Source organism: Manis javanica, chromosome 6 (genome assembly GCF_040802235.1).
Source record: "Manis javanica isolate MJ-LG chromosome 6, MJ_LKY, whole genome shotgun sequence".
In the NCBI taxonomy this organism is placed as follows: domain Eukaryota; kingdom Metazoa; phylum Chordata; class Mammalia; order Pholidota; family Manidae; genus Manis; species Manis javanica.
Window position 1 is genome coordinate 44,661,318 of NC_133161.1, and position 245,042 is coordinate 44,906,359.

Genomic DNA, 245,042 nt, shown 5'->3' on the forward strand with positions numbered 1-245,042 from the left:
TAAGGTAAACTGAGGCCACAGGCTAAAGTGGCTTCCTCAGTGCCATACACTTGAACCAGTCCCAACCTAGCCCCTTCCTCCACCAGCAGAGCAGCAGCCATTAGGGCACACAGCAGATCAGGAAGGACTTGCTGCATGGGAAGGCAGGCCTCTCTGCCCTAACCCACTTCATCCCTGCACACCCCTCTCTGGGTCAACTTCCGGGGCACTTTGAAGAGCCAGGGCTTAAGGGTTTGGGGCTGCAGTGACTGGAACTCAGGATGCCCAGGTCTCCTCATATTGATTCTGTCTCTGCCAAGGCCGGGCCCAGGCCTGAAAGAGAATGTATATAGTGTTGGCAGCAGCCTAGGGGCAGGTGTGAGGCCTTACCCAAGCTTTCTATGTACGAGAGCCAGAAGCCCTAAAAGTGGTCATATATATGGACAGCAAGGAAAAAGAGACCTGCCAGGCCTGGACGAGCTGCCTGCCTACATCCCTGCTCACTCTACCCACCCAGCTTAGATAACACAGTGCCCAGTGCCCAACTTAGGCTAGTGCCAAGGTCCATGCCCCTAAGAGACAATCCTTCCACCACTGACTGGCTCAGACACTAGCTGGCTCAAGCCCCCAACAGAAGGAAAGCTGGAGCTCCGATGCTCCACCATGCAGCCCTGGGCATCCAGGGCCCAGGCCTCAAGCCTCAGGAAGGGGAGAAATAGATCTGTGGGTAGTCGAAGAGCCCCACCTCTTCCTGGTAACCAGGAAAGGCTTCCTAGAGGAGGGGACATGGCAGACAGACTTGTTTATGTGAAGGAAGGGAGGTGGTTTGGGGAGAGGGAAGTCCAAGCTGAAGGGGGTGGGCTTCCAGCCATGGCAGGGGTGGGGATGCTCCCTCTCTGGCCTCTCTCCATGGCAGCTCGGACCCTCAGGGCGGGCCCGGGGGAGGTGGATGGGCACTGTGTGAGTCTGTCTTCTCTTCCCAGCCGGAATCTCTGCTTTCCCTCTTGACCAGTGCAGGGGAGAGGCCTGGGCCCTGCCCTCAGGGAGTTCCACACCCAGACCAGAGCAGGCAGGAACTGGAGCCAAAAGGAGCTGGGACAAACAGGCCTCTGAACGCGACTGTGCACACAGCCACAGACAGGACCAGGAGAGGAGACTGGTTAGCAGCGCCCCGCACGGCCTTGTGCAGTCACTGCTCCAGCCCGAGGCTCCTCACACACAAACAGGCACGTTCCTACAAAAGGCCAACCCCAGGGGTCACCTTGGCCTGAATCAGGGGTCAGAGAGAGCAGAGCCTTCCTCACTCACTCCTTGCTGGGGTACCCAAGACGTACCCCTCTCTTCCTAGTCTCTTTTGTGATGAAAGGGACATGTAGAACCCTGATGACTTTCCAGAAAAGGAAATGGAAAATCGTTAGACAAATAAACCCAAGGTGTGTCTGTATTAGCAGGGGAAGAAGGAAAAAGTGCTTGGCATTTTCGGTGATTGCCAAAGCCCTCGGGGGCTGGGGGCGATAAGAACTGGGGTTTGCAGGAGGTGATGGGGCAGCATGGCTCCTCCCGCCTTGGCTGGCCAGGCACCCCCTCGGCAGGGCCACACAGGGGCTTGGATTCATCCTTCTCTCTGGGCTGCTCACAGGGAGAAGTCTAACTGAAACAAAGACTGGCTCCCGCATAACAGCCTGGAGGTGTGGTAATGAGGGCACTCTCAGACATCTCCAGAGCCTCTGAAGTCTCTGGTCTAGGCCGGTGACTGGGGAGGAAATCAGGGAAGAAGGGAGAAGGGGGGTTTTAGAAAGCCCCTCACTCTCCTCTGCCCTGCTTGGGGGCCTTCCAGAGGTCAGGGGAGCAAGCAGGAAGAACTTGGCATCTGCCATCTCCTAGCTTGAGGCCCTGGGCAAGTGCCTTGGCGCTCTGAGACTCAATTTCCCCATGTGTAAATGGGAGATCAGAGTGAGAGGCTGTCAGGGGTTGCACACAATGCCTGCTGCTGGTGCTGTGTCTGTTTTGGGAGTGGTCAATGCTGAGAATGTGGCAGCACAGGGCCACCTCATCCAATCACCCCATTTACAAACAAGGGACCAAGGCCCAGAGTGGAAAGAGAGACCTTCCATGGGCAGTCAGAGAGGAAAGCACTTATCCAGCTAGGCCAGAGCAGCCAGGGTAACAGTGGAAGCTGGGCAAAGGAAAGGAGGGATGCCAGAGAGGGTGGGTTTGGAAATAATAGGGGTGGGGATCTCACTTTCAGGGGTCAGTGGACACAGCTAAGATCCTATTGGTCTCACTGCATCAGGGCATTTCACCATGTCACATTTCTTGACCCTGAGTTAAACCTGCCCCAATTCCTATACCCTCTCATCCAGCTCCCAGTAAGAGTCAACATCAGCTGGGAGTAGACTGGGGGCCAGGCCCTGTTCCAAGCACTATATACTTTATTCTTGCACCAATCTTAAGAAGTAGGGAATATGATTACTCCTATTTCACAGGTAGGGAAACTGAGGCTCAGAGAGGTTTTTGTTGTTTTTGTTTTTAATTTTGTTTTTCTGGTAACAGCTAAGGTGGCACAACTGAGAAGTGAGCTGGAATCTAATCTCAGAGAGCCGAACTCGAGGCATGAGCTCATGACCACTCTGCCAAGTCCCCTTTCTCACAGTGTGCCCTGTGGCAGGTACAGCAAGGACCCCAAAACCCAGACAGAGCACAGCAGACAGCCAGCTGTGGGCCTTCTGACTGAGAGGCCAACAATAACAGAGGTAGAGGAAGAGTGAGCCTCAGTCAAGGGACGGGGAGCCTTTGTTTGCTCTCCTGCCCGAGAATTTCTGGTCCTCGTGAAATGAGCAATTTCCATCATTTGCACTGACACCTCATAGCAGACCCAGACTCTGAGAACACAGATGTGACAGCGAGACCTGTCACGGGCAGGCCTCCCCAAGGCCACTAAGGGACTGAGAACCATTCTGCCAGCCTGGCTGTCTCCCAGGAGCACTTAGAGGTGGCCAGGCCCAGGGGGGCCAGCCGGTCCCATCCAGCTGGCCCAAGGTCACCAACAGCTTTGAAAACAATGGGCTATGGGTCTAGCAGTGGCTGGGGCCAGAAAAAAGGCCTAGGCACTTCCTCACATTGAGGCCCCCTCCTTCATGGTTTGCCAAGGCAGGGGACGGAAGAAGCCTTCAGCAGGAGGCAGGGATGTTTCACACAGTGTTCTCGGGAGAGCAGCAACCACCAGCACTGATGGGGGCAGAGGGAGTGGCTGCTCAAAGCCAAAATCTGTCTTTCAGGAAGCAGGGCCGAGAGGGGCCTTGACTCCAGGCCCATGAGTCCCCCACTTTGCTGCCAAGGCTGAATCACTAAAATGCAGGGTATTTCCTACCTGCTCCTCCTCTCTGTGGACCTAGCTCAGAAGTTGGCACCTCCCCCCTGACCCGACCCCCAACTGCTGCAGTTTCAGCCTTCTAAAGCACTGTGGGCCCACCACTGCCCTGCTCTGAAACCCCTTATAGCTTCCTGGTGCTCAGAGCTCCTTTGCCTGAGATGCAGAGATCTTCAGGAACCACCTCTAATATCTTTGAACTTCCTGCGGTCTAGACTCCCCAGGCCCCTTCCCCTGGCAGCTCTGCCCCTGCCCATTCCACCTGGGGTGCCTCTGTCTCTCCTCCCCACCTCTCCTCCTTCAGGGTCCAGTGTCAATTCTCCCCCTCCAAGAAGACTCCCTGATTGCTCCAACCCATACAAGTTCCTCTGAGCCCTATGCCCCCAATAAAATCCAAGAAGGACCTGAGCCCAGGAGTTAGGAGAACAGGGTATCAGGGGATAAACTGATAATAGAACAATCCTTTCTCAGACTGAGTTTCCCATACACGGCAGAGTGTGTTTACACAACTGTCCTGACCTTATTAGTAGTACCACCCCCTAAGGTTCAGTGCTGTGTTGGGAGGGGAGGAATAAGGTGGTGGTGGTGGTGGGGAGCAGGGCCCAGAGAAGGTGCTGACAACCAGTGTCCCAAGTGCCCTGAGCGTGCCTACACTGGGCTCCCCCACAGGGCACCAGGAGGCAGGTGCTTATGACCCAGGGTTCCACTCCATAGGGAGGGGCAACTTTGCTCAACCTTAGGGATGTCATGGGGCCTTAAAACAGATAACGCCAGATAAGCACCCAGGACTGCCCTTATCAGGGACCATGGGAAAGTTGCCAGATTTAATCTCAAAACCACACCTAGAATCAACCATCTAGAGACCTCAGGCTGCACTTCCCTACCCAACACCCAGGGACTAGAGCTCCCATGGGGAGGTAGGGGTGGAGGGCAGGGGGGTGGCACGGGTGTGGGCAGAAAAGGGCTTCTTCAAAGAGGGGGAGTGAATCTTGGGCTTTATCCCCCAGGATGGGATAGGTACATTGGGCAGGGTGGGTGGTGGGTATGGGAGGGAAGACTGGGAGATAAGAGCCCCAGGCCCAGCCTAGGGATATAAAAAAGCACTGCCAGGGTAGAGCATGCACCCGCACGCATGTGTGTGGATGTGCACGCCTGTGTGTGTGTGTGTGTGTCACACGCACAGTACTAAGGGAAACCTATATTTGGGTGCCCAACACCCACTAAATGGGATCCAGGCTTGTGAGAAAGGAGCTTATCAGCGGCACTCAGAGGGTGGAGCCAGCACTTTCTGGGGGTAATCTAAAAGGGCTTCCTGTAGGAGGGGCCTTGAAGACAGGCCTTGAGGGATGAAGATTTGGCAGATGACACAGGATGCCAGAGACCAGGGACCCAGGTGCAGCAAAGAGCAGAGTGAGGGTTGCAGGCAACAGGGGCTTACTGGGGAAGCAGCTGCTGTGGTCTGGGGCGGGTGGAATATGGAGCTGGAAGAGGGTGCAGGTAGGGGAAGTGGAGGGAGAGGCAGGTTGGAGCCACTCCCCTCATTCCCCCCATCAGATGTATTTTCATCAGCCCAAAGTCCATCTAGTGGTCTGGTCTCCAAGAGACCCCCATGAAGGAGATATGTCCCAGGAAGGTTCTTAACTAAGGATTGCTGTCTGGGCCTCAGTTTCCCTATCTGTAAACTGGCTTCCCAGAGAACTGGACATAGGAGGGGTATTTCAGGGGGATGTGGACAGGACAGTGGGATGAAGCACCATAATCTCAAGATGGCATGGAAGGAAGAGAGGGAAAGGCCAACCTCAGGCTTCTGTAACCACCAAGCCTCTGACCAGTGGGGCTCTGATCCCTCTTGGGCAGAGCAGGTCTGCAGGAGCAACGTGCGAGCGCTGGCAGTGTGCTGCCCCAGCCCATGGCAGCCTTGCTGCCCACTTGCAGGCCCACCCCTCGTCGAACTTTGAGCAATCTCTATTATCGCAAATGCCTGGCATTTTTGCCTGGTAATTACAGCTCCCATAGCCCCACGAGGATTAGGGCATGATTAAGGAGTAGGGAGGACTCTGGTGGGTGGAGAGAAATACCTGCAAATAGGCTTGGCAGTCTGACGGCCTCCTGCAAACCTCAGGATGCCATAAGGGCTCAGTGGCTAGTGAGGATCGTCCCAGGGCCTAAACAGGAGCAAAGGCCATCAGCGTTTGTCACCTCCATCACCTCCTTGCCTCTGAACTCCTATTGCCTTCCCTGGGAGCATCACAGTGGTCTCTAATGTGCTCCCTGCTTCTGCCCCACACCTACTCCCCGGCCAGGGAGAGAGGTCTGAAGCACAGTTCTGAGCAGTCCTGTCTCCAGAGAAAATGTCCCACCCCGAGCCCACCACCCAAGGCCTTCAACCACTCCCTGCCTCCTCTAATCCTCCAGGCCTCCCACTCTCAGTCACCCCCTGTGAAGCCTACAGATACCGTGGGCTTCCATGGTCCCTGGACTCTCACCACTTCTTTTACCTGGAATGACCTCCCATACTATGCTCTACTTGTCAAAAGCCTGCATCTTGGCTTCTAGAAAAGTGTTTTTATAATTTGTTGAAACTGGAGTTTTCAAGTAACACTGGGGATATTTTGATTTATCCAGCCCTGCCAATGGGACCCTGGTCAAGAGGTTAAGTGAGTTTCATTGAAAAGACACACTTTTCCTTCCAGGGCTGATAAACAAGGCTGCTGCAGGGAAACCGACTTCCTCTACCGGGTGCTCAGCTGGAGTGGCCTGTCCCCAGCCAAGGAAAACAAATGCATAAACATTTTAAGGACATATAGGAAGCATTTCTGCTGGACACCTGCTGTGAATGGCCATGGAGTTTACACAGCAAGCCCGCTGGGCCTCAGCACAGCCTGTACAAAGCACTCCTTGCCCTCTTCAGCTCTCTCCCAACTCCTCCCTGCTGCTCCCCAAAGACCAGCATCCAGCCACTACAGGGACCCAGCACACGAGAGCACAAAACAGGCTCTTTAATTGTCAGCCCCGAATGCCAGGTTTGCCCCCTGCATACTTGGCACTTAGGGAGAAGGGATCTCCTTGTAACCAGAACGGCAGAGGGAACACAGTCCCTGAGCTGCTTGCGTCCTGAGTCCAAGGAAGCAGCTGCCATCCACTGCCTCTGACACTCCGAGGTCTCTCCCTGAGCCAAGGCAGACATGGGGGAGCACATGCCGTGGTCCCCGCATGTAAATGTCCCCCCTGCAGGCCCCACTCAGTCACGGCCAAGTGCTTGCTGGGCACAGCCGGGCTAGGTGTGGGTCTGGCTCCTGAGGGCTCTGCCTGTGGGGCCCACGGCTGCTCACCTGGACAGCCACAGGACAGAGGCCGCTGGGGGCCAAGGCTCTGCCTCTGGGCGCCCTCGCTCAGTCCCCTTGTTGGAAGACATTGCAGAGGAGTCCCTGACTTTGGTTTCCAACACAACTCACTCTCTGCTCTTTACCAGCCTTTCTACATTTTCTCATGCCCATTTGAAACCAGTAGGATATAAATTAATTGAATGAAGGAGGCCCCAAGTGTACAATTTTCCCTTCGCCAGGGATTGTTTTTCCCATTCTCACCTATGCCATCCTTGCTCTGCAACGTGAGGGTCTCCACAGGCTCTGGCCACTCATTCCCAGGCAGTTCTCTCTCACACATGCCACGCTGCAGCCGCATGGCGGGACCATACCCGGTTCTTCTGCTCAGCTCCATCACACTGCCCTCCGCGGCCAAGAGGTGCAGCTTCCCTCCAGGCGCATCTGACCACCCTCATGGGGCCTGGCAGGGAGTTGGGTCTGCCCTGAGATGGGCGTCTGGGGGGCTGATCAGTAGAAGACAGGCCAATCCAGAAGCCCAGCCAGGGACACCGCTGCATCAGAGGGCATCACTTGCCTGCAAAGACCCTTGTCAGGGAACATTTTAGCCCAGAGGTCTCCAGGGCTTCGGGGCCCCCACACTTGTCACCGTTCCCACCATAGCCATGAACCACCTCACGCTTCCTTCACAGCAACAGAACGAATGAGTCCTGGCCCTCAGCATGGGGTTGACCCCTGCTTTATAGAAAGCCAAGTGCCAGGAACAACGAAGGGGCCCCAGGCTGACCGTATCAGAGGTATGGTGAGGGGACAGCCCAGTGGGGAACAAGGGAGGGATACAGACAGAAGGCAGCAGGGCCCGCAGTCAGCCCCCCTCCAGTCCTCCGCAGTCACAGCGTCGCCAGGAGAGAGCTGCAGAGCAGCACCCTCAGCCTCCTCAGTCTGAGGCGGGCCCTTCATGGAAGGGGCAGGGAGCTCTGGATGCTTCTGCAGCAGTGCTGGTCCAGGCCAGGGCGACACTCTTCCAAGAGAACTTCTTCGATGCCTGGGGCTCAGCGGTCACCCCCAGTGATGAGTGATGGAGCCCGAGGGCTTACCCACATGAAGGGTCACAAGATGGGGTCTGAGCCATTCCAGTGCACCAGTGCCCCCTTCCACCTACGGGCAGAGTAAGAGAGAGTCAGAGCTGCAAGGGCCCACAGAGCAGACACCTCTTGCTCCCACTCACCTCAAGTTTGTGTCTCAGGCGCTTTATACATTTCCGTTTCCGCCCTCCCTACCTCGCCCCTCCAAATTCACACGCCAGGCCCATATGAGACACAAATGCACCCAAGACCCCAGAGGAGACGAAGATGGCAGGTCATTCACTCATTCATACCAAAGATGTTTACTGAGACCCTCCTTCATGCATGGCACTGCAGGGTCCTCAGCTGATTGGAGTGATCCACACACATCTAAATCTAGCTGCTTTCCAGGGATGCCTGAAGGTGGTACTTTAAAGGCACATGGAAAGACCTAGATATGAAAAAATTCTGGAGTATTCAAAGGGCAGGAGGAGGTCCAATTGCTGTACCCTCAGAAGGTAGGGAAAGAGGTGGGCCACAGCAGGGAGCTGGCAAGACTGTGCCACAGGGGGTCTGGGAGGCCCTGTAAGTATTCTGGGCTTTGCTCTCAGAGCCACAGGAAACTAGTGAAGCACCATGAGCAGCTCAGTGAAGCACAGATTTGCAGTTTTTTCCAATTACTTTATGAAGCCTTAAAATACATTGAGTATAATTAAACTGTAGTCTAGGATTGGATACAATTTAATAATAGTTCAATCCCAAAATAAAAGTTATTGCAGGTGAAACCATAACATTTCCCAACACTTGATTTCAATACATGGCACTAATTTTCTAAAACAACTCAGAGGTTGTCTTGTCAACTATATTTCAATTAAAAATTTAAAAACAAAAATAAAACAACTCAGAGGAATAACATTTACAGCAGATGGATTATTTCTGCAAAATCTGGTATTAGGTATATTCTACATATACATATATCCTAAGACTGTATGAACGGGGGAACAAACATCACACACCTCAACAGCATGACCTGAATGTGAAGTCTGGAATGGGTTCACAACAAGGGCTTTTGGGAGGGAGGAGATATTTTCAAAACTTTAAGTTTTCCTTCAGTATTAAAGTCAAAATCATAACTGCCACAGAGGAAGAAAAGAGAGCAGCTTTTCTCATTTTAATTGTATGTCTGTGTGAGAAAGGTGAGAATCTCTGAGACTGGAACTGCAACAAGAAGGGAACAGGTTCTCCCAAAGATTGTTGCATTTCCCAGCTGAATGCTTGGAAGCACCAAGAGGCTTCAGTAGGCTTGTCATCAGAAACCCAATATTCTTGACTTTATTGAACAACCTAGACTCCCTCTGAATTTCTTTCTCCTTCCTTCCTCAGGCTTCTGCTCTTTGCCTTCCTTCACTTCAGTGCTTTGCTTCAATTACCACATCAATGTCTGATTTTTAGTTTGGGAGTCACAGCGTTCCAGAGACTGTGGGACTCATACTCATTCTGCTCTGCTAACCTCTTGATAACGGCAACTTCTTGGTATCTGCAAAGAGTATTTTCCCTACTTTACACCATCCCATTTCCCTGAAAATGAGCAAAAAGATTTCTTATCATTTGGAGAAAAACTCTTGTATAATTCTGTGCTTCTTGCTCCATTAGAAAGGTTAAGAGTGGGAGATATTTGCATACAGCCATCCTGAAACAATCAATATCGTGTTCTCCTCCTAGCTCCACCTGGGGCACTGTAAGGATAGACCTTCCATAACCACTGGGGAATGTGAGAATGTAACGTTCACCATAGTCTAGACACAGAACACAGCCCTGCCCTATATTGTGCATGCCAACTGACATCCTAACAAAATTCTTTCTGGTCTATAGATGAAGCAGAAAAATTGCATCTTCTTATTAAAACACTCAGCATAAAAAGCTGAGATGGGTGAATGACACAAAGTCTGCTCAGCCATGAATTTTACATAGTTTTGGGGGAGTATTCTGTCCAAAACCAGCCCTGCATTCTCTTCAATGTCATTGGTAATGCCCACGATGCTCAGAGGGCTCACCCAAAATGGGGTTGTGTGGCTTTCCAGCAACCAATCCTTACCTTCCTGCATGGAAGGCTGAGAGGTGCCATTTCACCATTTGAATCATTTGGTCCCTGGGATTGTTCTGGTTATAAATGCTCAGAAGCAGGTCTGGATGTACAAAAACATTTGCGTACATTTCTAAAAGAGACCTTTTCTCAAAGTATTTGTTAGAAAAATGACCTTGGTAAGAGACAATATGAACTTAATCTGTGCCAAGAGACACACGTGGTTGAGCTCATGCTCATCCGAGGAACCCTACCTTTGTGACCAGCCACATGGTCAACAAACACAAACACCAAATGGTCAGCATCACTTGTCCCACTGGGTGGAAGAATTAAGTGATTCTGTGGCATCTGGGTGCTTTTGAGCTGCTGTATGCCAGCACTGAGGTGGATCCAGGGGAATCCATGAGGTGCTTTGGGATTCAGTCACTTTGATGGACTCCATCATCTTCACAGCATTCGTCATTGCTTGAAGAAGGAACACTGGGACCATGTCTGCAGACAACCTGACCAAGCTGGGAGCAGTCAGACTGCTCCCACAGCTGCCCTGTTTGGCACTGGAGTTGGACGATGTCCCAGGGTAGCTAATACAGACCCAGTTGGTAGGATGATGGATGCAGCTCTGACTTGCACAGCTGAGCAGGTTCAGGAAGTAGGACAGGCTGGGAAGGAATCATGGTGATCACAGGTTCCAAAGGCCCAGGTTGACTTACTGCATCACTGGGTAAACAGGACTTCAGCAATCTGCAGCAGCATAATGCAGGGCTTAACTGATTCTGCTACACAACTTGAGATATTCAAGTTTCTTCCTCTGCTCATCATCTTTGCAGTTTTGAAGCATGTCACTAAAAAGCCTTTATTGTTCTTTAAGATTTGTAGGTAAGTTTCTTATCAGTCTTGGACACCAAGGACACATCCTAAATCCAGACCCCGCAGAGGGCAGCAGAAGGGAAACAGAGAGGAGAGCAACCTTCCACCCACAGCCCGGCTCCAGGCAGGCACCAGGCATTCAGATTTGCAAAAGGGAAGCTACTGTCCAGACCAGGGCGGTTCCTTGCCCCCAGTCATAGTGAGAATGAGGGTGAGAGTCAGAAATAGACCAGACTTCCTATATCCCCATAAGACCTACACTCAGCCTGGCCCCCAAGGCAATTCCCCATCCATTTGCATCCCTCCCAGCCTTTACTCTGCTTCCACAGGCAGACAGAACTTTCTCTTATGAGCTCTCAATGTACAAACATTTCAGATCCTGGCAAAATGGAGTTGGCATCAAAGAAGGGATGAGTCATTAGACACCCAGGTCACTAAGTCTTACAGTCAGGCTGTGTGTTCTGAGGCTTCGTTTTGAGGCCTTTCACAGAGGTAACTGACCCAGCCAACAGGTACCAATGCAGGGAGAGTAATAGAGGCACCAGAGAGAAGCAGTTTGCAATTAAGATAGAAAATCAAAGCAGAGACATTTTAAAAATTGAAAGGGCTGAGCCAGGAAGGACGCTATGCATACGTAGGGGATGATGGTTCCAGAATAGGAATGGTTCTGCAAGTTGGTGAGTCAACTACAAAGACAGTAGGAAGAACTGTGCATATGTGATTAGGGAAGGGCAGAGAGAGGAGGAATGGAATGGAGACACTCCACAGAGCAGCATCAGCATTAAAGCTCACTTTCCAAGTACTAATTCCAGAGGCTGAGTTTGAACTTAGGCCCCGGTCTCCCAACCTCAGCACCAATGGCATTTGGGCCACATGCTTCTGTGGTGGGGCTGTGTTATGCACTATAGGGTGTTTAGCAGCCCCCACCAGCTACGGCAACAAAAATGTCCCCAGACATTGCCAAATATCCCCTGGATGAGGACCATTGGCACAGGAGTTGAGCTCAATGCAGATGCCATGGTCCCTGGGGTTCAGGTCAGCTCAGCATCATGGAGGACGAACACGTCATGGCCGCAAATGGGACCCTTTCCTCCCCAGGGCCATCACCACAACAGAGTGGCAGTTAATTGCCTCAACAGATTTTCAACATTAATGAATCTGGTGTATTTTGGGGTGAGGGGTGGGGGAAGAAGCTTGACAGAGCCTGTATCAGCAAGAAGAACAGGACAGGCCTGGTTTTAAAGCCTCCAGAGTTGAAGGGCAGAAATACACCCTGGAGCTCCTCTTACCCACTTTGATTTCCAAAAACTACCCTGTGTGTGAGTTTCCCTTCCTGTGCTGCAGCCACTGGGGGCGGTTCTAGAATGAGCCATGTGCTCTCTCTTACCCCTGGGCCCTGGCCTGTGCTGTGCCACCCACCTGGAAAGACCATGCTCCCACCCTACCCCCCATCCTTCAGAATCAGACCCAGGACTTCTCCCTCCACGGGTGTTCTGACCCCCAGGCAGCCTGGGGTCCATCCTCAGCACCAGTGCCTGGCTCTCCCCGGCCATACTGTCATGGAGTCTCCCTCCCCCACCAGACTGTGAGCTTGAGGGCAGAGCTGATCTCACTCACCTCCTTTCCCTCCACAACCTCTATCTCTGTGTTCCCCCCTCCATGTACTGCTGAATGAACACATCCCCTCCATACCAGCTGCTTCTCCTGGAGCCCCAGGCTCCCAGCAGGAAAACCTAAATCTTCCCTCACACCACACTTTCCCTTCCCTCTGACTCAGGCGGTCACAAGGCCCTGGCCATGGCCCACTGCTACTCTCTTATCCCTCCTCCTGACTCTTCCTCCTCCTCCCATGCATGTGTGAGCCCCTTAAGGTCTCCAAAAGAAAGAGAATGCTCCTGCATCTCTTTTCTCAACCTTACAACAGCTCAGAGAAGGGATGGTTATACCTAATCAACAGATTAGGAAACTGAGGCCCAAAGCAGAGTCAAACCTTCTCTAGGTCATGCAATGTGACAGCAGCAGAACCAGGACTCAACTGAAGTGTCCAGAGTCCTGTTCTGTGTTTTCCCGGCATCAAGGCATCGAGTGTTCCATGAACCCAACCACAGCGAGGAACACAACAGGCAGGTGTGTGTGCAGGCTGCAGGCTGGGGAATCAGAAGACAGCAGTTGGGGCAGAAGGAGCATCTAGGGGACCCTCCTTTGATGGGTGAGAGGCATGGTGAAGAGGGTACCTGGGCAAGAAGTGTGTCCACAGAGGCGTGAAGGCTGTACCAGGCCCCTCAGGCAGGTAGGGGTGCAGCTGAGGGAGACGGGCATTCAACTCCAGCCCCTGGACGGCACTGTTCCCACTGAAATTACATTTTCAATTTCTTGTCTGAGCTTCCAAACAGAAACATCTGTGGCCCAGCCCCAGGCACTGGTTATGAGTTTCTTTCCTCTTTTCTCTGGACTCTTGTCAACTGTTTCATTTTCTCCCACTTTAGCTAGGCTGGGGTCACTGTGTGTGTCTTGATTGGGAATGACCATAAATGAGTCTGTTTTTGCTGAAATGGTTATAGAACGGCAGGAGGAGGGAGGTTGGGGGGCAGACCCCACATCCAGGACACAAGCGAAGGTAACAGAAGACTCTCTGATGCCGAGATGTGCATCACACTAGTGAGCAGAGAGGGCACAGGACTGGGGACAGTTCAACTTAGGATGCTCTTCTCCAAAGGCAAAACTGGCAGTCTGGTCTTGTGCAATGTCACCGTGGCAACAAAGCCAGGTGGTGGGAAGTCACACTGCCCACTCAGTGACCTTCCACTGGGCTGACAGCAAGGGCCTAAGCTTTAGGTCCTGTACTGCTCATGACTCAAGGAGTAGCCTGGGGCACAGACTTCTATTATGGAGACTCTCACCTATTAAAGGAAGTGGTGCCCAAGGGCTTTTCTGTGAATCCAAGCAAGCTGCCATACAGCCAGGTGTGCGGTGTGCCCCTGGCTGGGTCAGGGTGAGCGTCAGAGGTCTTTGTGGGGCAATAGAGCTGGGTCTGAGGATAGACAGTGGTGTCTCTCTCCCTGAATTAGAATAGAGTTGATTCTGAAGTTGACTTCCATTCAGTTGTGAACTCTCTGAGAACAGGAACCAAGGCTTCTCTAGCTGTTTCTTCCGTGGAGTTCAGCCTAGGGGTTGCATGAGGCTGAAGTGATGGGAGGGAAACCTCACCTGCCCGCAGGGTCAGTCCATCCTGCAGTGAGTGTTCAGCTGCATCCCAGCAGGTTCCTGGGCTCTCACTGGCCTTAGAAATGACCCAAGCTAGAGCCATAGCACCACATGTACCCGTCCTGTCAAGGCAGGGGCCTCCTATAGGCAGCAGCAGGATTCATCCCCCCAAAGGCAAGGCCCCATCTCCCATGGGTTCTCCCTGACCTCAAAGGCCACTTTCCCAAGTTTATTTCTTTGAGCAGTTTGAGAATTTGGGATGAAAACAAAATGCAAAGCCTTTGTAATCCAACTCCTTGGAACAGAATTCCAGAAGGCTGCGTCTGCTGTTTTCCATTAGAATGGTATGTTATCTGATGGGTACAGAGGGGGCAACAACACAGCACTCCCACTATTTACTGACCCACTCAGCTTTTCCAGAATAATGTTGGGAGAAGTCTCACTGTGTAGGTAGAGCCACCGTGAGGGAGCAAGTGATTGGGGAAGTAGAACAGGCAGGCAGCTGGTTCCAGGAAAGTCCTAGCAGAGCATGGAGCACCCATACCTGGGGGAAGGGGTGGGGGGAAAGCCAGCAGAGCCCGGAACAAAGTACCCCTGGCCCTGCGTGTTCTAGCAGGCCAGAGCTGAAGGCCAGCTCTTCCCTTGACACTCACTGTCACAAGGCAGCCAGGAGGGCATGGGGATGGGGTGGGCCCTGCCTTTACCAGGCACCAGAACACCTGTTCTCAAGTGTGGTCCCGGGTCAGTAGCACCAGCTGCGTCTGGGAACTCCTCAGAAATGTAAATTCTCAGGCCCTACTGAACCAGAACCCCTGGGGGTGGGACCCAGTGATCTGTGTGTGACCATGCCCTCCAGAGGTGCCTGCTAAAGCCTGAAGGCCATGCTCCAGAGCAAATCTTCCCAACAAGTGAGCTAGAGAAGGACACGGGTGGGCCCGAAAATTGATCTCCTCAGGGTGAAGCCTGAGCCAACCAGAGTCCCCAGGCCAGTTGTCCATAACCCTGTGTGCTGCACAAGTATGACGATTTCCTCCCTGTGACAAGGACCAGGAAGTGCCACTGGAGGAGATGCCAGGGCTCAGGCAAGCCCACAGCCCTGCAGCAGTAAGCGGGGGCTGATGAGGGGAGGGAGGGGGGAGACTCGGCCTGAGCCATCTGCCCCAGCTTCCTCCATCATCTGACAGGCCATGATTTCACTGGTCCATGCTGTGGCGCAGGGCCAAAGGGTGCCGGGCAGTGGTCCTGGGAGAAGGGGGCAGCAGACACACAAGAAAGAGGCATTCTGGGCCCACACTCGCATGCAGGTGTCTCTGGACTGAGCTCCTGACAGACCCCAAGTCTGTCTCAAGCTCTTGCCAATTGGGGCTGAGCCCACGAAGCCCAGTCCCCATGCCCATGGGAGGCGCATGGTGAGTCTTACGGCAGAACCATTCTTGGGAAAAGAAGAGCTACTCCTGATGGGGCAGTTGGAGAGGTTCTAGGTGGTGGGCTGCCACAGGGAAGGGCACAGGGACAGAAGAAGGCCTTCAGTGAAGGGTCCCCGGGATCCGGAGGTAGGTGGAGCGTGTGCTCTGGGTGCAGTCCAGAGCCCTTCTTGGCAGACCCACCTGCAGGAAGGATCCTCTCCCACCCTGCCCTGCATAAGGTGCTGAGGCAGTGTCACCTCCTGTCCCCACTGCTGCCCTTCTCTCATCACTCAGAATGAGTGGCCTTTCTACATGAAAGGAAAGTGACCTGCATGTGCCTCTAATTCTCCTGATGAAAGAAACACCGGCACATGACCCCACAAGAATGCTTTGTCCCTGGCCTGCTGGGCAAGCAGGTGGATGGATGAACAGATGGATGAATGGATGGGGCATAATGAGGATGTCCCAGCATCACCCACGTCCCCTCCCTGGTATCTCCACTGCGTACATGGAGTCCTCTCTCAGCAGCTCCACGCAAGGGCTCACTTGCCTGCAGGTAAGCAGCACCCCACGGCTGCAGGTGAGCAGCACCCCACGGCTCCAGGTGAGCCCCTGCATCTCAGGCAGTTAGGGCCACAGGGTCACATCCTCTGCCCCAACCAATTCACAAACAGGGCAATGACGTCTGCCTAAGGTCACCTGAGTCATGAGTAGCTGAGATAATAACAGTAAGCTATTCACAGGGCGCTTGGTAATGTCCCGGCGCTCTTCACAACAGCCCTAGGAGCCAGGCACAGCCATTATCCCCGTTTCACACATGACAAATAAGTGGAGTCTAGGGACTCACAGCCAGAAAGCAGCAAGGTCAGGATTCAACCCCAGAAACCACACTCATCGCACCTGCAAATTCTACTGCTTCCCTAGAAGAAGGCACTGGAATGCAGGTCTCCTCCTCTGAGGCCTGCCTCTCCCACTGTATCCTGAGGCCTCAAGTCATTCCCCAAAGGCTTTGTGAAGGGCCTGTCTGAGCACTGGGGTAGGGGGAGTCCCCAGGGCTACAACACCCCTAGCCCTCCAGAGTGCTGCCCCAGCCCTGGCCAGCCAGTGAGCTCCTAAGTAAAGTGAGCCTCAGTTCACCCTGGAGTCCTGGCAACTCCCTCTCATGGCCTGAGCTTTAGCCTCCCCTCAAATACTGAGGGGCTGGACTGGAGGAGTCAAGGAGCCCTGCTGTATGTCTAAGGTGATGGGGGTCTGCTGCTCCAGGAAACTGCTCTGAGCTACACTCTGGCTGGCCAGGCCCCATAACCTCACCCCTCCCCAGGTAACCTTACCTGTCCTTCCTCCCTTGGGCCTAACAGCATTCACCACAGCTGGTAGCTGCTGCCTTGAGCAAGGAAGGGCCTCAGCTGCTGCCCACTCATACTCCCAACCTCCAGCAAAGCACATCCTCAGAAGCTGTCTGAAAGCATGTTGTCCCACAAAGCACACACCTCTCCACTTGGGCCTCAGTGACCACAAAATGCTACACACGAACAAGTCATGAGCACTGTACATCTGCCAGTCTGCAAGGGTCCCACCATACCACACCCCTCCCAGTTGGGGTGACCCAGGAACCTGTCCTCCTTCCGCAGGCATGACCATCCCCAAGCACCATACCTCCCAGCCACTCAGGCCAGGTTTTCAAACCACAGGTGGGCCTGACTCACTTGGTTCTGATGCAGAGCTCCAGGGGTGGGACAAGATCATGGCCTCTGTCCTCAGGGATGGTCTGGGTGGTGTCTGGGGAGAACAAGGCACAGGCTTGTCAGCCCAGGACCCAAGCTCACCTTGAGGTCAGCAACAACTCCTGCGACCTGACTCTTCTGGCACCCGCCTCTCTTCTCATCTCTACTGGACTCACCCTTCCTCCTGCCCATCGCCTATCTCCTGGGCACCATAGCACCCTCTTCACTGGTCTCCCTCCTGCAGTCTCCACCCCTCCCTCCTGCCCCTCTTCAGCTACCAGAATGAATAACTCTTTCTAAAAATACATCTAATCCCATCAATGCCCTGCTCCACACCTTCCATGGCTCCTCATTGCTGGAGAATAAAACCCAAACTTGTTGACATAGTGTTCTGGGCACTCTAATTGGTCTCAACTTCATTTTACACCTTAACACCATCTCAAGGCCCAGGTCTGGCCCATTCTGCAAGAGGACTTGCTAACACAGGCCATCTGATCCCCATTGTTCTCTGACCACCCCTAGTGGGCATGCTAAGGCTGGGATCTGAGAGGCCATCTCGGGGCTCCCTGAGGATGTGCAGGGACAGGGTGGGGAGGCAGCGCACCGATGGTCAGACAGATCTGTTCCTGCTGGTTGGCCAGGCCATCGTAGTAGTACAGGTCAAAGAGCCTCTCAGCCCTCCAGTCTCTCAGGAGCTCTGGCTGCAGACTGAAGAGCACGCTGAAGTGGCTCTCACTGCACACCACCCAGATGGGGAACCGCGGGGTCTTCAGGAAGCAGCCGACCTGGACAAGGGAGACAGAGCAGGCAGAGATGCTTGAAGCAACTTGCGATTCCCAGAGAAAGAAGCCAGAGCATTCCTGTGTCCAACCCCAGGGCCAGGCTGGCCTCAGAGAGGCCCTGTGGGGACCCCAGCCAGTGTGAGAAGCTGGAGCCCCTCATGCTGCTCACAGACACGGTCTTGTCTCCCAAGGCTGTCCCTGCCAGCTCAGCCTGCGACTCACAGGGCCTGTTTGCACACACCCCAGCCGGAAAGCTGGGCACTCCCGCTCCCTTCATCCCCCACAGCTAGCTGGTTCATAGTGCTGCCCTGCTCTCCTGCCTCCGAAGGTTCTGGCAGCATCCTGTCCTCCACAGACAGCCACCTCCTAACTGTTTCTTCCCCCTCTCCTCCCCACCCCTCCAGCACATGGAGCCTCTCGCCCATCCTCACGCTAATCCAGCATAGGGAGCCTCTGTGCCTGTGCACCCCACTGCCCACCAGCCTAGAGCACGAGCCCACCTCTCCACGCTTTGGGGTCCTGCACCACCCAAATTACCCAACCAGGGAACACAAATCTCCTCCTAGCTCCCGGCTCGGGAGACTAGGTACAAGGTGCCTGACCTCCTCCTTCATCACTCTGCCTCACCACGACACACTTCCCGCCTCTTGCACACTGGACCACACCCTTAGCACCAAGAGCAAGAAATGTAAGTCAACATAAGCAAATGTTTGATGAATGCAGTTCCTCGTGCATGAAGCGTAATATGAACTAGGTGGGACTTTACCTTAAACACAGATGGGACTCGGAGCACCAGGGAGAAGGGAGAGAGGGCCTTGGGTGAGCAGTCTGGTTGATTCCAGGAATGAATGACATTCAGGGAACAGCAGGGCATTCGGGAAATAGAGTAGGGGAAGGGCAGGATAAGGAGCTGGGACTGCCTTCTAGGAGGACTCCCTTGGAAGTTCCCAGCAGAGACTTTCATGGCAGAGAGGTATTCAGGGAAAGCAGGTGCCATGCAGCATGGATGAGAGCCCTGGTGCTGCTGTTGCTTGGCATGCCTGCGAAGTGGAAAGGTGTGGCCAGGGCCTTCTTCGAAGGCCTGCTCAGATGCCAGGCTGGCTCTGCCCCCTGCCCTTCTACGCACTCTGTCCTTGTCCCGTGACTCCATTGGGCAGCACTGCTCCCCACCCTGGGTCCTGGTCTGTTCAGTTCTGTACATGCCATGGGCCAGGCTGATTCTGGCCTAATCCCCACCAGCCCCAGGGAAATGTTTGCTTGCTCAGGTATTTACAGCCACAGCCTGTGGATTAAGGAAAGAATGGGAATTATTTTTCCAGTGGAGCAAAGGCATACTTTCTCCAGAGCCTGTCACAGAAGAGTGGCCAGGCAGTTCTCCTTGGGCCCCTTGGAGCCAGCCTAGGAGCTAACTCTGGGCTGGGGTGGCATGGACAGTGGGGCTGTGCTCAGATGGCTGTGAACCAGGTCCCTGGTGAAAGATGTGCACATGAACAGCTGCCTCCTCCAGAAGGGAGGAAGGTGATCTTTACAATGTGTTAGTTTCCTCATTTTGCAGGCACTCCACCCTGCCCCCACCCGGCCAGTTGGGCCCTCACCTCAGCCCCGTGCGACAGAAAAACATGACCAGAGAGCTAGCTCCTCGGCAGGACACAGAGGAATTAGATGTCTTAAAGGACGTGGCTGGACGTGCCTAAACCCCCCTGAAAACTTGGCTCCCATTCCAGGCTCAAAAGAGGCTTTTCTGGCAAGGGCATCACCTCGAACTGTGGGCCCAGCGCTCCTTCACTGCAGGAAGAGAGCCAGGCTGCCCTCCAGGGAGCAGGCATCTGCAGGATCAGCCACCCTGAATTTTCCAGCAGAGGGACAAAAGGGCAGCTTGCCATTTATAAAATGGTCAAAAGATTAAGGGCAAAAAAGATGCCTGGAGAGTTTGTAAATGAGTTTTCTTATTCAGGAGCCCCTTCCAAGTGGGTGACATTTTCCAAAGATGAAATTCACTTCCTTTGGATTCTGAGCTAGCTGAGCAGAGGCCTGGAATGAGGACTGGGTAGGGGGCACATTTCCTCCAAAGGTCTGAGGCTTTCTCCTCGTGGACGCATATACAGCACAATTGGGATTACTTTTAAATGGGGATTCTTAAATCTTGTGCGGGGGTGAAGTGTGTGAGTGTCCCAAACTACCATCTCTGGACTATCAGCTTAGAGCCTTATTTTAAAGGACCTACATTTGATTGCTGGCAGAGAGAGTTCAATATAGTCTGTCTTCCTTAAGGATAACATTTATTCAGCATGGCACACTTTGGTGTCAGGCACAGTGCTAGGCAATGGGGGACATGGCACTAAAGGGAACAAGAAGTCCTGTCCTCATGTGGCTCACCCAGCTAAGGGGAGACAGTAATCAGGTAACCATACAGATACACTGGCACTGCACGTCACTGACTCTAAGATGCCATCAGATTCACCATTATTTTTTGTGTCATTAAGAAAGAAAGATGGCAATTAAAGTCTCACACATCATTGGCTATAATAATTCATCAAAATCTCATAAAATGTTCAAATATGGGTGAAGTTTGCATCCAAAAGCAATAAAATGTGATACTTAGAACCAAGAAGAGGCCTATGAAGGAGAGAATAAAGACTGTATGATGGAGAATGACAAGATGGGCAGGGGACCATGAGAGCAGACCTCTATTTAAATAGAATGCCTTCCCTTACAAAGTGGCATTTAAGGCAAAATGTGAAGAGGAGGATAAGCAAGGACAGCTCTCATAGGGCCTTGCAGGTCAGAGGGGGTTTGGGATTTTAGTTTGTTCCACAAGCTGGGGGGCTCATTTCATCACTGTCTGGAGGCTGGAAGTACTGGGTGAGGGGTTGGCGGAGCTGGTTCCTTCTGAGGTTGCTCTCCTTGGTTTGCAGGTGGCAGATGGCTGCCTCTCTCTGTGTCCCCACATGCGCTCCCTCTGTGTGTGTCTGTCCTCATCTCCTCTTCTTACAAGGACATTAATCAGTTGGATTAGGGCTTACCGTAATGGCCTCATTTTAACGTAATTACCTCTTTAATGACCCTATCTCCAAATACAGTTATATTCTGAGGTACTGGGGGCTAGGACTTCAACATCTGAATTTGGAGCAGAGCCCCATTCAGCACATAACAGTCTCAGAGGATTGGAAAACCACTGTAGGGTATTAAACAAAGGAATTATATGATCCAATCTACTTATCTAAAAATCATAGTGGCATCAGTGAAGGGACAGGATTGGAAGGAGCTGGGTCCAGGAGCCAGAGGCCAGCTAGGCGATCACAAGCATCCAGACCAGCCATGTTGGTGGCTCGTGACTGAAGTGACAGTGGACAGGCATGAGAAACAACTTAGGGTAGGAACCACATGACCGGGTAGACTGGACGTGCTCCTAGTTTGAGTAACCGGTCGTGTGGTACCATTTGCAGAGCTGGAGAACATGGGAGGGAGATGGAGCTTGCAGAGCCTTCCCTGCCAAGCTCAGTCTTTGCTCTGGTTCCTTTATGAGGGCAGCAAGAAAAATGTCCTGCCGGTCATAGGAGGGGCACTGAAGTTAAACTCCCTGTCTCATGCTCTCCTTCTCTGGCCTGCCAGCCACGTCACACAAGTTCCACAGCCGGGGACAGAGCCAGTTCTTGGCCCAGACTTTTCTCTGCTTCCCCTGGGCACAGCCAGAGTATGGGTCATCAGACAAGCTCACTAAGAGGCAGGACCACCCTTCACTCCCAACCACATCCTCAGTGAGGGCCAGAGGCTATGGTGAGAAGCCCGGAGACAGGCTACAGTAAGGGGCAGGCCCAGTTCTGCCATCTGCATGAAACAAGCCTCTGGCCTTTTAAGAACAGCTCATCTGTGGATGCCATGCTCCAGGCTGCCCCAAATGCCAGATGTTCACCATGACCACATCCTTGCTGCTGGTGGAGGGGGACCAGGCCAGGCAAGAGTAGGGGCCCCAACTCTGGGGTCAGGTCCGGTTTGGATACTAAACCTCCCTGAACTCCTTCCATGTCCAACATGGCTAATCATGGAGGACCAGAGGAACCTGGGGACAGAGAGGACAGCAGGTGGTGTTATGAGAGGGCAAAGACTATGTCTGAACTGCCAGGCCTGTGCCTTCTCTTCAGAGGCCCAGTCCTCCATAAGCTGTGGAGAGAAGGAAGGGAGGCCCAGCGCTCCTTCCTTAGTGAGCCTGCAGTCCCAAGGCAGAGGGACAGATAGACATCCTCTTGCAGGGAGATAAAAGCCCCATCTTCAGCCAAGCACACAGCAGCAGAGGGCTGTCAGTGTGGATTCAAGAACTGGGATCGTTTATAGGGCCTGAGTTTCTTCAAATGGCATTTATTCCAGAGGAAGGATGACCCCCAACTGATGTTCCCATCAATTACCCTCAGCAGACCACAGGAAAATAGTTTACTTTTTGACCCTTAACCCAAGAATGAAGCCAGAACTCATGGTAGGTCTGGGGATTCCTCACTCCAGCCAAGGCAATATCTCTCAGCCCATGGGATTGCAGGCTAAGTGCTTCCAGAGCCCACGCAGGGTCTGATGCTTGGGGCCTTGGTACTTCTTACAGGCCATGTGGCCACTTTCCTAGGCTCCCGCCTGACGCCAGCAAATCTGGAAAGGAGCCACTATTATTCTTTTTTCCCCAAGTGCTTGGACCCCACAAATTTGCTTCTTGTCCATGGTGGGGGATGTGTCACCCAAAAGAGGATCGGGGGTTGGGGCTGCTCCACATGGCTCATTAGCAACAGGCCAGCATACCCAAACATGTGATCACACAGGAAGCACAGCATGAAACTGAGCCCTGCCTTCAAATGCTGATCTCCACCCACCATGCAAATCCATTTGCGTAGCACTGTCTGAGTGTCCCCTGGCCCAGTGTCTGTATCCTTTGTTCTGGGAATACACAGTGAATGAGGCCTCATCCAGACTGTCCAAGAATGTCTGTAGGAGCAGCCACCACATAAAGAGCCCCTGCCACCCCCTCAGGACAACTTGTTCACGTAATTAACCACAGATCAATGTCTTCTCTGAAGACATGACAACCAAGGCTCCCAGGTCCAGCAGCAGGTTCAGTGCTCCCCTGGCCAGGCCGCCCACAAGTACTCACCCTGTCCCCTGTGCAGCTCCACCTGGGGCATGTGGCCCTTCCAAGAGCCTGGCCGCAGTGAGAGAAGAGGTAAAGGGACCAACACACAGCAACAGACCGTGCAAGCTGACTCATTTCTAATTTCTGCTATGAGAACTTCTACTCCAGAACCATAAGACAATAACTTTCTACTTTTTACAGCCACCCAGCTTGCAGTGTTTTGCTGCGGCAGCCTCAGAAAACTCACACAAGGCCTAAGATCTGGCCCCATCCTTAGAGAAGACCCCCCCACTAGTGTATACAGCCAGTCTGACCCACAATCAGGACAGCCACAGCCAGTCTGACCCACAATCACACTATAAATCCTAGCAGTCCTTTTCAAACAACTTTTCTCAGAACATGGCATCAGCTGGCTTTGGGTGCAAATTATACCCATGCTCAATGACAGTGAAGCCATACTCTTCCCAAACCTCTGTGGTTGAGACTGGACCTGAGTCCCAAGGAGCTCTGGGAACTTGGGGTGGACTTTCCTTCCCCCACCCTCCTCATTGGTTCAGGGTACAGGCTCCTCTGTTGCCAGAGCCCCAGGCTCCCAGTACCTGGCACACATTGTAGTGCTCAAAGAGAGATAAGAAGCCGATGTCACTGCGCGCAGAAATGCCTCGGAGGAGTGTGACATTCCCGTTTCCAGAATCCAGCTCAACCACATCATTGAAAACATTGGACACGGCCTTTCCGGTCAGGAGCAGATTGACAAGTTCCTGTTGATGAGAGAGAGCTTGTCAAGGGGAGATCAGGAACCAGAGAAAAAGGGTGGAGAAGGAAGGAAAGCAAGGAGGGAGAAAGACGAAATAGGAGAGGGAGCAAGTGACTTTGTTCCCACAGACCCTCAGGGAAAGCTGTCAGCTATTCTCATCCAGGTGACACTAGGAACTCATCAATTTTTATTCCACAAGTATTCACTGAGCACCAGCTGTGCAGGACCCTGCCCTCAGCTCTGGGTGGCAGTGGGCGGTAGGGGTCCTGCTGGAGGAAAGAATGGCTCCTGACCTCACGCAGCTGGGTCTGGAGTGGAGGATCAGGTGTGTGCCCACACAGCTGCAGCACAACCTAGGATGAACTAGGGCCACAAAAATGTGTGCACAGAGCACTCTGGGGCCCAGACGGATGTGGATCACATAACTGAGCCAGACCTGCTTTGTGGAGAAGCGACATTTGGGTGGGTCTTGAAGGATGATTTTTTTTTTAATAAATGTTTTTATTCTGAAATAATTTTAGATTCAAAAGAAGCTGTAAAAATAGTACAGAGTTCCTGTGTACCCTTCACCCAGCTTCCCCCAATGATAACATCTTATATATCCAGAGCATGTTATCAATGCCAGGAAGCTGACAGTGGTGCAATACCAATAACTCAACTCCAAGCCTTATTTGCATTTCACCAGGGTTGGTGGGGTCTTCAAGTGGGAGGGAGGGAGACAGTAGAAAAGGGGTGGAGGAGCTCCAGGCTGGGCTCTACCTGTCTCTGACCTTGCCAGCAGTGTGGCATCAGGTAGTCAGTGGCCAAGTGACTTGTGCCACCCAGCCAATATGCCCAGAACCCTGCTGACCCCAGAACCAGTGACATGTGGCATGCCGTCCTCCGGCAGCCTTTCAGCCCTGCCTCCTGCATGGGGGTGGCTGGAAGGACCTTTTCTCTGGCAGAGCATTTAGGGGGTACAACTTCCCCCCCATTAGGAAGGAGGGAAAAGAGGCTCACAAATGGGAAAGGGCTTTTCCTACACGGCTGGTTGGTGACAGAGCCAGACTTCTACTCACATTTTTGACTCCTTGAACCACCTCCCTTCCCTCTCACCTCACTTTTTGCCCTCAGGCTACCACCTGGCCCTCCAAAGAGTCAGGACGAAGGTGGGCCCCAAAGTGCCTGCCACACCCCTGAGGAAGGATTCTCAAGAGCCCAGCCTTAGCACTAGGCAGGCAGGGCCCTCTGTCATGAGACCGGCAGGCAGCAATCTCCCCCCTCGGCATGTGAGAATGGCCATAACAGCACTTTCCCCAGTGTAAACTCCGGAGGGCAGGGTTCACAGAAGTATTTTCCCCTGAATTGTGAGAGCAATGCCCAGGTCAATAAATCTATCCGTCAACACCAAGACCCCTGCCCCAGTGACAGTAAAAGAGGCCCCTTCTGATGGCTGCAGAGGAGCCCCCATTGGAGGGAGATACCGAGAAGGCCTCATTGTGTCCTTGCAGAGGAAGTGAGAAAGAATTTGGAGGAAATGTCTGCTCTGAGATACAGCACCTCAGGGGCAGGGGTGCTAAGAAAGGCCTGGCCTTTTTCACATGGGTTCGAGTTTTCCCATCATGTTTTCAAGGGGGAAAAAAAGACTTCGGTTCCCCATCCTGGGTGTGTCTCAAATGTTCCTCAGAGCAGGCAGGAAGCCCTCTTGAAATGGGAGAGAAGGGCCAATAGGTCACTCCTTGCTCCAGACTCACAGTCACAGGTGGCAGAGCTCAGTGGTCACTTAGTACCTTCCTACTCAAAGTGTGGTCTGTGGACCAGCAGCATTGTGACTGGGGCCATAAAATGTGTGCACAGAGCACTCCGGGGCCCAGACAGACATGGACCACATAACTGAGTCAGAGCTGCTTTGTGGAGAAGCGATATTTGGATGGGTCTCCAAGGATTTTTTTTTAATAAACTTCTTTATTCTGAAATAATTTTAGATTCAAAAGAAGCTGTAAAAATAGTACAAAGAGTTCCTGTGTACCCTTCATGCAGCTGTTAGAAATTCAGAACCTCAGCACCCAGACTGGACCCAATGAATCTGACCTGCTCTTCAACAAAATCCCCGGAGGAATCATATGCACATCAAAGTTTAAGAAACACCAGGCTAATCCAAATGGCTCATTTTACAAATGAGGAAACTGAGACTTAGGGGGGCAAAGAAAATTACCTGAGCTCATTTCAGAGAGAAACAGCAAGTACAGCTCAGAACAACCCCCAGGGGCTGATCTGGCATCCTCTGCGTCCTGCCTGCCTGCCCACCTCTGGCCACAGTGCTCTCTGCCTGCCTACGGGGAAGTTCCCAAAGAACACAGGCACTTCTCTCTTCTGGACCGCCTAGAGTAGCTAGAAAGGCAGCTGCTCACCCTGAGGCCTTCCTCCAGGATGGGGGACAACAGTCAACCTCACAGTCTAGCAGGTGCCCTGGACAAGCCACAGGCCCCGAGCTGGCCCCTGCATGGGGCCCATGTACATTTTCAAGCCAGGCACAAGTGAGTCAGGTGGCCCAGGACAACTGGGTCCTCATTTGGGCCCAGCAGACTGAGCAAATCTGCTTGCCTGTCTGTTACATATGTTGCTCCCCTATGTGCTGAGGATCAGATTTAATGAGGATCAGTAGCCTACGGGAGGCCTTGCCACGCAGAGAAGGACATGGACAGAATCCAGGTGTAGCATTTGACTTCCAGTCCTGATACTCAATGACAGGATCTTGAACAGATCCCTACCCTGGTGTTACCAGGTAACAGGATAATAAGCAATTGTGCTCAGGGTCGCCCCCTGCCCCGCTGGAGACCCCTGAGGGCCCCTTTGTGAAACTGCAGAGGGGAGGGTTGTTGTAGAGATAATGCCCTGTACAAAAATTAAGGGTGCCATGGCCATCATCTCCCCAGCTAGGCCCATGGCTCCCAACCTGGGTTTGGGGCTCTGGGCTGTGCAGCACCCAGGCATGCCCTCAGCTGCTTTTGCCCCCTGTGCAGTGCCAAGCACACAGATGGGGAACAGCAAACACTCAAGAAATGGAAACCGAGCTGAGTTGCCTTTCTATGTCTCCATGATGGGGAAGCGCAGAAGAGGTTAGCACATGAAAGCTGCTTGGAGAGAGCTAAGAGGGACAAAGAAAGGGAAGAGGGAGGGAAAGAAGCACCTGGCTGTCCCAGCACCCCGCTGTGCCTCCTGACCTGTGTGCAGTATCCATGTGCTCCAATCAAGTGGCTGGTAGGGACATCAAAGTCCTGGCAGATGCTGAAAAACACAAAAGAAGTGGTATTAGCAGGTTTCTGCCTGACTCAGGATGCCCAAGCAGGGGGTCACCTCAGGTTTCAGACGGAGGCTCAGCATTCTGGAGCTCCACCACTTGGTGCTCACTCTGCTCTGGATCAAGGCTTCCACTTCATCTTCACTAGGCCCTCTCCCGACACTGGAGAATGGTGATGGAAATGTGACACAGCAGAAACGTAGAGTCCAACATCCCACATTCACATCCCAACTGTCACCTACTAACAGCGGGGACTGGGACATCCCCTTCCATCTCTGAGCCTCACTCTGTGAGTCTGTTAAATGAGAACAAGGTCTCTAATGCCTGCTTGAGGCCTAAAATAATAGCTGCTACCACCTGGGCACAGACCGTGTACCAGGCCCTGTACACGCATTATTCCCTAAACCCTGAGAGAAAACCCAAGGCTCAGAGCACCAACCTGTGCAGAACACTTGGCTGAAGGGCAATGGAGCCAGTGGGGGACACCACAGCCAGCTGCAAAGGCCTGTGCTTCTCCACCCCAAGTTACCCCAGTACACTCCACAAACCACTGGTCCACCCACCTTTAGAAGTGAGCCCTCCAAAAAGCATGAGAAGCCCCTTTTCCAAAAGAAATCCTTCAAACTAAAAAAAAGAAAGATTTCTAGAGCTTGTATAGTCCTGTAGAGCAGTCCAGTCCAGGGTGCCATGTCAGTAGTGGTCCTGTCATGTGAGCTCAGCACCAGGAGGCAACCCCACCCATCCTGTCGATCTCAAAACCTCCTATAATGGTTGGAAAAATGGTAGAAAGCCCACCACCGAGACCTCATTTCTTTTACCTACCCCCAAGTAAGTCCCTGGGGAGACGAAGCGTTATTGTGGAGCAGAGCTCAGGCTGAGTAAACAGGAAGGCAGCCACCATATACGGAATGCACCGAAAGGATGGTGACTTCAGCCCACCCCCAGCCAAGGACAGAGTATGCACTTCATAGATGTGGGAAAGAAACTGCAGGGGCAAGGCTGGGGCAATGTGGGACTGCTGCACATGCCCTGGGGGCACATCAGCCCCCAAGCGCTGCGCCCATGGCCTAGCCAGCTTCCTTCAGGCCCCACCCCAGGGAGAGCACCGAGGGGGCCCTGAGGTAGGAAAGGCTTGCAATCACAACATTTGCTTTCCTTGTAATAGAACAGAAGAGAAACCTGGTCTCAATTTTATGCTTTAAATCTAAGATCTGCCATAAATCCACAAGCCTAAAACATACCCTGGTCCCTGTATCCTTCCCAAATGGGTTTAGAATCTCAAGCTCCATGATCTCTGCAGGAGAAACACTTTCTTGTGGTTTTTTAATAACAATGGCCAAACGAGGACAGTTTGTGGGCCACATGAAAAAGCTGGATGGGGTTGGCACTGCAGGGGCCCAGCCAAGAATCACAGGGGCTTATGGGTTCTTGGGGAAGGCCTGGGAGGCTCACCCACCAGAGACAGCCCAACAGGCTTGGGAAGGAGCTAGCCTGGGGGACAAATGGCCAAGGACCATGCTCAGCTGGCGCTAGCTCAGCAGAAGAATTGATGAAAATGCTCTCCATGGCACATACAGGCATCTTCTAAAGAGAAGAAAATAAGCTCACAGGAGCCCTGAGTGGATTGATAAGCATCACTGGCCCTGAGCCCACCCAAAGCTTTCAGCAGCAGTCTGATCTTCATAATCTCCCAGCCTCGTGTTCACCCAGTAGGTTTGAAAGCCTGCGTCAGTTGAGAGCAGAGGGACAGGCAGAAAGGACAATGGGAGGAAATGGTAATTGCATCCTTAGGTGCAAACATTATGTGAAATTCAGAAGTGAGCTTGATCTTTAAAAGGGAGGAACATCTGTATTTCACATTAGAGCATTTGGGAGACGCCAAGGAACAGCTTATGGCTTAAGAGATTTACAACTTTGGCAAATCCTGATGCCCAGACCTCCCTCTAGGGGAATTCCCTGGAGAGCTGAGTGTTAGGAGCCCTTGAGCACAGGAATAGCTGCCTCTGCTTTACGAGGAGAGAAGGCAGTTCACAGGGCAAGGACATCACCAGGCCTGTGTTCTAGCCCCAGCTTGCTGTGTAGCCACAAACCTCTCCTCTCTGGGCCTTAGTCTCCCCTTTTGTAACACGAGAGGCTTGTACAAGATGAGTGGTGTCATGGGCTGAATTATATCCTCCAAAATTCCTATGTTGAAGTACAGGCTCCCACTACCTCAGAATGTGATTGTATTTGGAGATAGGGCTTTTAAAGAGGTGGTTGAGTTAAATGAATCCATCAGGGTGGGTGAGCCCTACCTCAGTAAGACTGGTGTCCTTTTAGGAAAAGGAAATTTGGATACACAGAGGGGTACATGCCCACAGAGGAAAGACCATGTAAGGACACAGGGAGAAGGTGGCTTCTGCAAACCAAGCAGAGAGGCCTCTGAGGAAACCAGCCCTGCCCACACCCGGAGCTCAAGCTGCCAGCCTCCAGAACTGAGCGACAATACATTTCTGTTGTTTAAGTCCCCCGGGTTGTGGTACTTTGTTATGGCTAATATGTCCAATTGGCCTAGAGACATGGTTCCAGTCTACAGTTAAAGCTGTTCACCTAAAATCAATGTCCATGAAGTGGGGTCTGTGGCCAGCTTGCCCTCAGGCTGGCTGAGTGACCTCAGGCAAGTCCTTATCTCTCTTTAAGCCTGTGTCTTCATTTATAAAACCAGAGGTCTAGAGCAAGGGGTCTCTGGTGACCTTCTGGGATGTGAACAAGTGTGACTGTTTCATGACTCTGATATTTTAAAAGGCATGCCTAAAATAGGCAGTAATAAACCTGGGAGGACCTAACCAGTCACCTCCCCTCCATTTGTGCCTGGGGATACCACCTCCTGGGGACCAGCTCCTCATCTGTGCTCCCACCTAAATTCCCTCCAAGAGTCAGCACCATCGACCGCACACCCCTACCTGCAGTGGCCTCCAGAGACAGCAACCCTTTATTTGTGGGACTTATACTGAGTTCAAGGATATCAATACTGGGAAGGGCAGCCATGGAACCACTAAGAGAACAGGGGCTCTCAAGTCAGGAAGTCTTGGATTCAAATTCAGCCACTGTTGCTTACTAACTGTTCCCCTCTCTGAGCCTCAGTTTCCCCACCTGCAATATGGACATGACAATGCCTCCCTCTATTATAGATTGCTGTGAGAACTGAATGAGATGGACTACATAAAACATTTGGCATTTGGTAAATGTCACTTCCTTTTCCCTACTGTAATAACCATAATAATAATTTTTTAAAAAACAATGACTGAGAGGTCATGATTCCTGCAACCTCAACCAATTGTATCATGGCTAAGAACCCAGAATGTAGGCCTCCAAGCAGCCAAAATGTAGCCATGAATATCTGAGAAGGATTTCTATAGAGCAGATACTGATTGTTTTCCCAGAAAGGCCCAGAGAGCTCCCTGCTACCAGGGCAGATGTGCCCCATCTCTCCTCAGACATCCCCTTCCTGAGAGCACCCACCAACTGCTTTCCATGTGCCCACCTTGCCCTTCCGAGCAGCAGGGACTTTGGGGGCCAGGGTTACGTTGCATCCATATGGCCCATTGGCACCCAGAACTGAGCTCTCACCCTGCAGGTGCACAGGAAATGGGCTCTAAGTCATATGAGCCTGCCCACACCCATCCCAGGAGAGGCTGCAAGGAAGGCCCTGGTGGAACACCCTCCAGAAGCTGGGTCCCATGAGGTTGCAGGGGCAGGTGGAAGCAAGCTTCCCACCCAAGGGCTGGCCTGGGACCGAAGATTTTCCCAAGAGATTGTTTCTCCCTCCTCCCAAGGCCCATTCTCTTTATCTGAGCACCTGAACCCTTTGCAGAAGAGGGAGCTATTGTCCTTGGGTGAGTGGACAGGGTACTAGATGCACTAAAGGTGCCTCATGGAGTGGCCACTAAGCCTCTGTCACTCCCTGGCTGTGACTTGTCATCTCAGCAACCTGAGACAGGGCTGGCAGCCTAGATTATGCCACCTGAAATTAAGTGATGCGAAAAACAGGCAGACAAGCATCTGTTTGGTATGGGCCTACTTGGGGGTCTTGTTTTCCACTTCTCCTTCTAAGCTGGCAGACACAGCCAAGTAGCACCTGTCACTTCTCCTTACATCCAGGAATGGGAATCCAAGCAGAGGGGCTTAGACTGGGGGCCAGGAGACCTGGGTGATGGTGTCAGCTATGCCACCAACCTGCACTTAACTTCTTAGAGCCTTGATCCCCACATCTGTAAAATGGGATAATGGCCCCAGGGCTATGGGTCTGCCCCTTGGGTTGCTGCAACCAACCCCAAAAGTCCAGGGTAGCAGTGAGGGCCCCTCCCTCTCACACAGCTCCTGCCTTCCACAGGATGAGGGAGCTTCAGAGGACCCCCAGAGGGAGTCAGCCAGAGATCTACAGGACAGAGCTCTGGTCTGCTGTGACAGGACACAGGAGCAGGTGGCTCCTAGGGAAGGGGCCAGAGAGAGGAAGGAGGGTCAGTCAGAGGAGGCGGGTTTTGGGTTTCCAATGACAAAGGTGCCTGCCAGCCCTCTAAGTCTACCTCCCACCCACCACCTCAGTCTCTTCAGGCACATGTGCTGAAAGTACTTACTAGCAGGGCCTCCACCCTAATCCAAATCAAGCTTAAAGATGACTTAGAGTTCATGAAGAGAGTTCCTCTCCTCCTGTTCCCAGTGACAACAGTCAAAAGATCTTGGCGTGTTGGGTAGGAAGGGCCCTTAACCATCCTATATTGTCTCTTGTGTTACACATGGGAGAGCCAGGTGAGAGAAGCCACGGGCTTTGTTCAGGGTCCCAGAGCAGGTGTTGCCTGTGTTGACTTGGGGCGCCTGGTCTGGGTGGTTCTGTGTGTGCCTCAGTATGCTGGGTAGGGAAGGTTTAAGTGGGTACAATAGGAGGGGAAGGAGAAGGCTGACACAAGTCTTATTCACCCCCTCCCATCAGCTCAGCACATCTGGGAACATCATGAACCTGGGATCCTCAACAAGAACAGCCCTCTGCTCAAATCCTCAGGCCACAAACCACTGGCCCACCCAGCTCCCTGAGGTGGCCTCTGGTTCCAGGAGCTCTGCTGGGACAAGAGGCTTTATCATTGCTCTTCTTCATCTCTGGAAGGAGCCCACGGGGGCCTCTGTCAAGGCCCAGATTGGACCCACTGCCAAACTCACATATACCCTCCTGTTCCTTGACACACCCCAAACTTCCAGTCCCTGACTCCACAGTTCATGCCTTTCCCAGCCAGTGCAGTAGCCCTGTGGGCTGTAACTGCCTTCTGGGGCAGCCCCTGGGCTCCTCTGTCTCATGGTGGGTGGGGCCCAGCCCTGCCCTGGTGAGGCATTAGGAATGGGGGCCCAGCTCCCAGCAGGCTGAGGGGTGCTGGAGGGAGGCTCCCTTCCACTGGGCTCGTGAGAGCCCACCATGCAACAGGGAGGGCCTCTTGAGAGCACAGCTGACACTGAGGAAGCATGAAAAGGCAGGAGGGACACTGAGTCCCAAAGACATTGTCTAGGTTCCTGGACCAGCCACTCCTAAAGCCCTGGCTTTTAATACGAATCAATCAGCAGCACTGTTTTCTGCTTACACTGGCTAAGAATTGAGTTTCTGTCCCTTGCCTTTGCATTAACACCACTCATAGCTGCCTTTTATTTCAGGGGTATTTCCACAAAGAAATAACGTTGTTGCTGTTTCTACTCTATGGGAGGGAGTTACAAACAGCAAGAGAGCCGCCACAGTGTGGGTGCTGCCCCTCACCCTCAGTCCCTGCTTTGTGCTATTCAAAAATTATTTCAGGACATGACAAACTACCTCCTATTTTGGATTTCAAGATTGCAGCCAAAGTTGCCCAAAGTAATGAATGCCAAAGGTCTAATGCCTGAAAAGGCTTCCTTCACAAGCTGTTTCCCCTCACTGGCCAGGCCTAAGCCACCTGCCCCTCTGTGCCAGGTGCTGGCTCTCTGCTAACTCCCCCAGGGACCACGGCACCCCAGTGCTATGCTGTGCAAGCATCACTTGGAGCTTGCCCTGACCCCAGGACCCTGAACATCCTTGGGGCTGGTGAGAGCTTGCTGGGGAAAGTTCTAGGCTATGTGGTTTGGAAGGCAGTGGAACTAGGAGAGTGTGAGCACCTCTGTGAGATTTATTGTAAGCAACTCAAGATCTTAGGAAAGAATATAGATGGCTTGAAATCAAGTGGAAAAAAATAAAATCTTCATAAGGCTTTACAGTCAGCCTGGCATAAACAAAACTCAAAGGCCAGCATCAATACTGTTCTTTCAGCCTCTAAGGGTGAAGCGGCCAGGCTGCATGCAGTCCGCTGTGCTTGCATCTGCCTGTGGTGCCCTTCTCCTGGCCCCACCCAGGCCCTGGGAACAGCCTGTGCACAGGAGGCACTGACTTTGGTGCAGGGTGCCCCTGGGCCTCGGGCATGAGTCAGGAGAGAAGGATGGCCAGACACACACACACACACACACACACTCACACACTGTGAAGAACTGCGGGAGAAGGACGGCCACACACACACACACACACACACACACACACACACACACACACACACACACACTGTGAAGAACTGCGGGGGATTCCAGACCCCTACTCCACTTCTCCCTGGCTGAACAGCATATGATTTGACAGACTCTACCCTCTCTTTGGCTAGGAGGACACGTTTTCAACTGCTTCAAAGTGGTAACAGATCACGCTGAAATTGCATTAAAGGGTTTGGTAAAGCTGAATCTGAACCCCAGAGCAAGAAAGCCTTGGGGATCATCTAGTCTTACAGTTTTTAAGCAGAGCTGGGGCTTCTCCAAATTAGGGTTTGGCACCACTTTGGGAAACAGGGAGGGGTAGGCATCTCTCCCTAACCCCACTGCTCTAGTCAAAGCAATCCTGCTGCATCTGCTTCACATAGGGAATTCAGGATATGATTTATTTGAAAAAAAATCTAATTTTGTTTCACTATGAAAAGAGGTTAAGAAGCACTAGTCTGACCCTTCCTGTTAGAGATAGAGTCTAAGGCAGTTTGGATGAGCTACACAGTTTGTTACCATCAGAGCAGATATGGCGTCTCTTCAGGTGTCCTGAAGCTACATCATAGCCAAGGAGAGGATGCTGTCATGTGACTTGTCACCTACTGGCTGCCCTGCACAAGCAGCCTCTCAGCTCACTATGACAAATGGTGACTATGACAAATGGCTGCACTAGGTTGACATTCGTCCCCATGAGCCCAAACATCCTTAAGGAAAGGCCTTTGCAAGTTACTAACTCCAAAGGCCAGGCAAGATGAGGAGGGTTTGTACAGTACCAGGCCCATTAGCACTGCCAAGTGAACCACAACACACCTTCAGCCAGCCTGGCATCCCCTCCAAGAACAGAGCTCAGAGGCTCTGGTGAGTGGAGGGAAGCCTGTAGTGCAATGTGACTGCATGTGAGGGGGGCGAGGACCATTCCAGGAGCTCCACTTCCAGAGAGAAAAAAGCTTCTTTACAGTAGCCCCAGAAATGCCAGGAATGCTACCGTGTTATTGCAAATAATCTCAGCATGATGCTCACAGGATCTGGGCAGCATCTCGACAGGCTATCCCTGTCCTCACTATCAGCCCTGTCTTTCCTCATCATGGCTGCACCCCTTTCAGGAAGCCCCCCGGACCAGAGGTATGACAGGTCAGCTCCACTCCAATGTCCATGTCTCTGGCCCCGCAGGCACGCAGAGCAGTCAGGCAGCCATCCTGGGACTGCCCAGGTTGGGTCGGGAGGCAGAGGGAGTCTGCAGAAGCCCGCAGAGGCAGCACAGGCTGCTCAAGGAGTGCCTCAGACACTAAAAGTTTTCTTGAACTTAACAAGTAAGAGAGCTGGGTGTCTTCTCAAGCATAGCTCTGTGTGGCGCATGCCCAGGGCAGGGACTAGTCTGCCCACCACCCCTTCTCATGCCCCCTGAGGGCAATGGCAGCACACAGCTCCCGGGGAACCCCTAAGCCACTCAGTAAGTGCCTGCCAAGGAGGAGCACCGTCACCAACTGCAGGACATCCCTGTGGCCGTGTCTTCACCACGGGGCACAGAGCCAAGACTGAGGCAAGACAAGACAGGACGGGACACAGGAGGCTTCCAAGCACGGCTGGGATAGGATTGGATTAGCAGCAGTCATTATCCAAGGCTCGCTACCCTCCAGGCACTGCACCAAGCACAAGTACATGACATGTGTTTCTCTATTTAATCTTATAAGGCAGCAATTATCAACCCCATTTCACAGAGCAAGAAACTCAGGCTCAAAGGGGTATAGAGCATGAAACCAAGTCTCTTTTATTCCATGTTCAGATCCTTAAACAGCAAAACCCAAAGAGCCCCATTTGGGGCCAGTCTGCCTGGGCTAAGCTGTGTGACCTTGGGACAAGCTAATCACCTATCAAAACAAGTTTCCTTACCTAAAAGACTAGAATGGTGACAGTAATCACAGCAGAGCCAACTAACAGGGTTGGTGTGGAGATTAAATAAGTTTCATGTATAAAATTTTACAGCAAAAGATCTGGCACACAGGAAGCTTACTAGATATTGGTTGCTATTGTTCTAACTGCTAAGAAGAATGTCCTCCTCTATGTTGTCTTAGAAGGCAAGGAGAGGCTATAGTAGAAAGACAAACCCACCCAACGCCCCACTAGGTCCAGTGATAAAGCAGGTGGCTGTCAGTCCCTGTGGAAGGCAGGGCCAGCCCAGCCAAAGCTGCCCTAGAGGCTTCAGCATCATGGGCCTTCAGAACCCAGGGAAGGTCCTCAGGAGCCGAGGGAGAGCAAGACCGTCTCTCCAGACTCTCCCCTCTGCCCTGGGAACAAGGGGAAGGAAGTGATGCAGCTGGGTCATGTGTATCTGTGTGTCTATCCGTATGTGAATGTATGTCTGTGTGTGTCCAGGTGCATCTGTGTGTCCGTGTGTATGTATGTCTGTGTATGTGTGCCTGTGTGTGTGTGTGTGTATCTGTGTGTGTGCCTGTGTCTGTCTCTGCATATCTGCACATGTGTACATGTCTGTGTGTCTGCATCTGTGCTTGTGCCTCTGTGTGCCTGTCTATGTGTGCCCACGTGTCTGTGTGTGCAGAGGGGGAGGGGCATGGCAGGGCTGTGCTTCAGGCCCATTAGCATGAGGCTATGCAGGTCCAGGGGGGCAGCCTTCCCCACAAAGACACCCCACAGGCACCACAGCCTGGGCAGGGACTGACCCCTGCCTGGCTTGGGTTGATGGGGTGGGGAGCAGCAGAAGCAGCCCCCATCCTCCTGCTCTGGCCAGTGCAGAGTAGCCCAGACAGGGCCCCACAGGGAGAGGGCTGCCAAAGCCATTCCCTGCGGGAGCACAGTGTGAGCAGGGTGCCCGGCTCCCGGGCTGGATGCAGAGCCTGCAGCAGCTGCCCCGGTGACCACCAGAACAAAGACACTGTAAGCACAGAGTCGAGAGACCCCAGAGCCAGAGGAACCCCTGTACACATGAGAAACCTGAGGCTGAAAGGATGACACAACCAGATGCCCCTGGCCTGGCCCTGCTCAGAGCCCTCAGGGAGCTCAGGGGTCTCACCTACACACCCACAGATGCACAGCCAACCCTGTCAGCCCAAGGATTGGCACACCCAGGCCCAGGGAGAAGATAGTGTGGCTTATGGTCTCCAAGCATGAGAGCCTGGGCCAGGAATGAATCATATCATTACGGCAGGATTAGAAGAAGAATGCCGTTAGAAAATCTGTGCACACACATACATTTAATAAGGTCAGTAGCAGCAAGCAGCAGGCAGGTGGGCAGCACAAGACTGCAGAGTCCCTGCCATCCCCTACCACCTGTACTAGAGGCCATGGGAATTGCGGACAAGGCCTGCCCAGGCCCAGCTGGGGAAGTGTCTCCTGGCACGGCCTCTGAGTTTGGACACCACATAGCTACTCTTTCCACCTCCCCACTTCCTGGGCCTTACCTGCTTGGAGTTATCCCCAAATCTTGCCCCATACCAAGCACTCCCCAGAGTGAGAATTCATCACCCAGCTCTCCATACCCTATGGAGTCTGCTCTCTGCTTGGAAGTGGATGGGGCAATCGATTATAGTTTACAAAACTCTTAATGTGCTATTAATCTGCTACCCTCCCCGTTGACATAATGCCCAGTTGTCAAATATGGATAAAAGGCCTAGAAAGCTCCTAGAGAATGAGCACGATGAAGGAACTCCAGCTCTCAGGCATCCTGGGAGGCCACAGTGGATAAGGATGCACAGAGTCAAGTCAGAGATCCTGCTCCTGCTGCCGTGAGGCCCGCAGCACCCCCCACCTCCATCTCCTCAGGGCTGGCTGTAGACCCAAGCCTTGCAGCCTTCGGGACTTCCTTGGCCTGCAGTGAAACCCCCTCGAGATCACAGGGGCCCTCAGTCATTTCCCAGGTCTCAGCCTCAACCATCCATCCCGACACAGGTCCCAGGGAGTCTGTATGTGCACTTCAGTATGTGCACACTGCCACGGGGAGCCCAGGGCGACTGGAAGCTCTTCAGGGGTGGGTCGCTCAGATCATTCCCGCACTCCCCAGCACAAGTGGGAAGACAGAGAGAAGGCAGAACTGTCCACACCTGGGTGTGGGATGTAACTACTCTCTCTCCTCCACCAGCACACCATGTCCCACTCGCCCTTCACTCACCCTTTCAACCACCTTACTCAGCACCCAGTAGGGGCCAAGTGCTGTCCTGGGCTCTGGGGAGGCAGCAGTGAACAAGACAGACAAGCACAGGCCTGGGTGTGGGGAAAGGAAGATACTCACAGCTCCGTGGACCTGGACAAGATGGCAGACAAGGTGAGCAGGATGCATCCATATGGACCCACTTCAAACTGGGAAGAGGAGAAAGGAATGAGCACCCAGCAAATGGGTACCTTCCTCTTCTTAACTCCCTGGGGGCCACACCTTGGGAGCAGCCTGACCCCACAAGTTGCCAGGTGGCCCCATGGCAGATCCTGTGCAGATATCACCAACCAGGGCCCCTAAAGGATGGGGAGCCACCAGCCTGAGGGACAATGGGAGCAACGCAGTGCCCACCAAGGTGCACACACCACAACTTCTGAGTCCAAGTCCATGTCCATACAGGCCATAGGGCAGCCTCCATTACCGTTCAAGGGCTTTCCATGCATTAGCACGCTTAAAACCATTAGAGGCCTGTGTGATAAGTAGTTATTACTGCCCTCTGTCATACGAGGAAACTGGAGCTCAGAAATGGAGCAAGTGATCCAAGGTCACAGAGCTGGTAAGCAGCCCAGTGGGATTCCAGGGAGCTCCATCTGCTTCTAAATCCCTTACTCCAAAGAACTTCACCACACTGAGAGCAGCAGAGGGCAGGTTTGGAGCAGAGTCAGGGTCAGCAGGAATGAGGGGGTGATCCAGGCAAATGCAAGCATGGATACTATCTTTTTAAAATTCTTTATATTTTGTTCATCATGGTTTTGGGGGATTAATTTTTATTTTTTTAAATATTACATTAAATATTATTTATGCTGATTACTAAGGTTTTTGTTACCTGTTTGAATTTTGAATTGGTTCTCATCTTGGACACCTCACTCATCTCCAGCCAGGGCCCCTCCCACAGGCATCCTGACAAGCCAGACAGAGTAGCCAGTGTAGAAAGGCACCCTCCTAAACTGGTGGCCCAGGCCTGGCACTAGGCCTCTTCTTAGGCTGAACTGTCCTAAGACAGTCCTGACCCTGGTTTGGAGCCTAAAATTTGGAGCCTGGCTGCCTGAGTTTAAATCCTGGCTCTGCTACTCCTACCTATGAGACCAAAGGACATTTCTTAACTTCTCTGTCCCTGGACTTCTCATCTGCAAAACAAGGATGATGATGATAATGATTGGGTCTACAGGCATCAGACTGTTGTGAAGACTGAGATAATCCTTGCAGAGCACTTAGTACAGAGCCTGACACCTGCGTTAGCTGTTAGTATCTGTGAGGCTGGCTCTGCGCTGCCCACCTGTCCGGTGAGCCCAGCAGGCCACAGCCTACTGGATAGAGTATGTCACTTTGGCTCCCTAGAGAAATGCCATCACCCAGATGCAAATCAGTATGAAGACCTTACTCACCCTACTCTGGGGACAAAACCACTTCAGTGAATGGTTGTTTAAGATGCTGCCTATTACAAAAGTCAGTGTTCCTTATGTGTGATCAGTTTCTTTTTGGACTTAAAACCAACAAAAACCTTGTTTTCATGGAACAATAAGAATTACATAATTTATCAAATCTCCATTTTTGCTTTGCCTGCCAGGAATCTCAGAGCCAAATATGGTGCTCAACTATTTCAGTTCAAGCTTATGATAAAATTATTTTTTATTTTCATCAAAATATATTTTATTTTCATGCAGTGATTCAATTGGTCAGCCATTCAAAAAAATTACTGTGTGAACTTTCTATGCCAAGAAGATGCTCCCTGATAAGGCTATACTTGTGAACAAGGTGGACATGGATCTGTCCTCATAAGAAGTAACTCAGGGAAGAAATAACAATAAGCAACTTGAAAAGGGTGGAAAGGAACTCTGCTTTGATGGGAAATGCAAGGTTTTCTAGAAACACACAGGAAGGGCCTTCAATACAGTTTTAGGGTTTAGGGATAGAGGGACCAACAGGAAGGCTTTCTGGAGAAAGTGATGCCTAAACAGAAATTTAAGGGACAAGGAGAAATCAGAAGAGAAAGGAATGCTATTCCAGGAAAAAGGAAAAAGGAAAAGCACATGCAAAGGCTCTTAGGTAAAAGAGGTCAGGTTTATTATAGTTGGAGCAGAGAAAAGCCCTGAGGACATCAGTTTTTTTAATAATTAATTTTAAATCTTTTTTTGGAAGTATAAATGGAATGAATGAATCAACAACAATCTTAAATCAACCTCATCTTAATTCTGCAATCTCAGGCCAGTCACTTCACTTCTGTTGTCCTTAATTTCTCCATTTGCAGAACAGGGGTAGTGCATACCTGCCTTACATGTTTCCTTGTGTTACAGTGTACATGCTCTGAGAGCAAGCACTCTGACAATAGCAAAGAGTAACGCTGATATCCTCACACAAGGGACTAATACCTGGGAGGGCCTGGGCCACCAGCACCCTTGTCATAGCTCCACTATGGACCTGCATGGACCTTAGGGAGTAGCAAAGCTCTCTTAGTCTCACTTTCCCCTCTGAAATGCCTACCTACTCCTATGGACTTGCACACTGCCTTGAGGAAGCCACAACACTTCCCTGGGCTGTTTACCCTCTGCCATGCCTGCAATGCTGACCTACTTGCAGGAGTGCCAAGAAGTAAGGACACAGAGCTCGTAGACCCTAATGCTATGTAAACGTGGAGAACTATTACGACTACTCTAGCCAGCATTTTTCACAACCCTTGGAACCCCCTCAAGAAGACCTTACCAAAGCTCTGGCTATGCCCCTCCATGTGTACTGGTTAGGTAAGATGGCAGAAGGTGGAGAAATGACCCCTGCCCGGGGCCTCGGGCTCTTGCTGGAACACAACTGAACGGCAGCAGTACTCCACTTTGTTTTCTTAAAACATATATTAAGATTATCTCACCAAATTCAAGCTGCCAAGACATGTGAGGCCACAGGGCAAGATGCCTGCATTGAAAGGAGAGATGAGACAGGCAACTGAGCCAAAACCCACCATTAGGGTCTGTGAACATGTCTGGGACGCTTGGGAGGAAGGGCCGCTCGGGCCCTGGAGAGACCTGAGCGCACCAAGAAACCCCAACCAGAGGCAGGGGCGGGGCACTCCCCACTCGCAGGGGGCCAGCCAGACATCTCACCCAAAAGGGTGAGCGGTAATGAAAACACAGCAAGGAGGCTATTTATTTGGGGCAGAGAGAGTTCGGTGTTCACTTCCAGGCCTGGCACAAGGGACTCCACTTAGGCCCAGGCCATGAAAAATGAATTTGGTGAGGGTAGTGCTGAGGCAGCTCAACAGCTTCCAGCAAAAACATAATTGAACTGCAGGGGGAAAACACTGCCTTCTAGGGTGAGGAGGGCCAAATACTGACTGCTTATACCCAGAGACCAGAGCTGCGTGAGGAAGGTGAATTGCTCTGAGCCCAGAGACAGGACAGAAAGAAGGCGGCTCCCTCCCCTGGAGCAGGAGCCACTCTCTGAACCTCTTTCACAGTCACTGTCTTGCTTGGACTTCAAGCAGAAACCCTGGGGTACAGGGTGAGAGAGGAAGGAGGCACATTTATAGGCAAGGATAGGGGAGGCCTTGGTGCTAAGGGACCACCCCAGGGCCATCAGTGGGCCATGACAGGGCCGTGGGTCATGTGAGCCCTCTCCTTTGCCCCCAGAAGCCTCATAGGGCGTGTCCATCTCCTAGCCTTGGTGGGTTCAGGCAGGCTCTGTTTCACCTGACAGTGTGAACATAGGTGTCCTCAGTCCCGGCCTCCCTGGTCAAATAACGCACACCAGTGCCATCAGACTTTACTCCTCCTTCAGTTGTACTGCTATATTCCCACAACATTCTGGGTGTATGTAATAGTAGAATCCTTTCTGCTTATTTAGATTGCCTGGGACTGAATCTGGAAGACACTCTTTCCCAGGCGTTTAGGTTTCTTCTTTAAGAACCACTGCTGGGAGGTAAAAAGCAGGAAGTTGCTCCATCTCTCATTTTCCGGATGAGGCCACATGTGACCAAAGTAACTGAGGCCCAGTGACTGTCCCGAGGCCACATGTGACCAAAGAGTAAGCCAGAGGATGTCCCCAAGCCACTGGGCCAGTGGTGAGAGCACTGCATCAGCAATGGCCACCGGGCTATGCCTCTGAAGGACCAGAGAGAGCTAGGGACAGTCAGCCAGGAACTCCTGAGGCCTGACCAGGACCCTGTTCCAGCCAGGGCCCCTCCCACAGGCCTCTAGACAGGCCAGACAGAAAAGCCAGTGTAGAAAGGCACCATCTTAGGCTGGGGGCCCAAGCCTGGCACTAGGCCTCTTCTTAGGCTGAACTGTCCTAAGACAGTGGCTGTAGGGGAGAGGATTTCAGGTGGACCAGCACCCCAGGGATGGCACACCTGTCTCCCTGTGGTCTTAGGGCAGGCTGTTTTGCTACCCAAGCGGCATCTCTGCTGTCAGGGCCAACATACTTCTCAGGGTGTGCCCAAACTCTGTGTCTGGGGAATTATGCCAGGGAGGGTATTCTGACAGCAGGAGTGTCCAGCCTGACCCCACATTCAGCAAGTTCTCTTGCTTTCTAGGCTCCTGCCTCTATCACCTTCTCTAGAGCCTTAAAAGAGCTGACCCACAGCTCAGAAGCTGAAGGAAAGACATAGAAGTGGCATAGAGGATTTGCCAGCAAACCAGGAAAGAATGGCCTGGTGTCCTTTCTACCCTTCAATCCTGATAGACAGGTGTCAGAATCATGAGGCCTTGTAGTTGGGGACCTCAGAGGTCATCAGTCTCTTGGCCTTGGCTCATGCTGCACCCTGCCTCTGTAATGCTTCCCTCTCATTTCTACATGTCTTTGATGAACCTATCTCAAGGCTTCCCTAAGGAATCATGACAAAGGTGATCATAACAACAAAAGGTAACAATTGCTGAGAACATTGAGCAGGTCACAGTGGTTCTAGGCACTCTGTACAGTGCTCTGAGGTAAGTACCATTCTTATCATCCCCATTTTACAGATGAGGCAACTGAGGCATAGGGGGTTAAGTAAGTTGCCCAAGATCACAGAGCTATTAAGAGCTGTAACCTGGATGCAAACCCAGGCTGAGGGCTCCAGGGATCATTTTCTCTACCCCTGGAGCATCGAACTCCATCCTCCACAAAGCCTGCAAGGCTACACGCCTCCTCTGACTCCCCTGGGCACTGTGTGCTGCCCTCGAGCTCTAGCCACACTCCACCCCATCTTGCAGCCAGGAGTCGGTGCATGGACCTTCTCCAGCTGACAGGGTGCTGGAGGCTCTGCCGGCCAGCCCTGCCTCCTGGGATGCCAAGTGAGGTCCTGTACTGAGCAGGGTCCCTATCAACAGTGCTTAGACCTCCACCCCAGCCCAGGAAAGCACTTTGTCATCACCTCCCCCGATGGTGCTGGGCCACAGTCACTGATCAAGGATCCTTTACTTCCAGAGGTGCTGCTTCCCCCAGGACAGAGAGAAAGCTCCTTGTGACCACAGTCTAACAGATGTGCCCCTTTATTCTGACCCCACTCCACCTAATTCTGCTTTCTGGAGTCCAGCTGGGGGGCTTCCTGAAACATGTATGCATAGCCAACCCTCAAAGACAAAATGGCAGAGATTGGATCCCTGTCCCTAAAGCTACCCTTCTCCAGTTTAAATCACTCCACTGCCTCAGCCACACTGCCTAGGGCCACCTGTACCCTGGGGAGAGGATGAGGGTAGGATAACCCCAGTTCACCAGCATCTTCCCACTAAAGTAGAGGCTTAACAATGCACATCCCACAGAATAAACCACTATTCATACCTGATGGATGTTTTGTTGAAGAAAAGTCACCAGCTCCTCATAGCAGGTCAAACTGTGAAGTATGAGCTGAGAAGACACAAACACACAGGGTGACCTGCCAGTGCCATCCGGGATTAGCTTCCGGGGCCCTGGCTCCCACAGATACAAAACCCCACTTGAGATTGTCCAGGCTGATGGCTCCAGAGATCATGTCCTCTACCCCTGGAACATTCAACTCCATCCTCCACGAAGCCAGTGACGCCACAGCCCTCCTCTGAACTCCCTGGGCACTTTGTGCTGCTCTCAGGCCTTGGCCACATTCCACCGCATCTCACAGCCAGGAGTGGGCGTGTGGATCTCCTCCAGCTGACAGGGTGCTGGAGGCCCTGCCAGAGAGTGGCGACCTCAAGAGATGGGGCAGAGAGGCATCTTATGCTTGTTGCAATATAAAGGCTAGCAAGGCCCAGCTGGGGTCTCTGGGGTTGTCTACCCTGAAGTAGCACTGGGTTTACCTTTAGAGTCCCCAGGATTAGGATTAGAGATATCATGGGACCAAAGCAAAGGAGCCAGCATTATGCGTGCCCCCCAACCCCCACAAGGAAGGGCTGCATCCCTAAGGGCTAGTCACGGATCTCTGACAAGCACCTGAGAACAGGGAGGGCATATAGGAGTTCAGAGGGTATATTGGGTGACCCATCCAAACTACCACCACCAGACCACTTCTAAGCCCAACAGGCAGTGTCCTGAGTGGGACGCAGTGGTTTTGAGTCTCCTTTGCTTTCTCAGGAAGGTCAGGAAAAAAATCACTTTTAGAGAAAACATCCAACAAAGTGAGACCCTTAATTAGGATCCCAGTGTGCCCAAACTTAGGTCAAGTGAAACAAACTAGATAAACTAAAACCCTCAGTGAAGAGGAAGCTCATTTATGGAAAATGTCACTATTTCTGTATTTGCATGTCTCATTTCTTTCCCTTCCCTTTGTAGTATTAGGTTTGGCTCTTGTGGCTGGTGCACTGTCCTATCAAGGCTCTTCTCTACTTTCTAACTTCTGCCTCTCCATACCACCCACCACTACCCTCTCATTACCCAGAGAGGATGCTGAAGAGGCAGAGAGGGACACAAGGAGGACTGGGGTTTAGCCGGAAGGCATTTTGTATGGACTACTGGGGGAATTTCAGGCTCTGTATAACCTGATGGACGAGAAGCCATCAGCCACAAGCCCATCCCCAAAACCTGCCACCTCTGCCCCCCGACCCCCACCCCAGCCCAGGTGGAGGATGCTGCTAGGCTGGGCAGAGAGGGCTGGCCCATCCCCAGCTGAGGGAGGAATTACTTATATGAAAGGAGACTGTCCCCAAACAAAGCCAAAGTTTGCATGATAATTTTCCAGAAAGCCGTACTGTTTCTAAGACTCCATCTGCTTTGTATTTCCCTGTTGGACTGAACTGCTGTGTTCCCGAAGCCCTAAAAAGGAAAGGGAGATGCATAAGTCCTCTGCATGGAGCGATGATGTGCTCTTAAGCCAGAGCAAAACCACATGTGCCATTAAATGAGGACCAATGAAAAGGCAGCTACAGAGGAAAGAATGGAGCCAAGCGTTTCTCATTTTCCCCACTTTGAACCCACCTACTAGGCTGGATCCAGAGAACTCTACTAACAGAGGGGGGGTGCAGAGGGGGAAGGAATGGAAAAAAGACAGCAGGAGAGCTTGGGATAACCAAATCCAAGTCTTGGCAGTGGGAAGCTGGCCTCTCACCCACAAGTGACAAAGACATGTCCAGACCAAAGAATGCTGACTTGCCCTTCATTTTCAGGGACATGAGGAATTCCAGCCTCTGTTCTCTCTGAGGATCCCCACCCCACCCCATCAGCGTCTATTACGCTACACCCTGCATATGCAGCCCAGCAATGCATGGACCAGGAGCAGAGTTTGGGTTTGGGGCCAATGTGCCATTAGCCTGTAGTAGAGCCTTGGACCAGCCACTGTTCCTTCCTGGGTTTCTGTTTCCTAATCTGTAAAACAGGGAGAAACTGAATTTTTTCCCCAACTGCTCTCAGGGCTGCCATGCAGATCCTAAGAGCTGGGTTTAATAAGTCAACTGGAACATGGGTACGAAAGACAAGCACTCAATAGGAACAATAATGCTAAAGATAATACCTGACATGGTACTTAGTATATGCCAGACATTGTCTTAGGCACCTCACATTTATTCTTATTTATTCTTTGTGCATGTGGATAAATGATTTAAACTGATAGATATTATCATTTATTATATATCATTATTTATACTAATTTAATGCTCATAATCACCCTAATTATTATCTTCCTCTTTTCCACATGAGTAAACAAATGAGGCAGAGATATTGAGTCAATTGCCCAAGGTCACACAGCCAGTAAGCCACCGTATTGGGAGTCAGCCTCTGGAGTCCCTTCTCTTAAGCACCGTCATCTACTGACTACTGTGCCCCACCAGAGTGTGGTCCTTGGCCCAAAAGTCACCTGCTTTGCTAAAGCTTAGCCACGTGCCCGGGATAAAGTAATGGTGCCACTCTGGAGGGCCAGGCTGAGAGCCAGCAAATCATCCATGTGGACCAGAGAAAGGTGGCCTCCCCCCGGAGCAGGACAGAAGCAGCAGGGAAAAGATGGTGTTGGCTCCATCTGTCCGAATCTCCTCCTCAGTGGAAGGGGGTTGCAAGTGACAGAAAAACAGGGACATGCTATGGTGACTGGGGAGAGTGGTACATATCAGGGGGTAACTGGTTGCTGAGGGGCTGTTTCCTGAGGCCTCCGACCAGGGAAATAGAGAGGCGAGCAAACTGCCTGGACCAGAGGTTTTCTCCAATGAGTTATATCACCCAGAGGACAAAGGCAGAGCAGATCAGACCCCAGCCCAAAATTAGAATGGAGCTGTGTGGAGGGCCTTTCTAGTCCCCCACTGCCAGCATGGGGCTGCCCAGCACATTAGACTGACTCTCTGGGCTTGTACAGGCATTGGGCACAGGACAGGGATCTAGGAGGACATACAGACAGCCCATGAAAGAAGACCATGTCCCCAGGGACAGGGAAGCACACAGCCAGCTTGCCCATGGCTATATAGGCCCAAGGTTGAATGGTAACAACACAGTCCTGGGAAGCACTTACAGAGTGACCACGGCTCTCTCACGGCCCCCAGCCCGCCACACAATGTCTGCAATGGCCAGGGTCAAGCAGTGGGTCCTGTGGGTGTTTGAAGGCTGCAGCTGCCTGAGGACAGAAAAGGAAATGTGTTTATGCCTATGCAGACACAAGCCAGGGATGGCGCAGCCCTGGGGCAGACGGCCTGTTCTTTCCTTTGCCACCTAGAGGGGCCCCTGCAGCTCAGGGACAGGCAGGGACTCCTCAGAGAACCGAGGAACAGCCCTGAGGGAGGGGCCCTGGGTGGGGCTGGAGGAACAGGTGGAGGAAACTCCCCAGGGGAGTAAAGGGGACTCTGGAGACTTGGCAGGGCCCAAGGTCAGTGTAAGAAAGGGCCATGAGTTCTGACAGAGCCCAGGAAGCCGAGCCAGACTTGGTCCAGAACTGCTGCCATCCCAAAGAAGAAAGCCACCCCAGACAAACACCCGGCAGTGCCCTGGCCCAGCTTTGGCCCGTCCTAACATCTGCACCTCTGAAGACAACAGCCTGTGCAAGTACATGCCCAGCACACCACCAGCCATAGGAGATGAGGCCACAGGTTCAGAGAGGAAAGCTCCTGACTTGCTGATTGCTTAGATACAGGGTATAGGATGCAGGAGAGGAAGGATTCGGGATGACCTCTGGGTTTTTAGTATGTGCACAGTGGTGCTGCCAACTGAAATGAGGAACACAGGTGGGGGGAGGACAGGGGACACAGCTGGAGGTGCACATGGGACCCCCAGGTGAGGCTGTTGGACACATCCAAAGCCCAGAGGTCAGGGCTAAGAATAGGTTTGTGAGGGTCCTCGGCACTTTGAGCAGCCAAGATTTCCCAGAGAGAGGATGAGTAAGGGCACAGGCGGAGGCCAAGGATGGAACCTCGTGGACCTCTAGCCTTTCTTGGAGGAAGAGGAGGGAGGAAGGGGCAAAGCAGGAGAGGCACAACTGGAAGCTGGTACCATTACACAGCTTTGGAGTGAAAGGGCATCAGCAGTATCGAAAAGGCAGAGATCTCTCAGGAGAAGAATGGTTGACTAAGAGGGGCCTAGTGCACACAGGGACCAGGACGGAAGAAGAGGCAGCAGCCAGATATACACACTTTCACATTCCTGGGGCTCCTTAGAGCTGTACATCTTGCTCATCCCCAAATTCTGTGGAATTTTTCTGATTTCTTAAAAAAGCAGGCTGAGTATCTCTCTTCCTAACAAACAAAGGCCTTGATAAAGACACTGCCAGACTCAAAGGAATACAGATGGGGTTTCCATGTTTGAAGGGCCAAGTAGTACCTGAGCTCCATGCTGAACTGTGTGGGGGGAAAAAGGAAACTGGAGTTTTGTCCTTCTTCTCCAGGGTAGGAATATGGACACCAGAAGACCAGGACGCAGGTCACCATGGTGGGCCACAAGCAGTCGCTGCCCAGTGCCTGGGACACAGAGCTAGTAGTCCACACCCAGGCTGTTGTGATCCACTGACTTTAACATGGGAGGCAACATAACATAGCAGACCCTCACTTTCCCCATCCATAAACTGGCGATGAAAATAGTACCTTCTCCGTAACACTGGAAACATTAAAAGAGATGATGTGTGCATTAGCCTAGTGCCTGGTATGTGGTGAATGTTCAATAACGGGTACCTATTACCGATGTCTTTACAGAAACCTCAAGTTCCAGCTTTGGCCATGGCAACAGGAAGGTGAACTCCCAACATCTGATGTGAAAATGACAACAAGTCCCCGACACCAGGCATCCTTCAAACCCAATGAGACAAACACCAAACACTCAATCGCTTGAAAAATGAGAGAGCAGACTGCCAGGTACTTCTGCAGTCTCAGGAAGCAGCTGTGCTCAAGGAAATGGTTACCATGCCATCACCAAACAGGCAGCCCCAACTGTGAGGAGCAATGGCCCAGGTCACCATCAACTATGAAAACAAAGGTGAGGAAACGTTGTCTGGGGTGGCAAGAGAGGCTACACCAAGGACTATGGGGGTCTGGGAGAGCAGGGCTTATCAGACAAAGGAGAAAGGATTGGACATTTATCTCTGAATTCAGAACCCAATGTAGACTCCATCATTCCCACAGCTCCTACTTCCTGCCCTGCTCCCACACCTGAGTCCCCACTCCCAACCCCTTTCTGCCCGTCAGACTGGGTGCCCCACCCCTCAGCTGAGCAGTGACAGTCAGCATCTGACCAGCATTTCTGCTCCATCGTGCCCCTCTCTCCAATCCTCATTGCACATACTCCCTGCAGGCTCGTCCTTTAATACAGATGCGATCAGAGTATTCCACAGTTAAAACCCATAACATGGGTAAGTGCTGTGCAAAATTATGCCTGCATTATATACTCTGCCTGGAATATCTAAGCTTGGAAACCTCCAGACATGGAACTAAGAGGTCACCTTCCCAACATTCACTGTGTACCAGGAATTGAGCACAGGCCTGACCATTGTACTTTGCCTGACTCCACTGTGTTTTCTAGAAAGCTATGTCTCAAAAGAGCAAGCTGGAGGACGCCCAGGGAAGGATGGAGAGACTGGAAGAATTACTAAATGGAAGCCAACTAACTAGGCCATTGGAACCTACACTAACTTCCTGAAGCAGGTAATGCTTGATTGAAAGATTCTCAGCATAGCCACAAATAAGATTTAAAAAGCTGACATATATTGAGTGCTTATCATGTACTAGGCACTATCCACAGCACTTCACATTTATTACTTCACTAATCATTAAAACAACCCTGTAAAAAAGGTACTGTTATTATCTCCTTTTAAAAATGGGAAAACTGAGGAACAGAGGCTAAATGAGTCACCCAAGGTCACAGAGTTAGTAAAAACTGGAAAAATTAAAACAACATTGAAGAAGGAAGAACTTGGGGAAGTGAAACCAACTGTCTGGAGTTCTTCTTGGCTTTAGGAACCAGCATCCCTTTGCCTTCAACCCATTTTCCCAGCACTGTGCAACACTATCAAGAGATCTGGCTCCTAGGCCCAGACTGTCTTCTGATCTCATGGGCTTTGATTACAGACCCTCTGAAACTCTGTGTTTCTATCCAGAATTCCTCATTCCTCTCATTGGCTTCCATTTAGTAATTGGAATGCCAGGTCAGGCCTGGCATACAAGCCTTGAGGAAGCCTTCACTGGCCTTCGCCTTCCCCCTCACCCCCCATAAATGCAGGCACATGCAGATGCCCCTAAGCATCACTGCAGTCTTGCTATGCTGCCTTTTAATGGCCACAGGGTAGAGAGTGTGTGCATGGAGATGACAAGGAGGGAGTAATAGTGAATCACTTGGACTCTATCTTCACTAGATAACTCACTATCTGCTTTCACTGGTAAAACCTTGGCAACAAGAATGGTCCTGCATTGCCTTGATCAGACACATGTTTGTCAAACTCCTACCATGAATCTAAGCACCTGGCCAGGCTGTTAAAGCAAAAGAAGTTTCTTTAAGAAACTTCCTCACAGGACAAGTGCAGGATTAAGACAACTGTCTAGGGATGGCAGTGGGCATGGGGAGTAAGACATCTTGTGCTTGTCTAAATTACCCATGTCTTTCAGACTAGAGATGTTTCTACCCTCATTATTCCAAAACAGCCATTATTCCAAAACCTGTCCACTCTGACATGCCCATATTCTGAGTCTGTAGACAATTCAGAGGAAAGCTGGCAACTGACTGCAGGCCTTTCTGCTCCCTCTCAGGGTCAAAAGTTGAAAGAGTTTGGAAAGAAGGCTGGCCTGGGGCCACCAGACCTGCTTCCAAGCGTGGCTCTGCTACTAGTGTCCAGAGGGGTCTTGGGCAAGTGCCCTTCCTTTCCAGGGAGTTGAATTCTCCAATTTCAATGGGAAGTGGAGCTGAGGGGACACTGTCCTGGTCTGAGGCTCTCTGCAGGCCTGTGGGGAGTGAGGCCCATTATCTTTTCCCACAAGCCAGCATAACCCTTTCTCAAGTGGAAAAACACTGAATCCTGCCACCAGGCTCTGTCCTCCCTGACTGAGGAGAAGCTGGCTAGCTGGCCTGATGGAAAGAGTCTTAATGAAGCCAGACTGTCCTGCAGAAAAAACACCACCCCTGCCAAGAAGCCTTTATTTCAGCATGACTTCCCCGGAGGGCATAGTCACATCCTCCATGCTGCTTTCACAGAACCACTTCCCATCCAGTCACGGGGGAGAGCGCGAGGCCACAGACCCAGCAGGGAAGGCCCACAGATCCTAGAGTCCCCCAGGGCCCAGTTGGATGCTGCCGATGCATACGGTGCCAGGCATCACAGTGTCCAAAGAAAAGCAGAGCTTGCCCACTTTCTTCTTTAACTGGGTCATTTCCAAGATACTGGAATTTCAGAATCAAATGGGGATACCAAGGCCTCAAACCCAACTCAGCATGCTTGCTCAGAGGAGGCTGTGGGTCCCCAAGTGTTTTCTGTATTGCTCTCTGTCCTCTTCTGTATTGTTTTTTCCAAATTTGGAAAAATGGAGAGGTTCTGTGCAGAAGCCATTCATGAAATACAGGCCACATCTTGGTCACTCCTAGTCCACCTAGGTGCTCAAGTGTTTCAAACTCATGACAGCCTACCAGCACAGACCCTTCCTGGCCTCTCTGGCTCTGCCACTGCCCAAGAGTGTCTTCGAGGGCACAGCAGTGTGGTATGACAGAGTGTCATATGCCAGACCTTGCTCAGCCGTGAATGCCTGGTGTGACCATAGGCAAGCACCTTTCCCCCTCTGGGCCTCAGTTTCCCCGTATGTACCATGACAGATGATTTCTATGGTCTTACCCTCTTGCACAGCCCTTGACAACTTATAAAGGTCTTAGTTTGCATTTCCTTGCTGAGAAAGACAGGTAGGACAGAGATTCACAAATGGAGAAAGTGAGGCCCTGCTCCCCCACAATCATAATCCCCATCTCGAGACCTGGTCGGTGCTCTTTCAACACCCCCTGCCCTGGGAGAGGGGCTAAGGAGCACAGAGCCAGGCACCCCCTACCAGCCTCGGCAGGGCACCTGCAGGTGACACTGATGCCCACCTGGCAAGGACAACCTGCTGTGGCCTCTAACTTGCAAGGTTTCACCTCAGCAAAGCAGCAACCCACACCCTGTTCTCACATCCCTCCTCTGCTGCCAGCTCCAGTACCAGCCCCCTACTCCTCTTGCTCTTACTTGACCCAAGTCCTAGCCTGAAGGACTAGGCCCTGACCCGTCTTACAGTCATAGGTCTTGCCCTGCCCCTCCAAACTCTGCTCTGGCCACCCCAGGCAACTCACTCCTCTCGCTGCCCTCCAGCCCTGCACATGTTGTTCTCTTTACTGGGATAACATTCCCTCCCCTCCTTGTTAGTCCTGATAACTCATGCATTTGTCCATGTGTTCATTCAACAAAAATTCTGAGGGCCAGCGGACTAGGTCCTGGGCTAGATGCCAGGGATGGGCTGGGAACCAGGCAGCCGAGGAAGGCCCCTATTCTCACGGAGCTTGTGTTCCCAGGGTGGCAGTAAGGGGCAGACAAGGTTCAAGCAAGGACACTGATGAGCAAGAGCACCAGTTGGTGGGGGAGCTATGGAGGCAGGCTTGGGTTTGTCTCAACTTGGGGAAGTCTGGAAAGGTCTCGCTAAAGTCACAGCCTCTATGCAATGAGGAGCCTGAAAAGGAGGCTGAGGGATTTGCTGGGAAGGGAAACTGAGGGAGGAATAGCATGTGCAAGGAAGCATGTGTGTGAAGCATATCAGGAGTCCTGTTTACCCTCCACCTCTCAGTAAGATTAAAATGTCCCTCTCCTTCAGCAAGCCTGACTGACCCTCTTCACGTACGGGTAAACCCGAGCATCCTGCACGTCCCCTGTAACCTCCTATCCATCTGGCTGTCTTGTTCAATCATAGGTGCCATGAGGGCAAGGCCACAGCTGTCTTTTTGTGCCCCATATTCCCTCCAAGCACCTGAGAAGTCCTCCCTGAATGCTTGTTTTCAGTGTAAGGAGGGAAGGTAGGCAGAGGAGTGTGTTATATGCACCCAGACTGAGTCCCAGGAGAGTCGACCTCAGGGTCTTGGCCCATATCATGGACAACTTTGCGGGGCTGGCTTCCAGAACAAGCAGTAGGGAATTGTCCTGCACAGATAGGAGCAGCTATGGGTGGACCCAGTGGAAAGGCAAGGAGAAGAACAAGAACAAGGTGAGACCTTGTTGTGGAAATGTTGTGTGGCTGTGCTTCTAGTAAATTAGTCTATGCTTATGGTTGGCATCTTTTAGCTTGAGACAACACATTTTGAAAAATAAGTAAAATAAAATAAAAACAAAATCTTGATTATTACTTTGTAAAGTAATTAAACAAATTATAGTAGGCAAATTATCAAATGCTAAGTATGAAAAGCTACCTTCATGTGGATCTTGTCGAAGGTAAAATCCTCTAAGCTGGTAACATGAGTTTTGCACCAAGATTGGCTAAATGTCTGGGGAACCAGTGTTTCTCCCAGGAATCTGAACATGAATAATTGAGAAATAGGCCTTGTTGTTTTTATAACACATTAGCTTTAAAAGAAAAAAAAGGCACCAAAATGCTTATGTCAAAGAACAAGTTCTTTTAATTAAAGTTCAGGAACTGGCAAAATGAAGCTGTGATTTTAGAATCCATTTAATGACAACTTCTGAGAGGAGAATGGAGGTACCTACTGGACAGAGAGTCTGCTGTGAGCTAGAAATGTTTTCTTTCTTGAACTGGGTAGTGCATTCATGAGTGTGTGATTTTGCGATAATTCGTTGAGACACTACTTTGTTGTACACTACTTTGAGTAGTGCACTTTTCTGTACGTACATTATATTTCAATGACAACAAAAAACGGAGCAAGTACAAGAAGTTCTATAGCTCTGAGAGTGACTTAGTACATGCTGGTACCTGGGCATACAGGGAGGAAAAGGTCAGAAGCCTGCCTCCTCAGATGGGCCATGCAAGCCCTGGCCCTGGCAGCACCTTGCCAAATCCGTGTATACCTTGGCACCAACCACGGTGTAGGTTTATGGTTTTCTATCCACGCCTCAACCTCTGAGCATAGAAAATGCAGTTATTTCTCTCTATCTCACCTGTGCCTGCACAGAGATGTTCCAGGAGTATCTACTGAGTGAGAATGAGGTGCCCATGTGCAAACACTTAATGTGCGAGATGGAAAATAAATGGCCAAAGGGAGTGGAAGCAATGCACTGTGGGGCGTTTGGAATGCGTGGTGATGGCTGTTGGCCCAGGTGAGGTAACATGGGGATGGAGGGGAGACCTGGAGTCAGTCAAAGGGTCAGCAGGTTGATGTGGGTGTGGACCGTATTTGGGCAGCTGCCGAGGAGGGGGTGGCCTTGGTTTTGATGCCATCCTAGCAGCCACTTACCATACTGAACAGGACTTACTAACCCTCCCTGCTTTCAGAAACAAATGCATTAAACGGTCATTTAAAGTGGTCAGTGCTGGCCCTGTTAGCCAGCCACCATTTCCCTTTCCAGAAGTCAGGAAATATCAAGGAACACACACGCTTCCTTGCTTGTTTTTTCTGGACACTGCAGAGAAACCTTGGGAAAAGAAGATACTGCCAGAATGAGCACTGACCTACCGAGCGCAGTCAGCACTGCTATCGCCTTCAAACAGGAGTTTTTGCAAGATGCAGCCTTGGACAGCTGCCAGAACCCCACAGGGACCACCCTGTAAAGAAGGACATGTGTTAGTGCCAGTGAAAACTGCCCCAGGACAGAGTTCTGTATTCCTCCAGAACCAGCCACTGCCCACAAGTTATAAAACCTGGGGTGGGGGGGCCCACCAGGCCACTGCCTCTCAAACAGGGCTCCCTGACATAGTGACTACTCTGCCAAGAGCTGACCCTGAGTCACAGAGATGGGTGACGAAGGCCCCAGGGCCCATCACTACAGGAAGGAGCAAGTCTCAACTGCTGATGGAAGTAAAGCAACTCTTCACACCCAGTCAGGTATGAAGCCAGGGGAGTCATCACAGGTTTCCAGTCACCCAGGGAAATGTTTCCAGGGTGTCAATTCCAGGGTGTCAATTGTCTACCCTGCCTTTAAGGCCCATCTAAAGGCCTCCTCCCCCAGGAAGCCTTCCGTCTCAGCTAGAAATGAGCCCCTTCAGCAGCCCCTGCTTATGTGAGCAATCTTCTGCCCAGCTGTGGCCTGCCTCAGCACCCATTAGGTGTATCTTTGTCCCCTCCTACGTTAGAATGAGTAGGCTCCTTGAGGAGCTCATCCCTGTGGGCCTCAAAGTATAAGAATTGTCAGAGCAGTGGGCCAAGGATGCCCTTGAATTAGGGGTACAAGAAGACATGCTGAGCTTTGCCCTGCTAGGGATGGAAGCTGGTGGTCTTGGGGTTCTTCCTCGGGCAATGGGGAACAGGGAGAGGCTCCTGAGGCTTGAGAAATGGAAACTGGTTGAGCTATTGGATTTTGAGTACCTTTTGATGCTTAAAGTGTACTGGGAAATGTGTATAGCCATGTCTAAATACTGCCACAACTGACCTACATTTCCCTATCTTATATCCCACTTGTTCTTCATGAGCTTCTGCTCCTCACAATTGATACCTCTGCCATTTTCTGCAGCCCCTGGACTTTTACACAGCCTCCCTTTGTTCATAGTACCACCTGCTTCAAGTGTCCTTTCTCCAGCTCTGCCTGCAAAATCATTTCTCAATGCTCTGTCTAAGGACCCTCTCTGGTGTCCCTTCTGCTCCCTCTCAGAGAGGATTCCAGCATTACGCACCACTCACAACAAGGGGCATGGTCCCCAGTTCTAGCTCTGCCAGCCACACGTGAAGTTCTCATACCAGAGGACAACTTGGCAAATGTGGGGCTTACTGGCCCTGGATCGCCCCAGCCATATTCACAGGCCTTACCGAACTGCAGGATGCCCCACCCCAATCCATAACAGGACCACAGAAGGGCCCCTGGGAAACAAGCAACCTGCCTTGTTCTGCACAATGCCATATTTTAATGAGGCTGCCTCATTAAAGGAAAAACTCTGAAGTTTCCATTCTTCATTGAAACAGCAAAAGCTAGAACCAAACAGAAGGGTCTTTATATCCTGTCAAAAGAAAAGAGAGTTTTATTGGTTTTTAAAAGGCAAATAATAATACACTCCCACAGGAGCTGGTCTTAAGTTCTAGCAGGGCAGTCCATTTTCCACCAAGTTTATCTCTTTTCTTTTTATTTTTCAAACCCATTCTTTTCATATTTGGCGAAAGAGAAAATCATCCCTGAGGGTCTTACCTCTGGAACATCTCCAACCAAACCAACCTGTGCTGATCCAGGCCAAAAGTTCTTTAGGTTTCTTAGAAGAAACTTGAAACACAAAATTTTGGTTTTACAAGGGACCTTGGAGGTTCTTGACTGCACATTATAATCACTTATGGAGCTCTCAACAATCCTGATGCTCAGGCCACAGGCCAAGCCAACTAAATCAGAACCTCTGGGTATCAAGACTCCATAATCTGTATTTCTTAAAGTTCCCCTGGTAATTCCAATGCAAAGCCACACTTGAGAACTGGTGCTTTAGGACAAGTCTAGTAAACTATGACTCACAGGCCAAATCTGGCCCCCTACTTGTTTTGCAAATAAAGTTTTATTGAAACACAGCAATACCAACTTATTTATATATATTCTATGTTTGCTTTTGCATTAAATGCCAGAGTTTAATGATTTTAACATAGAGAATAAAAACATACTATTGGCCTATAAAGAATAAAAATATACCATTGGTCCATTGAGAATAAAAATATACTATTGGCACTTCACAGAAAAAATTTGCCAACCCCTGTTCTATTAAAATGCCTTACTACATGCAAGAATCTCTTCTACTTGCTAGTGGTCCACTGGCTTGAATACCCCAACCACCCAGAGAAGGGGTCAAGATTATTTCCCTCTAGAATCAGGTTATTCTTTCCATTAAGTACAAGGAAAATCTCTATTACAAGAACACCTGTCTACATGTCATCAAATGTGGGCCAGCTGCACACAGGAGAGAGGGATGGGTGAATTCCATCTGTCAGGGCTTGGTTCCCCTTCTTGAACCAGCTACAATAATCCATGTATTTTAACTGAGTTTCCCAAAAGCCTAGAAACTGTAGGGATTTGAGTGTTGGCTGAAGCCCATGTCTGTTCTATTAATCACAGAATGACAGCATCCAGCTAGGCACAGTGTGGTTGCCGGCTCACAGGGTTATAAGCCCGGAAACCTGGGTTCTGCTTGCCGTGAATGTCATGGGTCCTGTGCCCTCCTTTGCTCTCTGTGGGCCCAGTTTTCCTAGCTGCTTTTGGAGATGCTACTGCTGGGTGGTCTTCAGGGGCCTCTAAGGGTCTTCCCAGAATAGGAGTACCCACTGCAGAGAGTTATAGCCCTATGGCTACAGAGAGCCAAGGCACTTACTCCCAGGCTTGGGGCCACTTAAACGTGTCTGACCCCCTGTAGTTTCAAAAGGGAGGGGACGGACAAAACTTCCAGAAGACTCTGGCATTTTTATCTGTCTGCTGAATACTTGTAAGTAGGAAGAGAAGGAGGCCAGCTGTGTCCCAGGAATTTTACTTTTTCCTCCTGGATCCTGGCTGAAAAGCCAGTGGAAGAGAGCAGGAGCAGCATTCCATCCCGCAGGAGCCGATGGCCAAGGGAAGAGGTGAGGCCATCTGGCAGCTGAGATGCTGGGGAAGCCAGTACATCCCTGATAGGAAGCTACTAAGGCCAGGAACCTGCTCCCTAGGTCCTGTGATGTCATGTCTGTCCAGGAGGCCATGGGTATGAACTTGATGGTGCTGAAGAATTGTTAACACCTCCTTGTCCTTCCCTCACTGCAACTCAGCCAGAGCCCAGCCTGGAGACAAGTGCAGAAGCAGAGCTGGTCTAATGAGGACAATTACTTCACTGCCATCACAATGCCGGAGCTGCCAATTGAGGGTGTGGTGAAGCAACCCTGGGCTAAAAGAAGAACAGGATCCTGGACGGTTTGAGTCAGAGAGGATTGTATCCTCATCTTTTGTCTTGGAGAAGGAAGGAGAGTTGCCAGGACTAGACTCCCATTTTCCTGACTCTCTGTTCAGGTTTTCTCCTATATCACAACCAAATCTCCATTTTAACATTGGCCAAGAGATTATAGCGAGATGGGTGGGGCCAGAAAGATCCAAATCACCTCATCCACACCATGCCAAATCAAGACATCATAATTCACACCCCACCAATTCAAATCAAGTTGTTATCAGCTTATACTTTAAGTTGAACATACCTTTGCCACTGAGAGGTCGATTGGCTTTGACACTACTTGCAGCTTGAGCATTGACAGGACTGGAGGCAGGCTGACGTCTTCCCTTATCAGTTCACCCTCCACATCCTCTGAAAGGCAATGTGGCTATGTGAGCTCAATGCTGTGACCCACAGGGGACAGAATGAGAAGTCATGTACCACCAAGGACACTGATGAGGTTTTTGATGGATTCACTGATGGTTTGAATGAAAGGAGGGCTCCTCCACCACCCACTCCTTTGTCCCCTTTGGGACTCCCAGGCTTTCATCAGAGGTAAAAAATGGAGAGCGAGAGAGCCCTTGCTCCTTGTCACAGCCCCATGCTGATCCATGCCACAAGGGTGTTGGCAGGTAAGACTTGGTTATTGGTCCACTAGGAAGTGCTCCATGTGGACATGCAGTGAGACAAGTGCCTAGGGCCTAAGTCATTGAGTCAGGCCCAGAAAAGCCTCGCTCAGACACATTTCTTACAAAATGTGGGCATGGAGTGCAATCTGTCCCCCTTGAGGTCAAACATGAAGAGGACAGAATTGGAAAGGAAATGCCACCATTCCTGATAAAATAATAATAATGATAGATCATCACTACTGTGGCTTTCATTTATTAACCACTTGTGTTTTACCACCTGAGCGCAATAATAGCCCTGGGGGGAGTCATTATCATTACCCCATATACGGATGAGAAAACTGAGGCCTTATAGAAGTAATTGGCCTTAAGTCACATGGATGGACGGAAAGTGGCAGACAGGATATAAATGCGGGCTGACTCCTCTTCACTCGGAGGTCCTGCCAGCCAGATCTCCCTAGACCTCCACCCAGAAGGTACACTCAGTCCCATCCCAGATACAGGCTTCCTATAGCTGGGCCAACTGAGGCTCAGAGAGGGGCCCACGTTGCATGCGAGTCTTGGCAGCACCAGTCCACGCCCTCCCAGCTGGTGAGACTCCCTCTCATCCTCAGGCACTGCTACCATTTACCAGGACGCTCAGATGAAGGACACAAGTGGAAGTGACCCAAGACGACCACACCGGCCAAGCTGCACAGGCCCATCTCCAGAGGCCTCTGGAGCCTCCTCCCCACTACTCATTTCCCCAGGATTAAATGATTGTTAAAAAAGCATGCCTCACCACATAGCAATCAACATTTCCTCCCATAATTCTGCGTATCTGGGACCAGAGTAATGTCACTGCCCCTGCCCCCACATCTTCTGGAGATGGTGTCCAAAGGCCACCATCTCCAGGACACAAGTCATTTTTCTTATTCCACAGCTTCTTTTTCTCCCAGGAGTGAGGGCCAGCAATAGCCTGAGGCCAATTCCTAGAGGTTCAGTTCACTAAAAAGGAGACAGATTCCACCTTAGGCCACAAAAATATTTTTAAGTAAGCCTGGAATTTAAATGAGAACTTGAATTTAAAAGAGAACACTTCTTAGTTAAGGTCTCTGAAAAAAATCACCCTGTGATCATAGCCTTACAAAAATACTGGAAATAATAACCAAATGTACACCTAGCAACATGCATGGGTCTTACAAACATTGTGCTGGGTAGCAAAAGTAAGAAAACAAATGAGATATATAACACAATATGATTTACACCCATTACAAATACATGCACACAAAATAAGACTACACATTTTGCAAGAACATATGCAAGCAAAAAGATACTGACTAAATACACAAGAATGGTTGCTTACAAAGAGGCCAGTCATGGGAGTGGGGCTGGGGAGCACTAAGGGGAAATAAGGAAGGAAAGGCAGGAGGGAGAGAGAGAGGCCGATGGGCAGGTTTTGCTAAGCAGGTTTTGCAAAGATCAATACTGAGAATATTTCTGGAGGAATAGAGATGTGTGATTAACTCAGTCCTAGGTACCTGAGGCCCCAGACAGAGGGGAATAACCTGAGTGGTTCCACCAGGCCCTGAAGGGCTCCTTGCAATGCCTCAGGCCAGACTGTTTCCTGGAGGCACAGAGGGGCAGTATTAAACTTATCTGAAGGTTTTTGATTGGTCTGAGGTTGACCAGGAGGAATCCAGGGCTAAGAAGTGCTCTGCTCAGGCTCCATGAAATGAGTTTGAGGATGGAGGCTGGGGGCCAGGGGAAGAGGACCAGGAGCCCCCAGGTGGAGGCAGCCTCCCTCGGCTCCTGTTGGAAATTGGCCCTTTGCAGGGAGTTGGTTCAGGACCACATAGCAGGCATCAGCCAAGATGTGGTGGGCCTGCCATGCAAGGGAAAAACAAAGCACTCCAGAATAACATGCTGGCCAAGCAGATCAAATCATCTGCAAATACCGGTGGTTTGAGGATACTATTTTTAAGGCCCTGTTATAAATACCTGGTGGAAAAGAAGCAAGGGATTTTTGTTTCCCATACCATTTTATTTACCCTTGGGAGGAAAACATACATATACACTGCAGTATATAATAGAGGCTCATAGGTCTTTCTCCAGGTGCTCACTCGGTATTTCTTACTGAGTACAAGATCCCTTCTCCTGGAGGTATCCCAACGTCCCAGACTCAGGAATCTCAGCACAGTGCCCATCCAGGCTTTGGATTAGACTTCAGACTCCACCTCCCTAACCATCCACAAGGAACCCAGGCTGAAACCTCAACCCTCTCCCACATCCATGATCCTCCAGCCTCCAGAATGTCTCATTCCTTGCCCCTGCCCTCCCTCCCTCAAAAAAAAAAAAAAAAAGCCATTATTTTTCCATTTGTTCATTAAGCACTTTAGTGAGCACTCATGATGTGCCAGAGATTATGTGCACAGGAAATCCAGAAATGACTAAAACACCACCCCTGTCTTCAAGGAGCTCACTGCCTAGACGGGAGACAGAGCCCCAAGCAAATAATATAACTTAAGTGCTAAAATAGAGACAAGTGCAAAGGTTTTAAAGAGCAGAGGGGAAGAGGCAAGTAATGCTGCCTTAAAGGGTCAGAGGAGCTTTCCAAAAGGGATAAACAATTGAGCAGGGTCTTGAAATACCCACAGGATTTCCCCAGATAGAACAGGGGCCCAAGAACCTCTTTTCTGGACTATTCCAAGAGCCCCTTCACCAGTCTCCCAAGGCTCATACCCCCAGAATCCATCCTCCACAAATACCCAGAGATAGCCCTAAACACACTGCCCTGCATACATTACTACCAGCATAGAACCTTCAAGTGTTCATTACTGGTCACCAATTTATGGTCAGTCTAGCACAGCACTCAGGGTCATCCTTGCCCTGTGCCTCATGCCTCTCTGACCCCACCTCTTCCCCTGCAGGCCAGTACCTCAAGCCAGCCTCTCTCTCACACTCCAGGCCTTGCCCACATCTCTATTTGGCTAGACTTCACCCATCCTTCAAAGCCCAGTCTAAATACCACCTCACTATAGAAACCTCTAGAACCCACAACAGAAACTGGCTAATGTGTCTCCTTAAGCAGTGATGAACTGATCATCCACTTCATGGGTTGCCATTGCAGGACATCTCTCTTCCTTTGTCCCACCCAACCCTGCCCTTCAAAAAGGCAAGGCCACTTTTTATTCACCACAGTCTGCTTTCAACAGTCCTGCATACACCTTGGCATATAATTGCAAACCCAAATTTACTGAATTTGTCACCATTGCTTTTGCCAAAGAAAAATGAAATGCTGTCCCTCTAACCAAATTTTATTTCTTGCTTCTGTCCCCCACCCCAAGACTTGACTTCTCCTTTCTCTGGGTGACTGGGTTCCATTATCTTTTACCTTTTATCTCCTTCTCCTTTGCTAAATTATTAGCTGAGCTGCTAGCAAAGGGGTCTGCCACCCTCTGGAAACACACACATACTTCAAACAGCTGGGTTGTAAGAGAATTGCTAAAAGCCTTCCTTCCTAAAGAAGGCCTCTGGATTCTGAAGGCCAGGAAGTGCTTCACTTTATGTCTAAATAGGAGTGGCTTTCACTGGAAAACCTTAAAGTGGGGTGCTTTACAGAAAGGCTTCAGATGCCAGCATTTCTGGGCTCTGTACTTCACTCTGCATAGCCATGTGCAGAGATCTGCCCCTTCGTGGGTGAGCCAAATAATCCCCACCAGCCATATCTGATCATTACGTTCTGAGGCACTGTTACCTCTGAAGCAACTAAGCAGAATAAACAAACCCCTGCCCCTGCCTTTCAACTTCATCAAAGCAAACTGTCAAGACTGTGTGTCTCACACAAGTAACTTCTAAAGTGCACACAGCTTTCTTCCTTCAGTTTAAAAGGGAGTGCTTGAAAGGAGAGGAAAAGTACATGAACAGCTCTTGAATGCCAAAATGGTCCAACAGGTAAACTGCCAGCTTCCAGAAGAACAAGTGTCAGTGGCACTCAAGCTTTATCCTTTCATGTCTCGTCACTGGTTCGCCACCCTCCATTCCACCATTGCTTTTGCCAAGCCCTGCAAAAGCATCAGTCTCTGGGGAGTAGAGAACTACAGAAAGAGAAAAAAAAGATTGCTTCAAAACTAAAGAGTGAATGGAGATATTCTCTGTCTTCATCTTGGTTGTATGTATATGTGAAAATGCATCAAGCTGAACACTTAAGATTCTGGCATGTATGCACTTCACTCTTTGAATTTTATATGTTGACAAAATTTTTTTAAAAATGGACTTCCCCAGGCAGAGATACTAATATTTTAATTTAGAACTGGCTTCTGGAGACCTTTGTAGGTTCTGAATGTCCCTAAAAGAAACCCCAAATACAGAAAAGCCTCTTCTAGCTCCCTAATGTGGATCTATAAATGCCCAGACTTCTTAAACGGATTTCCCCAGAAGAGAAGACTGGTGGCGAGAGAAGACATCAACCAAAAAAAAGAGCAGCCTGCTCCACTCACTAGGCTAGTCTCTCCTTCCTGAAGTCAGAGGAGAGGAACAGAGCCCCCATCCCAGCCAGCAGAGAGCCTCACACACACCACCTCCCAGAGGGAGCAAAGTAGGACCCCCGAAGGGCACGGCACAAGCACCAGCCGCACCTACCCAGCTGCAGCACACCCGGCTCACCATCAGCCTTGCTGGACACCGGCAGCTGGCTTTTCCTAGAAAAGAAGAAAATGTCAGTGTACCCGAGGAGGACGACAGAGAAACACAAACAGCAGAGAAGAATGGAGGAGTCCTGGGTGGGGGGTCAGGAGACAGGTTCTCTGAGGTCCTGGCCCTGACACCCTGGGCGAGCCTTGTCACCATAGGTTCCATACTGGGTGAGGCAAAATCACCTCCAAGGTGCCTTTCAAATCTGTATTCTCACAGATGCACACACACACAAATAAAGTTCTGATAGTCATTGCACAGACGTTTTTTCATCTCATCTTCATTTTTTTTTAATTTTCTCCCAGCTTCCTTGTAAAGCTAGCAGAAGCCTTTTAGAAGAAACCTCTACAATGCAGCAAAGAACCTGTCCTGTGATTCTGATTTGTAAATTTGTAAAAGGTATGTAGAGCACAGAGCTTTCTTAAAATGGCCCACCTATATTTTAGCTCTCTTTATTTTTCCTCCAGCATGCACTGATTTGAACTAAACCAAAATCATTTGTTAAAAAGAATGTCTTAAAAATAACAATATTACATCATTCTCTGAAAACCTATTTACTATGTTAAAAAATGACAGATCTTTTGAACATAGTATTGAAATATATTTTCCTCCAACATCCTTTCAGGGTAAGATATGACTGAAGTAACAATCATAATCTTGCCATGGTATGTTCTATTGAATTGGCTTCCTCCTGAAGATGTGTGAAGGGGTGTGAGTGGAAGACCACGGAGGACATGTAGTACCAACTCCTTGAGCATGCCCTGCTTTGGACTCCGGGTTTTGTTCTCTGACGCTGGAACACAGAGATCCTTTTCTCTTTCCCTCCCAGGCAGCCCTAGTCCTCCCCCACTCAGTCAAGCCCATTTTCCTCATCTCAGAACTAAAAAATTCCTACACGGCTACACTTACACTCCTACACTACCAGGATTCTACAAGTGTTCTTGTGGGGAATGGTGAAAGACTGAGCTAGAAGGAGGGGCTAAGGCACAGAGGGGGAGCAGAAGGATGTGAAAAGGGAGGCCGTGCAGAGACTGAGCCAGAGCCACCCCTCCAGGCCTCCAGCAATGAGGACCCACCTGATCAGCAGCAGCCTCAGCCAGCCCCACCTCTCCTGCCCCACCCGCTCCGCCACCAAGGGCGGAGGACCTGAGTCCCACTTCCATCTATCCTTTCTGACTGAGGCACGGTGCATTCCCCTTGCTGTGCCTCAGTGTCCCTGTCTGAAAAGTGAGAACTGAGGCATAGGTAGGTGTTAGATAGCCTCTAAGATCTGCCTTGAACCATTTCAAGCAGGGTCAAAAACATTTCCGGAACATCCTGACGGCAATAGTATCTCTCTTGTACGCACCTCTGCCCTCTTTGTCTCCCACCCAGATCACTGAAATAGCCTCCTAACTGGCTTCCGGACCCCCAGTGTGATGCCCCATCCCACATCAGCCCCCACATCTTCACATAGGTGTCAACGGCATCTTTCTAAAACGTAAAGCCAACCATGCCGCAGCCTGGCTGAAATCTTCAAAGGCTCCATCATCAATAACAATCATACTTATGAAAATAACAGTAGTAACAGCAAATACTCTGACTCATATGACTGTTCTAGGCACTGTGCTAAGAGGTTTGCAAGTATCAAAAGTTGTCTGCTTCTCAGAACAGCCTTCTGAAGTAGCCATTAACTACAGAGTGTCAGAGAGGTCCAGTAATTTTTCCAGAATAACACAGCAAGTAGGTGGCAGCACAGGAATTTGAACCCAAGCAATAACTTCAATGATAAAGGCAGCAGTCACTGCATATACCGCTTCCTTATCAAAATAAAATCTGGGCCCATTAAGGGTACCCTACGGGCTATCTATGACCCAGTCGTCTACCTCCCCAGCCTCATCTCCCTCTGTACCCTCACACTGACTTCTCAAGTGTAACTCTGGAGGGAAAGGCCGGAGCAAAAATACCTTTGAAACTGAAATCAATCAAAGGGAGAAATAAAGTTAAGAACCCCGTTTATTTCTTACAAGCAGTCGTTCCGTCTCTCTCTTGACCAGGCTGCAGCTGAAGAGAGCTCCACCCAACCTCTCAGGTCCAGACAAACCCTTGCTCACCCATGTAATTACATATTGATATGGAGATGAACTCATTCTCTCCACTCCTTGGAAACATCTATTGATATGCAGATACACTAAAGCCAGGAGAGATTCAGGAAAAACTGCAATTTTACCCACATCAGCCTATGCCTCTATACCTGTCCTAAGTGGCTAGAATATCCTTAGGCAAACTCATACTAATTCTCTACAGTCCACTGCAATGTCACCTCCTTCTCAACTATACGACATGCATTCATTCATTTCTTCACTCATCCACACAGCAAACATGTAGCAGTTATATGGCAGTCTTATTCCCTGACCAAGGGAGACCGGCCATGTAAAATGAACAGACATAAATTACAATATGACACGTGGGGTTGGATGACAAATGGCCCCCAAAGATATCCATCTCCTGCAACTATAAAGCAAAGAAGGGCTTTGCAGATGAGACTGAGTTAAGGATCTTGAGATGGAAGAGAGTATCCTGGATCATCCAGGTGGGGCCAATATAATTACATGTCCTTATAAAGGGCAGAAGGAGATTTGACACAGGAGAGGAGATGTGATGGCAGAGGCAGAGGTTGGACTGATTCGCCGGGAAGATGGAGGAAGGGGCCACAGGTCGTGGATGTGGGTGGCCACCAGAAGCTGAAAAAATCAAAGAAACAGATTCTTCCCAATGCCTCCAGAGAGAAGTGCCCTGCCTACACCTTGATTTTGGCCCAGTGGAGTTGATGTCAGACTTTGGTCCTCCAGAACAGTGAGATCATAAATTTATTTTGTTTTAACCACTATGTTTATGGTAATTTGTTATCACAGCCATGGGAGACTAATGCAGTAAGAGAAATGACCAAGGAGGAACAAAGTACTATGGGATTTTCTTGGTCACCTTTATATCCTGCATGCCTAGCACCTAGTCAGTGCTCCATAAAGGGTGCTGCATGCTGGAGTGACCCTCATTGAAGATAGGTGACTCACACATGGTCACACAACTTGGAAGTGCCCAACCCAGAACTCAAACTAAAGCTGCTGGCTCTGAATGCTCCATTTTGTTCTTTCTTCCATTTTGTGCTTCCTTACCCTACCTAGAACCTTCTGTGGCATCCTGTGAACTACGGAACAAAATCCAAACCTCTCAAGTGGCCCCCCAAACTCCTGAGGCAAAGCTCACAGATGGCCACAAGCCGTGGTGAGTGGGGGTGGGCAGTGATGTGCCTGCTGTGTAGGGCAGAGCTGGGCTCTCCCCAGTCACGCGACTTCCCCCCAGAGCGCCATCCGTCAGCTGCTCAGATACTTTGTGCCCGTTTCCCATAGATCTCATCACCAGAGGAGACTAATTATACTTACACTTAGGGAATGTGCTAACTGTTCCTTTCATGTGTCCCTTTGTGGCCTAAGCATTAAAAAGTTTAAAAGGTCAGTTTAAAAGCATGTTCTTGACTTTGAGTAAAACCTATTATGAAAAACAATGACACAAAGATAAATCAAGGGTTCAAAACAGTTTCAAAATGTCATTGTGCAGATAACCCAAGGACGTGTGTCAAAGTGTGCGTCTAATAAATCCATGGGAGCCAGGCTGTAGACAACCCCCTTGCCTGCTGTGCCTGAAGCCTCCACTTCCCATCCAAACTCCTCTTTGTGCCCCCAGGGGAGAAGCAAGGGTCAGGGCCCTGCAGGTATTCACAGTGACATAGGGCCAGGACTCAATCCCTGGATAAACTGAATTCTGGCTGGGTAAAAAGGGCCCCTCAGAGACCTGAGTTCTTGCCCCTGCTCTCCACATTCTGCATAACCATGGGCAAGTCACTTACTCTCGGTGGGCACCAGGTACCTCATCCATACCTTGGGGGAAGCCTGAGCATGCCTACTCACTGTGGGACATGACCGTGTGCAGGGGTTCTGAGAGGATGCAAGTGCCCGGGTACACCACTTTCAAAGATGCTCTACTGCTTACACATCCTCACACCAGAGTATTTCACCAGCTCTCAAACATAAAAAAAAAAGATGTAATGCTCCTTCCTCTGTGTTTGGCTAACTTCTTATGGATTACAAAGGAGAAATGTCCCACAAGAATAAAGACACTGATCTCTTACTATATATTCTATTTGATAAAAACTCAGAACCTAGTGTGAATGGTGTCCAAATTGACCCCACTCGTGTGACACAAGAATCCAGAATATAATAAATTAACAAAACTTTCCCAGGCTGGTGATATCCCAGCACACCTAACCAAAGCCATGTAAACTTCTCTGGAGGGCTTTTCTGCAAAGCAGGTCACACAAGATTCCCTGGGGGGAGGAAGAGTGCTTTTTAAGCCCCACTGAAAATATGCTCAAAACAAAAACAATTATATACATGAGAAAATGATGCACCACAAGTGAAAGCCAGCTGACACAAGAAATAGGACTCCCACAACCTTGAGATAATAAAACAGTTTAAAAGAAGATGTAATTAGAGAGAGTAGGGAAACTTTTTAAACAGGAAATGGAAATCATCAGAAAAGAAACAGACCTTAGGAGAGAAGAATGAGCAGCTTTGAAAAGTAAATAGTCACAGAAATAAAAAAAGTTTATGTGCATACAGTATTGATAGATACAACACATTAAATATTAAAAAATCCATAAGTCTGCTACTAGTGGAAGAAGGAAGAGAGAGAGGTGAGTAGGGACAGATAATGGAAAGTTCTTCTGTATAGGACACCATCAACTAATAAATGTAAAAGGAGTGATAAAATGATAAAAATTAGAAAATCACCATTTTGTAAACTCCAAATATGGGAAAAGATCATCAATGAATGCTAAAAACACTGGTTGAAAGGTTTTGAGGAATAGAATAGTCATATCATCTGAAAGTTACAGATTTCTTATTAATTGCAAAAGGAAAAGTTACCTTTACATTGGCAGGAGCCCCCCCCATAAGGGAGTGGTTCGACTTAGCATCACCAAACTGACAGTATATGCTCTTGATGTGATATGACGGGAAGGACATCGTCATGGAAGTACATCACATATGATATGTATTACCCTTGCAAAAAGACCTTTAACCTAAACTTAATAACTAGACAAACACATGTAGAACATGGTCAATTCTATAAGAAAACAAGACTATGATTTTCGTGAAAAACTAAAAAAGGAGGGGAAGTTATTTGAAACAATTTTAAAAGAGACTAAAGAGAGATGGCAACCAAATACTAGTACACCTTGAATGGATCCTGGATTGAAAGAATAAAAACCTAAAAGAACATTTTAGAGCCGTTTGGGAGAAATTTGCTTAGGGGCTTTATGTTAGCTAATGTTATAGAATCAATGTGAAATTTCTGGGGTGTGAGAATGGCACTCTGGTTATGTAGGAAAATGTTTTTGTCCTTAGGAGATGTAAACTGAAATATTTAGGGGTGAAGTGCCATAATATCTGAATTCTACTTTCAAATGTATCATCAAAAATGTGTTACAAATACATATAATATGTATGGGGAAGGGTAGAAGAGAAAAAAACGAATGTGACAAAATCTTAGAATTGCTGAAAGTAGGCAAAGGTTGTATAGGTGTTCATTGTATTATTTGGTAAACTTTTTTACAGGTTAGAACTTTTTTTAAGTTGGGAAAAAAACTTGGGTAAGCTCAAGCAGGAGATCAGATATAGTGAAGAGATAATAAATTACTGGGAACTATCAGATGACAGTATCAGTTGCCAGAAGGCGACTCAATCAGAAGAGAGATTTAAAAAATATATATGAAAGGGAAAATAAGACATGGATGGAAAGGAAAATAAGAGACATGGATGGAAAAGTTTTAAGTCCAATATACATCTAAAAGGAGTTCCAGAAGAAAAGAATAAAGAGAAGGTAAGAAAGGAAATTGTTGGAAAGATAATTGCTAAGAACTTACCAGATGTGAATTCTTATAGACACATAATAAGCCTCAAATGGTACAAGTGAAAATAAATGCACTAGATATGTCACACTGAAACTACCAAAACACCAAAGATAGTGAAAAAAATCTTGAAGACAGATTATCTATAAAGAACAATTCATTTAACAAAAAAATCCATTAATATTCAAAATATTAAAGGTCAAGATAAAAGGAAGATATCCTCAGACAAAAACTAATAAAGTTTACCAGCACAGTCTTTCACTGAATGAACTACTAAGGGACTTGAAGGAGAGTGAACCCAGAATGAACAGGTAGGGTGAGAACAATAGCAAAAAAAAAAAAAAATCCATAAACATTCAGATAAGCCTAAATGAGAGCTGACAGTAAAAATAATAACAACAGCCACTAGTTACTGGGGTAGTTAAAAACAGAGATAATGCTAAACAATAATAAACAGGGAACATGGGAAGGGGAAATAATCAGAGTTAAGGCTTTCTAAAACCCTGCATTTTTGAGGGAGTAGGAAGATCGATTAAACTGAAACTTTAAGTTAATTATGATAAAAAATTTAAGAGTAACCCTAAAACAGTAAAAAGAAACTTCTAAATCAGAAAGCAGGAGAAGAAAAAATACATGCCAGTTCATTCACAAGGAAGTGCCACCGTGAAAAAGAGTCTGGCAGTTCCTCAAGAAGTCAAACATAGAATTATTACACGATCCTGCAATCCCACTCCTAGGTACATATCCAAAAGAACTGAAAACAGGGGTACATGTTCATAGCAGCACTCTTCTCCAAGACCAAACAGTGGAAACAACTCAAATGTCTACCAACGGATTAGTGGGTAAACAAAATGCTACATATCCATACAGTGGAATAGTATTTGATGATAGAAAGAAATGGAGTACTGATACATGCCACAACATAAGTTAGTCTCAAAAACATGCTAAATTCAAAAGGTAGATACAAAAAGCCACATATAAGTCCATTTATGCCAAATAGTGTACATCGGTTGGTGGTGGTTGCCAGGGACTCAGGGGTGGAGGAATGGGGAGAAACTGCTTGAAGGAAGAGATTTTTTTACTTTCAAGAGAAGAAAACATTTTAGAACTAGACAGAGGTGGTGGTTGCACAACACTGAACACTGTGAATGTTTTAAATGCTAGTGAATTGTTCACTTTAAAATGATTGATTTTTTTAAAAGAAAGGGAAGGGGGAAAAAAGAAAGTATGGCAAAATGAAAGTATGAAATACAACAGGACAAATGAATTTAATATATCAGTAATTACAATAAAGTAAACAAGTTAAACTTAGCAGTTAAAAGGCAGAGATACACTGATTCTTTAAATTAGCAATGTGCTATTTTACAAGATACATGACAACACAAGGTGAACAGTAAAGCCTGGGGGGAAAAAAAATGTATCAACTGTATGCCTACCATTTAAAAGCTAGTGTAATATAGTTAAATACTGTCAGATAAAAACAGACTTTGGGATATAGCACCTTATTAGTCCTAATCCCACTTGTTACAAAAATATCAAAAGGATCATTTCAACAGGAAAATTTGGCCCTCATGAACCTCTATAATATGAGATCAATAATAGGCCTATCCCAAAAGATTGCTGAGAATTAAATGAGTTCCTTTATCAAGCACTGAGAATAGTACCTGGCACACAGTAATTGCTGTGTGTTAGCTGAGTTGATGACGATGATGATGATGATTAATGAGACTAGTACAACCTTGATTCCAAAAACCTAACATTTGTAAACGTAAGTGCAAAAATATGAAATAAATAACAGACAACTGCATCAGCCATGAGTCTGAAAAAAATTCTGACCAAGTAGGGATGCAAGAAATTAGATAATCTAATACTGTGATTCACACCAACAGAGGGAATAAATGTAAAATAATCTCAATAGATGCAGAAAAAGCATTAGATAAAATGAATACCGATAGATACTTAGAAAAGAAAAACTTAGCAAGTTCAAGGGATGGGAAGGGCTTTGCTTTACTTGAGATAAATATATATATATATTTGAACCCTACAGAACAGCTAACACTGAAGCAATGGAAGCATCCCTAACTGGAGGCAGGAGCCAGATGACGATGTACAGTATCCCACAAGATTCACAATTATATTAGAGATACACTAGAGGCAGTGCAGCCAGACAAGTGAAACTGACAACCCCAGGGCCAGTCCAGGTTTCCTGACCTGGGTCCAAACAGAACACCCTTTTGGAAAGAACAAGAGCACTGAATGGTAATGAAGTAGTTATTCAGCTGTCAGAGGATATACAGGATTGGATAGACAAGCCATAGAACCGGCTCGCACCAGAGAAGATTGGCATCACCAGCAATAAACTAATTGACTCAAGTCTCAACTTCCCTTTTGCCAGAATCATCTCTGGGAGGCTGCAAGGACAGTAACATCTAGTGATTCTGGGCTCCAGCTGTTTGGACCCACCCCATCTCTACCCACAGGTACTTCTTGGTCCTGTGCATCCTGTAGCAAACACTTGGGGGCGCCCTCTGAGGAGCAGTGGAGTAAGCTTTAGTGAAGGCAAGCTGATTTAAAAAGAACTTTTTTAAAAATCAAAGTTCTCCATAGAAGAAAAGATTTTTTTTTCTTTTCACTTTCCTGCTCTCCATTTTTCTTTGGCTTTGTATAGAAGCTCAGCCAAGCTCCCCCACATAAAGGTACAGAATTGTGGTGAGTTAGACTCTGAAGTGCTTAGGAGTCACCTGGCATAACCTTTGGTTTTACAGATGAGGAAACAGCCCTGGAATGAAGGAGGGGGCCCTGCCAGTGTCTTCACCTTCCAGGTGCTTAGGCCAATGGGATTAGGATCCAAGTCCCAACCTGGGAAAACGCTCCACCTCCCTGAACTTCCAAATCAGCAGGCATTTTTAAATTAAGCCATAAAGAACATGAGGTTTCATTAAGAGTTGGTTATTGGGTAGTCATCACATGCACTAACCATCACTATGTGTAGCCATCTTCACAGATCTCAGTTTTATACTTGACAGTTACCAATTCTCACACTGTTGGCCTTTAACCTATAAAAGGAATTTTTGTTTCTGTCTCTTTTCTTTTCTCTTAAGGATGTGGAAAACCTGACTAGAATTGCCTGGTCTGACATTTCCTGTGAAAAAGCACTCTGCTTGAAATACTGCAAGAGCAATCTGCCTTAACAATTCAACCCAAATAAGTTATTTTCCTGAAACGAATGAAAAACCTTAATTGGGAATCAGGCTGCATAGCCAAGTCTCTCTCATCCAGGTCCATGATGACGAAGGTTGGACAAAGATAGGGATCACCGGGTGAGGACAGATTTGGGGGGAGGAGGGGCACTGATGGCCCTGCATCCTCCTGGAAAAGCCATCCGCTGGGCGCATCAAGCTGAAGAGAACACACGCTGTACTCCAGCCTCCTGAACTATTGTTCTTTGGGGGCAATGATTTCTAGGCTTAACTATCTTTCCGTATGCACCCCTCCCTGCAGGCTTTGGCACACACCCTTGACGAGAAGCATGCAGAGCCAGAGCAAGATCCGAAACCAAATCCAACATTTCTCTTTCCTTTAGCCAGACTGGATTCTGGCACATTCCAGAAACAGAGAAGAAATTTACCCTGGTCACCAAGATACCAGAACTGGCAGGGTTCCTTCAAGGGCACACAAGTCACAACACCATACCGGATGTGACCTTCTCTCATGTTATGCTCCCATCCTCCCAGGTTGGTAGAAGGCCTTGGCATACAACTGGGGTTGAGTGGATGCTCCCTGTGGAAGCTGAGCAGTACTCAGAGTTCACCTAAATACAGCTCTTCCTTCTGGTAGGGCTGGAATGGTTAATCCAGACCATCTCTTCTAATCCTGCAGCCCTGTCAGGGGTCGGGGTGGGAGGTGGAGGTTTGCCAAGGCCCCCTGGGTAGTAGGCAGAGTCAGAAATGGAATTTTAGGCTCCAGACTCCCATCTTGATTCATTTTCACCAATTCCATGTTAGAAGCATAGTTTGCATTTTCTTAAAATCCAAAATGCACTAGCGCAGGTTGGCCTCTCTTTCCTTAAGGGACAAATGCTAGCAGGGCTTCCTGGCTCACCCAATTCCTACCTCCCTGCCCTTCTCACAGGCTGCAGTTTCCTGGGTGTGGCTGAGCTCAGCTCCACAATGCAACTAGTGCCCAGAGGCAGGCATTGCTCAACGGGCAGTGAAAGGTAGGTAGAGATGATGTTACTCCAGGTAAAGAAAAATATGCTCTTGTAGGAAAAGTGGTCTGTGTAAAGTTCACCTCTGGACAATGGCTAAATCCACTGAGTAACTGTTCACTCACCTGAGCTATGCATTTCACCAAGGAGAACACTGCTAGCCCATGGTCTCCCTTCCTCTGCGTCTTGCCTCCTCCCCTCTACACACCAGTACACCCAACCATGGTAAGATGCTGGTTGAGCCCAGTGGCCAGGGCCAGAGCTAGAGACGTGATGTGGTGCCTGGCCCATGCCATGAAGGCCCCCAATGTTAGCCCCAGACTGCACACCCAGCAGGTGGGACCACGAAGGCTGCCTCTGATTAGGGCTCCTGGCACTGGAGGAAGGACCCAACGGGATGGCACCATCAGAGACGGAGATTCCCCAGGGCTGTGCCCTTCCGGGGGCTGGTATGAGAAGCCAGGATGGAGAGGGTTGCCTCTACAACCTTGGCCCTGTCCCAGGGAGTCTAAAGTCACACTTGGAGTTATAAAAGAGAAGGTTCCAACATGCCGCCTGGAAGACATTACGTAAGAGCTGCCAACGGTTTCCACAGTGGATTGGAAAGCTGTGTGGAGATGTTTACTTAGCTGCTAGGAGAAGCTGCTTTTTGGCACTGTTTCTGCCCTTTACCGTCCTAATAAAGGCCAACACATCCAGGGAAAGAACTGTACCAGTAAGAGAGGCCGCCTTTCTCCAAGTCCTGTTAAACAATAAATCTGCTAGGTTCTGTTTGGTTAAATACGCCAAAGGGTGGCTTAAAACAAATTCTGGGGTGAAATATTTTCATTTTAAACTCACAAAACATTCCCCTGCATAAGTATTAATAAAAGAGCCATGAGCAGCAAGTTTTACTCAATGCTGTCTGGGTCTGAGGTTAACTTCACATCCATCTGAAAATAAATTTGAGCTCATTCATTTTTAGAAAAGGTGAGGAGGCTTACACATAAATACCACTTATTTAGGGAGACCATGTCCTTCCCCAAGAGGCCCCAGGTGCATATTTGCCTTCCCTGGGCTTCCATTTTCCTTTCTGTGATATTCTAAGGGTTGTAAATGTTTCATAGTTTTGTCCTTACAATAGTAATTGTTTATCTGGGTGTCTATTTCTACCTTATCAAGCACTTGCAAACACAATTTTTATTTTGATTCTCACAAAAGGCCTGTGTGGGAGGTGGCACAGGGGCTTTTGTCACTGAGGCTCAGAACATCAGAAATTGTTCAACACAAACCAGCTCATTCCTGGTGAAATGAGGAAAATAAGCAACAGTACAGGGAATCTTTCACATGCTTAATTCATTCATTTGAATGGTTGGGCTTTTACTTCAAGATTGTATCTGTATTTAAATTTTATGAAATCATTTTAATGTCTTAGCCAGAAAAAGATCAACATGAATAGCATCTGATTTACCATGAAGTTAATGGGGCTTAAGCTTCACAGACCTTCATTTGCACAGAACCCCTCCAATAAGCCTTAGCAATGAGACAACTTGCATACGCTCTGTCTTAAAGGGGCCACCTAAACTGTGTAAGTTTTAGGCCCACAATGTCTGGATCTGAACCTAAAGTTGGTCCCCCAGGGGTCTTTTTGTTCATTTTTGTTTTTATTTTGCTGACGCATGAATTCCCAGTGGCTCACTGGGATGGATGGCCAGATGGATGATGCAGTCTCCTCTAACCCAGAGACTCCATGATTGTCTGGCCCTAACTTGTATAGAGAAAGGCCCAGTCAAGCCTGGCTCCACTTGTATTGTGGAGCTCCTTTTTTTTTCATTCCACAATGCCCTGCCACACACACAAAAAAAGGAATATCTAGGAAATTTTGACCTACTCCAAAATCACAGAGACAGATTGTTTTCTGGGCATTTCTTAGAAAAAGGAGAAAGAAACATGTGGCTTTAAACTCAGTTAGCTTTGCAAACTTTGAGCATTCCACTACTCACAAACATAAAACCAGACAGCTGTGGAATTTCCATGGGTGAGCCAGCCCCAACTCAAAGCACACCCAGGGCTAAAATTAGACGTGAACCTGAGCCAGTCAGGCAGCCTCCCTGTGCCTCTCCTGGAGGCCATTTTCACTTGAAATGGAGTGAAGGGTCCTTGAGTACCAATCAGAGTGTGGATCACCTCCCTCTCCACCCCTCTGGGGGTACTGCCCCTGCCTCTAATGAGGGTTCCCAGCTATTCAACACAGGTGACTTGTGGGCCGGGAGCCCTGAAGGTGAGGGCATCAGTGGGGAGCTGGGATGAGCTGAGAATAGTTGATCAAAGGCAGGGAGTTTGTGCTGGGACTTTCCAAGACCCCTAAAGTACGGGTGCACAGGGCCCAACTCACACAGAAGAGGGACTCATAATTTTAGCACAGGGCAAGTATTCTCTTCCAAATCCTTAAGAGGTAATAATATGTCATGAAAGTTTACAAGATGGGGCGGGGGTGGGGGGTGGGGAGGGATCAAAGTAGCACAATCTTTTTTCCTTAATAGTGAAACCTGCAGAAGTGGAATGAAGCCCTTTGGAAAGTTTCTGGCTTCCCTGGCTTCCAGGGATCTTAGTCCAAATAACACAGGCATGAAACAAGCACGTGCCCTCCAAACCCCTGGAGCCTCACTCCTCCAGGCTGCATCCACATGTACTGTTACCTGTCCCTGGTCAGGCAGACATGCAAGGGCCTACAGACTGCAGCCCCTTCTGGACTGCGTGGGTGAGAAATGGCCCCAGAAATTTGGCCAACAGGAAGAGCTTTGACCAAAGGTATCTGGAGCTTTTTCCAGAAAAAATATAAAAAACATATGAAGCAGCTGGATCCACATCAGGCAGTCCACTGTTGGAAATGTCACGTTGAGCCTCACAATGTGGGTGTAATAAAAAGTTTGGGGGTTTGAAGAAAACACCCAGAGGGTCAGAGCAGGAAGACGCAGTCAGCTTGTACAGCCAGGCTGTGGCTGGGCAGGTCCTAGTCCTAGCAGCAGGGTCAGGGGGAGGGGATGGATCTGGCAAGGGAAGTAGGCATCAGCTTCTCAGTGCCTACCAGGATGACACTGAAAGAGAGATCTTTTTCTGCATCTGGAAAATATGTATAAGCTACTGTTCCTGTAAAAGCCACTGACTGGGTCCTTGGAGGACAAAGGGCTTAAAGATGTCCACATATAACAAAGAAGGGGCTATCACACTCCACTTACCAGCCACGTTGGGGTGCTCTCTCAGTGTTTCTTGGGCCAGCCTTGTGTTTTATAACATCATGCTGTCCAGATTCCAATATTTAGTGATACACTATGACCCTGTTACACTTCTTTACAACATTTACTAAGAGATGAAAGATAGACTGTATTGACTATTCATTTTTCCTTTTTGTTACATGTGTATTTTCCCTTTTTATTTTGCAAATGTTGAACTTACAGCAAAATTGAAAGAATAATAACAATTAGCATTAGTATACCCTTTAGTTACAGGAACAAATTATTAACATTGCCATAACTGCATTCCCTCTCCCTCTCTCTCTCTTCAAACACATACATACACACACACTTTTTTTTTCCTGAACCATCTGAAAGCAAGTTGCAGACATCAGCATGTGTTATTCCTAAATATTTAAGCCTGTATCTCCCAAGAATGGGGTCAATCTCTTGTAAAATCCATGTGGGGTATTTGTATGACAACACTTTTAAAACCAGACTCCTTGTGTAAGTTCTCCCAGATCCCTGCATCTGGTAAGTGTGCCCTTTTAGAGTTATTCTCTTTAAAAAGAATAATAAGTCAGTTGCAATGTGTTTATTAAATACTAATATTTAATTCATTTTTTGCTTTCATCTAAAATAGATACTTTCAATTTCTCTTCTCTTCTTCTAATACACTTCTAGGAGTGTATGGGATTTTAAGGATGCCTGAGCATCTACATCCAGGCTAGAAAGTAATTTGAGATTGCTAGGCAGTCGAGAGTTGGGATAGGGGTGCAGGGGAGCCTCTGGGTCGTAGAAGTTGTGTGGATAGATTTCCGTGGCAGCTCATGGCCTTGACTCCTAGACACCTGTCAAAATGCCCTTATAAGTTCATCTGCCCTCTGCAGAGCAGCTCCTGTAACATAAATATACAGTGTGTCATTGCTCCATGAGGAGGTGAATAGGCAGCACAGTGGTTCTAAACCTTGCGGAAGAGCCTCCAGTCTCAGATAGTGGAGCAGAACTTGGTCTTAGTTTCTATTAGTGACTTTTTTAGTTTGTTTTATTTCCTTTTTTTCCCATTCAAAAGAAATTTTATTTGAAGGGAGAAAGGCTAAACAAAATGACACTGAGAACAAAGGAAGCCACATCACCAGCTACAGGAACGCCATCCTCCTCCCAGGGACTTCCTGTTTCCCTGTGCTCTTGCACAGAGTCTGGTAAAGCCCTAGGCCCAGCACAGAAGCCATGAAATGGAGGACCACAGCCACGTGTATCCAGGCAAGGGCAGCCACTGGTGCCAGCTCAGTCTGGGCCTGGCCTCCAGAGAACTTCCAGGAGAGAGAACGGCAGGAGCGCACATGTATATCAACCTCCAGACCTGCCACATGGCACCGGCCTCACCCTGGCCATCAGTGCAGAGGGGAGGAAATGCCTTATGGAAGGTAAATTTAATCCACACATGCTGCCTGAGGGCCTACTATGTGCCTAGCCCCAAGGGAGAGACCTGTCCTGACTTACAGGAACCCAGGCCATGCTCTTGTCTTTACTTCCCTTGGCCAGAGCCCACATGATAGATCTTAACATTTCTCTTTGACCATCGTAGTCTTCCATGATCTGGCTCTAATCTTACTCCCATCCCTTCCTTACAAAATTTCCATTTATTCAGGAATCCATCCATCCATTTAAGAAATGAGCTGTTCGGCTAACCAAATAGTGGGCCCAATATTTTATATACATTATTTCTTGTATCCTTCTTAACAATTTTATTATAAAGGTGGGTATATCATCCCACTTTTTAGATAAAGAAACAAAGCTGCTAAAAGATTAAAAAAAAATACATTATGCCCAAGTCACCCTGTTAGTAAGTGACAAATTTAGAATTGTCTAAATCTCAGGCCCTTTCAACCTCACCATGCAGTCACTAAATATGTTAAAGATGGAAAGCCATATTTTGGGGTCTCAGAATACAATAAAATGCAGTGTTTCCCAAACAGTGGTCCTCAATAATTTAACAAAGCTTTGCTTAATTGGAATAAATTTTAAGTAACTCAAAAACTCTCCTAAGCAGAATTGGCTCTTTCACAGGGATTTAAAAGGTACTTTGGGAACTTGCAATGCCTCAGGCCCATCATTATGGACATCAGTTACCATTATGGAGTATGGCAGAAAATGAATCTGGTTACTGTTAGGGCTGCCCCCCCACCCCAGACCCCACCCAGGGACACACTTCCTGCCTCCTCAGTCTCTGTGAATGATCAGTTTCTCCTCTGCTACTGGCACCCGAACCTTGGCTCACATCTTCCCTGTCCTGGAAAAAAAGACCCTGTTCCCTCACCCTCTACCCTCTTGAGCTGCCATCCTGTCCCTATGCTTCCCCTCACTTCCAAACTTCTTTTAGAAAGCTCCAGGTTCTCTGTATATGTCTTCACCCCTATATTTTGTTAACCCAGTGCAGCTGACCTCCTGCCTCCAATACCCTACTGAACGTGATCTCTCCAAAGCCACTCCTACCACCAGACCCAGTGACCTTTCCAATCTCCCCTGAGTGTCCAAAGCTGCCAAACCTCTCCACACATGCTGCCTGAGGGCCTACTATGTGCCTAGCCCCAAGGGAGAGACCTGTCCTGACTTACAGGAACCCAGGCCATGCTCTTGTCTTTACTTCCCTTGGCCAGAGCCCACATGATAGATCTTAACATTTCTCTTTGACCATCGTAGTCTTCCCTCACCTCCCCAGTCCTACTCTGACCACTCCTTTCCCTCACATCACCAAACACATGGCTCTCCCACTGCAGGACTCCGACCTTGGTGCTCATCCCAGGCATTCTTTGCAACATCCATACCTCCAAGGACTCCAGCTTTCTGCCCCATGCCAGCACTTCCCAAACGCCCCTCCCAACTTCTCATCCAACTTTTCCCAGGATCTGTGTTTCTGTCCCACTCCTGAATGTGAAAACAGAAGCAGTTGAGGACATGTCCAGGAATAGACTCCTCATTGGCTTTCTGATCCAGCCAGTGCCTTCCCTGCCAGACCCTATCTCTACTACCTGTATGCCCAGCTTCCTGGTTCCACAGGCCCACAACCTCCTTGCCCACCAAGTCCTGTGGATTCTCCTCTCAGATGCCCTGCTCCTCGCCCCTGTGATATAGTCAGGCCCGAGCTCACCCTGCCTTCCAGGTCAGATTCCTGCTATGATTACACTCCTCATCCTGCAGCGACCCTGAGCTAATCTTCCTGAAGCACAGCTCTCACACATTAAAAAACAACCGTATAAACAGCTTGAGAGACCTTTCTATTTCCTCCCTTGCTCTTAGCCTGGCTCTCTAGACACAGACCTCCAGTCTCCTCTCCTGCTGGTCCCCACACATGCCCTGTGTTAACAGCTACTCTGATGTGCCACCTCTTTGCCTTTGCTCACACCGTCCTCTCAGTGTGGGGTGCATCTGCTCCCTGAATTACTGGGCTACCTTCTACTTCCTTCCTTGCCAATGTCAGCTCCCAACAGTCCTTCCCCAGATGGGGGCCTAAGGACATTGGTGAAGACTGAGGTCCCAGGAGCCATGACTGCACGTATTCAGACTGGTTAGTCATTCTGTGCCTTAGTTTCTCCACCTGTAAAATGGAGCCAATAACCCTCCCAAGTGTTGCTGTCAGGATTAAATGAGGTGATACGTCTGAAGTTCTTACAACAGGATCTGTTCAATAGTCAGTACTCAATAAATATCAATAGCTTAATGATCCTCAAAACAATCCGGACTCTAGCTTGATGGCAATCCAGACTCTGCCCTTGTCCCCTTACCACTTGTCTTTTTTCAATCTTGTACAGCAGTTATTTGTATGGATGTGTCAGCCTCCTGGGGCAGGGACCTCATCTTCAGCATCTCTCTCCCCAGTGCTACACGAACAGGCAAGAGGCACTCCATAAATGCTTTGTTGAGTTGAATAAAGTTAACATGTATTTAGATCAAAATCAAAAACTGTTTATTCTATGGGAAAAAGGCTCCACTTCTGAAGGATCCATGGCAGCAAAACTGGCCTCAACAGGAAATGGAAGCAATCCCATGGCTTTAGTAACTTCTTGTGGAATGAGCAGAGAAAACAAAGTAGAATTTTCTGAAATAAGGCACACTCATGGAATTCAACATTCAGGAAACCACCCTGGCAGGTCATCTCTGTGATTTGAAGACTCTGCCCAAAATGCCCCTGACAGAACACAGCATCAAAGGCCTTTTTTCCAAGGTGGAGGCACCAGCCCAAGTGAGTCACAGCAGCCTTCCATCCCATGGCCACCCTTTGGGAAAAGGAGCTGAGGAATCAAGAGGGAAGGTCCACTCCAGCAGGATGGAACAGGATGTGCAGGGGAAAGGCCTCAGCTCTCTCCACCCCTGCCCCCAGGGTAGCCAGTCTATTAGAGTCACATTCAGTGTGGGCACAGGATGCCCATCTTTTCTTCAAATCAATGCCCTTTTCCAATCCTTAGGGAAAGCTCTGAGCTCAGACTTTTTCTCCAAAGCCACCATAAGTGTACATCATCCAAAAATGTCTTCAAATGCAACAGAACCCAGTGCAGGTCCCAGAAAGAAAGGCCTGAGGAAGTGCAAGAGAGCTGCTCTAGCCTTTAGGAATAAGCCTCCCAGGGAGACCAGCAAATGTTTTCTCAATAAATCTCAAGCTCGGAGGAAGTTGGAGAAGAGTAACGAGTATGTCCAGGCACAGAGGTGAGGCCCTTGGCCTACTCTCAGCTGAGCTATTCCAACCCTGCTCAGCCTTCAAGGCTCAGCCCAGGAGCCACCCTCCCATCTAAGATCCTATGGCACCCCAATGAGCACCACACATCTGGCCTGGGACAGATGCTGCCTGCTAATTTTAAGTGACTTTTCCTGTTTGCTAAATCAGTAATCTCTTTGTGTTTGCTCCTTGAGTGAAGGGAAGACCTCACAGGTCACTTTGCCCTCCCCCAAGGCAAAGCCAATAATTCAGCCCCATCCAGTATGTTTGCAACAAGTCTGAGCAAAATTGAGGTAGTCAGGGTCACATACAACTCACCCCCATACTCAGGCAGCTGACAGCCCAGCAGGAGAAACAAGGTGGGCTGTCAGCTCTCTCCAGAGTGATATGTATTGTGAGAGGTATGAGAAGGGGATCACGTCCAGGTATAGGAACAGGGAAACTATCAGGAAAGGTTTCCTAAAGAAGACACCATTCAGGATGACTTAAATATGGAGCATCACAGTTGTCACGGGTTAGACTGGTTGGGTGGTTGGTGGGCTGGTGGGTTGGATGGATGGATGGTTGGTTGGTTAGATGATTAGTTGGTTAAGTGAATGTATGAATAAAAAGGGAATGAATGAATGAATAAATGTCAACAAGTGAACTTATAAAGTTTGGACTGTTCCAATTCTACAAAGATTATCAGTTTAGGTTCATGACACTGACACAAACAGATCAGCATAATTTTCCCTTCCATTCTCCTTACCATGTACATTCTTTCATTTGCTCAGTATTTATTGCCAGGCCCAGGGGTACAGCTGGAAAAAAAATCAAAGAAATAAAGTCCACTCCAGTTCTAAGGAGTTCATGGAAGTAAATATGAGTTACGAAATCATTACGCTATACAGAGGGTTATCCGTGATACTGAAGAGCAGTAGAGAAGAAACTAGACTCTGGAACAGACCAGGATTGGGGTGAGACATGAAAGGCACCTAGGGTACAAAATTCAAGGAGGTACTCACTCTCAGGCTCAGGCAGGCAGGGGCCTACGCTGCAGTTGAGCTAACTTGAGAATGAGCGCCTCCTTAAATTTTGCATCCTGGAGGCCTCACTTGTTTCACTCACCTCCCAGCCCTGCTGCTGACCTCGACCTGGGCCTCTCCTTGCGATTCTGCCAGCCAGGCTCTGTTGGAAGCAAGCTGGCAAACCAGGAGATAAGCATCTTGCATTAAGAAGGAAAAAAAAAGCCAGGGCAATAAGAACCTCCTTCTATCCCTCCTGCTCTCAAAAATTCATCTCCTAAAGGTTACTCCTGAACCTTAACAGCCTCTTTCATCTAGCAGCGGCTTCCTCCCAGCCTACAAGTCATGGATTTGGGCAAGGCCCAGGTAGAGCCAGAGGAGGATCTTGTAGCTGCCGCTCTGATGTCCAGAGATGGATGAAATGAGATCATTCATCCCTCCAAGGAGAGGTACGGGCAGTCTCTCACCTCTTTAGCCACTCTTGATCTCAGAGGAAATCTGCGTCATGGGAAGTCTCTTTCCCCTGGGAGATGCCTTGGATCAAAAACTCGGAAACCCTAGAACTGGAAGTACCTAGCAGCTATAATTATCACGAGTAGGGTCACTGACCCCATTCCTGGAAGACTCTGAATGGCCTGTAAGGTGCACTGGAGCTGTTTCTCATGTTTAATCACCTGAGCATGCCAGGGAAAGGCCAGCAACCGAAGGAGAGAGAACTGGAATTCCACTGTGGACTGGGGCACACATGTAGGGTAAATGTGGGTAAGGGCTGGGAAGGAGAGCCAGCTGAGCACAAGACACCCATGGCGGGTCCCTGGAGTCAGTAATAAAGGTGAAGCTGGACCAGCACAGGAACCCCAGGCAGGCTACCTGCTCACATGGGGCTTCTGGCACACAGGAAACAATGGTGTGTTGTGTTTGTTTCAAGAGTCAGCCTATTTCGAACCTCTATAGTCTGACATAAAGCCGAAACAACGTGCAGAGACCAATTAAAATGGAAATTCTACCCATTACTCATCCCATGCAGTGTTGCTATTGCCAGACTCAAGATGCTCAGATATGGGGAACACTCAATAAACCACAAATGCCACATCCTCTACTAAGCCTCCACCAAGCCCCAGATGGTATTATTCATTCCCTCTCGGGACAGCGAGAAGCATCTGTGGGCCTGCCATTCACAATCAGGAGCCCCAGAGGGATTGGTGACCCAGGAGGGATTGGGAGGGACTCATTCACCTCTCTCCGCAGTTGGTAGGGGCTTGGTGAATTAAATCACAAAAAAAAGACAACTAAAGTCTCCAGGGCCTGCAGATTAATGAAGCTCTACTGCCACCTACTGCCCATTCTCCTGCAAAACTTGAAACTGACCAGGGCACCAACAATGTCAGAGTCAGTAAATCCCTGGAATTCACCGCTGGCTTCCACGCAGAGGGAAAGACTCCAGTGCTTTAGGGTCATTGCTAAGTCCAGGCTGCAGAGACTCACACAGAATGGGGCAAGTTAATCACAGCCATTCCTCGACCCCAGGGTTACTGGTTCACCATGAAGTCTGCATTAAACACAACCTCTCCAAACCCAAGGCCTTCCTGCCCTGTCAACAGCCCTCCTAACTGCTCCCCAATCTTCTCCTCCTCTGTGAGGACCACAATTTGGTACTCAACAATACAGAGCCTCATGGTAAGCCCTGGGTTTCAGAGGCAGGACACTGTCTTATCCTTCCACATCCCCAGTGCTGGATCTGGACACCAAGAAGGGCTCTAGAGACCACTAGTGCCTGATTGGTACAGAGGTGGCAAGATTAACCAGGGCCTGAAATGAGAACTGCAGGACAGCTGATTGCTCACATTTGTGGATCCTAGGCATATATATGGTCCCCCAACTCACAGGCCACAGGGAGGCCAGTCAACAAAGAAACACCACTGACCTGACGGCAAGTATCATGGTGGGCCAGGGATAGGGGCTGTGGCCCAATGACCGTGGCCTAAACCTTCTTCTCGCATAGTCATCTTCACTTCAGGGAATAGCAGCCCCACCTCTAGTTGTTCAGACAAAACTTTAGAGTCATCCTTGCCTCCTCTCTTCCTCTAACAGACCTCATCTAATCCATGGGCAAACCCAGCTGACTCATATTACCATATGTGTGTGCAACAGATACAATCCCGCTCATGCCCACCACCATCATTGCCACTGTCCTGATTCAAGCCACCGCCAACTCTTCTCTAGCCCAATGCAGTCACCTCCTGCCTGGTCTCCCTGCTTCCACACTTGCCTTTTTAAGTCCATTCTCAATCCTTCAGCAAGAGGGAACTGGAACACAGATCATGCCATGTGTCTGCTCAACCTCCAAAGCCTCCTAGAGTAAAAACTGGTGCTTTTAGCAGCCTCTGCACGCATGCTCCTCCTCTCACTCCCTCTTCTCCTCCCTCCCTTTTCCACTCCAGCCTCAAACAAGCAAGAAGCTCCCACTTCCAAGGGCCTGTATACAGCCGCTCTCCCTTTGCATTTGCTCCCAGGGACCAAAGGGCTGGTTCCCTGTCTTCCTTCTGGTTTCCTCTCACGCACCACCTTCTCAGAAAGTTTTCTCTGACTACCCCTTCATAAAATAGCAGCCCCAAACCCAGGACTCCCTATCACTCTTACTTGATTTATTTTTCTTAATAGCACCCAGGTAATTATCTATTTATTTGTTTGGTTGCTGTAAGCTGCCTTTCCCTATCAGAAGTATAGGTTCCAAGATGGCAAGGATTGGTCAGCTTCATACACATGGAATCCCCAGGGGCTAGGACTGTGTGTGGCACATAGTGGATCATCACAGGTGGTATGCTGATAGACATTAACAACTGGCTTTCCAGGGAAGGGGATGCTGATTTGTATTTGCCAATTTCCCTGGTGTAAATATTCCTACCAAAACCAACGTCAAGCTAACACCTTGATGTCACTGAACACAGAGTTGAGATGAGATGCTAATAATCAGCTCTCTGAGCCAGTATCAGCCAGATCTAACACAGTACTGGGCTCACTAAAGACTTGTTGAATAATCTAATTTAAGAAATGGATATTTCTGTGAATTGACAGGATTTTTTTGAGGCTGTCACTGCAAAAACTCGGGGTCTGAAGTCAAGTCTTTCCAAAACCAAGGGAGTTACTGCATGAGGAACAGGATGTCACAAGTTGGTGACATCTGTGCTGGAGGCTTAAAATGAGTACAGGAAGGACCATACATATTTAAAGCAAAGAGCTCTAAACAGTAGCTAGACAATGAAACCAGAGCTTATGAAAGGACTTTACAACACCTGCAAGAACTCAGGTGAGTCATTTCCCCTATGATCTCTGGACCTAATTCTCTGACTGTCAAATGAAAGGCTTGAATTATAAAGAGCATTCCAGTCCTGACAGTCTATGAGGTTAAGAACTGATATAGGTCCTAAAGGAGCACCTACCCCACTCTGCATTTTAAAACACCCAATTTAAAATATCTTTTAAAAAATCCAACTATACTGGGAGCCAACATGGCGGCATGAGTAGGACAGTGGGAATCTCCTCCCAAAAACATATATATTTTTGAAAATACAACAAATACAACTAATCCTAAAAGAGAGACCAGAAGACACAGGACAACAGCCAGACTACATCCACACATGCGAGAGCCCAGCGCCTGGTGAAAGGGGTAAGATAAAACCCTCGGCCCAGCAGGACCCGAACACACCTCCCCCCAGCTCCCGGCAGGAGGGAGAGGGAGCCCAGGACTGGTAAACACCCAGCCCCAGCCACCCGCACCAGAGCGCAGACACAGTGCATGCGTGGAGGGCTGGAAACTAGGGAAATAGGGCAGCAAGACCTCTGAGGGGGTTCCGAAGCTGATGCCCCTGTGACAAAGAAAAGCGAGTGCTTTTTGAAAGTCTTAAAGGGACAGGGACATAACAGCTGGACAGATACAACACAGGTCACAGCCCAGTGGCTGGAAATTACAGGGAAACCAGGCGCACTAACCCCCTGGGCAACAGCTCTGAGACCCCTCACGGAGGTAAACAGCCAAACAGCCCCCCCACCCTGGTCCATTACCCCTCAGGGCGCTGCAAAAGCAGAGAAACAGACTAAGCCAGACTCCGCCCACAGAAAGGGAAATTCCTCCATATCAGCCAGGCAAGACACAAAGACCCAGTCTACACGCAATTACCCAAGATAAGCCACTAGGGGTCGCAGTTGTCCCAGTAAAGAAAGGCCAGTAGTAAGTGAAAAATTTGGCCCTCCCAGCTGACAGTCAATAGCACCTGTCAACATGAAAAGGCAAAAAAATATGATCCAGACAAGACTAACCCAGACAGCTTCGGCATCTGCTACATCTTCCCCTGAGAAGGAACCTGGGGAGATAGATTTAACCAGTCTTCCTGAAAAAGAATTCAAAACAAAAGTCATAACCATGCTGATGGGCTTGCAGAGAAATATGCAAGAACTAAGGAGGGAGAATACAGAAATAAAACAAGCTCTGGAAGGACTTCAAAACAGAATGGACGAGATGCAAGAGACCATTAATGGACTAGAAAACAGAGAACAGGAACACAGAGAAGCTGATGCAGAGAAACATAAAAGGATCTCCAGGAATGAAAGAATTCTAAGAGAGCTGAGTGACCAATCGAAACGGAACAATATCCGCATTATAGGGGTACCAGAAGAAGAAGAGAGAGAAAAAGGGATAGAAAGTGTCTTTGAAGAAATAATTGCCGAAAACTTCCCCAAACTAGGGGAAGAAATGGCCTCTCAGACCACAGAGGTACACAGAACTCCCATGACAAGGGATCCAAGGAGGGCAACACCAAGACACATAATAATTAAAATGGCAAAGATCAAAGACAAGGACAAAGTATTAAAGGCAGCCAGAGAGAAAAAAAAAGGTTACCTACAAAGGAAAACCCATCTGGCTATCATCAGACTTCTCAACAGAAACTCTACAGGCCAGAAGAGAATGGCATGATATACTTAATGCAATGAAACAGAAGGGCCTTGAACCAAGACTACTGTATCCAGCATGAATATCATTTAAATATGAAGGAGGGATTAACCAATTCCAAGACAAGCAAAAGTTGAGGGAATTTGCCTCCCACAAACCACCTCTACATGGCATCCTACAGGGACTGCTCTAGATGGGAGCACTCCTAAAAAGAGCACAGAACAAAACACCCAATATATGAAGAAGGGAGGAGGAGGAATAAGAAGGGAGAGAAATAAAGAATCATCAGACCGCATTTATAATAGCTCAACAAGCAAGTTAAGTTAGACAGTAAGATAGTAAAGAAGCTAACCCTGAACCTTTGGTAACCACAAGCTTAAAGCCTGCAATGGCAATAAGTTCATACCTCTCAATAATCACCCTAAATGTAAATGGACTGAATGCACCAATCAAAAGACACAGAGTAATAGAATGGATAAAAAAGCAAGATCCATCCATATGCTGCTTACAAGAGACTCACCTCAAACCCAAAGACATGCACAGACTTAAAGTCAAGGGATGGAAAAAGATACTGCATGCAAACAACAGAGAGAAGAAAGCAGGTGTTGCAATTCTGGTATCAGACAAAACAGACTTCAAAATAAAGAAAGTAACAAAAGACAAAGAAGGACATTCCATAATGATAAAGGGCTAAGTCCAACAAGAGTATATAACCATTATAAATATATATGCACCCAATACAGGAGCACCAACATACCTGAAACAAATACTAACAGAACTAAAGGAGGAAATAGAATACAATGCATTCATTCTAGGAGACTTCAACACACCACTCACTCCAAAGGACAGATCCACCAGACAGAAAATAAGTAAGGACACAGAAGCACTGAACAACACACTAGAAGAGATGGACCTAATAGACATCTACAGAACTCTACATCCAAAAGCAACAAGATACACATTCTTCTCAAGTGCACATGGAACATTCTCCAGATTAGACCACATACTAGGCCACAAAAAGAGCCTCAGTAAATTCCAAAAGATTGAAATCATACCAACCAACTTTTCAGACCACAAAGGCATAAAACTAGAAATAAACTGTACAAAGAAAGCAAAAAGGCTAACAAACACATGGAGGCTTAACAACACGCTCCTAAATAATCAATGGATCAACGACCAAATCAAAATAGAGATCCAGCAATATATGGAAACAAACGACAACAACAACACTAAGCCCCAACTACTGTGGGACACAGCAAAAGCAGTCTTAAGAGGAAAGTATATAGCAATCCAGGCATATTTAAAAAAGGAAGAACAATCCCAAATAAATGGTCTAATGTCACAATTATCAAAATTGGAAAAAGAAGAACAAATGAGGCCTAAGGTCAGCAGAAGGAGGGACATAATAAAGATCAGAGAAGAAATAAATAAAATTGAGAAGAATAAAACAATAGCAAAATCAATGAAACCAAGAGCTGGTTCTTTGAGAAAATAAACAAAATAGATAAGCCTCTAGCCAGACTTATTAAGAGGAAAAGAGAGTCAACACAAATCAACAGTATCAGAAACGAGAAAGGAAAAATCACGACGGACCCCACAGAATTACAAAGAATTATTAGTGAGTACTATGAAAACCTATATGCTAACAAGCTGGGAAACCTAGGAGAAATGGACAACTTCCTAGAAAAATACAACCTTCCAAGACTGACCCAGAAAGAAGCAGAGAATCTAAACAGACCAATTACCAGCAACGAAATTGAAGCGGTAATCAAAAAACTACCAAAGAACAAAAGCCTCGGGCCAGAAGGATTCACCTCGGAATTTTATCAGACATACAGGGAAGACATAATACCCATTCTCCTTAAAGTTTTCCAAAAAATAGAAGAGGAGGGGATACTCCCAAACTCATTCTATGAAGCTAACATCACCCTAATACCAAAACCAGGCAAAGACCCCACCAAAAAAGAAAACTACAGACCAATATCCCTGATGAACATAGATTCAAAAATACTCAACAAAATATTAGCAAACCGAATTCAAAAATACATCAAAAGGATAGTACACCATGACCAAGTGGGATTCATCCCAGAGATGCAAGGATGGTACAACATTTGAAAGTCCATCAACATCATCCACCACATCAACAAAAAGAAAGACAAAAACCACATGATCATCTCCATAGATGCTGAAAAAGCATTTCACAAAGTTCAACATCCATTCATGATAAAAACTCTCAGCAAAATGGGAATAGAGGGCAAGTACCTCAACTTAATAAAGGCCATCTATGATAAACCCACAGCCAACATTATATTGAACAGCAAGAAGCTGAAAGCTTTTCCTCTGAGATCAGGAACTAGACAGGGATGCCCACTCTCCCCACTGTTATTTAACATAGTACTGGAGGTCGTAGCCATGGCAATTAGACAAAACAAAGAAATACAAGGAATCCAGATTGGTAAAGAAGAAGTTAAACTGTCACTATTTGCAGATGACATGATACTATACATAAAAAACCCTAAAGACTCCACCCCAAAACTACTAGAACTGATATCGGAATACACTAAAGTTGCAGGATACAAAATCAACACACAGAAATCTGTGGCTTTCCTATACACTAACAATGAACCAAAAGAAAGAGAAATCAGGAAAACAATTCCATTCACAATTGCATCAAAAAAAATAAAATACCTAGGAATAAACCTAACCAAAGAAGTGAAAGACTACAAGTCACTCTTAAGAGAAATTAAAGGGGACACTAACAGATGGAAACTCATCCTATGCTCGCGGCTAGGAAGAATTAATATCGTCAAAATGGCCATCCTGCCCAAAGCAATATACAGATTTGATGCAATCCCTATGAAACTACCAGCAACATTCTTCAATGAACTGGAACAAATAATTCAAAAATTCATATAGAAACACCAAAGACCCCGAATAGCCAAAGCAATCCTGAGAAAGAAGAATAAAGTAGGGTGGGATCACACTCCCCAACTTCAAGCTCTACTATAAAGCCATAGTAATCAAGACAATTTGGTACTGGCACAAGAACAGAGCCACAGACCAATGGAACAGACTAGAGAATCCAGACATTAACCCAGACATATACGGTCCATTAATATTTGATAAAGGAGCCATGGACATACAATGGCAAAATGACAGTCTCTTCAACAGATGGTGCTGGCAAAACTGGACAGCTACATGTAGGAGAATGAAACTGGACCACTGTCTAACCCCATATACAAAAGTAAACTCAAAATGGATCAAAGACCTGAATGTCAGTCATGAAACCATTAAACTCTTGGAAAAAAACATAGGCAAAAACCTCTTAGACATAAACATGAGTGACCTCTTCTTGAACATATCTCCCCGGGCAAGGAAAACAACAGCAAAAATGAACAAGTGGGACTATATTAAGCTGAAAAGCTTCTGTACAGCAAAAGACACTATAAATAGAACAAAAAGGAACCCTAGAGTCTGGGAGAATATATTTGAAAATGACAGATCCGATAAAGGCTTGACGTCCAGAATATATAAAGAGCTCACACGCCTCAACAAACAAAAAACAAATAACCCAATTAAAAAATGGGCAGAGGAACTGAACAGACAGTTCTCTAAGAAAGAAATACAGATGGCCAACAGACACATGAAAAGATGCTCCACATCGCTAATTATCAGAGAAATGCAAATTAAAGCTACAATGAGGTATCACCTCACACCAGTAAGGATGGCTGCCATCCAAAAGACAAACAACAACAAATGTTGGCGAGGCTGTGGAGAAAGGGGAACCCTCCTACACTGCTGGTGGGAATGTAAATTATTTCAACCATTGTGGAAAGCAGTTTGGAGGTTCATCAAAATGCTCAAAACAGACTTACCATTTGACCCAGGAATTCCACTCCTAGGAATTTACCCTAAGAATGCAGCAATCAAGTTTGAGAAAGACAGATGCACCCCTATGTTTATCGCAGCACTATTTACAATAGCCAAGAATTGGAAGCAACCTAAATGTCCATCGGTAGATGAATGGATAAAGAAGATGTGGTACATATACACAATGGAATACTACTCAGCCATAAGAAGTGGAAAAATCCAACCATTTGCAGCAACATGGATGGAGCTGGAGAGTATTATGCTCAGTGAAATAAGCCAAGCGGAGAAAGAGAAATACCAAATGATGTCACTCATCTGAGGAGTATAGGAACAAAGGAAAAACTGAAGGAACAAAACAGCAGTGAAGTTACAGAACCCAAAAATGGACTAACAGGTACCAAAGGGAAAGGAACTGGGGAGGATGGGTGGGCAGGGAGGGATAAGGGGGGGGAAGAAAAAGGGGGTTATTAAGATTAGCATGCATGGGGGGGAGGGAGCAAGGGGAGGGTGGGCTGCACAACACAGAGACGACAAGTAGTGACTCTACAACATTTTGCTAAGCTGATGGACAGTAACCGTAATGTGGTTGTTAGGGGGGACCTGATATAGGGGAGAGCATAGTAAACATAGTATTCTTCATGTAAGTGTAGATTAAAAATTTAAAAAAAAAAAAAAAAAAGAAAAAAAAGAAAGAAAGAAAGAAAGAAGGAAAAGGGGGATTACTCCTTAACAGGATAAAACTATTGGTAAATCAAAGATCAACGCATGCTTTAAATATCCTTAATGTTGATCACTTAAAGGGTGTCAGATGATCAGCTATGGAGGTACTCTTTTCTGATAATATTCCTTTCTCTTAATTTAAAAAAAAAAAAAAAAGCAGTTACTGTGTGCTGACCTCCAATGAGTTCTGCACAGTGGTATAGAGGGCATGTCAAAGTGTGGGCAAAGGGTCTGTTTGTTTCTATGCAGGAGATCAAGGCCTAGCTTGGATACCCAGAAAATGAACTAAGATACGATATGAGGAGGAGCTTCCGGCATCAGCACTCTCTGGAGGACTTGTGCCGGGGGATGATCATCAAAAAGCCTCCACAGGGATTCGGACGATGCTGCGGTTGTGGCTGCATCCAGCCCACCATCTCCTGGACTTGCCATAAGAATGAGGAGGGAGATGTCTAGGCTGGCATGTGCATACAGTGAGACAACGAATTTGACCGGATCTGTACTGGTGGAACTCAACCAGGAGTTGGGAGGGGTGCACGTTGTAGCACTCCAAAATCTCATGACTATAGACTATCTATGGTTAAAAGAACATATGGGATGTGAACAGATCCCAGAAATGGGCTGCTTTAATTTGTCTGATGGTTCAAGTACAGTTGGACAATATCCATCATATCATAGATAAATTTTCACAAATGCCTAGGGTGCCTAAATGGTTTTCTAGGCTTCACTGGAGATGGATGGTAATTATAGATTTGCTTTGTTTATGTCACCGTATTCCTATTATGTTAATATATGTGTGCAAATTAGTTAGTAGTTTAAAACCTATACATACTTAAGGTACTATACAAGAAGATATGTCAAAGAAATAATCAATCCTCCCAAGTTTCCTTCGTATGCTACATCTATAGCTTTTCTTCTTCCTTCCTAATTACAACCCTTAAATAGAATTCGTGCCTCATATCGAATTTACCGAGTATCATAATTCCTCCAGGTGGTAAAGATACCTTGAGACAAGTGCTGGGCATAGAAGCCACAGGGCATAAATCTGCAAAGAAGTAAAAAGCTAACCTTTGCAAACAATATGGCTTCTCTCTCACTTACCAACTTTACATTTCCCTGTATGGCCCCGGAAGATGACTGGTTAGCCAGAGACAGGTAAGATTCCTCAAGGGAGGAACAACCTAAGACAGGCACAGTCGCAGGGGGGCCATCAGGTGAGAATTTGGGGATCAACAGAGGTGAGGCTCAGAACCTCACCCCCCCTGCTTTGAGAGAAATCTTCTGCATCCGTGGATGTCTTGATGCCCTTGTCTAGCCTGGATTAATACTTAGTCCATAGGCACACACCTGATCATCTGATCATCTACATTTGCCTTCTTACAGCACTAAACTATGTTTTCTACCTTTATCTTGCATCTACCTACCACTTCAGCATTTTATTAAAAATAAAAATAATAATAATAGTAGGAGAAATGGGGGATCAACATATAGATCAAGTACAAAAATCAAACGAATATTCATATTTGACCTGATTGTTTATAGGTCATATTGCATGATCAAAACCGAAAGTTTCTGTGATGACTGCCCTTGTACTGTTCACCATGTAAGAATTTATTCACTATGTAAGAATTCGTTCACCATGTAAGAACTTGTTCGTTATGCTTCAGAAGATTGGAGACTGACGAGAATTAGGCTTGAGATGGATTAATGATTGTACATTGAGCGTTGACCCCCCTATACTGAATTTTACTGTTGTTAACAACCATTTGATCAATAAATATGAGAGATGCCCTCTCAAAAAAAAAAAAAAAAGCTACAGTCATGTGGTTTTAGTTTAAAGAAAAAGACCAGTGAAACACAATAGAGGGCTCAAAGACAGACCCATGTTTATTTGGGAACTTAGTAAAGAATAAAGGTGGTTTCATAAATCAGTACAGTTAAGAACAGATTGTAGAATAGATGGTGCTAAGAAAATTGTCTTACTATATGACAGAAAAATAAAAGTGGATCTCTTTGTCCTGATAAATGCAAAAGATTAAATACTTAAATGTGAAAGCTAAAACTACAAAGTTAATGGGAAAAATATAGGATAATATCTTTGAAACCTAAAGGCAAAAAATAATTTAATAAAGAAAACTTCAAAAATGTAAATTAAATGACTAACAAGAGATTGATTATGCCAAAATTAAGGATTTCTGTTCAATAAAGGAGATAATGGGAACAAAGCTATTAGACAAATAAAAGAAAGAAAATATCTTACAAAGTCTAAAACTAATAAAAGATTAATATCTACCAAAACAAAATTAAATCCTCTTTGGAGGAAGGTAACATTAATCAGAGCCTATATATTCATACACAGTATCTAGCATTCAATTAAAATTATCAGAAATGGAAAGAAATAGGTCAAAACCCAAAAGAAAAATAGGCAATAGCAATAGACCCATAGGCAATCCAGATATGGAAGTTACTAGACAGGACTTTAAAATGACTGTGAATAAAAATGCTTCAGAAAATAAAGGAAAAGATAGAGAATCTCCCAAAAGACTGAAATCTATTTTTAAAAAAGAAATAGAAATTCTGAAAATAAAAAATAAAATAACTGAAATTAATAATTTCTTATATGTATTTAATAGCATGGGAGAAGACAAGAAACATGAAGACAGTTCAAGAGAAAACATCCAGACTGAAGTACAGAGTGAAAAAATGATAGAAAATATAGGAAAGAATTTTTTTAAAAACACACCCTAGACAACACAATGAAAATATCTAGTATACGTGTAACTGGAGTACTAGGAGAGAAAAGAGAGGATGTGACAAAAATATTATTTGAAAAAATAGCACAATAATTTTCAAAACTGAGGAAAGGTATCAACACAACACTTCAGGAAGCTCTACGTATTCGAAGCAGAATCAACAAAGATAACAGTAACAGTACTGAAACACTACTGATAGTAACACTGCTGAAAACCAAAGAAAGAGAAAATCTTAAAAGAGGTCTGGGGGAAAAAAAGCATCCAGAGGTTTAAAAAAAAAGATATATTACTTTCAAAAGACTAACAGTAAAAATGTCAACTAATTTATTAACAGAATGAGAAAGCCTAAGGCAATGGAATGCCTGAAGTGCTGAAAAAAATAAAGCACCAATCTAGAATTATACACCCACTGAAAATATCCTTCTAAAAAAAAGGCAAAATAAAGGCATTTCCAAACAAAAACTGAAGGAGAAAAAAAGTATTTTAACACACCTGCAAAACAAATACTAAAGGAAGGTCTTGAAGCAAAAGTAAAATGTAAATGTAATATTTATTCCAACTAAAATGAAAAATTATCAGACTGGGTTAAAAATTCCAAATATATGTTGCATATAAGAGATAAGCTTTAAATGTATTCTGGTCCATAAAGAAATTTCAACAAAAAATTGCAACAGATATTTTTGAAAAAAATTTCAAGAGGATTGAAATCATATAGAATATACATGACCAAAGTGGAAAAAAGCTAGAAATCAAAAACCAAAAAAATAACCAGAAAAATATCCCAAATGTTTTGAAGTAGTCAGTACATGTCTAATAACCCAGAGGTCAAAAGAAGAAACTATAATGGAAATTAGAAAATATTTAAACTAAATCATATGAATATATGACATTAATTCATGGGATACAGACAAAGCATCGCTTAAAGGGAAATTTGTAGCCTTAAAAGATATTATAAAAGCAGAAGGCCAAGGGGGTGGGTAGTGGGGAAATGTGTGCACCATTTTTGTTTTTAGTTTAAATTATAATTTTTTTAGAAAATGAACAGAAAGGAAAGGATCCTGGTAAACCCCACAGGCTTTTGGTTGGTATTCCTAAATATGAAATGGATTAAAAGTGAAGGATGGAAAAAGATTTACCATGAAAATACTAATCAAATGAAAGCTGGGATAGCTACACTTATATAGACATTAAGGTAATAAACATTACTAGAGATAAAGAAAGATTTCATAGTGATAGAAAAGTCTATCCAACAGAAAACTTTAAGAATTCTATATGTATATGCATCAAATAACATAGCTACAAAATGTATCCAGCAAAGTAGGCCCTGCTTATCTATAATCATAAGAGAGTTATTAGACTTTATGTGTTTAGTTTGCTTTATATCACTAGTGCTTAAGTGCCTGGGCACATATCGGATGCACAGTAAATGACAAAAAATACAGTATTACAAACTAGGATGCTTAATATTTCTACCTACACCCACCTTGTAGAAATGATGATAAACAGTATTTTAATAAACATTATGCAACACAAACATAAACACATGAACAGACAATAACCTAACTGGTAAATGATGGTGCTTACAGGCATGGTGGACTTTGGACTCAGAAAGGCTGGTTTTAAAAAATTTTAACTGAATCTATAACTACTATCTTGCTCTGAGCACAGTCTTGCTCTGAGAGCCTAAGGTGCCACCAGGGACAGGACAGTTCCCTGGGAAAAGCCATCACCAGCACAGCATGCTCACCTGAGGGGCAGGGGCTGGCTCATCTGCCGTTTGAATGCTCTTTCCAGCCTCTCCTGGGTCGTCTTGGCATTCCCCCCTGACAAGGAGAAGAACTTCAAGGGCATCCTGTCAGCCTCTGGGCCACCATCTACCCCTGGGCTCTCCTCTGAGCGATCTCTCCACCTGCTGCTCCCCCTCTGGGGCAGCCCTCTGCTTGGCCTGTAAGGAGGGCTGCTGGGTGCGGGTTTCTGCCTTTCTGAAGTCAGCTCACTGAGCTGGCCCACAGGGCTCCTGGAGGTGGAGCCATTGCTGGAAGCCAGGCCCTGCTGTGGGGCAGGACAGTCTCCAGTGTGGGTGGTGAGCTCAGGCACATTCCGGTTCTCTTCCTCATGGGGTGGGGTCATGCCACTCAGGGTGGGGGACCGCCTCAGGGAGCGTCTGTGGAAGGAATCCTGAAAGAAGCAAGGACAAGCAGTGAGGAGTCCCTTCAAGGGAGGTGGGGAAATACCTTAGTCCACTTCAAGCATTTGCCCATGACATTCCTCCCCTAGGGAAGTCTTCCCCTATCCCCAGCTCCTTCTCTTAAAATCCTAGCTATTCTTTGTTACCACTCTGAAAAACTCACTGCACCCCACCTGCATAAACCTTGAAGAGCATGCCTCAGCCCCTCTCCCACACTCCTAAAGGGAGCAAGTACCAGTAGCCAGTAAAGCGTAGCTGCAGGATCAGATTCTTGTGTCACACCTACCAGCTACATCCCTGTGGCAAGTTACTGAACTTCTCTGTTCCTCACTTCCCTCGCCTGTAATATAAGCCACCCACAATCCACCATCTTTCATTTCTAAATTCCAAAACCTCTCAAAATTGAAGTTTCTTTTGGACTGCTCTGGCAAATTCTTTTTAGCTGTAATTCTTTTTTGATTATGGTCCTTTTTTAAGTGTGAATATTCATACAGGACCTTCATTAATTGCAGCAATGTTGTTTGTGCTTATAGGGTGCTACCCCAACCCCTACTGCAGACACTATGCACTATGGGGTTTATGAATGGTATTTACTTTCTGGGGAAAAAAAAGAAATTCTAAATTCCAAAATACATGTGGATCATAAGTTTTGAATGAAGGACTGGGGACCTGCATACCTATCTTCCACAAGATCATGGTCAGGATTAAAGGAGAGATCTGTGTCAGGCACTAACACAGAACCAGACCCATGACAGCAGTCAACAAATATTAGCTATACATCTTTTCCCTTATCCCCATTTACATATGGCCTTAACCCTCCTGCTGGTAGACCAGGAATGGCAGAGGCTATTTGTCATTCATCTCTTCTATCCACAGAGCTCCCAGCTCAGAGGCACTCAAGATTTGCTTGGTTTTTGAAATGAAAGAATTCCAAAGGAGTAAACTGAGATGTCCTTTCTTACTACCAATGATTAACTAATGAAATGGGAACTCACATTATTGACAATCTAGGGTAGGAGAGTGGAGGTAGAGGGGATAAAAATAGACCTGCTGGGAACAAAAAGGCATCCTACAGTATGGGAGAATATATTCGTAAATGACATATCTGATAAGGGGTCAACATCCAAAATATATAAAGAGCTCACAAGCCTCAACACCCAAAAAGCAAATAACCTGATTAAAAAATGGGCAGAGGATCTGAACAGACACTTCTTCAAAGAAGAAATTCAGATGGACAACAGGCACATGAAAAGATGCTCCACATCGCTAATCATCAGGGAAATGCAAATTAAAACCACAGTGAGGTATCACCTCACACCAGTAAGGATGGCCACCATCCAAAAGACAAGGAACAAGTGCTGGCAAGGATGCAGAGAAAGGGGAACCCTCCTACACTGTTGGTAGGAATGTAAATTGGTTCAACCACTGTGGAAAGCAGTATGGAGGTTCCTCAAAAAACTAAAAATAGAAATACCATTGGACCCAGTAATCCTACTCCTAGGAATTTACCCAAAGAAAATAAGATCCCTGATTCAAGAAGACATATGCACCCCTACGTTTATCGCAGAACTACTTACATTAGCCAAGATACGGAAACAACCTAAGTGTCCATCAATAGAAGAATGGATAAAAAAAGGTGTGGTATTATACAAAATGGAATATTACTCAGTGATAATAAGAAAATAAATCCTACCATTTGCAACAACATGGATGGAGCTAGAGGGTATTATGCTCAGTGAAATAAACCAGGCAGAAAAAGACAAGTACCAAATGATTTCCCTCATTTGTGGAGTATAACAACAAAGCAAAACTGAAGGAATAAAACAGCAGCAGACTCACAGACTCCAAGAAGGGACTAGCAGTTACCAAAGGAAAGGAATTGGGAGGGTGGGTGGGGAGGGAAGCAGAAGGGGATTAAGGAGCATTATAACTAGCACACATAATATAAGTAGGTTGTGGGGAAGGCAGTACAGCATGGAGAAGACAAGTAATGACTCTATAGCATCTTACCACACTGATAGACAGTGACTGCAATGGAGTGGGGTTGTGGGACTTGATAATATGGGTGAATGTTGAAACCACAATGTTGCTCATGTGAAACCTTCATGAGATTGTATATCAGTGATACCTCAACAAACAAACAAAAAAAGCAGACCTCCTGGGCTTTTCCTAGATTTAAAATTCTGGACATCTCAGCATTTCCAAAAATAATTTCAAACCAAATGGTAAAGCCTGTGCTGGAATAAGAACAACTAATTCTGTAGTGTTCTTGTCTAGTGGAAAGTACTAGGTATTATTCAATGTCCTCCAAAAGCTATCCAGGGCATCCCATGCCACAGCGTGAGGAAAACATCAGTCACCATTTCCCATGGAGACCCACACTTCTGGCCAAGAGCAGAGAACCCAGCCTTTTACTCATCCTTCATAAGCACAGAGCAGGTCTAGCAGTAAAAAAATGCTGAAATCCCTAGCAAACCTTGCTCTTTTCTCTTGAACAACTAATAAGTAAGGCTAAGGTACTCAAAGGCCCACAAAACACCTTCCAGAAATCCTGGGGAAATTCTACAACCTTTCGATATCCCTCACAGGGTTCAGATACCCCAGGGAAAAGGCACATGTCCCCAAACAGTCACTTGTCTTTTTAGAAGTTTAGGAAAATCTCTTGGCATCAGAGCAGATCCAAGCCCTCTCCAGCACACCTCAGCTATGAAGGGGGTCTCAACTGTACGGACTTGATGATGTCACAGTAGGGCAGGACCCTGGCGTTCGTCTGGTCTGTCCATTAAGTTGTGGTCTGGCAGCCTCAGGAGTCCCCAAACCCTTTTGGGGAGCTCAGCCATATTTTTATAATAATGATATGACATGATTTGCCTTTCTCACTGTGCTGACATTGGTAATGATGGTGCAAAAGCCCTAGCAGGAAAAACTGATGGGCCTTAGCATAGACCAAGGCAGTGGCACCAAACTTTACTAGTTCTCAAAGTATTCACTGCCACTTGCAATAAAAATAAGTAAGTAAAGAGCTAATTTCACTTAGGAATGCCTGTGCTGAAGTGTTAAAACTATTGATTTCATTGGATCTCAACCTTTACTATTCTGTGTGACCAAATGGGAGGTATCCATGAGCACCATGCTGGACACCGAGGATGATGGCTGTCTTCAGGAAAAGCACCTGTGAGACGCTCTGACTTGGCAGCTGAACTTGCTATTTTTTTCATGGGACAATGACAGACAATTATGGTTTTTCAGACTTGGGTATTTAGCAGGCATTTTCTTGAAAATAAATTGAGCCTGCCACTTCAAGGGAAATAAATAATGTATTGTCAGTGATAAAATACATGTTGTCAGGTAAAGATTAGAATCTGGGGAAACTTATATCTACCACTGTGAACTTGAGGGCTTCTCAATACTTCAGAACTTTTCTGGTGAGTTTTGTGGTGACATCAACAATGTGATGTTTTATGTGGGGTTTTTTTTGTATAATGAAACGTATCAATATTCAGAAAATCTATGTAACTTAGTAAACCAATATTTTCCACATAACTAATGCATTGTGTTACTAAACCATGCAGTGGTAAAAGATTCAAAGAGCAAGACAGACTAATGGAAATTCATAAAGTACAAAAAGTTCATTGACATGTTTTCAGATTCCACATTAAGAAACTATTTTGCTATGGTATTAAAGAATATGCTCAGTTTTCTGAAAAGACCATTAAAATACTTTTCTCTTTCCTAACTATGTATCTGTGTGAGGTCAGATTTTCTTTATCCACTTTAAGCAAACTAACATAACACAACAGACTGAATGTAGAAGCAAATATGAGACTTAAATTATCTTCTAAACCAGACACTAAAGAGATTTGCAAAAATATAAAACAATGGTACTTATGTAAACATAGTAATTTAAAGAACATATAATCATTTTGTTTAGAAAGATGTGATTTATGTTGAATGCAATGGGTTTACTATTGTTAATGATTTAGTATTTTTTTAATTTCTCAGTTTTAATTTCTAATATGGTTAAGTGTCAGTAGATAAAACTTACATAAACAAAAGCTCTTTCCGTGCCTCAACAATTTTAAGAATATAAAGAGATCCTAAGACTACAAAGTTTGAGAACTGCTGCTGTGATCTGAACTCTCAACTAGACAGGAACCCCTTCTACAGCAGATGGGGTACCTGGCCCCCTAACAAAACTAGTCTGATCCCTTCCAAAATGGCTTGTCCACTGCTGAGGTGGCTCTGACTGAGAGTGTCTCATACCAGCCTTCACCCACCGGTTCCAGCTGTGCTCTCTGGAGCCTCCAGGCAAGTCTACACCACTTAATCCACATACCATGCTCTATGTACTTACATGGCAGTGTCCCTGCTCCTGGGAGGCTTACAGCATAAACTCAAGATGGCTAATAGGGTTCATCTCACTCACCACTCCAACCCATGCACTGGTAATGACTGCCCAATTTGCCCAGGAGGCTCTGAAGTCACACCCATGCTTGATAGGAAAAAGAGCACTAATAATGACTGCCACAGGCAGGGAACAGCAGCCACATATTTGCCATCCTGGGACTGGCTCTTCCTACCTCCGCATCTTCCCAGTCCTTCTCTTCCCAAGATTAAATATTCCCAAATCTTTCCATTTCCTCCAAACCCTACCTCTCTAGTTCCTTTCCTTTAGTTATGTGCCAGTTTATAAATGTCCTTCTTCAAGTACAAGATACCTGGGATGGTACATGATGTCAACGTGCGGTGTGAACCACACACAGAAGGGACCAGACTCTCCCCACCTTTGATCTGGACACCAAGGCTGAATGATCATCCCAGAGCCATGAAATCCCAGAGCTCAAAGGGGTCTCAGACACCTGGTCTAACCAATAATACCATGGCCACGAGGAATAAAGACCTTGTCTGAAAAATCTCACAAGATGTAGGCAGAGGCAGGGGGAGAGTCTGCTCCTTTCTATCCTAATCCCAAATGAGCTGGGAGAACAGTGCTGGCATCTACAGCTGTAGCACCAAACATGCAACAACAGACAGTGGAGGGGATCAGCAATGCACACAGACAACCTGCTTTCGGGCTGCTCAAGCTCCCTCATTTACCTGATATGGCACTTAAGTTTAGTGTTTGACTTTCCTTTGTTTTTTCGTCTCCTAGTTATTTTACAAACTCCTTTTACATTCATCCTCATTTGGTTTAGTTTCCCCACCTAATGGGACCTTCCACAGCTCCTCCTCCTTAAGCAGATTTTTCAAAACAATGATGTTTTTAGAATGCTTTTTTTGAGAGCAGAACAAATGAACTATAAGGATTACAATTTGTTTTTCCCTTTTAACTATTATGTTTTAAAAAATAAAAAAGATGTTCTCTAGACTTGGATGGATCCCCTACTCCTGAATTGCAAAGATAAAACTGGGTAGATGTATTCCCACTTAGCAAAGAAATATAAAACCATGGCATCTACCTCATTGACACAAGGGAGAAACTGAGGGCAGGGAAGGAAAGGAAGCCTGCTGATTGGTCCCCCAGGAAGCTGACAGCAGAGCCAGGGAGAAAACAGAGGCAGGTGTTCTTCCTGTCCCACCCCACACAAATCCTCCCTTCTTGGGTTGTCTTGTGGGGTTCCCCAAGTAAATTCAGGCAGCCTGTTCAGCCTCGCCTGGTTCTCACTTTCAACTCTTGTAAGAACAATTAAAGCAACAACCCCACCTGCGGGGAACTGGCGATGGGCCCAGTCATCATGCCTCGGACAACCAGGCCAGACTTTGGCCTGGTCTTCTCTCCCATCCTCTTTGTGTCCAAGGAAGGCTCTGACAACTGAAGTTTGTCCATCTTCTCCCACACAGGGGCCACTGGGGGGCTTTCCCCTGGGATAGTCTGCATTGGCTTACTTTTCTGTGAGGGCCTTTTACATGATACAAAATTACCAAGTATATCTCCATCAAGATTGTCATGTCTGCAAAAAATAAATACTTCCATTAAAACAGATCCCCCAAAAACAATCACTAACAATGATAATAAATTCCACATTCAACAGGCACTCATAGAGAGCCCACCCACAAATCTGTTATTTCTAACCAGGCAGTGCTTTATCATTAAAAGTAAGAATAGAAAATACTTCTGTATCAGGGCAAGTCTGGCCTGCAAAAATAAGACCAGGAAACAGGAAACAAAATCAGAATTGATGATCCATGATAAGATTCCTCAAATATCCTCAAACAGAGAGCATCCTGGTTCCAGACCCCAATGATTAAAAAAAATCGTTGCCTTCCACAGTCCTGAGCTATTCAGTGCCCTGCCTTTCTGAGCACCTTTGAGAACAGAGGTAGAGACATGCAGCAAACTTGGCATTCCACAACCATTCAGTTAGGGTTAGGTAAGTTAGTCATGCCAACAGCTTTTCTTGGGTTGCTTGGCACTGAAAGAGAGAAAGAGCAGGAAAGAGAGAAATGCAGGGTGTGTGTGTGTATGTAAGAGAAAGAGCAAGAGAGGACAAAAGAGGGTGAGAGACACCAAGAGCCAGCAAGGAGTGAGAAAGAACAAGAATGAGAAAGAGACAGAACAAGGGCCCCAGGTAAAGAGCAACCTTACCTGGAATCACTCAGAGCCCAGCATTCCTCTGACTCACCTGGGATATTTTCTACCACTGGACTCTAGCACAAAGGGGCATTCACACCTGCTCTGTGCCCAGCTGCTTACCAAGCACTGGGTCACATGTGATAGAAGCAGTCATGTGTCCTATGACTGGGGCATGTCAAGCAGAGGAAAGGAATGGAACCAACCTGGGGAAGCCTAGGACATCCAGAGCAGCTAAAACTGGGCTCTGAAACAACAAGTAGGCAGGAGACAACCAGGAGAAGGCCCCGGGCAATAGCAGAGGGGCTTGTTAAAGCCGGGCTTACCCTGGAGGCTCATCGTGGAAAGGGTTTTTGCAGGTTATCCTACGGAGTATGGATTTTATCCTGAAAGCTACAGGAGTGTCTGAAGGCCTTTCAGCAGGGAAGCAGCATGGCCAGACTTGTTTTGCAGAAAGCTCACACTGTCATACATCAAGTGTGGATTTGAGGAAAAGATCAAGAGGCCTGGAGACCAGGGAAGAGCCCGTGGGAGGTAGCAAGGGAAAGAGGTGAGCAGGTACACTGAGATCACTGCCATCAGGGCAGAGAAAACTGGAAAGAGTGTAGAGTCATTAAGGACTCAAAGATTCAAAAACAACACAAGGAGGAATCAAGGATAACAGCTACAAGTTTGTAGCAAAGCTTGGGCAACAGGGTGGAACTCTGGAGCTTCTAGTACTGCCTTTCTGGCTTTTCATCATTTCAGAAATTTTTAATATCCGAGCCAGCCAGTAAGTAAGTGCCTCTGAAGGAGCTTCATATCACCCTCATTGACTTTCTTATCATAGTCTTAAATTCATTGTTTTTAGTGGTCCCCATCTTTTGGCAGTATTACATGCAGACCCTGAACTTTGGCTGTCTCCAGGAAAGGAAATGCTTTTCAATAGAGTTGGAAGAAAATACCCACTCCCAGGAAGTTAGACTCACTATTGGTGACTACATGTGAAGGTTGTAATTTAACATAACTGTTTTCCAAATACTAGAGTTTCAATCAAGAATGCAATTCATTTTCTTTCTAAGAGTTCCAAACATCTTTATTTTTCAGAGCTTTCCACCTCTACAGTGTTCTTTTACCTTTTAGAATTCTATACTCGTTTTTTAAGAAAATGAAAACAAAGCAAGCCCCTGAACCCTTACAAATCATGGAATTTAAGTTAAACATTTTGAATCATGAGCATCCTCCAGCACAAACTGGTCCATTCCCATGATGTCCAGAGAAAAACAACAGTGCTCCATGACAGGGATTTTGAAAGCACAGAGTGTTGGGGCTGAATAGCACACCCCTTTAAATGTCCATGTCTTGATCTTCAGAACCTGTGAACACATTGCCTTGTACGGAAAAGGGACTTTACAAGTGTGTAAAAGACCTTAAGATGGGAAGATTATCCTAGGTTGTCTGGATGGACCTAACAGAGCCACAGGTGTCCTTATTAGAGGGAGACAGGAAGATCAGAGTCAGTAGTAGAAGTGATGACAGAAGCAGAGGTTGGAGTGATAAGCTCTGAAGTTGGAGGAAGTGACCATAAGCCAAGGCATGTAGGAGGCTACTAGGAATTGAAAAAGGAAATAGATTCTTCCCTCAAAGCCTCTAGAATGAACAAGCCCTACTGACACCTTGCCCTTAATCCAGTGAGACCGATTTTGGACTTCTGATCTCCAGAACTATAAAATAACAAATTTGTTTTGCTCTAAGATTAACCATGATGGTTAAATGTTGTATGTCAACTTGGCTGAGCTATGGTGCCCAGTTGTTTGGTCAAGTATTAACTAACCTACATGTTACCATGAAGATATTTTTTAGATGTGATTAACATCTACAATCAGTTGACTTTAAAGTAGATTACACTAGATAATATGGGTGGGTTTCATTCAACCAGTTTAAGACCTTAAGAGTAAAAACAGGTTCCCCAATCAACAGTGGTGAGGCTTAGAACTTCACCCCCCACCCCCCGCTGTTTTGAGAGAAATCTTCTGCATCTGTGGATGTTTTAATGCCCTTGTCTAGCTTGGATTAACACATAGTCTACAGGCACACACCTGATCATCTACAATTGCTCTCTTACAACACTAAACTATGTTTTCTACCTTTATCTTGCATCTACCTACCACTTCAGCAGTTTATGAAAAATAAAAATAATAATAATAATAATAAAGGGAGAAATGTGGGATCTACATATAAATCAAGTATAAAAATCAAACGAATATTCATATTTGACCTGATTGTTTATAATTCATAATGCATGATCAAAACCGAAAGTTTCTGTGATGACTGCCCTTGTACTGTTCACCATGTAAGAACTTATTCACTGTGTAAGAATTCGTTCACCATGTAAGAACTTGTTCGTTATGCTTCAGTAGATTGGAAACTGACGAGAATTAGGCTTGAGATGGATTAATGATTGTGCACTGAGCATTGACACCCCTATACAGAATTTTATTGTTGTTAACAACCATTTGATCAATAAATATGAGAGATGCCCTCTCAAAAAAAAACAAAAAAAAAAAAAACAGGTTTCCCCAGAGAAGTAATTCTGCCTCAAGACTAACACAGTACACCTGCCTGAGTTTCCAGAATACCAGTCTGCCTGACAGATTTCAAACCAGCCAGCCAGTATGTACACACACACACACTTGTCTTCTCTGTGTTGCCCATTAGCATATATATTCCCATTAGCATATATATTAGTTCCCATTAGTTCTGTTTCTTTAGAGAACCCTGACTTTTACACCACTGTTTACAGTAGTTTGTTACAAAAGCAATAAAAAACGAATCCACAATGTAAATAAGAAGAGATACCTGGCTTTGCTTGTTTCTGATAATGATGCTTTCCATCCTGCATCTTCATCTGCAAGGTCATATATATTTATCATCGTGGTGTCTGAGCATGTTGATGGCAATTTGTTATTTTTCTTTGGAATTGAGAGTGCAGGGATTGGAGTATCTTGAGTGAAATTGTTAGTATTTCCAAAGTGATCCAGAAAGTATCTCGTAATGAGTTCAAGATTTGTTTTTAGAGGGTTTTCCTTTGCCTATCATTGGAAGAAAAAAAATCATTAATTGTATATATAGCTTCAGGGAAGGGTGGAAAAGATAGCTATTCCAATTCTTTGACATGTTTATCAACTTTTCATTCATTAATACATTCTTTCAGCAAACATTCACTGACTGCCTATTATATATAAGGTACTGAGTTACAACACAGAAATAAAGACAAAAATCTCTACCCTGTATTATGCTCAGTGAAATAAGCCAGGCAGAGAAAGACAAGTACCAAATGATTTCACTCATATGTGGACTATAAGAACAAAGAAAAACTGAAGGAACAAAACAGCAGCAGAATCACAGAACCCAAGAATGGACTAACAGTTACCAAAGGGAAAGGGACTGGGGAGGATGAGTGGGAAGGGAGGGATAAGGGCAGGGAAAAAGAAAGGGGGCCTTACAATTAGCATGTATAATGTGGTGGGGGCATAGGGAGGGATGTGCAACACAGAGAAGACAAGTAGTGATTCTATAGCATCTTACTATGCTGATGGACAGTGATTATAATGGGGTTTGTGGGGGGGACTTGGTGAAGAGGAGAGTCTAGTAAACATAATGTTCTTCATGTAATTGTAGATTAATGATAACAAAATGAATTAAAATAATAATTTAAAAAAATCTCTACCCTAAAAGAACTATCATTCAATGCATGAGCCAGGCAACCAATTCAATGAACTGTAATAAAACATGATATGAATGGAGAAAATACCCAAGCAAACTTCCTCTTGGTTTTCTTCTCCTAGGAATAACTTTATAAAATATATATTCCTCCATTTAAAAAAAATTAAGCCTTTAGGAATCACTAACCTTACAAGTTTATAAACATTTGGGGCCTGAATATTCTCTTAGGTTGTGTATTCTGCATTTGACATCAAATGCCAGAGATCACAAGGACAACAAAGAGCAGAAGGTTATTGCAAAGAGCACAAAGAAGCCATCAGGACTGACTCGGTTTACACCCAATCTTACTTTTAAAAAAGAAATGAAATGAAACTCTTCAGTAGTTGGTTTCAGAAATAAATGGTATCAGTATTTCCCAACCCTGACTGTACCAAATATTACTTTTGCAGATTTTTTAAATACATATTCTCAGGGCCCAAAGAATCTTTCTAAGCCAGAATTGCAAAGGAGCCCTGGTTTCTTTTAAAATTCACCTAAGTAATTTGGACAGCCACAGTTATCCAAGCAGTGATTCACAGGCTGGCCTCGGAGACCAGTCCATGTGACAGTTCCCACACCATTTCCCAGGAAGTACAGCCCTTGGGAAGTGACCAGCCATGGGGCATTCAGTGAGTTTGCAATCCGAAGACAGACATAAGTGTTGTGCCCAAAGTCACGAATCCCAGAAGACCACCAAGGAGCCAACACCGATGCAAAAGCAAAGAGCCTTTATTCGAGCTAGCTTGAGCTCAATCTCTCATCTACACCAACGCAGTGGCAAGATGCCAGAGAAAGAGAGCGCGTTTTCCCCAGAACAAAGGTTTTATGGGTTTCCAGGGCGGTTTGGGGGGGGGGCGGTGATGGCCGTGGCCCTGGCTGATTGGCTGGGCCTGGGGGTAGTTGGGGGGTGATGAGTCGTGGCTTTGGTCAGTTGGCAGGGTCCAGGGATGGTGAGTGTTCTTGCTGACTGGAGGGGAGAGAGGGACTAAGCTCCAATTGGGTGAAATAGGATCCAGGTCCCGATTGGCTGAAATAGAATCTGGGAGCTTGCCCTTTCATTCCCCCCTTTCTCTGGATCCTAAGAAGGGACCCAATCATGGGTCTAATAAGGTTTTGCAGCTGTAAGGAGATAAAGGCTGATACTGTTGTCTTAGCACCATTAGCTGGACTGTATTAATTCTATCTTTAATAAAAGTTATCAGTTTATTGAGGATACATGGTCTAAAGGTAAGCAGAAGTAACAAGATTACTAGGGCTTGTATTGAGCACAGAGGACTATCAGTTGGACAGCCCCACGTGGTCTCTGACAATCTGGACCAGCCTGTTGATGATACAGGGCTCAAGGGTTAGTAAAAGGAGTAGGATGGGAAGGGGTCTTTCAATATTAAAGATAATTTCCTGACTTGATTTCTCTCTGGGACCCTGGCACCTTGGTTCGGGTACACATCAAAAGACTGCGTGCCCAGCTTCTAAGGTGGGCTGAGATATTGTCTATTTGCTAAAGAATCCTGCCTTTTACCATGCCATCTATAGCTGGGTCTGCATGCTAAGTCAGTTGCTCAGCTTGCAAAATTACCTAGTCAGATCAGAAGCACATAGGCCTGGGCCTTTTAGTATGCTAAAGTGAATCTTATACACGATTACAAATGATTAGCATAATAAAACATGTGCTACTCTTCTTTATCTGGGGAACATTAACTGATCTCACTGAAGAATGATTCTAGAGCTTAATGTTCAACATAGTTTTAGTAGGGGGGGTTCTAGCATGTAGTTACATTGCTCTGATTGCAAATATCCTGCCTTGCTTTCTCCAGAGGCTCTCACTTTATTCTGTCTAAGCCAATGGTCCCTGTCTCATTCTCCTCTCTACAGATAGAGACTCTAGCTGCTGCTAGGGAAAAGGGGCGATGACCGCTCTGGCTGCTTCATGCTGAGAAGGGGGCGCAGTAAAGGGTGCAGCTAGGTCTCCATCACTGGTCAGTTGAGAGGGCCTCAGAAGGTTGGCGCTTCTATTCTGGGTTTCATTTCTATTACTATTTGCAGTTTTGTGGCTTCTAGGCAAGATAAAACGAATTGTGTTATTAGGTTATGTAGCAACATCTGGAGTTGGATTTTCCATTCTGAAAGGACAAACTTAATGAGATTAGGAATGCATGGCTGAATATGAGAACTAGAAATAGTAAAACTTTAATTGCAATGATAGGAGAAAACTAAAATATCTGGAAAATCATAGCTAGATATTTTGAAGAAGCTGGAATTCTGGATCTAGTTTATGTCTCAATGACTAGTATTAGGATTTAGTATGGATAAGGCTGCATTATTGAAACAATACTTTTCTCTAAAATCACTCTCATTTTTATTAGAAGTAACCAGGTTAAGAAAATAATTTAACAGCTGGCTTGATTATTTGCATAAGTACAGCAAGAAGAGCAATTGATTACACAGGTTCTTTTAAATATGCTTTGCTGGAACTTTCTGTAAGGAATTTCAGATTGAACTTTTAAAGGCCTCTTGAGGCCAGACAGCCAAGCCAGACTTGCCATCAGGCTTTGCCTGCAGTACCTGTAGATTTGGATGAATTCTTCTCTTCTCGAGGTCTCTGAGACATCCTGAGATTCCTGCACCTGCCAGGAAGTGACTTTCCTTACTCACCTGGTAAGGCTGCTGGGAACTTCGTAAACAAGGTACCAGGCCAGTTCTTCCAAGGGGCTTCGTTGGCTTTATAAAGTCAACCTTAGTTCCTTAAAGCTGATCATACCTGAGTTTATGCATGTGTCTCTTAGGTATGACCTTCCAGTCAAAGCCTTGGTGGTATAACCTGTGTTTTTAATTGGTCCTCTTATAAGGAAAGCAGGTTCTTATTGAACTTATACAAATAAACATACTGCCATGAAATATAAAAATAGTCACTGAGAGTTTTTAAATTCTGGAGGGATCAGGTAGAGAGAAAGATAAAGTTTCAATTCTGCTTATAAAGATAGTTATTTAATAAACTGTTGTCAGCTTAAGAGAAAAAGCTTAAAGCACTTTATCAGCAATATCTGAAACAAAAAGCCACAAAATCATCTTCTTTAGTTTACTTAACCCTATGTAACTAATACTTGTTCTGCTGAAATTTAGTTCTTTACTAGTTTAGGAGTAATAAAACAGTGACTATAAATGACAAAAGACTTACAAATGACAATGGCTAAAGATAAGATGAGAGCTTACTGCAAGACAGTTGACATAAGGATTCGGATATTTCTGTAACAAAAAACATTCAGTAACAAAGTTTAGCATCATTCCCTTTGACAGTGCTTTCCAGGTAATTAAGCCGGTAAGTATATATCAGATAAATAGGCCAAATTAGTCAAATACTTTCTCCAATGAGAAAAAAATTCCTCTGACATGTTTCAGGGGCCCTCTGGAAAATATCAGAGTTAACTAGAGGTAAAAGTACCTTTTTGAATTTGATTTTGGGAAGTTGTCAGAAGAAAGTTTTTTTGGCACTTGCTTAAATTGTATTATAGGTTGCTATGAAGCAATACTTACCCATTTAAGCAGAATGACAACAAAATACCTCAAAGGCAAATAAAGAAGGTTACACAGTTGTTAGCATAGTTTAGCTTTTAGTCCTTTTAATATTAAGATCTCATTTTCTTAAATACTCGGACAACTCATTGAGATTTTAAGCATGAGAAACGCTTTGATAAAACAATTAGAGAACCCTTTGTAATCTTTCAACAGAAAGAGCAGATTAACAGTTAAGAAAACCTAGTCTTTTTAACTGAAAACGAAATTCTAATTTTGCTGTGTACTTGATATTGAGACTCATTTGCTTTAATTTTATATAGCATGACCATATCAATTCTTTCACAAACTTTCTACAACTTCCTTTTACATTCAGTTCTCCCTCTTTAAATAAACAGCTGCACTTCAGAACAAAATTACTTTCTTTTATCAAAAGACACGTTCTTTAGCATGTAGAATGAATTTCCATTCCTTATACTTTCTCTTATTAAAACATACATCTTTTAGCATACAGAATGTTTTCTTTATTACTTTAAGTAGTTTTAATTAGAACTTAAAACCATTAGAAACTTTAATTTTCAGTGAACACTGAGAAGTAGGCTATTGTAAACAGTTACACTAGCATTTCGATTGACAAATTTATGAACATTTTATAATTTCTGTAACTATGAACTTTACAGCACAATCTCTCACTAAACATAAAGTATATCCTCTTAACTTAGCAAAACTTAAAGGTTTTAGGTTACCACAAAGATTCTCAGGCTGCAGGTAGGTATACACACTGTAACACACAATTAAAAAGGTGTTCACTTGCCACACTCATTTAGTTCACTCATTCGTAACAACTATGCTAGATTACTTACAAGACCTTTACTGAATATTAGACAAAGCCAAGCCTTTAAGCATTTTATTCTTAAAAGATTTAGCAGATAACATCGACTTAAATGACCTTGGGTAAACTTAGGCAGCTGATTACTACAAGGACATGTGGGCCTCAGCCAAACCCAAATTAGCATTAATGTTTAACATTTTTTTATCAGATTTTCTGGAAGTTTTAGAATGCCTAATTTTCACAAGTGCTTGTCTTTAAATCAATTTCATTAATACCATCCGGAGGTAGAAAGATATTTTCATTTACACACTTAGACACACAAACATACAGATTGAGATATAATGATAACATTTCCTCTGGCAGCCATCCAACATTGAAAACTGGCTACTCACTAAAACAAAAAGTCTGCCACCGACCCTTCTGGACTTCCACACTGAGGTTATTAGCTCTCCCCCTAATATCTTTAACCTGTAAAAGAGTGGTTGGATTAAATGTTCCCTCTGGCAGCCAGCCAATGTTAAAGGATGGCCACTCAGAGGTGCACAAAACACGAAATTTTCCCTTCCTGACGTCTGTGCTCAAACTGTGAACTCTCTCCCTAACATCTGAGAAAAATGGTCTGTCATGAGAGACAAGGGGGTCGTCTGAGTCTGTCCCATTTCTTCTGTCAACAAGACTAAGACAAACACGACAAACAACAGGCGCCTACAGAGAAGAATATGCCGCGGCCGCGGAGGCAAAACTGAAAGTAAGTTGAGGGCCTGTCGGACTGCAGGGGCAGCCAACTTTCCTCACAGATGAGGACTTCATCCTCCAGACAGGGGCAAGGGACGTCTCCCAAGACCCCTGGTCGGCGACCCGCCAGCGCGTCCGCCTAAGTCAATGCTGACCCAGATACAGATTGGAGCTCCTACAGGCTTATACAGGCTTGTTCGCAAACAAAAACAGTTAGACACAGATAAAGACACAGTGAGGCACAGGTAGACAAGGACAGACAGATAACTGAGTGCACTCACCAGCTGGCACAGGGCCCTCCGGGTCGGGAGTCCTGGGGGTCTCTGGGATCCCGGATGAGCCCCCAAATGTTGTGCCCAAAGTCATGAATCCCAGAAGACCATCAAGGAGCCAACACCGATGCAAAAGCAAAGAGCCTTTATTCGAGCTAGCTCGAGCTCAATCTCTCATCTACACCAACGCAGTGGCAAGATGCCAGAGAAAGAGAGCGCGTTTTCCCCAGAACAAAGGTTTTATGGGTTTCCAGGGCGGTTTGGGGGGGGTGATGGCTGTGGCCTTGGCTGATTGGCTGGGCCTGGGGGTAGTTGGGGGGTGATGAGTCGTGGCTTTGGTCAGTTGGCAGGGACCAGGGGTGGTGGGTGTTCTTGCTGACTGGAGGGGAGAGAGGGACTAAGCTCCAATTGGGTGAAATAGGATCCAGGTCCCGATTGGCTGAAATAGAATCTGGGAGCTTGCCCTTTCAATAAGCAGCTGGAGAGAGAATAAGGACAGTGGAACCCATTAAAAGGGACTCAAAGAGTCAACCAGATAAACCAGAGAGCTAGAAAAGACTCACAGAGTTAATTAGTTGACATTTCAAGGACCAGGAGTGACTTGGAATGTCCAGACACTTACCAGACAAAAAACAACTTCCCAGATGAGAAGCTTCCAAGCACAGACACTCCCCAGATAAAGAAAATACCAGAGGACAGGCATAGCACACATCAGAGCACAGCCCACTTCTTTTTACCAATTAGACCAGGCCTCCAAGGTCAAAGATTGTCAATCAAGAACTTCTCTGTCCTGCCAAAAATCCCATAAAAGAAGCCTCACAGTAAGCAGCCTGCCTTTGTCTACCTTGACTCTGACCCCTGGAGTGCATTCAAATAAAACTTTCATCCTGCTTTGCTACTGTGTCTCTGTTTTTCAATTCTTTGTTGAAGCAGGGACAAGGACTTAAGACAACAAATTCAACCCATAAGGAGAACAATAAAGCTTGACAAAGGGCCTGGCCCAGAGGCAACCCTCAGGCTCATCCAGTCTCTCCGCACTTCTGTTCCCCTGATATATGCAGCAGAACTCTGGGACAAGATCATAGTCAATGGGTTATGGCAAAATTCAACACATTTATCAGGCAGTCAAAATCAGGTGATGGTTTTATTTATTTATTTATGGGTATGGGACCCAAAAAAACTATTTTGTCTAAGCCTAAATGAAACTTACATTTCAGGAAATGAAAAGTAAAGATGTTACATAATTTATTTCAGCCTTCTGGCTGTTTCTTTTAATGCAAGAGATTTACAGCCCTGGATTACCTGAATTATACTTTATGGTTTCTCATATCACATTGCTCATGATAGACAAAGCCTTTATCTAGATACCATTTTTCAAAATCTCAATTTTACATAGGCATTTTTATGTATCTTAATTGGGAAAAACAAGTTACTGGAATTAACATTAAATTGAAGGCTTCCCTAGAATCATGCTAGCTTTTTAAGAATATCAAAATCATACCACATAGGTAGATTAATAAGTATAATTTTCTGTAAAATATAAGCTCCAATTCATTGTATAACAGCTAATAACTACTGCATAAATCAAATAATCAGGGTACTTATCAACATCTAATAAAAATATCTTAAGTATCATAACAGTTACCTTAGGGAGACTGTATTATCATGAAGATGTAAAAATAACTTAAATGGCAAAGATACTTCCAAAAAATTGCGTAAAGGTGCATTACATAAAAATTCCACTGTACCAGAATAGTTGACTGAATTTTCTGGTTAACTGTCTCAGTCTCTGTGGAAAAATCTTTCTAAAATGTAAAGTCTGCTCTCCTGCCTTAAAATGCAGCAAATGAAAGATTGCTGGATATCTGCTGCCTGGCAACAGTCTTCCTTGGACAGGACGTCAGCAGACAGTAGACAGAGAGGCCTGAGTGTCAGCCCAGGCCCCAGGGGACAAAGGGCATCTATTGGATGTCTTTACTGAGCCTCTGAAGCGACTTCACCCAGCTGCTATGCTCTTTTCTCCTCAAAGTGGAACACAAGAACTTCTGGCAACCTGTATGCTCCTGTAGGCTGACACCAGTTAGTTGAGGTTTAGAGGTTAGCCTTGGAGGGCCCCTACCCATAAGATGGCAAACTCACCCCTCGTCCCCCCTAATCTCAGCACCTAGCCAATAGCCACCAGCCCCATAGAAGTGACACCTCAATCAGCTCATGCCCCTTCCTATATAACCCAGCACCTTTCCATAATAAAGTGGAATTCTCCAGTGAATTGCTACTGTGTGTCGCTCCTTTCCTTTCATTGGTGCTGAAACCCGGGAGATGGGACACCCCAACTGGGCTCCGTCTTCCCCCGACACCAGCAGCAGCTTGTCCTCGTCCTCTTTTTCCGGTGCTGGCTCCTCACACTCACCACTCCTCTTTGGCCTTTGGGTAAGTTTTCCCCCCGGAGCGGGCTGCTCTTCCCTGAGCTATCACAGTGTCATTGACCGTGATCGTCCGGCAAGGCCCTGACGCTTGGGGACAAGGAGGGAACTCTCCCCGCCTCAGGCCTTCACAGCTGTGGCGGACCCTCAGGCCCCCCCTCCAACAGCCATAAATCCCCGCCTCAGGCCTTCATGGCTGCGGCGGACCCTCAGGCCCCTCCTCCAACAGCCATAAACGAGGTGACTCCTTTGCAGATGAGAACACTCCCTTTTTCCCCCCTTCTCCTTCCGTTCCGTCTGCCGAAATCCATTCCGTCCGCCGAAAATTCCTAGTACTAGGTACCTCGTGACTCCGGCACTCTGCCTTCTTAGAGAAGTCTGGATGATGACCCACACTTCCTAAGAAATTCCAACTCGTATACAAGTTTCCACAGACCACCAAGGATCATCGGGGCTGCCCTTTGTCTCCTTGTGGTCTGCTCCCAGTCCGAGGATCTCTGTTCGTCTTCCCCTGCTTGTCTCCTTCTCTGTCCTTTAGCCATGGGAGCCTCCTCATCCCTCCCTAAAGATTCACCTCTTGAATGCCTGCTCAAGTATCTAGCCACCCTCTCCCTGACGCCTGATATAAAACCAAAACTTCTCCGTAAATATTGCTCCCAAGATTGGCCGACATACCCCCTAGACAATAACAACCAATGGCCCACAGGGGGAATTCTTGATCCTAACATCACTCGCGATCTCTTTAACTACTGCCAGCGCCTGAAAAAATGGAAGGAGATTCCCTTTATCAAAGCTTTCCACCTCCTCCTCCCACCTCCCTCGCCGCCGCCTCCTCCTCCCCCCCCTTCCCCCAAGTTCTCCTAGCCTGCAAGCCATCTCCCCCGCAGAAGCCTCCCGTTCACTCCCTTCCCCTTCTTCTCCTACAACAGCCCTTCTCCCTTCCTCCCCCACCATCTCCTCCCCCATCTCACCTCCTCTGCCTTTGCCCCCCCTCACCTGCCCCTCCCCCGCAGATTGAGCCTGAGCCTTTCAGCCCCCCTTTAACTACTCCTGGGGTCCTCCTCTGTCTTTGCCCTCATCACCTGTTTCTCCCCCACAGACTGAGCCAGAACCCTTCAATCCCCCTCAGACTCGGTCCCGAGGGCCTCCCAAAATTATCGCCCCCCTCCGGGAGGTAGCAGAATCCAAATGCGTCGTGCGCGTTCATGTCCTTTTCTCCTTAGGAGATTTAGCCCAACTTGAGAAATGCCTACGTTCCTTTTCCACTGACCCCACGACATATATCAGGGAGTTTCAATTGACCCTCCAATCATACAGCCTCACACATCATGACATTTTCATGCTCCTGGCCAATACCCTCCTTCCTGAAGAGCATAGATGAGTTTGGGACTTTGCCCAAACGCACGCTACCGAAACCCACAGACTGACCCCACCTACCCCTCTGGCCCCACCGCTGTCCCTGAACAAGACCCACACTGCGATTATAACACTACTGTGAGTCTCCGCTCTCAACATATTTTCACCTCCTGCCTAATAGCAGGTCTGAAAAAGGCAGCTTGTAAAGTAGTCAATTTTCAAAAGCTCCAAGACATAATTCAAAGGAGGGAGGAAAGTCCCTCTGAGTTCTTAGACAGACTCACTCAAGCCCTATTACAGTATACCAGCCTGGACCCAGAAACGCCTGACGGAACACATGTCCTTATGACATACTTCCTAGCTCAAAGCTACCCCAACATTAAAGCTAAACTCAAAAAGTTAGAATAGGGCCCCGCTACCCCACAGACTGAGATCCTAACAGTGGCCTTTAAAGTCTTCCATAACCAGGAGGAGGAGAAAGAATACCGTAAACAAAAGGCTGATCAGGCCAATTTCCAAATGTTGGCCCAGCTGATAAAACCACAACCTGGGCGCCCTTCTACAAACAAGCCCCCCCCCGCCCCAGGAGCTTGTTTCAAGTGCGGACAAGAACGACATTGGTCAAGGGCGTGCCCCTCCCCCAGATCTCCTACCACCCCATGCCCCAGATGCCACAAAAAGGGCCACTGGGGGTCTGATTGCTCAGCCACCCGAAGGGGAGGCTGAACGAACACCCCCATCCTAAGCTCACTGTAGTGGGGCTGGCAGAAGAAGATTGACGGGGCCCGGGGGCTTCTCGCCCAACCATTTCCATCACCAAACAGGAGCCCAGGGTTACTTTAACAGTAGACGGTCGCCCCATCTCCTTCCTCCTAGATACAGGAGCCAATTTCTCAGTCTTGCGAGAATACTGGGGCCCTACCATGCCTGCCATTACTCCTATAGTCGGGGTAGGAAGTAAACAGATTTTCCCATTAAACCCCCTCCCCCTTTTATGCACAATCCAAGACAATCCCATACCTTTCTCCCACTCCTTCCTGGTTATGCCCCAGTGTCCCATCCCTCTACTAGGACAGGACATCCTTTCTCTCCTCCATGTTTCCATAACTATATCCACTCCCACAGCCCCCAGTACTCCCTTTCTGATGGCCCTCATAGCCGACGACCCCCCTCTACCCAATGAAAGCTCCGGTTCCACCCTCATACACCCTGTAAATCCCAAAGTTTGGGACATTACAAGCCCCTCCGTGGCTCTATGTCCTCCTGCCTCTATCAAATTACGTGACCACTCTCAGTATATCCGTCAGGCCCAATACCCCCTAACCACTTCAGCCCTCATAGGCCTCCAACCCATCATTCAAGATCTCTTAAACAAAAATTACCTCAAACCCACTCATTCCCTGTTTAATACCCCCATATTAGCTGTAAAAAAAAAACCAATGGATCTTTCCGCCTTGTCCAAGACCTTCGCCTCATCAACATGGTCGTTGTCCCTATCCATCCCTTAGTTCCAAATCCATACACCCTTTTATTGCAGATCCCTGCCTCGGCATCCCATTCTCAGTCCTAGATCTCAAGGCTGCATTTTTTCTATCCCTCTGTACCCCTCCTCCCAAGATTTTTTTGCCTTCACCTGGACGGACCCAGACACAAGACATTCTGAACAACTCACTTGGACAGTTTTGCCACAAGACTTCCAAAATAGTCCCCATATTTTTGGACAGGTCCTAGCTCAGGACCTCAAACAGTTTCATCATGATCACTCCAAGTCCACCTTATTACAATACGTGGACGATCTTCTACTCTGCAGTCCCTCGTGGGAACAGTCTCAACTTGATACTGCCTCCCTACTTAACCTTCTAGCTTCCAGAAGTTACCGGGTATCCCCTGTCAAAGCTCAAATCTCTTCCCTTTCTGTCACTTACCTCAAATTCCTTCTATCTCAACAAAGAAAGTCCATTACCTTAGACAGAAAATGGCTCCTCTCTAACCTGCCCGTTTCCAAAACCAAGAGAGAAATCCTTTCCTTTCTAGGCCTGGCTGGGTATTTTAGAGCAAAGATTCCTAACTTCTCCCTGTTGGCAAGACCCCTATATGACCTCAGCAAGGGCCCCCCTGAAGAACCATTATCATCCTCACTCCGACACTCCTTCATTAAGCTCCGTCAAGCCCTTGTAGAAGCCCCAGCTCTCCATCTTCCTAATTTGTCGAAGCCCTTCTCATTATACATTCATGAGAGGTCCAGTCAAGCTCTAGGAGTCCTAGGCCAATATTATGGCTCATCCTTTGCCCCAGTAGCTTATCTCTCCAAGCAATTAGACCCCACAGTTCGGGGATGGGCCCCCTGCCTATGGGCATTAGCCGCTGGACAACTCTTGCAGAAAGAAGCTCATAAACTGACATTCAGGGCGCCCCTTACCATTCTGTCCCCACATCACCTAAAAGATCTCTTAACCTACAAAAGTTTACAGATTCTCCCTCCCTCCAGACTCCTGACCTTACTGTCCTCTTTCCTCCAAAATCCCATTCAACCCCTTTGCCATCCATACCCGAATCATGACTTTTTCCTCCTTTACTGCTCTCTCGCTTTTTTTCCTCATTCCTATTGTCTTCCCTGCCACCCCAGCCTCCTTTGTATGGCGATTCAAAGTCAGACAGACTTACACACAGCATCAAACAAGAGTTACTGCCCTCATTGCCACATCAGACTGCCCTCTGAAAGGCTGCTCTGAGCCTTTATACCTCCACTTTCCTCCCTCCACCGAAGTGTTCACTAGCAGCTACCCTTATTCTCCCTACCTCTGCTTCCTCTATGACCAAAAACAAGCCTATTGCAGGCGATGGCCAGACACCTACAGGAGATGTCCCTACTGGTCTTGGGCCATTCACTACATGGGTAACTCTCGGTACCCACAGTATTACTCCTCCAACCGTTTCATAAAATATCCCAACAGCTCATTCTCCTTATCGATCCCAGATCCCTGGGACTCTCGATGGGCCACCGGGGTCACAGCCTCAGTTTACTATGGGGGATCCTCGACCCCCAACAGTACCCTTCATATCTCTCGAGAGTATGTTCCCTCTCACTCCCAGATCTCTCAAGTTGCATCAGATATCGGACATTCTGAAAAAGTCATTATCCAAACTCCTGACGGCGCCTCTTCATCTTCTTATCCCCGCCCCTCTTCCAATTTCTCGTACTCTAAGTTACAGCTCATTCAAGATACCACCATCTTTCTCAACCACACCCTCAACACCGCCAATTGTTTCTTGTGCGCATCATTACAGCACCCACTGCTGACCACCGTGCCCCTTAATATTTCCAACTACTCCTTCCATACAGAAGGACAACCCCTCCGCCCCCTGGCAGACATACCCCTATGGGAACCAGAATATGCAGATAATCTCACCATCCACCACTGTGTAAGCCCAACTCCACCCCCCTCCAGCACACTTCACTGCCTCTCTATCTACACCCCTACCTCCAGCTCTAAGACTTTTATGCAACCGGGACATTTCTTTTGGTGTAATGGCAGTCTTTTCAACTCACTGCCTCCCAACTCCAGCACACCCTGCATTCTCATCACCCTAATCCCATAGCTTACACTTTACAGCATGGCAGAATTTCTTGAGCTCCAACCTCCCTTGCCCTCGCGCACAAAAAGGGCTGCTTTCCTTCCCATCACAGTCGGTATCTCTTTGACCACCTCAGCCATTGGGGCAGGGTTTTCGGGAGGAGCCTTGGGTCACTCTCTGTGGGCAATTAAAGATCTCAACGCCAAACTTGAGGGAGCCCTGACATCCACTGCCGATTCCCTGGCCTCTCTCCAAAGACAGGTCACTTTGCTAGCTAAGGTCACCCTTCAAAACCGGCGGGCCTTAGATCTGCTTACAGCCGAAAAGGGCAGCACCTGCATCTTCCTCCGGGAAGAGTGCTGCTATTACATCAACGAATCCGGCATTGTAGAAACTGACATTACCAAACTCACCGACCTTGCCTCCAGCCTCCACTCTGTTTCCAATTCCAACCCATTCTCTTCAATACTAACAAATCCCCTCCTTACCTGGCTCTGGCCCATTGCAGGCCCCATAATAATCATTCTTCTCGCCTGTCTCTTCTTACCCTGTATAATAAAGTTCATTAAATCCCAAGTCGGAAAAATCTCTAATCAAACTTTCAACCAGCTTTTACTCAGGAACTATCAGCTTCTGGCCACAGAAGATCCCTCACCCTCACGTAACCTCCTCACCACACGCTGAGATGGACCCCTCTCTCCGCTGGAAATTGTTCCTGGAAACAATGGCCGCAGACGCCTGGCTTCTGGCACCCGTATCTTCCTGGCACCACCATTAGAATCAACAAGTCCTCGACCTATGGTTACAGGGAACCTTCACTGATTTCCAACCTGAAGATGTCCACATCTACTCGTCCTTACTGTAGAGAGTCCTATCAACCCTTTCCTCCCAATCCTCAAGCCCTCACTCCCTTCTCCGCCCCCGTGCAGCAGGAAGCAGTCAGAGAGAAAGCAACGTCCACAACCCCATAGAGGAGAAAGGGGGGAATGAAGGGCCCCCACCCATAAGATGGCGAACTCACCCCTCACCCCCCCTAATCCCAGCACCTAGCCAATAGCCACCAGCCCCGTAGAAGTGACACCTCAATCAGCTCATGCCCCTTCCTATATAACCCAGCACCTTTCCCTAATAAAGCAGAATTCTCCAGTGAATTGCTGCTGTGTGTTGCTCCTTTCCTTTCAAGCCTGAAATCCCACTCTTTATTTTATTGATAGAAAACCTGGCCTAAGTTTCTTCCTGGGCTATGATGTGCATGAAGATGGCTTTCAAGCTGTTCTGAGGTTCCTCCAGGTGTCTCAGAAACAGCCTTGGAGAGCTAGGGGGTGTCCTAGCCCCACACCAACCCAATCTGCTCAGACTTCATTTGAGAAAAGGGTTACAATTAAGAGAACCTTGACATTACTACAACAGGATTGGGAATCAAAAGATCTGGTTTTAGCCTCCTCCTACCCCTCACTGACTGTGAGATCTTGATAAGCCACTTTGCTTTGGCTCACAGCTTCCCCAGATGGAGAGCTGTGGTTTATTAGTGTTTTAAAAGCTGCTTAGCTCAGCCCTGAGGGGCTACCCCCAGAAAGCCAAGAAGACAGGAAGGACCTCTTCAACCCCCTTCAAACAGGGTGGCATCTCATCTTTGTTTTGCATATTGGGGTTCCACAGCAGATATCAATTTATTGCCATTTTTTTAATTGTGATAAATACTAAACTACTGATTAGGTTCTTTCCAACTTTGACACTATGCCCTACCCCAAGGCAGTATCTGCTGGAGAGCCTATTCTTAAATTAGAAGTTTCTGTCTTCATAGCAGAAAGAGCAATTACATCAGAATAGTAGCTTCATTCATCCATACATTGATTCATTCAGTCAACCAGTCAGTCATATCATCCACAAAGGCATACTGACTACTTACTATGTCATCAGGCAACACGCTAAATATGGGGATAAAATAGTGAAGAACAGAAGCCATCTCTGGCCTCCTACTGCATCCAAAGTCAGGGGGAAGGCTAACTAAACATCCACACAAACACTCTATTATAAGCATTACAAGCACAACAAAGGAAAAATACAAGGTGCCATGAAAGCTTGTAACAGTGGGCAGGAGAATCAGAGAAGCCCCTCATACACACAACCCCAATCAAGGATGTTTCTATCTCATCTGCAATGTGCCTGGGTTAACTGAACCCAAGCCTCACTTCTCCCTGAATTACAAATCACAGACTTAAGAATAAGGTATTACTGAGAACTGAAAAAGGAAAATCTTTTGCAGGCAGGGAATGGAAAATTTAAGTATAACTGAATACTATATCCTTAAGTAGAGTCTGACTGAAACTAGCCTCATGAGGGAAGAAGGAGCATAGGACATAACTGTTCTGGGCTTGGGTTCAAAATGAGCCATGCAGCCACGTATGCACAATATGCTGGTGGGGGCAGCCCAAGGCCTGACTGGAAACGCAGCTCACACTTGGGATTTGTCAGAACTTGACAGGATCTGTTTCTCCCTGACAGCAGGTATAGCAGGCTTCCTGCCGCCCATCTCTCTGAAGGCCTGGCAGGGCCCACAAGCACTCTTATGTCACCAAACTCTGTTCCAGAACATCACATCACACTTCAAAAGAACGTGCCTTGTTCTCTTTGTAGAGAAATTCAAGATGCAAAACCTTGCGGAGATCATTTCTGCTGTTTATGCTGAGGTCAGAGCGTGGGCGCTCCTGGTCCATGATCACACACGTCTTCTTTAAGCCCTAAGGGAAGAAATCTGAATCATTATTTATCATTTTGAATCACAACCTTCGTTCTTTGACTTAGCATATAAACAAGACTGTTGATGTTCATTATGATCATTCTTATCCTGCCTTCCTCACAAGGATATTGCAAGGAACAAAAACTGACTTAAGAATTTATTTTTATATAACCTTTACACTTGACAGTACCTTCACAATTACTATTCTGAATCTTACAAGGACCCAGTGGGCTGAACTAAGGCTGGAGTTGTCAGCTCATTTTATAGAAAAAAGAAGTAAATTTAGGTAATCGGCTCATCTAAGGCTGGCCCTGGGTTTGGCCCTAGATTTGGGGCACAGAATATGAAGCTTTAAAATTTTTTTAAATGGAGAAACATTAACAGAAAGCCAACATTCATTCCCTTCTTTTCTCAGGTGGGGAGCCAGAGTTGATTCACCCAAGGTGACCAAGTGGTCTCACATAGTGGGGGCTTCTGATCATCCCAGCCTGTACATCAGTGATGCCAGGACTCAGGCCCACCAGAAGCATGTGGTAAACATTTGCTAAGTCCCCCATTGAAGCCATTTAGCATTGCCCAGCCACTATCTCCCAGAAGACTCAGCTAAGACAGGCTCTGGTGATGGCAAGTGCTGTTCCCCCCACAAGCCTTGCTTCTTCATTTGAAAATAACCGCAGCAGCTGCTGCCTGCATACCTCACCAGGCCATGGTGATCACCAAATGGGGCAGGATAAGGAGCTCACGAACAGCTCAGTCTGGTGCCCCGAGAGCCCTTTGCTCTTGATGGACACAGACCCCAGCGCCAGCCAGGCCCCAACTTGTCCCCTAGCCTTCATGTTCAGAATTTTACAGAGGCTCTGGCAGCTGGGAAAATAAGACAAAACCTGCTGCCCACCATGAACTGGGGCAAGAATTTGTGAAACAAGAGGTATGAACACAACCTTGACCCAAAGAAAATTTTAAAAAAGTCATAGGAATGGGGGAACAGAAAGAAATGGGTGTGTATGTTGGGGGAAAGGCAGGGGCATACCAGGTGCTTTGGGGAAACTTCATGATGGCTTCTCCCCAGTCGAGGTAAGATAGAAACCTCTGTAATGAGGGCTTTCTTTGCTGGATAACTTCTTCTGATAGTTAACAGATCAGCACATCTTGGCACATTTAACAAACTCTATGGGATTGTAGTACACACTGGTATTTGGAAACTCTTGGGGCAGTGGCTGAGGATACCCTCGGAAATCCACCAGTCGCCAGTCCCATCCAGACCGCTTAATCTTCATTTACTCAACAAACATTTCTCATGCACCTACTATGTGCCAGACTCTTCTAGATGAAGGAAATACAGAAGAAATAAGAACCTCCCACAGAGCAGACATGCTGTTAGGGAAGCAGACCATAAACAAAGGGATAAACGTACAGTTTCCCCATCTGCGAAATGAATGAAATGAACCACTAGCCCACTGGTTCAGTGGCTGTACATAGTGGGGTAAACATATCAAAGTCATGACCTTCATGGAGCTTACATTCTATGGGAAAAAGCCAACAAGTATAATATGCTAAAGGAAAAAAATATAACAAAGTAGGAGTCAGAGAAGGCCAGGAAAGGGTGTGGGGAAGGGGTGCTACTTTATAGAAGTCAGTCATAAGGGTTTCAAGGTTAGGTGACATTCGAGCAGAGATGTAAAGGAGCTCAGGGAGCGGGCCACATAGACACTTGGGGGAAGCGTGGCCTAGGCAAGGTACAGCAACTGCAAAGGCTCGGTGACAACCACAGGCCAGTGCAGCCAAAGCCACATGACCAGGGAAAAGCAGCAGGAAATTAGGTCAGGGAAGTCACCCACAGCCTGGTAAGGAAAGGCCTTAATGGCTTTTGTGAAATAGGGGCCTACTAGAGAATTTGAAAAGAGGTGCATAGACTGACAGACTATGGTTGGAGGAGACCAATGTCACTGGGTACTATGCAGGTAGAGGAGGTCCAAGGTGTAGCCTGGAGCAGGGTCACAGAGAGCCTTGTAGGCCCTGCTGAGACCTTCCCTTGGATTTTATTCTAACTGTAATAAGAAGCCCAGGTTGGATTTTGAACAGGAGTGACATGATCTGACTTGCTTACTTTGGGCAAGTTTCTTTGCGTCCCAGTCTCATGATAGTCTAACATGAAAGGAAATAATTACACCTGTCTCTCAGGACTGTTGTGAGATTTGAGAAAACAAACGGGCACCCAAAGACACTTTCAAAACAGGTGCACTTCAGAAGGGGGTGCAGTGAAGAGAAGGTGCCATACACAACGCTTGGAAACTGCCCATATATTATTATTAATTCTCATTAATAATAGAATGTAATTTTAAAAACAGGATTTCACTTAAGACCTGCCAAGGGTAGGTCTTTTTATTCCTGTTTTTACAGATAAGCAAATTGAGGCCATGAGCAACTACCCAAGCTCACACTATTAACAGCGGATATGGAACTGCTCCATCTGATTTCAAAGCCTTTCCTCTTAACTCCACTCAAAAAATTATTTTGTTTGTGTGGATGTTTAATCCCAGACTAGTGCCTGTCGTCTCTGCCCAACCAGACACCGTGAGTGACAAGCCCCCGGTCACTGTGTAGAACGAGTTATGGGCGCTCTCCCTACACTGGCACTCTCCGTGAACCCCCTCGGCCTCTCCCGCAGGGTGTCCTCATCTCCACTGAAGGGCAGATGAGAGTCAAGGGCTTGCCCAGCTTTTGAGTACTCCAAAAACTCTCCTGGGACAAGACAATAGGATAAATTTTAAAAACGACTGCAACCACTGAACCCACCACAAACTTCCCACTGCTAAGGACAGGCCTGAAGCGTTTAACCTTTTTTAGCCTTTGGGTTCCCTTTGGGGGTAAGTTCTTCCCTAATGGGGCAGCAGTCTTGGGATGGCTGTGGATTCGGGCAGGCTGCGCTCCCGCCGCCGCGACAGCACCGGGGCGCTTTGCGAAGCCGGGCGGAGGCCTGGCGGGCTGGGCCGCAGCCGCCGAGCAGGGAGACGCCTGGGGACGGCGGCCCGCGGTCCTCCGGCTTCGCGAAGGGTGGGATGGCGAAACGGTTCCTGGGAGATGTAGTTTCCCCACGCCCGGGAACTTGGCGCTCTAGGGGAGCATCTCTGGGGCAGGCCCGGCAGGGGAAGGCTTCCCTCCGCGAAGTCCGCGAAGGCGCAGGGGGTGCCGAGGAGCCCCGGCTGCCCCCACCCCAAACTGGAGCAACCGCCCAAAGCCGTGCAGGGTGGCGCCACGTACCTTTCTGCTGAGGAACTCCCTGACCAGAGAGGCGGCCACCTCCTCCACGAAGAGGCTGTCCATGCTGCCGGCTCTGCCCCCGAGGCCGCGGCCCCCCTCGGCCCCGGCCCCTGGCTCCGCTGGGGCTAGTATGGCGGCGTTGCCCTGGCGACGGTGTCATCGGACCCGGGGAACTCCTCCCCTTCGCTGGGAGCCCGCGCTGGGGAGGCTGGAGGGAAGGGGAGGAGCGTCCTTTACACTCGCTTCTGAGGGCGGGAGGCAGACCCCTCAGGCAGAAGCGCGGCGCCTCGCAGGGGTGTGCCAGGCCACAGGCTCCCCGCTTGGGTCTCGGCTCTGGCCCCCGTCCACCGGGGCGGTGTAGAACAAGTCACTGCTCCGTCTGAGTCTACATTTTCCAAGATGTGAAACGGGAGAATGCCTGCCTCCTTGTTCCTGGAGGAATATGCCCACAATGGCGTGTCCCTTAGAGGGCCACCGACAGCACCACAGCGGGCTCCCGGGCTCACGGAGACAGCGGACCTAGGCTAGCCTGGACTGTGTGGGACGAGGAGGCCCGGGACACTGCTTATTCAGTGCTGAAATTAAAGCCCCTCGTCCCCTTGGTGCCGGCTTTTCCGTAATGAGACTCCCAGTAATTGAGCACCAAGCATTTTATGTACATGGTCACATCTTTAATCCTCCAACTTCCAGGCAAGATGGCTACTATTGGCCCACTCTTTAAAGCAAGACACTGAGATTGGCAAAGGTTAAGACTGTGCTGAAGGCCACACAGCTAGGAACTGGCAAACCCTGGATTCCAGCCAAACCCACGCCTTTGCCCAAATCAGCTCCCCCAAATTCTGTGACTTGGGTACCTCCTTCACAGTCTTGGTGCCGTCTGCACACCACCTAGTGTATCCATTTGCTAAGGCTGCCGTACAAAGTACCACCGACTGGTGGCTTAAATGACAGAAATGTATTTTCTCACAGTTCTGTAGGTTAGAGATCCAAGGTCAAGGCATCAGCTGGGTTGGTATCTTCTGAGGTCTTTCCCCTTGGCTCCCCGGCTGTCTCCTCCCTGAGTGTTCACCTGGTCTTCCCTCTCTGCACTTCTGAGTCCTAATTTCTTAAAAGGACACCAATTGTAATGGATTAGGACTCACACTAATGATCTTTTTTGAACTTAATTACCTCTTCAATGGCCCATTACCAAATACAGTTACCTTCTGAGGTACTGGGAGTTAGGACCTCAACATCTGGATTTGGGGGTGGGACACAATCCAGCACAGAACACCTATGCTGTTTCTTAGGTTTTTGCATGACTTTGTTTAAACCAACATTTATATTTTTTAATTTATGTTGAAAGTGTTTCCAAGTAGCAATATCCACAAAATCAGGGATTGGATGTGCTTGTGGAATCTCTAACACACATTAAAATAAATATATAACCAGAAGGTTATGCGTTCCTCTAAAATCATGTTGCAATCACACTTGGGAAGCAGTCAGACCGCACTACTCAGGCTCCCTAGGAAACTGTTAGAACATGGCAGATGGAGTTATGATCTCTAGGCATTTTCCACTCTAGTGTGCGGTGGTTCCATGAGAGGCCTCTCAGGGTGTTTGGTGCTATATGATGGTCCATGAGTGTAGAGTGGGAAGGACGGGCCACAGGCAACCACAGACTCTCTGTCCAGGGAAACTCATGTGCCATCTATGAAGACATACTGACGGATGTAAAATAAGAACACAAGACAGATTTGTGTCCAGGTAAGAGTCTGTGTATCACAGATAGTAGGTCTTACGTAGGAAGTCAGAGGAAAAAGATTCCCCTCCTGGAGGCAGATCAGGGAGAAATGAGGGCAAAGAGTAAAAATTCATTTGTTCGTTCATTGTTATTCATTGATACATATTTACTGAGCCCTCACCATGTGCTTGGTGTACCAACCAACTGACACTGGGGATTTAGTACTGCAAGGTAAGTGCCCTTTCAGAGGGAGAGGAGTAGGGTGGAGGGGGAATGGGGAGACAGACAAAAAAACTAAGTAAAACCCACAGAAAACACACAGAGCATTGTAGGTAGTTTTTAAATGTCATTTAAAGAGAATAAAGACATAACAGGAATATATAGAGAAGCACTTTTGATTGGGAGCAGAGATCACAGGTTTTTAAAAGGTGATTATGACCAGATTAAAGATGGTGGCATGAGAGGTGAGATAGAGGCTTCCTCCTAAAACTGCATATAGTAAGAAAATATAATTAATACAACTAATTCTGAGAGAGCAACAGGAAAGAGGACTGGGCCAGACTGCATACACCTGGAGAAAAGAGCAGACCTCATGGAACAGGGTAACGTACCAAAGCTGTTGCTGGGTGGGACCCAAGCCCTTCCCCCACCCCAGCTCACCTGCTGGAGGAATAGAAACTGAGCAGGGAGGGAGTGGAAGCCTGGGACTGATGAATACCTAACTCCAGAGATCTGCTCTGGGAGCTCAAACCTGCATTTCATGGTGCTTTTGTGATGCTCTCGTGATTACAGGGTTGGAAAGCTAAGACAGGCAAAATTTCTGGAGAGACTGAGATTTCAGCCACTTGTAGAAAGCAGGGATCCATATCCGGCTGCTCTGGGACAAAAGCTTATACCTGTGCTCTTGGCCCACTTGTTCAGGCAGTGGAGACAGGCATAGCAGCCAACACACAGGAAACAGCTCTTTCCTCACCCTAGGCACCAATCCCACTCCACTGCCACCCCTGACATTACTTCAGGGGCTGAGCAGCCCCAGAGTAGAGTTTCTGGACACTAGAGGGTGCCATACACAAATATGAAATGCCAAAGGAACCTGGTACAGAGTAAAATTAATATAAACCCTGAGAAAGATGACATGGACCTCATGATTTTCCTGAGAGGGAGTTCAAAATAAAAGTCATTAACTTGCTAATGGAGGTATGGAAAGATATTCAAGAACTCAGGAATGAATTCCAGTTGGAGATCATCATTGAAGAACACAACAGAGGGTATTAAAAGCAGGTTGGATATGGCGGAGGGGACGATAAATGAAATAGAAACCAGAGAAGAGGAATAAAAAGAAGCTGAGGCACAGAGAGAAAAAAGGATCTCTAAGAATGAAAGAATATTGAGAGAACTGTGTGACCAATCCAAGGGGAACAATATTCGCATTAAAGGGATACGAGAAGAAGAGAGAGAGATAGGGATAGAAAGTGTCTTTGAGGAGGTAATTGCTGAAAACTTCCCCAGTCTGTGGAAGAAGATAGTCTCTCAGGCCATGGAGATCCACAGATGTCACCACACAAGAGACCCAAGGAAGACAACACCAAGGCATATAGTAATTAAAATAGCAAAGATCAAAGATAAGGACAGACTGTTAAAAGCAACCAGAGAGAGAAATAAGATCACATACAAAGGAAAGCCCATCAGGCTATCATCAGACTTCTCAGCAGAAACCTTACAGGCCAGAAGGGAGGGGCATGATATATTTAATGCAATAAAGCAGAAGGGCCTTGAATCAAGAATACTTTATCTGGCAATATGATCATTTAAACATGAAGGAGGGGTTAAATAATTTCCAGATAAGCAAAAGCTGAGAGAATTTACTTCCCACAAACCATCTCTACAGTGTATTGGAGGGACTGCTATAGATGGAAGGGTTCCTAAGGTTTAATAGCTGTCACCAAAGGTAATAAAATCACAGTAAAGAAAGTAAGACAGTTAGTTACTAAGCAAATGCAAAATTAAATAAACTACTCCCAAAGTCAGTCAAGGGATAGACAAAGAGTACAGAATATGATACCTAATATATAAAGTTTGGAAGAGGAAGAAAAAGGAAGAGAAAAAAAAGAACCTTTAGACTGTGTTTGTAATAGCATACTGAGCTAAGACTCTTAGATAGTAAGGAAGTTCACCTTGAACCTTTGGTAACCACGAATCTAAAGTCTGCAATGGCAATAAGTAAATACCTATCAATAACCACCCTAAATGTAAATGGACTGAAGGCACCAATCAAAAGACGTAGAGTCACTGAATGGATAAAAAAAAGACGACATGTCTATATGCTGCCTACAAGAGACTCACTTTAAACCCAAAGACATACACAGACTAGAAGTGAAGGGATGAAAAAAGATATTTCATATAACTAATAGAGAGAAAAAAGCAGGAGTTGCAGTACTTGTATAAGACAAAATAGACTTCAAAACAAAGAAGGACATTACATAATGATAAAGGGAGGATCAATCCAACAAGAACATATACCATTATAAATATCTATGCTCCCAACACAGGAGCACCTACATATGTAAAACAAATGCTAACTGAATTAAAAGGGGAAATAGAATGCAATGCATTCATTCTAGGAGACTTCAACACTCCACCCACTCTGAAGGACAGATCAACCAGACAGAAAATAAGTAAGGACACAGAGGCACTGAACAACACATTAGAGCAGATGGACCTTAACAGACATTTACAGAACTCTACACCCAAACGCAGCAGAATACACATTCTTCTCAAGTGCACATGGAACATTTTCAAGAATAGATCATATACTAGACCACAAAAAGAGCCTCAGTAAATTCTAAAAGATTGAAATTGTACCAACCAGTTTCTCAGACCACAAAGGTAGGAAACTAGAAATAAATTACACAAAGAAAATGAAAAATCCCACAAACACATGGAGGCTTCATAACATGCTCCTAAATAACCAATGGATCAATGACCAAATAAAAACAGAGATCAAGTAATATATGGAGACAAATGACAACAATAATTCAACACTGCAAAATCTGTGGGATGCAGCCAAGATTTTCATCTTATTGCAATACAGGCCTACCTCAGGAAAGAAGAACAATCCCATATAAGCAGTCTAAACTCACAATTAATGAAAATAGAAAAAGAAGAACAAATGAGACCCAAAGACAGTAGATGGAGGGACATAAGAATGATTAGAGCAGAAATAAATAAAATTGAGAAGAATAAAACAGTAGAAAGAATCAATGAAAGCAAGAGCTGGTTCTTTGAGAAAATAAACAAAAAAGATAAACCCTTAGCCAGACTTATCAAGAAAAAAAGAGAGTCTACACACATTAACAGAATCAGAAATGAAAAAGGAAAAATCACTATGGACACCACAGAAATACAAAGAATTATTAGAGAATACTATGAAAAATTATACACTAACAAACTGGATAACCTAGAAGAAATGGACAACTTTCTAGAAAAAAACAACCTTCCAAGACTGACCAAGGAAGAAACAGAAAATCTGAACAGACCAATTACCAGCAACAAAATTGAACTGGTAGTCAAAAAACTACCTAAGAGCAAAATCCCTGGACCACATGGCTTCACCACTGAATTTTATCAAACATTTAGTGAAGACCTAATGCCCATCCTCAAAGTTTTCCAAAGAGTAGAAGAAGATGAAATACTTCCAAACTCATTCTATGAGGCCAGCATCACTCTAATACCAAAACCAGGCAAAGACACCACAAAAAAAGAAAATTACAGACCAATATCCCTGAAGAACATAGATGCAAAAATACTCAACAAAATAGTAGCAAACTGAATTCAAAAATACATCAAAAAGATCATCCATCATGATCAAGTAGGATTTATTCCAGGGATGCAAGGATGGTACAACATTCAAAAATCCATCAACATCATCCACCACATCAACAAAAAGAAGGACAAAAATGACATGATCATCTCCATAGATACTGAAAAAGCATTTGACAAAATTCAACATCCATTCATGATAAAAACTCCCAAGAAAATGGGTAAGGAGGGCAAGTACCTCAACATAATAAAGGCCATATATGAAAAACCCACAGCCAACATCATACTTAATAGTGAGAAGCTGAAAGCTTTTGCTTTAAGATCAGGAACAAGACAAGGATGCCCACTTTCCCCATTTCCATTCAACATAGTACTGGAGGTCCTAGCCACAGCAATCAGACAACATAAAGAAATAAAAGGCACCCAGGCTGGCAAGGAAGAAGTTAAACTGTCCCTGTTTGCAGATGACATGATATTGTACATAAAAAGCCCTAAAGAATCCACTCCAAAACTACTAGATCCAATATCTGAATTCAGCAAAGTTGTAGGATACAAAATTCACACACGAAATCTGTTGCATTCCTATACACTAACAATGAACTAGCAGAGAGAGAAATCAGGAAAACAATTCCATTCACAGTTGCATCAAAAAGAATAAAATACATAGGAATAAACCTAACCAAGAGGTGAAAGACCTATACCCTGAAAACTACAAAACACTCTTAAGAGAAATTAAAGAAGATACCAATAAATGGAAACTAATCCAGTGCTCATGGATAGGAAGAATTAATATTGTCAAAATGGCCATCCTGCCTAAAGCAATCTATAGATTGAATGCAATTCCTATCAAAATACCAACAGCATTCTTCAACAAACTAGAGCAAATCATTCTAAAATTCATATGGAACCACAAAAGACCTCAAATAGCCAAAGCAATTCTGAGAAGGAAGAATAAAGCTGGGGGCATTATGCTCCCCAACTTCAAGCTGTACTACAAAGCCACAGTAATCAAAACAATCTGGCACAAGAACAGATCCATAGACCAACAGGACAGACTAGAGAGCCCTGATATAGACCCAAGCATATATGGTCAATTAATATACAATAAAGGAGCCACAGATATATAATGGGGAAATGACAGCCTCTTCAACAGCTGGTGTTGGCAAAACTGGACAGCTACATGCATGAGAATGAAACTGGATTATTGTTTAACCCCATACATAAAAGTAAACTCAAAATGGATTAAAGACTTGAATGTAAGTCATGAAACCATAAAACTCTTAGAAGACAACATAGGCAAACATCTCCTGAATATAAGCATGAGCAACTTCTTCCTGAATGCATCTCTTTTAGCAAGTGAAACAAAAGCAAAAATGACTCATGGGACTACATCAAACTAAAAAGTTTCTGTATGGCAAAGGACACCATCAACAGAACAAAAAAGGCATCCTACACTATGGGAGAATATATTTGTAAATGACATATCCAACAAGGAGCTAACATCCAAAATATATAAAGAACTTACACACCTCAACACCCAAAAAGCAAATAACCCGATTAACAAATGGACAGAGGATATGAAGAGACAGTTCTCCAAAGAAGAAATTCAGATGGTCAACAGACACATGAAAAGATGCTCCACATAACTAATCATCAGGGAAATGCAAATTAAAGCCACAATGAGATATCACCTCACACCACTTAAGATGGCCAGCACCGAAAAGACTAAGAACAACAAATTCTAGTTAGAATGCAGAGAAAGGGGAACCCTCCTACACTGCTGGTGGGAATGTAAACTAGTTAAAGAATACAACTTCTCAGACTCAAAAAGACATATGCACCCCTATGTTTATCGCAGCACTTTTTTACAATAGCCAAGATATGGAAGCAACCTAAGTGTCCATCAGTAGATGAATGGATAAAGAAGATGTGGTACATATACACAATGGAATACTATCTGGCCATAGGAAAGAAACAAATCCTACCATTTGCAACAACATGGATGGAGCTGGAGGACATTATGGTCAGTGAAAAAAGCCAGGCAGAGAAAGACAAGTGCCAAATGATTTCTCTTATTTGTGGAGTATAACAATTAAGCAAAACTGAAGGAACAAAATAGGAGCAGAGTCAGAGACTTCAAGAATGAACTAGTGGTTACCAAAGGAGAGGGGTGTGGGAGGGCAGGTGGGGAGGGAGGGAGAAAGGGATTGAGGGGTATTATGTTTAATACACATGGTATGAGGAGTTACAGGGAAGACAGTGTAGCACAGAGAAGGCACATAGTGAATCTGTGGCATCTTACTACACTGATGGACAGTGACTGCATTGGGGTATGGGTGGGGACTTGATAATATGGGTAAATGTTGTAACCACATTGTTTTTTCATGTGAAACCTTCATAAGAGTGTATATCAATCATACCTTAATAAAAATAAATAAATAAATTTTTTTAAAGGTGATCAGGTAAGATCACTGTCTTGCTGTGTTCAGGCAGCAATAACAGAATACCATAGACTAGGTGGCTTGGAAATAACAGAAATTTATTTCTTACAATTCTGGAGTTGGAAGTGCAAGATCAAGGCACCAACACATTGTCTGCTGCAAGCCCGCTTCCTGGTTCCTAAATAGCCATCTTCACACTGCATCCGACATGGCAGAAAGGGTGAGAGGGTTTCACAGGTCTCTTTCAGAAGGGCACTAGCCCATTCATGAGGGCTCTGCCTTCATGACCTAAACACCTCCAAAGGCCTCATATCCTAACACCATCATACTGGGGGTAGGATTTCAACCTATGAATTCACGGAGAAAGGGGAGACACAAACATTCAAACCCTAACAATCACTTAGATAGTAATATTTCAGCAAAAACCTGAAGGAAAAGAGGATAAGACCCATGCAGTTATTCAGAGGAGGAGTGCTCCAGGCAGAGGGAACAAATGCAAAGGTCCTGAGACAGCATCAAGCCTGAGCGCTCGTGAAACAGAGTCCAAAGGGGCAAGGAGGGACTGAGGCGACAGGGCCCAGATGTGAAGGCCTGTGGCCATTGGGAGGACTCTGGTTTTTACCCTAAGCTGGGTTTTGAGTAGAGGAGAGACAGACTGACCTTGATTTTGATAGGATACATCTGGCTTTGTGTTGAGAATAAACTATAGAGGGACAAGTATGGAAACAGAGGGACTGGTTAGGAGACAATAACAATCAGTAATCTGAGTGAAGTTTAGGTCAGACACAGTAAGTGTGTGTGGGCATTACACTTTCCTGATGCTGAACCTTTTAACATTAGAACAGAACCACAAGCAAGAGAAGCACAGGAATGTGTTCTTTTTCTAGATGCAAAACTGGCTCCTGGGGTTACAGTAACCTGAAGATAACCTAAGATATCAAGTAAATGAGAACAATCTGATCAGTATGGGAAGGGCAAAGGGTGTCCTGCCAGCAATCTGGGGGAGGGGCTGGATTGCATCATATGTCCCATTCTGTGCACAGATCCCTGCCAGTTACCCTGATTCCTCTGCGCTGGGCACCTGTGAGTGGGAGCATCCCACAGAGCTCTGTAAGGGAGCCCAGCTCTCCCACCATTATGGGAATGATGGTGAGGGGTTCTAAAAAATGACTTCTTAAAATAAATGACATGCGGCAACAGTACCATCAAAAGAGGACCCATAAATATTTACAGTCATTTAAAAAGAAAATAATGCTTTTCCAAGTTCCATAAAATGGGAATAAACTGAGTGAGTAAACAAGAGCTATGCCTGCCTAATACCCAGCAAATGCAATGTATCAATGCCACACATTGGCCTAAAGCCATGCTGGCCAAGATGGGCATTGGCCTCATGAGTGGTGAGCTGTCATTTCAGTCGCCTATTCAGAAAGTCAATGGACTGACTTGGCAGTGGAACAAAAACGAGAACGTTAACTCCCCAAAGATCACATGCCGCATATCTATGTGTACTTAAAACAACTTATACCAAAAAAATCCTAATTTGTTGGAAAATATAGCTTCAGTTAAGCTTTATAAAAATAAAAGCAAGGTAGTGAAGGCCACATGATTCAGGACAGTGGCTGCTGCAAGGGGGAGCCAGGGACACAGGGTGGGGGAACCTCATGGGTAATACAACTGTTAGTATTCTGGATGTCATTGGGGCATTTGTTTCATAAGCATTTATTACAGTATTTCTATGGATTCATTCGTTATTAAAAGATGGCTTTGCAGTGACCAATGATAAGAGGATGTCATGAACCAAGGCATGTTATTAATTCTATGGCCCTGAGGTTCAGCAGGAAGAGGGGGAAGAAAGGGGAACAGAGGGAGATTCAATAGACTGTACATTGGAGGGTCAATTTAGACAGCCTTGCCTCATAACACAGAAAGGGTTCTGCAGACACGTGTGTGTATGCATGCATACATGTGTGTACATGAATATCTGTGTGTAAAATCATAAACGTCACTGCATAGCAGTGGCTCTGTGCATCTATGAGTCTGTGAGCTCCTGTGTCTGTGTGAGTCTAACCACAGGAGTTTATGGGGTCCATTTATTCTGCCTGGTGCCCTGTTGGGTGCTGGCAGCAGGGTGCAACCAACGTGGCATGAGCCTTGGAATAGGGAGGTGGGCCTGCTGCACCGTTCTGTGAGAGTTAAAGGTCATGTGGTGCCTCCTCTGGGATGCTTTAGGGAGGGGACTGACTGAATGGATCTCCCTCCAACCTAGGGTTCCCTGATGGCAGAACAGGGCTGGGCATATGCTTGGGTCAGCAGGTTGCAGAGAACAGAAGCATATATGCTTGTCTCTAGAACCCTAAAGACATGCTGTCCAGGGTAAGGGAGGTGAGAGCATGGATTTGACCAGGTGCAACATATCTGGACCAGCTGGGTTGGAAGGGCACCACAAAAGTCACTCTAATGATGTGACCGTCAGTCTTTCCCAGATGTCTGAGTACCACTCCCAGAAGTCAGGTCAAATCACTGTCCTTGGCAACAGGAGGAACAGTTCACCCACACACTCTCACACAGCCCTTCCTCACTGGCCATGTCCCAGTCTCTAATCCACATGCCTACCACCATGAGCCAGGAGGTAGAAGGACCTGGGCCCCAGCCAGGCTCCAGAGGGATGAAGGGGAAAGCTGCAGCCCTGGCAAGGCTCCCAGCCCTTCCTTCAGCTCAGAGCACCCCAGAACTCCTCACTCTCAGGAGCGATGGGGGTCCATCCAACTGGGCAGGTCATCCAAGCAGGCCTGTGCGGCAGAGCCCCCAGGCAGAGGGTGAGGAGGGAAGCAGAAGCATCCAGTGAGATTTTTTGAGAATGTGTGTACTTTAACCAAGAAGTATGTATAATTCTCTTTCACCTCTGTGATGGTTAATTTTATAGGTCAACTTGGTTAGGCCAAAATATCCAGATGTTTAGTCAAACATCATTTTAGATGTCACTGTGAAGGTAGTTTTCAGATGAGATTACCATTTACAGTTGGCTTTAAGTAAAGCATATTACCCTCTGTAATGGGGTGGTCCTCATCTAATCAGTTGAAGGTCTTAAGAGGAAAAAGATGGAGGCCTCCCAGGGAAGATGGCCTGTCTCCAGACTACTTTTGGACTCAAGCTGCAGTATCAACTCTTCCCCGAATTTCCAGCTTGCCCTACAGATTTGTCTTTGGAAACAGGCTTTGGAACATTGCTGTTCTTTTGCTTCAAAAGGTATGTCCTACAACGGTGGTTCTTTTTATTTTCATCTCAAATCATAGTACTCCAAACCCTTACTGCACATACAAGATGCCCATGGCCACATGTGCATGGAGCTCAGAGTCCATATCCCAGAGTCCTTTATCCCCAGATACGTCCAGGCCTATCCTGTTTCTGTGCCTGTGAGGGTAAAGTCTCAATATCATTTTCTATAAGGAGGGGCAGTAGCCTACGGAAACTCCCCCATGGCCTCTGTGCTGACTTTAAACTAATTTACGCTGAGATGACTAGAATGGCCTACCTTTGTTTGTTTCTCCCATCCTAGATAAGCAAATTGAAATGTCTTTGGTAAACAACCATTTCTCTTGATCTTGGACTTTTTCAGAGCTCTAGGAAGAAAAGAGATTTGGGGATTTTGAGGATTTACATGGGGTAGTAAAGTGTGTGGTACTTCTCAGTTTTCAGATGGAGCTTGAGGAATACCACTTATGAGAAGGCATTAGAACAAGACAGGTCTGTGTTTACAGGGCAAAAGGATCTCTTCCTCGTCCCTACTCCACCCACCATCTCCAGCAACACCCCCAAAGGATGTGGGGTCTTACAGTCTCATGGTGGGAGGAGACTGAGAAGTTAATATGCTTTTGGAGCTTCTAAAGTCTTGGGGAAGCTTGGTTCCAAGTCCAGCTTGGCCTAGGATGTTCCTTGATTCCTATAGCATGACGGGGATGAAAGGGTGGGGAAGAGGGCACTTCACAGACAGGAAAATCTCTGGAGATTCTACAACCAAGAGCCTGTGTCTTCTGTTTTCTTACCTGTATCACTGCAGGGGCCACAGGGGCCGTGATTGTGAAGTGGATATGGGTCTGTATGCATAGCCTCAACACACAATGTTTTCCCTCTGCCAGAAATGGCTAGCCCTTATTCTCTCCACTAGACATTACTAAAACTACTCACTCTTAAAACTCACTCAAAGGTCACCTCCATGAAGCCTTCCTGGAATTCCCCCAGATCCTATTCACCATTCTCTTGGCACTCTATGAGATGACAGAGTGAGCTACAGGTGAAGTACATAGGCTCTTGCTCTCTATTGCCTGGATTCAGGAGCCTGGTTCAGCTACTTTGCAGGTGTGTGATTTCAGCAAATCTTTGACATTTGTGCCTCAGTTTCCCCACCTTTAAAATGAATATTAAAAATAATACTGTTATGCAGGAAAATAAATATGAGCAGGGTGGAGAGAGAATTAAGGCCCATATAGCTCACTACAATGGACTCAGAGTTAACCAGTTAAAACCAGAAACCCAGAAAAGACTCAGAGTTAATGAATTAATCAGTTAAAGCTCAAAAGGCCAGGAGCAACTTGGCCTGAATGTTTGAATATTCCCCAGATAAAGAAAAGTATCTCAGCACAGCCCATGTCTTTATTGTATTAATCATGCAGGCCCAGCTTATTTTTTTAACTTTACCTGTATGCTGTTTTTCCTCCTTCAGACCTAATCAAGTAATTTGCAACATGGGCAACTAATTTAGCAAGCAGGCCCAGCCTTAAACAACATAGTAAAAGGCAGGAAGGATTCCATTGTCTTGCCAATGAGTTTCAGCTCTGGGTAATATGGATCCAATGTGACCAAAGAAATGACAGTAGAACATTCTTGGGGTGAAAGGGTTATACCCAACTTTATTTCCACAGTGGCAGGTCATTCACTAAAATCTTGTCCACTCAGCACAAGTCTGCATGCAGTAAGCCAGTCTCTGCCTCTGGGCCTCTCTGCCCACACAGCCCTCCTTTGGGCCTCTATCCTCAGCGCTGCCACCACTCCAGCCTCTGCTCTGCTCTCCTGCAGCCTTGCAGCCATACCGCCATGTCACCCAGAGCACTGGGAGGGCTCTCTATATAGAGTCAATAACAATGCATTGCCCACATGTGTGTAGTGAGCTAGCCAAACAGGGCCAGGTGAGAGTCCTGGCCACAGGAACCTTCATTTTATCCACATTCTATCTTTAAGATAAGATTGCATTTTAAAACCCAGGAAGTTAAGAAGTAAGATTCTTAACTTACTCTTTAGCAAACAGACAATAACTCAGCCCACCTTGGGGACTGGGCAGGTGGTCTTGTTTGACATGCTCCCAGACCAAGAAGCTGGTATCTCAGGGAGAAATCAGAGCAGTAAATTTCTTGTGTTAAGTCAATTTTAAATATTCAGGGACCATTTAACAAGTCTGCACCCCCAGCCCTTTGTCACGTTCCTGAAAAATCCTTACAAGGGGAAACCCCAAACCTTTCAGTGTCCTCTCTCTGAGGTCACCCACACTTTCTAAGTGTGTAACTTTAAACTTTCTCTCCAACCTTTCAGGGCGCCTCTCCTCCCTGAGGTTACCTGCACTTTTTCTCTCTTTAAGTGAATAACTTTAAATAAAACTTTTACTCTACCTCACTACTGTGTCTCTGCCCTTCAATTCTTTGCTGTGGCAGGGACAAGAACCAAGGAAAATACATAATGCCCCCCTAACGATACCTTCCACATGTGTCTGTTGTGAGAATTAAATGAGTTTTACATGGTTTTTAAAAAGTGGCTGGCCTCAACAGGCACATGAAAAGATGCTCCATATTGTTGATCAGCAGGGAAATGCAAATCAAAACCACAATGATGTACCACCTTGCACCAGTTAGAATGGCAACTATCCAAAAGACAAAAAGTAAAAAGTGTTGGTGAGGATGAGGAGAAAAGGGAACCCTCCTACATTGCTGGTGGGAATGTCAGTTGGAGCAGCCACTGTAGAAAGCAGTGTAGAGGTTCCTCTAAAAACTAAAAAAGAAATACCATATGACCCAGTAATTCCACTTCTAGGAATTTACCTGAAGAAAACAAAATCCCTGATTCAAAAAGACATATTCACCCCTATGTTTATCACTGTATTATTTACAATAGCCAAGCTATGGAAGCAACCTAAGTGTCCATCAACAGAAGACTGGATAAAGAAGTGGTACATACACTCATGGAATGTTATTCAACCATAAAAAAAGAAAGAAATCCTGACATATGTGACAACATGGATGGATCTAGAACACATTATGCTAAGTGAAATAAGCCAGGTGGAGAAAGACAAATGCCATATGATTTCATTTATTTGTGGAATATAAAAACAAAACAGAACAAAATGAACGAAATAGCAGTAGACTCAGAGTCACTAAGAAGTGACTGGTAGTTGCCATAGGGGAGGGGTTGGAGTGGATGGCTAGAAAGGGTGAGGGGAAATAAAAGGACACAAAAATTCTTAATCATAATATAAGTTGGTCATGGGGATGGTAGCACAGCATGGAGAATATAGCCCGTTGTTCTATAGCATCTTCCTATGTTGACAGATAGTAACCACACTAGAAGGGGTGAGGATTTAATAATATGGGTAACTGTTGAACCACTGTTGTATACTTAAAACCAATGTAAGATTGTATTTCAACAATACTCCAAAAATTTTTTTAAAGTGGCTGGCCTCATAGTAGCACTATTCACAATAGCCAAAAAGTGGAAATAATCTAAGTGTCCATCTATTGATGGATGCATGGATAAACAAAATGTGGTATTACACATACAGTGGAATATTATTCAGTCTTAAAAGGGGAGGAAATTCTGCAATATGCTACCACATAGATTAACCTTGAGGACATGCTAACAGGAATAAGCCAGTCACAAAGACAAATACTACATGGTTCCATTCACGTGTGGTACCCAGAGTGAGTCAAATTTATAGCAATGAAAAGGAGAAGAGTGGTTGCCAGGGGTGGGGGACAAGGGGAGCGTGGTGTTGTTTGTTAATGGGTATAGAGTTTCAATTTGGAAAATTGAAAAGTGTTTTGTGGATGGATGGTGGTAATGGTTACACAGCAATGTGAATATACTTACTGCCACTGAATCATACATTTACAATGGTTACAAAAGGAATCTTGGCCCACAAGTTCATTGCCCCTGTTCCCAAAGAGAAGATTTCAAAGTCCAGCCACAGTGGGACTTTCTTCTTTAAAGACCCCTTCCCCCCAGAGCACATCACAGGTTCTGCCCACTGGAGAGGGTGAGACAAAATGTCTTACTAAGGCATGTAAATACTATAAGTTATCCTCAGGCGGACAAACTACTTAGATCACTAATCTGACATGGCCCAGTCTAATGAGCTAGGCAGCTTTCACGAGCCCTGGTGCTTTTACCAAACAACCCTGCCCTCCCTTCCAAGGCAGCCATCAGGTCTGCATGCTAAGCTGCCCAGTGAGCAAGGACTGAGGCCCCTAGTTTAATGCTCTGTTTCTTTTGCCTTTGTTTAGGCCAGATCGCACCCTGGGAGGTGCTGACCTTGTATGTAAGGAGGGACCCATTTGTAGCTTCCTTTCTTAGCAACCTCCTTTCCTGGGCATTGTCTGTCCTCCTCTTGCAAAAGCCATCCGTTTTTTAACTGCTTCAGCAGAAACTTCCTATGTGCTCAAAACATTCTGCTTGCAAAGTCCATTTTCTCTACTTGACCTCATTCTAGCCCCTCATGGATTTTCAGGGTCTCCATGTCTGCTGGGTACCCCACCTCCCTCTGTCTGCTGATCATGCCACTACAAGTATTTCTAAAACCTGCCCATATGTGCTGCCTCTCCAGAGAAGTCCACAGAGGGCTCTACTTTAGATAGACACACATTTGGGGAAGAGGGGCCTCCACGCACGCCCTTCCAAGTGTGTGGGGCCACCTAGTGGAGCACTCAGACCCAGCTCCGGAGACACTGGCTGGAGTGTTCAGAGAAGCTGCTCGGGGGCTGGACCCCTGAGGTTCCAGGCTGGCTGGAGCATGCCCTGATGTCCAGCCCTGCCTGGATGGCCTCCTCTGTGGGGGCAGGAAGGAACAGGAAGCCAGGGCTGAAAAGAAGTTGAGATGGGAAGACAGCCCAGGGGTGAGTTGAGGGTTGTCTGGAAGCTGAACTGAAGTGTGACTTCCAGCTTCTTCCCGGAGCTCAAGCTTGGGGCCATCTCTCTTCAGCCTGAGGGGGTCACACCTAGCCAGGCTATTCTCTGATTTCTGCCTCCCCAGCCAGTCTGCAACTCCACGCTCAGCAGCCTCTTAACCCCTTACTGCCCTCCTGACTGGGAGTCTATCCCCCGTCTTCCTCAGTCAAGTCCCATTGAGAGGGCTCCGCCAGGACAGCTAGGAAGGATATTGCTAAATCACTGTGCCACCGTGGGGATGGTCACTATCACTGGGAGGCAGGTAGATGCTATGAGCCATTTTACAGGTGGTTCAGTGGAGACCCTTGAAGATAAGGCCCTGCTAGCAGATTTGTGACAGAACTGAAACCCGACCTGGTATTCCTGACTCCCTGTGTAGGGTTTTTTCCGACCGTCCTTACAACCACACCCTGACTCCACCACAATCCTATTGTTTGCCCTTGGCCTTCTCGGGGTATCTGAGGCCTGGCTGTGCACAAACAGAACTGGGCTAATGAACTTGAGAGCTTTCTCTGTGCCACCCCAAAAATCTAGGGGCTAACTCTGCCCCTTGCATTTCCTGGTCACTCCAGAGCTATAGGGAGATAGACCTAACCTCCCACATGACATCTGCCCAAAGAGAGGGGCAGTGCCCCACCAGGTCCCCACCTCAACCCCCACCCCATGCAACCCTTAGAAGACCAGGCTTCTACCACACCTGGCAGCCCCCTCACCTTCCCCGTCCCCCACCCAGGGTCCCTGGAAGGAGGCTTAACATGCTGCAGAGGGAAAGGGCCCCCCTCAGCTCCCTAGGTGGAAGGTCTTGTGGAGACACTCCAGGTCGAACTTGAGCACCTTGGCCTTGTGTGAGGGGCTGTTGTGGAAGCTGTAGCAGGGGCCAGGTTAAGTCTCTGGGCAGGAAGTACCCCTGGTACACCTCACATTCTGTTCAGCTGCTCTCCATGCTGTCTCTGAGCATCTGCCCGTCCTGCCTGCCTGGGTCTTAGGAGGCCTCAAGATGCTCCCGACTCTGCCCCCAGAATTCTGTCCTTGTCCTCTGGCTCCTCCCATGCCATTTCTCCTTGATCTGACCCTTCTGGGAGATACAGAAGGGGATCCAGGGACACTTACCGTCCAGCACACTGGCGTGCATTAACTGAAGCTCTTCTAAACCCAGAGCCATGACAGCTGACGCTATAGTCACTCTGGCCCTGCTTCATCTGGGGACAGGCCCATGTCCATCAGGGATAGTCAGTGGTGCCCAATTCTAAGTCTTCTTTTCAAATATGCCAGCCATGAGTGACTATGTATCCTTGGGCAGGTGCCGGACCTCAGTTTCCTCATCTGCATGCCCACTTCACAGGCTGTAAGAATCAAAGTTACTCCACTAGGTTACAGATGTCCTGAGCCTAGTAGCACAGGTGAGGTCCCCATTGGGCCCCTGGTGGTCAGAGGAGCCTAGTGGCTCTCCCCAGACAAGGGAACTAGATGCCTCACATCCCACCCATCTGGAAGACAGTGTTCAGATCAGAACAGGATAGCTAACTCTGCATCACTGTGCAGGCTACTGTGAGATCAGAAAACAGCCACCATCCTCCATGACTGGAACAAGGGAGCCCCGTTGTAAAGCATAAACTGCTGACTCACCCTGTGACCCCAGGCAAGTCAATGCCCAGGCCTCAGAGTTCTTCCCTTGAAATAGCAATGGGCTATAAAACCTCCTGCAGCCAGAGAAAAGGTTGGCTTCCTTTTCTGGCACCAGGAAACAGCTTTAACTTGGTAACACACCAGACAGAAATGAAATCTGCTGAACTGTAGGCCCAGGCCTCCCGCCCTCAAAGTGAGAAGGACAAGAATGTCTTGGTCTGGCTTCAAGTAAACAAGTAATTCTGGCCCCATGGCCCTGACAGAATGAGGCTCCACAGAATCAGGCACACCCGGTGGCCATTCGGGGCCTGGTTTCCAAGGGGTAGGTATCTGGGAAGTGTCCAGGAGGCCTGGGACTCTGGTGCCAATCTGCAAAAGGCACTGTGAGCAGGCGGGAAGCTAGAGCTCTCATGGTATATAATTTGAGGAACATTTAATAAAGGGACAGAATTAACAAAGATGTTAATGGAAGGACAGGTATAGGGAACCACAAAATACTTGCAGTAGGGTTCTCCAGAGAAACCAAACAGTGTGTGTATAATGAGTTTTATTTTAATGAATTGGCTCACGCAATTACAGAGGCAGGCAAATCCAGGTCTACATGGTAGACCATCAGGCTAGAGACCGAGGAGGAGCCAGTACCGCCATTCAGATCTGAAGGCTGTCAGCCTGGAGGACCAGAAAGTCGGTTCAAGGGCCAGTTCAAGTCCAGTATCCATCTGCGGGCACAGTTCATCTTGCTCGTGGGTGGGGAAAGTCCTTTTCTCTGTTCAGGACTTCAACTGACTGGATGAGGTCCTACCCACATTATGCAAGGCAATCTGTTTTACTGAAAGTCCACCAATTTAAAGGTTAATCTCATCCAAAAACATCCTCATAGAAACATCTAGGATAAGGTTTGACCACATATCTGAGCACCATGGCCCAGTTACATTGATGCACAAAATTAACCAGGATAGTATTCCAGGGCTAGTAGCAGGGAAGAGCCATTATCTTCTTAGACCTGAGACAAAGAGCTATGCAGGGGGCCTTCTGTGGCCAAAGAAGCCAAAGAATTAATACCCAGACCTCACCCTCCTACCTGCCTCCAGTATCCGCCAAACCCAGAGGGCTGGTGAGCCACTAATATCATCCATTAAGTCAGCCTCCTGGGGCTCCCAAGTGGATGGAGAAGAATAGAGAAAGGGTATTGAGGGACACATGGAAGATGCCCAAGACAGCAGCCCATTAACACTTACAGAATTGAGCTGTGAACATCATCTACGTACGGTCCCAGGGATATCGAGGGCCCCTGCAGTGGGATGTGGGCATCCAAGAGTCTGCCCCAGAAAGATGACAGGAAATCACTCTTTCCAAAACCATTTCTCCTGTTGCCACTGGCCATCCTTGGATGGACAGAGGACCCCCGCAAATCAGGGTGTCCAGTGCCTCCTGTTGCCCAGAGGGATGAATCCAAACCCCCTGGCATTCCAGATCTTCTACTCTCTGGCCTCAGTGACATCTCCACACATTCCAGCCTCTCCCTGCCAACATGTCTCCTGACTCTGGCCTGGCCAGGGGTCTTCACAGAGCTAGTGGAATCTGCTAAAGTCAAGGCTTTTATGGATAAATGCTAAGGAAGCATTTTCCAACCTCAGCACCATTGACATTTCAGTGCAAAAAATTCTTTAGTGGGGCAAGGGGGCTGAACTGTGCATTCCAGGGCACCTAGCAGCATCCCTGGCCTCTACCCACTGGATGTCAGTGGCACCCAATTCCCATGTGACAACCCAAACATATCCAGACACAGTCAGATATTCCCAGGGAAGCAAAGTGCCCCCAGCTGAGAACCACTGTCCTGAAGTTGGCCTCCATCAGGTCAACAGCACTCTGTGCAGAGCAGCTTCAGTCCTTATATTGTGACTTCAGAATAGCTCCAGGAGATTTCTAGGCCAGGAGACTTCTGCCTTAACTCCAAGCAAATGAGCAAATGTCAAGGTACCTGTCCAGAAAACAAAAGACAGAAACAGGATTAATCCCCTTCTCAGGATTAGGAATGCCATCTCAGTGTTCCACGCTCTCTGATACCCGAGTGATCTTTATTTCTCCCACTGGCCATACGGAGCGAAGAAACAAATCCAGAAGAAGAACTTGAACGTATAAGCAAGACTTTTATCTGGTGAGTTGTGAGCAGCCATGCAGAGCCTCATCTCACACCACACACCAAATCACATGTTTTATATATGGCAACCGTGTTCAAATGGTTTGACTGAACAGAGGCCTCTCAGGATTTTCAGGGCCCCAGCCTGTTTACTTTGCCTAAATAAATAAAAGGATTAACTAAAGCAAACAGGGAGAGCAAACAGGATTGGAAACGCGGGGAAGGCTCAACCAAATCCAAGACAAACTGTTTCCCAAGCATGCTCACGAACCTTGGTTAGGAAAGCTGAGCCATCTCCAAATCCTGTTGCCTCACCCGTAGGTTCTTTCCACTCTGGTTCTCATTCTCCCACCAAACCCCACAGGGGAGCACCCTTGACCTGTTGTAGACACTTTGTCTCTTTGTCTCTATCGTTCTTCTTGCTCACTTGTCCTGCTCTGTGTTTTCTGTATCCCTGTCCCTCTGTTTCATTTCCCGATCCCGTAAAGGGGTCGAGACTGCGGTCGGTAGACGTACTAGGAGCACCGCAGGCTGCAACCCTGGGGGACGCCTCGGGGAGGTTGGGAGGCCAGGGACGCCTGGTAGCCTCCCGTCTGTTTTTCTGGCAAGGTGAATCTGATGAGATAGGGTTGATTTTCAGGCGTCAGGAATATCAACCCTCTGATTCCTTTCGGTTTCTGTTTGAAAATCTGAGAAAAAACAAAAAGCGGCCGCTGTGTGTCTAATCTGTGTGTGTCTCTGTTTTTTGTGTCTTTCATGTGCCTAATAATTGTTATACTGACAATGGGACAGACTCAGACAACCCCCTAAGTGTGTAAATGAATATATCTTTCTACCTCCGGATGGTATTAATGAAATTGATTTAAAGACAAGCACTTGTGAAAATTGAGTGTTCTAAAACTTCCAGAAAACCTGATAAAAAAGTGTTAAGCATTAATGCTAATTTGAGTTTGCCTGAGGCGGGCATGTCCTGGTAGTTGTCGGCTGCCTGAGTTTACCTAGAGTCATTTGAGTCATGTTATCTGCTAAATCTTTTAAGAATAGAATGCTTAGAAGCTTGGCTTTGTCTAGTGTTCAGTGGGGGTCTTGTGAGTAGGCTAGCATAGTTGTTGCAGGTAAGTGAACTGGATAAGTGTGGCAAGTGAACACCTTTTTAATTGTGTGTTGCAGTGTGTATGCCTACCTGCAGCCTGAGAATCTTTGTAGTAACTTAAAGCCTTAGAGTTTTGTTAAGTTGAGAAGATGTGCTCTGTGTTTGCTGGGAGATTGTGCTGTGAAGCTCATGGTTGCAGAAATTGTAGAATGTGTTCGTAAGTTTGTCAGTCTAGGAAATGTTGGTTTGACAGTTTGCAGTGTCCTGCTTCTCAGTGTTCACTGGAGCTTGAAGTTTCTAATAGTTTTGAGTTCTGGTTAGAACTGCTTAAAGTGATAGAGAGGGCATTTCTCTATGTTGAAAGATCACAGCAGTTTCTCATGCTTAAAGTCTCAGTGAGTTGCCATGAAATCGTAATGTTAAAGGGACTAAAAGCTAAAGTTTGTTAACAACTGTATAACCTTTATTTGCCTTTGAAATATTTTGTTATTAAAAATGATTGCATGGCCTGAAAAATTGAATTCCTAAGTAGAATAGTAACAAAGCTTTTTTCAGCTGATTAAATGCACTTAGTTAACAAACCAAAATTTATTAAACTGTAGAATCTGGACAAGATTATGTTTCTCCCAGAAAAACAGGTTTCACTGTAAAGGTTTAGATAGACGAACGTGTGACCACTTTTGAGAAAAGTTGTAATAGATTTTTTGAGAACCACCAGGTCTTCTTGTTTAATTTATATGCTGTATGTTTTAAAAAAAAACATGGGGGACTCTCCATATTTTTTAATGCAAATAATCTTAGAGCTTTTAATAGAATTTGCATAGCAGCTTATATCTACTATTAAAGAGTAAAACATTCTTGAAGCTTTCAGGGAAGACCTGTAAACTTAAGCACTTTCTCTGCTTTTCTGTATCTGGTCTTAGACACTTATGCTGAGTTATGTTCTTATTATTTTCACTGTTTGTAAGCTATTGATTGTAAGCCAAAGGTCATCATTTCTCAGTCCCTAAATGAAGAAGTAAAATGCCTGACCTCTTTCATCTCAAATCATATTTCTGGTCATATCTGAATATCTGTGTGAAAGAAAGAGACATTTAAATTTGAGATTCTGCTTAAACTTTTAAGTTGAATTTGACTATAGCCATATTCATTCTTTGTATGTATCTCTAACAGGTCTTTTGTATGCCTGGTGATATTATACTCTGCCTTGAGTTTAGACAGTTCTTTCAGCTAAATATGAATTCTTATTGTAGCTTTTTTCCCCTCCTGAAGATGAAAGCAGAAGAATCTACCATCTGCTACCATTCTCTCAAGAATGCTTAGTAACCTAAAATTAGTTTGACTTTCTGTATGTTGTCTTTAAAAATTGACAGCAGCAATCTCCCCTGCTGCCCCACTTTTTAAGATATCTTGTTTACTGTGCTGAGTATATAGACAATAAATGTGTAATGATAGTTCTAAAAAAATTAAATGCAAAAAGGTGCTTTTACCTCTAGTTAACTCTGATATTTTCCAGAGGGCCCCTGGAACATGTCAGAAGAATTTTTTCTCACTAGAGAAAGTATTTGACTAATTTGGCTTATTTATCTGATATATATATATTTATTTACCAGGAAAGCACTGTCAAAGAGAATGATGCTAAACTTTGTTACTAAATGTTTTGTATTACAGAAATATCAGAATTTCCTTATGTCAACTGTTTTACAGTAAGCTCTCATCAGATCTTTAACCATTGTCATTTGTAAGTCTTTTGTCATTTATAGTATTATCCCTAAACTGGTAAAGAACTAGATTTCAGCAGAACAGGTATTAGTTACATAAGATTACATAAACTAAAGAAAATGATTTTGTGTCTTTTTGTTTCAAATGTTGCTGGTAAAATGTTTTAACCTTGTTCTCTTAAACTGACAACAGTTTAGTAAATGACTATCTTTATGAGCAGAATTGAAACATCCTTCTCTCTACTTGATCCCTCCAGAGTTTAAAAACTTTCAGTGACTGCTTTTATATTCCATGGCAGTATGTTTATTTGCACGAGTTCAATAAGAATCTGCTTTCCTTGTGAGAAGACTACTTAAGAACACTGGTTATACTACCAGGGCTTTGACTGGAATGTCGTACCTGAGAGACATGTGCATAGACTCAGATGTGAACAACTTTAAAGAACTAAGATTGACTTTATAAAGCCAACAAAGCCCCTTGGAAGAACTGGCCTAGTACCTTGCTTACAGAGTTCCCAGCAGCCTTACCAGGTGAGTAAAGAAGGTCACTTCCTGGCAGGTGCAGAGACCTCGAGAAGAGAAGAATTCATCCAAATCTACAGGTACTGCAGGTAAAGCCTGATGGCAAGTCTGGCTTGGCTGTCTGGCCTCAAGAGGCCTTTAAAAGTTCAATCTGAAATTCCTTACAAAAAGTTCCAGCAAAGCATATTTAAAAGAGCCTGTGTAATCAATTGCTCTTCTTGCTGCACCTGTGCAAATAATCAAGCCAGCTGTTAATTATTTTCTTAACCTAGTTACTTCTAGTAAAAATGAGAGTGATTTTAGAGAGAAGTATCGTTTCAATAATGTAGCCTCCTTCCAGAATAAAAAATCCAACTCCAGATGTTGCTACATAACCTAATAACACAATTTGTTTTATCTTGCCTAGAAGCCACAAAACTGCAAATAGTAATAAAAATGAAACCCAGAATAGAAGCGCCAGCCTTCTGAAGCCCTCTCAACTGACCAGTGATGGAGACCTAGCTGCACCCTTTACTGCGCCCCCTTCTCAGCACGAAGCAGCCAGAGCGGTCATCGCCCCTTTTCCCTAGCAGCAGCTAGAGTCTTTATCTGTAGAAGAAAGAATGAGATCATACCCATAGCCTTCCCTGGTAAAAACAGGTATTTAATCCCTCCTCCCAAGAGATGGTGGGCTTGTAACACTGGAGTGATCCCATGTGTCTCTACTTCTGCCTTCAACTCCTCCCGTGATTTCTGTATCATGGTCCAGTTAGTACCCAGACTAATGTATCATGATGACTTATCATTCGTGGCAGAATTAGAACCTAAACTAAGGTATAAAAGAGAGCCAGTCTCACTCACTCTAGCTGTATTACTAAGAGTAGGAGTCGCAGCCGGAGTAGGACCAGGGGCAGCTGCAATTATACAAGGAAACCAACATTACGAAGGACTAAGAATAGCTATCGATGAAAATTTGAGAACTATAGAACAGTCTATTTCTAAACTTGAAAAGTCCCTAACCTCTCTCTCTGAAGTAGTGCTGCAAAATAGACGAGGGTTAGATTTACTATTTCTAAAAGAAAGTGGATTGTGTGCAGCTCTAAAGGAAGAGTGCTGCTTCTATGCAGACCATACTGGAGTAGTAAGAGACTCAATGTCTAAATTAAGAGAAAGATTAGATCAGCGAAAGCGAGAACGAGAAGCTAACCAGAGCCTGTTTGAATCCTGGTTTTCTAGATCCCCATGGCTTACAACTCTAATATCCACTTTGGCAGGACCCCTGCTTATTTCAATATTGCTCCTCACCTTAGGTCCCTGCATTTTAAATTGAGTAATAACCTTTATTAGAGAAAGAGTAAGTGCTGTGCAGGTGCTAATGCTGAGACAACAGTATCATACCCTCACACAACAAGAAGAAACCAACATTCCATGATTAGAATGTTCAGAAAAAGAAGTGGGGAATGTAGGACCCCAACCTCCCTGAGAAATAAGTTAGCCTAAGAGTAGCCATCTTGAAGCCCAAAAAGCCATTCTGATATATGACTCAGAGGGAACAACTGAAACCAGGTAACTCCTCTGGAAAAACAAGTTAATCAATCATCACTCCTGGCAGCGCTAACCTAAATGCCGACCCTACCTTGCTACACCCCCAGGACGTGGGCTGAATGCCTCAGAAAATCCTATATAACCACTTAGTTGTAAGTGCTCAGGGTCCTCATTGAGACCTGCTGCGACGGGCTGACTTGGACCCCAACTAGTTGGCTTCCGAATAAATTCCTCTTGCTTGTTGCATCAAGAAACGTCTTTGGTGAGTGATTTGGGGCGGCGCCTTCCTCAGGGGAATCCAACACATTCTTTCCCTCTCCCTGCCCCCAGCAGCACCCACACTCAGGACATCACCTCCCAGGACCTGAGCCTCTGGAATACCCAAGAGCACATTCCAGTGCTGTATTCCCACGTTCCTGGTAACGATCAGCCAGATAAACGCCAGTCAGCAGAGCTAACTCCATGATCTGGTGCCACTGGTGTGCGAGCCAAGCTCCTCCCTGAGGAGGGCCTGGTCTGCGGAGGTTATGAAACTCCCAGTGGGGAGAGGCTGGGAGAGCAGGGACAGATACAGCAAAGCTGCAGGCCTGGGGAGACACAGCAGGGTCCTCATCCAAAATGGAGAAAAAGCTGTATGCAGGAAAGGACTATGAGAAAGAATTCAACCCCCGGGACTACTTAAAGACCTACTATTCCTTTGACTCAAACACCGTGGACGAAAATGAAGTCCTCAAATTTAACCTGCAAAACCTCTTCCAAACCTTCTCTTCAGGTGAGTGGCTGGTCTCCCTCTCAGGGATACAGGGCTGCAGCTGACAGGAAGAGTTGCTGGGTGGTGGCAGGGAACCACTTCTGGGCCACTGCTCACCAAGGATGATGCAAAGGCAGCCCTGCCTGTGGACCCCCGTGGACCTCTGCTTGGTGGAGCATTGGCTTTGGAGGCCCAAAAGCTGGTCTTGAGTCTGTGAAAGTCAGCATCCATTTCTTGACCTACAAAACAGAAAGGTAATTCTCAGCCTGGGGGGCTCACCCAGGTAGGAAACCACAGAACAGCATGAGCACACTGCGTGCGCCTGCCTGTCTCTGCCTGCCTCCCCTGCGGTGGCCTTAAAGCCGGGCTTTGCAGCCTTTCCAGGCTCATGAATCCCGTGGAAAATCTCATGAAAGCTCTTGTACACACATAGATAATTTTTTACACAAAATTGGAAGTGTTCATGGATACACAAAGCCAAACCACAGGGCTCAGTTTATAAATCCCTGATCCGAGGCATCAGATTTAGGTAAACTGACAGATTATCACCAAGGTCCTGAGTGCACACAAGGGGAGACTGAGGCAGGGGAGAGAGAGGTGCCCAGCTCAGGTCGGACAGCCAGTTGGCAGCAGAGCAAGGCTAAAGACCAGTTTAAGGATCTGTGCACAGCCGAGCAGGGAGTGGGCTGTGCAACTGTAGGGGTTACTAAGTTACACAGTGAAGCTTGCCTAGTTATGTGATGGGTGCCAAGAAAGGTTTATTTATTAAGCAGCCTTCACGAAAGTACAGAGGCAAGAAAGCTTAATGCTCACAGAGAACTCTGAGAAGACTTCCTGCAATGGAGATATTGGCACAGGCCTTGAAAAATTGCACAGGTGGTTTTTAATGAAGATGCAGGAGGCAAGAAGCAAGGAGAGGGCAGTGCGCTTAGTGTTACTCTGAGGCCAAGATCCCTCCGCGCAATGCAACTTCATTTTCCTTTGCCTTCCCCGATTGGCCAAGCCAGATACGAACCCACTGGCTCCAGTCTCAGCCCTCAGCCAAGACCCTGTCCTCTACACAAGGAGTGTGTCACTTCCCCATTGCTTCAAATCCAGGGCCAGAACACTGGTGAAAATAAACCAGTTCCTACTGGGAAGGCACCCTGAAACCTGTCCAGATGTACAGAACTTGACCTACCAGGCCCCTGGGTAGCAACCCCTGAGGAGCAAGAAGGGCTTGATATGTTCTTGGCTGTACCCCACCCTCCAGCTGTCACCCACCTGAACCCCAGGTGTGTGAACCTGGTCTACACCTGCAGCCTGGGGGCTACCCAAAGGCAGGGCCAGTTCTCCTGGGTGTCACCCCACCCCCACAGATGGTAAGTTGTGGGGAAGGGTGGAGCCTAGGGGTCTTCTCCATCTACCATGGCTGGGCATGGAGTTGGGGTGCCCCCCACCACAGATCTGGCTGATGCTGTCTCCTGCAGGAGGAGTGGGGGGCGACATCCTGATTGACATTGGCACAGGCCCCACCATCTACCAGCTGCTCTCCGCCTGTGAGGCCTTCCGAGAAATCATCGCCACAGACTACACTGAGCAGAACCTCCAGGAGCTGGAGAGGTGGCTGAAGAAGGAGCCAGGGGCCTACGACTGGTCCTCAGTGGTGCAATATGTGTGTGAGCTGGAAGGAGACAGGTACCTACAGGCCACCACCCTGCCCAGATGAGGTCTCCCCACTCGCACCAAGAGAGCATGAGCCCACTGACCTGCTTCATCTGCCATCTCCCTACCTTCTTCCCGCCCCACTTGGGTCTCATCAGCCCCTACCCACCCTCACCTTTGAATGAGTCCTGCCTCAAGTTTTAGAGCTGCCTGTGTTCTTCGCTTCTGTTGCTCTGCTCTCTCTCCACTTCTTTGTATCCCAATCATGCTGCTGAACCAGTTTCAATTCTACCTCCTCCTAGAAGCCTCCCATGATTGCTCCAGCCCACATAGATCACTTTCCTCTGAAAAGTAGTTGTTCACCTTTTCCTTTACTCTAATATTGGAGAGGCACTTATCATGGAAGGACGTGGGCTTCAGGGAATCCCCCCACACTGGTCCCCTCAGCACTGTTGCCATGCCCCACAGACTTTGACCCCCCCTCAGACCTCCTCTCAGCCAGTTCACAGAGAGCAAATGCATCTACTGGAGCCCCAGGGGGGACAAGCAGGATTCTGGCCCTCATTCCACAGCTGAGGATACTGAAGCCCAGATCTGGAGAGTGACCAGGGTTTAAGATCCCTGCCACTGGGCCCTGGGGGCCTGACCTAGTTCCAGGTGGGGAAGCGTCAAGTGGGGCAGGGCTGGAGGGCCTCTGAGCACAGGGGGCTCCATGGTGGCCCAGCCACAGCTTCACTCCCTCCTGCCCTCTGTCACACAGAGCGCATGGAGGGTTCTGTCCTCTTAGGTACTGGAGACACCACAGTGAACAAGACAGTCTCCCCCCAATGGAGCTCACTTTCTAGTAGTTAAGACATCAATCAACAACTAGATAAAGAAATTCAGATATGACAATTGTTGTGAGAAAATCTTCAGCTGGCTGGGGGCCTAGGGAGAGGCAGCAGTGCTGTTAGGAAGGGAGAAATCAGTCTGCTCTTGTTGCCTGTGGGTGTTTTTTCATATGTGTAACAATAGTAGTAGCATCGTACACAGCATAACAGCAGTACCCTTTTTCAGGTTCCCAGACCAATTCCAGTGCATGTGTGCATGGTAGGGGGATCTTACCCCCCACACACACCACCAAGCAATTCCCAAACACCACCAGGGTGTCCAAGAACTCAGTTCTGATGCTATCAGCCCAGAGACAGCACCAGATTCCCCAGGTTAAGGGCTCCATCCCACAAAACTGCCCTCCACCCCCAACTCCAGATTTGGTCGCAAGCCCCAAGCAGTTCCCTGTGCTTCTGACCTACTGGCTACAGATTGGAGGACCTCCCCCTTGGGATTGATTAATTTGCTAGAGCAACTCACAGAACTCAGGAAAACACTTACGGTTACCAGTTTAATAAAGATACCATAATGGATACATGTTAACAGCCTGATGAAGAGACACATAGGGCAAGGTCCTGAATAAAGGAGCATCTATCCTGGTGGAACTTGGGGCCTGGCTCAGTGGCATGTGGAGGCTTTCTGGTTCCCCAGGCATAGAAGCTCTCTCCGACCAAGAAGCAGGATCCAACCGAGCAGGGCAGGCAGAGCAGAGAGAGAGAGAGAGAGAGAGAGAGAGAGAGGAAAAAACCTCTTCTCAGAGGTTTGGTGAGGGCTTCTCTGCCTAGTCATGATTGACTACATTATTGGCCATTGGCTGATTCAACCTCCCCGCCAGTCCAAAAGTTTCTCTTTAACACCCATTTCACCTTTAAGTCTCTGCAGTGTTTTCAGAAACTGGATGAAGACCCAATATACCTGGGCAACACATATTTGGTCCTCTGAATGACAAAATATGTTTTTCTTATGACTCATTATATCGCAGTGCATAGCCAGGGTGGCTGAAACAACAGCCATTGATTTCTCACAGTTCTGGAGGCTGGAAACCTGAGGTCAGGGTGCCGGCACAGCCAGGGTCTGGTAAGGACTCCCCTCCTGCCTTATAGACAGCCACCTCTGGCTGTGGCCTCACTGGAGGACAGCAAGCTCTCTGGCTCCTCTTATTTTAAAAGGACCCCACCCTCATGAGCTCAGGCAATCCTCCCTGCCTCGCAAAGGCCACACCTCCAGACATCACTCTGGGAGTTAGGGCTTCACTATATGAATGGAGGTGGCAGTGGGGGGACCACAGTTCAGTCCATGGCAGATGGGAAGAGAAGGCCTTTCCAAGGAGAAGCCCTCAGAGCAGCTTCCTGGGTGAAGTGAGGGAGAAAGGACGTGAAGATCTGGAGGAGAGTGTCAGAGAGAGGGCCAGCACGGGCAAAGACCCAGCCAAGGGAGAGAGCCAGCTGTGTGTCAGAGGACCTGGAGGAGGGGCCCAGTGCGTGGGGGAGACTGAAGAGGAGAGTCAGGAGTCAGGGAGGCGGCCAGTCCACACCCCCGGAGGGCCACATGAAGGCGTGCAGGCTGTGCTGTGAGTCTTGTGGCCACTAGAGGAGGAAGTGACATGGCAGGAGCCGAATGTCGGAGATGAGCACGGTTGAAAAGCCAAGACACAGGGACGAAGAATGGGGGGGGGTGTTCCTTAACAAGCACACAGCTTCTATGTGGGGTGACAAGACACTGTGTAAGCAGGCCACGGTGATGGTTGCACAACATTGTGAATGCAATTAATGCTGCTGAATTGTGCACTTAAAAGTGATTTAAGTGGCAAATTTTTTGTCATATATATTCTACAACTTAAAAAAATCTATAATGCAATATACCAAAAATTGAATTATTTTGAATTATTGAAAAGGAGAAAAGGAAGAAGGTGGAGGAAGAAGAGGAAGAAGGGGCTGGAGTAATCACATATCAAATTCACAGTCACCTACCAGCTGTGTAGCCTTGAGCCAATCACTCAACTTCCTCATCTGTGTAATGGCAGAAATCATATCTCCCTCAAAGAGTTACTGAACAGGTTAAAATAGGAGCGTTGCCAACAGAAAGCAGCCTAGATGGCAGCTAGGGTGGTGACCTGTTGTCATGATTTTAATCATCACCTGTATGACCCTCCCCAAAGGAGCAGGTGGCAGGAGAAGGAGGCCCGGCTCCGAAGTACAGTCACGCGGCTGCTGAGGTGCGATGTGACCAAGCCACATCCCCTGGGGACAGCCCAGGTGCCACCAGCCGACTGCGTGCTGTCCCTGTTGGCCTTGGAGAGCGCGTGTCCCGATGTGGACACTTACCGGGCAGCTGTGCAGGGCCTGGTCAGCCTGCTGAAGCCAGGCGGGCACCTGGTCACCGTGGTGGTCCTGCACGCCGAGAGCTACATGGTGGGCTCCAAGAATTTCTTTGGGCTCTACCTGGAGAAGGAGACGGTAGAGAAGGCCGTGGAAGAGGCCGGTTGCCAGGTGCTGAAGTGCAACTACTGCCCCAACAGCTACTCGAAGGCCTTGTGCACCAGTGATGGTATCTGCTTTGTGGTAGCCCGCAAAGGCCCCAGTGCCTGAGGCCTGCCTGGCAGCGGAGAACCTGCCCCAGAGAGGAAGTGCAGACCAGCATCTCTAGAGTGTCATTCCACAGCCCCCTAAATGCAAATGGAGCCTGAGCCCTACCCTTCAGTCTTACTACTTCGTCCCAAATTCACAGATGAAAAGCGAGGGTCTCCCCTGAGCATGGCCCAGAAGTCTGTCACCCGTCCCCCACCTTTCTTGTTCATTCTGCACTAAAGATGAGGAAAATAAAGCAGCTCAGCTGTATATTGTCCTGATTTTTGAGTTCCGCCAGAAGCCGACCCCGAGACAAGGATTTGAGGGCAAGTAGTTTATATACAAAAGATGGTCCCAGAAAACGCCAATGAGAACATGGGAAGGGAAGCAGGGAGGGCAGGCAGGCAATAAAAGGTGTGTCAGCAAGCCCATTACCACCATGGGAAACCGGACCTCGGCTGTTCTGGGAGCCTGGGGGGACAGGCACACTCCTCAGAGTCACCCCACCCAGTTAGCAGAGGCATTTGTCCACCAACTCCCGCCATCATGATTGAGTGCTGCCCCACGGGCATTATTCGGCCAGCATCTTCAGCCTCCCAGTTCATGCTCAGCAGGAAGAGAACCCCAGGAGGACTTGCCAGTGGTGCCGGTCCCTGGGAGCTGAGCCAGCAACCGAGGGGCTAGGAAGGAGGCTCCAAGAGCATCTCCAACAGACCCAGACACTCCACTGGCTGGAGGAGGGTGAGATAAGTTCTGAGCAGCCTGGCTCTTCTGCCGGAGGAATGGGACCTCAGGTTCTCAAAGCCCTGAGGTATATGCAAGATCTAGATGATTTTGAGGCCGAATTCCTATTTCCCCTTGGGTGAGAACACTGAAGTCTGGAAGGAGAGATGACTGGCTCCCAGTGGCTCAGTGAGTCAGCTGCAGAGCCAGAGCTGGAGCCTGGGTCCAGGTTATGATGGACCTCGGGGAGATGGAGCTTGCAGGGAGCAGGGTGCAAGGTAGAACCTGCAAGCTCCAGAGGGAGGCAGGGGCCTGCTCCAGCCTGTGGACTCCATGTCCCTTATTCTTCCTTCCTGAGGTCATCCCAGCCATCCTGGGCTTAGGAGAGCGAGAGGTTCCAATGTGGCTCCCCAAGAGTACCTGTGAGTCCAGGTAACTGTGGGTCTGGTGGGCAATAAAGCCTTAGGGAGTGGTCAGCTAACACAGATGCGGCAGGGCAGGCAGTCAGGCTGCTCCATCCAAGTGGCCAAAAACGTGGGCTCTCAGACCTTTGGGAAGGCCTAGGGACACGACCCTAGAAGAACCTTACAAGGCCATATGTCTCTCAAGACCTCCTTTCCTGCACAGCCAGTCAGCTCACATTCTAGTCAGCTCCCAACCCTAAGATGACATCTTTTCTCTGGGATGTGGGAGAGTCATCAGCCTTTCTACACCTAAGGCTGGCTCACATGAAGCCCCTAATGCTCTCTGCACTGTGACATAGGCCCCTCACTGAGCGCATCCCCAGTGTCCCAAATCCAGTCCATCCTCCACCAAGCAGCCTCCCAAAGCGAATGCAGTAATGCCTCTACCCCGTTGAAGCTTTGGCTGGCAGGATAAGGTCCCAACACCCAGCAGCTGACAAGACCATGCACAAACCAGCTGCTGCCTCATGTCCTGCAGCCACCCCACAGGGCTCCCTGAACCAGATGAGCGACCTCCTACCTGCATGTCCTTGCTACAACGAACCCTGTATGTCTTCTCCAACCCATGTTCCAGTTCTGAACAGCTTCCAACCAGGTGTGCAGGAAAGGGCTGTGATGGGGAGAAGAGCTGAGCCAGGACCCCTTGCACAGAGAAAAGGGAAGCCTCCATTTGCTACTATGCTAAAGTCAAGTGCTTTCCAAACTTCTTCCATTGTGTTCTCGTGGTCCCTGAACCTTATGTCAGAAGTCAGAGACAGCCAAGTCTTCCTTCTTCCATCATCAGCTGGGTCTTGGGATCCTGGCTGCAGAGATGGGGAGCTGTGAGATAGCAATGGCTTCCTATAGCCACCAGATGGCAGTACAGGACAGACAGCTGCCTGCAGAGATACAGGGAGAGATGTCAGAGGCCTCCTTATGAAAGAAAACTCAATCCTGCCACCTTTGGCCTGTTTAGGTTCAGCAGGCCTCACCCAACAGAGAGGTCATGAACCCGCCCACCCAGAGGAGCCTGGAAACGCTTGGACCAGACCCTTCCTGTGTCTGTGGGTCCCGGACACTGCATTTCAGCTAGGGCCTGGGAGACCAATGCTTTCCAAAATAATATGCATGTGAATCACCTGGGGAGCATGTTCAACTGAGTTCTGGACCTGCCGGCCTGAATCCCAACAAGCTTCCAAGTGATACTAATGCTTCTAGTCCAAGGTCCATTCTTTGAACAGCAAGGCAGTGAGGGAGGCATCTTGAATTCTGACTTTTTGCTGAATTAATGGGGCTCCTGGGCACATCTTGGAGTTGACACACCTGACTTCTCTGGCCCCTTTCTTCCAGTGAGAGGGGGAGAAGGGCCCCATCCCCTTCTGCTGCCCTGGGCACAGTGGGCTTGCTACCCTCTGGTCTTTGACAGTCTTCTCCCCAAGATGGAACACCCCTGGGGCAAAGACTTGGGGTACCCTGCAGACTCAGCAGCCCCCCAGGCTGCTCCGCGAGAATAGGTACACCTGGGGAGGCTTGCTGCTGCTGAGCCTGGACATAGTTGAGACATATAGATGCCTGCCAGCCAGCTCTTCCTGGCCATGCAGCCTTCCCACATCCCCTGCCCTTCTCCAAGCTCCTAACAGGCAGGGGGCACAGGGTGGTTTCTGTTGCAGATTTACAACTTGAGGCCCCAAAGGATACAAAGTGACTTTTACAAAGTCACTCACTTGTTTAAAAATTAATTAATTAATTAATTTGGTTGTCATTAATCTACAATTACATGAAGAATATTATGTTTACTAGGGTCCCCCCTTCACCAAAACCCCCCCAAAAACCCCATTACTGTACTGTCCATCAGTGTAGTAAGATGCTGTAGAATCACTACTTGTCTTCTCTGTGTTGCACAGCCCTCCCCATGCCCCCCTCCACATTATACATGCTAATCGTAATGCCCCCTTTCTTTTTCCCCACCCTTATCCCTCCTTTCCCTCCCTTTCTCCCCAGCCCCTTTCCCTTTGGTAACTGTCAGTCCATTCTTAGATTCTATGATTCTGCTGCTGTTTTGATCCTTCAGTCTTTCTTTATTGCTATAGTCTTTGGGTTTGAGGTGAGTCTCTTGTAAGCAGCATAGAGATGGGTCTTGCTTTTTTATCCATTCTATTATTCTGTGTCTTTTGATTGGTGCATTCAATCCATTTACATTTAGGGTGATTATTGAAAGATACATACTTATTGCCATTGCAGGCTTTAGATTCATGGTTGCCAAAGGTTCAAGGTTAGCTTCTTTAGTATCTTACTGTCTAACTTAACTCACTTATTGAGCTATTTTAAACACTGTCTGGTCATTATTTTTCTCCCTTTTTATTCCTCCTCCTCCATTCTTTATATGTTGGTTGTTTAATTCTGTGCTCTTTTGTGCTTCCTTTAACTGCTTTTGTGGGTAGTTGATTTTATTTTTTGCCTTTAGTTAGTATTTGGTTGGTCTGCTTTCTTTGCTGTGATTTTATTTTCTCTGGTGACATCTATTTAGTCTTAGGAGTGCTCCCATCTAGAGCAGTCCCTCTAAAATATCCTGTAGAGGTGGTTTGTGGGAGGCAAATTCCCTCAGCTTTTGCTTGTCTGGGAATTGTTTAATCCCTCCTTCATATTTAAATTATAGTTGTGCTGGATACAGTATCCTTGGTTCAAGGCCCTTCTGTTTCATTGCATTAAGTATATCATGCCATTCTCTTCTGGCCTGTAAGGTTTCTGTTGAGAAGTCTGATGATAGCCTGATGGGTTTTCCTTTGTAGGTGACCTTTTTCCTCTCTCTAGCTGCCTTTAAAACTCTGTCCTTGTCCTTGATCTTTGCCATTTTAATTATTATGTATCTTGGTGTTGTCCTCCTTGGGTCCTTTCTGTTGGGAGTTCTGTACACTTATGTGGTCTTATCGATTATTTCCTCCCTCAGTTTGGGGAAGTTTTTGGAAATTATTTCTTCAAAGACACTTTCTATCACTTTCTCTCTCTGTTCTTCTTCTGGTACCCCTATAATGTGGATATTGCTCCATCTGGATTGGTCACACAGTTCTCTTAATACTGTTTCATTCCTGGAGATCCTTTTATCTCTCTCTGCGTCAGCTTCTATGCATTCCTGTTCTCTGGTTTCTATTCCATCAATGGCCTCTTGCATCTTATCCATTCTGCTTATAAATCCTTCCAGACCAGAGATTGTTTCATTTCTGTAATCTCCTTCCGGACATCATCTCTTAGCTCTTGCATATTTCTCTGCAGCTCCATCAGCATGGTTATGAGCTTTATTTTTAATTCTTTTTCAGGAAGACTGGTTAGGTCTATCTCCTTCTCAGGGTTTGCCTCTGTGATCTTGGTCTGTATCAATTTCTTCTGCCTTTTCATGGTGATAGACATATTTGTGGGGAGCTAGCATGTGTGTTGGGTAAGAGAAAGTCCCTTCTTGCCAGTTTGTGGCCTTCCTCTCCTGGGAGAACAGCAGCCTCTAGCGGCTTGTGCTGGGCAGCTGCATGCAGACGGGGCCTCTGATTCTTGCCCGGCCACTATGGAGTTTAGCGTTGCAGTTGCTCTGGGCGTGGCCAGCCTCAGGCTGCTTCTCCAATATGGCAGAGCCCCGTCAGAGGGGTAACAGGCGGGAGGCTGTTTATCATGGTGAGGGGCCTCCGTGCTGCGCTGTGGGGGTTCGGGTCCCCAGAGTTCTCCGTGATTCCCAGCTGCTGGGCTAAGTGTCCTGGGGCACTTTCATCCAGCTGTGGGGTCCCTATCCCTTTAAGACTTTCAAAAAGCACTTGCTTTTCTTTGTCCCGGGTGTGCCAGCTGCGGGGACCCGCTCACAGGTCTTACTGCCCTGTTTCCCTAGTTTCCAGCACCCCACGCATGCAGTGTGTCTGCGCTCTGATGTGGATGGCTGGGACTGGGTGTTTAGCAGTCCTGGGCTCCCTCTTCCTCCCCACTCTGACTCCTCTCCTCCTGCCTGGAGCTGGGGTGAGGGGCGCTCGGGTCCCGCCGGGCCGCGGCTTGTATCTTACCCCCTTCGCAAGGTGCTGGGTTCTCACGTGTGTGGATGTGGTCTGGCTGTTGTCCTGTACCTTCTGGTCTCTGTTTTAGGATTAGTTGTATTTGTTGTATTTTCAAAAATATATGTGGTTTTGGGAGGAGATTTCTGTTGTTCTACTCACGCCGTCATCTTGGTTCTTCTTCCCAAAGTCACTCACTTTTAACACTCCAAGCTCCAGTGTGACATTGAAGGCTACACAAGGGGCTTAGGCCTGAGTTCTCATTCTGGATATGCATTAGAATCGCCCAGGGAACTGTAAACATCCTGCAGCCTCGATGTATTAGATCATACAGCTGGAGTTACCCCACCCAACTGTATTAGAGCCTTCTGGGGGATACCCGGGCTGCAGTATTTCAGAAGGTTCTCCTGACAACTTAAACTGTAGCCAAGACTGAGTACTAGGGGCTGTGGCTAGTGCCTCTGAAATGTTATTTAGCTCAGGAACCACTTGGGGGCCTGTTAAAAATGCAGATTCTGGTTTGTTAGGTCTGAGGTGGGCTGAGAATCTGCATTTCTAACCTGATCCCAGGTGGTGCCTGTGCTGCTGATCTAAATAAACACAGTGTGGATAAGGAGAGTACAGAGGGGGTGCCTGCCACCCACGTTCCCCAGCCTGGGCACCACACTAATTGCAGAAGGGGGATCAAGGAACACAGTAAAGTGGTTCAAGCAGAGACTAATGACCCCTAATGAAAGGCCTTCTGGATCATCAGAGACAGATCTCCATATTCTGCCTCTACTAATATGTCATTGACAGCATCCAAGAATCACTTATTCCTTCTAGAAAGTCATCCATAGAGTAACTGTATTTTGGCCCAACTTGCTCCCCTGCTCTCCTGACCACAGTGTCCAGCTGCCTCCCCCTGCGTGGCCTGTGGCTTGTCTAACTTAACAAGTCCAAAGGCAAACTCCCCATCCCCCATACTGCTCTCCCTCCCACGGTCCCATCTGGGTGAGAAATCCTACACTTGGGTCCATACCCTCACCCCCCAACGCTCCTCCCTCTAGCACCCTTGATGCCCACCCTGTCTCACACAGGCCTCTTGAAGTTACCCCCTAAACAGTCTCAAATCCATGCAGCTGTTCCCATTCCCCATTGCTGCCCCAGCTCCGGCTGTATGATCTTCGCCTCAGTTCTATGATGGTTTCCTGACTGGCCCCTGGCCTCTGTGTCCACCACTTTGTGCCTGTTTCCACCTTCTCTTCCAGCCAACAAGCCCTTTGGAGCACAGTGGGTCTTCACCATGTGCAGGGCCTGCCACACAGGGGGTGTCTGACAAACGCTGACTGCCCAAAGGAGTGAGCCACTCACCAACCTGTTCTCATCGTAAATGGTTCCCAGGGGTCATTAAACACCCATTTTTGCATCTCTGTGAGGTGAGGGCAGTGTGATACCCCCTGACTTACCCCTCCCCCAGTGGCCAGGAAGGGCGGCAGAGTGTCCCAGGAGAGAACCTCAGTGCATAGAAGGCAGTATGTCCATACAATAGCATGGCATTCAGCGCTAAAAAATAACGATCCCTCAAGCCACGACAGACAGGGAAGAAACTTAAATCACATCAAGAAGTGAAAGAAGCCAATTTGAAAGTCTGCATACTGTATGGTTCCGCTGTATGGCATTCTGGAAAAGTCAAAACTACGGAGACAGTAAAAGAATCAATATTTGCTGGGGTTGGGGAAAGGGAGGGATAAACACGATGAGCACAGGATTTTCAGGGCAGTGAAACTACTCTGTCTGATACTATAATGGTGGATGCATGTCATTACATACATTTGTTGAAACCCATAGAATGCACAAAGCCAAGAGTGAACTGTGATGCAAACTGCGGCCTTCGGGTGATAATGATGAATAGATATAGATTCATTGATTGCAACAAATGTACTCCTCTGGCGGGGGTGCTGATAGTGGAGGAGGCCATGGAAATGTAAGGGGTATATGGGAATTCTCTGTGTTTCTGTTCAATTTCACTGTGAACCTAAAGCTGCTCTAAAAAATTAAGTCTATTTTTTCAAAACAATGCTTGTACACTGGAACTTACTTCCTCTTTGCTGCTCTTGGGAAGTCTGCTGCTAGCATGTGGAAAAAAGCTCAGGAGGCTCTCTGGATACTGAGCACCATGTCAAGCTTACTGCCCAGCTGACACCAAGTCAACTGCCAGACACATGAGTGAGGGCTTTGCAAACCATCAGCACAGTTAGATGCCAGATGAGTGCAGAGAGGTGCTGGGCAAGGGGGTGAGGGCACGGGGAGGGGCAGTGGGGAGGGGCTGACAGTCCTGGCAGGGGGGCCAGTGTGATCCAAGGCAGCTAGCTGGAAGTGGGGTGGGAGTGGCATGCCTGGATCAGGGAGTCTGGGCAGCTGGTGGGTGCAGGCTCAGCGGATGGGAGGCTGGAGAAGCAGAATAGATCTAAATAAACAGGGTCTCTCATGCCAGGACTCCTGATGCCTCTTCCTTGGGAAAGGGGGTGCCAGGAGCCAGGCAGGGTGAGATGCTCCCCTGTCTGTGGAGGAGGGAGGGGCAAGTTATTAGGAACATGGAAAACTTTCTGATGGAGGTGGCAAGGACTGGCCTGGGCCTGGGTAAGCAGGCAAGACTTGTGTGCAGCAGGAAGGGGGCACGGGGGCATTCCCAGGGGCACGTGGCCTGGAAATACTATGCAGATGCTGACACTCCTGTGGGAGAGGCTAGCCCGGCTGACACCCCACGGACCAGCGTGGCTACAGACGAGAGTGCACATCTGTAAATAAGTGAGAAATCCATTTCCTGCTGCTATTAGGCGACTCAATACACTGAAAAGAAAGCAATGTGTCTTTCTTTGTAATAATTTCTGGATCTGAGAAAGATGTCGGCTGTCAATTCTGCAGGCCAGCAAAACACCCACCCTACCTCTCCCCTGGAGATATAATGGCCATTTTAGACCTCAAAAGGCATTAACTGTTTGTTGTTCCTTCAACACCACAGAGAAGCAAATCTTTTCATCCGCAGCAGCAAAGGCAGAAAGCTTCTGGAACCCCAGTAAGACTTTCAGATGTGACTACCTTGCTGTGGAGGTGGGGGCGGGAAGGTGTGACGGGGACGCTAACGTCACTGGGAAGAAGGCACCATGGATGCACCTGCTCACTTCCACTCTTCCCAGGAGATGGCAGGCTAGGGGAGTGAGTTCCGGGACAGGCAGGCCCTTGAAGAGCATGGAGTCGGCCACCCAATTCATGGATGGAAAAGGCTGGGACACCGAGGAGGGAGCAGCCCCAGGGCATGAGGCTTGGTGATAACCATGCACAGCAGAGTTTTAGCCAGCAGCCAGGAACCCTGGATTTCAGGCCCAGCTGGCCTCTCCTCGGCTGCGGGGCCGTGGATGCCAGGCCCTCCCTGATATGCAAGTGGTCAAAGGGACGCGTTGCATGGGATCTCCTTCCGGGGCCTGAGGCCTCCTCCTCTCCACCTCAGTGCTTCTCCCACACAAAGGAAGTCTTTGTTCTCATCCAAGGCTCTGGCAGGAGAAGTGGGTATGTGCAAAGGATGGCAGGAGGGCCAGGTACTGAAGGCTGGAGCAGTGGGGTCACAGGGCAAGACTGAGACCTTCCCCAACACCCAGCACAATGCCTGGCACATAATAGGTGCTTAATAAATAACTGCTGAATGGTTCAAAGTATCCCCATTTACAGATGTGGGAGCTGAAGCTCAGACAGGTGAAGCAACCTGTCTAGGGCCACCCAGTAAGTAAGTAGCAGGCTGGGATTCCACTTGGCTGCACCATCACACCCACAAAGGGAGAAAGGGTGGTGGTGAGTGCAGCTGACTCACTTGCCTGGTGCTCAGATGACCCTCTGTAGGGGCCAGGAAGGTGGTTTCCTGAATCTGCCTAGCTACACAGAGAGACAGACAAAACAGACCTGGGTTTGAATCAGATCATAAAAATCGCTCCCTTTAGGGTCTTGTGAGGATTAAGAGAGGCTGCTGGGCCAGGCGCACAGACAAGGGGCGCTCTCTTTCCCGGGACAGTGCTGGGTCTGGGTAAGGACTGGGGTGCAGGAGGCAGAGTCCTGCAGGCAGATCTTGTCTGCCTTTCAGAAGTGCCTCCTGCTTCCCCAACCTGCCCCCTGCTGCCACGGAAGGAAATACCTATCAGCAGTGCCCTGTGCAATTTCCAGCCTAGAGAACTGCACTGCAGGACAGACCCTGAGGGCCCAGCGTGCCCCTGAAGCCCTTCACTCACCTTCCCTGCAAAGATGAAGGGAGGCAGAACCCACAGGAAGCGGTTGGGCTCAGCCTGGGCCAAACTTAACGTCCTGGGCAAGTCCAAGAGCAGGCGAGTAGATACCCGCTGGAGATCAGAATCCCCCTCAGGCCCAGCCCTCACCCCAGAGGGCTTTGTAAATAATGCCTGGAGTAATTAAAAAGAGACCATGCACTCCCCCTGCTCCTACCTCTGAGGAGGGATATTCATCTGCAAATAAACCAAATTCAGCGATTTGCCTGACTCCGGCTCTCAGGCTGCCAGTGAGCTGCCAGACATCTTGAAGATAGATGGCTGTGGACCAGAGTGTGGTTATGCTCATAGGCCACTCCAGGGCAGCTGTGCTCTCACACTCCAGGCCCAGTGGGAAAGGGGTTATATGGACAGTGAGGCCCCCATTCATGGGTCATGCTTCTGTTGGGGGTGGGGGGACTCTCTATGGGCTACTCAGTGGGTCTCAAGTCTCCAGAAACCTCAGCTTACATTTGGGGAATAGGAAGAGAGCTTTGGCTGATCTCTGCTGCAGGAAGAGGTGCTGCCATCAAATGGTTGGGCATGGTGTAACAATGTAAAAAGGCTTCAAAAAGACAAAAAAATGGCTATGCACATTTCAGGTGGAATCACATTATGCAACATAAAAATGCCAACAGACACCAGGCGGAACCCTGCTTCTAGATAGCTGAGAACCCATCTGAAGTTCCAAATTTATCACCCCTCAGCAGCCATCAGATACCAGTGCCATGATAGGAGCTCATGACTCATCTGAATCTAAGCACCTCCAGAAGGCCATCTCCTAACACCATCACACCAGGGCCAAGGGCTTCACTGTATGAACTGGGGGGGAAACAACCACTCGGGCCACAGCCGAGTGAACTACCCTTCCTTAGTGTCTCGTATCAGACTTCTCCAAGACAGTAAATGTAAGCCTGGCTGTGAGGTCAGGGCCATCTCTCCTCCTCAAATCCATCATTCTGTCCCCAGAGGCTAGAGGCAACCCCTAGCTGCTCCCAGGGCCCGTCTCTTCCTCAGTGGGAAGCCTCTTGTCCACATTGGCCCCAGTGCAGGGCCCAGCTCCCAGCGTAGGGCTGGGGATGGGGGAAAAGGACTGGAAAGGAAGCTCCGGTCCACACTGGAGCTGGTTTCTGTGGCACTGGATGTCCCCGCCAAGGGCTCACACGAAGGGAAGACAAAAGGAAAGGGGCACGTGGTTTTCCAAGCAAAGGGCTGAACAAAAAGCTCTTTGTGGAACAAAACAAAGTGCCACCCCTACCTGGGCCTCCAGAAGGAGCCTGAACCACTAAGAAGCTGGTGTCCTTCCCACCCCCAACCTGCAGGTGGCAGAAGCAACACAGGCCAGAGCTCACCTGCCATGAGTGAGCGTGCACCACGGCCATAGAACCTGAGTGGGGTGCAACGACAGGGCTGAGCCCCGCTGGCAACAGGCAGAGAACGGAGGCCCAGAGAGGTCCCGGAGCTGGTTAGGGTAGAGCTAATGTGGAATTTGAGGCTCCTCTCCAGTTCCTGCTGCCTTGCTCCACTAAGTAAGAAAATGACAACAGAAAACAACTGAGGACTGCTGGTCCAATGGGGCCCGAACATCTAGGAAGCGTCAACGAGTGCTGAATGTGGGATGAATAGATGGAGGGAGGGACAGAGGGACGGAGAAAGGTATGAAGAGCAGTTGTATGGAAGGATGGGGGGATGGGCACTCATCTGAAATATTCTGAGTAGGGTCAGGACATGTGTTATATGCTCTCATCTTGAAACTGAACAGAAAGCATGAGAGCTGAGAGAGAGTCCATGAACACCTGCTCATTTAATTTAAGGCAGTGTAAGACATGGTCCAGAGTGTGGCCTCAGGAGCCAGCCTGGATTGAAATCACTACTGTATGACCTGCTAGCTGGGTGATGCTGGGAAAGTTATTAAACCTCCCTGAGTCTCGATTTTCTCATTTGTAAAATGTGGATAATGAGAGTATCAACTCAAGGGGTGGTTGCGAGAATTAAATGAGATTACTTATGTATAGTGCTTAACACAGTGCTTGGCATATAAAAAGACCTAAAAAATAATACCACTGGCTATTACTATAAATGATTAATTTCTTGTCCACTTACCATGCACTGTTCCTTATTTGTAATTGTAAGACTACAGTGGCAACCCTTCAGTAACCCCACCTCACTCAGCATAAAAGCCAATGGCCTTATGATAACCCACAGGACGTCTTATGACCTTGCCTGATTTCTTTTCTGGCCTCATCTTCTTCCTCTCTCCCTGTGATTGCTCTGCTCTTGCCACACAATGCCTCAGATATGGCAGGCATGTTCCTGCCTTAGGCCCTTGCCACCCGCTCCCCGCCAGGCTCTTCCCCAGAGAATCTCATGGCTCACTCCCTCACCTCCTTAAAATCTGCTCAAATGTTCCCTTCTCAGGGAGGCCTTCCCTCACCCCCTTTTAAATTGTACCATCTAGCCCCATCCATGGCTGTCTCATCTTCCTCCCCTGCCCAGTGCACCCTGTGGCACCCATCTCTGTGTGACTTACTTCCCACTTGACTTAATCATCCTGTTTGTCGCCTGCCTCCCACAGCAGAATTCCAGACCTGTGAGGGCAGCGATCTGATCTGCATCCCTTCTGTTCCCCAGTGCTACAGCGGTACCTGGCACGGAGAAGGCACTCAATGAACAGTAGTTGAATGACTAAATAAGTGTCATGGGGATGTGCCAGGCCTTACTGCTTATGTCCAAAATCCCAGTGATCCAAGGTGAAAGGAGAAGATAACTGTCCAAACAGAGGTAGAAATAGTTCTTAGGGGAGCCTGAAGAAGGCATTGTGGAGGAGGTGGACTTTGCCTTGAGCCTTGGTTGGGGGAAGAATATGCTTGGGTGTAGTGGGGGAGGGGGACATTCCAAGCTGTGGGTGGATAATAGCCAAGGACCCTGCAGAGAAGAGGGGCTGGGGATCTGGAGCACACAGGGGTTTCCTGAAGCAGGTCAGTCCCTGGGTAGGGCAGAAAGGTGGTACATGTGATCCGGAGGCCACAAACCAGATTTTTGCATCGGGGGAGGGTGTGAGGACAGAGATAGCCCTGGGAAGTCCCACCCAAGTCAGGCAGCCAGACCTGGAGGAGGTATAAGGAGCCTTCTCATCAAAGCTGTGGCAAGGATGGATTGCTTTCAGTGAGGAGGCTCAGAAATGAACACTACTGCCTGCCCCCTTCTGCACTTCTCCTTAACTCGGCATTCTCAGCCCACACTGGAACTCAAGGGGGAAGGCAGGAAGCCCGCTGGGGTGCTTGCAGCCCTTCACTCTAGATGAATTACACCCCAAGTGGCTCCCACGCACCCTGCGTGGCAGGACACCGCCCCCTCGAAGCAGGGAGCAGAGGAGGCTTCTGACTGGGAGGAGCCCTGGCTGTCACGGCCAATCCCCGCACAGCTCCCACAGGTCTGAGATTGACAGGGCTGTGGGCGGAGCAGAGGGGAAGCCTGGAAAGAGCCTTGGAACTGGAGTCAGGTGGTAGTTTCCGGGTTTAGAACCTGGCCCTGCCACTTACTGGTGCTAGCAACACATTCAAAGTCTCTGAGCCTCATCTTCCACATAGGGGAGAAAACCTGCCTGGGCTGGGCCAGCTGGACTCATAAAAATCTGGGGTAGGTGAGGACCTGGGGACTGTAGATGCTACCCTGGGACACCCTCACAGAGTCCATGAACACGGAAAAGCAGAGAAAGCTGGTGTTGGGGTGGAGAGACCGTGGTGCACTCAGGGAGGCTGGGGGAGGCAACTTACATTTTTGGTGGGTTTTCCAAATACAGACCTTTCCTCCACTGAATTTACTGGCCTCGAGTTCTCTGAGATACCCCATGTCCTTTATAGTAAATTATCTTTTTTCTCAATCTGTTTTGAGAGGATTTCAATTGTGTCGTAGGTTGTGTTTCCAGAGGCCACAGCAATCTCCCCCAGCCCACAAGCTCTTTTGCAGTGGGCCTTGCCTCTCCCTCTGCACCAACAGATTAAGTCTATTTCCCCTCCCACGGCCCTGTGACTGGTTTAGCCAATGGAATGAGGCATCAGTGATATTCTAGGGCTTTGAGGTACAGGCATTAAGAAGACCGGGCAGCTTTTCCTTGTGTATTCTGCCACATAAAAAAACATTACTTCCCTGAAACCACCATGCTGGGAGGAAGCCTGAGCTAAGCCATTTGGAGAGGGCCCAGAGAGATGCCTGCTGTCCAGGCCCCAGAGAGATGCCATCCAGGGCCCAGCTGGTCCAGCCATCCTCGCCCAGGCTCTGGGCATGTGGAGAAGAAGCCTTCTTCAATGTTCCAGCCCCAGCGGAGGGGCTCCATCGGGCCCTCCCCCAGTTGCAGAAGCATGAGTAAACAAATGATTGTTGTTGGAACCATTATATTTTGGGGTAGTCTGTCACACAAGAATAGATAGCTGAAAAAAATTCCAGCAAAAGACTACTCCCATCTCCTTAGCTCAGGTAGTGACAGTTCTGGGAGTGATGGACACCCCATTAGGGTGAGACCCCATGAGCTGAGGAGGCCTTGGGTTCAGGTTAAGCCTTGTCTCAGATTGGCTGTGTGATTCTATTGTTCTAAGTGTCAGAAACACCTCACTCATTCTGCACCCGACCCAGGCCCTGTCAGCATGGTTCCCAGACCAGTCCAGTGATCTGGAACCTCACAGAACAACTTTCTCTGAGCCACATTATTCTTCTCTTTCTTTAGCAGTGTCTTTACTAAGACCCTACTCATTCAATGAGCATTTTCTCTACAAATGGTCCAACCATATGAAAATATGCTCAGCCTCATGAGTAATCAGGGAAATGCAAATTAAAGCGAGAATGAGATGCACCTTCCTGTTTATCAGGTTGGCAAGTGAAGATTAATCAAAACTGCTGTAGACAGGTGTCGAGGGGTCTCAGGTGCTGGCAAGCAAGCAGTCTGGAGGGCAGCTCTGCAGCATCTATTAAAATAGAAAATGTTTGTGCCTTCCAATGTAGCAGCCCCACTTCTGAGTCTGTACCCCAGGGAAATACTTGCACATGTTACACAAAGAGGCATGTGCAGAAGTGTTCTCTGCAGCATTGTCAACAGCTGTGAAACTCTGGAAATGAACCACACCTCCAACAGGAGCAGTGTACCCAGCTCTGGTACACAGGGCAGCTGTTCCGATATATGGCATTTTATTCCACATTTATGTCACAGCGGAGATGACCTACATAAGTGACACACAGCACAAAATTTCTGGCACTAAAAGCCCTCTAAGACATATTGTTAGTGTGAAAGGGCCTTGTACAGTATGATACTTGTGTGAACAACCTCACGAAAAACAGAAATACACAAATTTACTGTAAATGCGAATTTTAAGGCGTGAAAAGGAGGTCGGGAAACTGATAAAGTGTTCTCTGGGAAGGCTGATGGTATTGGGAGGGCCAAGGGAGTGTTTATCCTTCTTATTTTCATTCTCTAATAATGCTAATGTATTTGGGTGTTTCTTACGTTATTAAACATAATTTTTAAAATAGGTATTTATAAATGCCCACAGGTGCTTCTAAGTTGTTGTGGGCAGCTGAGAAGAGTCCAGGCTGGGAAGAGAGCAAAGGCTGGCGTCTGAGGCTCAGATGTGGGCAGTTGTGGGAGCACAGGAGTGGGGAGATCCCTGGGGGCTGGAATGGCCTAGGAAGGCCGCCTAAAGGAGGGACCCCCCTCTAAAGACTGGTGAGACCTGTGTGATGCTGAGGAGGAGGAGCTGTCCAAGCAAATTCTAGGTGCCCAGCCGCTGGGGAGCTCTGTGGGGACCTTCTGGCCCAGATAGGAAATGGGATTGGATAACCCCAGAGGGTATGTCCTGCCCCCTCCTCCCCTGTGCTCTGGCTTTTAAGGCTGATGAGTCCTAGTTGCTCTGCCTGTGAGGCTATGGGGCCAGAGATCAGGACAGCAAAGATGTAGGGCTTGACATGTCCCCATGGCTCAAGCCTCAGTACCACGTGCACACATACACAGACATGCACGTATACACAGACGTGGACACTACCGCACCTCCTACTCCCCAGGAAGACTTCCTATTCATCTGCATGTCCCCTTGTTGATTCACCTGTTCATTAGCATATTTTTATTAGTTCATTCATTCACTTCCTGCCCATCCAATAATGAATGAGAACTCCCTATGTGCCTATGGGCCTAGCACTCCCCCTCAGCACCCTGCCCTCCTTTAGAAGCCTGTTCCTGGAGCTGGAAGGCCCTCAGAGTTCATCTGGTCCAAACTTCATCCGTTTCACAGAGAAGAGCAGGAGAGTGACTTGCCAGGGTTGCACAGAGAGGCAGGGCCAGACCTGGGATGAGGAAGGTCCCCCACTCAGCCCACCTCCAGTTTCTGCCATCCTTATCTGCCTTTCCAATCCGTAACCCAGCACCCACACTGCACCTGTGCCCAGAGATCAAAACGTTCTGGCTCAACAAATGGTGGAATAAATAAATAAATGAGTGATGATGAAGTAAAAAATAGGCAATGCTGGATTTCTCTTCGAAGAGAAAGGGGAAGAGAGAAGCTGTCTTCCCCATGCATGTAAAAGTGGATCTCTGCCCTCCTCTTCAGCCTGAATCCCCGGGGGCGGGCCATGTGCATGGGGCTGGGGAGGGGAAGGGTTGGGTGGAGGATGTGTTTGAGCTTCAGGTCTGCATGTTCACTGAGTCAGTGTGTGCACATCTTGGGAGGTGAACAGACCTTGACTTTCAGGAACTTAGGCAAAGGCAGCAGTTCCCAAACTCAGTGCATCAGAACCTCAGAGACTGAAAAACCATGCTGACTTTCTTATTCAGAAGGTCTGGGTGGGGCTGGGAGTTTGTATTTCTAAGAGCCCAGTAATGCTGATGCTGTTATGGGGCAGCAGTGGTCTTGTCCTAGCTCAGAATCTCCCAGGAGGCTCTGAAACCACCCAGTGCCCAGGCTGCTGCCCTGACCAATTTCATCAGAATCTCTGGAGAACAGACCAGGCAGCGGAGCTCCTTATACTTCACCAAGTTGAAGGACTGGTATTTTCTCCTTCTTATAGTCAATCAATTGTAGATGAACACTTTTGAGAAATACAATAGAAATAGATTTTTGCAGAAAAAATGAAATGAACCATTAATATACACAAAATATATGTTCACCTTTTTCTTGTTAAATTCAGCAAGCATAAAACTGTTCTCTCAATTGCCATAAAAGCTTCCATATGCTTACTCTCAATTTCTGCACTTATTGCACACTAGTAGCCAAAAGTTTACAAACACAAACTGATGAAGCATCCACAGACACCTCTCTGAGTAGCCTTAGGCAAGAGCCCCTCGTCACCTCTCAGGGTCAGTCACAGCCAGACAAAGATGACCAATAGCTTAACCCTACCTTCCTCTGAGGAATCAGCAGTCTTACCTCTCTGTATGTCTACAATTCTCAAATCCAGATGAGCAGCAAATCCTCTTTTCCATGTCTACAGGGTCTGTCTTTGTAAGGGTCAGATTTGGAGGGTTTTCTGAAATATTTTTTAGAACAGGGCTACTGGTAACCCTCCTACACCATTGGTCAAATGTAAATTAGTTCAACCATGTGGAAAACAATATGGAGGTTCCTCAAAAAATGAAAAATAGAAATACCATTTGACCTAGGAATTGCACTCCTAGGAATTTACCAGAAGAAAAGAAGATCCCTGATTCAAATAGACATATGCACCCCTATGTTTATCACAGCACTATTTACAATAGCCAAGATATGGAAGCAACCTAAATGTCCATCAGTAGATGAATGGATAAAGAAGATGTGGTACATATACACAATGGAATACTATTCAGTCATAAAAAGAAAACAAATCCTCCCATTTACAACAACATGGATGAAGCTAGAGGGTATTATGCTCAGAAAAAATAAGCCAGGTGAAGAAAGACAAGTACCAAATGATTTCACTCATTTGTAGAGTATAGCAACAAAGCAAAACTGAAGCAACAAAACAGCAGCAGACTCACAGACTTCCAAGAAGGGACTATCTGTTACAAAGGGAAGAAGGCGTAGGGGAAGGTGGGGGCAGGGGGAAGGAGAGAGAAGGGGATGAAGGGGCAGTGACTAACACACATAATGTAGGTGGGTCATGGGGAATGCAGTATAGCCCAGAGAAGACAAGTAATGATTCTGTAGCATCTTACCACACTGATGGACAGTGACTGCAATGGGATGTAGGGGGGATCTCAATAATATGGTGAATGTTGTAACCACAATGTTGCTCATGTGAAACCTTCATAAGATTGTATATCAATAGTACCTTAATAAAAAAAAAGTACTACTACTGGGAAAATCACTAAGAGGAAGCTCATTGAGAAAAACACTGTTTCCTTGCAGTTAGATGCCTGGTTAGGAAGCCAGTAGTTCTGAGTGCTGGTTTTAAATCTGTCATCAACTAGCTAAGGGGCAAATAATATTTCTCTGGGTGTCGCTTTTCCCTGCCTGTGAACTGGGCAGCAAGGCATCTCGGCTCTGCAATGTCATCACTGTGGTTCCAGTGATCTGAAAAATGCATATTGCCCCAGAGATTCAGTCCTCGATGGCTGGATGGAAACCGTGGTGAGACCCTCTTGGAAAAAATTCCCCAGTTCAAGAGTCAACACAGCTAAGATGTGATTAAGCTGACGGCTGCTGTCCTTCCCCAGGTGAATCCAGTGCCAAACTTGCTAACCTGAGTTGTGTTTGCCTTTTCCCAAAGGCCATCTGTTGATTCTGTGACATCCAGATCCATGATCAGGTCACAGCCATGGACAGAGAAATGAATTAGAAGAAGCAATGCAGCCTCTCACTTAGACGGACTTAAGTTCCAGCTCTGACAGGGGTCTGAGCAAACCCGTCCCCTCTCTGGACCTCAGTTTCCACATCTAAAATGAGGGGAATTAAACTAAATTGTTCTCTAAAGTCATTATTGATTGACGTTTATGACAATGCAAACATTTTAAAAAGAACCCTGTCACTTCTGGCTTGGATCATCAGAAGCAGGGTGGCCAGAGTGACCTCCTCCATCCTGACCACATTTCTCATTTACTTTCCCATGTAAAGCCTGTCACACCAGTGGCTAAACTAACCACTCTGCCTTGATTAAGCCAGTGTGCAGTGAACTAACCACTCTGCCTTGATTAAGCCTGCTATCTCAGAGCAATCTGAGGAGGTAGACACTCTAATAGGTACTATTCTGAGCTCCACTTTACAAAGAAAATTGTGACCCAGAGAACTGAAGTAACTCACCCAAGGTCATGTAGCTAGAATACACTGGACACAACTCTGACCAGGTAGTCTGGCTTCAGTCAGTTTCTATTGAGGCCCTACTACGTGCATGTAAGACCCTGAGCAGAATCAATATTCGGAGACACCTGTGATGGTATTTATGTTATGTTACAAATCAATTTTGCCTTCTTCCTGAGAAGTCAAGGGAAATGCAGGACAACTTGGACTTCCTGGGTCAACATTCTATTTACATGCCAAAGAGGACATTCATCAACTGTGCAAGGAGATGCACTTCTCTGCACAAATACCTCCTTTTATCACCAAATAGTGGCTCCAGTGCTCAGTTTGAGAGCCCTGTCTTTCTGAAGGAAAGAAAAAGCCTTTGAGTGAAATTCTGACTCTCCCTTCACAAACAGCCTTACAGCAAGACTGGCCACAGGGGCAGGGGGTTGATTCCCAGGTGAGCTCTGAAATTTGGTGGGTGGGTAGGTGACAGGAGAGCCCATATTCTCATTTTGTAGCAAACCCTGAGAAAACAAGAATGGTATTTGTAAGGACCTGTAGACCTTAGGGGGCCCTCTCTGCAGAAGACACCTAGCACAGTAGTTAAGATCATGGCCTCCTGACCCAGGCAGCTTGGGTTCAATTTGAGTCCACCACTTATTGGCTCTGTGACCTTGAGCCTATTACATAATTCTCTCTGTGCTTCAGTTTCTTCAACCCTGAAACCTAGACAACAGCAAGGTTTTATGAAGATTATGTAAGTCCATATAGTATATGTAAAGGGATTAGAATTATGCCTAGCAGGGAACAAGGCCACATAGGCGTCAGCTGTTATTATTACAATGTCAGGTAATTCACAAAGGCCGCTATTCAGAAATGCCGAAAGCAAGGGTGTAAGTGTGGGATTTCATTTCCTCATTCAACATGCTTCCTGCTGAGAATGGTGTGATAGCCTTCCCTGAACACAACGCAACAGGAATGACTTCTTTCCCTTCTTCCCTCCACCATCTATCTGTATTCATCTTTGGCTCTTGTCTCCTCCCCTTTGTTGACCATCCCAGCCCCACAGCCTCCCAATCCTCCTCAGTAAGCTTACAGGCTGGACGGTTCCCTGATTGCAAGGGACTCAGCTTCCCTGAGAATGCAGTCTGGATTTTTCCTTTGCTTCTCCCCCAACAAACTCTTATCCCCCTGATTGGCCTGGTTCACCTCTTCCCATTCTCCCTGAGAAGAGCAGACACAGGATTGAGCCCACCGAATGGATCACCTAACTCCTACCAACTGACCACAGAAGCAAGCTTGCTGGGAAGATACGCAGGTGAAATGCCAGCCGCAGCTCATCTGCAAAGCCATCTACACAGCACGGCCTCCACCAATGCCAGGAGGGTTGGCTCTCCTCTCTGATGCCTGTGGGACTATGCAGAAGCTGGCTGGGGTGTGATTTCTTTGCCTCTACCCACAATGGTAGCAGTGTATATTTACATGTGGTCTAGGAGACTCCCAGAAAAACTCAAAACCAAGCCCACACTAAGGGTTCACACACAGGCATATGAGATAAACAGGTAGGCTGTGTCACAGTCAGTGTTGTACATTGGCATGGTTAAGTTATGGTGCCCAGTTCCTTGGTGAAACCCCTATCAAGATGTTCCTGCGGAGGTATTTTTTCGATGTGACTGACATTATCATCAGTGTCTTTGAGAATAGCAGACTACCTGCTGTAGTGTGAGTGGGCCTCATCCAATCAGTTGAAGTTCTTAAGAACAAAGACAGATTTTCCCAAAGAGGCAGGCATTTGGCCTTTGACTCCCTCATGGAAACCCTGCCAGAGTTTCCAGCCCACCTGGCCTGCCCTGCAGATTTCACACTCCAGGCTGCAACATCAACTCCTACCTGAAATTCCCACCTGCCAGCTTATCTATGGATTCCAGACTTGCCAGGCCCCACAACTGCATGAGCCAATTCCTGAAAATAAACTTCTCTGTGCATATACATCTCCTACTGTCTCCGTTTCTCTGGAGAACCCTAACACATGCAAAAGCGAAATGGCAGGGGTGCTCTGAGACTCTTGAGGGCGAGTCACAGCAAGCCAGAGGCCAGAGGAAAGAAGAGGCCTGAATGTGCCACAGTGGTCATTATTTGAACGGGTCTTGACTCCACCTCTATCATCATTACAGGAGCTGTCCCATTAACAAACCCAGGAGTACCCTGCTGTGGGGCCCTGAAAGGAGACTGTTCTTCCTCCCTCTTTCCCAGCAGACTGCAGGGCACTCAGTGACCTGCACAGTCAGCAATGTGCTGGCTTTAACATAGTCTGTCCCCCAAGCAAGGGCAAGCCGGGCAGCGGCCTGGCAGAGTGAGGTCAGAGGCATAGACCCAGGTGTGGCCGGCTCAGAGCAGCATGTCTTAGCTCCCCAGCGTGGGGCAGGAGCATCTGTGCAGAGCTTCCACACGGCAGGAGCAGCTGCACTCTACTCCGTGGTCAGGGGCTGAGGGAAAATCCACGTGCGCCTTTGCAAGTCAGAGACAGAAGGCAAGAGCGGGAACAAGAGGCCAGCCAAAGCTGGGATTCTGAGCAGAGGCGACCATGAGAACATGAGCTCCCTGGAATACGTAACTGCCCAGAGGTCACTGAGCCTCCCAGGGGACGTGGGATAGCGTGCTTATACCAACTTGAGCGAAATCTCAAAGGACAGCTGTCGTCACAGGGAAAGAGATATGGATGAGAGGTCAAGGGGGAAGCAGCCCTCACACAGTCAGGACCCAGCTTCTGCCATCTCCGTAGGCCAAGGCATGTTGGCCGGAAAGGAGGGCATAGAGGGGCCCTGTATCCTTCATTGAGCTTGGATTAAATGTTTCCTTGTTCCTGGCTTATATCTAGCCTTCAGCACTGTTGATGATTTCTGTACATCTCAGGAAGGTGAATCAGGAAGTGCTAGTTTTTAGCTGTCATAATTTCCATGTCCCCTAATTTGTACTCTTCAGGGCCTTGTCTTGTTCCAAGAACAGCTGAGGACTGAGGAGAAGAGGTGATCAGAGTGGAAGGAAATAGATTCTACCCCATGACACTGACAGGCTGGCTGGGGCTCAGAGAGCAAAGCAGAGCTGCCACGCACCACCAGGCCAGGGTGGTTATCAGAGTGTCTGCCCAGGAGACCATGGAGTGGCTAAAACAGAACCTGGGAACCCTGAAAGGGAGGCCATACCCCTGGGAATGCAAACTTCACCAGCCCTTTCCATGACCAGGGGGAATGTAAGGCAGCCTGGCCATAGAGATAATCCTTATGCCCCCATTCAGCAGATGGGAAGCCTGAAGCCCATAGGATGAAGCTTTTCCCCCTGGGCTGTCAGCTGCTAAGTCATGCAGCAGGACTGGACCCCTCTCTCCCAGTCCAGGCTTGGGGCCAACTGAGTAAGGCAGAGGACAGACTCCCAGGCCTGTGGGCCTCCAGGAGAGCAGTCAGGTAGACCTGGGGTTCAAATCTGGTTTCCTCTAGCTCGCTCCTTGTTCCCCCGTGGCCCAAGGGGACTCCATTAGCAAAGGCCACCTCCCTGCCTTGCCAGCTGGCAGTGCCAGCCTTGGCCTTGTCCCCACATTCACTCACATTCCCAGGTTCAGTCAAATGACTCCCAAGCTGCCCAGCCACGGGACCTGACCTTTGCCAAAAGGCTGAATCCAGGCCCTGCCAACCTTTTATTAGCCTGTGTCTCAGGCTGCTGCCCTCTCAGGGACCCTCAAGTCACCTCATGAGGAGGAAGTCTGGTCGGGAAGACGGGACATGTGTCCTCAGTTCATCTCACCCTGCAGGCAGAGGGGGCAGGAGAGCAGGCTGTCCCAGGGTGGCCCCCCCACAGGGGCAAGGCATTAGGTCTCACTGCGCCTCAGCTTCTCGCCTGTAAAATAGGAATGGGAACTAAGTGGCTGCCGAGGTTCCTTCCAGCTCTAATGTGCTCTGAGGAGCAGCACCAGAATGAGAACTCAGGCCACATCTCCTTCTTACCCACACAGCCTCTGGGCATGTCCCAGCCCAGCCCTTCTCCACCCAGTGCTTCTACAAGGCCAGTGTGACCACGTCATCCCCACCACTAATGAATTCTGCCAGTCGCTGTCTTACCCAGCCACACAGCCCCTGGCACCTCAGCAGTGCCCCTGCCACCTGACCGTGATCGTCTCCATCTCCACAGACTCCTACATGTTCCCCAGTCTATCTCATTCTTGCTCACCTCTGGAAGGTCCACTCTCCACCTTGAATGCCTCTCCTTGCCAGCCTCCACACCTTCACCCTCACCCAGCTGAGTTCAGCTCATCCTCCATGCCACTGATGGCTGGGTGGCATTGGTGACCCATACTCACTGGTCCTTAGAGTCCTTGCCTGTTCACTAGTCTGCTTCCCCCAACACATTAGAACAGCTGCTCCATCTTCTCTCCCTGCACCTTGCACTTAATAGGTACTCAATAAATCACCTTGAATTCATAGTAAGGATTATCTTCTGCCTTCCAGCCCAGTGCTCCTGTAGGAGCCCAGAAAGGTTAACTTGGATGGAACCATCTAGATTCTACCCACTGTGCCAGGGGCTTCTCAGATCCCTCTGATCTGCCTGGACCACTCCAAGCCCCTTGCCCCAATGTCATCCCCATTCATTTGTTTACTTGACAGACATTTGTTTAGAACCTGCTCAGTTCTAAGGGTGGTGGCTGCCAGGGACAGGGGTTGGGAAGTGAGAGAAATGGGCAAAGGGAGTCAAAAGGTATAAAATAAGTAAGCCCTGGGGCTGTAACATTCAGCATGGTGATCAAGGTCAATACTGTATTGTAGGTTTGAAAGTTGCTAAGAGAATCGATCTTAAATGGTATCATTACATGGAAAAAAGCTGTTTTTGTAGCTATGTAAGGTGATGGAAGTTAACAAGACTTCTTGTGGTGATTGTTTCACAATGTGTACAAATACTGAATAACTATGCTGTACACCTGAAACCAATATAGTTATATGCTAATTGCACCTCAAATTGAAAATCATAAATAAATAAATTTTAAAACGGGCACTATGCCATTCAAGGCACCCATGGTTGTGCCTGGCATAGGGTCCCCAACATAGGGGGCCCCCAGTGTTCACTGACTTTGACCTGGGAGGAACAAAATAACCCTGACGATTTTCTCTCACAAAGTGGTTGCTCTCACACAACCCTCACAGTGGCTCTCCATAGTAGGTGTTATGTTTCATTTCACAGGTAGGTAAACTGAGGAGAAAAGGGGGCTGGAGGGAGACATCATAGCGGCCACAACAAGCACTAGAGCAGGTGTTCAGGGGGCCCCATAGGCAACCTCCCCAGGGCACAGCAGGGGCCTGCCCCACACCGCCCTCTGGATCCCTTCCCTGGGTTTTGGCCCAGCCCAGCCCATGGCACCTGCTCCCGGGAGGAGCCTACACAGGGGTTTGGGGGAGAGAGGAGGACAGCTGTGAAACCACAGACATGACAGACAGGAGCCAGGCACTGAATGCCACTCGGCACTGGAGCCCCAACTCCTCTGGAAAATACAAACCCCACAGCTGTTCCCCAGGCACAAAGTTCAAGGTTCCTTCATGAGCAGGTAAAAACTCTGCCAGAGCTCACTTAATCCCTATTAATCAAACATGACGACTTGTTTTTCTTTAGAGACAAGTGACAGCAGAGCTGATCATAACTCATACTTAGACCTGGCCTCTGTGAGCCAGGATATTTTGGAGGAAAAGAAAGAGAGAGAGAGATCAAAGCAATATCCCACAGAACCACAGGAAAAAAACAAAAATAAAAATGAGCAAAATCAATGCCTGTTCTTTCAACAGTGTCATAAAATTGTTTTCTGAAATTGCATTGCAAAAGCAGTCTAAAGCTAAATTGGTATGACCATGGCTAAAATAAGGTGATGGCTGCATAAAGCTAGGGGACAAGATGTTGCCTGCATAAGGTGGACAGGGAGCTGCGGTATGTGGTCTGAGCAGTCTCAGCCCTAGATGAGAAGTGGGATCACTGTGGTGGCCCCAGAAAGGAGGAGATAGAGTCTAGCTAATGTCCCCTTGGTGGTGCAGGCCCTGCCTTTCCCTCAGACCCCCTTCTGGACTGGTATACCATTTTATATCTTGCCTGGGCTGTTGTACCAGCCTCTCCATTCTCTCCTTAACTCCAGACTTGCCATGTCCAATCCAAGACCACCTGCTGCTCAAGCAAGCCTTCTAGAATACAGATTGAACCTTGTCCCTCCCCTGCTCAGAGATACATAAAACCCAAGCCTCCCTAAGAATCCAGTCCTCCAAAGCCACCCTTTATTTTCATAGCTACATACAATGACCTGACTACCCCCAGCCCATTAGATTTACAGAAAGTCTGGGCTCTCCCTAAGAAAACAAGCTTGGTTCCCAGACATGGGATGGGTGTCTTCCATTTTTCTGGTCACTTTTTCCTCTGAATTCCACTCCTGTTCAATTCCTGATCCCTTCTGTGGTAGCCAGAATTCCTAGGGTAGTGAGTAACAGAAAGTTTAAACAGGCTCAAGCCTCAGGGAAAGTTAATTGAAGAGCCTCTGACTGTGGACAGATGAAAAGCACATTTCGGGCTTTAAGAGAACCACAACTTTGAAGGCTAGCAGAACCTTCTCTCCCTCTCTCTTCTGCTCCCCTGTGTGAAGGCCATTCCCTCAGTTTGGCTTGTCTTTCACCATACAGCTGCTGCCCTTGGCATCTCTCAATTTCTCCAAAAGAAAGGAATAGTCTCTCTCTTTGATGCAAAGTTTTAAAATCCCAGGGGCGCTCACAAACACATGGAGGCTTAACAACATGCTCCTAAATAATCAATGGATCAATGACCAAATTAAAACAAAAATCAAGCAATATATGGAGACAAATGAAAACAACAGCACAATCCCCCAACTTCTGTGGGACACAGGGAAGGCAGTTCCAAGAGGGAAGTATATACCAATCCAGGCCTATTTAAAGAAGGAAGAACAATCCCAAATGAATAGTCTAAATTCACATTTATTGAAACTGGAAGAAGAAGAACAAATGAGGCCCAAAGTCAGTAGAAGCAGGGGCATAATAAAGATCAGACAATAAATAAATAAAATTGAGAAGAGTAAAACAATGGAAAAACTTAATGAAACCAAGAGCTGGTTCTTTGAGAAAATAAACAAAATAGATATACCTAGCCATACTTATCAAGAAAAAAAGAGAATCTACACACATAAACAGAATCAGAAATGAGAAAAGAAAAATCATTATGGACACCACAGAAATACAAAGAATTATTAGAGAATACTATGAGAAATTATATGCTAACAAACTGAATAACCTAGAAGAAATGGACAACTTTCTAGAAGTATACAACCTTCCAAGACTGACCCAAAAGAAACAGAAAATCTAAACAGACCATTTACCAGCAATTAAATTGAATCAGTAATCAAAAAAACTACCCCAAAACAAAATTACCTTACCAGATGGATTCACTGCTGAATTCTATCAGACATTTAGAGAAGACATAATACCCATTCTCTCCTTAAAGTTTTCCAAGAAATAGAAGAGGAGGGAATACTTTCAAACTCATTCTATGAAGCCAGCATCACTCTAATACCAAAACCAGACAACAAAGACACCACAAAAAAAGAAAACTATAGACCAATATCCCTGATGAACATAGATGCAAAAATACTCAAGAAAATATTAGCAAACTGAACTCAAAAATACATCAAGAAGACCATACACTATGATCAAGTGGAATTCATTCCAGGGATGCAAGGACAGTACAACATTCAAAAATCCATCAACATCATCTATAATATCAATAAAAAGGACAAAAATCACATGATCATCTCCATAGATGCTGAAAAAGAATTTGACAAAATTCAACACCCATTCATGATAAAAACTCTTAACAAAATGGGTATAGAGGGCAAGTACCTCAACATAATAAAGGCTATATATGACAAACCTACAGCCAATATCATACTTAACAGTGAAAAGCTGAAAGCTTTTCCTCTAAGATCAGGAACAAGGCAAGGATGCCTACTCTCTCTGCTTTAATTCAACATAGTACTGGAGGTCCTAGCCACACCAATCAGACAACTCAGAGAAATAAAGGGCATCCAGATAGGTAAGGAAGAAGTCAAACTGTCCCTGTTTGCAGATGACATGATATTGTACATAAAAAACCCTTAAGAACCCACTCCAAAACTACTAGAATTCATATCTGAATTCAGCAAAGTTGCAGGATACAAAATTAATACACAGAAATCTGTTGCATTCCCAAACACTAACAATGAACTAGCAGAAAGAGAAATCAGGAAAACAATTCCATTCACATAAAATATGTAGGAATAAATCTAACCAAGGAAATGAAAGACCTATACCCTGAAAACTATAAGACACTCTTAAAATAAATTAAAGAGGACACTAATAAATGGAAATTCATCCCATGCTCTTGGGTAGGAAGAATTAATATTGTCAAAATGGCCATCCTGCCTAAAGCAATCTATAGATTCAATGCAATCCCTGTCAAAATACCAACAGCATTCTTCAATGAACTGGAACAAATAGTTCTAAAATTCATATGGAACCACAGAAGACCCTGAAGGAAGAATAACGCAGGGGGGATCTCACTTCCCAACTTCAAATTCTACTACAAAGCCACAGTAATCAAAACAATTTGCTACTGGCACAAGAACAGACCCACAGACCAGTGGAATAGAATAGAGAGTCCAGATATTAACCCAAGCATATATGGTCAATTAATATACAAAAAAGGAGCCATGGATATACAATGGGGAAATGACAGTCTTTTCAACAGCTGGTGTTGGCAAAACTGGACAGCTACCTGTAAGAGAGTGAAACTAGATTACTGTCTAACCCCATACACAAAAGCAAACTCAAAATTGATCAAAGACCTGAATGTAAGTCATGAAACCATAAAACTCTTAGAAGAAAACATAGGCAAAACTTTCTTGAATATAAACATGAGCAACTTTTTCATGAACATATCTCCCTAGGCAAGGGAAACAAAAGCAAAAATGAACAAGTGGGACTATATCAAACTAAAAAGCTTCTGTACAGCAAAGGATACCATCAGTAGAACAAAAAGGCATCCTACAGTATGGAAGGATATATTCATAAATTATATATCCGATAAGGGGTTGACATCCAAAATATATAAAGAGCTCACACACCTCAACAAACAAAAAGCAAATAATCTGATTTAAAAATGGGCAGAGGATCTGAACAGACACTTCTCCAAAGAAGAAATTCAGATGGCCAACAGGCACATGAAAAGATGCTCTAGATTGCTAATCATCAGAGAAATGCACATTAAAACCACAATGAGATATCACCTCACACCAGTTAGGATGGCCAACATCCAAAAGACAAACAACAACAAATGTTGGTGAGGATGTGGGGAAAAGGGAACTGTCCTACACTGCTGGTGGGAATGTAAATTAGTTCAACCATTGCGGAAAGCAGTAACTAAAAGCAGAAACTAAAAATATAAGTACCATTTGACCCAGGAATTCCACTCCTAGGAATTTACCCTAAGAATGCAGGAGCCCAGTTTCAAAGACAGATGCACCCCTATGTTACTGCAGTACTATTTACAATAGCTAAGAAATGGAAGCAACCTAAGTGTCCATCAGTAGATGAGTGGTTAAAGAAGATGTGGTACATATACACAATGGAATATTATTCAGCCATAAGAAGAAAACAAATCCTCCCATTTGCAAAAACATAGATGGAGCTGGAAGGTATCATGCTCAGTGAAATAAGCCAGGCAGAGGAAGACAAGTATCAAATGATTTCACTCATCTGTGCAGTATAAGAACAAAGCAAAAACTGAAGGAACAAAATAGCAGCAGACTCACAGAACCCAAGAATGGACTAACAGTTACCAAAGGGAAAGGGACTGGGGAGGATGGGTGGGAAGGGAGGGAAGGGGGGGGAAGAAAGGGGGCATTACGATTAGCATGTATAATGTGGGGGGAGACCTAGGGAGGGCTGTGCAACACAGAGAAGACAAGTAGTGACTCTACAGCATCTTACTACACTGATGGACAGTGACTGTAATGCAGTATGTGGTGGGGACTTGATAATGGGGAGAATCTAGTAACCACAATATTGCTCATGTGATTGTACATTAATGACACCAAAAAAAAAAAATCCCAGGGGAAGACCCTGATTAAACCAGTTCAGATCTACTGTTCTGTCCCAACCAGCTGTGGCTAGTGGGGTGAGGCCCTCTCACCTACCCAGCCTGGTAGATTGCACTGGGCAGACTCACAGCAGCCCACTGCCAATCAAATCACATGATTGGAGTAGAGCATGCACTCTCAAGGAGGCAGGAAGCAGTTTTGGCAGGTAGTTGGTTGTTTTAGATATTACAATGGTTTGTGGCCTTTCAAAGAACCAGAGTACATACCTGATATACGGAATGTCTGTGGTATTAAAATTTCATGGGGGGAGGATGAAATTACGGAAAAAAAACTAAAAGGCCTCTTACAGAAGTAAGATAAAAAATTTAAAAAAAAGATGATACAAACACTGGAGTGGAGGATGGAGCCTTTCTTAGAAGGACAAGACCATTATGGACAAAGCAATGTCCAGCACCCCTGCCACTGCCTGCAGCTGCCTTCTCCAGCCCTTTATCCTCACATGGGTACATACCTCCTCCTCATTCCCCAGGCACCAGGACACAGACTGTCAAGCACAGTGGACTTTTCCTAAGGTGCAGGGATAGTGAAGGCTGCTCACTGATGTTCATTCACACCTCAGGGAAGCCCTTTCAGCCCATTCCTCCTTGGACCTGGCCAGCCCTACAGTCCTTGTCCCCTCTTTTCTCTCCCAGAATCTGGGACCACCCCAACCCAGGTCCAAGCCTTTGTACCCCTCCTTTATCTTGAATGCCAACCTACATCTAGGAATTTTAACCATTTTACTTCACAAAGCAAACCACTCACTTCCCTTTTAAACCACCCTGAATTGTCTCCCATAATCAAAAGGGACCTTGAAGGCATTTCAAAAAGAAAAAGGCTCATTAGCCCTTGGAGTCTGCCCTTAGGAACACCAAGCTTCTAAGTGACAATTTTGTATGAGCCTGCCCAGATCACAGTAGGCAAGCTTTCTTCTACCACCAGCAGCCTCGGGAAGTTGAAAAGGGCTGTGCAGAGGACATCCCAGACACTCAAGGGCTTTGTATGAGTTCTTATTGTTGTTTGTTTTTAACCAGTCTGTGTATAAGCAGTTCTCCTAAGAGCATTCCAGGTTGGGGGAGGGATCTATCAGGAAGCATAAGAATGCCCTGCCAGGGAGGAATCAGGTCGAACAGCACCTATTTGCCTGCACTACAGACCCTTCTAGAACTAGAGTGGACCTAGCTTCCTTCCAGCCTGTCCTGTACTCCCTGCCCCTACCCTGTCCTCACTCCAGCAAGACCACCTGTCGGACCAGCCTGTACTTGCATAACCCCTTGCTTCTGCTCATACTGACTCCTTCATCTGGAGTAAAGGTCTCCCCATCTCCAGCTGTTTAAATCAGGGAGACTGTGTCAACTCCTCCTCAGCTTTTCCCGTAAAGATTCCCTTGCAGCTAGGCTCAGTGCAACAGAGGAGGGAGGCAGAAAGAAACAAAAAGGGCAGCGGGTGTGAAAGGGGAAGTTCTGCCCTCAGGAAGTGCCTCTCCCCAACACCCCACACACCCTGTCCTCATCCATCTCTCTCATCCAAGGGGCAGTTAGAGTCCACACGGAGGAAGAGTCATGGGTTCAGATTCAGGCCTGTGAGATTTCTGGGGAGGGTGTGACATGGGAGCCGGTGCAGTCAGGAAAGACTACCTGGAGGAAGAGGTGGAGGGGAAGGGGACCTAAGGGTCAGAAAAGCATCCCAGGCAGAGAGCTCAAAGTGAACACAGGTTGTCTGAGTTTCTTGAACAGGCTGAGCTCTCCAGGGCCTACCCTCACCTTGTCTGCACCCCCAAGGCTGCACCTATGGGAAAAGCACAGTGCCCACTAATCGCATTCCTCAGATGCTTTCTCTTCAGATCCTAAGGGGGCTGAAACTGCTGCTTAAGCTTTTAAACTCCGGACACCAGGGCCAGCTTGTTTGCACAGTTCTAGAGGCTGCTTTAGTGGCCCCTGAGCCCTGACCCCGCCCCAGGGTGGACCAGTCCCCATCCAAAGCCTGCACTGCTGGCCCAGCCCTAGGGTTCCTGCGCAAGTCATCCAAATGCACCAAAGCCTGGGCCCCGCCCCACCCTATGTAATCAGAATCTCTGGGCGGGGCCTGATTTTGCTGCATTTGTTCTCCTTGTTGTCTGATTTTTAAAATATATTTTTTAGCATTTTACTTCAAATAAAAAAAGTTGGAAGAATGATCCAAAGCATAGCCATATACCCATCATCCACATTTACTGATTATTGACATTTTGCCCCATTTGCTTTATTGTTCTGTGTACCTGTATTTATTTCTGAACCACTTGAAAATGTTAGAAACACGAAGCCCATTTAGTGTGGACCTCCCTGCTGTGTACTTGCTAGAACAAGAACATTCTCCTACCTACCCACAACACAGTGCAGTTAACAAAACTGGCAAATACAGGACAGGTACAGTACTATTATTTAATCCAGTCTCCACATTCAAACTTAAATTGCCCCTATAGGTCCTGGCGCCTGGTAAAAGCTCACCAGATCATTAGAATAAACCATGAAACTCACCCAGCCTACTGGAGGCTCTCTCCTCGCTTTCACATTTCCTCCGTGCCCCAAGTGGGTAGCTCCAACCCAGGCAAAGGTGTAGGGCTAGATATGACATTAACCCCCTCTAAGTAGGTTGGAGGGAGTTTGCCTGGGGGCTGCTGGGGCAGAAGAGGCTTCCCAGCATCCGCTATAAATAACCTGGAGCGGGGCGGGCTGCGGGCGGTGTCACCGGCGCCTGGGGATGAGGGGGAGAGCACCCCCTGTCCGGGGCCCTACCTTGGCCACCGGCGGAGGGGAGGGAGGGGGACGGCTGGGCTCCGGCTGGAGGAGGGGCAGGCGGGGCGGGACCGCCGCGCTGCGGAGGTGCGCTCCGGTGCCCGGCCACCGCGGCCATGGGACGTCCCGCGGTACCCCCGCGCCTCCCGCACGCCCCACACCCGCTCTTCTGGCTGCTCTGCCTCCTCCCGCAGCTGCTCAAAGTAAGTCCGGAGAGTGGGAGTCGGTTCTCAGGGTGGGGCGCCCAGGAGCCGGCAGCTCCATGGTTTCTGACTTGGCGGGTGGGGGAGAGCCTCAGTGCTCGGTCCAGTTGGGTTGAGTGGGTGGAGGAGGTCTCAGGGCTTGGCCAGGGTGGGGCTGGGGAATCCCTGTGTCAGATGAAGGGGTGGAGATCCGCTGCCTGGATGAGGTGAGCAGATGGAGGGGAGATGAACTAACACCAGCTAGGTTGGGACAGAGCAGCTCCTTCTGGGTGACGCCCTCGTGCCCAGGAAATGCCCTTCCTCGGGTCCGGAAATCCCCTATCCCCAATCTGTTCTGTCTCCCGTCCATCTCCTGTGCAGGAGCCACCAGTTCCTTTCTCCCCCACCCCAGTTCTGGCCCTTTCCCCCAACAGACCACCAGAGAGCTGCCCCTGTCTCCTGCAGCCTTGTTCCCACCCTCCTCCCAGTGCCTGGAACCAGCTAGCCTGGACCCCCAGCCCTCCCCTTTTCAAATGAGCGACTGGGCAGAGGCACTACTGGGACGCATTCCTCAGATGCTGGGTTTCTCAGAGCTGTGGGTGCCTTCCCCCAGCCCCTCCCCTATGCCCTTTGGCCAGAGTTGGGGTCTTCAGGTAGTAGCTGGGGTGGAGGAAAGAAGGGGGGCTACACAGAAAGAGCTGAGCAAGATGGGGTGAGGTTGGAGGGAGTGAGTCCCAGAACAGATATGGAGGAATATTTCTCCCCATTTTACAGATGGAGAAACTGAGGCTCAGAGAGGGAGGATGACCTGTTCTCAGCCATATCTCATAAGGAGCCATGACATTAAAAGGATTCAGAGGGCCAAGAGGGGCCCGGCAGCCGCACAGTGCAGGTGACAGAGTGAGGCTGAAATCAGGAAGCCTGGTCCTTTCCTGTTCTGGGAAAGACCAGCCTTGGGAACCGTTTCCTGGGCATCAATATTGCTGTATATACACAGAGGATTCATTCATTCAACAGAAAGGTAGCAAGCACCCACTGACTGGCGCAGTGGCTCTGCAGATAGGCCTGATTAAACTCCCTGCTCTGCTGCTTAGTGTGTGACCTTAGGTTACTCAGAATTTCTGAACTTCGGTTTGCTCATTTGTAAAATGAGGATGACATCGGTGCTTATAGAACACAGTTGTCATAAGTAATAATTGAACTAATAAAAGTGATGCTCTTAGCCCCCTGCCTGGCACTGAGTAAGTGCTCAGTAAATTCAACTATAGTTTTGTGCAGGCACTATAGATAAAGCAGGATGATACCAGGGGCCCTGCCCTCCAAGGAGTTCTTGTGGGAGGCACGGGGATGGCAAGGGGTGGACACCATGCAGCATGGACTCAGTGCCCCAGTGGACAGACAGACCCCTGACCTGTCGAGCCCTTTTAATGGCATTGCAGGCTGTGTTGGGGATGGGTGGAAGTGGTGGGGGTTCATTGGCACACCCCTCCCTCTCACACTCCACAGTGTCAGCCAGGTCACGTGGAGGGGTCTCTTGGAGGGTATCCCAGGTTCTGGGACATCAGAACCCAGAAACTCAGAGGCAACAGTCTGCACTCCCCTCAGAGTCAGCCCTGGCCCTGCCCCGAGCTCCCTGGAAGACCTCAGCCTGAGACTGGCATGGAACCAGCTAAAGAGGAACTAAGCCTTGGTGGTCTCTCTGGCCCAAAAGGCTTCCTTGCTCTGGGCCTTTGTGGTAACAATTCATTTCTGGGTCCTTGTCCAACTATTCTGAGAATTTTTTTGCTTACAATAAAAAGACAGTATGAGACCCAGAGCCAGGGGTGGGGTGGGGATGAAAGGCAACCCAGGAGGGGCCTGGCTTCCAGCCTCTTATGTATTCAACCAGTATTTAAGGAGGGCCACACATGGTGAGGACACAAGGATGGAAATACCAGCCCATGGCTTCCGCCCTATGGTGTAGATAGCCTAGAAGAAGACACTGGCCTGGAAAAAATAATGGCAAAGAATTAAGCGTGTATTTACAAACTCTCAGTTGCTGGAACTAAGAAAAAGGTGTGGAGAGCTTCTGACAAGGGTAGGGGAGATGTCTGGACAGGATAACAGGGTGGAGATGAGACAGTTCTAGAAGGCTGAAGGGAGAGCAAGAAGGGGAATGCCCTGAGCCCCAACCCCGAGAAGAGCTGGTGTGAGGCTGCACGGTAGCTCCTGGTGGGATCTGATTTCCATTGCAAGGCCCAGAGAGCCACTAAGTAGGGGAGGGGCCTGACCCGGTTTGCACTGTGAAAGTTCTAGCCCTGGTCCCACCCACACCACTCGAGCCTGGACGAGTCCAGCTTTTCCCCTGTGCTGCCCGGCTGCCCTCTGAGGCTTCTGGGAACTGCCTCAGGAGGCAGCATTGTAATCAGGAAGCCTATCTTGTGCACCAGGCACCGTGGATTAGTGCTTTCCTAGAACACCAGGAAGGTGTGACAGTTATTTCCAGACTGAAACGGAGGTTGGTGAGGTTGAATAATATGGCTGCTGGGTTTCAAAACCCTCAGTTCCAACCTTTTGATCTAGTTGCCTCCCCTCCATGAGACCCCGGTAGTATACCAGCCCCTCTTGGCCGGGTCCAGCCCCTTGGACCTCTGGGCAGCCTGAGCACTGATATGCATCCCCTGAGAGGGTCTTAGGGACAGCTCACCTGAGGCCTCGTGCCCTGGGCCCTGGCTTCTGGGCCATCTCTCCTGTGAAGGCTCAGCAAAGAGAAGTCCCTACATCCTGAAGCCTGAACCCTCCCTAACCACAGGCATCCCCAAGACCAAGGCCAGGGCGCTGCACACACACTCCCACACAAACCCAGGGTCTGCAGGGCAGGGGCAAGGGCTCAAGGGCCACTTGCCAGACATTAATTTATCAAATAACTTTTCCCCCAAATGCAATTACTTTCTGAGTGTTTTCTAACCTGATCAGCTAATGTAGTCTGTTTCTGCTGCTTTGTTGATGTTTAAGTATTTTTAAATAACCGATTTGTCTGAGGGCACTGCCTACTTAATTTGTGTTCCCAGTAACTCTCAAATTCATAACACTTAACAAATTACTGTATCCTCTTAGCTGTTATTTTCTACTTTATCTATTTCTAACCATTATCAGGACTTCTCTGCCAGTTTGCCTAAAGTCACCTCATTCAAGATTCTAATTTTTTTAAGATGTCACTTCAAATCTGCCAGAGGGACGGACAAATAATTCAATAAGCTTATATTGTTTGTTCTATTTATCATCTGCATAGGGCTTACCAGGTCTGGCACTGTTCTGAGCACTGATATGCATGACCTATTTAAAGCTTCACAATGACCCTAGCAGATAAGACCATCCTTATCCCCATTTCACCGGTGAGGAAACTAAGACAAGCTCAGGTGCCCAAGGTCACTCATCTGATAGTGGCAGGGCAAGCATACAAATCAGGCAGCCTGACTGCAGATTCCCTCCCTTTCCTTTACAAAAATTAAATTAGGACGCTCAGATGCTGAAACAAATCAGAAAGGGGTGACTTTTAGGCAAACTGGATGTTACATGAGTTGTTAATTAGGTAGGTAATTTTAGGCCTAGTGATCTGTGTCAGGATCTCCTGCTGACCAGCTCCCTCTCCCTTTACTGGGCCATGGTACTTCCCTTCCTCTCTCCCTCCCTGGCCCCCTTCTCCCATCCTCTTACCCCTGGAAACCTAGGTACAGGGCCCAGGGCTTGGCGCAGGTAAGGGGAGAGAGACAGAAGAGCCACAGGCTTTCAGAGGTGAGAGAGAACCATTTCTCCAGGCAAGTTGGTGGCTATATTAGGACTGCATGGGAGAGAGGGGCATCTTAGGAAGAGGAATGTGCTGGAACCTCAGAGATGGGAGGGCCTGCCAGCTCTTGGGACCCTCATTCGGGGTCCTGATAAGTTAGAACCAAATTTCTAAAGTCCCCCCACCCCCAGGAATCTGCTCCCAGACGCTCCAGAAAACCATCACCTACTTCCCTCATCTGACATCCAATCCTCCACCCTCTGCCTCCACCAGCCTCAGCTCTGGTACTGCCTCCTCTGTGCCTGCTCAGGACCCAAACTCTGTCTCCTCCTCCTCTTCCTCCTCCCCATCCTTCCCTGTCTCCCTTCTCCCCCTCTTCCTTCCCCCAGGGCGGGGCCTGAATTTTTCCTCCTCTAGCTCTTGCTCAGGCCCAGTGAAACAAGTGAATGAAAGACAACAGTGTGAAGGAATCCTCTCCCTCCCAGAGGCGTCCTCTCTGACCTTGGACAGAAAGGGTGCTCATCCCATTCCCTCCGGTGATGGCAGCCCAGCCACAGGAACTGTGGTCTCGTAAATCTCCAAGGCTTAGACCAAGGGCTAAATTTAGAGGAAGCTTTGTTGCCAGGCCACGAGGGAGCACTCAGCGAGGTCAGACCCCCTGGCTCCAGGGAAATGGCACCTTTGAGACCTGGCTGGCCCTTGGGCACAGTTCCACCTGGACAGGCCCCAAGGCAGAGGAAGAGCCGCTGGCCTCTTGGCTCTGACTTGCTGCCTCCTCCCCTGCCCTCTTCTAAGGTGAGGGCTTCCAATTCCAGGCACACAGAGGCTGGAACCAGGACCCAGGCTGGCCTCAAAGTGAAAACTCAGAGAGAGAAATCTGACAAGCAGGAAAAGCCCAGAACCTGAACTCCCAGAAATAGAGGTAGGGAGCTCTGACTGGGCATGTAGCAAGTGCTGACTTCACATTAAAGCACCTGTCCTTCCTACTTGTCTCCTCCCTGTGGGACCCTCTTACTGGTATCCCTAAATCTGAGGCTCCCTGCTATCTGAGCAGGCCCTGTGCTTTCCTGCCTCTGAGGCTTTGCTTGCTTAGCTCCTGTCCCTAGGATCCCTTTCTGCTCTTCTTACCCATCACCCTACCTCAGACCAAGTCCATCTGTCCCTTTGGGCTCTGCCCGCAATGCCCAGTCCTCCATGGGGCCTTCAGTTTCCTCACCCAGCGCTCTTGCAGTGCTGCTGAGGGGTGAGACCAGTGAGGCGGTACGGGCTGTGTCCTCAGGAGCCCAGTGTCCACTGGAGGGGTGCTGAGGTTGGGGCGGGGTGTGGGGGGTGGTCCACACTAGCTGGAGAGCAAGGGAAGGAGGATGGGGTTTCTAGGAAGCTTTCCTGGAGGAGAAGGGCTTGAGCTCCCCACAGCAGCACATGAACTCCTTCAAATCTGAGCTCCCTAACTAGACCCCTCCTAAAGTCCTTGGCAAGGGCTACCATTCAACACATGCCAAGCTCTTGACATACAGTAATTTGTTTAATGCACACCAAAACCCTACAGGGTTTGTATTATCCCCATTTTAAAGATGAGGAGAGCAAGGCTCAGAGAAGCAAAGTAACTTGGACACAGAGCCAAGAATCAGCAACCCAGAGCCCTGAACACTGAATGTTTGCAATCTGCTGGCCTTGAGAGCTTATCACCCAGCCTTAGTGTGTAACCCCTCAGGGCCGCGTCTCAGCTTTCCTTGGCCCATCGTGTGAGGTCTCAGCGCAGCGGCCTCTTCTCCATCCTCCCTGACTACCCACCAGCAACAGCAGCAGCTCTGTACCAAATAGGCATCTCTAGGGTGTGTTGTGGGTTTGAACTGAGTGAAATCCACCCAATCGGCCCCTTCAAGAGAATGAACATCCCTAGCTGTGCCAGCTTATCAGACCAATGCAGTTAGAGGAGGAGACTAGGCCTGGGAGTGACTCGAAAACCACTTCCTATCTGCTTGCCCATTTTGCCCGGGTGCAAATAGCACAAATTAGTTCTGAGCATAGCAACCTGGGCCCCAGTGCTTTGCTCAGCAAGGAGGCTCAGCCACAGCCCCAAACCACAGCATCTGATTCAAGGACAGCCTCACAGTGCCTGAGTCCAGGCAGAGGATTCCCTGAACCACCCCTGACACACACACACACACACCACTCACACACGCAACCACACATGCTATGCAGACATAATGCACACCTCACACACATACACCTTGCACACACACTGAACACACACATATTACACATGCCCCTGCTCCCCAGCATGTCCTTCCGTACCCAGCCTTACGAGAGAGAGTTGGCAGACCCCAGGCATGGTGGTGCCTGTAACTGCTCCTCTCCAGGGAGCAGCGGGCAGCACTCTCCTAGCTGACCAGGCAGGGTCGTTAGTGAGGAACTACAGATCAGTGTGGGAAAGCTAAGTGTGTGGCCACCAGCTCCGGCACAGGAAATGGACTGAGCCTGATACAGCAACAGGAATGTGATGTTTGAGGGCTGTCAAGCTCTGGCCCTGGGGACATCCTGGGGCAAACATTGACCCAGTTGCAGGGAGGGAACATCTGACAGGCAGGGAAGAGGGGAAGGGCTGCCCACTAATAGGGCAATGACTTCTAGAGTCCCAGAATCAGGAATGTCAGGGTTGGAATGGAAGCAAAATGCATACACACATGCACAAACACAGTAGGAAAAATGGTAGCCTTAGGAGGAGGGATAGGGGACAAGAGTTAGAATTTTATTATGCGTTACACTCATTCAGTCTCACACCGTGCATTTACCAGCCTCTCTGCCTTTGCACACACTGTACTATGATGTCCTTACTGGCACCACCCTTATCTGCTGGGCAAACACTCTTACTGAACCTTCAAAGCCCGCATCAGGATGACCTCCTCTGTGATGATGCTACCCCATTCCTCCTCGGAAAATTGTAGACATTCTAACAAGTTAGTCACCATCCATCTTACTCACCAGAGGTGGTTTCCTCAAGAGCAGAGATAACCACATCCACTTTAACCCCTCCATGTCCTGCACCCACTCCATGATTTTTTCAGATGTGAACATGGGTGGTTTTTGTCTTTTGGGTGGAATTGCCATTGTTGCAACAACCGTATCTGTTCCCTGCTGGGTGCCCTGTGGAACAGTCATACCTTCCCTTTGCCCTGCTATCTTTCTGTTTGCCATCAAAGTGCCACTCTTCCAGAGACCTTCCCTGTCTTCCCAAGTCCAGGTTAGGTATCCCTCCCAAGTATTAAGCTAACACCCATTCTTGTAACTGCCTGCTCACCTAAGGGACCAGGAAACAAACCTAAATAAATGATCCACTCTCCTCACTTCCTTTCTGCATCTTCTAACTCTGCGGATCCTACCTGGCCCGTGACCACCCCAAGGACATCCATTTGATCTCCCAACCAAGGCAGACACACAATAGGCATTTTACAAATATTTGTTGGATAAATGAACAGCTGATGGAAACCCTGCCCCTGGCTTTATTGACAGAAGGAGATGGGGCATGTCGCATCTTGAGGAGGAGAACTTTAGTGGATGAGAGGTGGACAAAGCAGATTCCCACCTTGGCAGTCAAGATGCACTGACCACTTCTAAGGCCTTTTCGGGGTTCCAGGCCTCGCCAGGTTGTTGTCCGGTGTGTGGCATGGCATTCCCCTCTGTGATGGTGTTTCTTCTATATAACAGTGTTACACGGCAGTATAACAGTATTATAACTCCTTTCGGGTTCCCAGACCTGATTCGAAAGTGTTGGGGGGATGGGGGTCTCCCCCCACATACACCACCAAACAATTCTCAAACACCAGCAGGGTGTCTGAGAACTCAACTCAATTCTGATGCTATCGGCCCAGAGACAGCACCAGATTCCCCAGTTAAAGGCTCCGTGCTACAAGACTGCCCTCCACCCCTCACTCCAGATGCCAATCCAAGCCCCAGGCAGTTAACCTAGACTTCTGATCTGCTGGCTACAGATTGGAGGTTCCCACCACCTCCCCCTTAGGTTCAATTAATTTGCTAGAGTGGCTCACAGAACTCAGGAAAACACTTAATGTTTACCAGTTTGATAAAGGATACCGTAAAGGATACAAGTTAACAGCCAGATGAAGAGATACAATAGGGCAAGGTCTCCAGTAAAGGAGCTTCTATCCTGGAGCTCGGGGCCTGGCTGGGTGGCACGTGGAGGAGCTCTGGCTCCCCAGGCACGGATCACTCTCCAACAGGGAAGCAGGATCCAGGAGAAGCAATGAGCTCTTCTCTGGGGTTTTGTGAGGGCTTCATTGCGTGGTCACGACTGACTAAGTTATTGGCCATTGGCTGATACAACCTCCAGCCCTGCCCCTGGGTGGGGTCCAAAAGTTTCTCACTAACACTACCAAACACCCATTTCACCTTTAAGTTTCACCTTAAGTGAAAACACTCTGCAGTGTTTTCAGGAACTGTGGATGAAGACCAAAAATACCTGGGAAACATATATTTGGTCCTATGAATGACCAAATACGTATTTCTTATGACTCATGATAACACACCCTCCTTAGTGCACAGTCATCATGCCTTCTGTATGGTAGCGGTACGAGGTGTAAGGGATGAGTAACAGAAGAGGACAGGGGAAACGGACATGTGCTGTTGATGGCCAGCCAGGGCTTGACCCCTAATGCTCACCCTTTCTACCTCCCAGGCTGCCAGGCCAGGCCAAGCACCCAGAGACCAGCCCCTGTGGGCACTGCTGGAGCAGTACTGTCATGCAGTCACCACCCTCACCAACCTCTCCGGTAAGCAGCCCCCTGCCGCCACCCTGCAGTAGACCCCAGGAGATGAGGCTGGGCCCCAGGGCTTGAGAGCGCAAACAGTTATCCTGGGTCAGCCCCAGCCAGGTGGGGTGGCGGGCAGTGGTTGGCCTCTGGTCCTGGCTCTAACCTCGGGCCTTGGGGCTCAGGCTCCTCACTGATGATGAAGGGCTTGGCTGAGAGTCCTACAGCTCCCTACGTCTGCACCCAAAGGAAGCTGGCTGGGCTGCATTCAAGAGCCTGAGGAGGGGGCATCCCCCTGCTTTCAAACTCGAGCAAGACCAGCAGAAGGTGTAAAACACATTCCCTGGTTGCCGTGGCTACAGGTGTCAGCTCCTGGTAATGACCCGCGAAGCAACAGCAAGGCCCCTGAGTTCAGACCCCTCAGTTTTCCAGCAGCTGATTCAAAGTCAGAGTCAGCCACGGCATAGCTCCAAATATCGCATTCTCCCAGGCTCTGGAGAGATGTCCCGGGGGGCCTCGTCTAGTATCCTGGCCCCCAGGGCTGCACCCGCAGAAGCAGCAGGGAAGGAGGAGGGCTGGGGCGTGCTGCTGGGATCTGGAGCTGCTGCCGAGGTACAAAGAGATAAGGGTGCTGGCCAGCAGTGGGACCCAGCACCAAATGCAGCCCAGGTGAGGTCCTGAAAGGGAAAGCCTTGGTCCCCACCCTCCTTTCAGTGGGGTGGTGAAGAGCTCAGGTCTTGGGGTCAGACTCGAGTCTGGATCCTACCTCCTCTACCTAGTAGCAGCTGGACCTTGATGAGTCACCTAACCCATCTGTATCAGTCTGTCAGGCCTGCCAGAAAATCCCACGGACTGGGTGGCTTAAACAGTAGACTTACTTATGATTCTGGAGCCTAAAGGTCCAAGATCAAGGCATGAACAGAGTTGGTTCCTTCTAAGACCTCTCTCCTTGGCTTGCAGACGACTATCCTCTCCCTGTGTCTTCATGTGGTCTTACTTGTGTGTGTCTGTCCATCTCCTCTTCTTAAAGGACCCCAGTCACATTGGATTAGGGCCCGCCTGAATTCATGACTTCATTTTAACTTAATGACCTATCTCCAAATAAAGTCACATTCTGAGGTACTGGGGAGTAGGACCTCAAAATATGGATTTTTAACAATTCAGCCCCTAACACCATCTGAGCCTCAGTTTCCCCATCTGTTAGAAATGAGTCTAAGTTGACCTCAGAGCCTTACTGTGCATATTGAATAAGAAACCATGGAGACACCTCGCATGGGCCATGCTGAGCAGCTATCAGGCAGGAAACAGAGCCACCATTTCAGGAAAGCTCCAGCCTTCTCCTCACTGGAGCTCTCTGCAGTTGGTGGCAACACCAGTTTATCAGCAGACCCCCCGCCTTCTCCCCGACCCTCCAGGAAGTGCTGCAGACCCCTGCCTTCCCGGTTACGTTGGCAGATGGTACTCCACCCTCCCCTCCTCTGAGTCTAGGTGGGAGGGTCTCCACTTCTGCAAACACAAGACCTTCTCTGTTAACTTGTAATATTCACCTGCTTTCAAATAGAATATGTGTTTTACATATGGGAAAAACAGTTTTAAGAATCAAAGAAGATGACAAGTACTCATTTTCCTACAACTGGAGAATTTTTGTTTTGTTTTGTTTTAATTCAAGTATAGTTGACATATAATATTACATAGTTTCAAGTGTACAACATAGTAATTAAACAATTATATACATTATGAAATGCTCACCACAATAAGTATAGTTACTACCTGTCACTAAACAATATTACAATATTTTTGACTATATTCCCTATGGACTTATTTGTTTTATAACTTGAAGTTTGTATTGCTTCATTCCGTTCACCTATTTCATCCATCCCCTCCCCCTCTCCCCTGTGGCAACCACCAGTTTGTTTCCTATACTTATGAGTCTGTTTCTGTTTTTGTTTTTTAATGTTTGTTTTGTTTTTTTAATTCTACATATAGGTGAGATCATGCATTATTTCTTTCTCTGTCTAACTTTTTTCACTTATAATGCCCTCAAGATCCCATCCATGTTGCTACAAATGACAAGATTGTGTTCTTTTTTATGGCTGAATAATATTCTATTGCATATATGTACCACATCGTCTCTATCCATTTATCTACATAAAGATAGGTTGCTTCCATATTGTGGCTATCGTAAATAATGGGGTAGTAAACATAGGGTGCATGTTTCTTTTCAAATTCATGTTTTCATTTCTTTCATTTCCTTCCTTCCAGAAGTGGAACTACTGAAGCATATGGTATTTCTATTTTCAGTTTTTTGAGGAATCCCCATCCTGCTTTCCATAGTGGCTGCACCAGTTTATATCCCTGCCAACAGTGCAAGAGGGCTCCCCCCAACCCAGAAATGTTTGTTTATATCACCCAAGAGTTTATCAATTCATAGAGCCTCATGTTTTTTCATTTTTGTTTTTTCACAAAACTGTCCACAGCTTTGCAACCTTCTTTTTCCTCATAACTCAGAGTGAACACTTCCCCATGTCATTAAATATCCAGCTACCATGTGGATGGTGATGCGGCCTGGCATGCCACTGGGGGGACACATCATCCTTCCTTAACTGTGCCCCTGAGCTGGGATGTGCAGGCCACTATGGTGCCCTTGGATGGGCTTCCGGAATAGTTTCTCGGGTCCCCCCACTGGGGTGATTTCCTTTTTAGTGTCCACTGATTAAGAAAATGAATAATAACTAACATAAAGCTCAAAAACAAGTAAAATCAAACAATCTGTTGTTTAAAGATACATATATGTGATAAAACTGAGAAAACAAAGAGCAAGGGGATAAGAAATGAAATATTCAAAAGCATGTTCCCCCTGTGGAGAAGAAGTATATAGATAAATATGTAAGTGATTGGTAATGATCTATCTTGTACTGGGTGGTTGATTCATTATATTTACTACGTACAAACTTCCATAGAAGAAAAGACTGAAATAAAATAAAGTTAGGCCATGTATGGGCTAATGATGACAAAGGGTCATGAACTGTATGCTCCTGAGGCCCAAATAAAGGAAAAACACACCTAATTACCAGAGAATGCAGACAGGCTTTAAATGGATTCTTTTATGTTTTATGCATCACAGAGGCATCTAATAAGGCAAATATTGTAAGGCATATTATTTATTCCACCCATAGAGGCAATATAAGGGTCTGAGTAGATTCAGGATCCCTTCTAATAACTCCCCAGTCCAACAAACACACACACATACACACATACCCTAGGGCTGGTCCAATGGGAAGAGAGCCTTGGCCTGTGAGGCAGGGCTGCTGCCAAGGCACCTGTTCTTGCATTCGTGACTCCCTGAGCACAAGCCTGGAGCATTCTGGTGGGTGCTGGGGACTGCTTAGTAAACACGACCAGCCCTGCCCTTGGGGACTCGCAGGCTGGTAGAGGAGACAGTAGAGAACTAACAACGTTGGTGTGACGTAGACCAGCCCCAGCAGATAAGGGCACTGAGGAGGGCCACCCAACCCAGACAAGACAAAGAAGGTGAGAACAGAGCAGAACATTGGAAGGACAAGTGGGAACTGGCTAGGCTAACTGGAATATAGAGCAGCGAGGGTGTTCCCAGCAGAGGGAACAGCACATGTAAAGGTGCAGAGGTATTGACTTCAGGGAATGAAAGTTCTTCCAAAGGTCATCTCAAGTTGAGCAGGAAGGAGAGAATGGAGATAGATGATCTTGAAGAATGTTCTTTGCAGTGCTGAAGAACTGGCCTCCATCCTGAGGGTAATGGGGAGCCTCTTGTGAGAAGGCATGATAGGATCTTAATTGTAGAAAAGTCACTTCATCTGCCCAGTGAAGTAGACAGGGTGCCCCAGCTGGCCTGTGGCAGAGATGAGAATAGCCTGGGAAGACTTGGAGAGGGAAATGCCTTTTCCTTCTCTGGGCCTCCCTTTGCCCATCTATAAATGAGAACATGAAATTGGAAGGTTACTGAGTGCCTTTCCTGGTCCCATGGCTCGACCTGAAGATAACTGCCATCTCTCCTATGCCCAGGTGGAGTAGGGTGGTGGGGAGGGAGTGTCTGGCCAGGGAGCACTGTGCCCTGTGCCTCAGGGCAAGAGTGGGGCATGTCCTGGCCTCTCTCTCCCATGCCTCCATGCCTTCAGAAGCCCTCTTGTAAATCCCAGTAAGCCCCACAGCCTTGTCCCAGCTTGCATACTCCCTGTCTATTTAGTCTGGTCAGACACAGCCCCTCAGAGATGCCAACGTAGACTCTGTTCCCTTAAATCCTGTTTTCCAGCTTACATTTGATGGGTGGTGGGATGAATGAGAGAATGTGTGTGATGCTGTGAAGACATATGACTGTGTGAGATGCCATGTGTGTTTCCACTGTGCACTGGAGGACTGTGATGTGTGTCTGAGCTTGCCTGGATCTGTCCACAGCCACGACAGCTGACATCACTGGCTCCCGCCTCACCCCAAGCTGCTCATGACACAGAGGTATCTTCCCCAGGCACCTGTCACACATCCCTGAACTTATCTGCAATGTGTTCCACCAGCTGGGGGCACAGAGACTGTCTCAAATATCTCTCTCCCAGTGCCGGGCCTAGGAGCCCACCTCCATCCCAGGGGTCTCCCGTCCACCTCTGCTTCCTTAGCAAAAAGGGCCAGACTTCTTTTTATTGTAGTTGGATCCAATCTAATTGAGAAAATTTTTAGCTCTTTACAATGTCTTCTGCATTTACCTACTTGCAAACACTAAGGTGAGCTGTAAAATCAATTTTTTCTAAAGCTTCTACCTTTTTCAGTTTCTGTGTTACATCTAGAGTAACAATCATGCCTGTAGTAATAAGATCCCTGAAGAAATGGTCCTGCATTCTGGAAACCAGGGGACCTTGGGTCTGTGGGTCTGTGCTCAGGCCCTGAATGTCCAGTCAAGATGCAGAGCAGCTTTCAGCTGTGCCACTGAAATGGTCACTTCCCAGAGGAACCTTTATTACATGTGCTCTCTCAATTAAGAGCAATCCAGGTCACCCAGGCCAGTCTTCTATTCTGCAAAAAGCTTCTCGTGAGACAAGAAGTCCTTGGCCTCCAGTCCTTGCACCTTCACCAGCCCCTGAGATACGCTGCTTCCCCTTGGCAGTGGCTCTGGTGATAGCAAGTTAATAACTTAACTTGATTTTACCCTTTTCCCCTGTGCTGTGATCATTGTGTCCAGAGTCCACCTTGGTGCATGAATGAGACTATTTCCCAGTGAAGATATGGGCTGACCCTGCCAGCCACACTTCAGAGCCTGGGACTGGGGACAGGACTCTGCCTAGGTTTGGGATTGGGACTCAGGACTGAGGCTGGGGTTGGGCCTCAACTTAACCTCCCCTACTCCTGGCACTGGTTAATTATGGACACCAAGGGACCTTGCTTCTACAGCTGGCCAGAGCTGAGCCAAGGGCTCCAGTTGTCCATTCAGGAGGCAGAGGACAGACCTGGCTGGCTGGTCTGCACCCTGCACCTGCCAGTCAGCTGGCCTTGGAGTGATTCCAGAGCTCATCCCTGGTCTCAGTGCTCTGTGGCTCTCTGGCTGGGCCTGGGCAGTGACAACAGTTCATCTGGGGCTGGTGAGACTGGAGCACACAAAGGTACCCTAGCCTGCCTCTTCTCTCCCTGTTCAGGGCGTGGTGCTGCCTCAGGGTGGTCTCAGCCTTCCTGGGCAGCTCTGTTCCCAGTGGAGTCTGGCAAGAAGGGACAGAACTGGATCCCATGTCTCCCTGCCCTCTAAAGATAGGCACACATGACACATATATGCGTGTACATCTTCCTCAGCCTTTGCATCTCATACCTCATAGATCAGACCTAAAGACTCTCAGGACTGGGAGGGGCCTCAGAGAACATTTCACTGAAGGAAAAACAGCCCCAGAAGAGAAAGCAACAACTGGGATAATATGCAGGAAGAGTAGAGACAGGCAATACCAGAACCAGCCCAAATTGGGGTGTCCCACACCCTAGCCCTGTCTCCCGAGCCCAGATGCCCCACTCAGCAGACATGAGCGGCTGACCCACCCTGGGTACTCTGACAGTGAAGCCATGATGGGTTATGGGGCAGGGCAGTCCTGAGGAGGCTTGGGCAAATACCATATGAAAGTTTGTAGCTCCTCCACACTTGCTGTGTGGCCAAATCTCCTATCCACATACACACACACACACACACAGGTGGCCCTGCCCAAGCCAGGAGGAAGGCAGACAGGTTCTCACTTCCCATTTTATTCTGTCTGAAAGTCAGGGCACTAAGACCTAGGTGTTGGAAGTTCTCCAAATAATTTGAGCCAGCTTCTACCCTGGACTTTCCCATTTAATTAAATGGCAATACTAACCCTCCAGTCACCCAAACAGGAGACCTGGTTAACTCTGCTCCTGGCTCCCTCCGGAAGCCAGCCATTCACACTTCTCTCCAGTCCCTCCTCACCGGGGCTTGTTCTCACCTAAAGTATCCTCTCCATCCCAGCTCCCACGGCCTGGTCCAGGTCGTCACCCACTCAGGCCACTTGCTCTCGGCCCTTCGGAGGCCTCCTTGCTCCCCTAGAAGCCCTCCAATCCACTTCCCAGAGGTCACGGGGACTTTCAGAGCACAGATCTGCACAGGGACTCCCCTACCTCCGCAGCACTTCTCCAGAGTCCTCACTCAGGCTGAAAGAACTCGGCGGAGAGCCCGCAATCCCGGCTCTTAGAGGTTAGCGAGCTGCTGTGGGTTCCTAGGGCCGGCAGGGGTGGAGTGCGGGGCAGGCGCGCCTTCTTGCCCTCTGCAGCCCTAGGCCTGCGATCACGGGCGTTCCGCCCCTCCAGGCGCTTGCACTCTCTCCATCCCCGCCGCCCTCCTCTAGACCGTGCCCGGGCCTGAGAAGGCGACTCCAGGCCGGGCCCAGGGGAGCCGCCCGGTCCCGCCCCCTGGCGCCGCCATTGGCCGCGACCGAGCGGGTGGACCCGCGGCTCCGCGCGCCCCGCAGCTTCTCTCAGCGAAGGTCCGGACCCCGCGGCTCCGGGGTGTCGGGCGCAGCTCCTGGAGCCTGCCCGGCAGGTCGGGGCTGGGGGGCAGGACCGGGACCCCGCGCTCTCGGACGCGCTCGCTCACACCTCGTCCCTCGCAGCCCCCGCGCGCAGTCACACTCCCTCGTGGCGCGATGGACGCCGCACTGCTTCACAGCCTGCTGGAGGCCAACTGCAGCCTGGCGCTGGCCGGAGAGCTGCTCCCGGACGGCTGGGGGCCGCCCCCGGTTCCCGAGGGTAGGCGGAGGCGAGCGGGCCAGGGAGGCGCGCGCTCCTTGGCTTGCGCGCCAGGTGCGCCCAGGGCCCCGCGCTGCGAGCGCCCCGCGCCCGCGGCAACCCAGCTGAGCCCCGCTCCTCTCTCCCGCCGCCAGGTCCCGACTCCTACTGCAACACGACCCTGGACCAGATCGGGACGTGCTGGCCCCAGAGCGCAGCCGGAGCCCTGGTGGACAGGCCGTGCCCCGAGTACTTCAACGGCGTCAAGTACAACACGACCCGTGAGTGCCCCGCGACTCTACGCCGCGGGCTCTGCGCCCGCCTCCCGGGAGAACGGTTTAGGGAGTGGGGAGGGCCCCAGACCTGGCGTCGGAGGGCAGCTGAGGGCCGCGGCACCGTCACACTGCAGGCGTTAAAGACCTTTTATTTTGGGGCGTTACCCTGGTCCCTACCCACCGTAGCTTCAGACCTTGGTAAGACAGTGTTTGCCCACGATTCCCGTGGTGCTTTGAGAGCCCAGAAAGGGGAGAAGGAAATATTTCCTCCCTTTGAGAACTAACCTCCCTCCCACCTTATGTATTCTGGGTGCCTGAAGTTCCCCCATTCTCTTTGTTTAGTCGGCGGTGGGGGGCGTTGCGGGGACACATATGCTAAGTTCCCAACACCTAGGATGGGTGCGGTTATCGAACTCTTTACTACCTAAGATAAGGGGAGCAGGAGGCAAGAAAGATGGGGTGAACGCTTGTGCTGGGGGAAGCATGCAGTGTGTTGGTGCTTCTGAGGCAGAGTGTGGGGTGTCCTCTCTGTCCCCACCTGTATGTCCCTGGGCTGGCCCTCCGACTGTGAATCAGGACTGTGCACAGCATTACTCCTGCTACCCAGGTAATGTATGCTGTCTGAATCAGGACTACCCCGCACCTCCCAGGGAGAACAGCCTGTGCCCTCCTTCCTGCTGGCAAATCACTGGCTAGCTTGACACTCAGAGCAAGACTGGCAGCAGAGGCTGCTGGAGTCACACAGCATCCAGGTGTGGCAATTCAGTACAGGCTCTGGGAGTTGGGGTACCCGAGTCTGTGCCCTGTGGAAGGTCTGATAGGAGCGAGGCTGCAGGATGCAGTAATCACTGGCCCACCCTGACTGGTCACTATTATCTCCAGCCCAAGCCCACCAGCAGAGAGCCTCCCAAGACCTGGGAAGCGTGGAGGGGCTATTTGTCTGGAGCTCCATATCCTGGAAACATCATAGCAACCTCTCTCTGAATGCCTGTGTCTGAACGGTGATAGAGATGCCCCATCAGCTCTCACATATGCACGCACACGTGTCCAAGCTCTCAGAGGCTAAAGCCTTCACTGAGAGATGGTTAGAGGGCCAGACAGCAGTGCCTGCACATGATGCTAAGCGGCACTCCCTTGTCTGCACCATCAGAGGGCTCTGGTGACCTGGAGAGCTGTTGTACTCCCAGGAGTCCGAGAGCAGAGGTGCTCCTGATGGAAGGGAGTGGGAGAGGTAGTGGAGCTGCTGTGGAAGATTTCTGCATCATCTGAGGACATGCTTCCTATCCATGACTAAAACAGACCTAGGAGGAAGTGAGGTTCTGGCCCCAGAAGGTGTGCAAGCAGGAGTAAAATGGTTTTCCTGCTCTTTCGCAGTCCTCTGATTAGAAAATTGCATTTCTAGGATGCTGTGAGCTGTGCAGGGTTGGGTAGTAGAAATCACGTTCCTGGTTCAGACCACGCATGGAGACTAAGGGCTAAATGAGGTGATGAGGCATCTCAATCCTGCAGACTGTGGACCTGAGGGAGGTTGGCTGTGTCCTACCTGAGCCTGGGCTGTCTCCTGTTCTCCCCACCTAGCCTGGAGCAACCAAGGGTAGTGCCTGGGTCTCCTCTTGGCCAAGCTGAGCACAGAATTTCTTTAACCAATTTATTAAACAGCTACTATATGCCAGCCCCTGTACTGTCATTGAGGCCCTCACTCACAATTGCAAAAGACAAAAGGAATACAAAGTGATAAATGCCCTGATGAGGAGTACAAGGGGACTGGAACAAAAGAAGGATGGGGAGGAAAGGGGGAAAGGGAGGCAGGGAAGACTTCCCAAGTTGGTGCCAGAGCACATGCCAGACTACTGACTTTGTGTCAAATGAGAAATTGTAAAAAGGACAGGGTGCCGCCAAGCGCATTTTGTGCCAGTTTGCCCCTGGTATGTAATGAGCAAGTTCATTCATTTGGACCAAAATGCTGCCCTCCCTCTAACTGTTGGGGATGGGGAGAAGCATGGCGGACAGGGAGCATTGCCATTAACCTGTTCTGCCAGCTGAGGTGGGAAGAGAAGAGGCTGCTAATGGAAAGGTGGGGATTGATCTCTCTCCTCTGCTGCCTCCTGGCTGCTGCTTCCTCCTGCTCTGTTTGCCTTTCCAGTGGGATTCTTCCTTTAGAAAGGACACAGCTCCTACAGGAAGCCTGGAGGAAGAGGAGGAAGGTCCTGGCTCCTCTTTCTGCCCAATTTTGTTGTGCTACAGCCAACCCCCCACTGAAGCCTCATTATTTAGAGGACAGGCACTGCCCTCCCGGAGGGGACAGTAGCTTAGGCATTAGTCCCAGGAAACTTTCACTTCACTCAGCTGAGCACAGAGAATCTACCACAAAGCTACCAAGTGTGGGTCATTTTCCAGGTGCTAGCTACCACCAAGAGAGCTTTGCACACATGACCCCACTCATCCCCACCTCCCTGAGACACCTGAGATATGTACTTTTTGCCCATATTGCAGATGAGAAAACTGAGGTTCAGAGACATGAAGTAACTTTAAAAGGTTATAATCAGGTCCTATGCACCAGTGCAGCCAGGGAAATCCACAGACCTCACTCTCAACTGTGAGAGTTTGTGAGGAGAGCTCAGAGAGACAGAAAAAAGACTCATGCCTCTGCCCTGGGGGACCACAGAGGGCTTAGCCCTCTGAGCTGGACTTCTGGACACAGGGGGGATTTTAGCAGATGACGGTGTGATAGGTATAAGGAAGGAGATGGGACCATGCTCTGTGCCCTGGAAGGGGTGCGTATTGTATGGAGCACAGTAATAGGAGAAATAAACAGAGATGGGTGGATGTTGGTCAGATGATGCAGGGCATCATAAAAGACTTCACCTCTGCAAGAGGGGGCTGGGGGAGCTTGTGAGCAGGGGACCTCAGCTTTGGGCCTAGAGACTCTGGGGGCAAGAGGAAGGGTTCAGAGGCTACTGCAGCTGACCCAGGTCAAGTGGAGGCTGCAGCACAGGGAAGGGATGGATGCAAGAGACCTTGGGCATTTGAAATTGGCAAGACTGGGGTGGGCCCATGAAGGGAGTGGAGTCAGAGATGACACCAGGAAAATGCTGAGGACAGGTGGAGACATGTTGGTCGGGAGGAGCTAGAGTGACATCTGAGTGGGAATGCACAGAACACAGTTGGCTGGATGGAGAAGAGCCCAGGAGGGTGCCTTGGGCTGCATACAAGGCTTTGGGGAATTCAAATGTGAAGCCACAGACAGGAATTTTCAGAGGCCCCATTGGACTCTTGATTATTTTCATTCAGAAACTATTTCCAGATGCAGCAGCAGCCCAGAGAAGGGAAGGGACTTGTCCACAGTCACACAGGCTAGTCCATGGCAGAACAAAGTTAAGCATCCATGTGTCTGAGTTCCCTCCAGGGTTCTCCCTACCACCTATGCTGACACTTCAGTGGCTCAGGTTCCATGTGTCTGTACTGTTGTTTGACCTATGTTAACTCATTAAACCCTACACTCACCCAATGATGGAGATACAGTATTATCCTTAGATTACATGTGGGTAACTGAGGCACAGAGAAGTTAAGAGACTTTCCTGGAATTACACAGCTTGTAACAGAACAGGAATTCTAACTCAGCCTCTGTTGCCTCCCAGAAAGTAATTTTGCTGGGTTAAACAGAGAAGAAATTTATTGAAAGGATATTGGGGAGGCGATGGATTTACTGAGTGGGCTGGAAAACCAGATTTGGGGCCCCTAGCCAAGAACTCAGGGCAGAGCTGGCCCAGCGAGAGGACCCTCACTCTCCCTGGTCCCTGCTGCGATCACTGCCCTGGGGCCTTAAGCTTCCTGTTGTGGCTCTCAGGAAGCTTTCCTCCATCACCATTTTGTGGCCCCCAACTCACTAATTCGCTCAGGGCAGATGCATCTGATGTTGTTGGGGTGGCGGGGTGGGGAGGGTGCACCCTAGGTCACATACTCCAGCTCTGCCACCAGGGAGCCTGAAAGGTGAGGACCTGGTGTTTCAGCTCTGTAGCAGGAGATGACCTCTGCCTGCCCTAGGTTTCCTCAAGCCCATACGAGAAGCAGGCTCAGCACTGGGCCATGCAAAACTATCATAATGTCTATACACTGTATAACCTGGGGCCAGTGTCACCCCCTTCCTGAGCCGCCATCTCCCTGTCTGTAGAAAGAAGGGAAATCGATTAGCTAGAAATGGTTGGCCAGAGGTGGGCACTGTATTCCATTTCCCTTCCACCTCCCACTGTTCTACAGGGACTCTTCTGAGCCCATCTCTGTGTGTGTGTGTGTGTGTGTGTGTGTGTGTGTGTGTGTGTGTGTGTGTGTGTGTGTGTGTGTGTGTGTGTGTCTCTCTCTCTCTCTCTCTCTCTCTTTCTCTCTGCCTCTTTCAGTTTCTATTTCTGTCTATGTTTGGTTCTGTCTCTGTCTCTGGGTATATTTTCTCTGTCTCTTTCTATGTTTATGTCTCTGTCTTCAGTTTTTCTCCTATTTGCTATTTGTACTTCTCTCTCTCCTTCCCTCCGTCCCTCCATCTTTCTCCCTCAATCTCATTCCATATCCCCCCCACATCCTCCCTCCTTCCTGCTTCCCAAATCCTCTGTCTCTCCCTCCTCCCATCCCTCATTCTACCTGCCCTACTCTGGCACCCCCTGTCGCCTGTTCCTGTGGTCTTTACAGCTGCAAAGGAGAGTCCTGCTTTGTGCCCCCTCTGAGTGTAGCTCAGCCTCTGCCTCCTTGATCTCAGGCTCCCCTGATGTCCTGTTGGGAACAGCCAGGCACATCTGTACTGAGGCATCTGCCAGGACAGGGGAAGAAAAGACATTCCACCTCACCCAACCCCATGAGGTGGGCTAAAGGTCCCCACTTTACAGAACCCAGATACATGCTGCAACACTGGTTAAAACGGAAACAAACTGAGTGGTCTCCCTGAAGAGGGATCTTCCCACTGGGTCTGCCTGCTTGTTCAGGAATCCCTCTCAAGCCCTGAGAGCACAGGGGTGACAGGAAAGGCGCCCTGCCCTCAGAGAGTCCCAGGCTGCTTAAAGACCAGGCTGCTTACATCAACAGTCAGGGATTGGAAGGAGGGGCCTGCTGAGCACGGGAGCATTGCAGGAAGGCTTCCTGGGGGGGTGGGAGTGGTTCTTTGAACAGTGGGGACATCACGTTTGTTGAAGACAAGCCTGGTGCAGGGGTACAACTTCTCTTAGGGTTCCAGATAGACCCTGGCCTCTGGGCTGAGGAAGTGGGTGCTGTGAATCCAGAAACTGAGGTCTGCCTTCTCAGCGCCCAGTGAAACCTGATCATACTCCGATCCCTAAGCCCAGCGGCCAGGAGTAACCCTGTGTGTGAGAACTGTTTCCCACGGGGAGAGAGGGAAAGTGGGACACCATAGCCATCACTGAGGGTTTGGTTAAGAGGAGAAGGAAGGAAGACAAGTGGTTGCCCTCTGGCCGTCACACACCCCAGAGCTTCCCAGGCGCAGGGCCTTCTGTGCTGAGCTCAGCCTGCCCTCCCCTGCTGCCTAAGGGCGGGAAATGACTGACCCAGAGAGGAAGAGGCACTTGGCTCAGGTCCCACGGAAAGCCAGGGCCCTGACCCGGCCTTTGCTGGCTCTGGGAGCCCTCGGCCCTTGCTCTCCCATTTCTTCACCCCTGCATGCTTGGGGTTTAGGCAGCTGAGAAGCATAGTGGAGAAGACTTAGCTGTTGCTCTGCCTAGGAACCCCTTATCCTAGGGGAAACAAAGGCAGCAACTATTCCCTGATCTTCCCTCCCTCTCCAGGGTATATTTTCTCTGTCTCTTTCTGTCCAGGAATCCTCCAGCCACTTTATGGTCCTTTTCCTCCAGGCTCACCTGTTCGTGGTTTTGTGGGTCTTTTGCCCTCTCCCCAGTGGAAAGGAGCTTTGCAGAGATGCAGAATACCTGAGCCTGCCTTCCAGGGGCGCCTGCGAGAGAAAGGGACAGACTGACTTTGCCCTTAGGTGAAAAAGCACAGCCACGGCTGTAGGATCACATGGGAGGAAGTTGATTCCAAAAGGAGGGGAAAGCAAGTTGGGATGGCTTCATGGGTGTAGTGTTGTTGAAAAGAGCCTTGAAAAAGTGGCGAATTATGTGCCAGCTGGAAGCGAGAGTGGGAACAGAAATGGAGAGGAGAGGCAGGTACAGAGAACAGGCCTGGATCATGGAGGCTTTGAATTCCACACCAGAGAATGGGCCTCCATTTGGGTAGCTTTAGAGCCCCTGGCTGCTTGCTCAGAACCCCGGGGTACAAGGCCAGAACACTCTGGAAGGAGGCAGCTTAATTTTCAGGATGTACCATCTAAATCTAAATCCAGGCTGGCTGAGAACTTTGACCTTGTCTTTCCCCTCTCCTCCCTTCTTCTCAGTAAGTCAGAGGCTGGAGCATCCTTCCCTGCCCACTCCCTTCTCACCCCCAGCAACCACAGCAGAGTCTGGAGCCATCACAGCAGAGCACCAGCCACAGTGACTCTTGGGGAGCACCACAAGGGCCCCAAGTGTGGCCTACCCACCTCTGCCATGTGCTCCAGAGTCGGTGGGGTGCTCTTTCACAGCACCCGCTATGGTCGGGGCTAGGGTGAGGGAGAGCAGGAGGACCCCAGGCTCAGATTCAGGAGGCCCAGCCTAAGTCCTGGCTGTGCAGTGATTCCTGATGGGGAGGCCCCCCTCATCTGGGCCTCGGCTTCCTTACCTGTTTGAAGGGAAGGGAAAACACATGGCCCTGTGGGGCCCTGTCACAACGCTGCTCGGGCTCCTGGGGACAGCCAGGGTGTCATCAAGGGGGGGCAGAGGATGGCCTGTGGCCTGCAAGCAGCAGTTTCATCCCTGGGGTCGTGTCTGTGAGAGTCCTGCTTGTGCCAACAATGGTTTTCCTCCTTCTGGTGGATCTGAACACCAAAGGCCTCTGGAAAGAGGTAGCCTTTGGTCCCTCAGAGGGATGCCACTCTTGAAGGGAAGACACTGGATCCTACCCACCATAGGTGTCTTCACCTCACATTGCCTCACAGAAGCTATGGTTGAAAGCCAGTTTTAATTCTGGCTGGGCCACTGAGTGCTTTTCTCATGTTTGGGCAGGTTTTTCTCCTCTTTTGGCCTCAGTTTCTCTATACTATGTGAAGGGTGAGCTTGGTGAGTTCTCGTAGCCCTCTTCTTCTGAGGTTCCTCCTTCCCACAACATCCTCTGCCTCAGGGGTCCCCCCATTGGCCTTTTCCTCCAACATCCTCTGCCTCAGGGGTCCCCCCATTGGCCTTTTCCTCCCTGCCTCGCTCTGCAGACTGCACGCTGGTGTCATGGTGACAAGGCCATTGAGCGTTGCTAGGGATGACAGCAAAGAAGGAACCCTACACAATAGAGGCTGGGGCTGAGGCTGGGCACCTCTCCCCACTTGCACTCCCCAGGGGAGGGCAGTGATCTCACACAATGAGCTGGATTCCAGTCACATCCCTTCCCTTTTTCACGGGCCCAGTGTGGTCTCCATTAAACTGCTCTGTGGCTCCCTGACTCAGTTTCTCCACTGTCTGCCATAAAGATGGACATTTACCCCTGCCATGCCTACTCAAGTGTGGAAGGGTGTCATGGGTAAAAAGTCCTTTGGAAAGAGGGAGGTGACAGTTTTTGGAGATCCAGAATGGACTGTTGGGATTGCTCATCCAAGATGTCACAGTCAGGTGACCCCTGGGAGACCCTTCCCAACATGGTGACTGGGTTGTTGGTGGCCAATTCTCAGTCTCTCGACCCAGCACTCCTTCCAGGTCAGCCTGGTTCTGGGTCTGAGCAATCATTGCCATCCGTCAGCCACCCTCACCACCAACATGCTGTGATCAGACCAAGCCAGGAAATGTTCAAACTGGGCCCCAGAGTGAGCCAGCCTTAGTCAGCTGCAGCAGTATCTACACAAGGTGGGAGGGTTGACTTGGGCCTGGTTTGGGGAGCTCAGGGAACCTGTACTGTTGGCATCATGACTATGCCACACTTCCTCATATGGTCTCTTGACTGGAGGTAACAAAAATTAGTCATGCCCCACAGCTTCATTGCCCAGTCCAGCCAGTGGAGAGTTTTCCCACAAAAGGTAAGAAAGGTGACCCAAGGCAAAGGTCAAAGATTTCCCAGCAAGGTCCCAAACCAAACAGGAAGGAGATGGCTGTGTCTGTAGTAGCCTGACTCCCGGGAAGGGCAGTAAGGGTACTGAGGTGGGATATCTGGCTTCCCGGGCATTTTCTGCTCTGGGGATCTGGACACTAAGTGACTAAGACACTGCCAATGGAGCACAGCTGGATGCATCTTATGGAGCCCATTGTAGCAGGGGGAGCCTCTCCCTTCCAGAAACAGACTCCAGGGTCTCCCACAAGAAGTGTGTCCCAGGGCAGAGACATCTAGTTCTGACTCTTTGTTTCTGGGTGACCCCCACCATATCACCCTCCCTGTTTGAACCCCTCCTGATCAAATGAGGGAGAAGTTGCCTCCCTCTCTTAAATTCCCAAGAAGATGCCTGCTGCCTCAGTTTCCAGTGTGCTGTGTTTCCTGGGAAGAGTTGAGGCTTTCTTGCCTGGGATCTGGAGGATGCTGATCACAGGCTTGCTGTTTTAGACTGACACACTTACACCTCATGTGGGTGGACTTACAGTGCCACCAACAGTCCTGGCAGCGGGACTCAGCCTTCCTATGGCATGTGCACAAGACCCTAGATGCCTCCTGCATGTGTGACTGTTTTACATTTGCTTTGTAGATTGGCTCCTAGGGTGGCAGACTACCCTCTTGACCCTCTCATCATGGCTCAGAGTTCTGTAGTAATAAGACAACAGCAAAAACTTGGTCCATCCTTAGCTCCTATGTACTCAGCTCTGTGTAGCCCTTAAGAAAGGGCCAGAGGAGAGGGTAAAGGTCTTGCCCCCTGGGCTAGCTGGGCAAGCATGATCCCTTTACAGGGGTCAGTGAGAGAACAGTCCTGACCTAGCATGACTAGAAGTGAGCAACCAAATCCTCAAGGGGCTGGAGCAGTCATGGAAGCACTTGGAGGAAGAAGAGCTGTAGCTCTCCAGGGTTCCCCCTCTGCCTGTATGGTAGGGAATGGGGAATGGTATTCTGCTGTCCGTGGTCCTGAAAGTTTCTGTTCCACACAGTGACTTCATTCCTTCAGTAAATATTGCTTCTGGTCCTTCTCACCTTTCTGCCAGCACCTTCACACCCTCACTTCTTGTACTTTTTTTTCATATAGCCAATGACCATGTTGCTGCCCTTCCCTCAGTCCCACTCACTCCGCATGTCCAACTTACCCCTTGCACTCTTTTCCGTATAATTACCACCAAAAATGGTCCCTCATATTCTCTATTTCGCATGACCTGTCTCCCATACCTTGTCAACTAGACAATCAGAGATAGAAATGCCAACCTAGGGAACACTAGGCATGTTTGTATTATCACAATGGCTTAAGGGTACTGCTGGCATTCAGTGTCTTGAAAAGTCCTGCTCAACAAATATTTGACCCACCTGAGATGCCAGTAGCATCACTGAGAAACAGTTTACCTTTTCTGAGAGGGGAAACTGAGGCTAAGAGGGAAGGGATGTAGCTAAGTTATCCAGAGGCAATGCTACAGCTAGAATATAGAGCCCTGTCTTCTCCCAGCTAGGCTTTTGAATCCCTCAGGTAACTCCCTGAACCAATAACTCTTATTTTAAAAAATTTCCACATCTAAAAGAGGGAGAGTGCATTGTAATGGGAACTTCCCACAGGCCAGTGTCTCTCTGGGGGCAGAGTTCTGGAACACTGATGGGGAAGGGACCAAGCTTCCCAGGCCACAGAGCCGTGAAAGAGAAGATACTGCCCACATCTTCCAGACCCTAATGCCCATGGCAGGCCACACTGCACACCATCGGCATCGATCTTTGGCAGGGGCACCTGTGTTGCTATGGTAACAGGCACCCACCTCACTGTATCCATCCCCATGATTCTAGCCTGGCCACCTGCCCTCAGAATTCCATGGTTTCTGGATGGGGACCTCTTTGTGTCTTACTCTTTCATGTCCAGAGGTGTGCCTGAGGGCTCTGCATCCTCATTAGCCAGCTCCCCTGGACAGCTGGGACCATCTGTCTTCCAGTCCTCTGGTACCCAGTGTCTATAGCCTGAATTTCATCCCCAGGCATGACTGGACCAATCCCACCACCACATCTCGGGCCTCAGACCCTGCTTTCCAAGGTTTCAGCACATCTGAGTCAATTTAATTCATCCCACGTGTACTTGATGGCTCACTCCTGAGAAGGGACCTGGTGATTCCAACTGGGTCTCTGCCTACTCATCTGTCTCCAGGGAGCTTAAGTTCAGGAACAAAGTTAAAAAAGAGGATCAGGTCTGAAGAGATGAAGTCCATAGTGAATTATAGTAAGTGCTCTAAAATAGATTTTTGTTTTTCAAATTTTTTATTATAGCACAACAAGAGGATTGTGAAGTCAATTTTGTGAGACATGACCAGCATTTGTGTATGAAATAAATAGAATTCATTAGAATCTAATAGAAAAACATTATAGCTGTGGTCAAAATAGATTTTGCTTTGTGAAACTAGATCACTAGTATGTGTGTGTGTTTGCCCTGTATTGTGGCATGAAGTGCATGGGTTGCTGTGGTTCAAGCACAATGGAGTGTGAAGGCCTGTTCTAATAGGAGACAAGATATAGGGGAGATGTTTAGCAAAAAAAAGAGATTGCTTAAAAACCTACAGTGTTGGGGAAGCCTCCAGGAGGAGGTGGCATTTGAGCTGGAGTTTAAAAGGCAGGAGTTTGTCTGTGAGCAATGGGTGAGAGTGAGGAGGGTACTTCAAAGGGTGGTTCAGCATAGAGCTGGTATCTGCTAGTGCAAGTGACGCCTGACGTGTAGAGTGGTGGGATGGGTTAGGAAGTTAGGCTGGGGCCTTGAATGTTACTCCAAGAAAGTTTGGCTTTATTCCATCACTTGGGCAGTGAGGGTGAAGGATTAGAGAGAGTAGAGGGGCCAAGAGAAGAGGCAGGGAGGCAAGACAGAAGGCCGTTGTGCCAGCACAGGCAAGACAACTAGAGAGAAGGCAGAGGACAGGCAGGAGGGTTGTGGACTCCAAAAAAAGAAAATGAGGAGAGAGAATCCACAGAACTTGTACCCCAAGGGCATTAATGTAAAGAGGTCTCACATTTGCAACCTTTCTGTCCTGACTCCCTCTCATCCGCAAGCCTGCCTCATGGTTGGTACCACCATGAGATATCAAACTTGGGAAATAGGTATTCTGAGGTCCTGTACTTGGGGAGCCCCACATTGATTAGAGAGAAGACAGTCATGTCTGGGCAACTCAGGCCAGGTCATGAGCAAGAGTTGGAGTGTGAGGCTCAGGCTTTTAGGAGTCCGGGGGTAGGGGCTTCAGGAGAGAGAAATCCATGAGACAGGAGCAATCGAGGAGACCTTTCTGGAGGAAAGGCCTTAACACTGAACTTCAGGAAAGCTGGATAACTACGAACACATCCTTAGAAGATAAAAAGGTTGTCTGCCCTTTGAACCACAACCAAGACCAGGGTCTGCCTCATCTCACACAGGCCTGCTGAGAGGAACTCTAAACCCCTATCAGTATAGGATTGTTTATTTTATAAAAGGACCTACCCTTCCCAAGATACCTTTACGTGGGTACTTTTTGCTTCACCCCACACCCTGTCCTTTAGTTCAGGAGCACCATTGATCCCATGTGTCAAATGTTCTTAACACACAAGTCTTACGTAGTGAAATAATCCTGAGGAGAGAGAAAACCCAATGGGGGAGTATGGTGCCATGATTAGGGGTAAGGAGTGGGGTCCTCACATTGGGGTCAGAACTGGCCTCAGACCAGCACTGGCCTGGCTGACTGGTGACAAAGCCCAGTCCCTCCCAGGGGCAGGCCTCATGATGATGGGCCTGAGAGGCAGGGAAAGGCCAGTGACAACCCTGAATCTGAAAGAGCTATGAGCTCAGAGCAGCAAATTAAAAAACAATTAAGCTAATAGGATCTCCCCCATTGTTTCTGCTCCTCAGCAAGTGCTCCTTAATAATTCTGTTGCTTTTAACTCACTGTCAGCTCAATGGAAGTAGATTTTTAAAGTAACCTAATTATTTCAGAACTCACTGCTTCCATACACAGCCTTAAATACGCCTTCCAAACTCTGTAACTCTGTGCTCTGTGAGCTGTTTGTTTTAATTAGCTTTATATTGTGTATCTAACATCAACCCAAAAGAAAAATCCACAAGCAACTGTCTGTTAGCCAGACAGCAGAACCCTAGTACAAATCACCCCCAGGGGCTCACCCTGAGAATCTGTAATCAAGTTGGGGAGGTAAGATACATGTTAACAGTGCAGTGAAGAGTGGAGCCGGCACAGGGCTTTGGTGTTCTCAAGTGGGAGCTGTTCTCCCTGACTTCAGGGGGAGGGTGGGCTACCTAGAGGGTGGCCTAGGAGCTAGACTTTGACAGGCAAGCTAGGATGAAAAGAAAGGTAAGAATGAGCATTCTTTGACCTTCACTAAAACTTCCATTTTTGCACATCAGACAGTGATGCTCTGAAATGTCTTTTCACACATCACATTCCAATTTTAATATGGAAGCCAGTTCTCAAACATTTAGAACTATCACATGTGGTCTCCCAGGCAACTGTAGCTCAAGGTCAGCAACATAAATTTCTCCAAATTCCCCTCATTCCTGTGTACCACTACTCAGTGGCCTAGAGGTTAAGAACACAAAACCTGAAACCATGATGTGTGGGTTTGAATCTTGGCTCTCCCTCTTCTCATTTTGACATCTTTGGAAAATAGGTTAAATCTCTTTGTGCCTCAGTTTCCTCCTCTGTAAAATGGGTTAATATTAGTACCTACTTCATGGGGTTGTTATGAGGATTAAATGGACAAGTATATATAAAATAGAAGAGGATCTGATGTGTGGTAAACAGTTACTTTGTAAATGCTAGCTGTTCTTAAAATGGAAATGCTGGTACTGGTGGGAAAAAATATCTATCTCATAAGCACAAAGTGATTGAGAGAAGGATTGAATTATTTGGTATGCTGAAAGCAGTGAGTCTTCTGCCAAAACCCAGGTCTCAAAATTGGGTTCCATTTCAAACCAAACTTGAAAAATGTGTGTGAAATGTTCGTCAAAGATTGTATCAAAAATGGGTTTTATCATGCCTTTCAGCTACCATATTTAATAGGCCTTTTGTTCAATTTTCACATAAATGACTTCCATGTGAACTTTCAGACACATGTTATATTTCCTGGCCTAGAGAGACTGACAAGTATGGACCTTATCTTGGGGGCACCAGGGAGCCAGAGAGTGTTCTTGAGGAGGGGAGTGACCTGCCTCTCGATGGTTGGCATCTTTTGTAGGGAATGCCTACCGAGAGTGCTTGGAGAATGGGACGTGGGCTTCACGGATCAACTACTCACAGTGTGAGCCCATTTTGGATGATAAGGTGAGTGGCCCCCACCTGCCTGACCCCAGTCCTCATGTAGGCATTAGGACTCAGGTTGAGTACAGAGGATCCCAAGGGTGGTAGGATCAGTCCTTGTGCCACCCAAGCACTCCTACTGTACTTCTTTGCCCCTGCCCCCATTTCCTTCCTGCGCCCAGTGACCCAGTGGTGGGGTAGAGAAGGTGGACACGGAGCACCACCTTCAGGAGAGCTCAGGCTGGCGACAGTCCCAACCCAGGCGGCACAAGACACAAGAAGGGAATGAACATGTAAGCAGTGCCCCCACAGGCTCTGTGACTTCCTTCTTCCTCTGGGCCTCAGTTTACCCATCTGTCATTCTGATTCTGCGACTCCACGTGGAAACAAGGGCAACCTCCAACACGGCAGCCCTGGGGAACTAGGTCCCACTCTTACTTCGCCTGCCCCCTGTCCTAGAATTGGATTTCCATTCTGCCTGTGGTGCCGTTAGAACTCTGCCTTGTTCTGACCCAGGATAATACGTTCCCCCCTCCATCTCCTTCCTCATTCACCTACTACAGCTTCCACTGGGGCTGGAACATTTCCCAAAGGAAGCTCAACTTCAGAGGAAAAACATGTGTCTACCCTGAGATAGTGATTCTACAAAATGTGAGCCAGAGCAGGTCTGCAGTGAGGCCGTAAGAGTGGCAGGCAGGACCGGTCACGAAGGAAAGAAAGAGGTTCCTCCCAGACCTCTGTCCTCACCCTCCATCTGACAGCCTCCTCCAAGCAGTGGCAAACCAAAGTAGGGGTGGGCTGGGGAATCATTTGCTCTGGCAGGAAGGGGTATTTTATCACTGCCTCTGTGAGAATTGCAAGCACATGGCAATAATAAAAAGCGGACTGCTTTTTATATGGTTTTAATGTTGTTTTTAAGTTCTCTATAGACAATGCACCCCCTCATTGCTGCACCCAGGGCAGAGTGATCCCAAGGTGCCCCAGACTCCCCATAGGTCTTTTTGCTTCTGAGGCAGAGGGCAGGTTGGCTCCACTGTAAGATGTCAGAACTGAAGCCCCGAGATATGTATCAACTCACCCTCCGTCACTCAGCCAGCTAGGGTTTGAGCTGAGACTAAACACAGGTGTGGCAGCTCTCAGGCCAAAGTTAAAAGAAAATAAAATCTGTATACCCACATCTCTGACATATCTCAAAATACACTGTATCCAAATCTGCCCTAAAATTGTATGGTAGGAGGCCTGGCCACAGCCATTTATACCAAATCCCACCCCCACCCCAGAGTGAATAGGATCCAGCTCTAGGAGCCAGGCCTGGTGATAATGCCTGGAGCCACTCTGTCCCCAAGGTCAGAACATGCAGGGTGGCCATCACTAGAACACCCAGCCTCTCCACGTGCCCCCTGCCTCCTCCATCTGCCTGTGTGTCCATCTGTCTGTCCAGCAGAGGGAGTATGACCTGCACTACCGTGTTGCCCTCTTTGTCAACTACCTGGGCCACTGTGTTTCTGTGGCAGCCCTGGTGGCTGCCTTCCTACTTTTCCTGACCCTGCGGTGAGTCTCCCCCACCCCCTGCTTTTTCCTTGCCCCTGCTCCCACAGTGGCCCCTTCACCTCTCCCAGACACTCTCACCTCCACTCCAGGCCAGTGGACAATGGGGGTTTGGGGAGGTGCCAGGGCACTGCCCATTGGCAGGCATGCAGGACAGAAAGGGGTCTGGCTCTGAGAGACCCACTGTGGCCTCCACAAGTGGAAGTTGGGCTCCTGGTGCAGCCCTACCCTCACCCCAGGCTGAGTCCCTACCTGGCCTCAAGGGACCCTGTCCCAGTTGATCCCTACCTGGTCCTCCCATAGGAGCATTCGCTGCCTGCGGAATGTGATTCACTGGAACCTCATCACCACCTTTATCCTGCGAAATGTCATGTGGTTCCTGCTACAGCTCATCGATCATGAAGTGCATGAGAGTAATGAGGTCACTGGGCAGAGGCTTGGGGCTGGTCTGGGGGTGGGGGAGGCTCTGGGTTCTAGAAGACACCCACCACTCTTTACTGATCCTCAGGTACATACCTGAACCTGAGTTCACCTCCACCCCAATCATTATCCCTGCAGTGTCAGGGCTGGGGGATCAGGGGAGGCCTGCCCGACAGGTGTCTTGGGAGCAGTGCAAACCTAATACCAGACTTTAGTTAATCCTATTGCATTCCCATCTTGTGAATTCAGAGAAGATGAGGCTGAAATTAATCTGTTGAGATCATCTCACTTAATTCCAATGAGAGACCTGTAGAGATTATTTTCCCATTATACAGATATGGAAATTGAGGCTCAGAGTGGTTAGGTGACCCTGTAGTGATGCCCGTACATTTGGGCCCACAGACTCTTGAGCAGGCCATCCCACATGGTAGCTGCCCTCATCCTGGATTTGTATCAACTGCTGTTGTACTGTGTCCAGGTCATTGTAGAACCCAAGACTGGAATGGAGCCCCACACAGAGTTCTTTGGCACACCATTAGAGACTTGTCAATACATCTTCTTTGGATGTTTGGACCTGAGCAGACACCTAGCCTCAGCACCAACTGAGTTCAATCCAGTTTTGGGGGTTCTGCAGCCCCAAATTGGCTTGTACTGATAAGACATTGCTTAACTTGGAGAAAAAGCAGGGTTGGGAGGAAGGGATCTTTAGCTTCCCACCTCAGCAGGACTTTATCAGAACAGAGGAGAGAGACAACCATGTGGGGTCCAAGATCAGAGCTGGGAGCATTGGGAAGGCCACAGGGGCAGCGCTCAGCTTGGCAGGGGGGGTTACCTGACAGTGAGGGCTGCCAGAGCCAGAGAGGGAGTGGGCCGTGCACGGGGGCTGGGAGCTCCTCAACACACGGCTCCGCTGACCACCATGCCCTGTGTCCTAGCCTCAGTTCTGAGGGTTCCCTGGGAACAAACCCCTGGGAAAGATGGCCAGGTGGGATCTGTTGAGAAGCACTCTGGCCTGGAGGCCTGAGCCCTGGCTGTGGCTCACTGTGGCTCTGGGTGGGCTTTTCCTCTGCCCAAATCCTGTCTCCCTTCTGCAGGGTGCTTGAGAGGGCAACCCTGCTCTGGGAGACAGGGAGAAACTCCCCAACAACATTCACTTCTTGGTGCCTGCCTTTGCCGTCCTTCATCTCCTTTAACCACCCTGCCAGTCGGCATTACCATTTTCTCCATGTCATGGTCAGAGAGGTGCAGTGACGTGCCAGAGGCCAGAGTTGGTGAATCTGTCTCAGCACCAACAATGACCATACTAAGTCCAGAATCCCTCAAAATAAGAGGTTTTGGAGAATCACCTCCATGGCTGCAGCTCACCTTCTAAGACCCAGTGCTATAATTTATATAACAATATTCTTTTGACTCACCACTTTTTTTCTACATGACATTTGCATATTCCATCATTTAATGGAAACCAGTCTGACTTGCTGTGGATTGAAGGTGACCCTCAGAAAAATGACAATGTAAACAACATTGTTGTTCAGTTCTAGTCTCTGCCTGCAGAAAGCTCAGAGCCAGACTCTCTATTGAAAAGGGAGATTAGAAAGCACTGAGGAGAAGTCACAGGCACACTGGGACCCATGAAGACTGGCTCCTTAACTTAGTCCGAACCACTGAACGAGGGTGAGGAAGGATGAAACGTCCCAGCATGAGACTCGAGGGTGTTTGATGCCATGTGCATGAACCCACTAAAATGGCATTCCCTTCCTCAGAGCCCATACGTGCATGTGGGCCCTGGCCCCTGGCAGCCTCTGACTGCCGCCCACCCCTGCAGGTCTGGTGCCGCTGCATCACCACCATCTTCAACTACTTCGTGGTGACCAACTTCTTCTGGATGTTCGTGGAGGGCTGCTACCTGCACACGGCCGTCGTCATGACCTTCTCCACTGAGCGCCTGCCCAAGTGGCTCTTCCTCTTCATTGGATGGTGTGAGGGTCCCAGGGGTCCAGTGGGGCCTACCAGGGAGCCCCCTGCGCTACTGATAAGGTTGCCTCCTTTCCGATCCAAGGACAGATCCTCAATTCTACCCGCCATTCCAAGAATAGTCCTAGCATGCAGTCCATATGCCTGAGGAAGAATCAGATAGTGTCTCCTAAAGGACATCCCACAGTAGCCCTCTTTTCCTTGCTTGACATGGCCAATCCAAAGACCTTTGTATTTGGCTTCAGAAAAGAAATTGGCCACCTCCACTTCCCTATCAAAAAAATCTTGTAAAATCACACTGTCCCCTCATCTCTCTGACTGCTTTGAGGGGATGCAGAGCATGGGGGAGGGGTGGAGACGGGGCCCAGGGACAGGGGCCCTGCAGTCATGGATAGCCGGCCATTGGATGCCTGGAAACAGGATCCAGGTCCCTTGTGGTCACCCCACCTTGTATTCTCCCAGAGGGTCCCCTGTCCATCTGGCTGTCCACTGCAGCCCACATCTGTACTCTTTCAGGTGTCCCTTGCCCAATCATCACCGCCTGGGCCATCAGCAAACTCTATTTTGAGAATGAACAGTAAGTAGGACAAAACAGCTATGGGGGCTGAGGGATATTAGGTCAGGTCAGACATGGGCCCCAGCCAAGCCACAGGGCATCTGTGCCAGGACAAATTCACTTTACGATCCTCCTTAAACTGAAAAAATATCACCAGCCCTCACGTCTCCTGTGGTAGGTGTCAAGTCGGCTTTGTGAACTGAGTTAGGAATCATTGTTCCTTTTAAGTGCTTGAAGGCATGACCCATTTAACCTTTGGTAAGGCTTCCTCCTCAGAGTTTAATGTGGCAGGTCCAGCCTGGGTTATATGGAGGAGGCCAAGGGCTAGAGGCTTTCAGCTCACAGCACATCCAAGGCTGTGTTAATGAGTCTTTCACAGACCCCCAGGCCAGGGCAGTGGGCACTTGTTTTATTCAGGCACCCACTTTCTGCCTGGGGTACAGTGTTCTGTCCTGGGACTCTCCCTGCACCAGAGACTTTGATATACTAAGCTATGACCCAGATGTTGGCAAATCTGGCCATAGATCAGTCAAGGACTGGCTGAGAAATTGGGTGCCACCACCTGAGAGAAAAAGGAACTGTAGAATGTCAGTTTCTGTATACAAATCTCTCAGGGCTCTCTGAGGCTGGAGAAAACAAATGGGATTTGGTGGAGAGTGGGAATGGATGGGTTCCAAGAGCTCAACATTAGGAAGAGCTCTAACAATAAAGGCTTTGCAAGAATAAGAGGGCTGCCTTGGGAGGTAGTGAGCTTCCTGTCAATGGGGGCATTCAAGCAAAGACCAGAAAGTCTAGTGCCGGGAGGCAGCAGGACAGATGCCTGTCTGAGGTGGGTGCACTGGATGGCCTCTGAGGCTGCAGAGGGCACAGGATTTCCACGATGTCCGGAAGCCTAGGTGGCCCTCCTTTAGTGTAGTAGGAGGCGCTGACAGAGCCAGACTGGGTCCTGGCCCAGCTCTTCCCCCTGATGCAGAAGCCTCTCCAGCCCACCAGCATCCCACTAGAGCACCCAAGACTCTGGTAACAGGGGCTCCCTTTGCTGGGTGAATAAGCCTCAACTTGGAGAAAGGCCAGGGTTCAGGCTGGGAAAAGCCTCCCACTTCCACATCTGCTGCTTTATGCAGCTGAGTGCCTGGCACACGGAGCAGTGGGTTCCAAGCAATGTGGGAACAGGTAGTGCCAGGTGGTTGGGCCCTGGGCCAACCAGGGGGAGCTGACTCTCCCTTCATTCATGAGCCTCCTGCACACCCAGCCCTGGGCCCAGTAGTCTGGGATGGGTTGGGGAGCGAGGAGGAGGAGGAGAGCCAGGGTTTGCCCTCAGTCCAGCTGGCAAGACCAGACCCTCCATGTAGGGCAAAAGGCAGCCCAGGAGTAAGCCAGGGTGGTGAGTGCAGCTGGAGCTGTCCCCAAGCCTTTTAGTGAAGGTGCAGCCATGGAGATTGGGTCTCAGGGAGAGTTATCCAGAGGACCCTGGGTCCAAGAACTGTAGTGGGACCCTGGTTCTGGCTCAGGCTCAGCAGGCCACTTACAGCCCCCTCATCCTTGCAGATGCTGGTTTGGCAAGGAGCCTGGTGACCTGGTGGACTACATCTATCAGGGCCCCATCATCCTTGTGCTCTTGGTAGGTCCTCCCTCTCTGGGACCTGGAACAGGGCTGGGTGCTGGGAGGTAGGGAAGGATGAGGCCTGGGGAGGACCCTGCATGCACTCTGTACAAGACACCTACTTGCTGGCACCCCCTCCCAGCTCTCCCTTCACACTCCATGCCCTACTGCAACACCGTCACCACTCTGGCCCTCAGGTTCTGTCTCTGGGTGGAGAATGGGTCTGACTGGCAGATTTCTAGTTCCTCCCATATCTGATGTCCCCTTGCCAGGCACAATGCTGAGCAGCCAAGCAAAGGGGCAGCTGGTGGCAAAAGAAGGGTGTGCAAGCATCTGTTGAGCCCAGACCTGCATCTCCATCCACCCCTAGTGATCCCCCTCTGGGCCCAGCCCACCGCCCCCAGCTTGGAGCTGTGGTACCAGAATGAAGCGTAATGAGCAATTGTTCCTTGTCCAGCTCTCCGCCCTTTGCCAAATGTATTCGTATCTAAGGTATAATTGCCTCCCCATCTTTAATCCACAACGAGCTCTAATTAAGGTAGAGTTAAGTAGAGGCTGCGTTCTGCAAAAACGAACCCATTATATATCATACATTTTTTAAAAAGAGACACACAAAAATGCCCCATAAGAAATTGGCATTTACGTAAGACTTATTTCAGGCTTGGTAATTTCTGCTGGTATGCACCAGCTTCCTTAAAGGGCCACCCGCTCCTTGTGGGAACTGAGAGACAGCGCCATCCCCCTCTTGCACACAGCAGGTGCCTAATGGGGGGTTCTCTGATACACCTTGGAGACAATTACGGTTTATCTCTTTTATTCCCTGACTCTCCTTTTTGTGACTTCTTCAGGATTCACTTGACCCTCATCTTTGGAATGTCCTTGATGTATATGAAGCAGAGATGACTAGAAAGGTTTTCTACCCACTGCCTGAAATTCCACCATTAGGGCGCCATGTATTTCAGAGTCAGAAGCCAGTCCTTGTCTGCAGTCAGTTGGGGGAACGACTGTCCTTGGAGTCCCAGCTGCAGTGACTCACCCACCCCCCAGCATGGACAGAGGGCCCATTAGATCCATCCCCAGCTGCCACCAGCCCACCCTGCAGGGTTAGGGATTGTGTTGAGCCTTGGACCCCACCAAGGAAGGCTGGCCTGAATGGGAAACCAGGATAGTGGGGAGCAAGTCCCTTCTGCAAGAATGTAGGACAGCAGTGAGGAAATGAATGGAAAAGAGAGACAGGCAAGGAGGTCTGGCTGTCAAGACCCAACTCCCGGCCCCTTATTCCACGCTCCCTTCTCTGGTTCCACCCTACCTCTCAGCTGGAGGACCCTGCTTGTCTTTCCTTAGTGCCCAGCCTACACCCAGCTATTTGCACTGACCGGGCTTCCAGGTTTCAGACTGAGCCTTTCCAGAAGCTCTATCTTCATTACTTGCTCCCAATCCTCACGTCCTTGGTACCTGGAAGTAGGGGTTATGCTCCCCATTTTATAGGTGAAGAAACTGAGATGAATCAGCCTTCCCACTCTCACACTAACAGCTAGCTGAGCTGAGATTCAGAGACAGGTCACCCACCTGTCTGCCATCCTGTTGGCTGGGTACGTGCTCGGTGTCCCTGCCACCCCTGCCCTCCCCCAGCAGTCCTCGGCTGCACTTCTGCCACTGCAAGACATGCGCGTAGTTCTGGGTTCTGAGAAGTGAGGTAGCTGGATGAGTTTGCAGGAGGCTGCTGTCGCTGTTGTCATGGGAAAGGCTCATGGCATTTACTGGGCTCTGCTCTGGCCCAGGTACGGGGCTTGGTGCTCTCCGTAAGTATTTTGACCTGTACTGACCTTCCACAATGGGCTCTGTGGATATCTGCGTTGATGGGTGAGGAGGCAGAAGCTCAGCAAGGTTAATTAAGCAACTTGCCCAAGGCCACTCAAATGTCAAGTGAAACAGCCAATTTGAGGGCCACACGACAAGGACTTGGCGCTAGGCGTTGTCTGGAGGCGGTTCCGGAAAGCACAGGGAAGGGTGGGAGCGGAAGACAAGGAAGGGAGGAAGCCAACACAGGGAGAGGGGATGAGCAGGCTCCCGAGGAGGCAACCACGTGGGAGACTCTCAGAGGTGCCTGCCGAGGGTTGGAAAGCTGGGTTACTTATCCACACACTTCCAGCCTTGTTAGTGGAGGTTCCCTGGGCACGTGAAATCCCCACATTTCCAGGCCTCCCGTTTTTGAGCTGAGCTATCTTCCCTGTCACCAGAGAAAGCCTCAGGTTGGAAACTGTCCCTGGCAAGTACAAGTGAATGCAGGGGCCCAGGGGATGCAGGCTGGGCACATACGGTGTGGTTTATCAGGGCCGCCGGGCCAAAGCCTTGGCTCTTTGTTCCATGGATGGTGTCTCCTTGCTCAGCGTTCCTCCCAGCGGCATCCCAGTTGCCCCTGTTCCAAATGCAGATTCCAGGGCCCCTACCTGCCACTAGGAATGTTTGGGGTAGGCCCAAGACCTGCATTTGGAACAAGCGTCCTAAGTACCTTTGATGTGCACACGCTAGTCAGAGAACCATGGTGTCTAGGGGACCTGCCAATCAGAGCCGTGTGTTGTCTGGCTTTCTCTGTGGCCCAGCCACAGTCCTGCACCTGGCAGAGCTCAGGATTTGGGCCTTTGAGACTTCATCAGCATAGAAAATGACAACAGGAGAAAACTGAGGTGCCCACTGAGGACCATGCTTCCAAGGGCTGTGAAGCAGACTGGTCACCAGACTGCTATGGGGCACCCTCAGTTCCATTTTGTGGGGCTCCATGGAGACACATCACTGGGATCCACAGATCCAAGTGGGACAGGCAGGCTGGCCATGTTAGTGGACATGGTGAACAGTCGGTACTAGAAGCTGAGAGCAAGAGAGGGGCGAGAGGAGGGACCTAAGGTGAGCTGGCAGCACCCCAGTAACCCTGCTCGATACCTGGGCGGAGGACAGTCCCAAGGGCTAGGGCCTCCCCTCCCAGCCTGGGTTAAAAGGACAGGAGGAGCTGTGTCTGAAGCCAAGGAGGGAGAGATGTTAGTCCTCCTCCCTGCCTCCCTGTGGTGAAGGTTTGGGACCCAGCACTGCTCGCCTGAGCACCGTGACTTAGCAAGAGCCCTCTTGGGGTGGGGGAGGGCTCGTGGTGCCGATGCGCTGGAGGTCAAGAACCTGTGAACTGGGTCTGTTTTCTTACCCTTGGGGTAGGGGGCATGTGCTGTGTGGCGTGGTGGAACATGCAGTGGTTGGAGCCACCTGGGGTTTGTGGCGTGGCCCTGAGGGAGCTCTTTGTCCTCTTGGAGCCTCCGTTTCCCATCTATAGCACCAGGTGGTGCTTCATGGGGTCACATACATGCTGGCAGCTCTAGGGCCCTGCCTCCAGCAGTTGCTCCCGGCACCTGGAGCCACAGGTTCGGATCCTGTGCTGATGGGCTGTCTTGAGCTCCAATCACCCACCACTGGTAGTATGAACAGTGCCTTCCCTCTGGTTCCTTCCATCTGGCCCAAGTTTCATTAACCCCGTAGGAGCAGCAGCATGATGCAGGGGTCAGGAGAAGGATTTTGAGGCCAGCTGCCTTGGTTTAAATCCTGACACAAATGCCTCCTGCTTCTGTGACATAGGCAAGTGATGTAGCCTATTGGAACCTCAGTTTGTGCATCTGTAAAATGTGGATAATGATCCTACCTACCTCAGAAGGCTGCTGCTTAAGGAACAGTCAAAAAGTACTTAGAACAAAAGCTGGAATGGTGTGAGCACCAGACCCATGTTCAGAAGCACTAGGCCTCTCATGTCTCTCCTGGTAGCAACTATAACATCCTGACCCCTAGTCAGATTGCACTGTGGCCTGATGCCTGCCACCACATGCCAGGCCTGGGCTTTAACCAGGGTGGGGCACTTGGCCCACAGAGCCTCACTGGGATTGAAGCTGGCTCCCCTGAGGAGGAGCTAATGTGCCGGGTGGGGTTGGGGTGGGGCCTGAGCTGCCAGTTGCTATTGACTGGATAGATGGATGGACGGATAGGTGGCCATACGTGTGTTACCCAATAAATAAATGGGTGAGTGGGTAAGTAAGCAGATAAATTGATAAATGGATTGTTGAGTAGATGTTTATTTAGATGGATGGATGAAGTTACACATTAAATAAATGGGTGAGTAGGTGTGTGGGTAGATGAATTGTTGAATGGATAAGGTGAATAAATTTGGATGGATGTATGGATAAAAGTGGATGGATAATTGAATGAATTGGTTAGTGGGTTGATGGATGATGGGTGAATAAAATTTAATGCAGGGCAATGCAGTAGAATTGAGAATGTATTTTGGTTCCAACAGCCTCTACTCCCAGAGATGTCAGGAAGACTCAGAAAAGGTCAGGTGTTTTGTGTCACTTGTATGAGAAAATTAGGATTGACCTGTGTGTTATGGTGACCTCATGACCCAAGGGAATATACCAGAAACCAAGGAGCTAGAAATTAGATAAGCCTTAAGAGGAAGCAGGTGCAGCAGGCCATGGGCAGCCCGGGCTGAGGTCTCCCATCCCACCACTAGCCCAGGCTCGTTAGGCTGCTGTGCGCAGGAGAGCAGAAGCCTGGGGCTGAAGAGGAGTCTGACTCCTCAGGCCTCCAGAGCATCCTCAAGCTTAGGGGTCACCCAGAGGCCACAGGGATATCTGTCCCATGAGGTCTGCTGCGTCCCCCCACTCCCAGCCTGGGATCCAGGACACACACATCCTTACACGTGGGCACACATGTGAGCCAGCAGACACCCCTGGGCTCATGAGTATCTTCCTGTGGCCCACGGGCACATTCTTGGGAAAAATTCCTAGTGTGTCAGGTGTACACACACTCACTTTCCTGTCTTCTCAACACGTGGAGATGGATGAGGAGACACACAGGCATGACCACAGTCTGAGGCACACACATGCACTGCAGCACAGAGAACAGCCCCACAGCTGTGCCCAGTGTTTAGAGGCAGTGCACAACCATACAGACTGGGTGACACATGAACAGGACGCTTGCAGGCCCCCAGAGACCCAGCATGAGGCTGACTCAGGCACCACACAGGCAGGCCTTGGGGGATGACTAGGTGCAGTGGGCTCTGAAGGTGAGAGAAGGCTCAGAATGAAGATACATGAGGTCCTTCCAGGAGCTCTGGAGTCATCCCAGCAGCTCATTCATCTTCATTGCCTCAGGCATGTCTGCGAAGGTTCTGGAGTTTTCTGGGAGCAGGGGAGGGATGGTGAAAGGTTAATCACTCCTTCAGCAACAGTTACTAATCACTGCCTCCTGCCAGGTCCACTTTGCAGGGCAGGCTCTCCTCTGTCAGAAGGGCCTCAGGAGACCCTCAATTGACAGGTAGGGTCCCTGTGACAGGGAAGGGAAGACGCTCAGGCAGAGCCTCAGCTCCTGTGGCATCCCTGCCTGGGGCAGGGGCTCAGGGACTTTCTGGAGTCGTGACCCCAGACAGTGGCCCTTGTGCTCCTGCTCACTGAATCTAAGGCTCCTTTTCCTCCACCAGGGCTGGGGTGGAGCCCTCAGGTGTCAGGGCACTGAGCATGTGGGGTGCCTGCCTGCCTTGATAAGAGAGGAACAGAGGCATTGGGACACAGGAGGTTCTGGGGGTGACAGGTGGGACAGGTGTGTGCCTGGGACAGGGTTCTCAGTGGGTCATAGGAGGTGGCTGCCTCCTCACTCATCCCTACCTCACACTCCCTGCTTCCACCCACCTCCCTCTCTCCAGATCAATTTTGTATTTCTATTCAACATCGTCAGGATCCTAATGACAAAATTACGAGAGTCCACCACATCGGAAGCAATCCAGTATAGGTAAATGAGGGGTGCTTTGGTCCCTGGAGGTGGAAAAACAAGGAGGCCATCTGGGCCATTCCCCTGCCTCCAGGCCGGGTGAGTCCTCACCCTGGGAGGCTCAGGCTTCCCAAAGAAATGCCACCTGGGTGAGGCCCACCTGCAGCATGGCTCAGACTGGTCCTGTCCCTCTCGCCCCGCAGGAAGGCAGTGAAGGCTACCCTGGTTCTCCTACCCCTTCTGGGCGTCACCTACATGCTCTTCTTTGTCAACCCTGGGGAGGATGACCTGTCGCAGATCGTGTTCATCTACTTCAACTCCTTCTTGCAGTCGTTCCAGGTGGGGCACATGGCCGCATGGGGGCTACGGGCTCTCCTGGCCTGGAACACTCATGCCTGCACCTCCACAAAGAGTTCACACACAGGACTGGCGCAAACGTGGATCCCTTACATACACACTGAAATACAAGTGCATGCGCACGCTGAGCCTGAACCCTGGCCCCTACTACCCACACCCCAGAGCCCAGGTGAGCCCCCCGCCCCCATCTGGGTCCCAGTCACTCTCACCTACACCTGCTGCTAGCCCAGCACCTGTTCTGAGGATTCATGGCAGCCTGTCACTCACGTGGACCCTGCCTGGCACACTTGCATCATGAGGGCTGGGGCCCTACCTAGCCCTGAGCCTCTGGGGTCTGGGGTCCATGTCCCCCAGCCATTCTGCCCCCATTCCATCCCTTGGGGAGGCAGAGCAGCTCACTAGGAAGATCGCTGACCACTCCCTCCTTCCTTTGCAGGGTTTCTTTGTGTCTGTCTTCTACTGCTTCTTCAATGGAGAGGTAAGAGACCAGCCCTGGGAGGCCTGGGCTCTAGGCCTGTGGACCCCACTCCACATGCATGAATGGGGCTGCCCAGCCTTCCAGGAGCACCCAAGTCCTGGCTCTGCTCAGCTGTGCCCTGAGAAGGGAGAAGGGAGGGGAAGGCCAGGGAAACCACTCAGCTTTCGGGGGACAGGAATCCCACCTGAGGGTCTTGAGCCAATTTAGACAGTCAACTATGCATGCCAAACATAAGAATCCAGCACTCCACAAATTCCTCGGAGAGATGGATGAGGAGGGGAGCCCAGGCTGCAGGAGAAAGAGGCCAGAACACAGGTGCTGGCAGAAGGAAGCTTTCTAGGTGCAAGTCCGGTGGGAGTGTGCATCCAGGCCTGATGGACCCAGGAAGCAGAAAAGATACTGGCACATTCCCCCACCACAGACAAGACCACACAGGGGGTGAGCTTCCCGGAGTAAGGCACCAGATGAAGCCTGCTAACTCAGAAGGCCCAGAACCCCAGTAGCCAGTTCAGACCTATGTGGGGTAAGGACACATAGTGGGTTCTGGGGCAAAGAGCAGACATAGTTCCCAGGGCCTGAGAGGTTGCAAACACTCCAGAGGAATGCCAGTGCTACCCTGAGGCCACTTCAGCTGCCTGTGGCAGGGTGTCTCTGCGCTCCTACGTCTGTGACAATGAAAGCAGAGCCCAGAAGGGAAAGTCCAACAGTGAAGACTGGAATGGGCTGGATAGCAGGGAGAGGAGCCACTAGAGCAAGCAGACAATGAACGCTTATGGGGCATTTCTTTTGTTTGGCCACATACTAGGTTCGCATGTGGGGGACATGATCCATTTAGGAGAAAAGTTCCTCTGTTGCAGTACAAGTGAGAATAAAACGGCACCTGTGATGATCAGATTTTAAAACAGAACTTCAGCAGTTCATGCTCTGGCAAATGAGGTGGGGTCTGTCAGGAAGTGGGAAAGGTCCTGGCTGCTGAGGAGGCCAGAGAAGGCCTTTCAGCAGGGAGGGAGGTGACCAAGTGGAGCACACACTGCAGCAGGTGCCTGGGACAGTGCAGGAGCAGATCCAGGAAGCTGGTGCTCCAGTCCTGCCACAGGCATTCGGTGGCACAGCAGCTCAACCTGGGAAGGCAGAGCACCCCAAGGAAGTGTGCAGGAAGCTTCTCAAGAAGAGGGGTGAGGAAGGAGGGTGCCCAGAGAGCAGGCGGTGGCTTCCAGAGCTAACAGCATCAAGGGAAGCACCCCAGTTCTGGAACCAGATAGGCCCTGGGTGTGAGGGTAGCAATTGGGAGGACACCCCAGCAAGGGACTGCAAGGACAGCAAGAGAGAGGACTGTCCCAGGATTGGCCCATTCGGCCCCAGCTAAGCCTCTGTCGCCCCTGCAGGTGCGCTCTGCCGTGAGAAAGAGGTGGCACCGCTGGCAGGACCATCACTCCCTCCGAGTGCCCGTGGCCCGGGCCATGTCCATCCCCACGTCGCCCACGCGGATCAGCTTCCACAGTGTCAAACAGACAGCTGCTGTGTGAGCCCCCAGACGCCCCACGTGTGCATCACCCTGCCGCCAGGACAGCTTTCTGATCTCCCACACCTTTCTCTGGTTCTCCTTGCCTCACGGGCCCTGGTGGGAGCAGAAAGGAGGGGAGAGCCCAGCTCACCAGTCCAGCAGGAGGGGCTGCACAGCAGCACAGGGGACTCTCAGGAACCAGGGCTGGCTGGGCCCCAAGTCTCAGTGCAAGAGGGAGCAGAGTGGGGTCACAGGACCCCCTCCACCAGAAGAGCCGATCATCCATCTTCAAGCATTCTCTCCCACCAGCTTTTCTGGCTGGATCCTCACTGTAGCCCTGTTCACAGATGAGGAAATTGAGGCCTGGAGCCAGGAGGGGCCTGCCCAGGTCACACAGTTCATGGCTGCCCCGGGGCTCCTCTGCCCCTCAAGGTGCAGGCCTTCCACCAGGTGCAGGTGATGGTTGGCCCTGCTCCCTGCCTTCTGCCCCCACACTCAGTGCTGCCCTCTGCTGTTCCTGGAAAGGATTACTCTGGCAGGCTTCATCCCAGGGCCTCTCACCTAGAGCCCTGACCTACCTCTTACCTGTAGCCTCAACTACACTCCACCCCTGACCAAGCCGTCCCTCACCCCTCCCCAGCCATCCTCATGCCCCTGGGGCCCTGGGAAGGATGCTGCTTCCTCTCCTGGGAGACCTCTTCTCAGCCTAGTCCACAGATTGGGGCCTTGGAAAAGGGCAGGTGGGGAGGAAGAGGTGGCCAGTGCGCCCATATGCTCTTAAGCCAAGTAGATACATATTGCAGGATGAAACAGGAGGAGAAGCATGGGGGAGGCTGGGAGAAGCGTGGGTTGGGATAGTGGAAACCAAAGTATGTCTTTGGTAACTGTAACTAGTGCCCTAGCCCCCACCTCAGCCTGGGCTTCAGCTTCCCTTTCAGCAACAGCATCTCTGCTCTCTGTGAAATAAACCATGCCTGTGTGGAAATGGCCTCCCCTCAGGTCAAGTTGACCAGACACCTGGAGGGGTGCTGTGGGCCACGGATCAGCGGAGGGACTCTGGCCTTGGCCTGAGGCTGGTTCTCCTTTTCTGACCTCCACACCAGCAGGTCTGTCCCTTATTCCCCAGGACACTATCTGCCCCTCCTTCCCAACCGAGGGCAGCTTTATCGGGCATGGAGGAGAGGTACAGCTCACCCAGCACACCAAGTCCCTGGAATCTGGGGGAAGTGCCGACAAGGCCCTGCAGTGTCCATGAGCAGCAACCACGAGGAAGCTCCCGGGAAAGGATGGGAGGCAGGTGGGGAGCAGCCATCAGGCCAGAGTTCAACAGGCCTTTCGCTCTAGAGACTCCCTCCACCAATTTTTTAAAAAATTATGTATCCCATCTTGCACGTTTCTCTAAGTTGACATCTAATATTTTTTACATACATTTTGAAACTTGCAAGAGATGTGATTTCTGGCATTTGGTGAATATTTACATTTTAAAATAAAACTGCCACAACTCTAAAATACATCATACAGAATCCAAACACAGAGTGATTTAATATCCACCCTCATCTATTTAAAAAAACACACTAACCAGCTCTTCTTCAACAGTTGGAAATTTTACATTGTCCCTTTTCTCTTTGAACTTGTATCTTCTTTCCATTTCCCTTATACAATTTTATACTAATGCAGTATTTTTATGGCTGAAAGTCTTTTTTTTTGCTCACCTTAGCATACTTCACTGCCACAAAAAATATACTTAGAAATTGAAATAGAAATATTTAATTTCCTATGACCAAAGAGTCTGAGAGTTTTTTAAAAAATATTACTTGGATTGAGTTATTACAGCTATTTTTGGTATAAAATATAGCAGACAATTCAATAATACCACAGACAATAAAAGTTTTCATAAATAATTGTTAAGCCTAAAAAGGAAAACTTACTGAAAACATGGCTTAATGAATGGATAGGAATTTAATTGTTGATGAATCCATGGAAGAATATTTCTTGCTAGAATGAATCAGGACTCAGCATCATTTCTTTTTTTCATTTTTATAGCTCTACATGCTGAGAAACCTTTTCACATACATAATTAGATGTCATATAAATAAGTAGTTGTCACTCAATTCTCTGAACTCCTTCTGAGGTGTATGCCAAAAATTGTGTAGTGATCTATCATCAAAAGTGATCTGTCATCTGGCCACTCAATTAAGTTCTCTTTAAATGTGGCTGAAAAAAAAAAAAAACTATCAGACTTGCCAAGGGCTTGTTGCCCCAGGCACACATGCGTTCAGCTTTTCACCACAGGCAGCAGGGTGCCAGCTGGCACTGGGTGGGATGCTCTGACTTTCTGCTTTCCTGGGTCACACAGCTCTTATATGTTTGGGAAGGTCTTCCTGTGCACACAGAGGGGTGCAGTGGCTGCTTCCATCAGCACCCTGGGGTTCTTGTAGGCAAGGAGCTACAAGTGGCTTGGCCCCAAAAGGCACTAGGAGAGCTCTGCCCGCCGGAAGAGACTGAGCGTTCATCAGAGTGGCCGCAGCAGAACTCAGGCCTCCACAGCGTCTCAGGGAGAAGTCCAGGGCTCTCATCGCTGCTCCTCATATGCAGCACCCAGCTTACTATCCCGCGGGCCCTGTTCCCTGGAGGGCCTACCCCGAAGAGCATTGAAGTCCCTAGCCCTTTTTCAGCAGGCAGTGTGACCTGCTCTCTCTAGTTCAGAGGAGGTCCCCCCTCGGGCCTGCACTGACCCTGCTTCCCCTCATTCCTGGGGCCTCAGGTCATGGCTCCCGCTGAGCTCTGGCCTTGCAATGCTGCCATTAGGCCATCTCTCTGGGTCCCCCACTTGTTAACTTCATTAGGCACCTATTCCTCACAGCCAAGTCAGTCCCTGTTAGTGTCTGCTCCAGTGTAGGCAGCCTTCTGAGCTGGCCTTCCTGGAAGGTGGCCTCATTAGCAGACTTTCCTCTTCAGCAGGTGACAGCACCAGGCCCCTAGGGTGCTTGTTTAACTTTCATCCCCTGACTTACAAAGCTGGAGAAGGTGTGAGACCACAGTGGTCTCCCTCACACCAGCCTCCTGGCCCCATTCCCAGTGAGAAAATACAGGCAGAGCCCGGACCCCAGCATCAAAATGGGGCCATAAAGTGCCTGCTGGGGAATGAGCCAGTAAATGACAAGTATGCCAGCAGGCGCAGCCAGTGACAGAGCATCTGTGGGACGCTGCAAGGTGCACGTGAAAGGCAAGGAGGACATCTCTCTGCTGGGAGCGTCTGTGGTGGAAGTGCGACCCTAGGGCTGAAGCTTCCAGACCCCTGCTTTCCTGTGGAGAAGGCTAAATGGTAGCTGAAAAGAAAATGGACTTAAGGTGAAGTTAAGACTAGCTGAAACTGCCCACCAACATGTGGACTTGTAGAGATGGAGACACCCACAAAGGCTCACAGACCTGGGGCAGACCCTCCTGGGGCCACACACAGAGGGGGGTCCAGATGGACACAGACTACAAGGGACACTAAAGGTGGGCCCAGACACTAGACATGCAACATGTCCACCAGTTGGTCATTCTGCAGTTACTGACCACCACTGTGTGAAGGTGTGGAAATAACATGATGAATAAGGTAAGGTTCTTGTTTCAAAAAACTCAAAATCTAATTGCAAAGAAACAACTCCCAAATAGTACAAGGTAAAAGCAGGAGAAAGGATCTGGGCTCTGCCTCTGTACCTGGGTAGCTGTCAGCATCCATTTCTCTGGCCTGGTGGGGAGAAGAGGGTCAGGCTTGAGGACTGACTGCTTCCGCAGTGGGCACCTTCCTCGGCCCCTGCTTTTTCCACATCTCTGAGCCCATGCCCAGGGTGGCCAGACAAGGTTTAGGGGACACAGGAACCTCAGCTGCCCTCCCCTTTCCTGCTCCCCATGGCCAGGCCTGGGACCTCCTGGGCTGCAGCAGAGCAGACAACCCTGGGAAAGGAGCCCAGGTTCCCTCCTCTTACTTCTGAGCATCTTCAGAGCCTCGTGGGCAGATGGGCACACGTGTAGCGAGGCAGCTGGAGGAGAAGGCTGTCGTGGGGCAGAGAGGTGAAGGGCGAACCCAGAACATGTTTCCCCTTCCCATGATGCTGTCATGGGGGCACACCTGGGGGGGCTGCAAGGGGCAAGGGGAGTACTTCCCCAGGGCAGCGTTCAGCTGGGGAGCTTGCTAGGGCAAACACAGCCGGTGTCTCATCGGAACCAGAAGGGCTGCTCCTGGAGAGCAGACTTTGGGGACCTTTATTTCCAGACTGCGGGGGTTCTAGGAATCTACACTTTTAACAGCCTCCCAGGTAATTCAGTTGTCATCTGGTGTGGGAGCCACTGAGCAAGAAGACATTTCTTGTTTCTTCTTTCCAAAACACACACACACACACACACAGATTTGTGTACTGTAGAAAATGAAAGTGAGTGACTGCCTTTCTGGAAACCTCTAAGGAAAGGCAGCATGAAAAGATTCAAGTTTAAAACATGTAAGTGTATTCATCAATACATTCAGTATGGTTTCCAGGCTCTGCCCCTAAGGTGCCACTAATTCTCCTGAGGGGGTGGCCCCATTTAATGGTGTTAATTGGCAGGAGGAATGGGCGAAGGGTCACTGCCCCATGTTGATTGAGTTTCCTCCAGATATTCTTAGTAGGGATTTCTTTGCTTAGAGCTTCATGCCTCCCCTACCAGAGACCCATCACAGTGGCTCCATCTGGTGAATCCTGTCTATCCTAGGACCTAGCTTAAGAAGCCTCTCTTTCAGGAAGCCTTCTTACCAACACCAGTCGGAGCTGTCCCCTCTGGGAGCTCCTACAGCAATCCTTGCCAGGCTCCACCACTAGGCTAGGAATTGCTGTTCCTCATGCCTGTAGCAAGAGCTCTGCACCTAGGAGGAGCTCTAGAAACATTCACTGAATAAGTTGGCCTTTCCTATTTGTTTCACTGGAAGCTGGTCAACTCACATGCTAGGGTCCAGTACTAGCAAGACTGACCAGAGGCACAAAGATTCCCAGAGATCTATTCGGTTTGCACAGAAGGAAAATCCATTCTCCACAGCCCACCACCAACAAAGCCTGAAGGCCAGGCCCAGACTGAGGGCATCCACTCTTCTCCACTTCACATGTAGACAGAAACTTGGAGGAGAGTCACATTCTTCCAAGACTCTCCTGCCAGGGCCCACACCTGACTTCCTACTGGTAGAGGGTGACCTGTCCATCAGCATTCCTTAGGCAAGATGGGCAGGCCTGCTTGCCACCCTGCTGTAATTAAAAGCACCCTCCTCGTTCTCACAAGTGTCCTGGTTTGGATAATAAACTCTGTGATCACCCTCCTTAAACCCCACATTTGTCTGTGTACACAGTCAGGGCCCTTAAATGATGCCTGGATAAGCGAATGATGAAAACCAGATCCACAGAAACTTCCGAAGGTTAGCTTTCGCACTTTGGAAAGAAACCCGAGTAACAGGGACCTTGCAAGGTTAAGCCCCGAGACTGGTCTTGTAACTGCCTGTTGGACAAATGAGTGAGCAGGGAGGGGCAGGCGGGAGCTGCTTCTAGCTTCGGAAAAAGCTGTCCCTCCGCCTCTGCTCTGAAAACAACAAAGTAATTAATTGTGCCTCTTAATTAGCTCATCAGGGCAGCAAGTAAGGGTTCCTCTTGCTCCCTGAGGCCCAACTGCAATAAACCATCCAGTACCATGGATCCCCATGGAGGCCCCTGTGCCCAAGAAGGCAGAAATATTCAAAGACTTATCGTTTTTTCCTGTCTCCTCAGTTCTGGTCCCCATGCCTCTAGGGAAGGCTTGTGGCCCATGAGCAACCCTGCAGGTACCTTCTTTCCTTCTTCCAGCTCAGCCCAAATACCTTGTCCTTTCGGGGCTTTCTCAAGTATGCACAACACGGTCTGTGCCTCTAGTTCCTAAGCAAATGAACTCCCCAGCCCTGTGTCTTCATATCCATTTCATTCCTGGGCTTGAAAACAGATTCTGGGCTCTCCTCCACACCCTCAACATTGCAGACATGAATGTAAGGTCCTTATATCTGAAGGAAGGGGTTGAAAGAGGTCCTTTCTTAGAAATGTGATGGATTCTTTTCCTCAGAAATATATAAGTGTGTGGAATACAAAAATACAATGTGTTAAATGATGCATGACATGTTTATAGAAATCCTCAAAGGAACCACGGACCCAAGTTTGAAGCTCTCACCTCAGGATACAGTTAAAACACTCCAATTCAGCTAATAAGAATTCCCTAAGGTGGGGTACTCAAGCGTGCCTGTGTATTAGAAGCACTGAGATATTTTAAGCTGCACAGGTTTCTGAGCCCCCTCCAGACCTCCTAAGCACAATCCCAGGAGGTGTGGACTTGCACTTGCAATAAGCTCCAAGAGTGATTTTCACACAGGAGGTCCCTAGGAGGTACTGGCACATGAGGCCCTTTGCACGCTAGCAGCCATGTCTCCCACTGGGCCCCCACCGTGCCCACTGGAGGAGGGGGTGACTCCACCATTCCTGGGGGGCCAAGAACTACTCAGTGGCGACTCACCTACTGTGTAAGGCTGGGTCTGAAGGGCGAAAACCAGTGGATTTACACAATCTTAGTCCCTTGAACTCTTTCCTCTTGGCACCCAGGGGTAGGAAGTAGTTTTCTAGATGAGAGTGCTTGAGGGGCCTTCTACTCAATCACAGTGGAATGAAACAAAACAGTGTGCAAACCAGTGTAAGTAGTAGACCCAGTGTATCAGCCCATTGAATTTGGAGGGAGAAAGGAAAGAAATGGACACTCATGCCTCTGCAGAATGGACTGCACCTAAAGCTCGTCCATGTGCTTTCTCATTTAGTCCTTATAAAAATCCTGCAAGATGGAAAGACTCTGTTTAAAAAGGAAAAACAGAAAGGGAGCTATCATGAGCTACTGGTTCCTTCTAGGGAGCCTCACCCAGACCTGGGAATGCTTGTCCCTTAAAGGCTTTGACTTCCAGAGATTCTCTGCCTGGAACCTCTTTTCAGAGCTTTAAAGTTTTATAAGAATTTTTAAATGTACTACTTTCATTTTAGTTATAATCTTAAAATCTTGTGACAATTGTAAACATTTAGTAATCTTAAAATATTTTATGTTAAAACAACTTTTTCATAGTGTCAGCTGAGAAACAGTTTAATAGTATAAAACATTAGCCCAAGTTTCTCAAAATGGGGATTCCCTAATGCTCTCCAGGGAGTTTTGAGATTTTGTTTCCTCTACAAAGGCCACTACAAGTCTAAGTTTGAGAACCTGCCTCCACGCTGAGTATTCAGCGGCCTCCAGGCTTTTGCAGAGTGGGAACATGAGCTTTGAGCCAAGGGTTGAGGTATGTATGTATATCAGGGAGTAATCATTTCAAAGTAAGCCAGTTTTTACACCAAAATACTGCCTGTGGGTGTTGCCCTGGAGAAGATTCATTCATAAGTCTTTCAAATATTTCCTGAGCACCTAGTGAGCACCGTGGAGGACAGAACCATCACCGGAACAGCCCTAGTCCTTGTCCTCACGGAAGTTCCATTCTGATGGGAAGGCTGAAAGTTAAACAGGATAAAGAAGTAAATAATGTGATAAAGCGTCAAGGGCTAACTTGAGGAAGCCAGCAAGGAATGGGCTTTCGATGTGTGTGTGTGTGTGTGTGCACGTGCGTGTATGTGTGCACACGTGAGCGTGTGTGAGGAGGAGGGAGCGGCTCCATGCTGGGGTGGGCTCCCCAAGCTGTTGAGGACAGTCCCGAAGGAAGTGAGGGAGCATCTGGGAGGATCGGGAGGGTGCGGGAGCTCCGCAGACACAGAATGGCACATGCCAAGCTCCTGCTTTTAGTTCTGCAGTAACAGAAAAAAGAAAAAGGCCCCTGTGTGTGTGTGGTTGGCAGAGAAGGGGCACAGGAGACATCACACGGGTGTTATTCTTGAGTGTTCTCAAAAAAAAAAAAGTGGCAAGAAAGTCATTGAGTTTCTAGGACTAATGGGATCGCTGGCTGCTGGGTCAAATATTGTGAAAGGCAAGGGTACAAGCAAAGAATTCAGATAGGAGTTTTGCAATCAACCAGGTGGGAGATGGTGGTGTCTTGAACCAAGGTGGTAGCCTGATTTTGCATATCAATCAAGTAAAGATGGAGTTGATAGCCTGTATGTAGCATGTTAAGAGAAAGACAAGTTAGCACTGGCATTGATGGCACTGAGGCGTTTCTAACCAAGAGGACAGGTCAGTAGAGTCTACCAGTTTGCAAGCTTGCTTCAGAATTATTTCAGAAAAATGGAAGCAGTATGGAGGTTCCTCAGAAAGCTAAGAATAGAAATACCATTCGATCCAGTAATTCCACTTGTAGGAATTTACCTGAAGAAAAGAAATCCCTGATTCAAAAAGATATAGGCACTCCTGTTTATTGCTGCATTATTTACAGTAGCCAAGATAAAGTACCCATCAGTAGATGAATGGATAAAAAAGATGTGGTACATATGAACGATGGAATATTATTCAGCCATAAAAGAGAAATGAATCCTGCCATTTACAACAACATGGATGGATCTAGAGGGTATTATGCTAAGGGAAACAAGCCAGGTGGAGAAAGACAAATAGCATATGATTTCACTTATTTGTGGAATATAAAAACAAGCAAAACAGAATGAATCAAAACAATAGTAGACTCAGACACTGAGAAGTGACTGGTGGCTACCATGGGGGAAGGGCTGGGGTGGGTGGCTGGGGAGAATGAGGGGGAAAAGGGGCACAGAAATTGTCAATCATAATATAAGTTGGTCATGGGGACAGTACAGCATGGAGAATATATGCAATGATTCTGTAACATCTACCTGTGTTGACAGACAGTAACTGTACTAGTGGGCGTGAGGATTTAATAATATGGGTAATTGTTGAACCACTCTATTGTATATTTGAAACCAATATAAGATTGTGTAGTAATGATCTGTCAATTTAAAAAAAAGAAAGAAAAATGGAAGGTCTAGTCTCAATTTTAAAAAGATTGTTAGTATATTTTTAACACTCATCAGAAGTTTTATTTGTTTCCCACAATCTCACTGTGTTTTATCTCACTATCAATTAACTCACACTCAGATGCAGAACAGTGGGCTTTGAAGAGCCAAGAAAAAGTTCTAATTAGCCTAAACTGTTTTATGTGGCATAACTGCTTTTGCATTAATTGTTGGTGACTGAGCTTTGCGACCTAACAAACACAGAAAATGGCTGGAAAAATTCCACTTGTGCACCATGTCCTGGACGTTGAAAGAAGGGGGCAGAGAGCTTTGGCTCCCAAAGAGAAGGAAGGGCTCCCTCTTCCCAGCTTCAAGTTCATGAAACTTCATTAGATTGAGGCTTAGGATGTGGCCTGGGACAGAGGCTGGGAGGGTTAGAACAGGGCTATCACAGCTAGATTCTAGAAGAGTCAGAACTGGGATCCACTTTATTTCCTGCACAGAGTTCCCAGCCCCCTCCCCCACATCCAGCAAGATCACCCAGGGAAATTGAAATCCCACTGCTTGCTTCCCAGTTCCACACCTGCCTGTTTAATTGTCTCACTAGATACAAGGTTCTTTAAAGTTCACATTCTCAAAGGGAAACTCTTTTCAGGAGAGCAATGGGTTCAGAAATTCATGTGGCAAGAAAATTTACAATGGTGCAATAATAGAGAACACCCTAAAAGGAGTGACAACCCCTTCTGAGGAATCCCCTACAGGTCATCTCAACTACACTGCCCCCACGCACAACACATAATACACAGAATTGGGGCTCCCACAGAATAGACAGCCAGTGCACATTTGCTAGATCAAACAGACCCCTTGCTTTTTGAACTCCAATCTCACATGACCCAGGATTGATGCTTCTCCAACCAGTGCCCAGGGCTTTCGTTCTGCAATCTCCTTTCTGGCCAACTTGGAGTGGCCTTAGATTTCATTAAAAAAAAAAAATCAAGCCAGAAATGGCTTGTTCATCAGCCTTTTTCACATAATGCAAGAGCAAGCCACCCCAGTGAGCCCAACACAGATCCATAGGCTGAAGCTCTGCTGATGTAGGTTAGGTTAATCTTCTTTCTTTCTTTCTTTCTTTTTAAATAAGAACATCTCAGTTTCTTTAATGGTAAAGGATTATCAGTTTTGATCACACAAATTTCCCAAGGTACCACCACCTGTACTGTCATGTGTACATGTCAGCCTCCAAACTATTATGACACCAGCAGGAAAAGACACTGGGCAAGAAAATGGTTGCAGATTCTGAACCCAACTATCAACAAGTACAGAGAAGTCAGGCAAAGAACAGGAGCTTCCCTCTCAACCAGCTGATGGTAACTCCAAAGAATGAGGGGGAAAGACATATTAGTCAGTTATTTATGGACAGATTTACTAAACACCAAAATCATTCTATTTAAGCAGCCTTCAGAAAAGGAAACCAACCCTCAAGGAGAGTAGCAAAAGGACCAAGTGAACTCAAGTGACAGCTCACGTTCCCCGCTCCAAGCAAGGGCCCTATGGTTCCTTTGTAACAAATCTCTCAGTGTGCCTGCAGAACTGTGCATACTACTACATACAGCTGCATACAGGTTTGCCCTAGACTGCCCGGACCACGCTCTTCTCTGGCACATGCCCTAATCTGGGTAGGAGACTCTTAAATGGCTTCACAAATGATGCCTAAATGGTTTTGGTAAATCTAGGTTTCAAGGCAAATAGGTGTGCTCTGAAAAAAACCTCCTGATGCCAAGTAAAAACTGCATGTGCCTTGTGGAAAATACCCGAAACGAGCTAACATTGCATAATGGACAAGAGATAAAATCAGGAAGATGACCCAAGGCTGGAGAGGAGAGGGGAGGAAAGAAGGGATAAGAGGAAAGGAGAGAAAAGGAAGAAATAGGGCATTAAGCAAAATCAGTGGTTGAGGACAGAAACTGGTGTGTGGAGTCAGAAACACTTCTACAGCCTAACAAGGGACCTATGAATAGTCTTCTTGCGCCCTCTCATCTTCCTCTCTAGTGTTAGTAACACCCTCCTGAAGGAGAGGTCCACAGACATAGCTTCTATTGAAGTAACTCATGGCTGATATAAGTAGACTCCCTAACCTGGCTGTGAATCTGCTTTTACAAACTACAGTGTGGGACGAGAGGAAAGGTTTTGAGTTGTAGCGCAAAGTTATATACCAGTAATAATTTCCTTGTAAACTGTATAGTAAGTGATTGAGTGTGGCTCGGGCAGGCGCAGTTAGGATATTGACAAGGACAGGAAGTAAGTTAGTAGTCTTCTCCAGTCCCCATCCCTTAAACACAGAGGTACCTGTCCAGTTAGCCACAAGCCAACTCCAAGATTCTGAGTGATTCAGATGATTCTCAGCTCAAGGTCAGCCTTTTTGATTGTGAGAGCTCAAGCTTTCCCTACATTTGAGAAAGTAAGATCCCACTGCTACCAGAGAACGTGGGGATTGCCTCATTCACTGAGGCTGGATATCCTGCAGCACTTCTCTTTTTAAAGGGAAGATTTTCTAGACCCTTCAGAGCACTCTTTCTGAAGTCACCTTCATCCCTAGTTACAAAAGGCAGAAACTAGGAAAACACAGACGGTAGCATAGTGTGATGTGATCATTTACTTTGAACTTGGTTCAAAACTGGTTCTGCCCTCTACTAGCTGAGTGAACCTAAAAACACTCGGCTTTCTTTTCCTTTTATGTAAAAGGACAATAATGATATATTTAAGTCACTGTAAGGGTGAAAACAGATAATACATAGGAGCCCTTTTAATAAACAGCCTGGCACATGGTAGGCACCCAACAGATGTGCCTTTCTGCCTATAAACACAGTGCTACAACATCACTGAAGTCTCTGAGGAAACAGAGCAGGCCCGGCTACTAGGCAGAGAAGAGGAACTCATCCCCCAACACCACACAAGGGAAGCAGGAGACACACTGTAGAAATGCTTAGGGTGTGTGAGAGCACATTTACTTTACAGTCATCTCAGAAGAGTAACACAAAAACAATGCCCAATAAAAATTAATATTTTCTGGAAACTTTGGCATTGACAACTTGACCTCTTACTGTCCAAAGAAATCCTTCCCTCAGCAGACCCTTCTCCACTTGGCAGGTGGTGGCAGGTTGGGTGCAGGCTCCTTACGGCTTCAGGTGAGGGCGTGTTATAGCAGTGGTTCACCTAAGGTGTTTTCAAAATAATCCTGATGCCCAGGTCCAGTCTGGAGAAACTCATCGAATCAGTTTGAGGGAGGACACAGCCATGAGTATTTCTTAAAGCTTAAGTGATTCTAGTGTGCAGCCAGGGTTGAGAACTGCCGCCTTAACATGTTTTACTGTTGCAACAGGTTAAAAAAAAAAAAGTGTCCTTTCACATGAAAGGAAGATATGCCATCCAGCTGGGAGACTCGCAAGTCACCAGCAGAGGAGCTCCTGGGCAGGAGGGCGGGGTCACAGGCTGCTCTCAGGCAATTCCTGGCCAAGCTCCTGACTTACATTCCAGTTTCTGCAAGAGACATTAATTCCATCCACATGATCTTAATACAATTACTGCTTAGAGGCAGCCCAATAACCCAGAATTATTGAAGAGGCAACAAGAGGTGAATTTTGAGGTACAGCAAAATTATTCATCCATTCACTTACTGATTCTTCACTTAAATTTCACTGTGGTGTTGGCCGTGGACAAAACAAAACAAACATAAACCTGCCTTAAACAGACTAGCTGCAGAGATGCTGGTACAAGCCTCCTTAGTATTAGCACTGCTCTGGAAACCTATCCTAGCCCCACCCAAGAGACAGATTAAGTTTCCCTGGTAATGGGAGGGTAATTTAAGTGCAGCTATATCCAGAGATAATTTGGATTTATTTCCAGGACATCCGGTTCTCTCATGAATAGATTACACCGGCTAAGACAGTCACTACCATTACCCTAAGTTTATTCTAGCTGAGGGAACAGTAAATAAAGGTCTAGAATGAATCTATTTCAAGTGATTTATTGAACAAAATAATTCTGCAAGTCGTCACAAAGAACTTTGGCCATCTGACATCTCAGTACTATCTCACACAATTAGTGAGATTATTTCTATATTTATAAGACTGGGCAATGAATTTCTTTTCTGGAACATCCACCTACATTCAGTATTTTACTCTTATGAGCTGTTAAGCAATAGTAAGGTTCTGGAGCCCTGCAGAAGTCAGGCACAGACCACCTCTCTGGATATAACTCCCTGATGTACTTGATTGAATGCCCCAAATGACAACCTAAGTTTTAAAGAAACTACTGTATTCTTATGTACATTCCACAGAAACCACTTAGAATCTGACTCTGCCCTATCCCTGTTTTTGGGGAGAGTGATAAACAGGAGTAATTTCTCTGAGAGTCAGCGCTATTTGTCTAGCTTTGAGCGAG

General features: G+C 48.1%; 3 protein-coding genes, 3 long non-coding RNA genes and 1 pseudogene across 13 annotated transcripts; 3 read left to right on the forward strand and 4 right to left on the reverse strand.

The window, feature by feature from the left end:
• Positions 1 to 7,388: 7,388 nt before the first annotated feature.
• MINDY4 (MINDY lysine 48 deubiquitinase 4) lies at positions 7,389 to 125,567 on the reverse strand. Of its 2 annotated transcripts, XM_036990532.2 has the most exons (19): positions 125,400 to 125,567; positions 122,020 to 122,139; positions 105,789 to 106,021; positions 102,084 to 102,330; positions 95,939 to 96,369; positions 62,766 to 62,824; positions 57,785 to 57,891; positions 55,782 to 55,853; positions 55,480 to 55,596; positions 54,122 to 54,210; positions 46,533 to 46,634; positions 44,791 to 44,854; positions 43,412 to 43,477; positions 37,745 to 37,812; positions 26,873 to 26,936; positions 23,512 to 23,673; positions 17,625 to 17,805; positions 17,003 to 17,075; positions 7,389 to 7,830 (listed from the first exon to the last, which is right to left on the reverse strand). In XM_036990532.2, the coding sequence occupies exons 1-19, from the start codon at positions 125,460 to 125,462 to the stop codon at positions 7,782 to 7,784; spliced, it is 2,367 nt and encodes a 788-aa protein (XP_036846427.2). In that variant the 5' UTR covers positions 125,463 to 125,567; the 3' UTR covers positions 7,389 to 7,781. The 2 variants fall into 2 exon arrangements, with proteins under 2 accessions (XP_036846427.2, XP_036846428.2); XM_036990533.2 differs by lacking the exon at positions 55,782 to 55,853 and having other exon boundaries at positions 125,400 to 125,564.
• Positions 7,838 to 12,897, reverse strand: LOC118966928 (oxysterol-binding protein-related protein 9-like; annotated as a pseudogene).
• Positions 125,568 to 143,750: 18,183 nt separating the features above from the next.
• On the reverse strand, positions 143,751 to 187,682 carry LOC118974165 (uncharacterized). Of its 2 annotated transcripts, XR_012132225.1 has the most exons (5): positions 187,485 to 187,682; positions 178,509 to 178,658; positions 157,753 to 158,110; positions 151,082 to 151,203; positions 143,751 to 145,194 (listed from the first exon to the last, which is right to left on the reverse strand). It is a non-coding gene; the product is annotated as an uncharacterized lncRNA (long non-coding RNA). The 2 variants fall into 2 exon arrangements; XR_012132226.1 differs by lacking the exon at positions 157,753 to 158,110.
• Positions 145,832 to 149,648, forward strand: LOC140849884 (uncharacterized). Its single transcript, XR_012132224.1, has 2 exons — positions 145,832 to 148,698; positions 149,096 to 149,648. It is a non-coding gene; the product is annotated as an uncharacterized lncRNA (long non-coding RNA).
• Positions 150,742 to 156,315, forward strand: INMT (indolethylamine N-methyltransferase). Its single transcript, XM_073238644.1, has 3 exons — positions 150,742 to 150,985; positions 152,434 to 152,641; positions 155,637 to 156,315. Exons 1-3 carry the CDS (start codon positions 150,832 to 150,834, stop codon positions 156,064 to 156,066), a joined length of 792 nt encoding a protein of 263 aa, XP_073094745.1. The 5' UTR covers positions 150,742 to 150,831; the 3' UTR covers positions 156,067 to 156,315.
• Positions 187,683 to 187,729: 47 nt separating the features above from the next.
• On the forward strand, positions 187,730 to 233,333 carry CRHR2 (corticotropin releasing hormone receptor 2). 6 transcript variants are annotated; one of them, XM_037027517.2, is made up of 14 exons: positions 187,730 to 187,945; positions 196,387 to 196,480; positions 203,857 to 203,982; positions 217,357 to 217,442; positions 218,863 to 218,969; positions 219,270 to 219,387; positions 221,209 to 221,362; positions 221,874 to 221,934; positions 223,462 to 223,534; positions 224,365 to 224,427; positions 229,251 to 229,336; positions 229,519 to 229,654; positions 230,109 to 230,150; positions 231,536 to 233,333. In XM_037027517.2, the coding sequence occupies exons 1-14, from the start codon at positions 187,859 to 187,861 to the stop codon at positions 231,674 to 231,676; spliced, it is 1,374 nt and encodes a 457-aa protein (XP_036883412.1). In that variant the 5' UTR covers positions 187,730 to 187,858; the 3' UTR covers positions 231,677 to 233,333. The 6 variants fall into 6 exon arrangements, with proteins under 6 accessions (XP_036883412.1, XP_017526402.1, XP_017526401.1 ...); XM_017670913.3 differs by lacking the exon at positions 224,365 to 224,427 and having other exon boundaries at positions 187,731 to 187,945; XM_017670912.3 differs by lacking the exon at positions 224,365 to 224,427 and having other exon boundaries at positions 187,732 to 187,945; positions 218,860 to 218,969.
• LOC140849885 (uncharacterized) lies at positions 195,097 to 203,333 on the reverse strand. The gene is made up of 3 exons (XR_012132229.1): positions 203,096 to 203,333; positions 196,626 to 200,406; positions 195,097 to 195,387 (listed from the first exon to the last, which is right to left on the reverse strand). It is a non-coding gene; the product is annotated as an uncharacterized lncRNA (long non-coding RNA).
• Positions 233,334 to 245,042: the final 11,709 nt, after the last annotated feature.

What these genes read in the sequence shown, in the direction of transcription:
- MINDY4 (XM_036990532.2), bottom strand. Translation starts at nt 125,462, where the DNA reads ATGGACAGCCTCTTCGTGGAGGAGGTGGCCGCCTCTCTGGTCAGGGAG. An exon ending in TTCTCTACAAAGAGAACAAG is followed by an intron (nt 106,022 to 122,019) that starts GCACGTTCTTTT and finishes TTCCAATGATAG; the next exon opens with GCAAAGGAAAACCCTCTAAA. An exon ending in CAGATGGAGTCTTAGAAACA is followed by an intron (nt 43,478 to 44,790) that starts GTACGGCTTTCT and finishes GTGTCTTCTCAG; the next exon opens with CTCATACTTCACAGTTTGAC.
- CRHR2 (XM_037027517.2), top strand. Translation starts at nt 187,859, where the DNA reads ATGGGACGTCCCGCGGTACCCCCGCGCCTCCCGCACGCCCCACACCCG. An exon ending in AAGCAGAGATGACTAGAAAG is followed by an intron (nt 224,428 to 229,250) that starts GTTTTCTACCCA and finishes CCCTCTCTCCAG; the next exon opens with ATCAATTTTGTATTTCTATT. An exon ending in CCTTCTTGCAGTCGTTCCAG is followed by an intron (nt 229,655 to 230,108) that starts GTGGGGCACATG and finishes CTTCCTTTGCAG; the next exon opens with GGTTTCTTTGTGTCTGTCTT.
- INMT (XM_073238644.1), top strand. Translation starts at nt 150,832, where the DNA reads ATGGAGAAAAAGCTGTATGCAGGAAAGGACTATGAGAAAGAATTCAAC. An exon ending in CTTCCAAACCTTCTCTTCAG is followed by an intron (nt 150,986 to 152,433) that starts GTGAGTGGCTGG and finishes TGTCTCCTGCAG; the next exon opens with GAGGAGTGGGGGGCGACATC. An exon ending in TGTGAGCTGGAAGGAGACAG is followed by an intron (nt 152,642 to 155,636) that starts GTACCTACAGGC and finishes CCCTCCCCAAAG; the next exon opens with GAGCAGGTGGCAGGAGAAGG.